This window comes from Ranitomeya variabilis, chromosome 4 (assembly GCF_051348905.1).
Source record: "Ranitomeya variabilis isolate aRanVar5 chromosome 4, aRanVar5.hap1, whole genome shotgun sequence".
NCBI lineage: Eukaryota > Metazoa > Chordata > Amphibia > Anura > Dendrobatidae > Ranitomeya > Ranitomeya variabilis.
Window position 1 is genome coordinate 107766651 of NC_135235.1, and position 243793 is coordinate 108010443.

At 45.8% G+C, this 243793-nt stretch overlaps 1 protein-coding gene across 1 annotated transcript; it reads left to right on the plus strand.

Annotated features, from left to right (window-relative positions):
* Positions 1-89777: 89777 nt before the first annotated feature.
* Positions 89778-243331, plus strand: ALOX5 (arachidonate 5-lipoxygenase). Its single transcript, XM_077259082.1, has 14 exons — positions 89778-90232; positions 131375-131573; positions 157628-157709; positions 163612-163734; positions 173217-173323; positions 181630-181802; positions 183029-183175; positions 184083-184286; positions 199400-199486; positions 220720-220898; positions 235319-235440; positions 236941-237041; positions 241122-241292; positions 242108-243331. Exons 1-14 carry the CDS (start codon positions 90083-90085, stop codon positions 242285-242287), a joined length of 2025 nt encoding a protein of 674 aa, XP_077115197.1. The 5' UTR covers positions 89778-90082; the 3' UTR covers positions 242288-243331.
* Positions 243332-243793: the final 462 nt, after the last annotated feature.

The following is a 243793-nucleotide window of genomic DNA, read 5'->3' on the forward strand; positions in this document are numbered from 1 at the left end:
ACATCGGTAATGGAGGAAAAATAGTTAGTAACCATACTGGACAAATGTTGTCTCCTGTCACTTTGAATGGATGCTGCTGTACCTGTCGTGTCTGCAGTCATTGCGAAATCACTCCACAACCTGGTCAGAAAACCCCTCTGTCCTACGCCACTTCTTATTTTTTGCACCTCTAACACCTCTGCCCTGTTGCCCCCTGCAGCTCGTGTGAGAACCATCACCGGCGCTGTGTGCTGGGAATGCCTGAATCAAACGGTCTACAAGAGTAGCTTGTTTGGTTGCCAATATCTGTTCGAGGTTCTCATGTGGCATGATATTTTGCAATTTGCCTTTATAGCGAGGATCAAGGAGGCAGGCCAACCAGTAATCGTCATCTGTCATCATTTTTATAATGCGTGGGTCCCTTTTTGAGGATACGCAAGGCATAATCCGCCATGTGGGCCAATGTTCCAGTTGTCAAGTCAGTGCATATGCTGGGTTGAGGATTGATTTCTGGCAAATCAACGTCACTTGTCTCCCTCAAAAATCCTGAACCTGGCCTTGCACCGCCAGCAGTTTCTATTGCCCCCTGAGAAGCTTCCTCATCCAAAAAATACTCATCCCCATCATCCTCCTCGTCCTCCTCCTCTTCGCCCGCCACCTCGTCCTGTAGACTTCCCTGAACAGACAATGGCTGACTGTCATCAAGGCTTCCCTCGTCCTCGGCTGCAGACGCCTGCTCCTTTATGTGCGTCAAACTTTGCATCAGCAGATGCATTAGGGGGATGCTCATGCTTATTACGGCGTTGTCTGCACTAACCAGCCGTGTGCATTCCTCAAAACACTGAAGGACTTGACACAGGTCTTGGAGCTTCGACCACTGCACAGCTGACAACTCCATGTCTGCCATCCAACTGCCTGCCCGTGTATGTGTATCCTCCCACAAATACATAACAGCACGCCTCTGTTCGCACAATCTATGAAGCATGTGCAGTGTGGAGTTCCACCTTGTTGCAACGTCGATGATTAGGTGATGCTGGGGAAGGTTCAAAGACCGCTGATGGTTCTGCATACGGCTGGAGTGTACGGGCGAACGGTGGATGTGAGAGCAAAGTTTGCGCACTTTCAGCAGCAGGTCGGGTAACCCCCGATAACTTTTCAGGAAGCACTGCACCACCAGGTTTAAGGTGTGAGCCAGGCAAGGAATGTGTTTCAGTTGTGAAAGGGCTATGGCAGCCATAAAATTCCTTCCGTTATCACTCACTACCTTGCCTGCCTCAAGATGTACAGTGCCCAGCCATGACTGAGTTTCTTGCTGCAAGAACTCGGACAGAACTTCCGCGGTGTGTCTGTTGTCGCCCAAACACTTCAATGCCAATACAGCCTAATGACGCTTGCCACTAGCTGTTCCATAATTGGACACCTCGTGTGCTACAGTGGCAGCTGCGGATGGAGTGGTCGTGCGACTGCGGTCTGTGGACGAGCTCTCGCTTCTGCTGGAGGACGAGGAGGGGTGACGAACGCCTACAGCCAACTGTTTCCTAGACCATGGGCTAGGCAGAACTGTCCCAATATTACTGTCCCCTGTGGACCCTGCATCCACCACATTAACCCAGTGTGCCGTGATGGAGACGTAACGCCCCTGGCCATGCCTACTGGTCCATGCATCTGTTGTCAGGTGCACCTTTCTACTGACAGATTGCCTGAGCGCATGGACAATGCGGTCTTTTACATGCTGGTGGAGGGCTGAGATGGCTTTTCTGGAAAAAAAGTGTCGACTGGGTAGCGCGTAGCGTGGTACAGCGTAGTCCATCAGGGCTTTGAAAGCTTCGCTTTCAACTAACCGGTAGGGCATCATCTCTAACGAGATTATTCTAGCAATGTGGGCGTTCAAACCCTGTGTACGCGAATGCAAGGATGAGTACTTCCTTTTCCTAACGAGAGTCTCATGTAGGGAGAGCTGGACTGGAGAGCTGCATAGGGTTGAACAAGCGGGGGTGCCGGTGGACATGGGTGACTGAGAGAGGGTTGGTGATGGTATTCTTGCTGTTGCCCTACATACAGTGTTTCCTACCACAAACCTGGTGATTCCATGACTGCTTTGGCCTTGCGACGAAACCGCCACATTACCTGCAGGTGGTGTGGTAAACGGTGGGCTTACAGTGAGGGAAGGGATGTCGCGTTGCTGACTAGCTTCATTGTGAGAGGGTGCTACGTTAAGGGACGTTTGGTAGTTTGTCCAGGCTTGCAAGTGCATGGTGGTTAAATATCTACGCATGCAACTTGTATTTAGATTTTTAACATTCTGACCTCTGCTGAAGGTCCTTGAGCATTTCTTACAGATGACTTTGCACTGATCATTGGGATCTTGGTTAAAAAAAATGCCAGGCTGCACTCTTCCTACTATCGGATACCTTTTCAGGCATTGCACACTGAGCTACTTTAACCGGACGGCCACGCTGTCCTACAACTGGTTTTGGTTTTGCCACACGTTTTTGGCCAGATACGGGCCTGCCAGATGGAACCTGTTGCGATGTTGATGACTGCTGCGGCTCCTCCTCCGCTTCAGAGCTACTGCCGCCTGCACCCTGTTCCCCCAATGGCTGCCAATCGGGGTCAACAACTGGGTCATCTATGACCTCCTCTTCTATGTCCTGTGCACCTTCCTCTGGGTCACCGTGTAAGCCGGTGCTATAGCGTTCGTGATGGGGCTCCATAGTCTCATCGGGGTCAGATTCTGGATCAGTACACTGCGAGGGCAATGTTCTGATCTGAGTCAAAGGAACAGCATTATAATCTGGCTGTGCATCTGTGCACTCTATGTCCGATTCATCTTGTAATGGGCATGGCCTGTTAACAATTTCCCTTTCTAACTCAGGCACGGTATGTGTAAAGAGCTCCATGGAGTAACCTGTTGTGTCGCCTGACGCATCCTTTACTGTTGTTCTGGGTGAAGGACACAAGGAAGCGACTTGTTCCTGACCGGGAGCATCCACTGACGATGCACTGCTCTGACATTTGGCACTTTCCGAGGAGGAGGCGAAAGAGCTAGAGGCAGAGGCAGCAATGAAAGCCAATACTTGTTCCTCCTGCTCCGGCTTCAAAAGCGGTTTTCCTACTCCCAGAAAAGGGTGCCTTCGAGGCCTTGTGTAGCCAGATGATGACGCTGGCTCAACAACTTGAGACTTAGGGGCTATATTGCTTTTCCCACGACCACCTGATGCTCCACGACCACCACCACTACCATCATTACCAGCTGGCAATGAACGCCCACGGCCACGACCGCTTCCACCAGACTTCCACATTCTTGGAAAAATGTTACCAAACTAACAACCGTTATGTGGTCCTGTAAAACCAGGTAGAAGGTGTACGTGAACTTGTTGTGAATGTAAATCTCCCTTTTTTATGTGTGGGATAATGCAGTGAAAAATAAGGCCCACTGTATTACACTACACAGTTTGATTGGCAGAAAGAGGCTGGCAGATGTGGCACTAACAGGAGTGACGCAGATAAAAACACTGGCAATAGAAATGTCCCTCTTTATGTGTGGGAGAATGCAGGGAAAAATCAGGCCCACTGTATTACACTACACAGTTTGATTGGCAGATATGACACTGACAGGACTGACGCAGATGCACACACTGGCAATAGAAATGTAACTTTTTTGTGTGGGAGAATGCAGTGAAAAATCAGGCCCACTGTATTACACTACACTGTTTGATTGGCAGACAGAGGCTGGCAGATATGGCACTAGCCGGACTGACGCAGATGCACACACTGGCAATAGAAATGTCCCTCTTTTTTTTTATATGGGAGACAAGGGATTGAATCAGGCCCACTATATCACGGTATAGTTCCTGTGGCACTAAATGACTGACAGATACCACAGACAGCACTCGCACAGATGCGCAGGTTTGGCAAGATTATTCTCCCTTTATTTTAATTTTTTGGGGGGATATGTGATACAAGTGATTTAATCTGGCCCACTGTTATACAGTAGGTTTTCTGTGGCAGAAAAACAAAGACAGATACCACACACAGGACTGGCACTAATGCAGATTTGCCAATCTTAACCCCTTTCTGACCTCGAACAGGATAGTACGTCCGAGGTCAGAAGCCCCTCTTTGATGCGGGCTCTGGCGGTGAGCCCGCATCAAAGCCGGGACATGTCAGCTGTTTTGAACAGCTGACATGTGCCCGTAATAGGCGCGGTCAGAATCGCGATCTGCCCGCGCCTATTAACTAGTTAAATGCCGCTGTTAAACTCAGACAGCGGCATTTAACCTGCTCTTCCGGCCGGGCGGCCGGAAATGAGCGCATCGCCGACCCCCGTCACATGATTGGAGGTCGGCGATGCTTCTCCTTTGTAACCATAGAGGTCCTTGAGACCTCTATGGTTACAGATCCCCGGCAGCTGTGAGCGCCACCCTGTGGTCGGCGCTCACAGCACACCTGATTTTCTGCTGCATAGCAGCGATCTTATGATCGCTGCTATGTAGCAGAGGCAATCAAGTTGTGCCAGCTTCTAGCCTCCTATGGAGGCTATAGAAGCATAGCAAAAGTAAAAAAAAAAAAGTAAAAAAAAATGTGAAAAAAATAAAAAAATATAAAAGTTTAACCCCTTAGTGACAGAGCCAATTTGGTACTTAATGACCGAGCCAATTTTTACAATTCTGACCAGTGTCACTTTAAGAGGTTATAACTCTGGAACGCTTTATCGGATCCCACTGATTCTGAGATTGTTTTTTCGTGACATATTGTACTTCAAGTTAGTGGTAACATTTCTTCGATATTACTTGCGATTATTTATGAAAAAAATGGAAATATGGCGAAAATTTTTTAAATTTTGCAATTTTCAAACTTTGTATTTTTATGCCCTTAAATCAGAGAGATATGTCACAAAAAATAGTTAATAAATAACATTTCCCACATGTCTACTTTACATTAGCACAATTTTGGAAACAATTTTTTTTTTTGTTAGGGAGTTATAAGGGTTAAAAGTTGACCAGCAATTTCTCATTTTTACAACACCATTTTTTTTTAGGGACCACATCTCATTTGAAGTCATTTTGAGGGGTCTATATGATAGAAAATAACCAAGTGTGACACCATTCTAAAAACTGCACCCCTCAAGCTGCTCAAAACCACATTCAAGAAGTTTATTAACCCTTTACGTACTTCACAGGAACTGAAACAATGTGGAAGAAAAAAATGAACATTTAACTTTTTTTTGCAAACATTTTACTTCAGAACCATTTTTTTTAATTTTCACAAGTGTAAAAACAGAAATTTAACCACAAATTTTGTTGTGCAATTTTTCCTGAGTACGCCGATACCCCATATGTGGAGGTAAACCACTGTTTGGGCGCACCGCAGAGCTTGGAAGTGAAGGAGCACCGTTTGACTGTTTCAATGCAGAATTGGCTGGAATTGAGATCAGACGCCATGTCGCGTTTCGGGAGCCCCTAATGTGCCTAAACAGTGGAAACCCCCCACAAGTGATACCATTTTGGAAACTAGACCCCTTAAGGAACTTATCTAGATGTGTGGTGAGCACTTTGAACCCCCAAGTGCTTCACAGAAGTTTATAACGTAGAGCCGTGAAAATAAAAAATCGCATTTGTTTTCACAAAAATGATGTTTTCGCCCACAAATTCTTATTTTCACAAGGGTAACAGGAGAAATTAGACCACAAAAGTTGTTGTGCAATTTCTCCTGAGTACGTCAATACCCCATATGTGGGGGTAAACCACTGTTTGGGCGCACCGCAGAGCTTGGAAGAGAAGGAGTGTCGTTTTACTTTTTCAATGTAGAATTGGCTGGAATTGAGATCGGACGCCATGTCACGTTTGGAGAGCCGCTGATGTGCCTAAACAGTGGAGACCCCCCACAAATGACACCATTTTGGAAACTAGACCCCTTAAGGAACTTATCTAGATGTGTGGTGAGCACTTTAAACCCCCAGGTGCTTCACAGAAGTTTATAACGTAGAGCCGTGAAAATAAAAAAATCGCATTTTTTCTACAAAAATGATCTTTTTGCCTCCAAATTTTTATTTTACCAAGGGTAACAGGAGAAAATGGACACCAGAAGTTGTTGTACAATTTGTCTTGAGTACGCCGACACCCCGTATGTTGGGGGTAAACCACTGTTTGGGTGCATGGCTGAGCTCGGAAGCAAAGGAGCGCCATTTGACTTTTCAATGCAAAATTGACTGGAATTGAGATCGGACGCCATGTCGCGTTTGGAGAGCCCCTGATGTGCCTAAACAGTAGAAACCCCCCAAAAGTGACCCCATTTTGGAAACTAGACCCCCCATGGAACTTATCTAGATGTGTAGTGAGAACTTTGAATGCCCAAGTGCATCACAGAAGTTTATAATGCAGAGTCGTGAAAATAAAAAATATTTTTTTTTTAACAATAAAGATTTTTTAGCCCCCAAGTTTTTATTTTCACAAGGGTAACAAGAGAAATTGGACCCCAAAAGTTGTTGTCCAATTTGTCCTGAGTATGCTGGTACCCCATATGTGGGGGTAAACCACTGCTTGGGCGCACGGCAGAGCTCGGAAGGGAAGGAGCGCCATTTTGGAATGCAGACTTTGATAGAATTGTCTGCGGGCGTTATGTTGCGTTTGCAGACCCCTAATGTACCTAAACAGTAGAAACTCCCAACAAGTGACCCCATTTTGGAAAATAGACCCCCCAAGGAACTTATCTAGATATGTGGTGAGAACTTTGAATGCCCAAGTGCTTCACAGAAGTTTATAATGCATAGTAGTGAAAATTAAAAAATATTTTTTTTTCCCACAAAAAAGATTTTTAGCCCCCAAGTTTTTATTTTCACAAGGGTAACAGGAGAAATTGGACCCCAAACGTTATTGTCCAATTTGTCCTGAGTATGCTGGTACCCACTATGTGGGGGTAAACCACTGTTTGGGCGCACGGCAGAGCTCGGAAGAGGAGCGCCATTTTGGAATTCAGACTTTGATAGAATTGTCTGTGGGTGTTATGTTGCGTTTGCAGAGCCCCTGATGTACCTAAACAGTAGAAACCCCCCACAAGTGACCAAATTTTGGAAACTAGACCCCCTAAGGAACTTATCTAGATATGTGGTGAGAACTTTGAATGCTCAAGTGCTTCACAGAAGTTTATAATGCAGAGTAGTGAAAATAAAAAATATTTTTTTTTCCCACAAAAGATTTTTTTAGCCCCCAAGTTTTTATTTTTACAAGGGTAACAAGAGAAATTGGACCCCAAAAGTTGTTGTCCAATTTATCCCGAGTACGCTGATGCCCCATATGTGGGGGTAAACCACTGTTTGGGCGCACGGCAGAGCTCAGAAGGGAGGGAGCACCATTTGACTTTTTTAGCGCAAAATTGGCTGTTGTGTTTGGAGACCCCCCTGATGTACCTAAACAGTGGAAACCCCCAAATTATAACTCCAACCCTAACTCCAACACACCCCTAACCCTAATCTTAACCCGATCCATAATCCTAATCACAACCCTAACGATAATCACAACCCTAACCCCAAAACAGCCCTAATCTCAACCCTAACCATAACCCTAATCAAAACCCTAAATCCAACACACCCCTAACCCTAATCCCAAACGTAACCCTAATCCCAACCCTAATCCAAACCCTAATCCCAACTCTAACCCTAACTTTAGCCCCAACCCTAACTTTAGCCCCAACCCTAACCATAACTTTAGCCCCGTCGTCACAAAAAAAGTTCAATGTAACCTTTTTTTTGTACGTCGCGTCCGCCATTTCCGCGCATGCGTGGCCGTAACTCTGCCCCCTCCTCCCCAGGACATAGACTGGGCAGCAGATGCGTTGAAAAACTGCATCCGCTGCCCACGTTGTGCACAATTTTCACAACGTGCGTCGGTACGTCGGGCCGACGCATTGCGACCGCCCCGTACCGACGCAAGTGTGATAGAAGCCTAAGGCTACTTTCACACTAGCATCGTACTCGGCCCATCGCAGTGTGCCGGGCCGACGTACCGACGCTAGCGTTGTAAGCGCCACACAACGGGTGCAGCGGATGCTGTTTTTTCAACGCATCCGCTGCCCCATTGTGAGGGGAGGCGGGGGCGGAGTTCCGGCCGCGCATGCGCGGTCGGAAATGGCGGACACGTCGCACAAAAAAGTTACATGAAGCTTTTTTTGTGCCGACGGTCCTCCAAAGCACGACGCATCCGTCGCACGACGGATGCGACATGTGGCAATCCGTCGCAATGCGTCGCTAATGCAAGCCAATGGAGAAAAAACGCATCCTGCAAGCACTTTTGCAGGATGCGTTTTTTCTCCGACGCATTGCGACGGAGGCCAAAAAACGCTAGTGTGAAAGTAGCCTAACCCTAACCCTAAATTTAGCCCCAACCCTAGCCCTAACCCTAACTCTAGCCCTAACCCTAACCCTAACCCTAACCCTAACTCTAACCCTAACCCTAACTCTAACCCTAACTCTAACCCTAACCCTAACCCTAACTCTAACCCTAACTCTAACCCTAACCCTAACTCTAACCCTAACCCTAATTTTAGCCCCAACTCGTCTTCTCCTGCCGGCCGGCAGATGGCAGCAGATGGCGGGCGCACTGCGCATGCGCCCGCCGTAAGGAAAAAGCCGGCTGGCAGGAGAAGACAGAAGAGGACCCAGGGACACCGGGTGAGTATGTTAGGGTCCCCGAATCCCCCTATTTCTCTGTCCTCTGATGTGTGATCACATCAGAGGACAGAGAAATACAGATCGCTTTTTTTTTTTTTTTTTTTTTTTTTTGCGGTCGCCGGTAACCTGTTAATTACCGGCGATCGCAAAACAGGGGTCGGTGCAAACCGACCCCGATCATGTTCTTTGGGGTCTCGGCTACCCCCGGCAGCCGAGACCCCAAAGAACATCCGGGTGCCGGGCGGCGGGCACACTGCGCGTGCGCCCGCCATTTTTTCCCAGAAAAAAGATGGCGGCGCCCATGGGGACCCACGAGGAGCACCGGGGGAGGTAGGTAAGTATCGGGGGGCTATTGGGGGCCATCGGGGACCCTATTTCTCTGTCCTCCGATGTGCGATCACATCGGAGGACAGAGAAATTAAACGGCACATCGCGTTTTTTTTTTTTGTTGCGACCGCCGGTAAACGGTTAATTACCGGCGATCGCAACTCGGGGGTCGGTAAAAAAACCCCGAATCATGTTCTCTGGGGTCTCGGCTACCCTCGGCAACCGAGACCCCAGAGAAAATCCGACTCTGGGGGGCGCTATTCACTTTTTCCACAGCGCCGTTAATTAACGGCGCTGTGGTTTAAGTACCCTTAGCGGCCGCCGTTAAAAGGCGTATCGGCGGTCGTTAAGGGGTTAAATCACCCCCCTTTCGCCCCATTCAAAATAAATCAGTAAAAAAAAAATCTAATCTACACATATTTGGTATCGCCGCGTTCAGAATCGCCCGATCTATAAAAAAAAAAAAGCATTAACCTGATCGCTAAACAGCGTAGCGATTAAAAAATTCGAAACGCCAGAATTACATTTTTTTGGTCGCCGCGACATTGCATTAAAATGCAATAACGGGCGATCAAAAGAACGTATCTGCACCAAAATGGTATCATTAAAAACGACAGCTCGGCACACAAAAAATAAGCCCTCAACCGACCCCAGATCCTGAAAAATGGAAACGCTATGGATATCGGAAAATGGCGCAATTTTTTTGTTTGTTTGTTTTAGCAAAGTTTGGAATTTTTTTTCACCACTTAGATAAAAGAGAACCTAGTCATGTTAGGTGTCTATGAACTCGTAATGACCTGGAGAATCATAGTGGCAGGTCAGTTTTAGCATTTAGTGAACCTAGCAAAAAAGCCAAACAAAAAACAAGTGTGGGATTGCACTTTTTTGCAATTTCACCGCACTTGGAATTTGTTTCCCATTTTCAAGTACATGACATGGTAAAACCAATGATGTCGTTCAAAAGTACAACTCGTCCCGCAAAAAATAAGCCCTCACATGGCCATATGGACGGAGAAATAAAAAAGTTAAGGCTCTGGGAAGGAGGGGAGCGAAAAACGAACACGGAAAAACGGAAAATCCCAAGGTCATGAAGGGGTTAATCTCCCACTTTTATTTTTTTTTCTGGGAGAATTGTGAAGAAATCAGGCCCACTGTTATACAGTAGGTTTTCTGTGGCAGAAAAACAAAGACAGATGCCACCCACAGGACTGGCACTGATGCAGATTTGACAATCTTAATCTCCCACTTTTATTTTTTTTTCTGGGAGAATTGTGAATAAATCTGGGCCACTGTATTAGAGTATATTTTCTGTGGCAAAAAGTGGCTTGAAGAGATATAACAAAAAAAAAAAAAAAAAAAAAGGGACTGTACCACAATTACTATCTCCCTACAGTTATCTCAGAAAAGTATGTCCGGCAGCAATAAAAAGGACTGCTGCAAACAAAATTCAAAAGTGTGGACAAACAAACAAGATAGCTGTGCAGAAAGGAAGGAGCAACAGGATTTGTGCTTTGAAAAAAGCAGTTGGTTTGCACAGCGGAGTACACACAGCAACGCAGCTATCAGGGAGCCTTATAACCTACAGAGCTGTTGCACAGAAATCGAGCCTCCACTGTCCCAAAAAGAAAAGGTGGTGTTGGACAGTGGAAATCGCTACAGCACAAGCGGTTTGGGGGTTAATTTACCCTGCCTAACGCTATCCCTGCTTCTGACGAAGCGGCAGCAACCTCTCCCTATGCTCAGATCAGCAGCAGTAAGATGGCAGTCGGCGGGAACGCCCCTTTATAGCCCCTGTGATGCCGCAGAAAGCAAGCCAATCACTGCCATGCCCTTCTCTAAGATGGTGGGGACCAGGACCTATGTCATCACGCTGCCCACACTCTGCGTGCACCTTCATTGGCTGAGAAATGGCGCTTTAAGCATCAAAGGAAATGCGACTGTGGCGCGAAGATCGTGTACCGCATGGCCGATCCCACGCTGGGATCGGGTTGGGTTTCATGAAACCAGACTTTGCCAAAAGTCGGCGACTTATGAAAATGACCGATCCGTTTCGCTCAACCCTAGTCATAAGTATTCAGACCCTTTGCTCAGAAACTCATATTTAAGTCACATGCTGTCCGTTTCCTTGTGATCCTCCTTGAGATGGTTTACTCCTTCATTGGAGTCCAGCTGTGTTTAATTAAACTGATAGGACTTGATTTGGAAATGCACACACCTGTCTATATAAGACCTCACAGCTCACAATGCACAACAGACCAAATAAGAATCAAGAGATTAAGAGCTCACACTCACTTGCGAGAAACTCGGATGAGTCTTACAAGCCAATACCCGGCACTGCACCAGGCACTCAGGAACGGAGCGTGCGGCTGCATGTATTGCAATGCGGCCGCACGCTCCGATCTGAGTGCCGGGTGCAGTGCCGGGTATTGATGTGCGAGATTCATCAGAGTTTCTCCCAAGTGAGTATGAGCCCTAACAGGAACTGGCAAGGAGCTCAGAGACCGAATTGTGGCAAGGCACACATCTGGTCAAGGTTTCAAAAGGATTTCTTCAGTACTCAAGGTTCCTAAGAGCACAGTGGCCTCTGTAATCCTTAAATGGAAGAAGTTTGGGACCACCAGAAGTCTTCCTAGACCTGGCCGTCCAGCCAAACTGAGCAATCGTGGGAGAAGAGCCTTGGTGAGAGAGGCAAAGAAGAACCCCAAGATCACTGTGGCTGAGGTCCAGAGATGCAGTAGGGAGATGGGAGAAAGTTCCACAAAGCTAACTATCACTGCAGCCCTCCACCAGTCGGGCCATTATGGCAGAGTGGCACGACGGAAGCCTCTCCTCAGTGCAAGACATATGAAAGCCCGAATAGAGTTTGCTAAAAAACACATGAAGGACACCCAGACTATTAGAAATAAGATTATCTGGTCTGATGAGACGAAGACAGACCTTTTTGGTGATAATTATAACTGGTATGTGTGGAGAAAACCAGGCACTGTTCATCACCTGCCCAATACAATCCCAACAGTGAAACATGGTGGTGGCAGCATCATGCTATGGGGGTGTTTTTCAGCTGCAGCGACAGGACAACTGGTTGCCATTGAAGGAAACATGAATGCAGCCAAGTGCAGAGATATCCTGGATGGAAACCTCTTCCAGAGTGCTCTGGACCTCAGACTTGGCCGAAGGTTCACCTTCCAACAAGACAATAACTCTAAGCACACAGCTAAAATAAAAAAGGAGTGTCTTCAGAACAACTCTGTGACCATTCTTCACTGGCCCAGCCAGAGCCCTGACCTAAACCCAATTGAGCATCTCTGGAGAGACCTGAAAATGGCTGTCCACCAACGTTCACTATCCAAGCTGATGGAACTGGAGAGGATCTGCAAGGAAGAATGGCAGAGGATCCCCAAATCCAGGTGTGAAAAACTTGTATCATTCCCAAGAAGACTCACAGCAGTACTAGGTCAAAAGGGTGCTTCTACTCAATACTGAGCAAAGGGTCTGAATGCTTATGACCATGTGATATTTCAGTTTTTCTTTTTTAGTATATTTGCAAAAATTTCTATATTTCTGTTTTGTTTTCAGTCAAGATAGGGTGCATAGTGTACATTAATGAGAAAAAGAATGAACGTTTTTGAATTTACCAAATGGCTGCAATGAAACAGAGTTAAAAATTTAAAGGGGTATGAAAACTTTCCACACCCACTGTAAGTCAAGCAAATGGTGGTCAAACATTAAACACACTTTAGTATAATTGTCTAATATACACTCTTCAACACTGAAATTGCAACACAGAAGGAAATTTGAGGAATTATGAAAATTATAGGATTGAAAGACATTTTAATGATATGAAAATGATACAAAATCTGGAAAGAAAAATTTTAAAATATTTCTATGCAGTCTGTATTGATTATAAGTGCGATGCACAGAAATAAGTGTACCTACATGTCTTTTCATGTCATCATTGAAGCTATTAATGGTTGTCTGAGGATTTTTCTGCCACAATGAATGAACTTTGGCCAATACTCAAGATGAGCTGCTGGTGTTGTTGTTGTGTTGAAAAACAGCTCCTGAGACACTTTAGAGAAATGGTCAACCACAAGTTCCACCACCAAATCAATGTAGCACCAAGCTGTCAGTGTACCTGGCATCAAGACTGGAGGTGTCAGGCTACCATGCATTGTGCCAACCCACTCAATAATTCCAGGACTGGGACTAGTGTGATATTCCCTTGTGAAAGGCTCTTCATCAAGTTGACAACAATGTCTCATCAGATTCGAAGTATGGCATGTAGTGACCCCTTCTGTAGCACAAATAAAGTTAGTTCTAACATAGCAATTCTAAGGCAAGGTGTTAGCAAAATATTGGGCTACGAGCCTCTCAGCTACAGGTGTTCGATTGACATCATGCCACTGTTCTCAAAGACTATCATAATCCAGAACAAGACAGCCACAGAGTCGGGAATGGAAGTCTATCCTCTTCATTGAGTCCTGCTTTTGTCTTGGATGCAATGATAGCCGGAGACTGGTCTGGAGACTACATGGGCAATGCCATGTAAATGCCTTCACAACGAAACATGAAACTGTCCCAGAAGCCATTTTTCAGGACAATAATGTCAGGCCGCATGTTGCTTGTGCTACTGTGAAAATCCTGGGTGACTTAAATGTGCTGCCATAATCTGCAGCATTGCCAGATTTTTCTCCCATCGAGCTCATCTGGGAGGTCATTGGTTGGCAATTGCACAGGCAGCTGCCAGCAGCTGATCTTGAGCATTTGCCCAAGTGTATTCAGCATGGCAGAATATTCCTCAGACAATCGTTAATAACTTTTTTGATAGCAGCCAAGATGTCTAAGTACAGAATCTCTGCATCTTGTTATTTTCAGTATTCACAACTTTTCCTTCTTGGTGTCGAAATTTCATTGTTGATGAGTGCATGCAACAATCTAGGTCTAATATGCATGGCCACCTGAACCTTAACAGTCCCATTTCTTCCAAGACAGTGACAACTACTATGAGTTGCTTACAGTGGCGTAACTACAAAGTTATGGGCCCCGGTGCGAACTTCCAAATGGGCCCCCCCCCCCTGCAGCCCTGCCATACAACTCAGTGTAACCCCCATAGAATACAACGCAGCCCCCCTCATAGTGTAATGCAGCCCCTCCATACAGGGGCAGTGAGAAAGACACGAGCAAATGGTGACGAGGGGGCAGGGGAGAGGGCACAAGGGGGCTAGGGGAGACAGGCACAAGGGTAACATAGGGGGATAACATAGATGGATAACATAGGGGGGTAACATAGATGCTCCATAGAAAGCTGTGCCACATATAATGCTCCATACCATTGATTATAATTGCCCCATAGATGCTCCATATAAAGCTGTGCCATATATAATGCTCTGCACCATTCATTATGGTCCCATAGATGCTCCATAGAAAGCTGTGCCATATATAATGCTCTGCACCATTCATTATGGCCCACTAGATGCTCCATAGAAAGCTGTGCCATATATAATGCTCTGCACCGTTCAGTATGGCCCCATAGATGCTCCATAGAAAGCTGTGCCATATATAATGCTCTGCACCGTTCATTATTGCCCCATAGATGCTCCATAGAAAGCTGTGCCATATAAAATGCTCAGCACCGTTGATTATTGCCCCATAGAAAGCTGTGCCATATACAATGCTCTGCACCGTTGATTATTGCCCCATAGATACTCCATATAAAGCTGTGCAATATACACTCACCGGCCACTTTATTAGGTACACCATGCTAGTAACGGGTTGGACCCCCTTTTGCCTTCAGAACTGCCTCAATTCTTCGTGGCATAGATTCAACAAGGTGCTGGAAGCATTCCTCAGAGATTTTGGTCCATATTGACATGATGGCATCACACAGTTGCCGCAGATTTGTCAGCTGCACATCCCAAAGATGCTCCATACAAGGCAGGATGGATCCATGCTTTCATGTTGTTTACGCCAAATTCTGACCCTACCATCCGAATGTCGCAGCAGAAATTGAGACTCATCAGACCAAGCAACGTTTTTCCAATCTTCTACTGTCCAATTTCGATGAGCTTGTACAAATTGTAGCCTCAGTTTCCTGTTCTTAGCTGAAAGGAGTGGTACCCGGTGTGGTCTTCTGCTGCTGTAGCCCATCTGCCTCAAAGTTCGACGCACTGTGCGTTCAGAGATGCTCTTAGGCCTACCTTGGTTGTAACGGGTGGCGATTTGAGTCACTGTTGCCTTTCTATCAGCTCGAACCAGTCTGCCCATTCTCCTCTGACCTCTGGCATCAACAAGGCATTTCCGCCCACAGAACTGCCGCTCACTGGATTTTTTTTCTTTTTTGGACCATTCTCAGTAAACCCTAGAGATGGTTGTGCGTGAAAATCCCAGTAGATCAGCAGTTTCTGAAATACTCAGACCAGCCCTTCTGGCACCAACAACCATGCCATGTTCAAAGGCACTCAAATCACCTTTCTTCCCCATACTGATGCTCGGTTTGAACTGCAGGAGATTGTCTTGACCGTGTCTACATGCCTAAATGCACTGAGTTGCCGCCATGTGATTGGCTGATTAGAAATTAAGTGTTAACAAGAAGTTGGACAGGTGTACCTAATAAAGTGGCCAGTGAGTGTATAATGCTGCTGCTGCAATAAAAAAAAAATCACATACTCGCCTCTCTTCGCTCAGGACGCCGGCGCTTTACCTGCTCCTCGTGCGGCTCCGTCTCCAGCACTGATGCTCAGCAGAGGGCGCGAACTGACTATGTCACCGCGCCCTCTGACCTGAGTGTCACGCTGATGACGGAGCCGCACCGGAACGAGGAGCGGTAAATATCGCGCAGCGCTGTATACTCACCTACTGCTGGCGCGGTCCCTGCGCGTCCCTGCTTCTTCCAGCGCTGCATCTTCTTCCTGTATTGAGCGGTCACCGTTACCGCTCATTACCGAAATGAATATGCGGCTCCACCTCTATGGGAGGTGGAGCCGCATATTCATTTCGGTAATGAGCGGGACCATGTGACCGCTCAGTACAGGAAGAATATGCAGCGCTGGAAGAAGCAGGGACGCGCAGGGACTGCACCAGCAGTAGGTGAGTATAATTAGATAGCAAATCTCCTGCACTGCAACATGGTGTTGGGTGCCTCTGACCTGCCGCGCCCGGGCCCCTGACCTGCTGGGCCTGGTCGCACTGGCGACCGCTGCGACCGCGGTAGTTACGCCTCTGGTTGCTTACCTCCTTACAAGTATCTGCATTGCTTCATCCACTATAAGGATGAATTCACATGAACTTTCAAAATACTTCTTACATATCAGTCTACTAAAAAAATCCTACTATTTTAATGACATCATAATGACATCAGGCCAGAAGCTTTCAGTGCAGAGTTCTTTTATTCTACTTGCTTAGGTGCGTTGATACAGCTCATTGCTCCAAAAAAATACAGCAGAGGCTAAGAATATACTTTTAATTTTCTACCATGCACTGTTTGTTGTCGACGCTTATTGTGATTGCCCTTGTGCACTTCTGAAGTCCTCCTATAGTTCAGGTTTCTTACTGCCCAGAATGCAGCATTGGCTATAAACAGTATGTAGACTCTGCGTTGTGTAAGGTGCGGAATTAACAGCATAATGGAACAATAACCCAACACTGGACTGAAGATTCAAAAATCCAGCATAGTTTTGACTACAAAATGGGTTATGATAACCAAATGGATTATTGTAAAAAAAAAAAAAGATTCTCAGCAAAATTTTGGAAAAACGGGTGTTCTGTTTTGTTTAAATATTTTTGGTAAAATGATATACAACATTAATAAGTTCAGTGTTTTATATTTTTTCTATGAAAATCTTTGCTTCACATCATGGAATAAAAATCTCCACTTACTGTATGTTTGCTCACACATCTGTTGTACACGTTGTGGTATATCTACATGTGCGACGAACTGCACCCTAATACATGATAAATTTATCAAAAATTTGCAGCAAAAAAACAGCATATTTTTATCACACCACGTAAATATGCCATTATAGTGTTAAAGCTCTAAATGGAGACATTGGAAGAGATCTGGAGCCAAAGGAAAGTAAGTAAATCATACTCCACCTCTGGTCTGATGGTGTCACGACCAGAGGTAGAGTATGATTTATATTGTATACACTTATGGTGATATAGTTTGGGGCAATATATTGTACTATGCCATGTTGGCAAGAGAGACTTTCTTACCCGAATAAACTATTACATTTATACGGCGGTGAAGTATAATGTTGTGAAAAGCTTACCTCTGTCCTGGGGTGTCTATATTTGGTACCATCCCCATCATTGTTGTTTTTATAATATTTTGTGTATTGTTCCAAATAAACTTTATATGGTTTTTGTACGATGAGGTTTTTGTGCAATTTTTTGTAGGTTATCTATTATGTCAATTACAGGCCTCTCTCATCTTTTTAAATGGGAGAACTTGCACAATTACTTGGTGACTAAATACTTTTTTCCCCCATTGTACATGTGTAATTCCAATAAGTTTCTGGGAGAAATACTTAATTTTATGGAACAATTTCAAGGATGCCAATACGGTATACTTGGAATGATCATAACTGTACTGATCTGTACAACAAAGTTACCTCGTTATTTTTTCCTGCAAAATGACTTTGGTTAATACAACACATAAAAAACAATGTCAGGATTTTCATTTCAGTTTAGCACATTATGACCATGACTGCACTTTTTTGTGTTGTTTTGGGTGTTTTTCTCCTTTTTGCCATTTATGCTTTATAATTTTAATTTGCACACATGATGTGGTGGTACGTTTTATGCAGGCTCCCTATGCCAATGCCCAGATGATGGCCGAGTTATTCAGCCATCATCTGCTTCTAACATCAGCCTGAAGCTGCTAAGTTATTAAATGCTGCTGTCAATCTCTCACAGCGACATTTATCGCTCTTGGCATGGAGGGGGGTGCATCATTCTATGCACCCATCGGCTGTAAAAGATACAAAATGAGAATTTTTTTATTTTGCTCAAATTTTGCCCTTTTGAAAAATTTAAGGCAAAAACACCTATGAATACTACAAGACAAAAAAAAAGTCAATAACATAAGGTCCTATCAGCAGGACTGCCACTAGGAATTGCAGGGCCTCCTTGAGACTCTGCCCAAGTTCCACCCCAGCTCTACTTTCACCCCTTGAACCTTCCACAGTCCCACCGCCCACTCTTGGAAAAACTCCATTTCTGCAGCACATCATCACCAATCACACATTAACAGTTCCCACCGAACACCAGATCACATACATATCCATCAGCTTCTGTTTTGGCCAAAGGATTTTTAAAGCCGCCACCATGACATAGAGACTCTTTTGGCCGGGCCCTACTTTACTCTAACCTATTAAACATTTCTTAAAATACCCAATACTCTTTTTTAGGTATATTTTTCTTTATTTTTCTTTAAGGGAATGAGTCACATACATTTTTTTAAAATTATCATTAATACCACTGTGGTAGTTCAACTCACTCGGCGGTACATGGAGGTAGAAAACTGGAACACTGTCTCTTTAAACCTTCCATTAGTTTATGATATGGCAGCATAAGCCAACAAGAAGGGGAAAGTAAACACAGCCCTTAAGGAAAAAACAGGAAAATAGCAAAGAAAACAAAATGCTGTAACACAGTCCATATGTCTGCGGTTAGCAGCCTGCTCTGCAACAACACAGGTTCAGTCTTTCCTTCTCAGGACACAAACCACTGGAGAATCCTCTCTCCAGTCCTGCTGAACAAAGACTGCCTCTGGAGCCCAGCTATTTAAGCCCCAGACCATGTGACTCCTCCCCATGTGACTGAACACATGAATATGATATCACATAGGTCTTGTCAGCACATGGCGGTGCCAGCTCTGCAGGAGGAGATAAGGTGGACATCCTTCCACCCACTCTATGGATAAAAACCAGCCAATTTATGCAACTTAGCTTAATCTTCACAACACTTAGTGTGCTGGAGGAAATACTCTGAGTTTCACATCACTGACACCATTATGCGCAGTGACACATATCTCCCCTCCAGTACTTTACCAGAGACTTTGTCACATATCCCCCACCCTCTGCTCACAGCCGGGGTTTTTGGCACCTTCACTCACTAAGCAGGGGAGTCTGTACGTGGAATCTGCATTTCCATGCCACTTCCCTGGCCTATGCTCGATGTGAAAAGTGAAATCTTGGAGGCCTAAGAACCACGTAGTTACCCATTCATTCTTACCCTTCTTTTCCCTCAACCACCTCAGAGGAGAATGGTCATATGCCAGTGGAGCGCCCCCAAGGGCCGTGGGGTACTCGGTACTTTGCCAGCGGATCTCTTAAAGGGGATGTGGTCACGGCAGCAGTGACCCGGCCCGTGTCCCTGGGCGTCCAATTAAAGGTGAAATAAAGGGAAAAATAAAGTTTATGGGAATTGTTCGTGACGCCACCTGTGGTAATTGGCAATAAAGATATTAGCCGATGCTGCAGTTAGATCCTCTGGGGTGATGGTAGTGATGAATCAGAGTTGGTACAACTCTCCACAGGTAGAGCTAAACCCCAGGGCAACTGTATGTGTAAGTAATGAGATGATGGTGGTTGTAGTAAGCCAGGCAGGTGTTGTAGAAAGGACACAAGGATACAGCAAGGTGCAGTTTCCAGTGCTTTACTCACAGTTCTCCAGTCCACAAATGCCAGCCTGATGCTGTGTTCTTCAGGTTAGTGGTCCAGCAAACTTCCAAGCAAATTTGGAAGCACCATTCCAGGACTCCTTTCGTATGCCTTTCTCTGGCCGTCTCACTACACTGGCTTTCCTCTTCTTCTGCCCAGTGCCTTACCCACAGTGTCCCAAGCCAGCAGCCACGAACCTGGTCGGGCGACGTTCTCTGAGTCCCCTAGATTCTATACAGCTGCCTTTTTGGCTAAGTATGGGTCGATGTGGCTGTGCTTCTTGCAAAAGCCACAGCCTCCGGTTTCTTAACTGAACTTGAAGTATTCCACTAAGTTGGGACTGGTCCCCTTGCCTGCAACCTGGTCCATCCTCTCTGGATGCAGGCCCCACGGGTGGCTTCTGCACTCCCCGTGCCCCTAGGACCCCTTCTGTCTTTCTGAGAGCTTCTTCCTGCTTCTCCCTCTCACTTCTCTGTTCCATCTGACCCTCACGTCTGCTCAGCTCCACTTCCCTCTCATTTTCCCTCTAGCCCCCTCTGACAGGGAGCTCCTTCTTAGTACATCTTACTGCATCTCCTTCCTCTCACAATCTGACCAACTTTCCCTCCTAATTAGCTCCTCCCCTACTCTACCTTCCCCATCCACTCCCCAACACCCTTTCCTATCCAGCCTGGGATGAGGCCTTCCTCCCTAAGGGTACGACCAGATGCCCCGACTGAACTAGTGTGTGTTGGAAGTGAGTGTTAGAGTCCTGAGTAGTGCTCCCTCCTTACCTGAGAGTGGAATACCACACCTCTGGGTGAGGTGCAGCATCTCTGTGACGATTGGACCCCAGGGGCGCCACACCAGCTTAAACCTACAGCCTAGCTGGTAATATCTCAGTGTATCTACTGCCCATTTTATGGCTAAGCAATCCTTCTCGATGATGGCGTAGTTTCTCTCACATGAAGAGAGCTTCTGGCTCAGATACAGGATGGGATGCTACTCCCCTTTCACTTCCTAAGACAGCATGGTTTCCAAGCCAACTTCTGACCCATCTGTCTGGACCACAAACTCTTTGCTGAAATCTGGTGTGACCAGAACCAGATCTTTACAAAGAGCCTGCTTCATCTCCTGCAAAGCCATCTCAGTCTCAGCAGACCATTTAATCGTCAGCCATCTTGTGCCTTGAAGGAGGTCCATCAATAGGCTGTCAATTATGGTGAAACTTTGGATAAACTGTTGGTAGTTAGCTACAATTCCAAGAAATGCCCTCACTTGCTTCTTGGAAATTAGTTGTGAACACTTCTGGGTTGCATCAATATTGTTTATCTGAGGCTTGATTTCGCGCCCTCCTGATGACATAGCCTAGGTATTTGGCTTCTTCCTTCTCTATGGCACATTTTTGGGGGTTCACAGTGAACCCCACATTCCTCCACACATTGAGGATTGCCTGTACCTTTGGAAGATGACTACTCCAGTCAGGGGTGAAGACCACAATGTCATCTAGGTAAGCCGGGGCATACTTCTTATGCAGAGTTAGGACCCGATCCATAGCCCTCTGGAATGTTGCTGTAGGCCCCTGCAGTCCAAAGAGCATTCTGGTGTATTGGAAACACCCATCAGTCGTCGAGAAGCCTATCTTCTCTTTGACACTCTGGGTCATGGAGATCTGCCAGTAGCCCTTCATCAGGTTGAGGGTTGTAATGTACCTCGCGATTCCCAGTCACTCAAAAACTTCATCCACACGGGGCATCTGAATGGTGACATCGTCCACTGTGGCTTTGGGATTGGCTCCCAGGCAAGGGGTTTCTGGCGACTCCTAATCTCACCATGGCTAGAGCAAATTCCCATGGTATATTTAGTGCGGCTTTCTTTGGCCTGGCTGGTGTACCTTGTAATTCACCACGCTCAGTTTTTACACCACCTCGTATGGGCCTTGCCACTTGGCTAGGAACTTGCTATCTACTGTGGGGATAAGCACTAGCACGTGGTCTCCGGGCTGTAACTGACTTGGCCTCGTTATGGTTATGTGACCAGAAAAATGCCCATAGAAAAATTGTCCACATGGAAAGTTGCCCTCACAGAAAATTGCACACATGTAAAATATTGACAACATGGACAAAATAACAATAGTTTATTAAAACAGTTTATAAAGAGGGCTATAGCTATATTCACACACTGAAAATTGGGCACATGAGAAACTGCCCAAATGAACTTAATAACAACAGTTCATTAAAACAGTTTATTAAAGAGGGCTAAGGCTGTAGTCAAACATGGAAAATTGGGTGTATGGGAAATAGGTCATACAGAAAATGGCCACATGGACAAAATAACAGTTTATTAAAGAAATCTAATAACAACAGTAACTCCAGTTTATTAAACAATTGCACACCTGAAAATTAGCCAATTTACTGCAAATTAGCCAACTCTTTAAGTATTTCAGTTTATCTTCCACCTGGTGATAGTCCTGTACAGAAGTAATGCAGTGCTTCATACTTACTCTTTTTTTCTCAAGGAGACCTGACTGTGCGTTAACCACAGTGGCAAGACAGGTCCCTCTGCAATCCATCAAAGAAAAAACACAAGCTGGGATGACTGCAGTGGAACAGGGAATTAAGCGCATTGTGAAATCCCCCACAACAGTTTGTAGTTTTTGGTGACTGTTCCAAGGCTCCATTATGATGATTCCATATTATTTTAGGAAACTGAGGATCTCTACCAGCTGTATCTTCAATATAGTGTAGGGATTTCACTCACTCAGGTGCGATGGCTGACACTTCAGGAGGCACGTTCCTTTAAAAGTTAATAGGTTTATTACATCATAAACCAAGTGGCAAAATAACAGCAAACAAATAGCCTTTAGTTCAGGAAAAGGAAAAACAAAGTGTCCAGTCTTTCAGGCTCAGACCTAGAACCTTAACACACTCTGGAGGCTAGCAGCTCCACACATATCTCTAGTGTTAAGTATTAGCCTGTCTTATATAGAGCTAACCACACCCAGTAACCCATCACATGATTAGCCATGTGGTCTGACATCACCACAGGTCCTGGAACACACATATATACATGGTTATATACAACAAAGAAATACTCCGGGCTACATTACAGCAACAAGGCACTTATGTGGCACATACCTCCCGTCGACTACACACCCTTTAGCCATGCTACATACCTCCCCCCTCTGCTTAAAGCCGTGGGGCTTGGCACTTTTCCCCACTAAACAAGGGATTCTTGATAGGGCATCCGCATTACCGTGCAGCTTTCCGGCCCTATGTTCCACATGGAAACTGAAGTCCAGCAGGGCTAAGAACCAACGGGTGACCCTAGCATTTCTACCCTTTGTTTCCCTCATCCATCTTAGTGGGGCATGGTCAGATATCAATCTGAATTTACGACCCAGCAGATAGTACCGTAACGTGTCCACCGCCCACTTTATGGCCAAACACTCTTTTTCCACGACTGAGTAGTTCTTCTCAGATGAGGACAGCTTTCTACTCAGATAGAGAACAGGATGCTCCTCCCCATGTAGCTCTTGGGAAAGGACTGCTCCTACCCCAACATCTGAGGCATCTGTCTGGAGAATAAATTCTTTATTAAAGTCTGGGGCCATCAGAACGGGCTGCTTACATAGAGCCCCTTTCAACTCTTGGAAGGCTGACTCTGTCTCTTCGGACCATTTAACCATCACTGATTTTGTCCCCTTTAGCAGATCAGTCAGAGGCGCAGCCACTGTGGCGAAGTTCGGGATGAACCTCCTGTAATATCCCACGATTCTCAGAAAGGCTTTAACTTGCTTTTTGGAGAGTGGTTTCGGCCATGTTTGGATTGCCTCCACTTTCCTGATTTGGGGCTTTATCTCTCCACGACCCACTATATAGCCTAGGTATTTAGCTTCTTCCTTACCCAAGGCACACTTCTTCGGGTTTATTGTAAACCCCGCCTCTCTTAGAGCATCAAACACCGCTTGGACTTTCTCCAGATGACTCTCCCAGTCTGGGCTAAAGATGACGATATCGTCTAGGTACGCAGCAGCGTAGGCCTTATGGGGTGCAAGGACTCTATCCATAGCCCTCTGGAAGGTCGCCGGAGCTCCCTGTAGGCCAAACGGCATCCGGACATACTGGAAGCATCCATCAGGTGTCGAAAAGGCCGTCTTCTCCTTGGCTTCCTGTGCCATGGGGATCTGCCAATACCCCTTTGTCAAATCCAAGGTGGATATATATCTGGCGTGCCCAAGCCTTTCGATGAGCTCATCAACGCGGGGCATGGGATAAGCGTCAAACTTGGAGACCTCATTCAACTTCCGATAGTCGTTGCAAAACCTCCACTCTCCATCAGGTTTTGGGACCAGGACAATTGGGCTCGACCAACCGCTCTTGGATTCCTCAATGGCTCCAAGCTTCAACATACGCTCCACTTCCTTGGAGATAACTTCTCGACGAGCCTCAGGAATACGATAGGGCTTCACGTTCACCCGCACATGTGGCTCTGTTAGGACCTCGTGCTCTATGACCTTCGTGTGTCCTGGCAACTCTGAAAACAGGTCACTGTTTTTCTGGAGTAACTCCCGGCACTGCTGTTTCTGGGTCTTCGATAGCGTCTCTGCTATAGTAACCGCTCCAACCTCACCTTCTGGGTTGCTTAACAACGATGGAGTTACTGTCGGCTCTCTTATCTTGCCACGGCTTGATGAGGTTGACATGGTATACTTGGAATGGTTTCCGTCTTCCTGGTTGGTGAATTTTATAATTTACTCCACCAAGTTTCTCGACAACCTCATATGGCCCTTGCCATTTGGCCAAGAACTTGCTCTCCACCGTCGGAACTAACACAAGAACTCGGTCTCCCGGATTGAACTGCCTCACTCTTGCAGACCGGTTGTAGACTCTGGCCTGAGCTTCTTGTGCCTGGAGGAGGTGTTCTTTCACAATAGGCATCACCTTTGCAATCCTCTGCTGCATCAGGGCCACATGCTCAATGACGCTTCTGTGGGGCGTGACTTCGGCTTCCCAGGTTTCCTTGGCTATATCCAGGAGTCCTCATGGATGTAGGCCATATAGAAGCTCAAACGGTGAGAATCCTGTGGAGGCCTGTGGAACTTCACGAATGGAAAACATCAGGTAGGGTAAGAGACAATCCCAGTCTCTACCATCTTTCTCTATAGCTTTTCTCAGCATGCTCTTCAGTGTCTTGTTAAATCTCTCAACAAGGCCATCTGACTGGGGATGGTACACCGAGGTCCTCAACTGGGAGATTTTCAGGGCTTTGCATAACTCCCTCATCACTTTGCTCATGAAAGGTGTCCCCTGGTCAGTCAGGATCTCCTTTGGCAGACCTGTCCGGGAAAAGACATGGACCAACTCGCGGGCTATACTCTTTGAGGAAGAATTTCTCAGAGGAATTGCCCCAGGATAGCATGTGGCATAGTCCAGGATGACTAATATATACTGATGGCCCCGTGCTGATTTAAATAAGGGACCGACCAAGTCCATGGCAATTCTCTCGAACGGCACCTCAATAATGGGCAGGGGCACAAGGGGGTTCCGGAAATGAGGAGTGGGAGCAGTTAGCTGACATGTAGGGCAGGACCTGCAGTAGTTCACTATTTCCCGGTGACACCCAGGCCAATAGAACCTCTGCACAACCCGTTCCTGCGTTTTTTCCACCCCTAGGTGTCCACCCAAGATGTGTGAATGGGCCATGTCCAACACCTTCCGTCTATATGGACCCGGCACTACCAACTGCTCTACCAACTCCTCCCTTATTTTCGTGACCCGGTACAACAACTCGCCACTCATCAGAAAATGGGGAAATCTTGTGTCTGCCCCTGGCTCCTGTACCACCCCGTCAATAACTGTGACATTATTAAAGGCTTCCCTCAGAGTGGGGTCCCTATGTTGGGCAGTCCCAAAATTTTCACCGGTTACCTCTAACTCTAGAATGTCAGATACAGGGGACACTTCCTCCTCATCCTCATCCCAGAACACAAAAAGGAAACCTGTCTGATTCCGGGTGTGGTGACACCCTTCCAGGGTTCATTGGTTCCCTACTCTTGCTAGGGAGCTCAGAACCTTTTCCCCACAAATCCCAAAACAAACAGAAATCCCGGCCAATAATTATAGGGTGCAACAAGTCCTGCACGACGCCGACTATGTGTGACTCAGTGCCACATGCCGTTTCAATGTCCACCCTGGCCAAAGGGTAGTCCTTTGCATCACCATGTATGCACCGCACTCCAACCTTCTTTCCCGGGAGCAGGTGGAGAGGAAAAGTGGCCCTCACCAGGGTCACTAGGCTCCCCGAGTCTAACAGTGCCATTACTGCTCGACTGTTCACCTTTACGGGGCACGCTTGATGTCCCTCGTTGGGCGGAGAGTTCACACTGCAGGCTGGATACGCATAGTATGAACAACGGCATCCCATGCTGCAGTCCATCTGCTCAGTGGTCTGGGAACAACGGGCAGCTATATGTCCTGGCCCATGGCACCTCCAACAAATAATATCACCCGTAGGGACCTTGGGCACCACCTCCCCCGCCCTTTGTGACCTTGGACGCGCCACCCCTTTTTGGGACTCAGCTCCCTTCTGGGACCCCCAGTACGGCATGGGTTGCCTCCCGGAGGAGCCTTCCAACCCTTGGTATCTCTCAACCAGTCCGATCAGCTCGTCGGCATTCTGGGGATCACCCTGGGCAATCCAAGTCTGTATGAACCTCGGGAGGGAATGCACAAACCGATCCATCATCACCCGTTCCACCATCTGTGCAGGTGTACACGACTCTGGCTGCAGCCATTTCTGGACCAGGTGCAACAGATCAAACATTTGAGAGCGAGGCGGTTTGTCCCGGTGATAGGCCCAGCTGTGAACTCGCTGTGCCCTGACAGTCAGTGTCACCCCCAAACGTGCGAGAATCTCAACTTTCAATTTGTGATACTCTTTGGCATCCTGCAAGGTCAAATCATAGTACGCCTTCTGGGGTTCTCCCGTCAGGTATGGCGCCAGTACCTCTGCCCACTGCTCTGGCGGGAGTTTTTCCCTCTCAGCGACCCTCTCAAACACCGTCAGGAAGGCCTCAACATCATCCCTGGGGGTCATTTTCTGCAATGCTCGTCTTACCGTCTTCCGGACGTGGGTGTCATCAGCCAAACCTGGGGTTGGGGCACTCGTCTTGCCCTGGATGGCGGTTGCCAGAAGCTGCATCTGCTGCCGTTGCTCCTGCTGGTTCTGTTGCATCTGCTGCATCAACAGCCAGTTGGTCTCTTGCTGCCGTTGCTCCTGCTGTGACTGCAACTGGACCAAGTGTTTCAGCAGGTCCTCCATTTTCCCCGGCAATGCTTGCTGACTTACAACAGACTTGACCCAGGACATTCAATAACAGACTCTTCGTCTCCGCTGGGAACGCTGCCCGCACGTCTACCACCAATTGTAGGGATTTCACTCACTCAGGTGCGATGGCTGACACTTCAGGAGGCACGTTCCTTTAAAAGTTCATAGGTTTATTACATCATAAACCAAGTGGCAAAATAACAGCAAACAAATAGCCTTTAGTTCAGGAAAAGGAAAAACAAAGTGTCCAGTCTTTCAGGCTCAGACCTAGAACCTTAACACACTCTGGAGGCTAGCAGCTCCACACATATCTCTAGTGTTAAGTATTAGCCTGTCTTATATAGAGCTAACCACACCCAGTAACCCATCACATGATTAGCCATGTGGTCTGACATCACCACAGGTCCTGGAACACACATATATACATGGTTATATACAACAAAGAAATACTCCGGGCTACATTACAGCAACAAGGCACTTATGTGGCACATACCTCCCGTCGACTACACACCCTTTAGCCATGCTACAATAGGTAGAAAAAAGTATTTGAGCATCTCATAGCATTCTTCATGTTGGAATGTGGCAGCAAGCTTATCCAAAACACATCTCACTTCTTTAATTGGCACAAAGGCTAATGAAGCATGAAACTTCAGTGTATATTCTGTCCTAAAACCAACATTTTTCAGTTTTACAATGAGACTCTGACACAAATGAAAATAACACCCTTTGTCCTCAGCATGTGCAAAGGCAATCCTTAATGTAGTCATACAAGTCTTCTTAAAATCAACTAAAACCTTTTGAGGTGCCAGATTTGGAATCAGTAGCTTCATTATTTCAAACATTCTCTTATACGTATTCATGTCCTTTGTTTGTAGTAAAATGAACAAACATGGCGGATATGAGTTACCCACCTTCACATGCCAAGTGTACAGTTGGTAAAAAAAACACTGGGTACTTTATCAAAGGTGCCATTGAAGCGCCCCCACAGCGCCGCAGGGCCGAGGGGTACCCAGAGCCGGGCCTCTGGGTCTCAGTCCTGGGGTTGTCACGGTGGCTAGACCCGGTCCGTGGCCCTGTCTGTCAGTGGGGGACGTCCGGTGCAATAAGTGGTGGTGTAGTGGTGCAGTTGTGGGGTGCAGGTCGCGGTAAATAACGAGGACACCAGGTTGCAGTCTCTTTACCTCTTTACTGAAGATCTCTGGGTCCTCAGTCCGGAATACGGTTCACCAGGCTGCGCAAGTCCGGCCGGTCCAATGGCACCTCCAGAGTTCTCTTCACAGGTGGAAATCTGCGCCTTCCCCCTAGCGCTAGGTGTTGTGGTCCTTCCCTGCTGTGCTTACGGAAAGTACCCCACAACTGTTGTGTCTGTTTCTTAAGTTCCCTCACAACTCGATTAGATGATGTTCTGCTAATCCTCCGTCCCTCCCTGATGTTCTGGTTGGGACGGCACCCGTTTGACGGGTAGGCTCGGAGCTCATCCGGGACCCTAGAGTCGCCCCTCTCCACAAGTTGCCCCCCAAGACTGCATAGGTGATTTGAGTTAGACAGCCCGCCTTAGACTGACTGTCCTGCCGCTGTTTAGAGTATTGCTTGAAGCTGGATATTATAATACTCCCTCGGCGTTCCGGCCACCGGTTATGCGCCTCAGTAGGATGTTGCTTTGGTCTTACAGCACGACTCCTACTGGTATTCTCCTATTGCTATGATCTCGTTTCTCACTCAGCACAATCTATCTCGCTTCTGATCCTTTCTTGGGCACCGCCGCTATCCTGAGCAGGCACGGTCCCGTTACGTTCGTTCAAGTTGCCAAGCCTCTGTCAGGATCCCACCCCTGACAGAGACCCTACTGTATCTTCCCCCACAACACCCTCTGCCACAAGGTGTTGCCTGGTTCCAACCCAGTCAGCTTCTGACTAACTTCCTGCCTGACCCCCAGTTTACCCACTATGGTGGGGAGTGGCCTAGTGAATAGAACCCTTAGCTCCCCCCGGAGGCCCGGCTGTGAAATGTATTGGTGTCTGTGATACCTGATCAGATGAACTCCTTCAGTGCCATCAGACGTACCATAGCTCCCCATAGTGGCGGAGCCACAGTACTGCAACGACCAGGACTCTGGGGCGCTGCACTCCCCCCTGGTTAAACACAGTACTCCGGGACTGGGAAGAAAACAACAATACAAGTTAGCAAAAAGACATACAGTTTTGTTGAGTGCAATAACAGTAAGTATACTTGAACAGGCTTCCCTTTATGGGAGGTAAGGACACTTGAACGTTACAAACATGGTTAAATATCATAGCAACATGCTATAAACAACTCTTCTTACCCAACCGGGTATTCTACTTAGTGCAACATTGTTGAACAATAATTTAACTTTGCCTTTAAGGATGCACACTCTAAATCCCTAAAAGACCTTCTTATACACATTATAAGGCAATTTAACTTTTACATTCTCCTTCTTTAGATCTGCAGGACCGCCTGTCCTATCGGCACCAGACCTACTGCGTCTCCTTTCTTACAGGACCGCTCCTTTCAGCCCGAGCCTTCTGTCTTTCAACTACTATACACAGTATAGAACATAACATTACTTTCAATTTAAGAGCACTGAGCCATCTCTATATGGCTCCTATGAGGACTCAGGGTTTACCTTCTATCCTCATTATCTATCAACATTATTAAACATTTCCTATAGAACATCAACCTTCTCATTATTTTTCTCACTAACATGCACGCTGGACACCTCGTCTATCCCTATGGGTCCACTGCGTCCTTCTTCTAGCTTTCACTTTCAGGGAACATCATCATCATTTCTTTACAATTAACTAGTTCAATACATATAACTTTTACATGTAAACATTATCATTTTCTTTCAAGGCATCGTTATCACTTTACTGTTTTAAGGCAGTATTACTCATAAGTACACAGATGGACATCCCCTTTAAGAGGGGACCAAGTCTTTATGAGGTAGCATATCTTCTCAGGCTACCAGTCCATACTCATCAAAGGTTCCAGTGTGGTATCTTCACAAAGAGTCCTTTTTGAAGTAAAACCAGTAGGGAGCGCCTTTAAGAAGGTGCAACTATTTACAATAAGTTTGTATCATGCACTGTTCATGATTGCGGCAGTTCTTGATAACAGGAAACAAAAAGTAGAAAAACAAACCAAACAATAGGGATCCCGGGTCAACAAAGAAATCCCTTTAAGAGTTAACCCTAGACGGGTTCAGCAGCAAATCAGGAAACAAACAGTTAACTATTTACATACTCATGGCCTCGAGGTTTATCCTTCCAAGTCTGGGGGTGGTCTCCGTGAGTACTGCCCTCCTCCCGCCACCACATAAAGGGCGTCTGCACCCTGGATAGGGGTCTGAGTACTCACGGTCCTCCTCGGAGTGATGGTCCGCAGGCATTTGGCACACAGGGAGATTGGGGTGATGACTGCTGGTCTTGGGGAATCATCAGAGGGTGGTGCTGTCACTTCCGGCTTGTATTTCCACACGTGCAAGGCATACCACCCTTTGTCTCCCCAGTGGCGGGTATACCGAACTCGGTCCCCTGGATAGAGATCCCGGCCTGGGTGTCCCTCAATGAGATGCGCCTCTACATCCCGCCGGTTTACAAACACCTCCAAAGTAAGACCGGACTCCTTAATGAAGCCCCAACCTCCCTGCAGTCGGAAGGTGCTGATCACGCCGTAGCGCTGCGGGCCCCAGTTCTCCTCAGCAGCCTGCCTGACCTGAGCTTTAGTTTGGAGGTCCTTCTCTCGCTCAGCCTGACGCCGGAGCTCCTTCTTGCGGGCCCACTCCTCTTCCTGCTGGCGCAGCTGCTGGCGGTATTCCCTCTGGCGGATGACCTCAATACTCTCCCCCTCCTCCTGGACATCCCCTGGAAACCCCATCAGATTGGTAGTGGCCGCTCGGGTCCACTTGAAGGTTACCCATTCTCCCTGGAACTGCGTGGGCTGCTTGGTGGGTCGTAGGGGGCTATCGGCTGTCTGTAGAGTTTCCCAGGGTCTCTCGCATTCAATGTGGCTACACACCCGCCCGGGTGGTTGTGGTGGAGGGGAGTCTACATCCACCAGCAGGGGCTCTTCAGTCGCTGCGCCAGGGTCAGCGCCGTTACCTGCTTCTGAAGCATCTCCGGTGCTGGTCTCCTCTGTTGTCGGCTGCGGGATCGGTGCCTGGTGCTGGTGCGGCTCCTCGCCGGGGGTGGTTGCTCGCTGGCACAGACTCCGGAACTGCCGGCACAGCTCCTCTACCTCCGCCCCAAGGAACTCCTGATTCGCGCAGCCTGGTAAGAGCTCCTTCGGCTCCCATTGGCGGGGCCTGGTACGGGTCTTCTCTCCCTCTCCGGGGTGACTTCCGCGCTCCATGCTGCCAATCGGATTCTGCCTCGTGGCGTTCAGAGGTTTTCGCTCCTCCCCTTCCGGAGGGCGGCCCCTCTCTCCTCCACCATCCCACACTAGGAGGCGGACCCTTCTCCTTGATGAGCATATCCTCTGGACATAGTAATATCTGTGAGGGGCGGGTTCCATCTTTGCGCCACTCTTCCAAGCTACGCCCACGATGACACGCCCCCTCTCTCCTGCGCGCCACATAGTGCTATAATGGTGGCGGTTTTGGCGGCAAATAGCACAGCACAGTCTTTACAATAAAGTACAGTCCAAGCACAATAGATCACAGTTCCAAGGCACACATGACCTGATTCTTCAGGCTTAAGTAGATCCTGTTCGTGACGCCAAATTGAAGCGCCCCCACACCGCCGCAGGGCTGAGGGGTACCCGGAGCCGGGCCTCTGGGTCTCAGTCCTGGGGTTGTCACGGTGGCTAGACCCGGTCCGTGGCCCTGTCTGTCAGTGGGGGATGTCCGGTGCAATAAGTGGTGGTGTAGCGGTGCAGTTGTGGGGTGCAGGTCGCGGTAAATAACGAGGACACCAGGTTGCAGTCTCTTTACCTCTTTACTGAAGATCTCTGGGTCCTCAGTCCGGAATACGGTTCACCAGGCTGCGCAAGTCCGGCCGGTCCAATGGCACCTCCAGAGTTCTCTTCACAGGTGGAAATCTGCGCCTTCCCCCTAGCGCTAGGTGTTGTGGTCCTTCCCTGCTGTGCTTACGGAAAGTACCCCACAACTGTTGTGTCTGTTTCTTAAGTTCCCTCACAACTCGATTAGATGATGTTCTGCTAATCCTCCGTCCCTCCCTGATGTTCTGGTTGGGACGGCACCCGTTTGACGGGTAGGCTCGGAGCTCTTCCGGGACCCTAGAGTCGCCCCTCTCCACAAGTTGCCCCCCAAGACTGCATAGGTGATTTGAGTTAGACAGCCCGCCTTAGACTGACTGTCCTGCCGCTGTTTAGAGTATTGCTTGAAGCTGGATATTATAATACTCCCTCGGCGTTCCGGCCACCGGTTATGCGCCTCAGTAGGATGTTGCTTTGGTCTTACAGCACGACTCCTACTGGTATTCTCCTATTGCTATGATCTCGTTTCTCACTCAGCACAATCTATCTCGCTTCTGATCCTTTCTTGGGCACCGCCGCTATCCTGAGCAGGCACGGTCCCGTTACGTTCGTTCAAGTTGCCAAGCCTCTGTCAGGATCCCACCCCTGACAGAGACCCTACTGTATCTTCCCCCACAACACCCTCTGCCACAAGGTGTTGCCTGGTTCCAACCCAGTCATCTTCTGACTAACTTCCTGCCTGACCCCCAGTTTACCCACTATGGTGGGGAGTGGCCTAGTGAATAGAACCCTTAGCTCCCCCCGGAGGCCTGGCTGTGAAATGTATTGGTGTCTGTGATACCTGATCAGATGAACTCCTTCAGTGCCATCAGACGTACCATAGCTCCCCATAGTGGCGGAGCCACAGTACTGCAACGACCAGGACTCTGGGGCGCTGCACCATCTCCATAGATGGTATCTTAGTTCAGTTAAAGCATAAGATCTCTATCGCCTAAAGCTAGAATTCTGTTTTGATCATCCTTTCCTGAATCATGAAGTATCAGTTGGCTATACTGTTGCAGAATATAAAAATTAATATTTTGGGGGGTTAGGAAAATTACCATATATGCTATAATGAACAATGCTTTTCACAAGAGATGATTGTCTTGGTGAAGCGATGGCCAGGACTACCACGGTGCAGGAAGACTACTGTACACAAGATGAGGTGCAAACAACAAAGGGTAGATTTATTGGAAGGCAAGGAATGAAGTGGATGAGGAAGATGCAAACAGGGGTATGCAATGGCAAAAGATAATTTACTAGAGTTACCACATTTTCCGGCATATAAGATGACTTTTTAACCCCTGAAAATCTTCTTAAAAGTCGGGGGTCGTCTTATACGCCGGGTATCGTCTTGTACGCCGGGTGTATATGGTGGGTGGGGGGGAGTGGTCCTGATGACGACGAGGGGGCGTCTCACAGGAAAGTGCGTGGAGTATCCCCCATTACCTCATCGTAGCGCTGCAGCGTGGGGTCTCTGTGCTGGGAGCGGCGGCTGCTGCTCCTCTTTGTGCCGCGTGGGTGCTGTGCTGTGGGGCAGCGGCTCCTCTTCTGCAATGTGGGGCGGCGGCGGTGTATTTTCATGCAGTCAGTCGGGGCTCCTCCGGCATCTCCTTAAAGCCCGGAGGCCCCGCTGGCAGCTCCATTGCTATGATGAGGTGGCCTCCGGGAAAATGGCCGCTGCTCAGATTCAGATCTCGTCTCCCGAGATCTCGGGACGAGATCTGAATCTGAGCATGCGCCGCCCCCAGCGGCCATTTTCCCGGAGGCCACCGCATCGCAGCAATGGAGCTGCCTCCGGGAAAATGGCCGCTGCTCAGATTCAGATCTCATCTCCCGAGATCTCAGGATGAGATCTGAATCTGAGCATGCGCCGCCCCTAGCGGCCATTTTCCCGGAGGCCACCGCATCGTAGCAATGGAGCTCCCGGCGGGGCCTCCGGGCTTTAAGAAGATGCCGGAGGAGCCCCGACTGACCGCATGAAAATACGCCGCCGCCACCCCACAGCACAGAGGCCCCACACGCGGCACAAAGAGGAGCCGCCGCTCCCAGCAGAGACCCCATGCTTCAGCGCTACGATGAAGTAATGGGGGATAGTCCACTCACACTTTCCTGTGAGACGCCCCCTCGTCGTCATCGGGACCACTCCCACCCAAAAGGCACATTAGTCACCGGCCCTATAAGACGACATACGGCGTATAAGAAGACCCCCGACTTTTAAGAAGATTTTATATTTTAACTGGAAAAGTTGGGGGGTCGTCTTATACGCCCAGTCATCTTATACGCCGGAAAATACGGTATATATTCTTTAGCTTGTCCATAAAATAGCACGGTGCTCCAACTGTTACAGACTCAATATATGTCATAAAAGTAAATAAGTAAATGCAAACAATAAACAAAGAATTATGCTACTCTACGTATAACCTCCCTGGCCTATACTAAGCAGGCCTCACGGCTGCTGTGTTCTGACTATTGAAGCCTACACTAGGCCCTGACATGTGCACAAAACAGGAACAAACTCACGGTGATGTTGGGGACTCAGATCCAGTCCCAGGGGGCCCCCTACAGTCTAGTATGGTGGTGCGCATGGCTTTCTGCCAGCTCTGTGAAACATGGCCTTCTCCAGCGTGTTCCTTACTGTCCATAACAGCACTACCCTCCTACATGCCTCCCTTCTTAATGATGGTCATCCTCGGCCATCACAGCATCAAGGTCAAAGTGTAATGAAGGAACGTGCAATGCGGAAACAGCACCTATAGAGGAGGCAACAAAGTTGTAAAAATAGAGTACACTGTTCTACATATCAGACTGGTGGAACCCCTGCATTAGACCCCTGGGATCTCCGAAGCTCTTGGCTGTCAGGCAAGGCTTGACTATCTTCCAGAGGAACACTTGCTGCAGGAGTCATCGTGGGCTCTTGTCTGGTCTCGTCCTCGTGTGGCGGTACTGGTACATCCATGAGATTACCGTCCCTGTGCGGCTGAGGACCCCCTACTGTGTCAGGAGGCTGTACTTCCCATTTCTCACTTAATTGTCCCTTGGGGTGTTTCTCTCTGACTAATACTCGGTCTCCGGGTTGGAGTGGTAACTCTTGAGTCAGTTTGCGGCCCGTATGTTCTTTTTCTTGCAGCTGCTGACCCACCAACTGCCGTATCGTTTGTAATAGTTGCCGATGCTCTTTCACCCATGAGGTGACAGTTCGCTCCATCAGCTCCTCTGGCTGTTCCAAATTCAGCTCAATGATCTCTCGTCCAGCTCTTCCAAACAGCAGTAGATAGGGGGTATAACCCGTGGTGGAGTGGACCCGAATGTTGTAGGTCCAGACCAACTCTGGCAGGTAGTCTAGCCAACACGCCTTCTTATCCTCCTCCAACATTCTCAGCATTTGAAGTAAGGTTCGGTTGAAGCATTCACATGCTCCGTTACCTTGAGGGTGGTAAGGGGTGGTCCGGGACCGCTAGATGCCATACATATGATACAGTTCTTCCATCACCTTGCCTTGGAAACATGCGCCTTGGTCGGAGTGGATGCGCTTTTTGCACCCATACACCCGGATGAAGTCTTGACAGATGGCTCGCGCCACCGATTCCACAGTCTGATCTCTAGTCGGGGTGGCTACTGCGAACTTTGAGAAATGATCTGTCATCACCAAACAGTACTGTAGCCCCCAGGCCGAGTGTCCCACGAGGACATAGTCGATCATCAAGACTTCTAGCGGCTCCTTAGTTTGTATGTAGTAGAAGAAAACACGGCACTCAATAGAAAAAAGTTTTTTGTAGGTGCTCAAGTAGGGTCTCCAACCCATAGAACAATAATAGAAAAAACTTGGCACTCAGTAGTGAGGAAAATTATTTCGCTTCTTTTTATTATTAATTAGTGTTGAGCGATACCGTCCGATACTTGAAAGTATCGGTATCGGAAAGTATCGGCCGATACCGGCAAAGTATCGGATCTAATCCGATACCGATACCCGATACCAATACAAGTCAATGGGACTCAAGTATCGGACGGTATCCCTGATGGTTCCCAGGGTCTGAAGGAGAGGAAACTCTCCTTCAGGCCCTGGGAACCATATTAATGTGTAAAATAAAGAATTAAAATAAAAAATATTGCTATACTCACCTCTCCGAGGGAACCGGCAGCGTTGTTTGCTTAAAATGCGCGCTTTTCCTTCCTTCCGTGACGTCACGGCTTCTGATTGGTCGCGTGCCGCCCATGTGGCCGCGACGCGACCAATCACAGCAAGCCGTGACGTAATTTTCAGGTCCTTCTAGGCATTCAGTATTTTAAAATTACGTTCCGGCTTTGTGATTGGTCGCGTCGCGGTCACATGGGCGACGCGACCAATCAGAAGCCGTGACGTCACGGGAGGCAGGAGACGCGCGCATTTTAAAATGCGCGCGTGTCCAGCCTCCCGTGACGTCACGGCTTGTGATTGGTCGCGTCGCCCATGTGACCGCGACGCGACCAATCACAAAGCCAGAACGTAATTTTAAAATACTGAATGCCTAGAAGGACCTGAAAATTACGTCACGGCTTGCTGTGATTGGTCGCGTCGCGGCCACATGGGCGGCACGCGACCAATCAGAAGCCGTGACGTCACGGAAGGAAGGAAAAGCGCGCATTTTAAGCAAACAACGCTGCCGGTTCCCTCGGTGAGGTCCAGGCTGCGTCGGAGAGGTGAGTATAGCAATATTTTTTATTTTAATTCTTTAATTTACACATTAATGTTGTTTCGATACCGATACCCGATACCACAAAAGTATCGGATCTCGGTATCGGAATTCCGATACAGCAAATATCGGCCGATACCCGATACTTGCGGTATCGGAATGCTCAACACTATTATTAATGCATCCAGACAAAATTAATGAATAAACGTTTTCGGTCCGGTAAAGGACCTTCATAAGACAATTCTTTAGTGTGAACTGGATGTAGAAGCAATCTAAGACGGTATAAGGCGCGTCCACAGATTATATAACAGCCTGCTACAACAGGTATAATCTGCTGCAATAGGTATGATCTGAGATATGGAACATCAATCACACAGGGTGGATAAAGCGCCGGGGCATGTGGCAACATCAGTTGCAGAGGCAAAGCGCTGTGTCCGGATCAGTGAGGAGGAAGCGTGGCAATGTGCCGTGCAGCAGGAGGGCCGCGCTTAGTAACCCAATGTTTACCCTGGTTACCATTGTAAATGTAAAAAAAAAACAGTACATACTCACCTTCTGATGTCCGTCAGCTATGTTGCAGACACCTAGAAGAGGATTATAAGAATCCAAGGAAATCGCAGCGGAAATTCTCCCGGCAGACCGACATCAGCAGAATATATTTACATGTACTAAAATCCCTCCATCTGAAGCCATGATGAGTGTAAGGCTGGGGTCACACTTGCGAGTTCAATGCAAGAAACTCGCTCGAGTCTCTGACATCAATACCTGGCACTGCCGCCGGCACTCGGGAACGCTTCGGTCCCAAGTGCCGGCGGCAGTGCCGGGTATTGATGCGAGAGACTCGTGCGAGTTTCTCGCATTCAACTTGTAAGTGTTAGGCAATGTGCACACGTAGAATGGTCTTCTGCGGATTTTTCCGCAGCGGGTTTGATAAATCTGCAGGGCAAAAACGCTGCGTTTTTGCTGCAGATTTATCGTGGATTTACCGTGGATTTTCCACGTTTTTTGTGCAGATTCCACTGCGGTTTTACAACTGCGGTTTTCTATTATGGAGCAGGTGTAAAACCGCTGCGGAATCCGCAGAAAGAATTGACATGCTGCGGAATGTAAACTGCTGCGTTTCCGCTTTTTTCTGCAGCATGGGCACAGCGTTTTCTATTTCCCATAGGTTTACTTTGTACTGTAAACTCATGGGAAACTGCTGCAGATCCCCAGCAAAATCCGCAGCGTGTGCACATACCCTAACCCCGGCCTTAGATGTGAAAGAGCTAAAGGAGGGTAATGGACAGAAGCATGTGGTGGGTGTGTTAATTGTCAGAACAGTAGGTAATACCATACAGAACATTCTCTCAAAATGCACCAACAGCCATCTAATGACCCAAAACTCTGCATTTGGTGGGCATCAGTATTCTGTGTCAAGTATTCTTGGATGAAAATGGAACACCAACATGGACATCTTACTCTATCAGATACAACTTTCAGCATCCACTGCAACAGTGAAGTACGGTATGACATTTGTTCAGTTATTCATTGTCTTATACAAGGGAAATATGATTCTGTTTTTAATTGCCGACCCCATGTAAATAAATAGATATAGGTAGCTAGAGCTTTGTTCACACCTATGTAGATGAGAGCAAAATTTGGGGAATATTATGAGAGGTAAACAAATAACCATAAAAACACCACATTTGTACTGTAGGATAAGATATAACACACAGCAAGTTCCTTCCAATGATATTCAATTGTTTCTCAATGAAAGTTTCTCAAGACAGAAACACTTCATCATGGACTTTGTAATCACAAAGCCTTTAAGAGCTATGACCACAGTTTCCTTCCTATTGTTGCAATCCGGCCTGGAGTTATTCTTTATGCAACCTCATCATCATATTTTTTACAAATTGCAGCTTAATTCCTAACAACTATTGTGTAAAAAAGCAATGAATTGTGTCTAAACTGCATCCAAATTTATTAAATTAGAACTTACTATACCAAAGAGGTCACCAGGCTTTTCACATTCTTCACTTAGTTTTGGTTTGTTTAACCTACTCAGTGTCACTAAAATGCTATAAAATAGAAAGAATGTAATACCCATTACTTGTATAGATGGACACTTCCTACACCTTCTGTCATAGTGTATATGGTGCAGCTGCACCAGGCAGCACACTACATGATGGTAGCATCATGGAAGATGTTTTAGGGTTTTTTTGAGCAATCCACCTGTGTTGGCACTCTGGGGTACCTATGAAGGTTTCAGGCATGTTGGGGAGCATCCCTGTGACAGACTACCTAGTGGGGCATCTCTTGAAATTATGCTTCATAGTTTCATAGTTTTTAAGGCTCAACCTAAAACCGAACATGTTGATGATACATTTGAAGGCCCACATACAAAAAATATTAGAAAAAAAGCAATATAAAAAAAATCACAAAGTAATTTAACCAAACTTCCTATAAGAACATATGAAGCTAAGTTTTCTAAAAAGGACAACCCCTTAGGCCGGGTTCACACTTTGCGGTGTGCTCTGCGGGTTTATCCCGCAGCGGAATTGATAAATCTGCAGGGCAAAACCGCTGCGGTTATCCCTGCAGATTTATCGCGGTTTGTTTTGCGATTTCCGCTGCGGGATTACTCCTATACTATTGATGCTGCATATGCAGCAATATGCAGCATCAATAGTAATGATAAAAATAATAAAAATTGGTTATACTCACCCTCTGACGTCGCGATCTCCTCGGCGCTGCACTCAGCGGTCCGATTCCAAAGCTGCTGTGCCGAGAAGGACCTTCGTGACGTCACGGTCATGTGACCACGGCGTCATCACGGTCATGTGACCGCGACGTCACCACAGGTCCTGTTCGCACAGCAACTCTGACCGGACGGCCGCGGGCAGCGCTGAGAGGTGAGTATAGCATCATTTTTTATTTTAATTCTTTTTTTTTACACTATTCATGCTTCCCAGGGCCTGGAGGAGAGTCTCCTCTCCTCCACCCCGGGTACCACCCGCACATTATCCGCTTACTTCCCGCAACGTGGGCACAGCCCCATGCGGGAAGTAAGAGGATCAATGCATTCCTATGTGTGCAGAATCGCAGCGATTCTGCACAAAGAAGTGACATGCTGCGGGTTTTAAACCACTGCGTTTCTGCGCGGTTTTTCCCGCAGCATGTGCACAGCGGTTTGCGGTTTCCATAGGGTTTACATGTTAATGGAAACGCTATGGAAACTGCTGCGGACCCGCAGCATCAAAATCGCCGCGGATCCGCGGTAAAAACCGCGAAGTGTGAACATGGCCTTAACCTCTTCGCCCCGAAGCCTGTTTTCACCTTCCTGACCAGGCCAAATTTTACAAGTCTGACCAGTGTCACTTAAACCAGTTTGTCATGATGTACAAAATAATTTATAAATAACATTTCCCATTTGTCTACTTTACATTAGGATAATTTTTGAGCCATGATTTTTCTTGGGGGGCATATATGACAGAAAATACCCAAATACCATTTTAAAAACTACACTGCTCAAAGTGCTCAAAAAAACACATTCAAGAAGTTTACTATCCTTTTAGGTGCTTCACAAGAATTAAAGAATGTGGTAGGAAAAAATAAATTGTTAATTTTTCACACAAAAATGTTCACTTAGCCCCAAATTGAGCATTTTTACACGGATAACAGAAGGAAATGTTGTTGTACAATTTCTCCGGAGTGCACCGATACCCATATGTGGTGGAAAACTACTGTTGGGGTGCACAACAGGGCTCACAAGGGAAGGAGCGACAATTGACTTTTGGAATGCAAAATTCTCTGGAATAGATACCAGACACCATGTCGCGTTTACAGAGCCCCTGATATGCCAAAACAGCAGAAACCCCCACAAATGACCCCATTTTGGAAATTACACCTCATCTAGCAGTGTAATGAGCATTTTTAACCCTCCAGCGATTCACAGAATTGCATAACTAATTTTGAGGCACAGTGCAAAGCTTAGAAGGGAAGGAGCATCCTATTGTAGTGTACACTTTGCTGAAATGGTTTGAGAGTGCAATGTAACATTGGCAAAGACCCTGATGTGCCAGAACAGCAGAATCTCCCATAAGTGACCTCATTTTACAAACTACACCTCTCAATGAATTCATCTAGGGGTGCAGTAATCATATTGACACCACATGTGCCTCACAGAATGGTATACCATTGGGCGGTGAAGAAAAAATAATGATATTTTTACAAAAGAAAAAAAATAAAAGTTAGGTTTTGTTCCAAATGCGGCAAAATTAAATATGTGTACTTTATTTGTTTATTTTTAAATAAATATATATATTTATTGCATTAATATTTATTCTTTTTTGGGGGGTTGTTTATTTTGTGATTTTTTTTTTCATATTTTTAAAATTTTTAAAAAGCGTAAAAAAACCCTGCTCTTCCAGTGATCAATGTTTCTGATATACAAAACCCACTATGATTGACATAAGTGATATGTATATGGAGCGCCCCCAAGGGCAGCGGGGTACTCGGTACCGGGTCCTTCGGTTCACGGGGGGATGTCACGGTGGCTGACGCGGTCCGTGGCCCTAGGGACTTCCGTGTAAAAGGGAAAGGTCTTTAAAGGGGAAGTGTTCGTGACGCCACCTGTGGTATTCGGTCAGGGTGACCGACGCTGCTTTAAGGGGTCCGCTGGGGTGATGTTATTGCAGCTAGATGGTATACCTTCCCACAAGTGAAGTGTATCCCCAGGGCTTCCCAGTGTGTAGATGGTGGATGGTGCGAGGCGCAGTGAAGAGCGAAGACACAAGGTTGCAGTCTCTTTACCTTTACTGGTGGCTTCAGCATCCACAGTCCAGAGCACCAGACCACAGGGTAGGCAGAGTCCGACCGGTTTGGAGGCAAGTCCAGAGTCCCCTTGTCCAGGTGGAAATCAGTAAGCCTTCCTCCAGCGCCGTGGTGTTGTAGTCCCTTACTACTAAGCTTCTCATAAGGTCCTCACAGATGTTGTAGATGTTATGTCTCTCTGTCCCCCAGATGGATAGGACAAACCCGTATGACCGGTGGCTTGAGGCGTTTTACAGGGACTCTATCATGCCCAAGACTCTAAGGGCTGCCACTGTGCCTCCTGGGTGTAGGGGCAGACAGGTAACGTGAAATTAGCTGTCCTGCCGGTTTCTGGAGCAAGGCATAAAGGGTCGTTGCTCCCTCGGTGTCCCGGCTACCGGGATCCTGCGCCCCAGAAGGAGACAGCCTGTGTAGGGCAGAACTCCTCCTGGCATCCACTCCTTTGCTACGACTTCTTCACCCTCTCTACAATACAGTTCTCCTTCAGTGTCTTTTTCTAGAAGCTGCCGCACTTAGGGCAGGCACAGCTCCGTGTCCTTCTGTCTCGATCTCTGACAGGATCCCACCCCTGTCAGGGACCAACTACCTGAGCGAAGCTCAGCCAGCAACTAACTAACTTCCTCCCCAGGCAACCAGTTTTACCTAAGTGTGAAGAGTGCCCTAATAAATAGGAGAATAGCTCCCCCTGGTGGCCTGGAGTATGAAATGTGTTGCATGTTTGTGATACCTGGATTCAGTTGTCCTTCTTTGCCTCCAAACGTAACATCACTCCCCCCTAGAGGAGAATTATATTACTGCAACGACCAGGACCCTGGGGCGCTGCATATATACACATGAAAAATCATATACTGGGGGTATATAAATACCATACCTGTAATAGGACAAAGGGTAGTAAATGTAGGGAAACAAAAACTTACTTTTGTTCGCTATATGGATAGAACTTGCTGTAGGATGTAATGAGTAACAGCTTGCCCTTCACACAAATGTCCGCAAGTGGTAGTTGCATGGCTCAGCTGGAGGTAACAGTGAGGTGGAATGAAAGGGAGCGTCCTCCCTAGTTGGTGGGGGGACCTCCGTAGATGCGGAGCAGCTAGGTCACTGTGAGGCAGCGTACTCCGGCCGAGAGACACCGTCGTTGGTGCACGTGGAGTGCGGGGGGCAGGGCTTAGTGGTGGTGACGTCACCGAGAGACAAGCGCTTAGAGGGGTCACGTTTCCGACGCGTTTCCAAGGTACTCGGACCTTCTTCGTCAGCGTTGTTTGGTATCAATTTTTAAAAAGCGTTTTTTACCTTATCTCAGGATGGGACATAAACTTTCCCTGCACTGATCATTGATCTAATACTCTGCAATGAATTTGCATTGAAAGGCATTAGCTCAGTGCATTTCAGACAGGAAATAAGGATGTCAGCTCCTGTTCTGACCAGGATCTTACAGGCCACCGGACCTTGGTGACCTCGCTGCCATCTTTCAGCCAAAGATCACCATGTAGACCATCAGCACAATGCGAATGCAATTGTGTTGTGCCAATTAGAGCAGAGAGGGAGCTCCTTCCCTCTGCTATGCCGATCGATGTCGCTGTAACTATTTACAGCAGCATCAGAGGAATTAAGAGCTAGCATTGATCGTGGGCATTGCCCCAGGGTGTCAGCTCTCATATAATGCTGAGGTGAGGGAGGACCAGGGCCGTAGTCATGGCCGAGAACACTGGTGCTTTAGTGCCCTGGCCTCCCATCACATGAAAATAATGTCCATTACTCTGCATACCCGTGACTCCACTTTCTGCGCCGTCAGGGTCCTCTCTGCTCTGCTGCAGGCTCCCTATAGACGGTTCCGCATAAATAGAGACACAGTTCATTTTAACTTTCAAATGATCAACTTTACTGTTTTCTTTACGCATCACATCCATATTCTTCACAGCATTTACAACAGGTTTCACATTGCACATTTCCTTATCTTTCCCTGCTCCTTCTTTTCTGTCACACAGCACATACCCAGGTCGAACCGCACCGTTCGGTTCCTCAGTGTCCTCCCTGTTCAGATTTGCCATAGATAAACCTTTCTTAGTCTGTTTCACCCCAGACATGAGAGTATCAGCCTCTGAAGTCAGTTGCCTCTCGGCGAGTGACCTACCCATTTGTACTGTACTCTGCAATGACACAGAGTATTCCTGGTCCAAACTCACTGCATCTGAGAGTTCCCTCAGCCGTTTAGCCACGGATCTGAGGGCATCAGCCCATGCGATAAGTTTCCACATAATGGAGCCACCTGAGACCCTGTTCTGTCACTGCTTCTGTCTTAAGCTTCCTTCCCTGCTGCTGTTCTGGCCTACTGCTGTACAGGCCTGGTGCTACGAATGGCTGGGCTTCTCCCTTATGTACTGTTGCATGGTCACTGCTATCATTCCCGGCTTTTAGCCCATACAGCCGCTGCTCACTAAAACTGATCAGCAACTTAAGCCGCAGCGGACACATGTTAATGACTGAAAGCAGGAGGCTGACTGGAGGATTAAAGTTTTTTCTTCCAAATAGCCAGGCCTTCAGTGCCATGGCTGCACAGATTCAGAATGCTGTTAAACTGCAGATTAACCACATATCTGCAGGCTAACAGCATTTTTTGACAGATTTCCTTTAAGGTGCAGAAATATTTTTATATTCTTTTTACCAGCCTAAAAAGTAAGTGCAAAGTAGTGAATAGAAGCATCAAATGCCAAGATCTTCACTTTAAGCAGGGGCATAACTATAGTGGGTGTAAAGGTTACCTGTCACGCAGTGATTAGGGACTGTGGGCACTTACTTGATCCCTCAAACTTTTCAGAATATTTTCCCAGGCTCGAGTTCATATGAGTTCATCCAGCAGAGGGCGCATCATCGCGACTCGAGGTAACTACAGTACATTCCCCTGTATTCCATTCATTCACCAAGTTTTACAGACAGGAGCACAGCTACATTAGCAAAGCTCCTGGGTGTAAAATGATTTAACCCCTTCAGATGGATTTACAGCGTGGGACAAGACTGAACGACGGAAGGTATGGAATATTGTTGTTTGTTTTGTTTAACTTTATTTCAGGTGACAAGGGTCTTCAGGTGGATTAAGAGTATAATAAAATATTACAACACCATGTGTCTTTTTTAAATTAAAATACTTTTTAATAATGTGTGTGTGTTTTATTAACCATTTCATACTATTGGATTAATAATGGATTGGTGTCATAATTGACGCCTCTCCATTATTAAGCTGGCTTAATGTCCCCTTACAAGAGCAAGGTGATATTAACCCTTCATTACCCCATATCCCACTGCTACACGGGAGTAGGAAGAGAGAGGCTAAGTGCCAGAATAGGCGCATCTTACAGATGTGCCTTTTCTGGGGTGGCTGGAGGAAGATGTTTTTAGCCAGGGGGGGGGGGGCAATAACCATGGTCCCTCCCTAGGCTATTAATATCTGCCCTCAGTCACTGGCTGTCCCACTCTGGGGGAAAAAATTGCGCAGGAGCCCATGCCAATTTTTTCCAGGATTTAATCCTTCAATTTAATAGCTAGAGACCCCAAATTTGACACACAGACACTTCTTACATTAGTAAAGAGGAATATGTAATAAAAGAAGGGATATGAGATGGTTTACTGTATGTAAACCATGTCTCATATCTCCTGTCGGGTTCGTGAAGGAGAGAGCAAAAGCCAGCAATTGAATTACCGGCTTTTCTGCTCTCTAGCGCTGAATTAAATATAAATGAATAAATATATATATATATATATATATATATATATATATATATATATATATATATATATATATATATACAGTATATATGTGTCTCACTGACATATACTGTATATATATATATATATATATATATATATATATATATATTCTATGTGTAGACATTTATTCTACCTATTCTATTCTATTCTGTCAGTGTGATTTTACTGTACTCCGCACTGAATTGCCTGCTTTTCTATAGAACACCGGTGCGTATTTCTCGCAAGTCACACGCATGGTCCGTGTGTAATCCGTAATTTTCTCACCCCCATAGACTTTCATTGGCATATTTTTTGCACAATACGCTGACAAAAGCAGCATGCTGCGATTTTCTACACCAGTAACATGCCGTATATTACGGATGCGTAATATACGGCAGATAGGAGCTGCCCCATAGAGAATCATTTGGCCGTGTGCAATGCGTATTTTCTGGACGTATTTTCTGCGCTCATACGTCCGTAAAACTCGCTAGTGTGACGCCGGCCTTATTGTCTGCTATCTCTGCAAGACAGGGGCGTGGTGTCATTGAACAATCGGTTATTGATAATGTTGATTGACCATTGTGTGGGACTTTGTGGCTTGTTGACCTGCAAAACAGAGGACAAACTATGAATAGTAATTAAATAATCAATGTGAAATAATCTCATCACACCTTCCTCTTGACCTCTGAATGATGGCTTGAATGACAACAGTTGTGAACTATATAAAGGAGATATGTCTCTGTAACAAGAGATCCAAAGAACCAGAGACTCTTTACAAAACCACAGCTAGGAACACTCTACAGGACAGCAGTCAGGTCATCATGGCTCCATCATGCATGACACAGATTTGACATTCTACAGGATACTAGCTTAGGGGACCGCGTGTCCGGCTGAAAGAACATAGAGTTTCTCCATTGATCATAACTGAACCCATGAATACATTTGAGGAAACCAGAATTTAGACCCACTTGTCACCTGAGCCCCATGGATATGTTTGGGAAAGCCAAGATTGGGACCCTCCAGTCACCTGGCCTCATACTTCAATGGACTGTCAGCTTCCTAAGCTTGTCGTTACTTCCTCTCTGTGCGTGCAACAGGTTTGTATAGTCGGTCATGGAAGTCAGATTTGCTTTAATCCCTGCGAGTCAGCAGAAGGGTGAGACTCTACAATTTTGCACCATCTTAGGTATTTTACCGGGATTGTTCTATGTGTTATTGTCTGTTTGTGGATCAATAAAGTATTGCCTGGTTCATGCGGTCTTAAGCCAGCAGACTAGAGCACCCACTGACCTCTGTGTCTCCACACCTAGTCTATCCCTGTTCCCCGTATTACCCCTGAAGGTGGGTCACATACTTTGCTATGCTCCTATCTTAGCCCTTACCTGTTTCTTCTCCAACCCAGGGAGGTGTGAGGCTGAAGTGTATAGGATTACACTAACCAGACAGACAAGGGAAGACAGACAGGGATAAAAGAAACAGAGCAGAATAAAGGGGAGTGATAGGTAGGAGAAACCAAATAGGTGAGGATAAGGATAAGCAATCAAACCAAAACCACTCAGCAATCTCCAGAACAACTCTCCAAACGAGTTAGCTGTCACTGGCAAGGTCAGAAGCAAGAAGAGGGTTCTATTGCTACTGTGAGTAACAAACTCAGAACAGCTGATACCACCCAAGACCGAGAACTCCAGGAGTCCAACTAAGCAGTTTAACCCTTGCAGAGCCAGAGCAAAGAAAATCAGAACTGCTAATAAGATTGTGAAGCCGTTGTAACTAACACAAGTGTATGTGTCACCAGACACCGCAATCATCTGACTCCACTTTGACGCGGTATCCCCATGATAGTATCCCCCATCCTAAGAGGGAACAACGGACCCTCAGAACCTGGTTTATCAGGATGACAGTTGTGAAAGGCCTGAGCCAACCAGGTCACATGAGCATCGGTCGCTGGTACCCACATTTTTTCCTCTGGATCGTTACCTTTCCAATGTACTAAATATTGAAGAGACAGGCAAACAAAGAGAATAAACAATTTTCGCTATCTGGAATTCCAGACTTCCATTAACTATGATGGGAAGGTGATAGGAGGGATGGTACCGAGGAGGACACATATTTTTTTTAGAAGAGAATGGTGAAATGTATTATGGATCTTAAAAGTAGATAGTAGGGCGAGGCAAAACGTCACTGTATTAATGACGGCAACAATCTTATAGGGACCAATGAAACTTGGCACTAGTTTCAAACAAGGAACCTTTCATTTAATTTTCTTCGAAGATAACCACACCAAATCACCCACACACAGGTCCGGACCCAGAAGGCATCTCCGATCACCCATACTCTTGTATCTGGACCCCATTCTTCTTAAGTTATTAAGAACACCTCTCCACATTGATGTAACAGATGAGGAAAACTGTTCCTCCTCAGGTACCCCAGAAGAATGATTACTATTCAAATCGCATTCGTACACAAAGCATCTAAGATATGTCTCAAGATTTTGGTTCCTGCTCTCAGTTTGCCCATTAAATTGTGGATGAAAGGCAAATTAAAAAGAAAGATGAATCCATAAATGTGCATAAAATGCTTTCGAAAATTTTGAAATAGATTGAATCTCCTGGTCGGAAACAATATCAGTGACAATCACATGTAATTTCACAATCTCCTTAATAATTATGTGTGCCATAGTCTTGGCATCTGGTAATGCAAGTAGCGCAAGGAAATGAGCCATCTTATTGAATCTGTTCACCATCACCAGTATTGCTGTGTTACCTGCCGACACAGGTAGATCAGTGATGATATCTACAGACAAATCAGTCCATGGTCTACAGGGAATCGCCAAAGGTTGAAGAACCCCGGACAGACAAGTATATGGGGTATTAGAATGGGCACAAGTACTACAGGCAGCTACATAATCCCGAACATCCTGGGGCAACCTAGGCCAAAAACGACGAGCAAAATCTGAGGTGGCTTTACTACCAGGATGTCCAACCAGGAACAAATCATGATGTTCACTCAAATTCTAAGATGGAGGTTCACAAACAGCTTACCTGAAGGATAGGCAGCAGGGACATCCCCCCTGAGCCTCTATGACCTCCTTCTCCAGATCAGAATATATAGCAGCAATAACTACTCCTTTCTCTAATAAGGGAACTGACTCACAATTAATACCTCCCCTCAGAAAACAACCACATAATGCATCCACCTTAATATTCTTATACTCCAGTCTTTAAGTCACAAAAACGTTGAATCTGGAAAAAAAATAATGACCACCTTTGCTGTCTAGGTGTCAGATGTTTAGCTGATTCCAGATAAAAAGATTTTTGTGATCAGTGATGACCATGACCGTATGAACTGTCCCTCAAAAAAATGCCACCATTCCTCAAAGTCCGTCTTTATTGCCCAGAGCTCCCTATTACCAATGTCATATTTCTTTTCACACGGGTGACTATTTTTTAAAATATGAACACGGACACTATTTACTAGGAGATGAACCCTGTGAGACAATACAACCCCAACCCCCAACTTTGATGTGTCTATCTTCACAATGAACGATTGAGTGATGTCAGGTTGTATAAGAAAGCAGAAACAAAACTTTTTTCCAGGTTTAAAACGCTTTACAGGCCAGGTTAGACCATTTAGAAAAGTCTGTTCCTTTCCTGGTCATATCTGTAAGCGGTTTGGCCGCTACCGAACAGTCCTTGATGTACTTGTGGTCCAACTAAACAGTTTAACCTTTGCAGCACCCTAGCAAGGAAAGCCAGAACTGCAAATAGGACTGTGAAGTTGTTCTAACTACAGTAGGTGTACAGTATGTGTCACGAGACAATGTGATCGTCTAACCCCACAATGTTGCGATATCCCAGTGACATTACTGCTGCCCAAAAGGTGTTTTAGGCCCAAATAAGTTGTCCAATACTATTTGTCCAGGTTAATCATGAAAGTCTGCAGTCACTTTATATGAATTCTTACATCGTACGCACTGCGCACTTTAAGGATTCTCTGGTGCCGAGGACAAGACCAGGCTGTCATGTCACCACAAGTATATGTATACTTCCAGCAACATTCCAACTAAATGTCTTATTTTGTGTGGGACTAATTGTACTTTTGAATAACACCGTTAATTTTATCATACGGAATCCATTTTATCTACTAGAAAATAGGAAAAAATTCTGTGAGATGTAAAATTGCAAAAAAAAACAAAACGCAATTCCATAATTGTTTTTGAAGTTTTGTTTTTATGGTGTTCATTCTGCAGTAAATGTGACCTGGTAATATGAATTTATGGGCAACATATTATATTTTACAGAATATTTATGTAAAAATAATATTAGTGAAAAAGACTATAAAAATTACATCTTAAAATGACCAAAAATGTTAGGGAACCTGTTCTAATACTTAATCTTAATGCATGTTTTCAAATTTTGGAGAATGAAGAACTATAGATCTTTTGTACATATTACCCCTAAGAAAACTTGGATTGAATAATAGCTACCCAAGGCTGGTGTCCACAATTCGGGACCTGGTCCTTTTTCTGCCCTTATTCACACACTGAGGTCAACTCTGACATATGGTAAGGTTTTCAATATTAGTGTAGGATCATCCCTAAGGCCTCTTTCACGCGTCTGTTTATTTCCTGGTACCGGAAAAAACGGTACTGGAGATATCCTTATCCATATGTGTAATAATTGCATATTTGCGGCACAAGTGTGGCAACTGTGTGCTGCCCATGTGCTGCATCAGTACCACATGGACAGCCGCCGGGGAAGAAGCGCTACAGTAAGCGCTGTTCCCCAGCACCGGGTGCTGAAGACGGCTTTCATCATTCTCCCCTGCTCTGCCAGTGATCAGTGGGAGGAGAATGATGAGAGTTATTCAAGTCAGAACAATGACAGCAGGTGGGGGCTTTTGGGACTATTACTCCCATCAACCTACACCTGCTGCCGCTAATAACAGTGACAGCAGGAGCGGATGATGAGGGTATTCCTGACCCGCCACCTGCGCTATAACTAAATAAATGAATGAAAAACCCTTTATTGGGTTCCCCCCTATTTATCATAACAAGCCAGGCAAAACTCACAGCTGGGGGCTGCAACCCTCAGCTGTCAGCTTCAGCAAGGCTAGTTATCAAGAATAGAGGGGTCCCAAAGCTGCTTATTTAAATTATTTAAATAAATAATTTTAAAAAATGGCATGGGGTCCCCCCCATTATACCCCCAAAATATACCATACCTGTTGGTCGTTCTGTCCCACGCCATAATTAGTTTTCAGAGGTAGAAGCGTGTGCACTGCTATATACGGTGCCAAGGTAGGTTCCCACACAATGTGTAACTCAATAGAAATAACCCGGCACTCAACTTAATGCTGTGAGAGGTTTAATTGTAGTACCCAAAATGTTTCGGTCCTAGTTCAGGACCTTCATCAGTTACGTAGTATTTAGTAGAGGTATCAGGTAGATGTTGCAGCGTGCGTGCCTCAGTGCCCAAACGCGGTGTCCCCCGCTCGGGACACCGCATCTGGGCACTGAGGCACCCACGCTGCAAAAGCCCATTCTAAATCTCTATACGGCTATCCATAAGCAATCTATTAGCAGACGCAGATTACAGTGTGTTCTCTGACACAATACCTGATACATCTACTAAATAGTACGTAACTGATGAAGGTCTTGAACTAGGACCGAAACGTTTTGGGTACTACAATTAAACCTCTCACAGCAATAATTAGTTTTCAACCTGGGCGGTGCCAAGATGCGACCGTCCAGGCTGAGAACCACTGGTGAATGAGATGCTGCGAGCGCAGCCTCAGTGATGTCACTGAGGCTGCGTTCCCAGCTGGGCTGAACTGCGGCGACCTCATCACTGGCATTTTCCCACACCTACTCCTGAAGACACCGATCGCGTTATGTTTTGCATTGTAAAGTGAATAATATCTTTTGTCTATATCATGTCATGTCAATTGTAATGTTCAGAGTGTGATAAGTATTGATAGTATAATGTAAGGTATTATAATAAAAAGTGTAGTGTAAGGTATAGTGTTATAAAATAGGTAGTGTAACGTAGATAGTTGAAGATTGGGTGAGTTAAAGTTAATGTTTGGACTAGCCAACAGTGGGAGAGGTTAAATTTAAGATAGTGACTGCTTTCCGATAGTTAGGGAGATAGGGTTTGGATTGCAGAATGATCAGTGCTGCATCAAAGAGTGACCCTGAGTGAGAGGAGACTAAATGCGAGAGATAGTGAGATCTTGAAGAAAAGTGACAGAAAAAGACGGGTTCTAGGTGAGGACACCTAGCCACAAGTTAAGTTTGAGCACCCTTGAATATTTGTGTGCTCAGATAACTTTGACCAAGGTTTCAGACCTTAATTAGCATGTTAGGGTAATGGTTTGTTCACCATCATTATTAGGAAAGGCCAGGTGATTCAAGTTTCCCAGCTATATTAAAACCAAGCCTACTCTAACCTTGTGCCAAAAAACAGCAGCCATGGGTTCTTTTAAGCAGCTGCCTAGCACTCTAAAGATAAAAATGGTGAAGGCCCACAAAGCAAGAGAAAGCTATAAGTAGATAGCAACGCGTTTTTAAGTTGCCCTTTCCTCGGTTCGAAATGTAATTGAGAAAAGGCAGTTAACAGGAGAAGTGGAGGTCAAGATAAAGTCTGGAACAACAAGCAAAATGTCAGTGAGAGCTGCTTGTAGGATTGCTAGAGAGGCAAATTAAGGACCCCCTGCTTGACTGCAAAAGAGCTTCAGAAAGATTTAGCAGACTCTGGAAGTGTGGTACATTGTTCTACTGTTCAGAGATACCTGCACAAATATAGCCTTCATGAAAGAATTATCAGAAGAAAACCTCTCCTGTGTCCTCACCATAAAATTGAGCATCAGAAGTATGCAAAAGAACATCTAAATCTAAACAAGCCTGATGCATTTTGGAAACAAGTCCTGTGGACTGATAAGGTTTAGATAAAACTCTTTGGCCACAATAATCATAGATATGTGTGGAGAAAAAAGGGAACAGAATTTCAGGAAAAGAATATCCATTAAGCATGGGGGTGGATCAATCAGGCTTTGGGGTTGTGTTGCAGCCTATGGCACGGGGAACATTTCACGGGTAGAGGGAAATATGGATTCAATGAAGTTTCAACAAATTCTTGATGCAAACATAACACCATCTGTAAAAAAGCTGAAGTTGAAAAGAGAAGGGCATGTACAAATTGATAATGATCTTAAACGCAAGTCAAAATGCACAATAGACTACCTCAAAAGGCGCAAACTGAAGGTTTTACAATGGCCCTCACAGTCCCCTGATCTGCACATCATTGAAAATCTGTGGCTATGCCTCAAAATAGCAGTGCATATAAGACGAGCCTGAAATCTTACAGAACTGGAAGAATTTTCCAAGGAAGAATGGATGAAAATCCCTCAAACAAGAATTGAAAGACTCTTGGCTGGCTTAAAAAAAGAGTTTAAAACCTGTGATACTTGCCAAAGATTGTGCTACTAGGTACTAACCATGCAGGGTACCCAAACCATTGCATTGGCCCATTTTCCTTTTTGTAATTTTTAAAATGTAAAAGATGAATTTTTTAAATACAAAGTAAATGTGTCATCTTTAACTTTAAGCCTTTTAGAGATCACTTAATCTTCAACTTGTTTAACTGTTCACAATAACAGTAGTTTTGACGAGATGTTCCCAAACTTTTACATACCACTCTATGTGAAAACTGTTAAATCCAAATGTCTGTCTGATGGCGGTTATATGTTATATGTTATATCTTTCTGATAACTATAATGGCCTCTACTGATTTCTTATTCATCCCCTCTACCACATTACATCACGTTTCAATGGTGTTCAGGGTTTCCAAATCACACTCGGCAAAATGAAACTTTACAGGACTTCAGTATCAGACTCGTGATGACTGTACCTGATATAGTAGCTCGATAATACTGGTGTGCAGTGAGCGCAGCCGCACTTTCAGTCACGTTATCAGTGGGAGAGCTGGTACTTTTGTTGCAACTGTTTTACATAATTTGATATGTTTCACATTCATAATTGTGAAACATGTAATTTCCTGTTTACTAAGCATGGAGAGAACAAAGACAAAGCTGGATTTAAAAAAAAACACAGTCCTCATGTGTATAGTCATTAGTTATTTGATAGGAAAATGTATTCAAGGCAGCAAAACCAATGAAGGAAACCAGAAAAGGGAAATGATACTATCAATGGCCATTGTTCTTAAGAAAAGTTAATGCTGATGTCTAAACTTACGGAACTAAAGTCCTTCACTTCTTTGCTGCTGTTCTATAACATGGAGACGTGCTAAAGAAAAGGTTGCCACTTTTTGTGCAGAGTTGTCGAAAAAAAACAATTCTACAGCTGTTTGCGGTAGTTTAGTTTGTTTGGGAGGGTTGTCTCGATTATATGGCATTATTCAGTGGACAGTAAAAATGATTAGTATATGGTTTATTGTTGTTTCACAACATTTAAAAACTATAAAAAAAACTTTCATTGTATGAAAAGCCTTGCATTAGTTATATTTCATTGTGGGATTTTTTTGTCTTTATTTCTAGATATATTATTTTTTAGTTTGTTTATTTTGTAATCAATAAATAAGGGAAAAAAATATTTATTTCAGCTTTTAATGCAATTTTTTATATTTTTGAGCATGTTATTGAACTTGTAAACTTGAATGAAGCATGTAAGGGCTTAAAAAGCTGAGATCAGCAATATCCCTAAACTTGGCCATTGCAGCAGAAGCATGATTGTACATTACAGCTGACTCCAGCTACATATGGAGCGAGTTCCACTCCGTGGTTCTCTTTGATAGAAGATGGTGCCAAGGGGTCTTTATATTACTAATTATTTGCAATCACAACTATTCATTAATAAGCCATATCACATTGCTCTCCTGGGGCTCACATGAGATTATTTCATGGGAGCCATGCGCCTAATCGGCGTTGACTTCAATCTCCGTGCCATCGAACGAATCAGACATCAAGAGGAAGTCAGCGCTTTAGCTAGATGCTCACATCCTCTTAATGTCTGATGCATGCAAAGCTGGGGAGAGTGAAGCCAGTGCTGATTGGTTGAAGGGGTCACATTACATAATCTCAGGAGCCCAGGAGGAGCGAGTGTTGACACTGCTGGAAGAGCATCGGCACCAGAGATGAGTATAATTGTACCCTCCTTTTAGGGCGTCATAACGCCATTCATTTATAAGCCATACGACATCTTTCAACACAAAGTGTAAGTTAGAAAATTTTATGTTTTATTTTTATTGTATAGTATGAGTTTCTTCCTGCTGGCGCTATTCTGTCAGATTAATAACAAGCTGTAAATATTGAACTAGAAGTATGAGGAGCCAGCAGGTTATCATGAAGTTATTAAAGGGGTTATCCACCACTATACAATCCCAGTTTAATAATTTCAGAAGCCATTTAAAATAAAAAATAGTGTATACTAACTTGGTGCGGCAGCACTGATCCAGCAATATTGGCACCATTGGTCCTACAGCCAATGAATGTCCACTTATCAGCTGCAGCCTTTACTATTGTATCAGAGCTGGCGTCCACTCTGACAGAATATTAATGAGTCTCAGCTGACAAGCGGTCACTTGTTGACTGCAGCTGGCATGTGACACAACAATTCACGTCACTCTCTTGGAACAATAGCACTTTTCCATCAGCCGTTGAAAGGTGCCTGGAGCATTGGAGAGCCCGAAGGGCATCCGGTTAAACTCGAACAGCCCCATAGGGAGGATGAAGGCGGTTTTCTCTTTGTCTTTCTCTGCCACGGCTACTTGCCAGTATCCGCTTGCTAGGTCCAGGGTGGAGAAGTACTTGGCTTTCCCCAACGCTGTCAAGGATTCCTCGATGCAGGGCAACGGATACGAGTCTCGAACAGTGCAGGCATTGAGTTTCCTGTAATCTACACAGAACCGAATGGTCCCATCCTTTTTCTTGACGAGCACCACCGGGGCTGCCCAAGGGCTCTGACTACTCTGCACCACTCCTGAATCCAGCATCTGCCTCAGTAATGTTTTCACCTCTTGATACATCTTGGGCGGGATCTGCCGGTATTGTTCTCGAATTGGACGAGCTTCCCCAGTCGGTATCTCATGCGTGATGGCTTCAGTACAGCCGAAATCTTCGGTGTGACTGGCGAATGCGGCCTGATTTTCCCACAGCATAGTTTCTATTGCTTGCACACGCTCAGGGCCCAGAGCCTTCACATCCACTTCCATTTGATCAAGGATGACCCGTCCACTCCACTCCGGGGATGGTGTCTCTTCGTCCCCCGCAGCAACTGCTAGGGTCCACCCCACGCCTTCTTTCGGTGATAAAGACATCTCCTTCTGACTCACCACTTCACCCTTATGTAGGTACACCAGGGCCAGATCTGTCCCTCATGGCAAGGTGACCTCCCTGGGGCCCACATTCAAAGCTCTTATGGGGACATGTCCTCGCTGGACCACAGATATCGTACGAGCTATCATGACTTCTTGGTCCACTCCTCCACCTACCACAAGCTGAACAACCACTTCCAACCAGTCAAGGTTGCGGTGAGTCCCCACTGGAAGGTACATTACAGTTTCTCGCTCAGGAGGTAGGATTACAGATTCTTTACCAGGAGCCCTGATGACCCCTACTGTCTGATAAGATGGCACACTCTTCTGCGTCCCACAGACGCGGATCAGTCGTTGAAGGGCTTCTTGAGTAGGCTTATGTGTAGTAGCCTTCTTCCAATATCCAGGTCCCCATTTGGTAAACATAATCTGATCGAGTTCACGTAGGATATTCATTCCCAGTACTACAGGCACATCCTCCTTGATAGGCTCAGGGACTAGCAGGATCCCTTTTCTCCCAACTTCTTGCCCACAGATTCGAATATTCATCCATACGACCCTTGTGACCAGGATCGGTTGTTGGTTGGCAGCAAACCACCGGATCAATGACTCTTTTTCTGGCTTGGCCAGGTCCTGGAAATACTGCTTGAAGTACGCTTCTGGCATCGTTGTCACTTGTGACCCGGTATCTATCAGGCAATCCACTAGAACTCCTTCGAATTCAGCATGTAGGATGGGGCTCCCAGCAATCAAGTGTTCGTTATGATATGGAGTGGCCTCTCTCCTCACCTCCCCCGCAGAGTGCCGCACTACTGCGGGGGGTTGGTAGTTTAACGGCGGCTTCCACTGGCCTTGAGTATAGTTCCGACAGTCTCTGGCAAGGTGCCCCCGTCCTCCACATTCCCAGCATTGGATGCCTCCTCCTCGCTGGGGGGTACTTCGAGCCTGTCCTCGTGCCTCCGATGCCTGATGGGAAGGGGCTTGCTCCCACTGATCCCTTATCGGTCGGGCTGAAAAATGGTTGCATGAGTACAGTAGGTCAGACTGTTGTAGTTCCCCCACTCTTCGCTCCACCTGGGTCAGTTTCTCTTGCACGTTGACAAGGGACCGCTGCAAGTCTTGCACCACCTGGACCAGCACCTCCTGATGGTTTGGGTCCCCTCTGGTATTGGCGCCCTGGACACGCATCTCCCCAGACGCATAGCTCTCTTATTTACTTTGGGCCACTGTTTCCGCCAGGATTTGATGAAACATAAGAGCCGGATCTGCCCGGACCCGTTCTGACAGTGCTCGCCTCAAGGATGTGCTGTGCAGTCCCAGAATGAATTGCTCCCGGAGTATCCGGTCTTTAGAGCCCATGCTGCCAAATCCATCCGCCTCCTTTCTCTGCACCTCTGCTAACACTTCTTGCAGTGCTGTTGCATTCTTCTTCCCGCTGCAGCCTAGAGAAAATTTGGCGCGAAGGTGTCCGGCGCTAGCAGTCTCACCGTAGATCTCTTCCAGGAACTTCACTAGCTCCTTCAGGGTACTGCAGGGGAGTTCTGGTTGTAGGCAGATGTTTCTACGGGCTTCTCCCTCTAGGGCAGTTAACGCAATGTCCACTTCAAGGTCTGGGCTGATGTTATAAATCTTCAGGGTGCTTTGCAGCCGGGACACCCAGTCGGACAGTGGCATATTCTTGCTGTCAAACTTTGGTAGCACACTAAATATGGTGCCCATAGGGAGTGTCCTTGCAGGGGTTCCACCAATGCCCACAGCATCTCCATTAACATTAGCATTCCCGCCATTGCTGTCTGCTGCCTCCATCTTGGTGACAGTACCCTGCTCGCAGCGCCACTTGAAGTGATGGCCGGGGGACCACCACGGTGCAGGAAGACTACTGTACACAAGATGAGGTGCAAACAGCAAAGGGTAGATTTATTGGGAGGCAAAGAATGAAGTGGGTGAGGAAGATGCAAACAGGGGTACGCAATGGTAAAAGACAATTTACAAGAGTTATAAACGTTATCTTTCCTGTAAAATAGCACGGTGCTCCAACTATTACAGACTCAAAATATGTCTCACAAGCAAATTTAAACAATAAACAAATAACGATGCTACTCTACATATAACCTCCCTGGCCTTTACTAAGCAGGCCACACGGCTCCCGTGTACTGACTACTGAAGCCTACACTAGGCCCTAACAGGTGCACCAAACAGGAACAGACTCACGGTGATGTTGGGGACTCAGGTCCAGTCCCAGGGGGGCCCCCAGCAGTCTAATATGGTGGTGCGCACGGCTTTCTGTCAGCTCTGTGAAGCGTGGTCTTCTCCTTGCTTCTGGATCCTAGGGATGCTCCTGGAAACGGTAAGTCCCTTTCTCAATATCTTCATGGCTTCACAAACTAGCACAGAACAGCCACCTTTGCTGTACCCAGAAAAGTCTTGCAAATTTCACAAGTACAAGAAAGGTCCCACAGCCTGGGATGGATTTGTGGGACCTTTCTTGTAGCAAACAGCACAAAGTTCTTTCTCTAGCAGCTTCAGCTCACACACACAGTTTAGGCTCAACTCCTCCCCTAATTCTAGGGCAGCTCATCTTCACAGTCTATAGCAGGGGGAAGCGGAACATTCCATCACACCAGACAAGGGGGTGCTGTCTTTTAAAATGGCAGCGTGTTACTGTCCATAGCAGCACCACCCTCTTTCATCAGAACAAATGCACTATCAGGATATAGCAAACCCATGTAGTAAAGATGGCGGCAACACAGGTGCAAAATACTAATAAGATAACCACTCACAGCCTACCAATTCATGGAGGGGGTGGTTGCAAAGAGGGCCAGCAGGTGCTGTGAAACCTGAGTTTGGGAAAGGTCCTCAGGTGGCCCTGTATCATACATTTGGGAGAGCTCTCACTCCTATATTTGGGAGGTCCCTCCCTCATTCCAAATTGTTAGCTAGATAGTGGAGTACATAGTCACCAGCACTTTACAAGGCCAGCTAAAACATATCCATTTGAATTTTGGACTTCGCCTGCCACCACCACGTCCACCGCATTGACATTATGTGTCCCTCACTTCACATTTTCAGAGGTCCAGCAGGTGCTGTGAAACCTGTGTTTTGTAAGCTCCACAGTTCATTTTTGCCACCGGATCCCAATGGAACAACTGTCATAGCGGGCGAAGCCACTGTAAGGTGAATATAATACAGGAGTTGGGGGAGCTGTATGATCAATGTCAGGAAATTGGATTCTACCTGACACCAAAAGCATTAGCGTTATGCAAGCGAGGGCCTGTATTGTGGTCAGTCTGTCAGGCCTGAAACCCATGTCAGGAACACGTACAAGCCTCATTTTACTTGGAAGCAGCCTCCTAAAGGGAAAGTGACAGGAGTGCTATTGACCAATCTGCACAAGCCTATGCACTTCTACTGGAAACTACACAACCAGGCAGAATTTATCTTTTGCATGGTTTTGAGCAACAATGGAGTAATTACAGGATATGTACCAGAGTGTGACGAGGTCTGTGGAGTGTATTACTTAGGAGACAGGCAGTGCTACAGAGCTTAGATGTGCTTAAAATGTACTGAAATTGGGCAACATCACACCGTCATTTTTTTTAGGATCCAAATTTAGAAAATTTAATAAAAAGACATGTCTCATTTAGGAGCCTGGAAAAGCCAGCATTGGTCTTTGTCTAGCACCGGACAATGAAAGTGGTAACAAATATGTATGCCCTGTCTAATTAACAATTTGTGAACAGACATATATGCTGACAGGGACAACTAACTGCTGTGCTGGGACAATGAACTTACAAAGTTGGAGGAAATCCAGCCCTTGTTCAATTTTATAAGAGTCAGCCTGTTTACATTTTCCGTTGACAGGCGTGTGCGCCTATCTGTTATGATTGCAAAAAAGGGGGAAAGCTAGGAAGCACTTCCAATGGGCAAGGAGCCAATCACAACCTATAGGGTAAGTATAGTGAGGGGTGCAACTCAATGCATAGCAGCAGCATATATCAGACAAACAAGAAAAGAGACTATGCACATAGGGCGCACTCCCAAAATACAATTAAATACCAAAAATACAAAATTTTTATTAGGGAAGACAGAAAACACAAGTAAAAACATATATTAAAATACAACCAACACACCACTGGTCCTATAATAAGTCAATATATAGAAGTGCAGCGCCCCAGAGTCCTGGTCGCTGCAGTACTGACGCTCCGCCACTAAGGGGAGTGATGGTACGTCTGATGGCACCAAAGGAGTTCACCTGACCAGGTATCACAGTCACACATTAAACTTCACACTCTGGCCACCAGGGGGAACAAAGGGTTCTATGTATTAGGCCACTCCTCACAATCTGGTAAAACTGGGGGTTGGATAGGAAGTTAGGAAGAAGCTGACTGGGTTTTGCCCAGGCAACATCCTGTGGCAGAGGGTGTTGCGGGGAAGATTCAGGGGGGTCTCTGTCAGGGGTGGGATCCTGACAGTGGCCTAGCGAAAAGGACAGAACGTTACGGAGCCGCGCCTGCACCCGTTGCAGTGGCATCCTAAGAAAGGACACGAAGCGAGGTTTATTGTGGAGAAGTGAGAAACGAGATCACCGCACAAAGGAGAATAGAACCAGTAGGAGTCGTGCCTTAAGATAGTGGCAACATCTTACTGAGGCGCGTAGCCGGTGGCCAGAACGCCGAGGAAGTATTGGGCTCCAAGCATTACTTCAAACAGCGGCAGGACAGTTAATTATAAGTTGGCTGCCTCACCTAAATCACCTAAGCAGACATAGGAGGCAATTGTGGGAGAGGGGCATCTCTAGGGTCCCAGAATAACTCCAGGCCTACCCGTCATACGAGTGCGTCCTAGCCAAATCATCTGGGGGACGGAGAAGAACATCAGAACAGATACGATAGTTGTGAGGAAGAACATCAGAAACAAACACAACAGTTGTGAGGACTATCCCGTGGTGCTCAGCAGGGAGGTACTACAACACACAGGCGCTAAAAGGTAGGCACTGATTTCCACCTGCAAAGGGAACTCTGGATGTGCCTTCGGACCGGCTGGTCTCAGCCAGCCCTGTTAGCAGTGCTCTGGATTGTGGATCCCGAAGCCTTCAGTAAAGAGGTAAAGAGACTGCAACCCTGTGTCCTCGTTATTCATCGCACCTTGCACCACGCACCATCATCACATCTTTCATTGAACGCCCCTTAGCATGGTCACGGACCGGGTCTAGCCACCGTGACAACCCCAGGACCGAGACCGAGAGGCCCGGTACCGAGTACCCCGCGGCCCTGCGTTTGGGGGCGCTCCAGAGACAGCTTAAGGTACAATAGTATATCATAAATCATGCCACCAACACACTATTGGTACTATCATGAAATATATAGAAGGACGACCTAGGGTACAATGATGTATCACAAATAGCACCGCACATATGCAGGAACAATGGCTTGTGTACACAATAGCTTATGTACACAGAGCAAGGCAGCAGGTAAACTCTGGGCGTCCCCAGAGTACCATATAGTGCGGGAGTGCCCCTATATAAGTAAAGGGGCTAATGCTAGCTAGGGGGCCACGATAAGCCTACTAAATTGCAGCAAAGGAAATAAGCATAAATCCCTCAAAAAAACACACAAAAAATGGGGTTTCATACCAGAAACAGCTCCTATGGAAAGGCAAAGCTACCACTGCGGCAGAGAGATAAGCCTGTTGGAGTAGTGTAGGGAGCGTTTAGGGTTCACCTGCCGACATATGCCATCAAAATGGAAGGAAAAAGGGCAGACCTATGTCAGGAAAGTGGGCCAAAAGGCTAAATGTGAAAAAAGAACATCACCATATCAGGCAGTCCAGTGTGTGGCATCAGCCGTCAGCTGACAGAGTCAGAAAGGGAATGGTCCCGGGACCCAAGTAGTGTGGGGAGAGCCCCACGCGTATCGCTGCAGGATGCAGCTTCGTCAGGGAAAGTGACAGGGGAGGGAGTCAAGAAGTCTTAAATAGCAGTCAGATTGGTCAAGATTGATGACAGGTGAATGGTGTGAGAAAACAGGGCAATAGCCCGATTACATACCACAGTAATCCGGAACTGGAGGACACCAATATGCACATGCACAGATGCCAGGATGCTGGAGATAGATAGAGACACCAGCCGTGTTGGTCTACAGGGATAAGTGAAAGCTCACGCATGCACCTCCCGATACAAGCCCGCAGGGAGGAATAGAAGTTTTGCGCATGCGCAGAGCGCAGCACCCGGCTCCACAGTACAGCGCAGGTGCAGAAAACACAGGAGCAGCCACTTAGTGTCGTGCGTGCGCAGGGCACAACCCCCGGCACCAAAATATAGCGCAGGCGCGAAGAGCACCAGGGCAACCGCTCAGTATCGGTGCCAACATGCTATAATGACAGGGAGATATGGAGGAGGCAAAGGCCCCGAATATATGTACTTATCAGAATGGAACAGATAAAAATATGCACCCCAAGCTAAAAAAAAACAAAAAAAAACACAGAGATATCAGTACAATAGAAAGGCAGGCCACGAGTACATACTCAAATACATAGAACGAAAATCATCCATTAAGGTGAAAAACAAAACTGTAAATATCCAGAAGGACTTGTGTTCCATCTTCTTCTTCTTTCTTCTCCCCTCTACTTTATTATTTCTTCCTCTTTTTTCCTTTCTTTCCATCCAATCGAGTCATCCTAGGAAACTTGTGAATAAGAGTTCTTCATTAAGCCCGGTAAGTGAAAGACTCCGCAGATTGAAGATCCACCGAGATTCGATTTGAAGCAACCGCTTCCTGTGGTTTGCACCTCTAGCATTAAGTTGTTGTTCCTCAAATATTTTCCAAGCTCAGGAGACTCCAGTCGCTGGCTCTGATTTTTCTAAACTTTCACATGACTTGACTGTGGCACATAAGTCAGGCATCCGCCTTTGGTGGAACATACGGAGTCTTGAAGAATACGCCAGGACTGCCATTATTCCACATGGCCTCAGGGTTTCAATATTCCCTGCTTGGGAGCTCAAGAGTCAAACGTTTGATGTCCTGAACTGAGCCGGAGTATGACTTGAAAACATGCATGATGTAAAGGCATGTTCACACTGGCCATACAAACAAGCAAAACCAAAAAAAGACAATGTGTGCACATACTCTAATAAACAGCTTTATGCTTTTATTGATCAAAAACAGTGTTTACTAAATACCTTATGTTATTTAATTCACTTGCATTTTTGCTTATTTATTTTGATTAGGGTATATGCACACATTGTCTTTTTTTGGTTTTGCGTGTTTCTATGGCCAGTGTGAACATGCATTTACATCACGCATGTTTTCAAGTCATACTCCGGCTCAGTTTTCTGTTTTTCTTTAGTGTTTTTGTACTTAATACAAATAGGGAGTGGCCCCCTTTTTACTAAGCTGGGCAGTTTGTTTGGTCTCTCCAAAGCTGGGTGTCCGGTTGGGACTCTGTGACTCTCTGCCACTGTTCACACGAAGTAGGTTTTAATACTAGAGAGTGTAGGTCTGTCCCAATTGGGTATACTTTGTCGCGGTGGGACAGCTTTATGCTTTTTTTCATCAAAAACAGTGTTCACTAAATACCCTATGTTATTTAATGCACTTGCTTTTTTACTTATTTATTTTATTAGGGTATATGCACACATTCTCTTTTTTTGGTTTTGCTTGTTTCTATGGCCAGTGTGAACATGCCTTTACATCATGCATGTTTTCTGTTTTTCTGAAATGTATGTTCAGTAAATGCACTCAATACATGGTTAATAGCTTGACAATAGCCCACAAGTTCTCTATGGGGTTAAGGTCAGGCGAGTTTGGACCTCCAACAGCAGATGACATGGCTCCCCAAACCATCACTGATTGTGGAAACTTCACACTAGACCTGAAGCAGCTTGGATTGTGTGCCTCTCCACTCTTCCTCCAGACTCTGGGACCTTGATTTCCAATTGAAATGCAAAATTTATTTTCATCTGAAAATAACACCTTGGACCACTGAGCAACAGTCCAGTTCTTTTTCTCTGTGGCCCAGATAAGATTCTTCTGGCGTTGTCTATTGGTCATGAGTGGCTTGACACAAGGAATGCAACACTTGTAGCCCATGTCCTGGCTACGTCTGTGTAATGAGATTATGCTAATGGAGCGCCCCCACGTGTAGGGCAATGGGGTACCGGGTCTATCTCTCTCAGTTCTGGGGATGTCACGATGGCCCGACCCAGTCCGTGGCCCTTCTGAGGGGCGTCCAATTAAAGGTGAAGTTTGTCTGGTGTTCTTGACTCCACCTGTGGTATTCGGTCAGGGTGACCGACGCTGCTAGGGGTCCGCTGGGGTGATGGAATGGCAGCTAGATGGTATACCTTCCCACAGGTGAAGTATGTCCCCAGGGCTTCCCAGATGTGTAGGTGGTGATGGTGGACGTTGTAAGGCGCAATGAATAACGAGGACACAAAGGTTGCAGTCTTTTTACCTTTTACTGAAGACTTCAAGGTCCACAGTCCAGAGTACCGTTCACAGGGCAGGCAGAGTCCGGCCGGTCCGAAGGCAAATCCAGAGCTCTCTTAACCAGGTGGAAATCAGTAGCCTTCCTACTAGCGCCTGTGTGTTGTAGTACCTCCCTGCTGAGCACCACGGGATAGTCCTCACAACTTTCGTGGATGTTTCTGATCTTCTCTCTCTCTGTCCCCCAGATGGTATGGATAGGACAACCCGTATGATGGGGTAGGCCTGGAGCTTATTTATAGGGACCCTAGTGATGCCCCTCTCCCACAATTTGCCTCCGTGTCTTCTTAGGTATTAAGGTCGGGCAACCAACTTGGAATTGACTGTCCTGCCAGTCTCTGAAGTAATACATAGAGTCAATTACTCCCTCGGTGTTCCGGCCACCGGCTACGCGCCTCAGAAGGAGGCTGCCGATCTTGGGGCAGAACTCCTCCCGGTATTATCTCCTTGTGCTGTGACTTCGTTTCTCACTCTCCACAATACAATTCCTTTCCTGTCCTTTTTTAGGATGCTGCCGCAATGGGTGCTGGCGCAGCTACGTAACGTTCTATCTCGTGCTTGGTGTTGTGAATTCCGTTCTCGAACTCCCTCCTGTGGTCATGAATGGTACTTCGGCGAGTTCTGTCCGTGGACTCCCTCTGGTGGCTGTGAGTGGAACTGCTGGTTCTGAGGTTGCTTCCTCAGCTGCCCTCGTTTGCGGCTAGGCTGGCTTCTCTATTTAACTCCACTCAGATCGTTACTCCATGCCAGCTGTCAATGTATTAGTACTGGTTCAGATCTCTCTAGGATCTTTCTGATGACCTGTCTACTCCAGCAAAAGCTAAGTCCCTGCTAGTTCATTTGTTGTTCATTTTGTACTGAATATGTTTCTTAGTGCTTGCTAAGTTCTAGTCCAGCTTGCTAACATGATATTGCCTTGCTAGCTGGAAGCTCTGGGTTGCAGAGTGGCACCTCCGCACCGTGAGTCGGTGCGGGGGTCTTTTTGCACACTCTGCGTGGCTTTTTGTAGTTTTTTGTGCTGACCGCATAGATTCCTTTCCTATCTTCAGTCTATCTAGTAAGTCTGGCCTCCTTTGCTGAAACCTGTTTCATCCCTGTGTTTGTGGCTTTCCTCTTAACTCACAGTTAATATATGTGGGGGGCTGCCTTTACCTTTGGGGAAATTTCTCTGAGGCAAGGTAAGGCTTATTTTCCTATCTTTAGGGGTAGTTAGCTCTTAGGCTGTGAAGAGGCGTCTAGGGAGAGTTAGGTACGCTCCACAGCTATTTCTAGTGTGTGTGTTAGGATTAGGATTTGCGGTCAGCAGAGTTCCCACTTCCCAGAGCTTGTCCTGTCTTCTAGTTTAACCATCAGGTCATTCCAGGTGCACCTAACCACCAGGTCCATAACAGTACAGCTGGCCCACAAAGTGTTAATGCATCTCAATAGAGGGATAAGAGAAGTTCTGAGACCATTTTTTTTTCTCTGCAGTGTGTTTTGTCTTTCTTTTCCCCTTAACCTCTGGGTGGTTCAGGACTCAGGTGTAGATATGGACATTCAAGGTCTGTCCTCTTGTGTTGATCACCTCACTGCGAGGGTACAAACATTCAAGATTATGTAGTTCAGAATCCTATGTTAGAGCCTAGAATTCCAATTCCTGATTTGTTTTTTGGAGATAGATCTAAATTTCTGAATTTCAAAAATAATTGTAAACTGTTTCTTGCTTTGAAACCCCGCTCCTCTGGTGACCCCATTCAGCAAGTAAAAATCATTATTTCTTTGTTATGTGGCGACCCACAAGACTGGGCATTCTCCCTTGCGCCAGGAGATCCTGCATTGCTAAATGTAGATGCGTTTTTTCTGGCGCTTGGATTGCTTTATGACGAACCTAACTCTGTAGATCAGGCAGAGAAAATCCTGCTGGCTTTGTGTCAAGGTCAGGATGAAGCGGAGGTATATTGCCAGAAGTTTAGAAAGTGGTCTGTGCTTACTCACTGGAATGAGTGTGCCCTTGCAGCAATTTTCAGAAAAGGTCTTTCTGAAGCCCTTAAGGATGTTATGGTGGGGTTTCCCACGCCTGCTGGTCTGAATGAGTCAATGTCCTTGGCCATTCAGATCGATCGGCGCTTGCGTGAACGCAAGGTTGTGCGCCATTTGGCGGTGTACTCTGAGCAGAGGCCTGAGCCTATGCAATGTGATAGGACTTTGACCAGAGCTGAACGGCAAGAACACAGACGTCAGAATGGGCTGTGTTTTTACTGTGGTGACTCCACTCATGCTATCTCTGATTGTCCTAAGCGCTCTAAGCGGTTCGCTAGGTCTGTCACCATTGGTACTGTACAGCCTAAATTTCTTTTGTCCGTTACTCTGATTTGCTCTTTGTCGTCCTACTCTGTTATGGCATTTGTGGACTCAGGCGCTGCCCTGAATTTGATGGATTTGGAGTTTGCCAGGCGCTGTGGTTTTTTCTTGGAGCCCTTGCAGTATCCTATTCCATTAAGGGGAATTGATGCTACGCCTTTGGCCAAAAATAAACCTCAGTACTGGACTCAGTTGACCATGTGCATGGCTCCTGCACATCAGGAAGATGTTCGCTTTTTGGTGTTGCATAATTTGCATGATGTGGTCGTGTTGGGTTTGCCATGGCTACAGGTCCATAATCCAGTATTGGATTGGAAATCAATGTCTGTGTCCAGTTGGGGTTGTCAAGGGGTACATGGTGACTTTCCGTTGTTGTCAATTTCTCCTTCTACTCCTTTTGAAGTCCCTGAGTTTTTGTTGGATTACCGAGATGTATTTGATGAGCCCAAATCCAGTGCCCTACCTCCTCATAAGGATTGTGATTGTGCTATTAATTTGATTCCTGGTAGTAAATTTCCTAAGGGACGGCTTTTCAATTTATCTGTGCCGGAACACGCCGCTATGCGGAGTTATATAAAGGAGTCCTTGGAGAAAGGGCATATTCGCCCGTCGTCGTCACCGTTGGGAGCAGGGTTCTTTTTTGTGGCCAAGAAGGATGGTTCTCTGAGACCTTGTATAGATTACCGCCTTCTCAATAAAATCACGGTCAAATTTCAGTACCTTTTGCCTCTACTGTCTGATTTGTTTGCTCGGATTAAGGGGGCTAGTTGGTTCACCAAGATAGATCTTTGAGGGGCGTATAATCTCATGCGTATTAAACAGGGCGATGAATGGAAAACAGCATTTAACACACCCGAGGGCCATTTTGAGTACCTGGTGATGCCATTCGGGCTTTCTAATGCTCCATCTGTGTTTCAGTCCTTTATGCATGACATCTTCCGAAAGTATTTGGATAGATTCATTATTGTATATTTGGATGATCAAGTAATGAAAAATAATTAGAACCACTGCGCTTACCCTAGAGCAACAGAACGAGCAAAAAAACTTGACTTACTTGGTAAAGGATCAGTTATTGAATATAAGGGCCACTTGTTCCCTTAGAAGCGAAGTAGAACCTGATTGTGGTATATTACTGAAAGGAATATCATAAAGTCAATGAGATAGATGTGAATAGAATAGTGCAAATAGATAATAGAGGATTTTGTATGCACACTTACTTATTATATGAAGCTGTTATGTGCTATACTGTGAGGTATTCCTATGTGGATACTGATATTAATCCTTCCACAGGTTTAGGAAATATTTCTATGGAGAAATAGTGTATTACAGATTATAGAACATAAACATACAACCTCAACCTAATATTAATATCGATTCGGACTACTCACTGTTTATGTAGAAGACTGGCGGCTGCACCTGTAGTGCAGTGTATATTGAATAATATAATATGCTTCTACATAAACAGTGAGTACATAAACAGTTGCACTATTCTATTCACATCTATCTCATTGACTTTATGATATTCCTTTCAGTAATATACCACAATCAGGTTTTACTTCGCTTCTAAGGGAACAAGTGGCCCTTATATTCAATAACTGATCCTTTACCAAGTAAGTCAAGTTTTTTTCTCGTTCTGTTGCTCTTGGGTAAGCGCAGTGGTTCTAATTATTTTTCATTACTTGGTTGTTCTTTTTAACAGGGTTGGCACAGAACCTGTTGCAACCACTTGCAGCTCCCACAGCACTCTACTCTACCCTTTCAGGTGACTAGGCGCCAGTGTAAATACTTTATATTAACCTATATTTGGATGATATTTTGGTCTTTTCGGATGATTGGGAGTCTCATGTGAAGCAGGTCAGAATGGTGTTCCAGGTTCTTCGTGCTAATTCTTTGTTTGTGAAGGGGTCTAAATGTCTCTTCGGAGTTCAGAAGGTTTTCTTTTTGGGCTTCATTTTTTCCCCTTCTACTATCGAGATGGATCCTGTTAAAGTTCAGGCCATTTATGATTGGACTCAGCCTACATCTGTGAAGAGCCTTCAGAAATTCCTGGGCTTTGCTAATTTTTACCGTCGCTTCATCGCTAATTTTTCTAGTGTTGTTAAACCATTCACTGATTTGACCAAGAAAGGTGCTGATGTGGTGAACTGGTCCTCTGCGGCCGTTGAGGCTTTTCGGGAGTTGAAACGTCGTTTCTCTTCGGCCCCTGTGTTGTGTCAGCCAGATGTTTCGCTCCCTTTTCAGGTCGAGGTTGATGCTTCTGAGATTGGAGCAGGGGCTGTTTTGTCTCAAAGATCTTCTGATGGCTCTGTGATGAAGCCATGTGCTTTCTTTTCTAGAAAGTTTTCACCTGCTGAGCGTAATTATGATGTTGGCAATCGGGAGTTGTTGGCTATGAAGTGGGCGTTCGAGGAGTGGCGACATTGGCTCGAGGGAGCCAAGCATCGCGTAGTGGTCTTAACGGATCACAAGAATCTGACTTATCTCGAGTCTGCTAAGCGGTTGAATCCTAGACAGGCTCGATGGTCGCTGTTTTTCACCCGTTTCAATTTTGTGGTTTCATAACTTCCGGGTTCTAAGAATGTGAAGGCCGATGCCCTTTCAAGGAGTTTTGTGCCTGATTCCCCGGGAGATCCTGAGCCGGCTGGTATTCTCAAAGAGGGGGTAATTCTGTCTGCCATCTCACCTGATTTGCGGCGGGTGCTGCAGGAGTTTCAGGCTGATAGACCTGACCGTTGTCCAGCAGAGAAACTGTTTGTCCCTGATAGATGGACTAGTAGAGTTATCTCTGAGGTTCATTGTTCGTGTTGGCTGGTCATCCTGGGATTTTTGGTACCAGAGATTTGGTGGCTAGGTCCTTTTGGTGGCCTTCCTTGTCACGGGATGTGGGTTCTTTTGTGCAGTCCTGTGGGACTTGTGCTCGGGCCAAGTCCTGCTGTTCTCGTGCCAGTGGGTTACTTTTGCCCTTGCCAGTCCCGAAAAGGCCTTGGACGCATGTTTCCATGGATTTTATTTCAGATCTCCCTGTCTCTCAAAGGATGTCGGTCATCTGGGTGGTTTGTGATCGCTTCTCTAAGATGGTCCATTTGGTACCCTTGCCTAAATTACCTTCCTCCTCTGATTTGGTTCCACTATTTTTCCAGCATGTGGTTCGTTCGTTTGCATGGCATTCCGGAGAACATCGTGTCGGACAGAGGTTCCCAGTTTGTTTCAAGGTTTTGGCGGTCCTTTTGTGCCAAGATGGGCATTGATTTGTCTTTCTCTTCAGCTTTCCATCCTCAGACAAATGGCCAAACCAAACGAACTAATCAGACTTTGGAGACCTATCTGAGATGCTTTGTTTCTGCTGATCAGGATGATTGGGTAACCTTCTTGCCATTGGCTGAGTTCGCCCTTAATAATCGGGCCAGTTCGGCTACTTTGGTTTCGCCTTTTTTTTGTAATTCTGGTTTTCATCCTCGTTTTTCTTCAGGGCAGGTTGAGCCTTCGGACTGTCCTGGTGTGGATTCTGTGGTGGACAGGTTGCAGCAAATTTGGACTCATGTAGTGGACAATTTGACATTGTCCCAGGAGAAGGCTCAACGTTTCGCCAACCGCCGTCGCTCTGTTGGTCCCCGACTTCTTGTTGGGGATTTGGTTTGGTTGTCGTCTCGTTATGTCCCTATGAAGGTTTCTTCTCCTAAGTTTAAGCCTCGTTTCATTGGTCCTTATAAGATTTCTGAAATTCTCAATCCTGTGTCGTTTCGTTTGGTCCTTCCAGCTTCTTTTGCCATCCATAATGTGTTCCATAGGTCTTTGTTGCGGAGATATGTGGCGCCTATGGTTCCCTCCGTTGACCCTCCTGCTCCGGTGTTGGTTGAGGGGGAGTTGGAGTATGTGGTGGAGAAGATTTTAGATTCTCGTATTTCGAGACGGAAACTTCAGTACCTGGTCAAATGGAAGGGCTATGGTCAGGAGGATAATTCCTGGGTTTTTGCCTCCGATGTCCATGCAGCCGAGTTGGTGCTTGCCTTTCATTTGGCTCGTCCTGATCGGCCTGGGGGCCCTGGTGGGGGTTCGGTGACCCCTCCTCAAGGGGGGGGGTACTGTTGTGAATTCCGTTCTCGAACTCCCTCCTGTGGTCATGAATGGTACTTTGGCGAGTTCTGTCCGTGGACTCCCTCTGGTGGCTGTGAGTGGAACTGCTGGTTCTGAGGTTGCTTCCTCAGCTGCCCTCGTTTGCGGCTAGGCTGGCTTCTCTATTTAACTCCACTCAGATCGTTACTCCATGCCAGCTGTCAATGTATTAGTACTGGTTCAGATCTCTCTAGGATCTTTCTGATGACCTGCCTACTCCAGCAAAAGCTAAGTCCCTGCTAGTTCATTTGTTGTTCATTTTGTACTGAATATGTTTCTTAGTGCTTGCTAAGTTCTAGTCCAGCTTGCTAACATGATATTGCCTTGCTAGCTGGAAGCTCTGGGTTGCAGAGTGGCACCTTCACACCGTGAGTCGGTGCGGGGCTCTTTTTGCACACTCTGCGTGGCTTTTTGTAGTTTTTTGTGCTGACCGCATAGATTCCTTTCCTATCTTCAGTCTATCTAGTAAGTCTGGCCTCCTTTGCTGAAACCTGTTTCATCCCTGTGTTTGTGGCTTTCCTCTTAACTCACAGTTAATATATGTGGGGGGCTGCCTTTACCTTTGGGGAAATTTCTCTGAGGCAAGGTAAGGCTTATTTTCCTATCTTTAGGGGTAGTTAGCTCTTAGGCTGTGAAGAGGCGTCTAGGGAGAGTTAGGTACGCTCCACAGCTATTTCTAGTGTGTGTGTTAGGATTTGGATTTGCGGTCAGCAGAGTCCCCACTTCCCAGAGCTTGTCCTGTCTTCTAGTTTAACCATCAGGTCATTCCAGGTGCACCTAACCACCAGGTCCATAACAGCTTGGCCTCTGTCAGGATCCCACCCCTGACAAGGACCCTCTGTCTGCAGCTCAGATGTTCCTCCTTCTCTCCCTGTCTGCCTGACAGGTCCTCTCTGGGTCAAACCCAGGTAGCTTCTGACTAACCTCCTATCCAACCCACCAGTTTTACCCATGTGTGAGGAGTGCCCCAACAGATAGAAGCAAGGCTCCCCCTGGTGGACTGGAGTGTGAAGTGCAGTGTGTGACTGTGATACCTGGCAAGGTGAACATCTTTAGTACCATCAGACGTAATATCACTCCCCCTGGTGGAAGAGCGACATTACTGCAACGACCAGGACTCTGGGGCGCTGCACTCCCCCCCGTTAAATCCAGTACTCCGGGACTGGGAGAAGAAGAACAACAATACATGTTAGCAAAAGACATACAAAATTTTTGGAATGCTGTAAACAAATTAATTTAACAGTGCTTCCCTTTATGGGAGGTGAGAACACTTGAACGTTACAAACAAAAACATATTTACATTGTGCAAAAGCAAATTGAAAACAGTTATTATCTATCTATGGAACCAATTACCCGTACAGGTATTCTACCTACTAAGTGCTATAACAATAATTTAACATTTTTCTTTCTCTAAGTGCAAAGTCTATCAACCATCTATATATGGCTCTCTAGAGGACTCGCTAACCCCTACGGGTTCATTTTACTGAAATTCAGCTTTCAACTTTCTCTTGTCCTCCATTATATTTAAAGTACATCATTAAACATTTTCAAACATTTCTTATTACTAGCTGTAATAATTATAGGGGATAATTCAGGAGACTCTTTGCGTGGAACAAGACAACAGGACACAGTTTTATAAGTGGTAAAGTTTATATTATCACACGGTGATTCAAGCAGGTGCAGAGAGAAACTCAGGGGGATATCCCTGCCATCTTATCAGATATTGGAGCCGATTCCTGCGAATCCTGGAATCAATAATTTCCTCCACCACGAATTGTTCTTGCCCATCAATCACCACAGGCTGCGGAGGTGGCACAACACGTCCCTGGAAGGTATTAGGAGATACAGACTTTAGTAAAGATACATGAAAAACTGGGTGTACCTTCATTGTCCTAGGTAGCTTCAGCCGGCAGGCCACAGAGCTCACAATACCGTTGATCTAGAAAAGGGCCAATGAATTTCTGTCCAAGTTTTTGTGAAGGAACATTTAACTTCAGATTCTTAGATGCTAACCACACGGAATCTCCTACCTTGAACATGGGTGCAGGTTTACGGAATCTATCAGCCGATCTCTTATAACGTTCTTGAGCCGTGGTCAGGGATTCCTTCAGAACCTCCAGATTTTGTCTCATCTCAGTCAGCCTTTCCTCCACTGCTGGAACCGGAGAATTAATTGGAGACCTAGGTAAAATACATGGATGCTAACCCAGATTGGCAAAAAAAGGTGTAAATTTAGTGGAGGCGCTCTGAGAATTATTATATGAAAATTCGGCTAACGGCAACAACTCCAACCAATCATCCTGGAGATGGCTGACATAGCATCTTAGATATTGTTCCAGCGTCTGGTTGGTACGCTCAATCTGACCATTTGTCTGGGGATGGTAAGCAGAAGAGAGACAGACATTAATATTGAGTGTAGAGCAAAACCCCTTCCAGAATCTTGAAGTGAACTGTACTCCACGGTCAGAGATGATCTCATCCGGCACCCCATGCAACCGAAAGACATTCTGTATAACCAAGTTCACTGTATCTTTAGCAGAGGGGAGGCCGGTGCACTGAACAAAATGAGCAGCTTTAGTCAGGCGATCAACTACCACCATGATTGTATTCATGCCCCCTGATGTAGGCAGCTCCACAATAAAGTCCATTGATATAGACCCCCAAGGGCGGGATGGAACAGGTAATGGTTCTAGAAGACCCGTAGGTGCCACATGAGGAGTCTTGTAATGGGCACATACCTCGCAAGAGAGAACATAGTCCTTGGTATCCTTCAGGCAAGTTGGCCACCAGAAGAATCGGCTCAGGAACTCTTGTGTCTTCTGTACCCCCCTGTGACCAGCCAACTTGGAGTCATGTACCAACTTGAGGATCTGCAGACGGATGACCTCCGGGATGTAGATACGTCGATCTCTGAACCACATGCCACCCTTAAAGACAAGATTAATATCCACAGGTGGGTTGGCTAGAAATACATCACCTTCATAGGCCTCCCTGCACTCCTTCCACAAGTCCTGATCGTGGATAACTCCGATGAAATTGGCATCAGATAGAATGGTCTTGGACGGGGCTCCAGGTACGGAATCCGCAGCATGGATTCGGGATAAAGCATCAGCCTTCCCATTACGAGAACCTGGACGGTACGAGATAACAAAGTTACATTGATTTAAGAATAAGTTCCAACGAGCCTGACGAAGAGAAAGACATCTAGCGGATCTAAGGAACTCTAGATTGCGATGGTCAGTTTGCACTATGATCTGTTGTGCAGCTCCTTGCAGATGATGCCTCCATTCTTTGAAAGCCGCAACAATAGCCAGCAATTCCTTGTCTCCCACGTCGTAATTCTTCTCTGCTGAGGTTAGTCTACAGGAAAAGAAAGCACAAGGATGTAGCAGACCCTTCTCTCCAGTTCTTTGGGAGAGAATAGCCCCCAAAGCATTATCAGAAGCGTCCACCTCCACAATGAAAGGATGTGTTGGATCTGGGTGTATCAACAGCGGTGCTGATGTGAAACAGATCTTCAGCCGATCAAAAGCTTCTTGAGCCTGTGATGACCACTTAAAGGGCTTTTCCTTCTTTGTCAAGGAAGTAATGGGACGGACAATATCAGAAAAATTTCGAATGAAGCGTCTGTAGAAATTTGCAAAACCAATAAAACGTTGGACCTCCTTAACGTTCTTGGGTGCCGGCCAGTCAAGGATAGCCTGAATCTTACCAGATTCCATGTTCAGCCCCTGGGGAGAGATGATATAACTAGTGTTGAGCATTCCGATACCGCAAGTATTGGGTATCGGCCGATATTTGCTGTATCGGAATTCCGATACCGAGTTCCGATATTTTTGTGATATCGGAAATCGGAATCGGAAGTTCTCAGTGTATGGTTCCCAGGGTCTGGAGGAGAGGAGACTCTCCTTCAGGCCCTGGGATCCATATTCATGTAAAAAATAAAGAATTAAAATAAAAAATATGGATATACTCACCCGTCCGGCAGCCCCTGGAGCTTACCGATGTAACCGGCAGCCTCCGTTCCTAAGAATGCAGTGAGTTTAGGACCTGCGATGACGTCGCGGCTTGTGATTGGTCGCGTGAGCAGTCACATGAGCGGTCACGCGACCAATCACAAGCCACGATGTCATCGAAGGTCCTTCACTCCTCATTCTTAGGAACGGAGGCTGCCGGTTACATCGGTAAGGTCCAGGGGCCGCCGGAGGGGTGAGTATATCCATATTTTTTATTTTAATTCTTTATTTTTTACATGAATATGGATCCCAGGGCCTGAAGGAGAGTTTCCTCTCCTTCAGACCCTGGGAACCATCCAGGATACCTTCCGATACTTGTGTCCCATTGACTTGCATTGGTATCGGGTATCGGTATCGGCGATATCCGATATTTTTTGGATATCGGCCGATACCATCCAATACCGATACCTTTGAGTATCGGAAGGTATCGCTCAACACTAGATATAACCCAAGAACTGTATCTCAGAACGATGGAGCTCGCATTTCTCCGGCTTGATATACAGTTGGTTCTCTTTCAGATGTCTTAAAACAGTTTTGACATGTTCTTCATGTTCCTGTAGAGAGTCAGAAAAGATTAGTATATCGTCCAAATAGATCACCACAAACTGGTCCAACAAATCTCTGAAGATGTCATTAACAAGGTGTTGAAATGCTGCAAGGGCGTTACAAAGCCCGAAGGGCATCACAAGAGATTCAAAGTGTCCATACCGGCATCTGAATGCTGTCTTCCACTCATCCCCTGGACGAATACACACCAAATTATAAGCCCCACGAAGATCCAGCTTAGAGAACACCTTAGCGTGGCGGACTCTTTCCAGTAATTTGTGAATCAGAGGCAAAGGGTAACGGTTTCGTACGGTTACCTTATTGAGTTCCCGATAGTCAACACAGGGTCTCAGGGTCTCATCCTTCTTCTTTACAAAAACAATGGGTGCCCCTGCTGGTGGGGAAGAAGGACGTATGAAGCCTTTGGCCAGATTTTCATCAATATACTCCTTTAAGGCTTGAAGCTCAGGTGCCGCCAAAGGGTATACGTGACCAAAAGGAATATCTGCCCCAGGAAGCAACTCAATGGAACAGTCATAATGCCTGTGTGGAGGAAGTTGATCTGCATTCTTCTTGTCACAGAGGTCAGAGAACTCTTTATATGCTGGAGGTAAAGAAGATACCTGTATATGTGGTTCCGTAGCCGTGGACTCAGGGACAGCTTCTGTTAACGCTGAGTTGCTCCTTGTTGGAAAGATAATCTCCTTGGTCTCCCAGTTGATAATTGGGTTCTGAGAATGCCTAAGGAATGCCTAAAATCACAGGAAAATGAGAAGAAATTATCAAGAAAGAAAGTTGCTCCTGATGATTAGGCTCCAAAAAAATTTCAAGGGGTACGGTCTCCTGATCCACAGGCCCAGAGATTAAAGGTGACCCATCCATTGTTTCCATGGTAACTGGAGAGGCTCTTTGCTGAATTTTAATACCATGTTCCTTGGCAAATGCGATATCCATGAAATTGCCACCTGCACCAGAGTCAATCATAGCTGAACTGGAAATCCACTTTCCTGAACACAGGATCTTAATAGGGAGAGAACAGTGAGAGTTCATTTCCTTCAGCTCCTTGGGGGGTGAAGTCATAGAAAGTGAATGGAATACAGCGTTTAAAGGCAGGCTACATTCAGAGATGTCAGATTCATCATCACAGTTGTCATACTCCCCTATTGCTGCTAGCACATTGTTAGGCCATCTAGGACACTTAGGACAATTGATCAAGAAGTGGTCAGACTGGCCGCAGTAGAAACATAGACTTTCACGAAGGCGATTCTCCCGGCGCTCATTGATCTAACATCTCTGAACGGAATCAATTTGCATGGGCACCTCCTCCACTTCCCAAGATGTTTTACCTGCAGGCTCTTTGGAAGGAAGGGAAAAGTTAGAAATACGGTTATATGCAGCAAATTTCTCCTGCCTACGCTCAGTAAGGCGATTGTCTATGCGCACACAATGCTGTATAAATGTCTCTAGTTCTTGTGGTGACTCTGAGCGAGCTAGTTCATCTTTTATAATACTAGACAGACCCCTTTTAAAAATAGGCAATTGTGCATAACTGTCCCAATTGGTATCTACCGCCAATCTCCTGAATTCAGTGGCACACTCAATAACAGAACGTTTAGCCTGGCGTAAAGACAACAAAGCAGATTCAGCGGTTGCATGGCAATTAGGGTCATCAAACATTAATGCCATAGTGGCCAAGAAATCATCCAAGTTATTTAACCGTGGGTCACGAGACTCAATCATCAGATTCGCCCAGGCGAGCGCTCGTGAGGTCAGTAGCATTATTACGCACAATACTTTGGATCTATCCGTAGGAAAACGGTCAGCATGCACATCAAAATATAGCATACATTGATTCACAAAGCCACGAAATTTGTCGCGATCACCATTAAATCTGAATGGGGGCAACTTAGGTGGGCTAGCTGGTGGCGGTTGCCCAGAGGGTAATGTCACTTGTGCAGCTATATGCGTGCTTATGTCCTGAAAAGCCCGTCCATACTGGGACTCTATGCCAGCAAGTTTGTTTTCCTGGGCTGCCATGCGATTGCTTAAGTCCTGCAAAGTTTGTCCAAACACTTGTTGATTGTGTTCAAAGCTTCCAAACTTCTTTTGCAGACCTTCCACATCTTTCTGCAGTGATCTAATTATGGAAAACACCTGCTCTAATCTGCTCTCTGCAGTCATTGTTCCAGCAGTCTCCTTTTTTTTTATGGCTAGATTATCCTGTAATAATTATAGGGGATAATTCAGGAGACTCTTTGCGTGGAACAAGACAACAGGACACAGTTTTATAAGTGGTAAAGTTTATATTATCACACGGTGATTCAAGCAGGTGCAGAGAGAAACTCAAGTCCACAACACTTGGTGCAAATAATAAACGCAGCTTAGCAGTCAATAGGAAACTTCAGAGGTAGATGCAAACAAACAGAAAGTCTATGAAGCACAGTTATACTTGAGGAAACTTGACACAAATAGATCCTTGACTTAGTCCAGACACAGATAGATATGCTATTAGGCAGTTCAAATCATATCTTAGCTCAATCAGGGAGGACAGGTTAATAGTCTCAGGTTTTGCAGAGCAGAAACAGCTTACATGTCCAGAAAATGCAGATGGAAGTAACACGAGCAGCAGATGAAGGAGGATTACTGAACACTGGTGTATGCAGCAGGAACTCCGAGCAGAGTGGCAGGATCTCCAACACAGGTTCACAGGAGCAGGTGCAGGTGCAAGGCCAGGGAGTAGTGATGTGACGTTCACGAACGAGCCGACTCAAAGAGCCGGCTCTTCACTGTGAACGATATGAGCCGGCACCTGTCAGTGAGCCGCTTGTTCTCTAGTGGCTCTCTGCTCTCCTCCCTTCCCTGTGCTGCTGACGTCAGCCTGGTGGTGGAGGGGGAGGAGAGGAGCCAGGAGAGACTGTGTGCTGGAGGGGGAGAGAGGAAAGCTGCTGCTGAAAGTACTCAAATCCAAAAATAAGTCTAGAATTGCCATGAAAAACACGCAACAAGACTCAAACCACAATGTTCAATAATATTAAATGCAGTAATGTTTATTAATAATTACAAAATAACAATAATAATTTTTACCAGCAAAAAAACCTCCAAGTGTAAATGGAGCGTATATATCCACATAACATCAATAAAAAAAACCTATCTGAGGAATCAATAGCAAAAAATGCCCATACAAAAGGACCTGTCATTTAATGAGCTGCAACCTGTCAGAAAATGTGACAGTGGTGCACAGAGCTCAATGAACATCGGTGGTGGAATAAATAGAGCTTTAATTAGTTAATTACTGCCACACAGCATGTATATTAGCGCTCACTACCTCTATCAAATTGTACCGATCAAGATTACAATTACAGGTCACACAAAATAAAGTGGACAGGGCAAGCTAAGGATAAACTCACATAAGGTATGATGTCCGTGTCTCCGTTCCTATACCCCGTTGCACATTTTTTGCATTTGTTTGATGTTCTTATAATGAAAAATAATATAAACAATGTTAATCTGTTAACTAGAAGGTTTTGTGTCATTATTTTGGTGAGATTACTGAAGAGCCGATTCAAGAGCCGAAAGAGCCGGCTCTTCTTGCTGAGCCGAGCCGAAAGAGCCGATTCCCAAAAAAAACCCCGAAGTCCCATCACTACCAGGGAGTAATCAGGATCTGGATGCAAAGCAGTATAATCTAGCACAGACTGAAGGCTGGGGTGGAGTTTTATAGCAGGAAGACAAGTGCACATGAGACCAAAGACGTCATGTTGGAAAAGGGCAGTAATGCACAAAAGGTAAAAAATTTTCAAAGTCTTGACACTAGCTTTCTAACTACATACTATTACTATGTATAAACATTATTACTATCTAACTTCTTAAGGCAACATTATCACTTTTAAGCGAAGTGCAACAGCTAACATCCCTTTTAAGAGGAAACCAAGTCCTTTCTGAGGTAGTGCAAACAATCAATTTGCAAGTCAGTTATCATCTTGTAAAACAACAAGAACTTTCATGCTGTCATCAGGAACAGTCTCTTCAAAAAGTTCTTCTTGTAAAACCAGTAGAGAGCACCTTTAAGAAGGTGCAAACTATGTACAAGCAGTTTGTAACCATGCGACTGTTCATGATTCAAATGTTCTTTGGCAAAACAGTGATGAACCAATGCAAACCTAGAAACAATAGGGATCCCGGGTAAACAAAGGGATCCCTTTAAGAATTAACCCTAAACGGGTTTAAGCAGCAAAGGAAGAACAAACAGTTAAAAGAACTATATACAGTTTTCAGTTTCCCGAGGTTTATTCTGGCGATTCAGGAGGCGGCCCCTGTGGGTGCTGACCACCACCTGCTACCACATAGAGTGCATCTGCACTCTGGATAGGGGTCTGTGTACTCACAGTTCTCCTTGGAGTAATGATCCGAAGGAACTTTGCGCACAGGGAGATCGGAGGGAGGGCCACTGGTCCCGGTGGAGAGTCGCAAGATGGTGGCACAGTCACTTCCGGTTTATATTTGTGAACATGAAGAGCATACCACCCTTTGTCTCCCCAGTGACGGGTATAACGAACGTGGTCCCCCGGGTAAAGATCTCGGCCTGGGTGTCCCTTGATGAGATGCGCCTCCACATCCTGCCGATTCACAAATACCTCCAAGGCGAGGCTGGGCTCTTTAATGAAGCCCCAACCTCCCTGTAAGCGGAAGGTACTGATGACTCCATAGCGCTGCGGGCCCAAGTCCTCGTCAGCCATCTGTCTGACCCGGGCCTTAGCCTGGAGGTCCTTTTCCCGTTCAGCCTGAAGTCGGAGTTCCTTCTTTCGGGCCCACTCCTCCTCCTGCCGGCATAGCTGTTGGCGATAGTCTCGCTGGTGGATGACCTCAATGCTCTCTCCTTCCGCCTGGGCCTCTCCGGGGAACCCGATCAGGTTGGTGGTAGCGCGGGTCCACTTAAAGGTCATCCACTCCCCCTGGAGGTTTACGGGCTGCCTGATGGGCAGCAATGGAATGTCGGTGGTCTTTAGAGTCTCCCAGGGCCTCTCACATTCGATGCGGCTACACACCCGTCTGGGTGGTTGTGGCGGGGGTGAGTCTACGTCGATAAGCAGGGGTTCTTCGGTCAACCGGGCAGGGTCGCTGTCGTTACCTGCCTCTGCGGCGTCTCTGGCGTCGGTCTCCTTTTCCGCAGACTGAGGTGTCGGCGCCTGATGATAACGTGGCCCGCACGCTGACACAGGCTCCGGAGCTGACGGCATAGTTCCTCCACTTCCGTCCCAAGGATCTCCTGGTCCAAGCGGCCTGGTAAGGGTTCACTCGGCTCCCATTGGCTGGGTCTGGTGCGGGTTTTCTCCCCCTCTTCCGGGCGACCTCCGCTCGCCATGCTGCCAACCAGATTCTGCCTCGTGGGGTTCAGTGATTCCTGCTCCTCCCCATCCGGAGGGCGGTTCCATCTTCCTCCGCCATCCCAGACTAGAAGGCGGCCCTTTCTTGTTGATGTGCATATCTCTCGGACATAGTAGTATCTGTGAGGGGCTGGCTCTACCTTCGAGCCATTCTTTCAAGCTACTCCCACGGCGACACGCCCCACTCCTCCTGCACGCCACATGATGCTGTAATGGCGGCGGTTTTGGTGGGAATTTGGCAATACACAGTCCTTAAGCAAATTACAGTTCCAAGCACAACTTTGGCACAGTTCTTAGCACACATGACCTGATTTTCAGGCTTAAGTAGATCCTGTTCGTGATGCCAAGATTTGGAGCGCCCCCACGTGTAGGGCAATGGGGTACTCGGTACCGGGTCTATCTCTCTCGGTTCTGGGGATGTCACGGTGGCCCGACCCGGTCCGTGACCCTTCTGAGGGGCGTCCAATTAAAGGTGAAGTTTGTCTGGTGTTTGTGACGCCACCTGTGGTATTCGGTCAGGGTGACCGATGCTGCTAGGGGTCTGCTGGGGTGATGGAATGGCAGCTAGATGGTATACCTTCCCACAGGTGAAGTATGTCCCCGGGGCTTCCCAGATGTGTAGGTGGTGATGGTGGACGTTGTAAGGCGCAATGAATAACAAGGACACAAAGGTTGCAGTCTCTTTACCTTTTACTGAAGACTTCAAGGTCCACAGTCCAGAGTACCATTCACAGGGCAGGCAGAGTCCGGCCGGTCCGAAGGCAAATCCAGAGCTCTCTTAACCAGGTGGAAATCAGTAGCCTTCCTACTCGCGCCTGTGTGTTGTAGTACCTCCCTGCTGAGCACCACGGGATAGTCCTCAGAACTTTCGTGGATGTTTCTGATCTTCTCTCTCTCTGTCCCCCAGACAGTATGGATAGGACAACCCGTATGACGGGGTAGGACTGGAGCTTATTTATAGGGACCCTAGTGATGCCCCTCTCCCACAATTTGCCTCCGTGTCTTCTTAGGTATTAAGGTCAGGCAACCAACTTGGAATTGACTGTCCTGCCGGTCTCTGTAGTGTGTGACTTGTGATACCTGGCAAGGTGAACTCCTTTAGTACCATCAGACGTAATATCACTCCCCCTGGTGAAAGAGCGACATTACTGCAACGACCAGGACTCTGGGGCGCTGCACTATTGTTTTATGGAGACCGATGACGTGAGTCAGAATGATGACAAACTCGGTATATCACAGTTCAAGATATATATATATATATATATATATATATATATATATATATATATATATATATATATAGTAGGAAGATGAACTTCAGATGACTGATGCAAACTGCAGCTTTACAGATAAGCAAGCAAACAGTCTCAAGAATATGCAGATATTAGAAGTACAGACCAAGTCCAGCAATGCAGTATCCAGAGGTCAGAGCCTGGGCTGGCTCCAAGCCGAGGGGCAGACCATAGCAGAGGTGGGTGCAGAGCAGGTGAAGAGTAACAGAGTCTTTCCGGTGGTACGTAGATCCAGAAGCAAGCGGGGTATCCCGAGGAGTAGAAGAAACAAGCAGGTTGCAAGTCCTTGAGCTTGGCAGCAAGTGAGATACAAGATACACAAGCAAGGTATAGCGTGCAGAGTTCCTTTATATATGCAGCAGACAGGAAACAAAGAGTATCAGACAGGAAACAAGATGGCCCCCATGAAGCCAGCCACTCCATCTTGAGTAAGGGCAGAATCCAACAGAACTAAGGGCAAGAACAGACAAAAGCAGGTATGCAGTCTCAGTCCTTACAGTCTGTGTGTGGTGGTTCTTGAAGCAATGACTCCAGCAGCAGTCATCTCCTTGTAAATCTCCCCCAAATCTTTGAATGGCCTTTCCTTAACAATCCTTTCAAGTCTGCAGTTATCCCGGTTGCTTGTGCACCTTTTTCTACCACACTTTTTCCTTCCACTCAGCTTTCCATTAATATGCTTGGATACAGCACTCTGTGAACAGCCAGCTTCTTTAGCAATGACCTTTTGTGACTTACCCTCCTTGTGGAGTGTGCCAATGACTGCCCTCTGGACATCTGTCAAGTCAGCAGTCTTCTCCATGATTGTGGAGCCTACTGAAACAGACTAAAGGACCTTTTAAACACTTAGGCAGCTTTTGCAGGTGTTTTTGTTAATTATTCTAATTTACTGAGATAATGACTTTTGGGTTTTCATTGGCTGTAAGCCATAATCATCAACATTAACAGAAATAAACACTTGAAATAGATCCCTCTGTTTGTAATGACTCTACATAATATATGAGTTTCACTTTTTGAATTGAAGAACTGAAATAAATTAACTTTTTGATGATATTCAAATTTTGTGAGAAGCACCTGTGTCTGTATTCAGGGGGCGACAAATGTATGCATACAAAATATGTGACCTTGTTATTTTAATGGCTGCGACGATCATCGTGACGTGTCTTGGCTGGGAGATATCGATATGAAGATCTGACCAGATGGAGAAGGAACAGCAAAAATTTTCTCTAATCAGACGAGACGTCAGTGGTAAGTTCCTGGATGTAAATATTTTTCTGTATCTGCACTGTGTGACTTGGAGTGATAATTGTTATCTGTAAAATCCCTTAGGTTGTATTTCACATTGGCCTGAAATGTCCGTGTGCTGCCAGATTTTGTTTTATAGGACAGCACTGGGACTCATAGAGTTGAATAGTTCCATTCACTCATCCGTCAAAATAACTACTCTGAGAATTAAATCTGTGAGGGTCAGAAAATGTCCTGTTCTGATTTGACTTTGAGGATCAGAACAGGAGATGCTCAATGCACCTGTAAAAGCGGGAAGCACACCAATACTGAACACGGATACCAGATTGTAGTCTCATATATGTGTAGCACAGTCCTTTAGTATATAGTGTCCTCACTTATGTTTAGCACAGTGCCTTCGTATATAGTGTACTCACTTATTATGTATAGTACCGTACTTAGGTTTACAGTTTCCTCTTTTATTAAGTATAACACTGTCCTTTATTACGTAACATCCTCTCTACTTATAAATGGTTCCATCCCTTATTACATAGCTTCCTCTGCTGTTATGTAAAGTGCTGTCCCTTACATAGCGTATTCTTATTTTTGTTATTCACACTGCCCTCTCTTTTATTACATAGTTGTCTCATGTTAGATATAAAATGACTGCTGATGGAGCAGCCGATGACAAGACGACCAGTGCATCAGTTCCCCCATTAGAAAAGAAGCTTTTCCATGCTCCATCAGTCATCATTGCATACATCTAACAAGAGAGGACGGTAATAAAGAACAGGGCTCTACGTACGTAAGGTACGGTGTGTGTGTTTGTGTGTGTGTGTGGCAATTTAGTTTAGTTTGTAGAAATAAAAGGAGGGGTGGCCAGACACATTGCTTGCACATGGGCCCCAAGCTGTCAATGCAAGTGAATAGAGCAAGGCCACACACGTCTAGTCAGAATGTGGCTGGGAGTATGCACATCACATATTTGTGGTCATATGAAAGCTCGGTCTCACTGCCGGCACTGGAATATCCTCACAGCACACTGTGCGCACAATGTGAGGATTCACAAGTCTGTAATCATGTAGAGTGAATGCTGAATTTTGTGAAAAGCCTGGACAGCCCCTGTAAAGATACCAGACAACCACTTCCATCCATGCTTCACTTGTGATCTAGGGTAAAATCGTTCATGCCAATTTCACTTTTGTTATAGAATAGTGAAGGCCATATATATTTTCAACATAATGCTGCCATAGAGATCAAACATGATGCCACCATATATATTTTTTATATAGTACTGCCATATAGACCACACTTGATGCCGCTAAGTATTATGTGTGATCTGTATGATGGCATTATGTGTGATCTATATGACGGTATTATATGTGATCTGTATGGTGGTATTATGTTTGATCAGTATGGTGGAATAATGTAAGAACTATATGACGGTATTATACGAGAACTACTGTATATTGTGTAATTATGTGTGATCTATATGGCAGTATTATGTGAGAATTATATGGTGGTTTTATGTGTGATCTACATGGTGGTATTGTGTGTGATCTATATGGCGGTATTATGTGTGATCTATATGACGGTATTATGTGTGATCTATATGGCAGTATTATGTAAGATCTATATGGCGGTATTATGTGAGAAGTATATGGCTGTATTATGTGAGAAGTATATGGAGGTATTATGTGCGATCTCAGTCGAGGAATTCAAGAGAGGCCTGGATGTCTTCCTGGAGCGTAACAATATTGCATCTCACAGTTATTTGGTTCTTTAGAAGGACGTGGATCTGATATTCTGATGGAATATAAGCTGAATTGGATGGACAGATGTCTTTTGTCGGCCTTGCTTGCTAACTATATGGTGGTATTATGTGTAATGTATATGGCGGTATTATGTGTAATCTATATGGCGGTATTATGTGTGATCTATATGGCGGTATTATGTGAGAACACTAAGGCAGTATTATCTGCAGAAAGGGGACCCATTCTAGGGTGGTACTGGCTGAGCACCTGCACACGGGTCTGGGGTAATAGAGGGGGCAGCATGACCTCCAGTTAGGTGCAGTCAGGGGAGGGCTGGTGAGGCAGCTGAAGAGAGGCTTCTCATTTTTATTGTTACTACATGGCTACATTTCACCCCTGCTTCCCAGTGTCACCTAGGACTGCGCCTGTTGCCTCGCTTTCACACATCACCAGGACATGATAGAGAAGACAGGATCTGAGGAGGGGAATGGGGTCTTTGCATGCAAATTCTGGATCAGAACAGGCCATCAATCAGCAGAAATGTTTCCTGGGTTTCTGTGGAGCAGAGAAGCAGACGGGTCCATCCATGTGTACCAGAGGCGTAGCTAGGGTTTTGGTCCAGGGGGTGCAAAGCTTCTCAGTGGGCCCCTAACCAGGTAACCTTGATTACAACTCGGTGACGCGCCCTAATACTGGAGAACTTCAGCAGATGACCGCACTGTTACTGAAGATAATCTCTATATAAAGACCAACATGGATATTACCGCCATATGGTCAGTGGTAGATACCAGTCCTACAGAACATATAACAGATCACAGCACAGTTACAGATAATGTCTTCCCGCTGATGTCCTTTCTGACGGAATCGTTCATTTTTCCTGTCTTTTCCATCTTGCCCAGACCGACATGACAACTTCTTCCAGCAACGACTCACCTGCAGAGATTACAACAAAGACACATTTCACTTGTCATATTCCAGCCCCATCACCATCTATTCCCAACCTGCACAAACTCCTCATCCTGCTGATACCCCAATACTGAGCCGCTGCTGCCGTATGTGTCCCTAGTAGTGTTGAGCATTCCGATACTGCAAGTATCGGGTATCGGCCGATACTTGCTGTATCGGAATTCCGATACCGAGATCCGATACTTTTTTGGTATCGGATATCGGGTATCGAAACAACATTAATGTAATAATGTGTAAAAGAGAGAATTAAAATAAAAAATATTGCTATACTCACCTCTCCGACGCAGCCCGGACCTCAGTGAGGGAACCGGCAGCGTTGTTTGTTTAAAATTCGCGCGTTTACTTGGTTACGTGAAGTCCCGGCTTGTGATTGGTCGCGGCGGCCATGTTGCCGGGACGCGGACCAATCACAGCAAGCCGTGACGTAATTTCAGGTCCTTGCAGGATTTTAAAATTACGTTCCGGCGTTGTGATTGGGCGCGTCGTGGTCACATGGGCGACGTAACCAATCACAAGCCGGGACGTCACGGGAGGCTGGACACGCGCACATTTTAAAATGCGCGCGTGTCCAGCCTCCCGTGACGTCCCGGCTTGTGATTGGTCGCGGCGGCCATGTTGCCGGGACGCGGACCAATCACAACGCCGGAACGTAATTTTAAAATCCTGCAGGACCTGAAATTACGTCACGGCTTGCTGTGATTGGTCCGCGTCCCGGCAACATGGCCGCCGCGACCAATCACAAGCCGGGACTTCACGTAACCAAGTAAACGCGTGAATTTTAAACAAACAACGCTGCCGGTTCCCTCGGTAAGGTGCCGGTTCCCTCGGAGAGGTGAGTATAGCAATATTTTTTATTTTAATTCTTTCTTTTACACATTAATATGGTTCCCAGGGCCTGAAGGAGAGTTTCCTCTCCTTCAGACCCTGGGAACCATCAGGAATACCGTCCGATACTTGAGTCCCATTGACTTGTATTGGTACTTTCAAGTATCGGACGGTATCGCTCAACACTAGTCCCTAGTACTGCACCTACTGTGTGGTTCTCTGTGCCCTCTAAATTCTAAAGCCACTCTCTACAATATAGTAATGCCAGGTGCAAGTGCCCTAGAAAACAGTGCCCATATTTTGCCCCTAGAAAGTAATAATGCCCTGTGTGCCCTTGGACAGTCACAGTAACCTGAGTTCCCCTATAACAATAAGTGCCCACTTTACATTTAATAAAGTCCCAAGTCTCCTCCTGTACAGCTCCCCTTTACACAGCATGATGCTCTCTTATACACAGTATAATGCACCCACACAGTATACTGACTCCTTAGTAGCCCCCAAACTGTTTGATAGCTCCAACAATGTATAATGACCCCCACACTGTAATCTCCATACTGTATGATGGCCCCCTAGATAGCCTCCATACAGTAGCATAATCCACCAAATAGTCCACAATATAGTATAATACACTCCCCATAGGCAGACTCTATAGCATACGGCAGCCCCCATAGGCAGACACTGTAATAAGGCAGCACCCCCATATAGGCAGACTCTGTAATAAGGCAGTACCCCCATAGGCAGACTCTGTAGTATAAGGCAGCACCCCCATAGGCAGACCCTGTAATAAGGCGGCAGACCCTGTAATAAGGCAGCACCCCCATAGTCAGACTCTGTAATAAGGCAGCTACCATAGTCAGATCCTGTAATAAGGCAGCACCCCTATAGGCAGACCCTGTAATAAGGCGGCAGAACCTGTAATAAGGCAGCACCCCCATAGTCAGACCCTGTAATAAGGCAGCCCCCATAGTCAGACCCTGTAATAAGGCAGCCCCCATAGTCAGACCCTGTAATAAGGCAGCCCCCTTAGTCAGACCCTGTAATAAGGCAGCACACCCATAGTCAGACCCTGTAATAAGGCAGCACCCCCATAGTCAGACCCTGTAATAAGGCAGCACCCCCATAGGCAGCCCCTGTAATAAGGCAGCACCCCCATAGTCAGACCCTGTAATAAGACAGCCCCCATAGTCAGACCCTGTAATAAGGCAGCACCCCCATAGTCAGCCCCTGTAATAAGGCAGCACCCCATAGGCAGCCCCTGTAATAAGGCAGCACCCCCATAGTCAGACCCTGTAATAAGGCAGCACCCCCATAGGCAGCCCCTGTAATAAGGCAGCACCCCCATAGTCAGACCCTGTAATAAGGCAGCCCCCATAGTCAGACCCTGTAATAAGGCAGCACCCCCATAGTCAGCCCCTGTAATAAGGCAGCACCCCCATAGTCAGACCCTGTAATAAGGCAGCACCCCCATAGTCAGACCCTGTAATAAGGCAGCCCCCCCATAGGCAGACCCTGTAATAAGGCAGCAGCACCCAAAAAATAAAAATAAATACTCACCTCTCTTCTTCCTGGTTCCTGCACTGCTCCCGCTGATCTCTTGACAGCAAGCACCGGGCAGTGACGTCAGACGCCAACACTGACAGGGGGATGATGGGAGAAGAAGTGCAGCGCTCCTTCTCCCATCATTGCGATCAGCTGTATCGGCTAGATAAGTTAGATCTGAACTCATCATCCAATGTAGTTATGTGAGGTTACTTACTCATGTGTGATCCGTCTTGTCTGAGTAGGACTTCACTTTTGCCAAATTCTGTACAGTGTCTGTCCTAAGCCCTAAACTTTCCATGGGGTAAGCGATGTGTAGATTTTGAGCCAACAAGGCATACTGGAGTATGTCAGCTCTGAGGCTGTAACTCAGGATCAATTCAAGAAAAGTTGCATCACATAGGCTCAGCAGCTCTTAAAGAAGTTGTGCTTGGACAACTTCTTGTAATGCCCCTCTCTTGGCCGCAATAAAATAAAAAAGCTAATACTTACCTACTTTGCTGGCACCTTTCCCGCAGTGTCAGCCCTCGCTCTCTCCTGGACGCTTGTGCGGTGTTGTTATATGTGACGCTGGGGCCCAATTAATGCTGCCATCACTGTCTCGGCCTTCAGACAAATTGAACATGAAAAGGAAGTCCGAGATGAGTTGCAGCCCGGACTTCATCTTTATGTTTTGATCAAGAAGGGGTTGTCCTAGTAGTGGGCAACCCCTTTAAGAGTGCTTTCACACTGAATTCAGGCAACCATTCAGTGGCTCTGACGGGGCCATAGACTATAATGGTGCCGACAAAGCAAACGTGCTCTCTGACATGCAACATTTTTGGGTGTGTACACCTACTGCATCTGGGTGTCCATCTCCAGTTGGCCTTCGCACCCAAAAATAATGCACAACAGAGTGCATTTTCGCTCCATGGACAGCATTATAGTGTATAGCCATGTTGGCACATATGTCTAAATATCATCTTGCAGGGGTTTCAGGCATAGGTCCCGACGGAGCAACTGAACACAGTTTGAAAGCATCCTTAGCAATAGGGCGTAGGACTGCACAAAGTGCCAAAATGGATAAAACATGGTCTAGGGTGCGGGCTATAGTCTGACCTGTTTTTTCCTTTTTCAGGTGATGTGGAGAAACTTGAAAGTAGAAGAAAATCTTGTTCTACCATCTTGCTCAATATCATACAATCACTTGGCAGGGAGTAAAGTTACAAAGCATTAAATATTATTGGCCCTGAATTCTACCAAGGTCTTTCCTATTAAAATTTTATGTAGAAAAATTGTCTTAGTTGCTCAAGGGTCTATTGGAGTTCAGCTTATATTTTTTTTTAAACATCTCTGTTAAAATGGAGGCTGCAATGTGACTTTCAGACAGTCTGGATAAATGTACTCCAATGTCTTTGTACCCCTTGTTTAAGCACTAAACTGTGATTAAAAAACAATGATGAATATGTCTATCTCACAATATAAAATACACAGCATGATGGTGAGAAGTACTGCTGCCCAGACTTTGTTCACCATGTAGCTCTGGTAAAAATGAGGGAAGGTGGACAAATATTAAGTGAACAAAGACATTAGCGATCTGTAATCCCCAGATACGGTAGACTGATGTCAGACTGTCGGGATCAGCCACTATTCTGAGGTGTATGGTGGCCTCTTGACTCCACCTGAGAAATGAGGAGGAGGGAGAGAATGATCTGGCCTCTGGAATTTCCAAAGGTCCATCCTTCTGTCCTCCAGGAGATAAGCCGCCACCAGGGCAGTCTAGCAGCAGCTCTCTCATAGACAACACAAGAGGGCTCCTTTACACTGTATGAGGGACTTGGGAGAGATAACTGTTGGCCAAGCAATCATCTGAACCCTGATTCAGCATTACTATCCATGGAATATGGGGGCTTTAACAGGATGATACAATCCCTGATGACAACAGGATTATACAATCCCGAATACCTATGTAAATACAACACAGCCACTGAAGCAAAAGAGGAAGTTAAAAGAGGAAAGCACAGCATCAAGTAGAGTATGTGCAAAGTATAACTGTCTCTAGAGCAAACCTGACAGCTCCTCCTGAGCTGCACCGAACATTCAGTTATCTCCTTCAAGCCGTCAAGATGCCTTCATATACTGTCACAGTGGCTACAGGCAGCCAGTGGTTTGCTGGCACAGATGACTATATCTATCTTACCCTGGTTGGATCAAAAGGCTGCAGTGAAAAGACTTTGCTGGACAAGCCTTTCTACAATGATTTCGAGAGGGGGGCGGTAAGTGTGACTGATCTACAAAATGTTGACCTTGTTACACTATGGACATTGTATGATATTCTGTATACCTAGCAAGAAGCTAGGAATATAGTTTATAAATGTGAATTTCATTCATAGCTTGATATCATCCATCACATTTTAACCTACACCTAAACTACGGTAATTAAAAAATAATGTTACTATATACTGTATAAGCAAAAAGTGAAATAGCTACAATAGAACTTAGTACTACATAGCATACGATATCTAAACATGCCATAAGGGCTGCTAGGGCTCCAGATAACCAGAAATGAGGCTTTAGTGTACTGGATTCATAGGATGTAATGTCAGGAGATTTTTTTCTCCTGCCTAAAAAGTATTGGCTTAATTCATCATTTATATTTTTTTAAGACACTTTTTTTTGTCTTGTGGTATTCACAGACTCTCTTTCTATCACATTTTTCAAAATGGCGCACATGGTTCATGAGTTTTGCGCAAAAATAAAGAAGATCTTTATTTTGTACTCTAAACTTTTTTGTGACCTTTTAGGGCAAAAGGTGCATGTTCCACTAAAATGATGCAGAATTTGTTCAGATGTACATAAAATTACTCTGGGGAGAGACTGTAGTCCATTTGTGCCAAATGTTGCCACTTTTTTAAAAAATAGCAATTCATGAAGCAGCGGAAATCATCTGGAAAACCAGAACCTTAATAACAATGATAAATATGAAAAAAAAACGGAGAGCACATATAAACCAGACTAAAAAAAAATCGCAAACTAAAACAATGTACAATACAAAATAATATTGTTGTACCGTGTTAGCCAGAAAAATCTATGCAAATACTTATGTCCCAAACTATGGAGAAAAGTATTCAAGGAGTGAGAAAAGTATTCAAGGAGTGATACCTTTATTGGCTAACCAGAGAAATTACATTTCCAAGCTTTCACAGCTCAAAGGGCCCCTTCATCAGGCTATATTACAAGTGAATATAGCCTGATGAAGGGGCCTTTTGAGCTGCAAAAGCTTGGAAATGGAATTTCTCTGGTTAGCCAATAAAGGTATCACTCCTTGAAAACTTTTCTCCATTTTCTGGGACATAAGTATTTAAACTAAAAGAATAAGACACACAAGAAAAACAAGTGAAAAACACAGCAAACAACATAAAATAGGGACAAGCAAAAATGAATCAGACCCTATCATTCCTACAGGGTCACAATGAGTACGATTTTTGTTAATTAAAGGGAACCTGTCACCCCCTCCCCCCCCTTCCCAGGCGTTTTTAACTAAAAGAGCCACCTTGTGCAGCACTAATGCTGCATTCTGACAAGCTGGCTTTTTTATTTGGGGTCCCTTCCAACGCTGAAATATTCATTTCTATAATTTTTATAATAATCAGGAGGGGGGGTGACAGGTTCCTTTTAAGGGACAATTTTAAACTTACTTATTCCCACCTTTTCATTGTGGCACTGTTATTTCAGCACTTCAGCTGGTATAATTAAGGCACTGCATAAAAGTTTTTCTTGGGGGAACTTTTTAGGAGATGCCACGCTATTGTTGTATAATGTGAGATGTTTATTTGGGCAATTTATGATGTTACTACATGAGCATCAACCTATGTACACATTAGTGTCTTTTAGCTATAAGATTTTTTTATGTTTTGCAGAACTAAGGATCTTAACTGTTCGGATAACTAATGTGTAAAATATCAGTTTTGTCATTTTTTTCTGGTTCTATCTTCAAAACAGGATTCATCAAAAAATCCTTTTCTTCACTATTACTGACAAAACATACCGTAAATGGTGTCATGTATCGTGGTATAATTTTGGTCCTTTTTACATTTTTGGTCACTACTGTAGAATGGCTACAGTACCATTACTGTGTCACCATGTAAGCCATTCTGCCAGGTTGACATCTATGAAAGGACATTACACTGATTATAACCTGCCATTTTCATATATCAAATAGCTACTAGTGTGTTTTATCTTTTATACAGTGTTTTGCATGTTTCTGAACTGATATTATCTCCATGCTATTTTTATTTTTTTAAGTTCACATTTTGTTCAGAGAATACCATTATATTAGCGATCACACAAAAACTAACGTGTGATAGTGATTTTGTGATATATGTCATTACCTGTGCCTGTGGCCTGCAATACGTGGGTCGGACTATTCAGTCCTTACGATCCCGTATGAATGGCCAAAGGCACAATACTAAAAATGGCTTTTTAAAACAGACCTTATACCGGGATTTATGTTTGAAGCATAATAAAACATTCAATATTTCCGTAACCCCGTTGGAGCGAATACCTAAGAATTGTACTAACAGAGTACAAAAGTTAAACCGGAAAGAATCTTATTGGATCTTCCGTCTGGGTACATTATACCCAGATGGATTAAATGATGTTATAAAGGGTATATGATGTACAAAACAAATCAATTGACAGGTACAAAATGGAGTATTAGTTTTTTGTTGTTGTTTGTGTTTTGTTTTTGTTTTGTTTTTGTTTTGTTTTAATTTTGACATGAATGAAATATCGAAAAATTCTATTTGGCATTTGGAAATAGTCACAATATGAAAAAAGAAAGTGTTGGTTTTTTTTGTTATAATGTATATGTTCCTAGGATTTTAAATTTTAGTATGAAATCACACTTTAGTATGTTTAATAACATTTTAAAAGAAATTTTATATATAGCATAATTATATTTATCATGTTTTTAGAAAAGAAAAAATTATTTTAGTGAAAAATTTGTGTGAAAAAAAAAATGTTTTGCGTGAATTTTTTAACATTTTTTTTTCCTTGTGTGAAAAAACTTGTGTATAAAATTTATTTGGTATATAAATTTGTTAGATTCCTCAGAGTGCAAAATCCTGCATATCTGAGTATCTGGGTGTGTCTGACAAACAGATCTTTCAGCCCCCACCCAAATTGACATGCAGGGATATCTGCTATAAAATGTGTTCAGATAGATCTGTTTATATGCATGACATTATACCTGAGGAAGACTCCAAGAAGTCGAAACCGGTTGCATTTTAGTTTGAAATAAAAATTATCCTTTAATCTGAATATCGAGTTCCATCATCATCCTTCAGGAGCACATATTGCTGGGAATAATATTTACAAAGTATTATATTTAATGTATGTATGTATGTACAGTATGTATGTAGGCAAATGATCCCAATATGCAAAATTGTACAAGTGGTAAACAGACAGTCAGTCCACGGGTTTATGAACTAGATACGTTCTGTTACTTGTAAATGTGTATGTAAATTGGGAAAGGGCCATGAAAATAATAATAATAATCCTCACCTCACTGCTAACCACGTTGGCCTCCTTGCTGCTCCTCGATTGCCAGTTGGCTCTTTTCTTACCCTTGTCATCTCCTGGTCTCTTCACTATGGGCCTGAACTTGGCCGTTAAGTCTTGGAGATGCAGCACATAACAGTGGAAAAAAAGGGCCTGAGAGGAGAGTATTTGTTTTTTTTCTTAACCAATTCTCATCTCGTCATCCTGTTTTCATCTTTCTGTCGTCAAGTGTGTCACGTCTCCAGCTTCCTCAGAATAGGCTAGGGCTTTGAGTCACATCCATGAGTGAGTGTTTCTGACATTATACCAGCCCTGTAAGCTCATCATAAATCAAGTCAGTGATATATAAGCTCAGCGACTGCTGGAGCTTCTGCGTTACTGACATGATTTATGATGGGCTTACAGGGCTGGAGATGCAGAAGAACCACTTGCTCTTGTCATAAAACAGGCAGGAAAATGTGCCACGTCAGAAAGTTTCATCTGTGTACTCACTTATCATGAGTGACTTATGTCTCCTCCCCTCGCCAGTGTATGTGCCGACCTTAAACTGAAGCAGCTCTGCATGGCCGGACAAAGCAAATGACAGTAAATAGCAGTTAGATTATCTCAGCAAAGGAACATTTTTTAATACATCAAGTTATAGAACTTATTATTATTAGTGTTGAGCGATACCGTCCGATACTTGAAAGTATCGGTATCGGAAAGTATCGGCCGATACCGGCAAAGTATCGGATCCAATCCGATACCGATACCCGATACCAATACAAGTCAATGGGACTCAAGTATCGGACGGTATTCCTGATGGTTCTCAGGGTCTGAAGGAGAGGAAACTCTCCCTCAGGCCCTGGGAACCATATTAATGTGTAAAAGAAAGAATTAAAATAAAAAATATTGCTATACTCACCTCTCCGACGCAGCCTGAACCTCAGCGAGGGAACCGGCAGCGTTGTTTGCTTAAAATTCGCGCTTTTCTTTCCTTACGTGAAGTCCCGGCTTGTGATTGGTCGCGTGCCGCCCATGTGACCGCAACACAACCAATCACAGCAAGCCGTGACGTAATTTCAGGTCATTCAGTATTTTAAAATTACGCTCCGGCTTTGTGATTGGTTGCGTCGCAGTCACATGGGCGACGCAACCAATCACAGCAAGCCGTGACGTAATTTCAGGTCCTTAAGGATTTTAAAATTACGTCCCGGCTTTGTGATTGGTTGCGTCACAGTCACATGGGCGACGCAACCAATCACAAGCCGTGACGTCACGGGAGGCTGGACACGCGCGCATTTTAAAATGCGCGCGAGTCCAGCCTCCCGTGACGTCCCGGCTTGTGATTGGTTGCGTCGCTGTCAACCAATCACAAGCCGGGAAGCCATTTTAAAATGCGCGCGTGTCCAGCCTCCCGTGACGTCACGGCTTGTGATTGGTTGCGTCGCCCATGTGACTGCGACGCAACCAATCACAAAGCCGGGACGTAATTTTAAAATCCTTAAGGACCTGAAATTACGTCACGGCTTGCTGTGATTGGTTGCGTCGCCCATGTGACTGCGACGCAACCAATCACAAAGCCGGAGCGTAATTTTAAAATACTGAATGACCTGAAATTACGTCATGGCTTGCTGTGATTGGTTGCGTTGCGGTCACATGGGCGGCACGCGACCAATCACAAGCCGGGAGCTCACGTAAGGAAAGAAAAGCGCGAATTTTAAACAAAGAACGCTGCCGCTTCCCTCGGTAAGGTGCAGGCTGCGTCGGAGAGGTGAGTATAGCAATATTTTTTATTTTAATTCTCTCTTTTACACATTTTTACATTAATATTGTTTCGATACCGATACCCGATACCACAAAAGTATCGGATCTCGGTATCGGAATTCCGATACAGCAAATATCGGCCGATACCCGATACTTGCGGTATCGGAATGCTCAACACTAGTGATGAGCGAGTATGCTCGTTACTCGAGATTTCCGAGCATGATTGGGTGTTCTCCGAGTATTTTGGGAGTGCTCAGATATTTAGTTTGTGTCACCGCAGCTGCCTGAATACATGTGGGGATTACCTAACAAACAGGCAGTCCTCACATGTATTCAGGCTGTCTTGTAGCCGCAAGTAATGCAGCTGCAGCGATGCAACCTAAATCTCCGAGCAAACCCAAAATACTCGGAGAACACCCGAGCATGCTCGGAAATCTTGAGTAATGAGCATATTCAATCATCAATAATTATTATTCCAAGGTCTATTCATGGGAAAACGTCTTTAAATGCTGCAATGACTCATAGGAAAAATCTGTGAGTTCTGGTTCTCCACTCCTAAGCTTTTTCATATTTTAATGCATTAACTTCCAGGACTAATTGGTATCTTCCCGTTGTCACAAGACATTCAGTGTTACTTATCAATTAGTATTAATTCTATTTAGTAATGCATTTCAAATATACCACAAGACATTCATAATAAAAAGTATTACATACATTGCATATATTAAAAAGTTGACTAATTTATAGGACATACAGTGAGATTAAGATAATAGAAAATCATTACCGTATTTTCCGGCATATAAGACGACTTTTTAACCCCTGAAAATCGTCTCAAAAGTTGGGGGTCGTCTTATACGCCGGGTACGGCGTGTGCAGGGAGCGATCATGGATGGTTCCCAGGGTCTGAAGGAGAGGAGACTCTCCTTCAGGCCCTGGGATCCATATTCATGTAAAAAAAAAGAATAAAAATAAAAAATATGCATATACTCACCCTCCGACGGCCCCTGGCTCTCAGCGGTGCAAGCGGCAGCCTCCGTTCCTAAGAATGCATTGAGCGTAGGACCTGCGATGACATCGCGGTCGCGATTTTTTTTTTACATGAATATGGATCCCAGGGCCTGAAGGAGAATCTCCTCTCCTCCAGATCCTGGGAACCATCTGCACCGCACACACCGTATAAGATGACTGGGCGTATAAGATGACCCCCATCTTATACGGCAAGTATATCCCAAATTCCATATTTTATATGGAAAAGTTGGGGGTCGTCTTATACGCTAAGTCGTCTTATACAGCAGAAAATACGGTAATTGTCCAAAACTTTCCAAACTTTGTGAAAGCCATAATATCACAAAAGCCATAACATTAAAGGTAATATGCCAGGTTGGATAATACGACTAACCTATAGATATAGGGTTAATAGCGTTACGAAGGTGCCTGGCTGCTGTACTGAAAGAGAGAATTAATTTTATTTCTTCCTTGAGCCATTGGCTTTCAGCCAAGCAGGCATGCGGACGTGGCTTCAGTAACCATGCAGAGCCAGCTTTCAGTTATTGCCGAGGTATGCTTATAGCCGCTGCTCACAATGCTGTGAGTGATGACTGTAGCCTTGTCAGGACACCTGCATGACTGAAAACCAGTGGATACCTGGAGAAATAAAATTCATTTTCTCCCAGGTGTTACATTTTTAGTAAGGCGGCCGGACACCTTCATAACGCTATTAACCTGTAGATTAATCTTTTGTCTGCAGGTTGATAATATTAACTGACCTGCCAGATTCCGTTCACGAAAGAATATATTGATTTCCTGTTGCTTACATATTCCTCAGCACTGTACAGAAATGTTTATTACTCACTGTCCCTGGTGGAGCTCTCAGTCTACTTTCCCTGTCTCAGGAAATTTGTCAGTAGGTGTTTGGAGTGTGGGAGAAAATCCACACAAAAATGAGGGAAACATACAAAGTAGATTTAATCTGTAGTAAGATAGAAATCCACTGTCCCAGTGCTTGAAGGCAACAGTACTAACCTCCGCAGCCACTGTGCTGCAGCTGAACGCGCTATCTATAAATCATAGCACGCCATTGGAAAGTCAGGAATGGGCAGCCACTATTTTTAGTTCAGCAGCAACCCAAGAATTGAGAGTGATGTCATAGTTGTGCAGATAGCAGAACAAACTAAACAAAACTAGACAGCAGTAAGCCACCACAGTCATCCCTAAAAAGAGGAACAGAATTGTTGCACAAGAGGATCCTGTCGTAGCTGCTACAGGTGCTAGTATGGAAGCGATGAGTTCAGACAATGTATACAGCACAACCTTAAATCGACTGTCAACTACTAGGACAAAACCATCTTAAACTAAACGTTTGGTCTAAAAAAATAATAAAGCCTACACTCGCCTCTTGTGCCGGTGCCGGTACCACGGTGTCAGCACTCGTACTCCCCGAGGCTGTGATGCGGTGTTGTGACACGTGACGCCTGCACCCATTCAGCGCTGGCGTCACTGTCTCCGCCTTCGGACAAACTGAACTGCAGCTCATCCCGGACTTCCTCTTCATTTTCAGTTTGTCCAAAGGTGGAGACAGTGAAGCCAGCGCTGATTGGGTGCCAGACACGAGTCATTCCACCGCATCACAGCCTCGGGACCGTGAGTGCCGACACCGCAGGAATGGAGCCGGCACGGAAGGCTATTCTAGGCTTTATTATTTTATCGGGCTAAACATTTAGTTTAAGAAGGGGATGTCCTGGTAGTGTACAACCCTTTTAATACATTACATGGTTTTATTACTACTCAACTTCAATAATTTATGTATAAGGTTTTCTAATGCAGAGAAAATCTGCACTGTTCTTGCTTTGGTCCTTCTGTTTGAATACTTGCAAGGGTAGGTTTTATAATAATAAATACAAAAGAGAACCCGGGCCAATAAAAAAAACACAATTTAAAAATCTACACATATAAAAATCTTCTTATGTATTGCACCTCTTTAAAGTGAGCCCTGTGTGGCAATTTAAGCACTAGATGCAGTAGATATTGTAGACTTCACACCGGCTGCAGGCATAGATGGGGATCTTTATATGTGTATGTGACTCATGATGCTAAATGCTTAATTTGTTGAGAAGCTTGCATACATAATAGCTGTTTTTTTAATACACACTGTCCAAAAATCACATTTAGCTAAAGAATATATGTGCGCAGATTAGAAGAATGCAGTTTTTTTCTATAAAAAGTTAAATTCCATGAACATTAATTAAGAGGATGATATCATATCAAAAGTAACACTATACTTTTCGAAACCGTGCAAGACTGTGCCATTCTCCTTTCATGTGATTAGTAATTGCAAACACATTTTTCAGTTGAGATACTGGATCTTGTTTTTAGCCACAGATGTAGTTATTTGAATTTCTTCCTTTCTAAGGCCTGTTTCACACGTCAGTGGCTCTGGTACGTGTGGTGACAGTTTTCTCACGTACCGGAGACACTGACTCACGTAGACACATTAAAATCAATGTGTCTCTGCACATGTCAGCGTGTTTTCACTGACCGTGTGTCCGTTTGAAAAACACGGAGACATGTCAGTGTTCGTGGGAGCGCAGGGATCACACGGACCCATTAAAGTCAATGGGTCTGTGTAAAACACGTACCGCACACGGATGCTGTCCGTGTGCCGTCCGTGTGCCGTGCAGGAGACAGCGCTACAGTAAGCGCTGTCCCCCCAGCTTGTGGTGCTGAAGCCAACTTTCATTTCTTCTCTCCAGCAACGTTCGCTGGAGAGAAGGAATGAAAAATCAATGTTTTTTTATTATTTTTGTGTTTAAAATAAAGATCCTTGTCATCTGCCGCCTCCCACCCCCTGTGCGCCCGCCCACTGGCATTAAAATACTCACCCAGCTCCCTCGATGCTTCCTCTCAGCGTCGCAGCTTGTCCTGTATGAGCGGTCACGTGGTGCCGCTCATTACAAGGATGAATATGTGGCTCCACCTCCCACAGGGAGGGGGGAGGTGACAAGGAACTTGATTTTAAAGAAAAAATATTTAAAAAAAACATTGATTTTTCATTCCTTCTCTCCAGCGAACGCTGCTGGAGAGAAGGGATGAATGGCGGCTTCAGCACCACGCTGGGGACAGCGCTTACTGTAGCGCTGTCTCCTGCACGGTCCGTGTGGTACTCAGTCGGCACACGGACGGCACACGGCTGCCGCACGTGTGCCACACTGATGTGCCACGTGAGCTCACGGACACACGGACACGGATAACTCCGGTACCGATTTTTCCGGTACTGGAATTATCTGGACCTGTGAGACTGGCCTCAGAATGTCAACACATAAAGAAGTGTAGTAAGGTTATGTTGGTTTTCTTCTGTTAGGGTATGTGTACACGTCAGGATTTCATGCAGAAAATTCCTGAAGAAAACCGGACATTTTCTGCAAGAAATCCGAGTTCTTTTTTTTCGCGTTTTTGACCCTTTTATCGCTTTTTTTCCAAATGCATTAAATAGCGGGAAAAACGCGAAAAATCTGCAAAATAATGAACATGATGCATTTTTTACAGCGATGCGGTTTTTTTTCGCGGAAGAAAACACATCATGTGCACAAAAATTGCAGAATGCATTATAATTGATGGGATGCATATGTATGCGCTTTTATGCATTTTTATCGCGAAAAAACGCAAAAAAAACGCAACGTGTGCACACAGCCTTGCAGTGATAAAGACCCATAATGGTCACTGAAATAACTAGAAACTGACAAAAAGTGATTTTAAATTTACTGAATAACAACTAATGAAAATCAAACATTTCTTTTTAATTGTAGCTCAACAGACAACATTAAAAAAACAAACTAATGAAAATGGGATAGACAAAAATGGTGATACCCTTAGAAAAGATTGAAAATAATTTGACCAAAAGGACATCACAGGTTCCTACAAACTTGTAATCAGTCAGTCTGCTTATTTGAAGGGTAAAAGGTAGTCACTGTGCTGTTTGGTATCATGGTGTATACAACTTTGAACATGGACCGAAGTAAGCTAAAGAAAGAGCTGTCTTGGAAGTTTAGAAAGACGATTATAAACAAACATGTTAAAGATAAAGACCATCTCCAAACACCTTGATGTTTCTGTTACTGCAGTTGCGCACCTTATTCAGAAGTTTAAGGTCTATGGGACTGTAATAAACTTGCTTGGATGTGGCCGCAAGAGGAAAATTGATGACAAATTGAAGAAATGGGTAATAATAATGGTAACCAAAGAGCCCATAACAACTTCCAAAGAGATTAGAGGTGGACTGTAAGGTCAAGGTACATCAGTGTCAGATCAAAACATCTGTCTCTGTCTTGATAAAAGTGGACTTCATGGATGATGAGAGAGGAGAAAACCACTGTTGAAAGCAAACCATAAAAAAGCTTCTGGGAGAATCTCATTGGCTTTCTAAACAAAACTAGAGCTTTTTGGCAAGCCCCATCAGCTCTATGTTCACAGTCTCACAAATGAATCATACAAAGAAAACAACATTACCCACTGTGACACATGGAGGAGGCTTGTTTATGTCCTGCTATGTTCAAGAATTCATCTTACCCTCCACACACTACAGGTCTCAAGAGCCAGAGGAAGCAAAACAGCTCTGAAGCATCACCAAGCCCTCGCTATGTTTCAGTGTTGTCACTACAGCACTAGTTGAACAGTGTACTTTTCAGCAGTGCTTCATTCTTCCTCCACCAGTAATACCACTGATCTATAGGCCCTAAAATTCCAATTTTGTTTATTGTCTCCATAGAAGTTATTTATATGATTTTGAGCATATTGGAGCTGACTATTCTTCTGCCCTTGAGGCAGCAGAAGTATATGTCTTCTAGATCGGGCAAGGAGAAATTTGGTGTTCACCATACGCATTACCATGCAAACTGAATCCTCAGTGCCTGCGGTCACCACATTTTGAGAACCCAAGAATGTTACTGAACTGAAGGTCATCACCCATGCGCAAAGGACTAAGATTTAACAGGAACGCTGCCAGTATTGACTATGCTTCACGTCTGCAGCTGGCTATAAAAGCGAAAGGTGCTCTACTGAGTACTAAAGACACTTGTCATGAAGGGAATAAATATCTCTCAGACAGCAGTTAGACATTAAAAGTGGTATTTTGTGTAGAATTTTGAGAAAACACTACATTTATTGGGATTTTTTATTGGTAAATTGCAAACCGCAGAAAGTTTGACAATTTTGCTAATAAACCTAACTTGCAGTGGGAATTGAATAATTTTGATTGAGCTGTACATGCAGCTTCCACTGACATGTACTATATTGATAAAACATCAAGCATGGATGTGAAACTTACTGACCTGTCCAATGTTATAACATTAACAGGTTCCAATAAGCTACTCTGCAAAAAAAAATGGCTTCATGTGAAGACACTAATCTGGGTGTAGGAAGGAAGTTTACTGCATATACGATTATCTGATAAAATAATATTAACCACAATTCATGTAAGAGTGCTTTCAGGCTGTGTGCACACGTAGCATATTTTTCGTGTTTTTTTCGCGTTTTTTCGCTATAAAAACACTATAAAACCGCGAAAAAAACGCTTACATTAAGCATCCTATGTAATAGAATGCATTCCGCATTTTTTGTGCACATGCTGCATTTTTTTCCTGAGCGGAATCGCATTCCAGAAAAAAACGCAGCATGTTCATTAAAATTGCGGAATCGCGGCGATTCTGCACCCATAGGAGTGCATTGATCTGCTTACTTCCCGCACGGGGCTGTGCACACCATGCGGGAAGCAAGCAGATCATGTGCGGTTGGTACCCAGGGTGGAGGAGAGGAGACTCTCCTCCACGGACTGGGCACCATATAATTGGTAAAAAATAAAGAATTAAAATAAAAAATAGTCCTATACTCACCCTCTGATGGCCCCCGAAGTGTTCCCGCCTCTCCGGTGCATGCTCTCTCTTCCGTTCCTATAGATGATGTGGTTCAGGACCTGTGATGACGTCTCTGTCTTGTGATTGGTCGCGTGACCGCTCATGTGACTCACGCGACCAATCACAAGACAGTGACGTCATCGCAGGCCCTTCACTGCACTCCAGCTATAGGAACGGACGCCGCTGAGGTCTGCAGGTGAGTATAACCATGTTTTTTATTTATTTATTTATTTTTAAACATTCTATCTTTTACTATTGATGCTGCATAGGCTGCATCTATAGTAAAAAGTTGGTCATACTTGTCAAACACTATGTTTGACAAGTGTGACCAACCTGTCAGTCAGTTTTCCAAGCGATGCTACAAATCGCTTGGAAAACTCTAGCATTCTGCAAGCTAATTATGCTTGCAAAACGCTAGTTTTCTGCGGGTATATGCATGCTAATTCTGCATGCGATATACCCGCGGCAGGAGGCGCAGAATTGCCGCGGAAATTTCCGCGGCAATTCTGCAACGTGTGAACTTAGCCTCATTCTTATCACAATCATTTGAATTTCCCACAGTACAGCAGATAGTGAACTTTTGTGCTGATATAAAGCAATAGAGATGTCTGCTGTATTATCAAAGATTTCTAGAAGATAGATTTTCATGCATGATCACGTAGAACACGGGATTATATTTCACATTGACAATTATAAAAAAGTATATATAAAGTAATAACTAATAACTTTGTTTAAGATAAGCACTTTTAACCAGATAGTACAAATAAAGCTCAATCGTAATTTCTCAAACTTGTATTTACCACAGACCCAATAATCCAATCCAACCAGCCATGTAGCTTGGTAACACAGCCCTTAAATTCAACGTTCCCACTATGAGCTTCTGTAGAGTTTTTGATATTGCAAAATTTCTTCACCTATTATTTAAATTATGTTACTTGCATTTTCATTATGCTATTATGTGCATTTTTTAACGTACGTTTTTATCACGTTTTGACTCCCCGATTTTTGTCTCTTGTTGGTTTATAATGCTTTAAATAAAGCTGCTTTGTTTTTGAAACTTCGTGGTATTTGGCTTTGATAAAACTTTATTGACATACTTAGGTGTGGATAATGGATTACTTGTATTTTTACTGCCTTTCCACCACTTAAACACAGAGACATCTCTGGAAGAAGCTTTTGCAAAACGGCGTAGGGGTTGGGGAAGTGTGGCTGTCGTTGTTTTCTGAAGGGTCTGGTCTTGGTGTTGGTGGTCTCTTCAGGTGATGTACATGTTTTTGGATCCCAATAACTTTATTATGTTTTGAGCAACACATTAGCTGTATAGCACTGTGTCCGTGTATATACACTGTTCAAAATATAATGGGAACACTTAAAGGGAAGGTGCCGCAATTATGTGTTTGTATTAAAAACGATTGTTTATATAAACAATTATTTTTAATACAAAATTAATTTTATTATCTTTAAGATCTTTTTTATTATTAATTATTTTTTCAGCCACTGGGCGCCGCCATTTTGCTTTGCAGGAGAGTCCCAGCACGACACTTACACTCTGCAAATACGGCAGCCCTGGGCATAGGAGGCTGCGGTCAGGAGCCGACCGCATACCTATCATTGTGCTGCTCCCTGCTGTGATCTGGCCACGCCCCCCGGGCTGTCTCCACATCACAGCAGAGGCAGGAGGTCGGCGCCATCTTTCTTCAGCCCACAGTGGAGTGTACCTGTGAGCTCCACTGTGACTTGAGAGCCGTGCTGTTGGAGGGGCAGCTGTCTCTTCTTCACACTGTCAGTGGCCGTTCCCTATCCTCTTCTCTGCTGCCTGGTGTGTGATCTCTAGAATCCCTAGAGAGGATGAAGTACTACGGTCTGTTGTCCTTATCATGCAGAGAGGTAACAGGGGGGAGGGGGAGAGTCTCTCTGTGCTGCTCCTGCCCTGCCTCTCACTGCAGCCACTGATCAAGGACAACAGACCGTGGTGTATCTATTACTATGCTGTTTGATACTGACTGCTGAACCATGCATCTAATCCTATCCTGTGTGATACTGACTGCTCTGCTGTGCATCTAATCCTATCCTGTGTGATACTGTGCTGAGCTGTGTATCTAATCCTCTCCTGTGTATATCTGCTGAGCCATGTATCTAATCCTATCCCGTGCGATACTGTCTGCTGAGCCGTGCATCTAATCCTATCCTGTGTGATACTGACTGCCGCCCTGTGTATCTAATCCTCTCCTGTGTGATACTGACTGCTATGCTGTGCATCTAATCCTATCCTGTGTGATACTGACTGCCGCCCTGTGTATCTAATCCTCTCCCGTGTGATACTGACTGCCGCCCTGTGTATCTAATCCTCTCCCGTGTGATACTGTCTGCTGAGCCGTGCATCTAATCCTATCCTGTGTGATACTAACTGCAGCCCTGTGTATCTAATTCTCTCCTGTGTGATACTGACTGCTGAGTCGTGCATCTAATCCTATCCTGTGTGATACTGACTGCCGCCCTGTGTATCTAATCCTCTCCTGTGTGATACTGACTGCTGAGCCGTGTATCTAATCCTATCCCGTGTGATACTGACTGCTATGCTGTGTATCTAATCCTCTCCTGTGCGATACTGTCTGCTGAGCTGTGTATCTAATCCTCTCCTATGCACTCCTCTCCCCCCTGCATGTCTTTCCCCATTGCACACACAGCTCAGTGCGTGCAATAACAGGAGCTGTGGGGGTCATGCTGTATTATGGCATTATGTGTGATTTATATGACTGTATTATATGTGATCTATATGGCGGTATTATGCTTGATCAGTATTGTGGAATGATGTAAAAGCTATATGACGGTATTATATGAGAACTATATTGTGGGATTATGTGTGATATGTGACAGTATTATGTGAAAATTATATGGTGATATTGTGTGAGACGTATGTAGCGGTATTATGTGAGACGTATGTAGTGGTATGTGTGATCTATATGGCGGTATTATGTGAGATGTATGAGGTGGCATTATGTGTGATCTATATGGCGGTATTATGTGTGATCTATATGGTGGCACTATGTGTGTTCTATATGGGGGCACTGTGTGATCTATATGGTGGCACTATGTGTGATCTATATGGCGGCACTATGTGTGATCTATATGGCGGCATTATGTGTGATCTATATGGCAGCATTATGTGTGATCTATATGGCGGCATTATGTGTGATCTATATGGCGGCATTAGGTGTGATCTATATGGCGGCATTATGTGAGATCTATATGGCGGCATTATGTGTGATCTATATGGCGGTATTATGTGAGAACACTAAGGCGGTATTATGTGAGAACACCATGGCAGTATTATCTTCAAAAAGGGGACCCATTCTAGGGTGGTTCTGGCTGAGCACCTGACACGCTGGTCTGGGGTAATAGATGGGGCAGCATGACCTCCAGTTAGGTGCAGTCAGGGGTGGGCTGGTGAGGCAGCTGAAGAGAGGGGTCTCATTTTTATCATTACTATATGGCTACATTTCCTTCCCAGCGTCACCCCGGACTGCGCCTGTCGCCTCGCTTTCACACATCGCCAGGACAGGAAGGAGAAGACAGGATCTGAGGAGGGGAATGGGGTCTTTGCATGCAAAGTCTGGATCAGAACAGGCCATCAATCCACAGAAATGTTTCCTGGATTTCTGTGAAGCAGACGGTCCATCCATGTGTATAAAAGACAGTGCTCTATGTACAATCCCTGGCTGCTCCGCGCACCAAACAGGGTGCCCCCCATAGACCAGCACACTGCTCTCCTGAAATACTCTGTGCTGCTGTCACCCTGCTCCCTCCACCATATGTCTCCCAGAATCCTTGCTGCCTGCCATCCTCGGTGTCTACTTGTCAGTATAACTTTGCAATCACCAACAAAATGGCTGCTCACTGGGTTCCTGAATATCATCCTCTCTTATCCCTTAGCAAACACCCAGAAGAGGGGAGGAATGATATCACACACGTCAGCAGACTCCGCCCATATTTTTATTTACTGCAGTGCAGTAATGTGAGCTAATTGTACACTAGGTTTCTGTCAAATTTCAGCAGCTGCTCCCCCTAGTGTTTAAAAGTGGAAATGTCAAACCTTTTCAAATTATTTTTCATATTTTACTAAATTATAAACAAATGATAATATTTTTTAAGAAAATGTTAACATTAATTCTTTACATTTTTTCAATTGCTGGGAAAAAAAAAATTTTCATGGCACCTTCCCTTTAAACAACAGAATATAACTCCAAGTAAATCAAACTTCAGTTAAATCAAACTGTCCACTTAGGAAGCAACACTGACTGACAATCAATTTCACATGCTGTTGTGCAAATGGAAGACAACAGATGGAAATTACTGGCAATTATCAAGACACCCTCAATAAAGGAGTGGTTCTGCAGGTGGGGACCACAGACCACATCTCAGTACCAATGCTTTCTGGCTGATGTTTTGGTCACTTTTGAATGTTGGTTGTGCTTTCACACTCGTGGCAGCATGAGATGGACTCTACAACCCACACAAGTGGCTCAGGTAGTTCAGCTCATCCAAGATGGCACATCAATGCGAGCTGTGGCAAGAAGGTTTGTTGTGTCTGTCAGCGTAGTGTCCAGAGGCTGGAGGTGCTACCAGAAGACAGGCCAGTACGCCAGGAGATGTGGAGGGGGCCGTAGGAGGGCAACAACCCAGCAGCAGGACCGCTACCTCAGCCTTTGTGCAAGGAGGAACAGGAGAAGCACTGCCAGAGCCCTGCAAAATGACCTCCAGCAGGCTACAAATGTGCATGTATCTGCACAAATGGTTAGAAACCGATTCCATGAGGATGGTCTGAGTGAACGACATCCACAGATTGGGGTTGTGCTCACAGCCCATCACCGTGCAGGACGCTGGGCATTTGCCACAGAACACTAGGATTGGTAAATTCGCCACTGGTGCCCTGTGCTCTTCACAGATGAAGGCAAGTTTACACTGAGCACATGTGACAGACATGACAGAGTCTGGAGATGCCGTGGAGAACGATCTGCTTCCTGTAACATCCTTCAGCATGACCAATTTGGCAGTGGGTCAGTAATGGTGTTTGGTGGCATTTCTTTGGAGGGCCGCACAGCCCTCCATGTGCTCTCCAGAGGTAGCCTGACTGCCATTTTTTGGCATATGCAACAGATTAGGACTTATTATAGGTGAAAGGAGGACTTTATACTAACCAGACAGCAGATGGCGATAGTGTGTAAAGTTATATACTTGCTGTAATGTGGGGAGGGAAGCTCTCAATTGTTGGTTGTTTTTCTTACTTCCTGTTTTTCTTCTTCTTCTTGAATATGTTGTCTTCAGTGCACGGACTGTGTGACACGGCATTGTATCTCATGTTTATCCAGTATGAAGTAAATACTGTTTACTCAAGATATCTTGCTGATTGAAGCTCTCGTAAGGTACCGTCACATTAAGCGACTCTGCAGCGATAGCGACAATGATGCCGATCGCTGCAGCGTCGCTGTGTGGTCGCTGGAGAGCTGTCACACAGACCGCTCTCCAGCGACCAACAATGCCGAAGTCCCCGGGTAACCAGGGTAAACATCGGGTTACTAAGCGCAGGGCCGCGCTTAGTAACCCGATGTTTACCCTGGTTACCATTGTAAATGTAAAAAAAACAGTACATACTCACCTTCTGATGTCCGTCAGGTCCCTGGCCGTCTGCTTCCCGCACTGACTGTGAGCTCCGGTATGGAGCACTATGTGTGGCCATTGTACAGTATGGACAGGGGCGTAACTACCACGATTGCAGCGGTCGCCTTTGCGACCGGGCCCAGCAGGTCAGGGGCCCGGGGCCGGCAGGTCAGAGCAGGGCCGGACTGGCCATCGGGCACTTCTGGCAAATGCCAAAAGAGCCGGTGCCAGTCATGGGCCGCTCGATCCGCCTCCCCTCACCGCCGCCAACTCACCCCCCTGCCGTCGCATTCAACTATACCGGCGACTATGATGTCTACAGACGCTCCCTCTCCCATCATTCCCTGCCCTGCCTCTGACACTGCGGGTGCGCGATGATGTCATATCATCGCGCACCTGCTGTGTCCCGGGCAGACTGCAGCCGAGCCTGAGACCGGTGCAGGAAGCAACGCTGGCAGGAGGAAAGGTAAGGAGAGTGTTTTTTTTTTTTTTTTACTGGGCTGTGGGGGCATTCTCAGGGGGGGGGGCGAGAGATGCGGGCTGTGCTGTATATACCACTGTGCGGGCTGTGCTGGATATACCACTGTGTGGGCTGTGCTGGATATACCACTGTGCGGGCTGTGCTGGATATACCACTGAGCGGGCTGTGCTGGATATACCACTGTGCGGGCTGTGCTGTATAAACCACTGTGCGGGCTGTGCTGTATATACCACTGTGCGGGCTGTGCTGGATATACCACTGTGCGGGCGGTGCTGGATAGACCACTGTGCGGGCTGTGCTGGATAGACCACTGTGCGGGCTGTGCTGGATAGACCACTGTGCGGGCTGTGCTGGATAGACCACTGTGCGGGCTGTGCTGGATGCTGGATAGACCACTGTGCGGGCTGTGCTGGCACCCAACACCATGTTGCAGTGCAGGAGATTCCTCCTGCACGGCAACAGTCCGAGGCGTATCTAGGGGAAGGGGGCAGCCGGGGCACATGAGAGACAGGAAGCAGCTCCAGTCATCACGATGAGACAGCTTCTCAGTCTGTATTTTTCCCCCCTCATACATCTCATGTACGTCTGAATGAGATCGTATTTAAGAGAAAGCCAAAATAACCCCGGGACAGAAGGCGAGAGCAGGGGGGAGGTGCGGGACAGAGCCGCTTTAGTCAGGAGAAGCTGAGGAGCTGCAGCCAGTTTACATCAGCCACCCCTGTACCAGAGAGGAGATTGTGAGTTGTGTATATGAGCTGGTATCTCTGGTGTGTGTGTGTGTGTGATATCTGTAGTATGTGTGTGTGTGTGTGTGTGTGTGATATCTGTAGTGTGTGTGTGATAACTGTAGTATGTGTGTGTGTGATATCTGTAGTATGATGTGTGTGTGTGATATCTGTAGTGTGTGTGTGATATCTGTAGTATGTCTGTGTGTGTGTGTGTGATATCTGTAGTGTGTGTGTGATAACTAGTATGTGTGTGATATCTGTAATATGATGTGTGTATGTGTGATATCTGTAGTGTGTGTGTGATATCTGTAGTATGTGTGTGTGTGTGTGTGATATCTGTAGTATGTGTGTGTGTGTGTGTGATATCTGTAGTGTGTGTGTGATAACTGATGTGTGTGTGTGATATCTGTAGTGTCTGTGTGATATCTGTAGTGTGTGTGTGTGAGGCAGTGGCGTAACTACCACGGTCGCAGCTGCAAGCGGCTCTGGCAGGTCAGGGGGCCGTGTGTCCCCTTGAGCCTGTCTCCCTTATGCTTGTGTCCCCATGTGCCAGTCTCTCTTGCCCATTAGTCCCTGTGTGTCCCCATGTGCCTGTCTCCTATGTCCCCTTGTGCTTGTGTCAGTCTCCTTTGTCCCCTTGTGCTTGTGTCAGTCTCCTTTGCCCACTAGTCCCTGTGTGTCAGTCTCCCTTTCCCACTTGTCCCTGTGTGTCCCCTTGTGCTTGTATCCCTTGTCCCCTTGTGTCAGTCTCTTGCCCACTAGTCCCTGTGTGTCCCCTTGTGCCTGTCTCCCTTGTCCCCTTGTGCTTGTCCCTTGTCCCCGTGTGTCCCCTTGTGTCAGTCTCCATTGCCCACTAGTCCCCTTGTATCAGTCTCCCTTGCCCACTAGTCCCCGTGTGTCAGTCTCCCTTGCCCACTAGTCCATGTCCCCGTGTGCCAGTCTCCCTTGTCCACTAGTCCCCGTGTGCCCTTTGTGTCAGTCTCCCTTGCCCACTTGTCTCCATGTGCCCCTTGTGTCAGTCTCCATTGTCCCCTTGTGTCAGTCTCCCTTGCCCACTAGTCCCCTTGTAACCTTCTCCCCTGCCTCCTAGCCCCATGTGTCCCCTTGTGCCTGTCTTCCTTGCCCCCTTGTGCCCTCTCCCCTGCCCCCTCGTCACCATTTGCTCGTGTCTTTCTCACTGCCCCTGTATGGAGGGGCTGCATTATACTATGAGGGGGGCTGCATTGTATTCTATGGGGGTTACATTGAATTTTATGGCGGGGGGGGCCCCATTTGGAAGTTCGCACCGGGGCCCATAACTTTGTAGTTATGCCACTGCTCAGTCCCCTTGTGAGACCATGTGCTGGTGCGGTTGGCCCTGGGTTCCTCCTAATGCAGGAAAATGCCAGACCTCATGTGGCTGGAGTGTGTCAGCAGTTCCTGCAAGATGAAGGCATTGAGGCTATAGACTGGCCCACCCAGTCCCCAGACCTGAATCCGATTGAACACATCTGGGACATCATGTCTCGCACCATCCACCAACGTCACGTTGCACCACAGACTGTCCAGAAGTTGGCGGATGCTTTAGTCCACGTCTGGGAGGAGATCCCTTAGGAGACCATCCGATGCCTTATCAGGAGCATGCCCAGGCATTGTAGGGAGGTCATACAGGTACGTGGAGGCCACACACACTACTGAGCATCATTTCCTTGTCTTGAGGCATTTCCACTGAAGTTGGATCAGCCTGTAACTTCATTTTCCACTTTGATTTTGTGCATCATTCCAAATCCAGACCTCTGTGGGATATTAGTTGTAATTTACGTTGATCATTTTTAGGTTTTATTGTTCTCAACACATTCCACTATGTAATGAATAAAGATTTACAACTGGAATATTTCATTCAGTGATATCTAGGATGTGGGATTTTAGTGTTCCCTTTATTTTTTTGAGCAGTGTACTGTATATGGGTCCATCTGAAACCAGCATTTTCATCAATATCACCACGAGGAATCATGTGCTGCACCTTGTACATCCTTAGCAGCTTTCCTTTTCTCTTTGACCCTTTATGTAAACGGTATCCATTTAGTCTGTTCTTTGGGGGCACTATGCACTTTATTTTTGAAAACTTAGCAGCTTGGTACTTCTAGAAGTTTGGTCTATATAATAAGTATTATTTATCTTTTTTGTATATGTTTTTCTCCCTTCTGTCAACTTACTTGTGACCAATCTTCTACAGGTGACCTTCCATATACCCAGCCCACAATTTGCACTTCCCTCTATTGGTGGTCTTTCCCACCCTGTTTTTTATGGTTTTATAGCTACTGTTATATCAATAAAGATTATGCTTTTATTAACAATCTGGAATCATTTTTGTGTCCTCTGGTGGAGTTACCATTGCGGTCAGGGTTAGTGTGTTTTCAAACTTGCATCTGAAGTGTCTAGTATCTTCTTTTTGGGACATACGTGATTTACATTTTATACATTACAGGAAGTCTTTCCTACGTGCAGTAGCACACATTCTAATGTATATTCACTTCTGCATATCAGGAAATACTTAATAAAAAACACATTCTGCATTTGCACAACTCTATGACCCAAGAGCTTCATAAACTGACACAGCAACATCGGTGTTCTTTTGTAACAGTTTGCTACACAGAGCATAGTAGTCATCCAAAAGTGATATATTATAATATATGGGTTACATGTGTTGCCCAATGCTTAAATATTGATAGCTTATCCTTAGGAAAGGTCATTAATATCAGACTGGTTGGTGTTTGACCCCTGCCAGCCTCAATAGTCAGTTATTTGTAGCTCTCACGATGGGCAGAAATACATAGTGTACAAAGCCTAAACAGCTTGAACAGTACAGCACCATATACTATATAGTGGTCATTTTCAGGTATTGCAGCTCCTTTTTACTTCAACTTGAGCTGAGCTGCAGCACCTGAGAGCAGCCTCTACACAATGTACAGAGCTGTAATGTTCTAGGTCTGCAAACTGTGCACATCCAGCAGATTCGAAAGCTGCAAACAGCTGAATGTGGGGGACCCATGTTTCAGCTCCACCAACATATCTGAAAAAGTGATCAAAATTTAAAGGGAATCCGTCAGCAAGTTTCTGTTATGCAATCTGAGGAAAGTATGAGGTAGGGGTTAAAACACTGAATTCAGTTATGTGTCATTTATTACTTTGTGTGCTGTTGTTTACTTACACTGACTGGTTTTATCTGTAGGAGATTATCATTGCCAGGTCTGATATGCATTGGACTGCTAGTCCAGCTCTGTCCTCTCCTCTGATAAGCAGCTCATTATCTACAAACAATGTACATAAAGAGCCTGGTGTGGTCGGAGGCAGCTTTCTCAGCTCTGCTGCATTGTTATGTCTAAAAGCTCTGATTGTATCACAACTGCTGCACCCAGTGATACAGTGGGGAAAATAAGTATTTGATACACTGCTGAGTTTTCCAACCTACAAAGAATGGAGAGGTCTGTAATTTTTATCGTAGCTACACTTCAATTGTGAGACAGAATCTTAAAAAAAATCCAGAAAATCACATTGTATAATTTTTACATAATTTGCATTTTGTTGCATGAAATAAGTATTTGATACAATAGTAAAACAGAACTAAATATTTGGCACAGAAACCTTTGTTTGCAATTACAGAGGTCAGACGTTTCCTGTAGTTCTTAACCAAGTTTGTACACACTGCAGCAGGGATTTTGGCCCACTCCTCCATACAGATCTTCTCCAGATCTTCCAGGTCTCGGGGCTGTTGCTAGACAACATGGAGTTTCAGCTCCCTCCAAAGATTTTCTATTGGGTTCGGGGCTGGAGACTGGCCAGGCCACTCCAGGAAGTTGAGATGCTTCTTACGGATCCACTCCTTAGTTGCCCTGGCTGTGTGTTTTGGGTCATTGTCATACTGGAAGACCCAGCCATGACCCATCTTCAATGCTCTTACTGAGGGAAGGAGGTTGTTGGCCAAAATTTTGCAATGCATGACCCCATCCATCCTCACTTCAATACTGTGCAGTTGTCCAGTCCCCTTTGCAGAAAAGCAACCCCATAGTATAATGTTTCCCCACCATGCTTCACGGTTGGGACGGTGTTCTTGGGGTTGTACTCATCCTTCTTCTTCCTCCAAACACGGCGAGTAGAATTGATACCATAAAGTTCTCTTTTTGTCTAATCTGACCACATGACCTCATCCCATGGCTCCTCTGGATCATCCAGATGGTCATTGGCGACCTTCAAATGGGCATGAAAATGTACTGGTGTGAGCAGGAGGACCTTGCATGTCTTGCAGGATTTTATTCCACAACGGCATAGTGTGTTACTACCAGTAATGTTTGAGACTGTAGTCCCAGCGTTCTTCAGGTTATTGATCAGGTCCTCCCATGTAGATCGAGATCTTGCAAGGAGCCCCAGACCGAGGAAGATTGATAGTCATCTTGTGTTTGTTCCATTTTCTAATAATTGCACCAACAATTGTTGCCTTCTCAGAAAGTTGCTTGCCTATTGTCCTGTAGCCCATCCCAGCCTTGTGCAGGTCTACAATTTTGTCCCTGTTGTCCTTAAACAGCTCTTTGGTCTTGGCCATGGTGGAGAGGTTGGAGTGTGATTGACTGTTTTTTATACAGGTAATGAGTTCAAACAGGTGCAATTAATACGGGTAATGAGTGCAGAGTAGGTGGGATTCTTAAAGAAAAACTAACAGGTTTGTGAGAGCCAGAATTTTTGCTGGTAAAATGCTTATTTCCAGGTCACCACCTGACAGCACACTGGAGGACGTCCTTCTTAGCCATGATGGGACAGGAAACACGAGAGGTTAAAAGGACCCTCCCCCTACCACCCTTCAGTGTTTTTCCTGTCCCATTATGGATAGGAACGGCGAGAGGAAACTACCGTTCTGTGCGGGGGGATGTGGATCGGGGGGGCTTTGCCTCACCCTTCCCTCCATAAGGCGCCCGCTGGCCGACACCCGACCGAGGGTCCCTCTGCCTACCAGTGTAGCGCTGCTCCTGGTATGAGGATCGCTTCCCCCTGCCGGGGGCTCTCGATCCTTCCGTCACGCCCCCTGGTGCATGCGATCCCAGCGGCGGCCTCTGCTGATGTCGGCGTCTCCATGCGGCCGGCATGGGGATGGAAACCCTCGCTGCACCATCCTCTCTTTCCGGCCGCGCGTCACTTCCGGTTTGCGGCTGAGGGGGGCGGGCGGCGTCTCTGCAGTCGGTAGTGAGCGCGGGAGCGCTGTACAGATGAAAAGAGGAACAGAAGTATAAAGGTATGTGCAGGGGCAGTAAGCGATCTCCAGTGCAGTAACATGGAGGACGCAGCTAGAGCAGAGGGGCAGGAGTCCACAGCGCTAGTAAGTAGAGCAGGGCTCTTTGTTATGGATATCTTAAAAAAAAAAAAAAAAAAAAAATGGGGCATTATCCTAGAGTTTGTTATTTTCTATAGGCTGCCTCATTACCTGAAAAACCGTTAAAGAAACCTGGCAAAAGCAAGAAGTGCCCTATTTGTGCAGCCAAGCTGAAAGATACCTGGCAGAAACCCCTATGTGAAGCGTGCACCTGCAAAATCATAGGAGAGGAGCAGGCTTCTCTTATGTCAAATATGAGAGCCATGATAAGAGAGGAGGTCCAGGCTTCGGTATCAAGTCTGGTACTACCGCAAGCCTCACCTTCAGAGAGACCGAGCAAAAGGCAGAGGGTCGATTACTCTTCAGGAGACTCGTTATCTGCGGTATCGGATATAGGGGAGGAAGAGGAGAGCAGAGACCCTCCAGAGAGAGGGAGGAAATACTTATTCTCCGCAGCAGACACAGGAGAACTGTTGGAAGCTGTACGGCATACTATGCAGATTGAGGATCCACAACCATCTTGTTCGGTTCAAGATGAAATGTTTGGTGGCCTGCGCTCACAAACTGCGATGGTGTTTCCTGTAAATTCCCATATTAGATCCATGATTTTGGATGAATGGGAGGAGGCGGAGAAGAGATTGACTATTCCTAAAGATTTCCGACTCCGCTTGCCGTTTGACCCGGAGGATGTTAAAGAATGGGTCGATGTTCCTAAAATAGACATTCCATTGGCGAAAGTGTCCAAAAGAACCTCAATCCCCTTTGAGGACTCTTCCAACTTAAAAGAGCCCATGGACAGAAAGGCAGATGGACTTTTGAAACGGGCCTGGGAAAGTTCTTCGGCGGTTATCGGAGCTAATATTGCAGCAACATCAGTGGCTCGCTCCATGGACCTGTGGCTAAATGATCTTCAGGATCAATTAATAGCCAAAACTCCTAGAGATACTATCCTGAAATCTCTGCCTCTGTTAAAATTGGCAACCACCTTTTTAGCAGACGCGTCCGCAGAGACTGTTAGATTTGCGGCTAGAGGGCAATCTCTCTCTAATGCAGCCAGAAGAGCTATCTGGCTCAAAAGCTGGTCGGGTGATATGCACTCCAAAAATAAATTATGTTCCATACCCTTCTCTGGGGGCAGGGTCTTCGGACCAGTCCTCGACGATATCTTAGAGAAAGCCGCAGATGTAAAAAAGGGGTTCCCCGAAGAAAAGCCTAAAAAATTCCAGCCCTTTCGGAGACCCCGCTATAATCAGAAACAGGATTACAGGGGTAAAGGGAAGCAAGGTAGATGGAGCTACCAGAAAGGGGGAGATAGTAGACCCAAAACCAAGGACTCGAGTTACTCAGGTCCGAGGTCCAGCTACCATAGAAAATGACGCCATCAGAGTAGGGGGTCGTCTAGCCGGATTCCTAGAAGGTTGGAGGGAAATAACAACGAGTCCTTGGGTGTTACAAGTGGTGTCCCAGGGGTACAAAATCGAATTTTCCTCCCTTCCGCCCGAAAGATTTCTGGTGTCCAGTACACATCTAAAATCATCGTCCCCCATGTGGTCGGATATACAGGACCTCCTAAAAATGGCAGCAATTGTTCCGGTCCCCTCTCAAGAAGAGTACAGAGGTCATTACTCGAATCTCTTCTCAATAACAAAACCATCAGGAGAGTCGAGAACAATTATAAATCTGAAGCACCTAAACAACTGGGTGGTATACAAAAGGTTCAAAATGGAGTCGATTCGGTCTACCATTCCTCTGTTGGGAAAGGGTATGGTGATGTGCACTCTGGACCTAAAGAGTGCATATTACCATGTTCCCATTTACTTAAACCACCAAAAGTTCCTGCGGTTCGCGGTAAACATGGAAGGGAAAATCTATCACTTTCAGTTTCGCTGTCTCCCCTTCGGCCTGGCGTCGGCTCCCAGAGTTTTTACAAAACTTATGGTAGAGGTAGTCGCATATCTGAGAAATCAGGATTTGTTGGTAATCCCTTACCTAGACGACTTTTTGGTAGCGGCAGAGTCAGTAAACCAGCTCAGGATCAACTGTCAGTTCCTCATATCCACTCTAGAGAGTCTCGGATGGATCATAAACTGGGAGAAGTCAGATCTAATACCAAAATCCAGAATAAAATTCCTAGGAGTCATGCTCGACTCGGAAACAAGAATGTCCTACCTTCCGGAAGACAGGCTAAAGGGTATAGTAAAAAAGGTCCATCTTTTCTCCCGAGGCCGAAATACGATCAGAGACGGGATGATAATACTGGGGCTAATGACGGCCTGTATCCCTTGCGTGAGATGGAGTCAGTTTCATTCCCGACAGCTTCAGCAGGGAGTTCTGAAGAGCTGGAACAGAACGCAAAATTCTCTAAATCAAAGACTAAATCTTTCTTTTCAGATCAAGAGGTCTCTGGTATGGTGGACTCTCTCCAAAAATCTCCGGCTGGGAGTACCATGGCTCCAAACTCCGAGTGTGTCAGTCACGACAGACGCAAGTCAGGAAGGTTGGGGAGGTCATGTCCTGGGAAGATATTTCCAAGGTCGCTGGGAAAGAAAGGACAGCAAGAAGTCATCAAACCACAGAGAGTTGCATGCGGTTTGGAAGGTCTTAACGGCGGCACAACATTTGCTGAAGAACAAGCATGTAAAGATCTTCTCGGACAATACGACGACCGTAGCCTTCCTTCGACACCAGGGGGGCCCAAGACATCTGGCATTGCAAGATCTAGCAGAACAGATCTTCAAGTGGGCAGAGAAGTCGGTGCGGTCAATCTCGGCGGTACATCTGGAGGGATCCAAGAACCAGTTGGCGGATTTCCTGAGCAGGAAAAGTGTATCCCCTACAGAGTGGGAACTAAACGACGAAGTATTCAGGGATCTTTGTCATCGTTGGGGGAAGCCGGCTGTGGATCTATTTGCTACAAAGCAAAACGCAAAAGTCAAGACCTTTTACTCCCTAAACCCCTGGGAAAGCCCAGCTGCGATCGATGCCCTGTCACAGCCTTGGAACGACGGTCTTCTGTATGCGTTTCCACCTCTGGCATTGATTCCAAGAGCACTCAGGAAAATCTGCGAGGACGGGGCCAAAGTCATCCTCATAGCTCCTCACTGGCCGAAACGAAGTTGGTTTCCAATGCTAAAGAGATTATCAGTGGAAGAACCCTTCCGGTTACCAGACAGAGAGGATCTTCTTCTACAAGGTCCAGTTCTACACCAGAACCCAGGAGCGCTTCAGTTGGCAGCCTGGATCCTGAACGGAAGGTCTTGAGGGCAAAAGGTCTTTCAGATGACGTCATTTCTACCCTTCAAGCCAGCAGGAAGCCGGTGACATCTGCCATCTACACAAAAATATGGAAAACATTCTGTGGATTCTGTGGGAAGATGACAGTTGATACTGACCATCCAGATATCCCAAAAATTCTTGACTTCTTGCAGTCAGGATTTCAGAAAGGTCTCAGACCAAGTACATTAAGAGTCCAGATAGCGGCCCTAAGTGTATTTTTTGATTTTTCTTTATCTACTCACCCCTGGATTAGTCGATTCTCTAGAGCAGTCCAGAGGCTAAGGCCATTTATTAGGAAATCAGTCCCACCGTGGGATCTTAATCTGGTCCTGAATTTTCTCTGTGATCAGTCCTGGGATATATCGGGAGACATAGACATCAACAAACTCTCTCTTAAAACCGCGTTTTTAGTTGCGATCACATCGGCAAAAAGGTTGGGGGAACTACAGGCTCTTTCGGTACAGAACCCGTATTTACAGATCTTCGATGATAAAATAGTACTAAAGCTTGATCCGGCCTTTCTCCCTAAGGTCGTTTCTGATACTAATATGAATCAGGAGATTGTTTTACCGTCTTTTTGCCAATTCCCTAAAAATCAAAAAGAAAGATTTTTTCATAACCTTGATGTAAGAGAATCAGTACTCAGGTACCTTGATCTATCTAGACCCTGGAGACAGGACAATAACTTGTTTGTTCAGTTCAGGGGTTCAAATAAGGGGAAAAAAGCGTCTAAAGCGACTATCGCACGGTGGATAAAATCTACAATTGATTTAGCCTACAAAGCTAAAGGTCTAAATTCCCCGGTTAATCTTAAAGCCCACTCATCTAGGGCCATGGCCACATCATGGGCGGAGAAAGGGGGGGCTACGGCAGACCAGATCTGTAGAGCTGCATCATGGTCTAATCTTAGTACCTTTTCTAAACACTATAAACTAGATGTAGTTTCGCCTCAGTTGGCTTTTGGTAGGAAGGTACTTCAAGCAGTGGTCCCACCCTGAATACCATTCTCCTTTGGTATTTCTCCAGTGTGCTGTCAGGTGGTGACCTGGAAAACAGTAATTAGACTTACTGGTAATTGTATTTCCAGGAATCCATCCTGACAGCACTGTTAGTTCCCTCCCTATGGTTTGATCTTTATACTTATGTGATGTAACATTTGTATGATTGATTATCTTGTTGTAATAAAACTTGTTTTTGCATCCATCCAGATGTGTTACTTTGGAAAAACACTGAAGGGTGGTAGGGGGAGGGTCCTTTTAACCTCTCGTGTTTCCTGTCCCATCATGGCTAAGAAGGACGTCCTCCAGTGTGCTGTCAGGATGGATTCCTGGAAATACAATTACCAGTAAGTCTAATTACTGTTTTCATGCAATAAAATGAAATTTTGCTATCTAAAAATCATACAATGTGATTCTCTGTTTTTTATTTTTAGATTCTGTATCTCCCAGTTGAAGTGTACCTACGATAAAAATTATAGACCTCTCCATTCAGAGGTGTATCTAGCCTTTCCTGCACCCGGGGCAAAGGATCGGTTTGGCGCCCCCCCCCCCCCCCCCCCAAGCCTTCCCCATTTGAACCTTAACTCTATTGAAACTGTATGACTAAGCCAAGGTACATTCCTGAATCCCCATAATGTTAAAATAGATACCAATAAAAGTAAAATTAATTGAGACATCAGTAGGTTAAGTGTTTTTGAATATCCATATTGAATCAGGAGCCCCATATAATCCTGCATAAAGGTTAATAATGGCCCCATAAGATGCTCCATAAAGATATTTGCCCCATATAGTGCTGCACAAACGTTAATTATGGCCCCATAAGATACTCCATATAGACACTTGCCCCATATAGTGCTGCATAAACGTTATGGCCCCATAAGATGCCCCATACAGACACTTGCCCCATATAGTGCTGCACAAACGTTAATTATGGCCCCATAAGATGCTCCATAAAGATATTTGCCCCATATAGTGCTGCACAAACGTTATGGCCCCATAAGATGCTCTATATAGACATTTGCCCCATATAGTGCTGCACAAACGTTATGGCCCCATAAGATGCCCCATACAGACACTTGCCCCGTTTGCTGTTGCTGCGATAAAAAAAATCACATACTCACCTCTCCGTCACTCAGGCCTCCGGCACTTGCGATATTCACCTGCTCCTCGTTCCAGCCGCCGCTCCATCTTCAGCACTGATGTTCAGGCAGAGGGCGCGCACTAACTACCTCACTGCGCCCTCTGACCTCAGCATCACTGCTGAAGACAGAGCGGTGCCGGAACGAGGAGCAGGTGAATATCGCGCAGCACTCCCCTCCCCGTTATACTCACCTGCTCCTGGCACGGTGCAGTCCCTGCTTCCCCGGCACCGGCAGCTTCTTCCTGTACTGAGCGGTCACCGTTACTGCTCGTTACAGTAATGAATATGCGGCTCCACCCCTATGGGAGGTGGAGCCGCATATTCATTACTGTAATGAGTGGTACCATGTGACCGCTCAGTACAGGACGAGGAGGCTCCTTGGACCGCCGCATCATCAGGTGGCCCGCTGGCGCCCCCCTGTCGGCTGCGCCTGGGGCACATGCCCCGGCTGCCCCCCCTGGATACGCCACTGTCTCTATTCTTTGTAGGTTGGAAAACTTGTAAAATCAGTAGTGTGTCAAATACTTATTTCCCTAACTGTACATCGTTGGATCCACTTTTTTTTGCCTACATCATGCTGCTCTCAGATGATGTAGAAAAAACCCAGTGACAGATTCCCTTTAAGTCGTAGACAACACCTTTAGGTCTCAGCACTGTGAAGATCAGTCCAGTTATGATAAATAAACAAACAAAAACCTACAGTTGTGCTCAAAAGTTTACATAAACCGGCAGGAGTTTTGCTTTCTTGGCCTTTTTTCAGAGAATATGATTGATAACACCAACACTTTTTCTCCACTCATGGTTTGTGGTTGGGTGAAGCCATTTATTGTCAAACTACTGTGTTTTCTCTTTTTAAATCATAATGATAACCGAAAACATCCACATGATCCTGATCAAAAGTTCACATACCCCATTTCTTAATACCGTGTATTGCCCCCTCTAACATCAATGACAGCTTGAAGTCTTTTATTCTCTGGAAAAAGGCCAAGAAAGCAAAAATTCTGCCGGCGTATGTAAACTTCTGAGCACAACTGTATATAGTAAAAAAAATCCCAAAAATAAGAATCAATTAATTTGTACCATGAATACCAAAATACAAAGCATAAACCAAAAAGAAATATTCACAGAAAAATTGTATACAACATAAACGTTTATTGATAAATATTAAAAACATGATTACACAACAGTAAGGAAAATAAAAATTACACAAGACATTATTATGTAAGAAAGATGTGGTTAAAAAACGATATATAAAACAGTGATATATGAGAGGGCAGGATATGTCACCCAGATTGGCAAAAAAATAAATCAAAATAATAATACATCCATAATAGCAGTCAAAATTATTGGGGCTGCTGTACAATCATTAGTCAATAGTAAAGATACATTAATTCATAACATAAAGTGCATAACGCTGTAATTAATTAATGTAAATATTAATAACTTAATATATGTTGGAAATAAATGTATCTTTATAAAAGGATATTGGGTGATATGGCAAGAACAGTAACTGCATACAATTACCGTATATACTCGAGTATAAGCCGACCCGAGTATAAGTCGACCCCCCTAATTTTGCCACAAAAAACTGGGAAAACTTATTGACTCGAGTATAAGCCTAGGGTGGAAAATACAGCAGCTACCGGTGAATTTCAAAAATAAAAATAAATGCTCCATACCGTTCATTATTGCCCCAAAGGAGGTTCCATATAAAGCTGTGCCATATATAATGCTCCATACCGTTGATTATTGCCCCATAGATGCTCCATATATAGCAGTGCCATATAGAATGCTCTGCACCATTCATTATGGCCCCATAGATGCCCCATATACAATGCTCTGCACCGTTCATTATGGCCCCATAGATGCTCCATATAAAGCAGTGCCATATATGCTCTGCACTGTTCATTATGGCCCCATAGATGCTCCATATAAAGCAGTGCCATATATGCTCTGCACTGTTCATTATTGCCCCATAGATGCTCCTTATAAAGCAGTGCCATATATGCTCTGCACTGTTCATTGTTGCCCCATAGATGTGCCATATAAATCTGTGCCATATATAGTGCTCTGCACCGTTGCCCCATAGATGTGCCATATAAAGCAGTGCCATATATAATGCTCTGCACCGTTGCCCCATAGATGTGCCATATAAAGCAGTGCCATATATAATGCTCTGCACCATTGCCCCATAGATGTGCCATATAAAGCAGTGCCATATATAATGCTCTGCACCATTGCCCCATAGATGTGCCATATAAATCTGTGCCATATATAATACTCTGCACCGTTGCCCCATAGATGTGCCATATAAATCTGTGCCATATATAACGCTGCTGCTGCAATAAAAAAAAAAAAAAACACATACTCACCTCTCTTGCTTGCAGCTCCTCAGCGTCCCGTCCCGGCGTCTCTCTGCACTGACTGATCAGGCAGAGGGCGGCGCGCACACTATATGCGTCATCGCGCCCTCTGACCTGAACAGTCAGAACAAGAGGACGCGAAGACGGAGCGGCGCCCGGCGGGTGGATCGTGGACAGGTGAATATAAAATACTCACCTAGTCCCGGCGCTCCTGGCGCTCCCCCTGCCTGTCACACTGTCTTCGGTGCCGCAGCTCTTCCTCTATCAGCGGTCACTGGCACCGCTGATTAGAGAAATGAATAGGCGGCTCCGCCCCTATGGGAGTGGAGTCCATAATCATTTCTCTAATGAGCGGTCGCACGTGACCGCTGAACAGGGGAGGAGCTGCGGCACCTGAAGACAGTGTGACAGGCAGGGGGAGCATCAGGATCGCCGGGACTAGGTGAGTATGCCTCAGCGCCCTCTCCCCCTCACCCGCCGACCCCACCGCCGACCGTGACTCGAGTATAAGCTGAGAGGGGCACTTTTAGCCCAAAAATTTGGGCTGAAAATCTCGGCTTATACTCGAGTATATACGGTATATTATTAACCAAAAAAAAGGAAGGTGCAATAGTGCAATAACAGACATATAACTGCAACAGCAACCACAAGGTAAAATATAAAAAGATAAATTGACTGGAAATAATTCATAGTTGTAATCGCTATCTTCTAAGCGTAGTCAGAAGCTACATCATAAGCTGCCAAAACAGTCTACCTTGTGGTGGTGGCAGCTTAAAAAATCTTTTGGTCAAAACGAAAGCTAATGGCTGTGTATGTGATATGGTGTTAATGTGTGATTGATGAGGAAGTGGTGCAGAATAGAGTTTTTCCAAGAGTGAGGGTGGGACTGTGGAAGGATTGAGGGGTGGAGGCAGAGATGGGGGTGAAGCCTGGGTGGAGTCTCAAATTTCTAGCGTCAGCCCTGTACTCTTCCGTGACCCCAACAAATATGGGGGGGGGGTTTCCAAGGCGGGGGCCCAATTAGATCTTTTGCTATGCGGTCCCATGATGTCTATGTATGCCCCTGCCTAATACATTCAACACAAAAAACGTATTTTAACAGTCATTTTCTGATGACACATTTAACCCCTTTCTGACATTAGACGTACTATCCCGTCAAGGTGGTCTGGGCCCCTATGACCACCGACGGGATAGCACGTCATCACCGATCAGCCACACTCACGGGGGGAGCGCGGCCGGGTGTCAGCTGAATATCACAGCTGACATCCGGCACTATGTGCCAGGAGCAGTCACGGACCGCTCCTGGCACAATAACCCCCGGAACACTACGATCAAACATGATTGCAGCATTCCGGCGGCACAGGGAAGCATCGCGCAGGGAGGGGGCTTCCTGCGTGCTTGACTGAGACCCTCGGAACAACGCAATGTGATCGCGTTGTTCTTAGCGTCTCCTCCCTGCAGGCCCCGGATCCAAAATGGCCGCGAGGCTCCTTCTGGGTCCTGCAGGGAGGCGGCTTGGCAGGCGTCGGCAAGCCTGCAGCATTGCCTATCAGATCGCTGATCTGACACAGTGCTGTGCAGAGTGTCACATCAGCGATCTGACGCTATAGCATGATGTCCAACCCTGGGACAAAGAAAAAAAGTAATAAAAAAATATTTACATGTGTAAAAAAAAAAAAATCCTAAATAAATAAAAAAATATATATATATTGTTCCAATAAATATATTTCTTTATGTAAACAAATTGAAAAAAACAATAAAAGTAAACATATTTGGTATCGCCGCGTCCGTAAAGACCCAAGTTATAAAAGTGTCCCACTAGTTAACCCCTTCAGTGAACACCGTAAAAAAAGAAACGAAGCAAAAAACAATGCTTTATAATCATACCGCCGAACAAAGAGTGGAATAACACATGATCAAAAAGACGGATAGAAATAAACATGGTACTGCCAAAAACGTCATCTTGTCCAGCAAAAAATGAGCTGCAATACAGCATCATCAGCAAAAAAAATAAAAAAGTTATAGCCCTCAGAATAAAGCAATGCAAAAATAATTATTTTTTCTATAAAATATTTTTTATACTATAAAAGAGCCAAAACATATAAAAATGATATAAATGAGGTATCGCTGTAATCGTACTGACCCGAAGAATAAAACTGCTTTATCAATTTTACCAAACGCGGAATGGTATAAACGCCCCCCCAAAAAGAAATTCACGAATTTCTGTTTTTTGTTCATTCTGCCTAACAAAAATCAGAATAAAAAGCGATCAAAAAATGTCATGTGCCCGAAAATGGTACCAATAAAAACGTCAACTTGTCCCGCAAAAAACAAGACCTCACATGACTCTGTGGACAAAAATATAGAAAAATTATAGCTCTCAGAATGTGGTAACGCGAAAAATATTTTTTGCAATAAAAAGCGTCTTAGGCTACTTTCACACTTGCGTCGTTTGGCCTCCGTCGCAATGCGTCGTTTTGGAAAAAAAACGCATCCTGCAAATGTGCCCACAGGATGCGTTTTTTTCCCATAGACTTGTATTAGCGATGGATCGCGACGTATGGGCACACGTTTCGTCCGTCGTGCAGCTTATGATGTAGCTTCTGACTACACTGCATTGGAATTTGGCGAACCGTCCTCTGGAAAAAACGTTCAATGTAACGTTTTTTGTCTGCGTCGGAAAAATGTGTAGCGACGGATCCTGCGGCATACATCGTTGGCTAGAATGGAAGCCTATGGACGCAGGATCCGCCGTGACATGTCGTATGACGGAATCCAGCGCTGAAATATGTTTTTTTACACTGAGAATGCTCAGAATCAGGATTTAGTAGCCAATTGGCCAGACAGCCCCAAATCTATATAAACCTTGCCTGGTGCATCACCCCCAAATGTGCCAGCAAGACTCCTGCCAGCATCCAGCCAGAAGCCAGCCAGCATCCAGCCAGAATCTGTGTGTGTTTGCGTGCGCCTGTGAACTATTATTGCCAGCCTATTGGTCTCAAAAATAACATCAGAACATATGGTCGCAATCTTCACAAGCACTCCTTCCATCTCTGCCACTTTCTCCAAACCCTGTCAAAGATGGGTGTAAAAACAGTCAATATATAGGTTTCCCTTAAAACGGATTCGTCAAAAAACGGATGAAACGGATGGTAAAAACGGACAAGATGGATGCAACGGATCCAGTTTTTTGACAGAACCATCTAGCGGATCCGTCAAAATACTGTATGCGTTGCATCCGTTTTTCACTATTTTTTACGCATCCGTCGATACGTCGCGCCGACGCAATGTGACGGCCACCAGACGACGCAAGTGTGAAAGAAGCCTTAGTGTGTGACAGCTGCCAAACATAAAAACCCCCTATAAATAGTAAATCAAACCCCCCTTTATCACCGCCTTAATTAGGGAAAAATAATAAAATAAAAAAATGTATTTATTTCCATTTTCCCATTAGGGTTAGGGTTCGGGCTGAAGTTAGGGTTGGGGATAAAGTTAGGGTTAGGGTTGGGGCTAAAGTTAGTGTTAGGGTTGGGGCTAAAGCTAGGGTTAGGGTTGGGGCTAAAGTTAGGGTTGGGGCTAAAGTTAGGGTTGGGGTTAGGGTTTGGATTACATTTACGGTTGGGTTAGGGGTGTGTCAGGGTTAGGGGTATGGTTAGGGTTGGGATTAGGGTTAGGGGTGTGTTGGGGTTGGGATTAGGGTTAGGGGTGTGTTCGGGTTAAGGGTGTGGTTAGGGTTGGGTTTAGGGGTGTGTTGGGGTTAGGGGTGTGGTTAGGGTTGGAATTAGGGTTAGGGGTGTGTTGGGGTTAGGGTTGGATTTAGAATTGGGAGGTTTCCACACCAGGGGCTCTGCAAACGCAACATGATGTCAGATCTCAATCCATACAATTCTGCGTTGAAAAAGTAAAATGGTGCTCCTTCCCTTCCGAGCTCTGCTGTGCACCCAAACAGTGGTTTTCCCCCACATATGGGGTATCAGCCTACCCAGGACAAATTGGAAAACAACTTTTGAGGTCCAATTTCTCCTGTTACTCTTGGGAAAATACAAAACTGGGGTCTAAAAAGTCATTTTTGTGGAAAAAAAGGATTTTTTTATTTTCACGGCTCTGTGTTATAAACTTTAGTGAAACACTTGGGATTTCAAAGTTCTCACAACACATCTAGAAAGTTCCTTGGGGGGTCTAGGTTCCAATATGGGGTCACTTGTGGGGGTTTCCACTGATTAGGTACATCAGGGGCTCTGCAAACGCAACGTGACGCCCGCAGACCATTCCATCAAAGTCTGCATTCCAAAACGCCACTTCTTCCCTTCCGAGCTCTGCCATGCGCCCAAACAGTAGTTTTCTCCCACATATGGGGTATCAGCGTACTCAGGTCAAATTGCACAACACCTTTTGGGGTCTAATTTCTCCTGTTACCCTTGGGAAAATACAAAACTGGGGGCTAAAAAATCATTTTTGTTGGAAAAAAAAGATTTTTTATTTTCACGGCTCTGCGTTATAAACTTTAGTGAAACACTTGGGGGTTCAAAGTTCTCACAACACATCTAGATAAGTTCCTTGGGGGGTCTAGTTTCCAATATGGTGTCACTTGTGGGGGGATTCTACTGTTTGGGTACATCAGGGTTTCTGCAAATGCAACGTGACACCCGCAGACCATTCCATCAAAGTCTGCGTTCCAAAACACCACTTCTTCCCTTCCGAGCTCTGCCATGCGCCCAAACAGTAGTTTTCTCCAACATATGGGGTATTCTCATACTCAGAACAAATTGTACAACAACCTTTTGTGTCCAATTTCTCCAGATACCCTTGGGAAAATACAAAATTGGGGGCTAAAAGATAATTTTTGTGGAAAAAAAATGATTTTTTTAATTTTCACGGCTCTACATTATAAACTTCTGTGAACCACTTGGGGGTTCAAAGTGCTCACCACACATCTAGATAAGTTACTTAGGGTGTCTACTTTCCCAAATGGAGTCACTTTTGGGGGGTTTCCACTGTTTAGGCACATCAGGGGCCAAACGAGACATGGCGTCCGATCTCAATTCCAGCCAATTTTGCATTGAAAAGTCAAATGGCGCTCTTTCCCTTCCCAGCTCTGCCATGCGCCCAAACAGTGGTTTACCCCCACATATGGGGTATCGGCGTACTCAGGACAAATTGCACAACAACTTTTGTGGTCCAATTTCTCCTATTACCCTTGGTAAAATAAAACAAATTGGATCTGAATTATTTTTTTTGTGAAAAAAAATTAAATCTTCATTTTTTTTTAAAACATCCCAAAAATTCCTGTGAAACACCTGAAGGGTTAATAAACTTCTTGAATGTGGTTCTGAGCACCTTGAGGGGTGCAGTTTTTAGAATGGTGTCACACTTGGGTATTTTCTATCAAATAGACCCCTCAAAGTGACTTCAAATGTGATATGGTCTGTTATGATCCTTAGTGGCTGAAGATCACGAATAGACCAGCAAGTGAATAAACTAAGGACAAGCTCTAGGGAGATGGTAACTGGACTGATCGCAAAACTGAACCTATCCAACACAAATAGAGGTAGCCGGTGAACGTGCCTAAAAAAATTCCTAGACGTCTCGAGCCAGCCTGAGGAACTAGCTACCCCTAAAGAGAAACAAAGACCTCGCTTGCCTCCAGAGAAATAATCCCCAAAGATATAGAAGCCCCCAACAAATATTAACGGTGAAGTAAGAAGAAGGCACATACGTAGGGATGAAATCAGATTCAGCAAAAGAGGCCCACTAGTACTAGAAAGCAGAAAATAGAGCAGGGGTCTATGCGATCAATAAAAAACCCTTACAAAATATCCATCCTGAGATTTCAAGAACCCACGCACCAACTAAGGGTGTGTGGGGAGAAACTCAGTCCACTAGAGCATCCAGCAAGCGAGGGAATCACATTTTAGCAAGCTGGACAAGAAAACATGATAAACACTGCTGATCAAAAAATGAGCAAACAAAACTTAGCTTGTCCTGGATGGACTGGGAGCAAGGTAGTCAGAAGGAATCTGAGTAGCACTGATTACATCGACAGCCGGCAACAAGTGAAAGCAAAACAGAGCTATATAGGAACCTCCCAGAGGATAACGAACCAGCTGATAGCCAGAGACCAGCAGGATAACAAACAAAGCCACCAGGGGGAGCCCAAAGCAAAAGTCACACCATACCACCAGTGACCACAAGAGGGAGCCTGAAAACAGAGTTCACAACAATGGTCCCTAAAAAAACAAGGTGTTGTAAAAATGAGAAATTGCTGGTCAACTTTTAACCCTTATAACTCCCTAACAAAAAAAAATGTTGGTTCCAAAATTGTGCTGATGTAAAGTAGACATGTGGAAATGTTACTTATTAAGTATTTTGTGTGACATATCTCTGTGATTTAAGGGCATGAAATTTCAAAGTTGGAAAATTGCAAAATTTTCAACATTTTTGCCAAATTTCCATTTTTTTCACAAATAAACTGAAGTAATGTTAAATAAATTTTACCACTAACATGAAGTTCAATATGTCATGAGAAAATAATGTCAGAATCACCGGGATCCATGCAAGCGTTCCAGAGTTATAACCTCATAAATGGACAGTGGTCAGAATTGTAAAATTTGACCTGTTCATTAACGTGCAAACCACCCTTTAATTTAACATACCTAAATCTGAAAACACATTCCATTTAATATATCTAATTGTCGGGAGTGTACCCAAAAATGTTTGGGCCTTAAATATTTCAGGTATTGGAGCACCACTATTTTAAAGATCTAGATTTTATTTTAACATGTTTTCAAACATAGAACTCTAAAAGCACATCTTAATCTGTTTTCCTCATTAAGGTAAAAGTGCATTTACACTGCAAAATTATTGTGAATTAGCGTTCCTGAAGTCTAAACCTAAACACGCTGACAATGAACCGCAAAATGAGCAAAATGCTTGTTCGTCAACTGAAAAGATCTTTTGATTTTCCCAAAAGATCATCATTCTCGGAAGCGCACTATCCTGTATAAACACGACCTGTGCTGCCGAGAACAATTGCAGCCTTTGTGCACGGAGTAATCTATCATATATAGTTCAGTGCACATCTGAACCAGGGTTAACCTGTGTATACAGGCAATTAAACGATCGTCGAGCGGTAAAAATATTGTTGGTTGGCAGCTGTTTAAGGCTGTGTGCAAATGCCTGAAAAAGCACCCCATAAAATGAACATAATGCACAGTAACGTGCAAAGTGACAATTCTCTGCATATGTTGCCCAGGGCCCTGCGCTCTAAGGGGGCCCACCCGAAGCTAGGCTACTGTAACTGTATTGGTGTGCACAGCAAACCTATACAGTTACACTCTGTGGCAGAGCAGGGAGACACGATCTCCCTGCTCTGCCACCTGGCCGCTATGGGACCCCTGAGAAGGCGGTGGTGGGCCCGGTGCAAGCAGTGGGCCCCTGGCCCGTCATCGCAGGGTCAGCTGTATCGGCTGAATACTGATCAAGCTGACCGCAGTGATGAGAGAGGAAGCTCATCCCCCTGTCAGAGTCTGACATCATGACGTCACCGACGCTGACACTGACAGTGGGCGCGATGAAGACAGTACTTGGCACCTGCAGTTGGAGATGAGTGGGAGCAGCGCAGGAACCAGGAGGAAGAGAGGTGAGTATTTACTTTATGGGGCTACATTACACTACAGATGGTGGCTATGGGGGTGCATTATACTACAGAAGGTGGCTATGGGGCTGCATTACACTACAGACGGTGGCTATGGGGCTGCATTATACTACAGAGGGTGGCTATGGGGGTGCATTATACTACAGAGGGTGCCTATGGGGGTGCATTACATTATAGAGGCTGCCTATAGGGGTGCATTATATTATATAGAGTCTGCCTATGGGGAGTGCATTATACTATATGGAGGCCTATGGGGAGTGCATTATGCTATATTGAGGACTATCTGGTGTATTATGCTATATGAAAGCTATATAGAGGGACATCATACAGTGTGGAGATTACAGTGAGGGGGCCATCATACAGTGTTGGAGCCATTAAACAGTTTGGGGTATATTAAGGGGTCAGTATATATACAGTGAGGGAGCACTGTACTGTGTATAAGAGTGCATCATATTGTGTATAGAGGAGCTGTAAAGGGGGGAGGGTCAAGACATTATTAAATGTAAAGTGGGCACTTATTGTTTTAGGGGAATTCAGGTTACTGTGACTGTCACGGGGCACACGGGGCAATATTATTTTTTAGGGGACAAAATGTGGGCACTGTTTTCTAGGGCACTTGCACCCGGCATTACTATATTATAGAGAGTTGCATTAGAATTTAGAGGGTACAGAGAACCACACAGCAGGTGCAGTAATAGGGACACATACGGCAGAAGCATCTCAGTATTGGGGTACCAGAAAGATGAGGAGTGTGTGTAGGTTGGGAATAGATGGTGACATTCTGAAAATGTGAGATGTGAAATGTGTCTTTGTTGTATTCTCTGCAGCCGAGTACTGGCTGGAGGAAGTCATCTTGTCGGTCTGGGCCAGATGGAAAAGACGGGAAAAGTGAACGATTCCATCAGAAAGAATGTCAGCAGTAAGTCACTATCTGTAACTGTACTGTGATCTCTTTTATGTTCTGTAGGACTGGTATCTACCACTGACCCAGTGGCATAATTTGAAACTCATGGGCCCCGATGCGAAAGCAATAGTCAGCAATAGACAGCAATAGTCTTTTTCTATAGGCAAAGGGACTTTTAGGGCCCCCTAGGCTCCAGGGCCCGGGTGTGATTGCAACCCCTGCACCTGTTGTAGTTACACCCCTGCACTGACCATATGGCGGTAATATCAATATTGGTCTTTATATAGAGATTATTTTCAGCAACAGCGAGGTCATCTGCTCAGGTTCTCCTCCACTATTAGGGTGCGTCATCCAGTTATAATCAAGGTTACCTGGTTAGGGGCCCACTCAGAAGTCCCCCCCCCCCCCGAACCAAAACCCTAACTACGCCTCTGCTCATACTACGTATTGCATAGTGCAAATGCACAGTGTAAATGGACCCTTAGAGTCCTTGTGGCTTTTGCATACATAGAGGACTGCCTATAGATACAGACACTGTGAAAGGAATAATGCTGAGTGAGGGAACTTTTATTATGTGCACATTTAAAAGCTTCTAAAGTAATGATTCTGGCACAAGAATTCACTTAAGTTATTGATTCTGTTTTTATTTCTGTTTCTTTAGATTGACTCATATGATATGACCATATCCGAAGACATTGGAGAGATTCAGTTAATAAATATTGAAAAACATAAATATTGGTATAAAGATGACTGGTATTGTCGGCACATAACAGTTAAGACTCCCACAGGAGATTATTTGGAGTTCCCATGCTACAGATGGATTACTAATGATAAGGAAATAAATCTTCGTGAAGGAACAGGTTAGTTCAGTTGTGATAGTATCAGCTATTTTCTTTACTGAAAAAATGTAAGAAGACGCTAAATAGTATGGGTACCCTAATAACTAGCCATGTGGCCCTACAAGGAGAGAAAGGTGACACCCACTTTATTGACAAGCTATTATTATTCTTATTTATTTATTTATATAACACCATTTATTCCATGGTGCTGTACATGAGAAAGGGGTTACATACAGAGTTATAGCGGCAGCTCGGGTGGTGGTGGGGCAGCAGCTAGGATGGTGGTAAGACGTCAGAATGGTTATTGTAGGCTGTAGGCTTTCCTGAAGAGATGGGTTTTCAGGTTCCACCTGAAGGATCCGAGGTTGGTGGATAATCAGATGTGTTGAGACGAGGAATTCCAGAAGATGGGGGATATTCGAGAGAAATCTTGGAGGCGGTTGTGTGAGGAGCGAATAAGTGTGGAGGAGAGTAGGAGGTCTTGGGAGGATTGAAGATTACGTGAGGGAAGATATTGGGAGATTAGTTAAGAGATATAGGGAGGGGACAGGTTGTGGATGGCTTTGTAGATCAATGTTAGTAGTTTTCACTGGATTCATTGGGAAATTGGGAGCCAGTGGAGGGATTTGCAGAGGGGAGAAACAGGGGAGTAGCGAGGAGAGAGGTGGATTAGCCAGGCAGCAGAGTTGAGGACAGACTGGAGTGGTGCAAGAGAGTTAGCAGGAAGGTCACAGAGGAGGGTGTTGTAGTAGTCGAAGCGGGAGATGATGAGGGCATGCACGAGAGTTTTATTAGATTGAGGGCTGAGGAAGGGACGGATTCTGGCAATATTTTAGAGTTGGAGGCGATAGGAGGTGGCAAGAGTTTGGACTTGCGGTTTGAAGGACAGGGCAGAGTCGAGTGTTACCCCGAGGCAGCGGATTTCAGGTGCGGGAGAAAGCGTGATGCCGTTTACCATAATAGATAGATCAGGTAGGGGGGATACGCGAGATGGGGGAAAGATGATGAGTTCGGTTTTGTCTACATTGAGTTTTAGGAAACGAGAGGCGAAGAAGGAGGATATGGCTGATAGACACTCTGGGATTCTGGACAGCTGAGAGGTGACATCTGGGCCAGGGAGGTAGATCTGAGTGTCATCCGCATACAGGTGGTACTGGAAGCCATGGGACTTTATGAGTTGTCCTAGGTCAAGGATATAGATGGAAAATGTAGGGGCCCCAGGAAAGAGCCTTGAGGAACTCCAACAGAGAGTGGGCGGAATGAGGATGTAGTGTGGGAGTGGGAAACGCTAAATGTGCGGTCGGAAAGGTATGAGTCAATCCAGGATAGGGCAAGGTCTTTGATGCCAAGGGAAGAAAGAATCTGTAGCAGTAGGCAGTCGACTGTTTCGAAGGCAGAGGACAGGTCGAGAAGGAGGAGGATGGAGAACTGTCTGTTAGCTTTGGCTGTAAGTCATTAATAATTTTTGTCAGGGCAGTTTCGGTGGAGTGATGGGGGCGGAAGCCAGATTGGAGGGTGTCAAGGAGAGAGTTAGATGAGAGGTGGGAGGAAAGTTGAGCATGGACATACTGCTCGAGGAGTTTTGAAGCAAACGGGAGCAGTGATATGGGGCGATAGCTGGGCATAGCAGTTGGGTCAAGGTTAGTTTTTTTGAGGATAGGTGTGATGATGGCATGTTTGAAGGCAGAGGGGAAGGTACCAAAAGATAGCAATAGGTTGAAGAGATGGGTTAGGGCTGGAATGAGCATGTTAGTGAGGATGGAGAGCAGGTGGGAAGGTATGGGGTCAAGTGCACAGGTGATGAGGTGTGATTTGGAAAGGAGGTGAGTAAGCTCTCCTTCAGTGATGTTGGAGAAGGAGGTTCATACCAATTGAAGCTCTGAACCAAATTTAAGGATGGAGTTACACCAGTGTAGATCAATTATATAATGAGCACTAATCAATTTTATAACACTAGACATGAGCAAAAAGATTAGATGTGAAATTAATTTGTGTAGAATTTTAAAAAATTCACTGAACCCAGTAAATTTGAACAAAATTGCCTAAAATGGCTGCCACAGTTTGACACATTTCAAAAGATTGTGTAAGAGGAGGTGACAATACTCCTGAAAAACCTCGGCGCTATGTATCATTGGTGTGAGAATGTAACACCTAGTCAGGTGCATTCCTGAATATAAAGGATCTGTGCGCCAAAAGAGAGCGGGTTTTGGTGCCAAAGGAGAGAACAGTCTAGAGGTGCTCAGGAAGAGACGCAGCAGCCGGAGTAACAGGCCAGGACGAGAAGCGGGTGTCAGCAGGTCACGACTATGCCAGTCAAGATCCAAATCCGAAACCTGTGCCAGTCAAGACCCAAAGTCAAGATGACAACGGTCAAAAGTCATAGCCCTGCCCTCTTTCCCTCAGACCTGGGAGAAAGCTGACGTCGGTCAAGCACCGAAGATCTGTAAGGTGCCTAAGTTATCCATTCTTGATTGTGTGGCCAGGAAACAACAACATTCCCCAAATCATCCGCTTCTGTTCTAACTCAACTTCCAACTGGTCAAGTTGCTGGTCATGTGGTCGCTGCTGTACCACTTTGTGGATTCCACTGCCTTTTGAGAAATCATGATATACCATCATCCAATAGAGCGTACCTATCTGATATTATTTTTCACAGAATGGGATGCCTAGTCTGCGCTTTCATGTGCAGGAGAACATAGGCCACTTCCTGGGCTTGTCATTTTGTTCTAAATTAATAGAATCATAGAATGTTAGAGTTGGAAAGCACTTCTAGGTTCATTGTGTCCAACCCATTGCTCAATGTAGGAGTCACTAAACTATCTCATATGCAAATTGCCTCTAATGAAAAAAAGAGGACTTAAACTCTATAGCGCCACCTGTTGGAAGTAGCGATCCTACAAGTCACAATCAACACTTTAACGAGTCGTGCAATATGACTTAGGATAAAAGCCAAATCAGTAGAGTTGAGCGACTTTTACTTTTTTCGGATCAAGTCAGGTTTCGCGAAACCCGACTTTGTCAAAAGTCGGGTCGGGTGAAATCGACCGATTATTGCGAAAAGTCGGGGGCCGACTGAAACACGAAACCCAATGCAAGTCAATGGGGAATCAAATTCGGACAGGAAAACACCTACAGTGCCCATTTTAATGCCAAAAACATCAATTCTTATTACTGAAGCTTGTCAATCTTAATTTACTTTATAATAATAGTTAGGCATTGAAAACTGGGGGTCATTTGGTTAAAGTTGTGGGGGGGTAGGGCTGGCTCAAGATTTTCGTGGGCCCAGGAAACGCGGAATACGTCACGGCGGTGGAGCAGGGAGAGGTAAGTATTTCAACTTTGTAAGTGCTGTGATCCTGAGCAAGCAGGGGGGGCCCACTCATTGGCATTGGCACTGGCACAGGGCCCCTCATAGTACGGCGGTGTGTTTGACGGCGGGTGGCACCTCCCACCGGCAGAGACACTTTTGCGTACTATGAGGGGCCCTGTGCCAGTGACATCGCCAACAAGTATGCCCCCCCACCTGCACTTTCATCTGCACCTTCCTCTTTGTCCCCGTGTAAGGTGGTATAGTATGCGGGAAGGGGAACCTGACTTTCAGCAGGGTCAGATTCTGGCTGTGTAGAGTGCAAGGGGAATGTAGTGGTCTGGGTCAATGTACCAGCAGACTCATCTAGCAGTGGCTGGGCAATGGGCAGGATGAGGAGGAAACACAGATATAGGCCCAAATAATAAAGTAGGCTAAATGTAGTTCAAAATTGGTAACAGGACTAAACAGGCGGCATTGCTTTGTTCAGCGGAGGACAACTGTAAGGAGTGGCAGACACAGTGAGTAGGCCCAAATAATAAAGTGGGCTAAATGCAGTTCAAAATTGGTAACAGGACTAAACAGGCGGCATTGCTTTGTTCAGCGGAGGACAACTGTAAGGAGTGGCTGACACAGTGAGTAGGCCCAAATAAGTAAGTAGGCTAAATGCAGTTCAAAATTGGTAACAGGACTAAACTGGCGGCATTGCTTTGTTCAGCGGAGGACAACTGTAAGGAGAGGCTGACACAGTTAGTAGGCCCAAATAATTACGTAGGCTAAATTTCTGCCAAAAAATTGTTCATAAATAAACATGTGGCATAGCTAGGTACAGGGGTGGGCTCCTCTGCTGAGTAGCTGACAGTAGTAGTAGGCGCAAAGTATTAACTGGTCTAAATGGAGGCCAGAGCCCCTGTATATTTTAACTATCATCTATCATTTCAACAAATTTGTATTGGCAGTGCCATTGAAGGATTTAACAGCACAGACTACACAGTGGTGGAGCAGGGAGAGGTAAGTATTGCAAGTGGTAGAGCACTGTTTGAGCTGGGGGGAACACTCTCTCGTGGGCGGCGGTACTGGCACAGGGCCCCTCATATTATGACTGTGTGTCTGACGTTGGTTGTGCACCACCACCGTCAGAGACACTTCATCGTACTATGAGGGACCCTGTGCCAGTGGCGTCGCCCAAGAGTGGGAACACCCACCTGTCCAGGCAAACGGCACTCGCACGGGTGCTTGTGCCAGGTGGTGACCACGGCCCAGTGGGGGGAGTCAGCCCATTTAGGGAGGTATAAAAATGGCCTATGGTGGACATTCAGCAGCTGCAAATGGAGGAATTGGAGAAGTCAGTAAGAGGAGGCCAAAAGCAAGACATTTTTCAGGCAAGCTACGTGTCAGCAGGGGAAGGTGGGGCCAAATAATTTGAAATCCATGATTGGTTCATTTTAATGAAGGATAGATCATCGACATTTCGGGTAGCCAGATGTGTCCTTTTTTCGGTCAGTATTGAACCAGCAGCACTGAAGACTCTTTCGGATAGCACACTAGCAGCAGGGCAAGCGAGCTCCTGTAATGCATATTCTGCCAATTCAGGCCAGGTGTCTATTTTAGATGCCCAGTAATCAAAGGGGAATGACCTGTGAGGGAGAACATCGATGAGGGAGGAAAAGTAGTTCATAACCATACTGGAAAAATGCTGTCTCCTGTCACTTTGAATCGATGCAGCAGTACCTGTCGTGTCAGCAGTCATTGCGAAATCACTCCACAATCTGGTCATAAAACCCCTCTGTCCAACGCCACTTCTGATTTGTGCACCTCTAACACCTCTGCCATGTTGCCTCCTACGGCTCGTGTGAGAACCATCACCGCCGCTGTGTGCTGGGAATACCTGAACCAAACGGTCTACAAGAGTTGCTTGTTTGGTAGCCAATATTTGCTCAAGGTTCTCATGTGGCATGATATTTTGTAATTTTCCTTTATATCGTGGAGGCAGGCCAACCAGTAATCTTCATCGGTCATCATTTTCATAATGCGGGGGTCCCTTTTAAGGATACGCAAGGCATAGTCAGCCATGTGGGCCAATGTTCCAGGTGTCAATTCACTGCTTGTGCTGGGTTGAGGAGCACTTTCTTGCAAATCAACATCACTTGTGTCCCGCAAAAACCCTGTACCTGACCTTGCAACGCCACCAGTTTCTATTGCCCCCTGAGAAGCATCCTCCTCCCATAAATATTCATCCCCATCATCCTCCTCCTCTTCCTCTTCGTCCGCTACCTCGTCCAGGAGAGTTTCCTGAGCAGACAATGGCTAACTGTCATCAAGGCTTCCCTCCTCCTCGGCTGCAGACGCCTGCTCCTTAATGTGCGTCAAACTTTGCATCAGCAGACGCATTAGTGGGATGCTCATGCTTATGATGGCGTCATCTGCACTTACCAGCCGTGTGCATTCTTCAAAACACTGAAGGACTTGACAGAGGTCTTGTAGCTTCGACCACTGCACACCAGACAATTCCATGTCTCCCATCCAAGTGCCTGCCCATGTATGTGTATCCTCCCACAAATAAATTACAGCACGCCTCTGTTCGCACAGCCTCTGAATCATGTGCAGTGTGGAGATCCACCTTGTTGCAACGTCAATTATTAGGCGGTGCTGGGGAAGATTCAGCGATCGCTGATGGTTCAGCATACGGGTGGAGTGTACGGGCGACCGGCGGATGTGCGAGCAAAGTCTTCGCACCTTCAGGAGCAGGGCTGGTAACCCCGGATAATTTTTCAGGAAGCACTGCACCACCAGGTTCAAGGTGTGAGCCAGGCAAGGTAGGTGTTTCAGTTCTGAAAGGGCTATGGCAGCCATAAAATTCCTTCCGTTATCACTGACTACCTTGCCTGCCTCAAGATGTACACTGCCCAGCCATGACTGAGTTTCTTGCTGCAAGTAGTCAGCCAGTACTTCCACGGTGTGTCTGTTATCGCCCAAGCACTTCATTTGTAACACAGCCTGCTGACGCTTACCACTAGCTGTTCGATAATGGGACTCCACGTGTGCAACACTGGCAGCTGCGGATGGAGTGGTAGTGCAACTTCGCTCTGTGGATGACCTTTCGCTTCTGGAGGAGGAGGAGGAGGGGTGGCGAACGCCTACAGCCAACTGTTTCCTAGACCGTGGGCAAGGCAGAACTGTCCCACTATGGCTGTCCTCTGTGGACCCTGCATCCACCACATTAACCCAGTGCGCTGTGATGGACACGTAACCTCCCTGGCCATGCCTACTGGTCCATGCATCTGTTGTGAGGTGCACCTTTCTACTGACTGATTGCCTCAGTGCATGGACAATGCAGTCTTTGACATGCTGGTGGAGGGCTGGGATGGCTTTTCTCGCAAAGAAGTGCCGACTGGGTAGCTCATAGCGTGGTTCTGCATAGGCCATCAGGTCTTTGAAAGCTTTGCTTTCAACCAACCGGTAGGGCATCATCTCTAACGAGATTAGTCTAGCAATGTGGGCGTTCAAACCCTGTGTACGCGGATGAGAGGATGAGTACTTTCTTTTCCTATTGAGAGTCTCTTGTAGGGTGAGCTGGACTGGAGAGCTGCATATGGTGGAACTAGCGGTGGTGGTGGTGGTGGACATGGCGGATTGAGAGAGGGTTGGTTATGGTATTCTTGATGATAGCCTACATACAGTGTTTCCTACCAAAAACCTTGTGATTCCCTGACTGCTTTGGCCTTGCGACGATACCTCCACATTTGCTGCTGGTGGTGTCCTAACCGGTCGGCTTACAGTGAGGGAAGCAATGTAGCATTGCTAACTATCTTCATTCTGAGCAGGTGCACCAACGGTACGGGACGTTTGGTAGGTAGTCCAGGCTTGCAAGTGCATGCTTGTTAAATGTCTACGCATGCACGTTGTATTAAAATTTTGAAGATTCTTCCCTCTGCTAAAGGTCTTTGAGCATTTCTTACAGATAACTTTTGACTGATCATTCGGATCTTGGTTAAAAAATTGCCACACTGCACTCTTCCTACTATCGAATACCTTTTCAGGCATTGCATGCTGTGCTACTTTCACCGGATGGCCACGCTGTCCTAAAAACTGTTTTTGTTTTTGACACACGTTTTTGGCCTGATACGGGCCTGCCAGATGACAGCTGTTGCAATGTAGATGGCTGCTGCGGATCATCCTCCTCCGCTTCTGAGCTACTGGTGCAGCGCCCCAGAGTCCTGGTCGTTGCAGTACTGATGCTCCGCCGCTAAGGGGGGGCTATGGTACGTCTGATGGCACTGAAGGAGTTCACCTGACCAGGTATCACAGACACCAATACACTTCACAGTCTTGCCTCCAGGGGGAGCTAAGGGTGCTATGTATTAGGCCACTCCTCACAGTCTGGTAAAACTGGGGGTTAGAGAGGAAGTTAGTTAGAAGCTGACTGGGTTGGAACCAGGCAACATCCTGTGGCAGAGGGTGTTGCAGGGGAAGATTCAGGGGGGTCCCTGTCAGGGGTGGGATCCTGACAGAGGCCTAGCGAACAGAGAGAACGTTACGGGACCGCGCCTGCACCTGATCGCGGCGGTACCCTAAGAAAGGACAAGAAGCGAGGTTTATTGTGCTGAGTGAGAAACGAGATCAACGCAACAAGGAGAAACACCAGTAGGAGTCGTGCTGTAAGACGAGGCAACATCCTACTGAGGCGCGCAGCCGGTGGCCGGAACGCCGAGGAAGTATAGAGCTCCAGGCCTAACTTCAAACCTACGGCAGGACAGTCAGTTATAGGCGGGCTGTCTCACCCAAATCACCTAAGAAGACATAGGGGGCAACAACAGGAGAGGGGCGACACTAGGGTCCAGGAAGAGCTCCGAGCCTACCCGTCATACGGGTGCGTCCTAGCCATATCATCTGGGGGACGAAGAAGAACATCATAATCGAGTTGTGAGGGAAATTCAGAAACAGACACAACAGTTGTGGGGACTATCCCGTAAGCACAGCAGGGGAGGACCACAACACACAAGCGCTAGAAGGTAGGCACAGAATTCCACCTGCAAAGGGAACTCTGGAGGCGCCATCGGACCGGCCGGACTTGCACAGCCCGGTTAACCGTATTCCGGACTGGGGATCCTGAAGCCTTCAGTAAAGAGGTAAAGAGACTGCAACCTGGTGTCCTCGTTATTTACTGCTACTTGCACCGCACCATAACATCATCACCACCCACACCTTTCATTGGACGCCCCTAAGCAGGGTCACGGACCGGGTCTGGCCACCGTGACAACCCCAGGACAGAGACTCAGAGGCCCGGTACCGGGTACCCCTCGGCCCTGCGGCAGTGGGGGCGCTCCACTGGCAGTGGCACCCTCTTCCCCCAATGGCTGCCAATCTGGGTCAACAACTGGGTCATCTATCACCTCCTCTTCAATGTCATGTGCACCTTCCTCTGTGTCACCGTGTAAGGTGCTATAGCGTTCAGGACGGGGCACCATAGTCTCATCAGGGTCAGATTCAGGCTCAGTACACTGCGAGGGCAATTTAGTGATCTGAGTCAATGGAACAGCATAATAATCTAGCTGTGGCTGTGCATCAGTGCACTCCATGTCCGATTCATCTTGTAATGGGCAGTTAACAATTTCCCTTTCTAACCCAGGCACGGTATGTGTAAAGAGCTCCATGGAGTAACCTGTAGTGTCGCCTGACGCATCCTTCACTTTTGGTTTGGGTGAAGGACACAAGGAAACATCTTGTTCCTGACCGGGAGCATCCACTGACGACTCGCTGCTTTTATATTTTGAACTTTCTGAAGAGGAGGCGAAAGAGCAAGAGGCTGAGTCAGCAAGGAAAGCCAAAACTTTTTCCTGCTGCTCCAGCTTTAAAAGCGGTTTTCTTACTCCAAGATAAGGGAGCCTTCGAGGCCTTGTGTAGCCAGACGATGACGCTGGCTCAACACCTCCAGCCTTAGGTGCTATTATGCTTTTCCCACTACCACCAGATGCTCCACCACCACCACCACCACCATCAGTACCAGCTGGCAACGACCGCCCACGGCCTCTTCCATCAGACTTCCTCATTTTTGAGAAAATGTTACCAAAATAACAACCGTTATATGGTACTGTAAAACAAGGTAGAAGGTGTATCTAAACTTGTTGAGAATTTAAATCTCCCTTTTTATTTTGGGGAGACTGCACCGCAACTCAGGCCCAGTGTATAACACAACACAATGTAAACGGCAGAACGTGGCTGGCTGATATACGACAAACTAACAGAACTGACGTATATCCACTTTGTGACAATTTGAATCTCCCTTTTTTGGGGGGGAGACAGCACCACAACTCAGGCCCAGTGTGTAACACAACACAATGTAAGTGGCAAAATGTGGCTGGCTGATATACGACAAACTAACAGAACTGACGTATATCCACTTTGTGACAATTTGATACACCCTTTTTTTGGGGGGAGACAGCACCACAACTCAGGCCCAGTGTGTAACACAACACAATGTAAGTGGCAGAAAGTGGCTGGAAGATATCTGAAAAAATGCAAGGACTGTAGTACAATTTCAATCTCCCTACAATGATCTCAGGACAAACCACCAAAACCACTCCTCTAAATATAGGTAGAACGATCCTCTCCACAACTCAACACTACAACCAACACAGATAGTGAAGTAAACTTGATCAAAAATAGAAACAACACTCTTTATTATAAATAGAAAATACATCCAGCAATAATATTACATATATGTATATTGAAATATCAAAAGGTAATAAATAGTACAGCAGAACCAATAATCCTAGATTCTGCCATACATGGATCACTACTTCCAACAGGTGGCGCTATAGAGTTTAAGTCCTCTTTTTTTTCATTAGAGGCAATTTGCATATTTAATTTCCCAGAGGAGCATTGCATGGCGAATAAGCCTCCTTACCTTGACAAGCCAGGTGGTATGTCACTCTCCAGTAAACCCATGTTGATACTGGGTCATGAGGTTATTCCTCTTCAGATACTCCAGTATAGCATCCCTTAGAAAGCCCTCCAGGATTTTACCCACAGTAGAGGTTAAGCTTACTGGCCTATAATTACCGAGTTCAGTTTTTGTTCCCCTTTTTGAATATTGGCACCACATTTGCTATACGCCAGTCCTGTGGTACAGACCCTGTTATTATGGACTCTTTAAAGATTAAAAATAATGGTCTATCAATGACTGTACTTAATTCCTGCAGTACTCGGGGGTGTATCCCATCCGGGCCCGGAGATTTGTCAATTTTAGTGATTTTTAGATGCCGCCGTACTTACTGCTGGGTTAAGCAGGTGACACTTAATGGGGAATTTTTGTTATCACTGATCATATTATCTGCCATGGGATTTTCTTGTGTAAATACTGATGAAAAAAAGTCATTTAGCATATTGGCTTTTTCCTCATCCTCATCCACCATTTCCCCCAGACTATTTTTTAGTTTCTTACTATTTATGTAGTTAAAGAATATTTTGGGATTATTTTTACTCTCTCTGGCAATGAGTTTCTCTGTCTCAAATTTTGCTGCCTTGATTTGCTTTTTACAGAATTTATTTAATTTTCTGTATTTATTTAGTGCCTCATCACTACCTACTTCCTTTAATTCTCTAAATGCTTTCTTTTTGTCACTTATTGCACCCCTTACAGCTCTATTTAGCCATATTGGTTTCCTCCTATTTCTAGTATGTTTATTCCCATACGGTATATACTGTACACAGGTCCTATCCAGGATGCTAATAAACGTCTCCCATTTTCTTTCTGTATTTTTATGTCTCAGGATATCGTCCCAGTTAATTGCACCAAGATCATCTCTCATCTGTTGGAAATTTGCCCTCCTGAAGTTTAGTGTTCTTGTCACCCCTCTACTACACATCTTATTAAAGGATACATGAAAACTTATTATTTTGTGATCACTATTCCCCAAGTGACCCCCAACCCTTATATTTGATATGTGGTCTGGCCTGTTGGTTAGTATTAGGTCTAGCTTTGCCCCCCTTCTTGTTGGGTCCTGAACCAGTTGTGAAAGGTAATTGTCTCTCATAGTTGTCAAAAACCGATTACCTTTGCTGGAACTGCAGGGTTCTGTTCCCCAATCTATTTCAGGGTAGTTGAAGTCTCCCATAATAATGACTTCTCCTTGAGTCGCAGCTTCATCTATTTGCTTTACAAGGATATTCTCCATTGCTTCCATTATTTGTGGAGATTTATAACAAACCCCTATCAGTAATTTATTATTTTTTCCCCCTCCCCTTATCTCCACCCACAGGGACTCTACATTTTCATTAGATTCACCTATATTATCACGCCGGATGGGCTTTAAGGACGATTTTACATACAGACACACCCCACCCCCTCGCTTATCTGTATGGTCATTTCTGAAAAGGCTATAGCCCTGCAAGTAAACAGCCCAGTCATGGCTCTCATCCAGCCATGTTTCAGATATCCCCATCATGTCATAATTATGCTCCAACAACATTAATTCTAATTCATCCATTTTGTTGTCGAGGCTTCTGGCATTAGTATACATGCACTTGATGTTCCTCTCTGTACCTCTATTCTTTCTTAAATTATTAACTGTTCTAACCCCACCCCCCATGCCACCGCCACCCCCAACTTCCTTATTTGTGCCCAGGTCTCTATCTGCCCTATCTTCACCTCCTATAAATTGAATACCCTCCCCCCAATCCCTAGTTTAAACACTCCTCCAACCTTCTAGCCATTTTCTCCCCCAGCACAGCTGCTACTTCCCCATTGAGGTGCAGCCCATCCCTAGCGTAGAGCCTGTAGCCCACTGAGAAGTTGGCCCAGTTCTGCAGGAACCCAAACCCCTCCTTCCTACACCAATTCTTGAGCCATTTATTAACCTCCCTAATCTCCCGTTGCCTCTCTGGCGTGGCACGTGGTACAGGCAGTATTTCGGAAAATACCACGTTGGAGGTCCTTGCTTTCAGCTTGCAGCCTAATTCCCTGAAATCATCTTTAAGGACCTTCCACCTACCTCTAACTTTGTCATTTGTGCCAATGTGCACCATGACCGCTGGGTCCTCACCAGCCCCTCCCAGTAATCTGTCCACCCGTTCAGCGATTTGTCAGACTCGAGCGCCAGGTAGGCAGCACACCGTCCGACGATCCCTGTCTTTGTGACAGATTGCCCTATCTGTTCCCCTAATAATTGAGTCCCCCACTACCAGCACCTGTCTGGCCTGTACTGCTCTCCTATTTCCCTCCTTACTGTAGCAGTCACTCCTCCGGCTTTCAGAGGGCATGCCTGGCTGCAGCAGTGCTACCCCTGTACTGGCACCCCCCTCATCCACCAACTTAGCAAACTTATTGGGGTGTGCCAGATCAGGACTAGCCTCCCTGGCACTCTTCCCTCTACCCTGCTTTCTGACTGTCACCCAGCTAGCTACTTCACTGTCCTGCTCCATCCTACCTTCCCCCCTCATCTATCCCATTGAGCATCTGCTCAGTGAGCAGAAGACTCCTCTCCATATTGTCAATGGATCTCAGTGTTGCCAGCTGCACATTTAGATCCAGAATCTGGGTTTCCAAATGCACAACGTGCTCACATCTCGCACAGCAGTATGCACCCTCGACCGGCTGATCAAGGACTGCATACATGTGGCAAGATGTGCACTGGATGGCATTAACAATAGTGGAGCACATTTCCTAATGGGGATTGCACCAGACAAAAGCGTTAAATAAAAATAAATGCAAAGTATTAATAAAATACAGACAGCAATTCCTCCCTTGGAAACTCCCTGATTCCAAAGTCACTGAATCACAAGTCACACACTTACCGCCGTTCACACTTACGCTCAGGTCACACTCAGCTCGCTCACACTCAGCTCGCTCACACTCGCTAAGCTGAAGATTTAAAGATTTTTTTTTTTTTCCCCTTCAGCTTTTCAGTTTCATTCCATTGCTTCTTGTGTTTCCAAGTGCAAATTAGAATAAGGATGATTCTTCCACACTGTGACATCCCTTCAGATATTTGTAGACATCTATTAAGTCTCCTCTTAGCCTTCTTTTTATAAGCTAAACATTTTGAGTTTATTTAACCATTCCTCGCAGGAAATACTTTGCAGTCCGCTCACCATCCTGGTCGCTCTTCTCTGAACTTGCTCCAGTTTTTCAATGCATTTTTTAAAATGTGGTGCCCAGAACTGGACACAGTATTCCAGATGAGGCCTGACCAAGGAGGAGTAAAGGGGGATAATTACTTCACGTGATCTAGACTCTTTGCTTCTCTTAATATATCCTAGGACTGTGTTTGCTTTTTTTGCTGCTGCATCACACTGTTGAAGTACGTGCAGTCTGTGATCTATTAGTATACCCAGGTCTTTTTCACACGTGCTATTGCTCAGTTTTATTTATCCCATTCTGTAGATGTAACTTTTGTTTTTTCTTACCCAGAAGTAAAATCTTGCATTTCCCCCTGCTAAATACCATCTATTATTCGCTGCCCATTGTTCAAGCTTATCTAGATCCTTCTGAATCCTTTCTCTGTCTTCTCTAGTGTAAGGGTACCGTCACACTAAGCGACGCTGCAGCGATAGCGACAGCGATGCCGATCGCTGCAGCGTCGCTGTTTGGTCGCTGGAGAGCTGTCACACAGACCGCTCTCCAGCGACCAACGATGCCGAGGTCCCCGGGTAACCAGGGTAAACATCGGGTTGCTAAGCGCAGGGCCGCGCTTAGTAACCCGATGTTTACCCTGGTTACCAGCGTAAAATGTAAAAAAAACAAACAGTACATACTTACATGCGTCCCCCGGCGTCCGCTTCCTGCAATGACTGAGCGCCGGCAGTAGCAGGGCACAGCGGTGACGTGTGCTTTCACTTTCACTTTACGGCGCTCAGTCAGTGTGGGAAGCGGACGCCGGGGGACGCATGTAAGTATGTACTGTTTGTTTTTTTTACATTTTACGCTGGTAACCAGGGTAAACATCGGGTTACTAAGCGCGGCCCTGCGCTTAGTAACCCGATGTTTACCCTGGTTACCAGTGTAAAATATCGCTGGTATCATTGCTTTTGCTGTCAAACACAACGATACACGGCGACCTAGCGACCAAATAAAGTTCAGACCTTCCAGCAGCGACATCACAGCGGGATCCAGATCGCTGCTGCGTGTCAAACACAGCAATATCGCTACCTAGGACGCTGCAACGTCACGGATCGCTGGCTATATCGCTGCGACGTTGCTTAGTGTGACGGTACCTTAAGCTATTCTTCCTAGCTTTGCATCATCTGCAAATTTAATTAGTTTACCTTCAGTTCTGTTATATAGATCATTTATAAAAATTGTGTACGATTGGGCCAGGACAGAGCCATGTCATACCCAACTTGAAACACTCTTCTAATTGGATGTGCAACCATTTATTACCACTCTTTCAGTACAATCGCTGAGCCAGTTATGAATCCACCTAACCGTAGCCTTGTCAATCCCATACTTGATCATTTTTGCAAGAAGGATAGTAAGAGATACTTTATCAAATGCTTTGCTGAAGCCAAGATATTTTATAGCTACCACATTATCCTCAATCCATCCAGTCAGTGATTCCATCATACAAGGAAATTAAATTAGTCTGGCATGACTTGTTTGCTACTAACCCGTGCTGGCTCTGGTTAATTACTGTATTCTTATCTAAGTACTTACATATATGCTGTTTAATAATTTGTTCAAAGATCTTTTCAGGTATTGGAGTAAGGCTCACTGGCATGTAATATCCTGGCTACACATAATTTCCTTTTTTGAAGATAAAGCGTTTCTCCAGTCTTCCAGGACTTCTCCTGTTCTCCAAGATTCTGGCTAGTAGTTGTGCAAGATTCTGGCTAGATTCTGGCTAGTAGTTGTGCAATTTCCCCTGCTAACGCTTTCAGTACCCTAGGATCCAAGAAGTATTGTTTCTCCTTGCGGAGAGAGACATGTTAAGCATGTCGAGATGAGGAGATTTAAAGCCGCAATGTTCCTCTGGGAAATATGCAAATTGTCTCTTCAGAGAGGACGAGGACTAGAACTCTAGTGCCACTAATTGGAAGTAGCAATCCTAACAGTCAATGTTGACCCCTTAACGAGCCTTGTTACATGACTTAGGATAGGATGTAATTCATCTGGACCATTCATCTGTTGATGATTGCACTGCATCATCAACACATGGAGCAACATTTATGGAATGTTTTTCACGGCTCATTGGGAACCACCACAACCAGGACAGATAGTGACACATCCATAATTGGGTGCTAAGTCTGGTTCCAACAAAATCCGGCACTTAATCACTTCCTCAATGGACATCTCCCCATCTCTAATACCAACGGGGCAGAACGTTGCATCCACTCTTCACATCCACTCCTTTTCATTCTTGTAAGCTGAAGCACTGCTGAGCTGTTTTACAGCTTAAAAGCATGGGAAATATAAGCCATATAATGAAGGAGTTGCTCCTTCATTCATTTTGTCACACAGTATAGCTAAAAAAATCTAAAACTGCGAATTGTAGTATGTGTCAATGCAAAGATCATTATGGCTGCATATGCTTGGGCAAAATAACACATAACCCCTACATACAGCCTAAATTTGAATGTCAGAATGTTAAACTGAAAACCTCATGTTCAGTTATATAAATTTTTGCCTAGTGGCTTTAGATCAACGTATGATTTTTGGATGTGCGGTTCATGCTCTTTTTTTAATTTTTTTTCCTTTTTGAAAAGCAGGAAACATTTTTGGCTGACTTGTCAAAAGCCATTCCTTCTTCAAAAATGTGTATATAAATATGTCAACTTTATCGAAATTGTTCTTGTATTTAGTGGGATATATATGCCTGAACAATTTCCCAAATTTTGATAAGACCAATTTTCATAGAATATTTTTTAACCATAACATGAAAGTAAGGTTAAACAATGGTGAGCACAATTTCCGTTGAGTTAGATCTGACACCTATTTTTGACTAACATTTGGCTTCTGAATCCAAAAGTGGCGTCACAACAACTTATTAAACTACAGTATAGCCTCCTTTTGTCTCCAATGGAAAATAAAAATGCAATAAATAATCTGAATGTAATTTTTTTAAAGCTATTATGTTCATACAAAGGATACAGTATATTGATACTGTAAGTCAAATTGTGTGCAAGTAGTAAAGTTAGGTAGCAGATAAGGTAAAAATGTACGCTTATAGCTTTTCCTGGAGTGTTCAATCTCTGGACAATCTCACCTGATGCTCCAACAATAGTAAGTCATCATATGTATATCCCATCTACCCTAATTATGTCCTTCCATGACCTTTAAATATTGATGGAATCTTTCACCTTGTTCATCACTGACTACACCAAGGTTATCAGAGAATTTAGCAAGACGGCTATGTAGAAAAAGCATATTGATGCTCATGTTGCAACCAAGCATTTTGTAGCTCTTCAAGATTTTCTGGACAATTCCGATGTAATGTTTGCTCATGTGTTCTCAAGAAAGTCCTTGATAAGGTATTTGAATGATAACCAAACATTGTTGGGGCTAGCGGAACGCACCGAGTAAATATAAATGTTTTATTGAAACAGATGCGTTCGCAGCCCGGGGTCCACCGTGCAGGAGAACCTGCTGCTAGGAAATGGTGGCACTATATGGCGGTATGAACCAGCTCTATTAGCTTCACAGAGCAGCCGAGAAAGCAAAGCTCTGTGCCCAGTTAACTTTCACAGAGGCACAGGCTAACTACCCAAATTAGAGCAGTCAGTGGTCATGCATGCATACAAAACTCCTCGCCGGAGGTGCCAGCATTCTAGGGGCTTATTTCAGCCGGGTACCTGAATACATTCAAACACATGACCACACTGGAGCAAAGCACATAACTTGAAAAGACACTAGCGCATGGCCGTGCGGCCATGCGAGCCTTAAATAGATGCAGCACGTACAGGACCTTCCTAGAAGGACCAATGAGAGGCTGCTGCAGAGCCTGCGCACCTACAGGACCTTCCTAGAAGGACCAATAGAATTGACAGCAGTATCTGAACATGTGACCCTCGATCTCCACTGGGCATGCTCAGAACGAGGAAAGCAGGACTTAGTCCCAGCAGTGTCTGCTCGCCGCTGCCCAACACCGGCCTCAATGGCAGAAGCAGGAAAGGCAGCAGCAACTCTTTGCACAGAGTCAGCATGAGCGAGACGCTGGGACCGACGTCTCCGCTGAGCAGGCTCCACTGCGGCAGGAGAAGAATGGGAGGCCGCAGCGGAGATGGCCCGAGATTCCCCCTGTGCAGAGGGGGGAACTTGACCCCTAACATTACCCCCCTCCTAGGGCCCCCCCCCTTGGACCTCGCTACGCTCGAATGCAGCATTGAGCTGCGGAGCCCGAATGTGCTCAGCAGGCTCCCAGGACCTGTTCTCAGGACCATAACCCTTCCAGTCCACCAAATAAAATTTTTTGCCACGTACCACCTTGTACCCCAAAATAGCGTTCACCTCATAATCGTCCGTAGACGAACCCGATCTCCCGGCAGATGACTCGGAAAACCGGGACATGTATACGGGCTACAAGAGGGACACATGAAAGGTGTCGGTGATACCCAGGCGTGGCGGAAGGGCTAAACGATAGACCACAGGGTTAACCTGCTTGAGGACCTTGAAAGGACCCAAGTAGCGAGGTGCAAACTTAGTGAACTCAACTCGCAGCCTGATGTTACGGGAGGAGAGCCACACCAAGTCGCCAGGAGCAAAGGTCGGAGTGGGGCGCCGATGTGCATCGGCGGAGGACCTCATTCTCTCCTTGGAAGCCCGAATGGCATCCTGAGTGCGGTCCCAAATATCCCGTGCCTCCACAGCCCAGTCTGCCACCCTGGAGTCGGCAGAAGACACGGCCATAGGCACAGGTACCCGCGGATGCTGACCATAATTGAGGAGGAATGGGGTTTGTCCAGTGGAGTAGGCTACGGCATTGTTCAGCACAAACTCTGCCCACGATAGCAAGGATGCCCAGTCATCCTGCCTGACTGAGACAAAATGTCGCAAATATGTGACCAAGGTCTGGTTGGCTCTCTCTACCAACCCATTCGTCTCGGGATGATATGCGGAGGAGAGATTTAACTCAATGCTGAGAAGACGACAAAGCTCCCTCCAGAACCGAGACGCAAACTGGGGACCCCGATCACTGACAATTTTGTCCGGCATACCGTGTAGGCGGAAGACGTGTTTTATGAACAATGCTGCCAAGGCCCGTGCAGAAGGTAACCGTGGTAGCGGCACCAAATGCACCATTTTCGAGAAATGATCAGTGATAACCCAAATGATGGTACAGCCGCGAGACTTGGGCAAACCCACTACAAAGTCCATCCCGACCATCTCCCAAGGCCTGTCTGCCACCAGCAAAGGGATAGAGTAACCCAGCTGGCCGTTGTCGAGGAGACTTATTTTTGGCGCAGGAGACACACACTTGAATATAATCTCTGACATCTCGAACCATATGTGGCCACCAGTACATCCTCGCCAGCAGTTCAGATGTCCTCTTTGTCCCAAAGTGTCCACCCACCTTGGACGAATGAGCCCAAGAGAGAACCTCCAGTCGCAAATTAATGGGCACAAAAGTCTTGCCTGGAGGCACAGACTCTAGCGAAACCGGAGCTACGGTTCTCAGGCTCTCCGAAGGGACAATAAGCCGAGGCTCTCCTTCCTCCTCCTCAGATGACACAACAGAGCGAGAGAGGGCGTCAGCACGAATGTTCTTCTACTCAGCGAGATAATGGAGGGTAAAGTGGAACCGGGAGAAGAACAAGGACCATCTGGCCTGGGGAGAATTTAGCCGCTGGGCTGTTTGTAAATATAACAAGTTTTTGTGGTCCGTGAAGACTTGAAAGGGAAAACGAGCCCCCTCCAAGAGATGTCTCCACTCAGAGAAAGCCAACTTCATCGCCAGCAACTCCCTGTTCCCGATGGAATAATTCCTCTCCGCAGGTGTGAAGATCTTGGAAAAGACGAAGCACGGATGCTTCCGACCTTGAGCATCCTTTTGAAAGAGGACTGCTCCTGCACCAACAGAAGAGGCATCCACCTCCATTATGAACGGCTTATCCACATCGGGACGATGTAGGATGGGAGCGCAAGCAAAATGAGACTTAATAGCAGAAAAGGCCCTGGAGACCTCTGCAGACCACAATTTGGGATTTGCTCCCTTCTTGGTGAGGGCTACCAAGGGAGCTACCAAAGTTGAGAAGTGGGGAATGAACTGGCGATAGTAATTTATGAACCCCATAAAGCGCTGCACCGCTTTAAGAGAATGGGGTTCTTGCCAGTCCATCACAGCCTGTAGTTTGGCAGGATCCATAGCCAATCCCTGGGCTGAGATGATATAGCCCAGGAAAGGTAAAGACTCCTGCTCAAACATACACTTCTCCAACTTTGCATAAAGAGAATTTGCCCGTAAGAGGTCGAAGACTCTGCCAACATCTCTCCGGTGGGAGTCAATATCTGGAAAGAAGATGAGAATATCATCCAGATAGACTACGACCGAGGTGGAGAGCATATCCCGGAAGATGTCGTTGACAAAGTCTTGGAAGACGGCTGGGGCATTACAGAGCCCCAAGGGCATCACCAGATACTCATAGTGCCCATCTCTGGTGTTAAACGCCGTCTTCCATTTATCCCCCTCACGGATGCGAATCAGGTTATAAGCACCCCGCAGATTTAATTTGGTAAATACCCTTGCTCCCGAAACCTATCAAAAAGCTCAGAAATCAGGTGCAGCGGGTACTTATTTTTAATGGTGATGGCATTAAGACTCCTGTAATCTATGCAAGGACGTAACTCTCCATTCTTCTTCTGCACGAAGAAGAACCCCGCCACTACGGGTGACACTGACTTCCTAATGAACCCTCTTGCCAAATTCTCCTGGATGTATTGGGACATAGCCTCCATCTCCGGGAGAGAGAGGGGATAGACACGTCCCCGAGGAGGTTCTGCTCCAGGCAAGAGATCTACAGGGCAGTCATAGGGACGGTGAGGCGGAAGGGTCTCCGCAGCCTTTTTGGAGAAGATGTCAGCATAGGACCAATAGCATTTGGAAAGAGAAGAGAGATCTGCAGGTATCTCAGTGGTGGAAACCTGAATGCACGCTTTCACACATCTGCCCTTACAAGCATCACTCAACACAATATCCTCCCAGAGGTCCACTCAATATGTGGGGAGTGGAAACGGAGCCAGGGTATCCCCAACAGAATCTCATCCATTCCCTCGGTAAGGACAAGAAGGGAAATAATCTGGTGGGATGGGGACATGGCTAAGGTGAAAGGGACAGTCTGATGTGTGATCTGTAATGGAAGTGTTGACCCATTCACCACTCTAACAGTTACTGGTTTGGGTAGCATTACCAGAGGTATTGTGTGGCGCGAAGCAAAAGCAGAGGACATGAAATTCCCCTCTGCTCCTGAATCCACACAAAGCTCAACTGTATGAGTGGATGAGCCTAAGAGGATTGTCCCTTTAAAGGACAACTTGGAGGAAAATGCTGCTGAGTCTAGTAAACCCCCTCCTATGGTCACTAGGTGCGATCGTTTCCCTGGCCGCCGTGGACATTGATTTGCATAATGTCCCAGTTGTTGGCAATTTTTACACACCACAGGTATTCGAGCGGACTGAGACCTAGGTCCCGCTCGGGAAACCTCTGTGGCCTCATGGGAGTCGGATGCCTGAACAGGAGACTCTAGAGGTTTGGCAAAGGTGGGAGCCAGCCGAAACCTCTGCCTACACTGGGTCCGCTCCAATCTCCACTCGTTAAAACGGAGATCGATGCGGGTAGAAATGGAAATGAGCTCCTCCAGAGTGGCAGGAATCTCCCTGGTGGCTAAGGCGTCCTTTACATGATCTGTCAGTCCTTTCCAGAACACCGGAATAAGAACTTTATCTGGCCATTCTAGCTCAGAGGCAAGAGTCCGGTATTGGATGGCAAACTGGCTGACCATGGACGAGCCCTGAGTAATTGCCAACAATTGGAGCGCGGTATCGTGGGTAACACGTGGTCCCAAAAAGACCTGCCTCAGAGCGTCCAAGAAGAGAGGAACACTTTGTACCACACGAATCCCCGACACAGTTTACTATCACCAGCAAACTTGTCTGGAAGTGGGAGATGGGGTATAGTCGGAGCAGGGGTGGCAGTGGACAGACTGGCTGCAGCTACACTTGCAGCCTGAACAGCGACAGCGGTGACGTCCACAGCTGAGGTTGTACACTCTAGAGCCACCAACCTACCCTCCAGCTGCTGGATGTACCGCTGTAGACGCTGATCGTCCGCCATTTTCTAGCCAGACCCTGGCGCTAGTGTACTATTAGGGCTAGTGGAACACACCGAGTAAATATAAATGTTTTATTGAAACAGATGTGTTCGCAGCCCGGGGGTCCTCGCCGGAGGTGCCAGCATTCTAGGGGCTTATTTTAGCCGGGTCCCTGAATACATTCAAACACAATCTCCTCGCCGGAGGTGCCAGCATTCTAGGGGCTTATTTCAGCCGGGTCCCTGAATACATTCAAACACATGACCACACTGGCGCAAAGCACATAACTTGAAAAGATACTAGCGCATGGCCGTGCGGCCATGCGAGCCTTAAATAGATGCAGCACGTACAGGACCTTCCTAGAAGGACCAATGAGAGGCTGCTACAGAGCCTGCGCACCTACAGGACCTTCCTAGAAGGACCAATAGAATTGACAGCAGTATCTGAACATGTGACCCTCGATCTCCACTGAGAGATCTTACTCTGGGCATGCTCAGAACGAGGAAAGCAGGACTTAGTCCCAGCAGCGTCTGCTCGCCGCTGCCCAACACTGGCCTCAATGGCAGAAGCAGGAAAGGCAGCAGCAACTCTTTGCACAGAGTCAGCATGAGCGAGACGCTGGGACCGACGTCTCCGCTGAGCAGGCTCCACTGCGGCAGGAGAAGAATGGGAGGCCGCAGCGGAGATGGCCCGAGATTCCCCCTGTGCAGAGGCGGGAACTCGACCCCTAACAAACATTCTTTTGGAGTTCTGACTTTGATGAGCTGCCGAATCTGTGAATGATCAAACATATCTGCCTTTATTTTTTCAAATGGCAGGCTAGGAAATGCCAAAATGAGTTACTTGGAAAAGTTTATAATGTAGAGCCGTGAAAATTAAAAAAATCGCATTTTTTCTACAAAAATGATCTTTTCACCCCCAAATTTTTTCTTTTACAAGGGTAACAGGAGAAATTGGACCACAAAATTTATTGTACAATTTATGCTGAGTAGGATGACACCCCATATGTGGGGGTAAACCACTGTTTGGGCGCATGGCAGAGCTCGGAAGGGAAGGAGCGCCGTTTTGGAATGCAGACTTTGATAGAATGGTCTGCGGGCGTTATGTTGCGTTTGCAGAGCCCCCGATGTACCTAAACAGTAGAAAGCCCCCACAAGTGACCCCATTTTGGAAACTAGACCTCCCAAGGAACTTATCTAGATGTGTTGTGAGAACTTTGAATGCCCAAGTGCTTCACAGAAGTTTATAATGCAGAGTCGTGAAAATAAAAATAAAATTTTTTTCCACAAAAAAGATTTTTTTAGCCCCCAAATTTTTATTTTTACAAGGGTAACAAGAGAAATTGGACCCCAAAAGTTGTTGTCCAATTTGTCCTGAGTACACTGATACCCCATGTGTGGGGGGGACCACTGTTTGGGCGCATGGCTAAGCTCGGAAGGGAAGAAGTGCCGTTTTGGAATGCAGACTTTGATAGAATGGTCTGTGGGCGTTATGTTGCGTTTGCAGAGCCCCTGAGGTACCTAAACAGTAGAAACTCACCACAAGAGATCCCATTTTGGAAACTACACCCCCCAAGGAACTTATCTAGATGTGTGGTGAGAACTTTGAATGCCCAAGTGCTTCACAGAAGTTTATAATGCAGAGTCGTGAAAATAAATATTTTTTTTTCCACAAAAAATTTTTTTTAGCCCCCAAGTTTTTATTTCCACAAGGGTAACAGGAGAAATTGGACCCGAAAAGTTGTTGTCCAATTTATCCCGAGTACACTGATGCCCCATATGTGGTGGTAAACCACTGTTTGGGCGCACGGCAGAGCTCAGAAGGGAGGGAGCACCATTTGACTTTTTAAGCGCAAAATTGGCTGTGGCGTTTAGAGACCCCCTGATGTACCTAAACAGTAGAAACCCCCCAATTCTAACTCCAACCCTAACCCCAACACACCCCTAACCCTAATCCCAACCCGATCCATAATCCTAATCACAACCCTAACCCCCAAAACACCCCTAACCCTAATCCCAAAGCTAACCATAACCCTAATCCCAAACCTAACCCTAATCCCAAATGCAACCCTAATGCCAACCCTAATCCCAACTCTAACCCTAACTTTAGCCCCAACCCTAGCCCTAACCCTAACTTTAGCCCTAAACCTATCCCCAACCCTAACCCTAACTTTAGCCCTAACCCTAGCCCTAACCCTAGCTCTAACCCTAACCCAAGCCCTAACCCTAGCCCTAACCCTAAGGCTATGTGCACACGTTGCGGATTTTGCTGCGGATCCGCAGTGTTTCCGCAGCTGCGGGTCCGCAGCAGTTTCCCATGAGTTTACAGTACAATGTAAACCTATGGGAAACATAAAACGCTGTGCCCATGCTGCGGAAAAAAACACGCGGAAACGCAGCGGTTTACATTCCGCAGCATGTGAATTCTTTCTGTGGATTCCGCAGCGGTTTTACACCTGCTCCATAATAGAAAACCCCAAGTGTAAAACAGCAGGGGAATCCACACAAAAACCGCGGTACATCCGCGATAAATCCGCAGGAAAAACGCAGCGTTTTGGCCCTGCGGATTTATCAAATCTGCTGCAGAAAAATCCGCAGAGAACCATTCTACGTGTGCACATATCCTAACCCTACCCCTAACCCTACCCCTTACCCTACCCCTAACCCTAACCCTACCCCTAACCCTAACCCTAACCCTAATTGGAAAATAGAAATACATACATTTTTTTTATTTTATTATTTTTTCCTTACTAAGGGGGTGATAAAGGGGGGGGGGTATTTACAATTTTTTTTATTTTGATCACTGTGATAGGATCTCACAGTGACCAAAATAAAAGAAGAGGATTAATCTTCCTCTGCCGGCCAGCAGATCATGGCGGGCGCACTGCGCATGCGCCCGACATTTTTTTGTTACCGGAGCAAGAAGCCGGCGGCCAGGAGAGGACACAGGAGGACCCAGGGACACCGGTAAGTATAACAGGGTCCCCGAATCCCCCTATTTCTCTGTCCTCTGATGTGCAATCACATCAGAGGACAGAGAATTACACATCGCTTTTTTTTTTGCGGTCGCCGGTAAACAGTTAATTTCCGGCGATCGCAAAACAGGGGTTGGTAAAAACCGACCCCGATCATGTTCTTTGGGGTCTCGGCTACCCCGGCAGCCGAGACCCCAAAGATCTTCCGGGTGCCAGGCGGCGGGCGCACTGCGCATGCGCCCGCCATTTTTTTCCCGGAAAAAGATGGCGGCGCCCATCGGGAGCCACGAGGAGCACCGAGGGAGATAGGTAAGTATCGGGGGGCTATCAGGGACCCCATTTCTCTGTCCTCTGATGCGCGATCACATCGGAAGACAGAGAAATTAAATGGCAAATCGCGTTTTGTTTTTCTTTGTTGCGACCGCCGGTAAACGGTTAATTACCGGCGATCGCAACTCGGGGGTCGGTAAAAAAAATCCGAATCATGTTCTCTGGGGTCTCGGCTACCCTTGGCAACCGAGACCCCAGAGAAAATCCGACTCTGGGGGGCGCTATTCACTTTTTTTTTTTTTGGTTTAAGTACCCTTAACTGCCGCCGTTAAAAGACGTATCGGCGGTCGTTAAGGTGTTAAAAGATGATAGTTCAAGGAAAACATCCACTGGATGTATAGCTGATGGTAGACTAGGATACTCTATTTTATATTTATTTTTCTTGTCATAGCCTCAAGTTTTCACTTTACAAAAAGTAACACACAGTCCTGCATTGAGATCAGAACTAAAACATTACAGCAGAGCTAACAGAGTTATGTGTGATGAGTGCAAAGTGTCAGTCTTTAGATGTCTTACACTTGTAACACCACCTTTCATTTAGAATAAGCTTTGAAGGCAGATTTTCAGGGAGATCTACAGTATGTCCAGCCCATAGATCTTAACAGCTCATTTGCATATAAGAAAATTGTGGATTTCTCTGGAATAAGAGATTGAATCGCATATACCAAGGTAATAATAATAATAATAATTTTTATTTATATAGCGCCAACATATTCCGCAGCACTTTACAATTAAGCGGAGACATGTACAGACAAATTCAATACAAGTTAAGACAATTTAAACAGTGACATTAGGAGTGAGGTCCCTGCTCGCAAGCTTACAATCTACAAGGAAATGGGGGGACACAATAGGTGAAAAGTGATTGTTATTTCAGGTCTGGCAATTATAATAAATAGGGATTTTCATGCAAAGCTGCATGATCCGGTCATCAGCCCGTGTGTTTAAGTATCATTTTATTCAACTTTCTATGACCTACATGACCATATAGATGGCTTAGGAAGGTAGATTCTACTGACAGATTCCCTTTAAAGGGTATCAGTCATCTACTTTATAGTGCCTTCTCGTTGGGTCCTGCTTGCAGTAGTGTAAGGCACCCTGTCTTGAGCATTATGTGTGTTGATTACAGGGTATCATTTGGTCAAACTAAATCTTTATTCCTAGCACCTGAGTGTGTGCACCATAAGTATACTTAACAAGAACTTTGTATTTTCTTCTTTTAAACAGCAAAATTGGTTATGCATGATGTAACAAAAATTCACAAGCAACACAGAAGAAAAGAGTTGGAAGATAGACAAAAACAGTACAGGTAAAGAAGACATTTCCTCTTACTACTTCCTTTCGCCAGTAAGCTTCTTATGGACAGGGCTTGTCTAAAAGGCAATGCTCTGAAACAGTGACAGCAGGGGCAGACACAGACAGAAGAGGGCCCCTGTACATCTGTACATGAATCATACTGTATATTGCCCCTCTGCCACCCAATAGTTCATAAAAATGCAATCATTTATGTGTTTGTAAAATAATGTTGCTTGCCGCTTTGGAGGTGGAAGTCGTTCCCCTTACCTCTTGGGTTCCTGTGTGACAGAGTAACCAAACACTGGTTTGAGGGTATACATACTTTTGATGGTGGTCATTTTCATTACAATGTTCCAGATTTTGAGAAATAGACAAATCATGTTGGCATATAAAGTGGATACTGTTATGGGTACTGTTTGTAGATTTTTGCAACTCTTAAGCTTAAGAGGGCGTCTACGGACAGTTCTTGCACTATCCCCACTTCTTAGCAGTCCCATGAAATGCTTTAATTGTTCATCCTTTTACCAATGTACAGTGATCTTGTCCCCTCTGCAAAGGCCCCGGGTTGCGTCCATGGAGGAGCTGCTGACATGGGGAGTGAGTGGAGTGGAGTGAGTTGGCAGCAGGGTCAGGATAGTTGATAGGCTGGTAAAACCAGAGAGGGTACCGAGGACAAAGTCATCAGGCACAGACAAGATCAGTAGAAAGACTATCCTAAACCCAGAATGATGTAATCAAGGACAAAATGAAACAGGCAAATGAGGGTGTATGGTAATCCAGAGTCAAGTCCATCAATCCAGGTAATATAACATAGTAGTACTGCAACCTCCTACTCTGTGGCATCCCCTCTAACACTCTCGCACCCCTCCAATCTATTGTAAACTCTGCTGCCTGACTAATCCACCTGTCCCCCACTATTCCCCGGCCTCTCCCCTCTGTCAATCCCCATTACCCAAAGACTCCAGTTGAAAACCCTATGACATACAAAGCCATCCACAACCTGTCTCCTCCATACATCTGTGACCTCGTCACCTGGTACCAGGGCCGGACTGGCCATAGGGCACTTCTGGCAAATGCCAGAAGGGCCGGTGCCAGTGGTGGGCCGCTCAATCCGCCGCCCCCGCCGTCGCATTCAACTATACCGGCGTATAGACGCCGGTACAGTTGAATGCAATGATGGAGGAGAGAGCGTCTACAGATGCTCCTCTCCCATCACTCCCCGCTCTGCCTCTGACACTGCGGGTGCGCGATGACGTCATATCATCGCGCACCTGCTGTGTCCCGGGCAGACTGCACGCTGCTGAGACAGGAGCAGGAACCAGGAAGCAACGCTGGGCACGAGGAGAGGTGAGGAGAGTTTTTTTTTTTTCTGGACTGTGGGGCCATTCTCGGAGGAGGTGAGGGGAGGAAGAGAAGAGATGTGGGCTGTATATAGTTCTCTGTGGGCTGTGCTCTGTGCTGTATACTGCTGTGGGCTGTATATAGTTCTCTGTGGGCTGTGCTCTGTGCTGTATACTGCTGTGGGCTGTATATAGTTCTCTGTGGGCTGTGCTCTGTGCTGTATACTGCTGTGGGCTGTATATAGTTCTCTGTGGGCTGTGCTCTGTGCTGTATACTACTGTGTGCTCTGTGCTATATATAGTTCTCTGTGGGCTGTGCTGTATACTGCTGTGGGCTGTATATAGTTCTCTGTGGGCTGTGCTCTGTGCTGTATACTGCTGTGGGCTGTATGTAGTTCTCTGTGGGCTGTGCTCTGTGCTGTATACTGCTGTGGGCTGTATATAGTTCTCTGTGGGCTGTGCTCTGTGCTGTATACTGCTGTGGGCTGTATATAGTTCTCTGTGGGCTGTGCTCTGTGCTGTATACTGCTGTGGGCTGTATATAGTTCTCTGTGGGCTGTGCTCTGTGCTGTATACTGCTGTGGGCTGTATATAGTTCTCTGTGGGCTGTGCTCTGTGCTGTATACTGCTGTGGGCTGTATATAGTTCTCTGTGGGCTGTGCTCTGTGCTGTATACTGCTGTGGGCTGTATATAGTTCTCTGTGGGCTGTGCTCTGTGCTGTATACTGCTGTGGGCTGTATATAGTTCTCTGTGGGCTGTGCTCTGCTGTATACTGCTGTGGGCTGTATATAGTTCTCTGTGGGCTGTGCTCTGTGCTGTATACTGCTGTGGGCTGTATATAGTTCTCTGTGGGCTGTGCTCTGTGCTGTATACTGCTGTGGGCTGTATATAGTTCTCTGTGGGCTGTGCTCTGTGCTGTATACTGCTGTGGGCTGTATATAGTTATCTGTGGGCTGTGCTCTGTGCTGTATGCTACTGTGGGCTGTATATAGTTCTCTGTGGGCTGTGCTCTGGGCTGTATATAGTTCTCTGTGGGCTGTGCTGTATATAGTTCTCTGTGGGCTGTGCTGTATACTACTGTGGGCTGTATATAGTTCTCTGTGGGCTGTGCTCTGTGCTGTATACTACTGTGTGCTGTATATAGTTCTCTGTGGGCTGTGCTGTATATAGTACTCTGTGGGCTGTGCTGTATATAGTACTCTGTGGGCTGTGCTGTATATAGTACTCTGTGGGCTGTGCTGTATATAGTACTCTGTGGGCTGTGCTGTGTATAGTACTCTGTGGGCTGTGCTGTATATAGTACTCTGTGGGCTGTGCTGTATATAGTACTCTGTGGGCTGTGCTGTATATAGTACTCTCTGGGCTGTGCTGTATATAGTACTCTCTGGGCTGTGCTTTATATAGTACTCTGGGCTGTGCTGTATATAGTACTCTGGGCTGTGCTTTATATAGTTCTCTGTGGGCTGTGCTGTATATAGTTCTCTGTGGGCTGTGCTGTATATAGTTCTCTGTGGGCTGTGCTGTATATAGTTCTCTGTGGGCTGTGCTGTATATAGTTCTCTGTGGGCTGTGCTGTATATATTACTTTGTGGGCTGTGCTGTATATATTACTTTGTGGGCTGTGCTGTATATATTACTCTGTGGGCTGTGCTGTATACTACTGTGTGGACTGTGCTGTATACTTCTACGTGGGCTGTGCTGTATACTACTGTGTGGTCTGTGCTGTATACTACTGTGTGGTCTGTGCTGAATACTGCTGTGTGGGCTGTGTTATCTACTACGCGAGCTGTGCTATAGTATGCAGGCTGTGCTGTATACTATGCGGTTTGTGCTATATAATATGCGGGCTTTGCTATATACTATGGGGAGTATATTATATTCTATGGGGGAGGCCATGTTATGTACTATGTGGCTGTGTTATATACTATTGTGGGGGTATATTATATTCTATGGGGGAGGCTGCGTTATATACTATGGGGGCTGCATTATATTCTATGGGGGGCTACATTATATATTATGGGGAGGTGGGCTGTATTATATTCTATGGGGGTTACATACTCTGGGGTGGCTGCATTATACTCTGTGGGGTGGCTGCATTATACTCTGGGGTGGCTGCATTATACTCTGGGGTGGCTGCATTATACTCTGGGGTGGCTGCATTATACTCTGGGGTGGCTGCATTATACTCTGGGGTGGCTGCATTATACTATATGTGGGCTGCATTATACTGTATCGAGGACTATGGGGAATACGTTATACTATATGAAGAACTATGAGGTGCATTATACTATGGGAAGTGAATTGTACTACATGGATGACTGTGGCAGTGCATTATACTATATGGAGCACTATGAGGATTGTATTATGCTATATGGAGGACTATGAGGATTGTATTATGCTATATGGAGGACTATGAGGAGTGTATTATACTATGTGGAGGACTGAGCAGTGTATTTTAATATATGGAGGACTATAGGGAGTGTATTATACTATATGGAGGACTATGGAGCACATTATAATATATGGAGGACTATGGGGTGTATTTTACTAAACAAGTAAAATGCTGCATATTCGGATTGTTTTTGCTGGAACAAAAAGCCTTGTTGTCAGCAGCACATTGCCAGTGTAAACTGTAGATGTGCTGCTGAAAACATGATACTGTATGGTGATCTATTAGTGATCGTTCTGTCTCATCATTATTCCTCAGCTGGTGGAAAGAGGCCGGGAAACAAGCGTTGAACAACTTCAGTATTGTCGATCAAACTCGTTTAGCGGCCTGAACTCAGCGCACGTAAATACAACAGAAAGGCTTCTGTGTGATGTGCAATATGTTAGCATTTGGGGACCCATTTTAAACTTTGCCTAGGGCCCCACTTTGCCTAAAACCGGCCCTGCCTACAAGTGTACAAAGATATTATACAGTCACCATGTGACAAGTGGGCCTGTGTAACTTCAAATGCCAGGGCTGAATTTTAGTCCCAGTCCGGCCCTGCCTGGTACTTACCTACACGCAACCTCCGATCCTCACGGTCATGAGATCTCCTTCTCTACTCCCCTCTTATCTCCTCTTCCCACAATCGCATACAAGATTTCTCCCATGCATCACCCCTACTCTGGAATTCTCTGCCACAACATATCAGACTCTCGCCTACCATGGAAACCTTCAAAAAGAACCTGAAGACTTACCTCTTCCGACAAGCCTACAACCTGCAGCAACCATCGGTCGACTAAGCCACTGTACAACCAGCTCTCCCCTCGCCTACTGTATCCTCACGCTCTGCTGGCCGCGGCTTCAGGAAAATGGCCGCGGGATGCCGCGCGTGCGCAGATGGATATCGCGGCGGCCATTTTCCTGAAGCCGCGGCCAGCAGAGCGCCGCTTCTGCGCACGCGCGGCCAAAGGAAGATGGCCGTGCCCACCGATCACCAATGCAATAACGAACACCGCGCTATTTTAAATCCCCTGGAAGAGGATTCCGGACTTTGGGCATGCGCACACCACTACGCCACCAACGGAAAACTACGCCAAATCTGGGGGAAGACAACGCCCATGCGACCTGACCAGCCTGATTGACAGGCGAAAACGGAGACTTTGGAAAGTTATTTCGGCAACTTAGGTGAGTAATAAACGCATAACACACACACTAATGTAACGCCCACCTCTGCCCCTATTTAACGCTATTTTTATCCCATCTTCCAAAAACGTGGTGACAGGTTCCCTTTAAGGCATCCTGATACCTGCTCACACATCCCTTGTAGATTGTGAGCCCTTGCGGGCAGGTTTCTCTCTCATCCTGTACCAGTCCTGACTTGTATTATTTAAAATTACTGTACTTGTTTTTATTATTTATACCCCTCATCACATGTAAAGCGCCATGGAATAAATGGTGTTATAATAATAAATAATAATAGTAGTAAGATGGTATTGTTCACCCCATAGAATCCCCATGTTCACTGCCATAGAATCCCCATGTTCACCCTATAGAATCCCCATGTTCATACACATGGGAAAAAAAAAACACCACACACTCACCTCGGTCCCGTTCCCAGTGGCCCTGCTTCTGCTTCTGTTGCTGTCTCCGATGCTTGACTCTCCAGCGGTACACAGCTGACACGATGACATGACATCATCGCGTCAACTGTTTCACATGCTGATTGGTGGAGGACGTGGCTGGAGGCCCCTCCTTCACCAATGCTGACTGCGGAAGACAAGCGGGTGGGCACGGTGTGGCCTGCGGACCTCAGGTTTTCAGCCCTACGGCTGTCTCGGTCAATGTGCCAGACTGAGACAGCCAGAGGGCCGGATGTAGCCCACGGGCCGCACTTTGCCCAGGTCTGCCATTCTTGTAGAAATTGATTTTAATGGTGCTTTAATTTGATGACTTTTTGAAACTTTGAGTCTCGCCAAGCAGCTAAGGCCCAAACACCTAACATGTATGGAAACCATATCATAACATAGCATTATTGGAACATCGATTGTTTATATCAGCGTACTTTTTATCTTTTATTTTATAACATTTGGATTTTACGAATGAGATTATCTTCTAATGTTAATAGTGATCTTACGTTCCACAGATGGAAAGAATGGCATCCTGGCTTCCCATTGAGTATTGATGCTCACTCTCATAGTGATTTACCCCATGACATACAGTTTGATAGTGAAAAGGGAGTTGACTTCATCTTGAACTACACAAAAGCGTAAGTATAAAAAAGCAAAAAAATATTAAACATGTACTTTGCGTTAAATACCAGACACGTGAAGTTTGAAATTGTTGTATATCACAGTTCATGAAAATTGTAAAGCTTTTTCTACACTGTCACTTGTCCACTTGTTCGGTGTCAACACCAATTAATGATGGCGGCTCTGACTCTCTCAGACGTTATATGATGTGAGCCGTGCAGCCGATCAGCGGCTGCTTCACTCTCTCATAGACTGGATGTAACTGACATTCCAATGAAGTCAGAAAACAGCAGCAGGTCTCACTTCTTCTAGGTGTCAGTTTCACCCAAAGGATGTGATAGTGAAGTGGCAACTGATTGGCTGTATGGCACATGTGCCATCATCGCTGGAATGCCGATGACACGGGAGGTGAGTAAAAGCCATTTTTATCTTATACAGGGGAATATACAAATTGAGAAGGGGTTGTGCAATTAGTAGAAAAACCCTTTAACCCCTTAATGACCCATAATGCATAGGTAAGTCATAGGTTGTATCCCTCCTTTTTATGCGGGCTCCAGCACTGAGCCCGCATCTTTCGCAAATGACAGTTGATGTGTCCCTATCTGCTGCTGGTGGAATCACGATCCACCTGTGGCTGTTAACATGTTAAATGCCATTGTCAATCTCTGATAGTGGCATTTAACTCGTGCAAAGTGGCCGCTCGTCACAAACCCCTCCCATTGGCGCCTCTGTCAAATGATTGCAGGTCGTCGATAAATTGGCTTGAAATCCGGGGGTTTGCAGAAGACTCCCGTGCTTGTCATTGTAGATCTCCTATGAATGCCGGCCGTGGCCGACATTCATAGGAGATGATGATTTCTGCTACACATAGCAGGTCTGAAGGAGACTTTTGAAGTCAGTGAAAAGTATAAAAGAAATGTCTTAAAAAATCTTTAAAAAATTAAAAAAAAAATATAAAAGTTAAAATCGCCTCCTTTTTGCCCCATTCAAAATAAAACAAAAAAAAAAGACAGAAAGAAAAAAAACACATATTTGGCATCGCTGCGATAACAAATGCCCAATCTATCAAAATATAAAAACAATTATTCGGATCGTTAAATGGCATAATGAGAAGAAAAATCAAAATGTCAGAATTCCGTTTTTTGGTCACCGCAGCATTGCAATAAGATGCAATAACGGGCGATCAAAACACTGTATCTATCCCAAAATGGTATCAATAAAAACGTCAGCTCGGTGTACAAAAAATACACCCTCACCCAGCCCCATATCACGACACAAAAAATGAGACTCTACTGATCTCGGAAAATGGTACCTTTTTTTTTTCTTTCAAATTGTGGATTTTTTTATCACTTAAATAAAAAAGAATCTATACATGTTTGGTATCTCAAAATCGTAATGATTTGGAGAGTAATAATGGCAGGTCACTTTTAGCATTTAATAAATATGGTAAAAAAAAAAGCCCAAAAAACAATTGTGGAATTGCACTTTTTTTTGCAAATTGACAGCACTTGGAATTTTAAAATAAACGGTGTTATTCTAAAAGTACAACTCATCCTACAAAAAAACCAAGCCATCATATCGCCATATTGAAAAATAATAAACTTATGGCTTTGGTGAGAAGGGAAGCAAAAAACAAAAAAGCAAAAACAGGAAATTCCAAGTTCGTGAAGGGGTTAAGCTGGCAATACATTGGCTTATCTCCTAAAAGGAAAAAATTATCAGACACAACATTTCTGTCTATATAGAAAAAATGGATTGCAACCTTTTTTAACATTGAAATCTATTGAAAACTGATTCAAGCAGACAATTACTTGACATGTGAACTTCGCCATACATGGAATGTGTAAATGATTGTTAAAATCAAGTAATTAATACCCATTGGTTGTCACGTGACAAACCGCCAGCATGGATGGATCTAGGAACTGTGCTAAATAAAAATAGACATCCAAGCAACTTAATATTGAAAACTTTAACAAACTATTCTCTCAGCTCAACCTCCCTTCCTGGCAGTTACTCATGCTTGGAAAAAACTGTCCAAGCCAAAAGAGGAACTCCTAAAATGAACGTCTCAAAAAAACTACCGCTTTCTCTCATTCTATCATTCGACCACGAGGCACTCCCCTCAATTTGGTCAGAAAAAAGGTATTAACCCCTTTACCCCCAAGGGTGGTTTGTACGTTAATGACCAGGCCAATTTTTACAATTCTAACCACTGTCCCTTTATGAGGTTATAACTCTGGAACGCTTCAACGGATCCCGGTGATTCTGACATTGTTTTCTCGTGACATATTGTACTTCATGATAGTGGTAAAATGTCTTTGATATTACCTGCGTTTATTTGTGAAAAAAATGGAAATTTGGCGAAAATTTTGAAAATTTCGCAATTTTCCAACTTTGAATTTTTATGCCCTTAAATCACAGAGATATGTCATGCAAAATACTTAATAAGTAACATTTCCCACATGTCTACTTTACATCAGCACAATTTTGGAACCAAAATTTTTTTTTGTTAGGGAGTTATAAGGGTTAAAAGTTGACCAGAAATTTCTCATTTTTACAACACCATTTTTTTTTAGGGACCACATCTCATTTGAAGTCATTTTGAGGGGTCTATATGATAGAAAATACCCAAGTGTGACACCATTCTAAAAACTGCACCCCTCAAGGTGCTCAAATCACATTCAATAAGTTTATTAACCCTTCAGGTGTTTCACAGGAATTTTTGGAATGTTTAAATAAAAATGAACATTTAACTTTTTTTCACACAAAATTTATTTCAGCTCCAATTTGTTTTATTTTACCAAGGGTAACAGGAGAAAATGGACCCGAAAGTTGTTGTACAATTTGTCCTGAGTATGCTGATACCCCATATGTGGGGGTAAACCACTGTTTGGGCGCATGGCAGAGCTCGGAAGGAAAGGAGCGTCATTTTACTTTTCAATGCAAAATTGACTGGAATTGAGATGGGACGCCATGTTGCGTTTGGAGAGCCCCTGATGTGCCTAAACATTGAAACCCCCCACAAGTGACACCATTTTGGAAAGTAGACCCCATAAGGAACTTATCTAGATGTGTGGTGAGCACTTTGACCCACCAAGTGCTTCACAGAAGTTTATAATGCAGAGCCGTAAAAATAAAAAAATCACATTTTTTCAGAAAAATGATTTTTCGACAACAATTTTTTATTTTCCCAAGTGTAAGAGAAGAAATTGGACCCAAAAAATTGTTGTGCAATTTGTCCTGAGTACGCTGATACCCCATATGTGGGTGTAAACCACTGTTTGGGCGCATGGCAGAGCTCGGAAGGGAAGGAGCGCCATTTTACTTTTCAATGCAAAATTGACTGGAATTGAGATGGGACACCATGTCGCGTTTGGAGAGCCCCTGATGTGCCTAAACATTAAAAACACCCACAAGTGACACCATTTTGGAAAGTAGACCCCCTAAGGAACTCATCTAGAAGTGTTTTACTACAGTTTATAACGCAGAGTCGTGAAAATAAAAAAAAAATTTTTTCACAAAAATGATTTTTTAGCCCCCAGTTTTGTATTTTCACAAGGGTAACAGGATAAATTGGACCCCAATAGTTGTTGTCCAATTTGTCCTGAGTACGCTGATACCCCGTATGTGGGGGGGAACCTATGTTTGGACGCATGGCAGAGCTCGGAAGGGAAGGAGCGCCATTTGGAATGCAGACTTAGATGGATTGGTCTGCAGCCGTCACATTGCATTTGCAGAGCCCCTGATGTACCCAAACAGTAGAAACCCCCCACAAGTGACCCCATATTGGAAACTAGACCTCCCAAGGAACTTATCTAGATGTGTTGTGAGAACTTTGAACCCCCAAGTGTTTCACTACAGTTTATAACGCAGAGCCGTGAAAATAAAAAAAAAAAATTTTCACAAAAATTATTTTTTAGCCCCCAGTATTGTATTTTCCCAAGGGTAACAGGAGAAATTGGACCCCAAAAGTTGTTGTCCAATTTGTCCTGAGTACGCTGATGCCCCGTATGTGGGGGGGAACCACTGTTTGGGTGCATGGCAGAGCTCGGAAGGGAAGGAGCGCCATTTGGAATGCAGACTTAGATGGATTGGTCTGCAGGCGTCACGTTGCTTTTGCAGAGCCCCTGATGTACCCAAACAGTAGAAACCCCCCACAAGTGACCCCATATTGGAAACTAGACCTCCCAAGGAACTTATCTAGATGTGTTGTGAGAACTTTGAACCCCCAAGTGTTTCACTACAGTTTACAACGCAGAGCCGTGAAAATAAAAAATCCTTTTTTTCCCACAAAAATGATTTTTAGGCCCCCAAATTTTTATTTTCCCAAGGATAACAAGAGAACTTGGACCCCAAAAGTTGTTGTCCAATTTGTCCCAAGTACGCTGATACCCCATATGTTGGGGTAAACCCGTTTGGGCGCACGGGAGAGCTTGGAAGGGAAGGAGCACTGTTTTACTTTTTCAACGCAGAATTGGCTGGAATTGAGATCGGACGCCATGTCGCGTTTGGAGAGCCCCTGATGTGCCTAAACAGTGGAAACTCCCCAATTCTACCTGAAACCCTAATCCAAACACACCCCTAACCCTAATCCCAACGGTAACCCTAACCACACCCCTAACCCTGACACACCCCTAACTCTAATCCCAACCCTAATCCCAACCGTAAATGTAATCCAAACCCTAATCCTAACTTTAGCCCCAACCCTAACCCTAACTTTAGCCCCAACCCTAACCCTAACTTTAGCCCCAACCCTAACCCTAACTTTAGCCCCAACCCTAACTCTAACTTTAGCTCCAACCCTAACCCTAACTTTAGCTCCAACCCTAGCCCCAACCCTAACCCTAACCCTAGCCCTAACCCTAGCCCTAACCCTAACCCTAAACCTAGCCCTAACCCTATCCCTAGCCCTAACCCTAACCTTAGCCCTAACCCTAGCCCTAACCCTAGCCCTAACCCTATTGTGAAAATGGAAATAAATACATTTTTTAAATTTTATTATTTTTCCCTAACTAAGGGGGTGATGAAGGGGGGTTTGATTTACTTTTATAGCGTTTTTTTATAGTGGATTTTTATGATTGGCAGCTGTCACACACTAAAAGACGCTTTTTATAGCAAAAAAGTTTTTGCGTCACCACATTTTGAGACCTATAATTTTTCCATATTTTGGTCCACAGAGTCATGTGAGGTCTTATTTTTTGCGGGACGAGTTGACGTGTTTATTGGTAAAATTTTCGGACACGTAACAGTTTTTGATCGCTTTTTATTCTGATTTTGGTGAGGCAGAGTGACCAAAAACCAGCTATTCATGAATTTCTTTTGGGGGAGGCGTTTATACCGTTCCACGTTTGGTAAAATTGATAAAGCAGTTTTATTCTTCGGGTCAGTACGATTACAGCAATACCTCATTTATATCATTTTTTTATGTTTTGGCGCTTTTATACGATAAAAACTATTTTATAGAAAAAATAATTATTTTGGCACCGCTTTATTCTGAGGACTATAACTTTTTAGTTTTTTGCTTATGATGCTGTATGGCAGCTCGTTTTTTGCGGGACAAGATGACGTTTTCAGCGGTACCATGTTTATTTATATCCGTCTTTTTGATCACGTGTTATTCCCCTGTTTGTTCGGCGGCATGATAATAAAGCGTTGTTTTTTTGCCTCGTTTTTTTTTTTTCTTACGGTGTTCACTGAAGGGGTTAACTAGTGGGACAGTTTTATAGGTTGGGTCCTTACGGACACGGCGATACTAAATATGTGTACTTTTATTGTTTAGTTTTTTTTATTTAGATAAAGAAATGTATTTATGGGAATAATATTTTTTTTTTCTTTATTTAGTTTTTTTTTTTTTTTTTTACACATACTTTTTTACTTTGTCCCAGGGGGGGACATCACAGATCGCTGATTTGACAGTTTGCACAGCACTCTGTCAGATCAGCGATCTGACTTACAGCACTGCAGGCTTACCAGCGCCTGCTCTGGACCCGGAAGTAGTCCCTGCAGGACCCGGATGCAGCCCCGTGGCCATTTTGGATCCGGGGCCTGCAGGGATAGGAGGTAAGAGACGCTCGTAGCAATGCGATCACATCGCGTTGCTCCGAAGGTCTCAGGGAAGCACGCAGGGAGCCCCCTCCCTGCGCGATGCTTCCCTATACCCCCGGAACACTGCGATCATGTTTGATCGCAGTCTGCCGGGGGTTAATGTGCCGGGGTCGGTCCGTGACCACTCCTGGCACATAGTGCCGGATGTCAGCTATGATAATCAGCTGACACCCGGCCGCGATCGGCCGCGCTCCCCCCGTGAGCGCGTCCGATCGCGCTGGTCGTACTATCCCGTCGGTGGTCATACGGGCCCACCCCACCTCGACGGGATAGTACGTCCGATATCAGAAAGGGGTTAAAAAACTGGGACATGTACATGACGGAAAGAACTTTTCTAAATACAGTGACTTAAAAATTAAATATAACCTCCCGTCTTCACTATTTCTCCAGCACACAATCCTCAGAGATTAAATCCAAGTCTTTCTCCAGAAAAAAAGGCAAATTGAGATTCTGGTTTGGCTTTTATCCTAAGTCATGTGACAAGGCTCGTTAAAGAGTCGACATTGACTGTTAGGATTGCTACTTCCAATAGGTGGCACTAGAGTTCTAGTCCTCTTCCTCGATGAAGAGACAATTTGCATATTTCCCAGAGGAGCATTGTGGCTTTAAGTTTCCTCACCTCGACATGTTTAACATGTCACTCTCCACAAGGAGAAACGATACTTCTTGGATCCAGAAAAAAACAAATTTCTCTGAAGCAACAGTAAATCTCCTATGCTATATCAGCCACAGGATTTTCTGGAGTCACAGTTATATTTATGATTGGTTCAACCATGACAGTGAGATGACAAAGAATGCATGTATGACTAAATGGGAGAAAGATCTGAAGATATCCTTCAGTCTTGAAAAATGGGAAGACGCTTTATCATTCACTTACGCGTCAAACTTATCCATGACACTACAAGAAACACATTATAAGCTCACATCAAGGCGGTACTATACTCCTGCAAGACTAGCATATTTTAATCCAGAACACTCCTCGTTATGTTGAAGGAATTGCGGTCACCATGGGGATCTTGTCCATGTTTTCTGGAAGTGCCCCAAAATAAAACCACTTTGGTCTCAAACCTCCACTCTTATTAATAAATTAGCAGGCACAATCATTGATCTCTCTCCACAGCTGGCTCTGCTATCCTTTGACCTAGGAGACTTCAAGCCAGACATTAGATCCATAATTATCCACATTCTACAAGTGGTTAAAAGCGCAATGGATTTCCACTGGAAGGATCAATTTCCCCAAAAATTCACAGACTTAATCGAGAAAATCTCTCTTCATAGATCCTATGAATTTAAATTTGCAATAGCCAACGACAATCACGCTTAATTCTCAAAGAAATGGACTCGCTGGAACAAAATCTACCCCTAAGTTTTCCTCAAGATTATGTACCTCTTTAATTGAAACATTCGTTGTTATTGTTATTGTTTTTATTGTTGTTTTAAATTGTTGTTTCCTTTTCTTGAACAACACCACAACACAGGTACTACCTTATATGCTAAACGGTATTACTTGCTTATTAACAATGTAGCTGTAAGCACACTGCTCAAAAAAATAAAGGGAACACTTAAACAACAGAATATGACTCCATGTAAAACAAACTTCTGTGAAATCAAATTGTCCACTTAGGAAGCAACACTGTTTGACAATCAATTTCACATGCTGTTGTGCAAATGGAATAGACAACAGATGGAAATTATTGGCAATTATCAAGACCCACTCAATAAAGGAGTGGTTCTGCAGGTGGGGACCACAGACCACATCTCAGTACCAATGCTTTCTGGCTGATGTTTTGGTCACTTTTGAATGTTGGTTGTGCTTTCACACTCGTGGTAGCATGATACAGACTCTACAACCCACACATGTGGCTCAGGTACTGCAGCTCATCCAGGATGGCAACGAGGAGGGGGCCGAAGGAGGGCAACAACCCAGAAACAGGACCGCTACCTCAGCCTTTGAGCAAGGAGGAACAAGAGGAGCACTGCCAGAGCCCTGCAAAATGACCTCCAGCAGGCCACAAATGTGCATGTGTCTGCACAAATGGTTAGAAACTGACTCCATGAGGATGGTCTGAGTGCCGACGTCCACAGATGGGATTGTGCTCACAGCCCAACACCGTGCAAGACGCTTGGCATTTGCCACAGAGCTCTGTGCTCTTCACACATGAAAGCAGGTTCACACTGATCACATGTGACAGACGTGACAGAGTCTGGAGATGCCGTGGAGAGCGATCTGCTGCCTGCAACATCCTTCAGCATGACCGATTTGGCAGTGGGTCAGTAATGGTGTGGGGTGGCATTTCTTTGGAGAGCCGCACAGCCCTCCATGTGCTCACCAGAGGTAGCCTGATTGCCATTAGGTATAAAGATGAGATCCTCAGACCCCTTGTGAGACCATATGCTGGTGCGGTTGGCCCCGGGTTTCTCCTAATGCAGGACAATGCCACACCTCATGTGGCTGGAGTGTGTCAGCAGTTCCTGCAAGATGAAGGCATTGAAGCTATGGACTGGCCCGCCCATTCCCCAGGCCTGAATCTGATTGAACACATCTGGGACATCATGTCTCGCACCATCCACCAATGTCACGTTGCACCAATACTGTCCAGGAGTTGGCGGATGCTTTAGTCCAGGTCTGGAAGGACATTCCTCAGGAGACCATCCGCCGCCTCATCAGGAGCATACCCACACATTGTATGGAGGTCGTACAGGCACGTGGAAGCCACACACACTACTGAGCTTCATTTCCTTGTCTTGAGGCATTTCCACAGAAGTTGGATCAGCCTGTAACTTCATTTTCCACTTTGATTTTGAGCATCATTCCAACTCCAGACCTCCATGGGATATTAGTTGTGATTTACGTTGATCATTTTTAGGTTTTATTGCTCTCAACACATTCCACTATGTAATGAATAGAGATTTACAAATGGAATATTTCATTCAGTGATATCTAGGATGTGGGATTATAGTGTTCCCTTTATTTTTTTGAGCAGTGTATAAGATAAGTTCTCCTTGATATTCCCTTTTCCCTACCCCCCTCCCCTCACCCTATTATATCTACCTGTAATACTTATGTCAATTCTTTCTATTTATGAAAATGTTAATAAAAACCTATTGGAATAGAATCAAGTAATTAATTGCTAAAATCAGGAAACAGTGAAAGTCAATGATTTTCAGGGAAACTTCTTTAAAGGGAACCTGTCAGGGCAATTTTACTAATGATTCTACAGTTATGGCTGTATAGGCCCTAGAACTGCAATACAAATGCTACCTGCTTTGTAGTAATCAGATGTTTCAGTGCTGAGAAGTAAAGCTTGATAACCATATTTGATCATTCTCTCCCCTGAAATCATCTGTACGCCCATATCTACATTAATATCATGTTTAATTTTATATTTTACAGAATGGAAAACCTCTTTGTGAACAGTTTTATGCATATGTTCCAGTCCTCATGGAGTGATTTTGCTGACTTTGAAAGTATTTTTGTCAGAATTAGTAATACAATTTCAGGTAAGTTTCAGATGATTCAAGTAACTCCAAGGCTATGTGCACACATTGCGGATTTGGCTGCGGATCCGCAGCGGTAACGGGTCCAGCGTTCACAGGGGGATGTCACCCGGTCCGTGGCCCAGGGCGCCCATGTAAAAGGGAAAGGTCTTTAAAGGGAATAAAGTTTATGTTCGTGACACCACCTGTGGTATTCGGTCAGTGGGGACCGACGCTGCTTTAAGGGGTCCTCTGGGGTGATGTTATGGCAGCTAGATGGTATACCTTCCCACAGGTGAAGTGTATCCCCAGGGCTCCCGGTGTGTAGATGGAAGATGGTGAATGGTGCAGTAAAGAACGAGGACACAGAGTTGCAGTCTCTTTACCTTGTTTATGAGTCGCCTAACGGGCCAGGGGTTACTCGGTACCAGGTTTTGCGGTTCACAGGGGGATGTCACAGTGGCTGACCCAGTCCGTGGCCCTGGGACGTCCGTATTAAAGGGGAAAGGTCTTTAAAGGAAAAGAGTTTATATTCGTGACGCCACCTGTGGTATTCGGTCAGGGTGACCGACGCTGCTTTAAGGGGTCCGCTGGGGTGATGTTATGGCAGCTAGATGGTATACCTTCCCACAGGTGAAGTGTATCCCCAGGGCTTCCCGGTGTGTAGATGGTGGTATGGTGAGAAGCGCAGAGAAGAACGAGGATACAAGGTTGCAGTCTCTTTACTTTTACTGAAGACTTCAGCATCCACAGTCCAGGGCACCAGATCACAGGGCAGGCAGAGTCCGGCCGGTTTGGAGGCAAGTCAATAGTTCCCTTGTCCAGGTGGAAATCAGTAGCCTTCCCTTGCACTGCGGTGGTGTAGTCCCTTACTGCCTATGGCTTCACATAAGGGTCTCACAGATGTGGTGTTTCATTCTCTCTGTCCCCCATATAGGATAGGACAAAACCCGTATGACTGGTCACTTGAGCTTGTTTATAGGGTCTCTTAGATAACCCGGCTCTGTAGGTGTCACCGTGCCTCCTGGGTGTAGGTGCGGACAGGTAACCTGCAATTAGCTGTCCTGCCGGTCTCTGAAATAAGGCGTAGAGGTCTTTACTCCCTCGGTGTTCCGGCTTCCGGGACCTTGCACCTCAGAAGGAGACAGCTTGAGCGGGGCTGGTCCCCTTCTGGTATCCTCTCCTTTGCTTCGACTTCCTTCACGCTCTCTGCAATACAATTCTGCCTTTAAATGTCTCTTTCTGGGAGCTGCAGCTCTGAGGGCATGCACAGCTCCTTTAACCTTCCATCCTCCTCAGACTCTGGTCCGGAACTAACAGAACTCCTGTCTGGAGCTCTGCCAGGAACTGACTATGTCCGGAACTAACTTACTTTCCCTACAGACTACCAGATACATATATATGGGGAGTGACCTAATAAATAGGAGCAGAAGCTCCCCCTGGTGGCCTGGAGTGTGAATGTGTTGCATGTTTGTGATACCTGGATGCAGTTATCCTTCTTTGCCTCCAAACGTAGCATCACTCTCCCCGAGAGGAAAGCAATACCACTGTGACGACCAGGACCCTGGGGCGCCGCATTTACTGTCGTCTTCAGGCAGCCACAGTCCAGGGCACCAGATCACAGGGCAGGCAGGGTCCGGCTGACTTGGAAGCAAGTTAGGAATCCCCTTATCCAGGTGGAAATCAAAGCCTTCCTCTAGCGCCGTGGTGTTGTAGTCCCTTACGGCCTATGGCTTCAGATAAGGTCCTCACAGATGTTCTCTCTCTCTCTGTCCCCCGTATAAGATAGGTCATAACCCGTATGACTGGTGACTTGAGTCTGTTTATAGGGACTCTAGCACGCCCCAGGCTCTAAAGGTGTCACCGTGCCTCCTGGGTATTAAGGCGAACAGGTATCGTGAAGTTCAGCTGTCCTGCCGGTCTCTGCTGCAAGTCGTGGAGGACCTTGCAACCTCGGTGTCCCGGCTACCGGTCTCTGCGCCTCAGAAGCAGGCAGCCTGCTCGGGGCTGGTCTCCCCCTGGTATCCTCTCCTGTGCTTTGCTCTCCTGCACGTTCACTGCAATCAATTCGGCTTTCTGAATGTCTCTTTCCAGGAACTGCTGCACTGCGGCTACACAGCTCTGTAAACCCTCTTCTGCCTCAGACTGATCCAGTCTCTTTCCAGGCAAGAACTGTTCTCTGGCTTTCCCTCCTAAACTACCTTATATATGGGGAGTCACCTAGTAAATAGGATCAAAAGCTCCCCCTGGTGGCCTGGAGTGTGAATGTGTTGCATGCTTGTGTTTACCTGGTTACAGTTATCCCTTCTTGCCTTCAAGCCTAACATCACTCTCTCCGTGAGGAAAGCAATGCTACTGTGACTACCAGGACCCTGGGGCGCCACACACATGCTGCGGAAAATACCACACGGAAACGCTGTGTTGTATTTTCCGCAGCATGTCGATTCTTTGTGCTGATTCCACAGCGGTTTACACCTGCTCCTCAATAGGAATCCGCAGGTGTAAAACCGCAGGTGGAATCTGCACAAAAAATGCAGGAAATCAGCGGTAAAGCCACTGTAAATCAGCAGGTAAAACGCACTGCGTTTTACCTGTGGATTTTGCAAAAACGGTGCAGAAAAATCAGCACACGAATCCGCAACATGTGCACATAGCCCAAAAGTTTAATTTTCTAGGGCCAGGTAACCAGATTAACATGGTCCTTGATTTAAGATAGAATAACAATTCTTTGTACAAAACATGTTAAACAATGTTACAGATTAAAAGACGATGATGATTTGGAATTGAAATATTTCCTAAACAAATGTCATCACAATTACATAGGTATACCAATGCCAGACATGCAAGCATACTGCTCCGAAAAACTAACCGAACACTTGAATCACGCAGTGAATCTTGGTGAAGAAAAGATTCAAGCTGAAAATCTTTACTCACATAAATTGTGTAATTAAGTGAGAATTTGACAATGGAAAGTAAAATCATAAACCAACTGAAGAGTAGATTCCAAATCACCACAAGATTAAAAGTCAAAAATTAAAATCACAGTTCATCATGGCAGCTCATAATATGACTGGGCATGCTGTCGATGAGATGGCAAACAGTGTTCTGGGGAAACGCTTCACAGATCTGGTTGACTTTGCCAGTGAGCTCCAGGACAATCACAGGCGCTACTGAGCTGCTTAGATGTAATAATAATGTTCTAGAAGTCCTCAGTTGTATTCAGATCTTGGGACCATCATGGATAGGCAAAGACGTCAATGCCTTTGTTTTTCCGAAACGGCCTACACAATCTGGTCATAAGAGGCTAGGAACCAGGGTCTACTGCACAGTGTTAGGTCTGACAGTGGCTCTGGGGATTTCATCCTTTCATCCTGGTACCTAACAGCAATCATTGGCTATCATGTGTTGGTTTGTGTGACTCTCCTAGGATATTCCTCTCCAGACCATCTCCAGACCATCACTGATTCACTGTCAAACTAGGCATGCTGGATTATGTTGCAGGGAGCATAACGTTCACCATGGTATTTCCCTACTCTCTCACATCTGTCATAATTCATCAATGTGGTGAATCTGATGTTTAAGAAAGGGTCACCAATTCTAGTGTTCTCTGAATTACGCCAATGGAGCTGCACGGTGCTAAGCTGTAAGCACAAGTTCCACTAGAGGATGTCAGGCTCTCATGCCACCCTCATAGAGTATGTTTCTAATAATTTCAGGATTCTAGTAGTGCTCCTCTTGGTTCTCCTTGCACGGATAAGCAGAGACCAGTCCTGCTGTTGGTTTGATGCCATTTTACAGCTCTGTGAGGCTATCCCTTTGCGTTCTGTGTTCTGGTGTTTGCTCCATGCTCTTGAGACTGTACAGCAAGACACATCAAACCTTCTTGCTACAGCATGTATGAATGTGCCATAATGGAGAAGCTGGACCAACTGTGTAACCTGAATAAACAGCAGGTGCCTCCTCTTGCTGACAAGGACACTACCAAAATGGCCACCACCTACAAAACCTTCCTTGTGCGGTTTGTCTGACTTGCCTTTCCACTGCATCAGTTATCACTTTCATTTGCACCAAGGTGAAATAGATTCAGAATCGTTTCTGCTTCTTAACTGTATAAATTCATATCCCAAAGTGCAATTGACTTGGGGTTATACTGTGACGTGCAAGTGTACATTTTTTTGAGCTATGTTGTATTTAACTACAGTGCTGTCGGTAAATCCAAAAGCTAAAATCTGAATATTTAAGAAAGTAAAAGTGAGGTTTTGCCTTTCTTAGGAGAAGGTGTGTTTAATTATAGGCAACAATTAGTGTGCAGAATTATTATGCAACTAAACGAAAAATGTACATTTTCCCATCTCAATTGTTTATTTTAATCTGTTAAAATGAGAATAATAGCCAACCAACTCAAAATGTACAAAAATAATTAAAAAAACCTCAATGACTAACACAGCTGCGCTTCTTTTCAATAACAATCATAACAATGGAGTCTGTCGGTTTCTTAATCTCTTGACAATCAACTTTTTGGGCAGCACCAACTACAGCCTCCCAGACACTCTTCAGAGAGGTGTACTGTTTTTCCTTTACTGTAAATCTAACATTTTAAAAAGGCCCATAAGTTCTCAATAGGGTTTAGTTCAGGTGATGTAGGCCCAAGTCATTATTCTTTGCTCTTTAACCCCTTAATGACTGGAGCTTTTTTCGGTTTTGCGTTTTCGTTTTTCGCTCCCCTCCTTCCCAGAGCCATAACTTTTTTATTTTTTCGTCAATATGGCCATGTGAAGGCTTATTTTTTGCAGGACGAGTTGTACTTTTGAACGACACCATTGGTTTTACCATGTCACATAGTAGAAAACGGGAAAAAAATTCCAAGTGCGGTGAAATTTCAAAAAAAAGTGCAAAACTTGTTTTTTGTTTGACTTTTTTTTCCTAGGTTCACTAAATGCTAAAACTGACCTGCCATTATGATTCTCCAAGTCATTACAAGTTCATAGACAGCAAACATGTCTAGGTTATTTTTTATCTAAGTTGTAAAAAAAAAATCCAAGCTTTTCTAAAAAAAGAATTTGTGAAATTTTCCGATACACGTAGCGTCTCCATTTTTTGTGATCTCGGGTTGGGTGAGGGCTTATTTTTTGCGTGCCGAGCTGATGTTTTTAATGATACCATTTCAGTGAAGATATGTTCTTTTGATCTCATTATAATTCTGTCTTTTTGAATTTTTTTTCTTGCTACGCCGTTTAGTGATCAGGCTAATTCTTTTTTGTTTTATTGATAGATCAGGTGATTCTGAATGTGTCGATACCAAATATGTGTAGGTTTGATTTTTTTTCTTGTTTTATTTTGAATGGGAAGAAAGGGTGGTGATTTGAACTTTTAATTTTTTTTATTTTTTTCATATTTTTAAAAACTTTGTTTTAACTTTTGCCATGCTTCAATAGCCTCCATGGGAGGCTAGAAGCTGGCATAGCCTGATCAGCTTTGCTACATAGGGGCGATGCACAGATTGCCCCTATGTAGCTGATTACAGCATTGCTATGAGCGCCAACCACAGGGTGGCTCTCACAGCAATCTAGCATCAACAACCATAGAGGTCTGAAGGAGACCTCTGGTTGTTATGCCGACACACGGAATGACCCCCGATCATGTGATGGGGTCACCGGTGTGCGCATTTCCGGCCGGATGGCCAGAAGCGCTTGTTAAATTCCGCCCGTGCCTATTGCAGGCACATCAAAACAGCTGACATGTCCCGGCTTTGATGCGGGATACTGCCATCGGCGTATTAGTATGCCCGATGTCAGTAAGGTGTTAAAGAAGCACTCCCATCAAATCTTTTATCCTTTCACTATATTGCAATCAGCAAATTATATTATTGCACTGTGTACTTACATTTGCTCATTTTGCTTTTCTACCCAGCTAATTCTTCTCTTTTCCATTAGGTTTATGACATCATGTGATTAAAAAACAGACTAACTTAATCCCTCTAAACTCCTTATAGCAACAGGAAGTCTATTTTACCTGTATGAGTCATAAATCAGTGCAAAAGTCCCTTGCGGGGGGAGGAGGGAGCAGCTGGGTCAGAAGTTGAAGAGGAGAATAATTTACTGTATTTTTCGGATTATAACACACACCTTTTTCCCAAAAAATGTAGAAGGAAAAAGGGGGGTGCATCTTAAAGTGCAAATGCAGGCCTACCGAGGGTTGTGGTGCTGGTGGAGCAAGGTTCATTCCTCAGGAAGCCGGCGGTGACATAAGTGTGGCAATGCTGCAGGCCCGGTGTCAGCGGTGAGTGGAGTGCATCATTAGTTTCCTGGTGGCCATTTTTCTGAAGCCGTGGGCCGCCAAAGGCAGCGCGTTCACAGATTGGGATCTCGTCCCAGCCAAGACCTCAATCTGCACACACGCCGCCTCCAGAGGACATTTTCCTGAGGCTGTAGGCTTCAGGGAAATGGCCACTGAAGGCCGCCATTGCGCAGATATAGATCTTGGCTGGGTCAAGATCCCAGTCTGTTCATGCTCCGCTTCCGGTGGCCCATGGTTTCAGTAAGATGGCCACTGGGAAAAAATGATGTACTCCACTCTGCTCACCGCCGACACTGGGCCGCAGCATTGCCACACTTCTGCCATCGCCAGCTTCCTGAGAAAGGGACCTTGCTCCACACAACACACTCTGCTCTGTCTCCTCACCGACACACAGCATTGCACCGCTGGGATACCCCCTCCTCCCAGCATTGCCCCCTTCCTGATGAAGGGACCATGCCTCCTGTGACACCGCTCCACCACCGCAGGCCCTCAGGCAAGATACCTTAAAGTCGGACTATAACAAGGACCCCCATTTTATAAAAATCTTTTTTTCCTATTTTCCACCCAAAAATTTGGAGTGCATCTTATAGTCCTGTGCGTCTTATAGTCTGAAAAATACAGTATGTTTCCACATAGAGCAAAGAAAAGAGAAGAATTGGCTGGGTAGAAAGGTAAAATAGGCAATTGTAAGTACGCAGTGCTATATGATATGATTATTGCAATATTTAAGAAGATAAAAACTTTGATGGGAGGAGGAGTGCTTCTTTAAGGCCTTTACTGGCAGTCAAGCAGTGGAGACTTGCATGCTGCAATAGAGCATCGTACTGCATAAAAATCATGCTATTCTTGCAACATGGAGACTTTTTCCAGTGCCATCGTTTGAAGAAAGTGTCTTCTAAAAACTGGCAGTAAATTTGGGAGTTGCTTTTGAGTCAATCTTCAACCCAAAAGGGTCTAACTAGCTTATCTATATTAATACCAGCCCTTAACAGTACCCTAGCTCAACCTAGCTAGCATCTGAGTAGAAGTAGACATCTGTGCCTATACTGATCCAGCCATGTGGCCATCCATCTGGTCCATCAAGAGTCACTCTCATCTCATCAGTCCGTAAAACCTCATCTCTTTAGATATTTTTTGGCCCAGTCTTGACTTTTCCGCTTCTTTGTTCATTGATGGTCGGATTTCAGCCTCTATTACTTTCACCATGTTTCTGAGAACTGGACACCTTTTACTTCTGCACACTCCAGGGAGGTTGCAGTTCAGGAATGACAGCACTGGAGGATAATGGGTTCCTGGTCGCTTCACATTTGATTTTTCTCAAACCTTTGGAAATTAACATGAGTCTTTTTTATCTCAACACTTTTTTTTGCGACCCTGATGACAATTTGCAACAAAACTTTTTGCAGGTTCTGTGATCACGCCCCAATATCTTAGTAGTTTCAAGAGTGCTGCATCCCTCTGTAGGACTTTTGATAAATGTTGACCTTTCAGAGTGTTATATCTCTTTTTTGCCCATTTTGCCTGAAGAACACAAGCTGCCTAATAATTCTACACACCGTGATGAAAGGTGTTACATCCTTAGGCCGCGACCTCCCTCATTACACAAATACACATCACCTGATCTGCTTCATCCAATAAGGATTCAAGGTTATACATCTTGGAGTTGGAAATTATACAAAGAAATAACGATAAAATGGTAAAAATACTGACTTGCCTAATAATTCTGCATGCAGTGTAGTTTGGCAATTTGGTGGCTCAGTGGTTAGTGCTGATGCTTTGCTTAACAGTGGCCCTGGGTTTAAATCAAGCCAAGAATCACACAAACAGGGCAATGCACCATCTTTTCATGTTTCTGTGGTTTTCCTCCCAAAACATTGACTTTATTAGCCCAGGTGGGGACAGAAACCTCTGTGTGTGATGACAATCTCTGTACAGCATTGCAGAATATATTGGTGGAGTTTAAGCAACAGAACGTACAAGGCTCAAAGAATCATTTGACTCAAGCATTTAATCTGTCATCTTTTATCTTGTAGAGTATGTAATGCAGCATTGGCAGGAAGACTTCATGTTTGGATATCAGTTTCTCAATGGCTGCAATCCAGTTCTCATAAAAAAATGCAAGAAATTACCAGAGAATTTCCCAGTAACCCATGAAATGGTGGAATGCAGCCTTGAACGGAACATTCCACTGGAGAAAGAAATGGAGGTAAATGTAAATGAATAGTTGTCTTAAAGTAAAACTCTAGGCAAATGTCATAATGAAAGGGATTATCCACTTCTTAAAGGGAACCCATCATGTTGAAAATGGTATCTGATCTGCAGACAAGATGCTATAGAGCAGTAGGAGCTGATCAGATTGACATATTTTTGTAGGAAAAGTTTCAGTAAAACTTGCATTTTATTAATTGATATCCCTGGTGTTTATATGCATATGAGTCCAGTGGGCGGTCCTATTCACTGATTGACAGACGTCCCTGTATGACTGCGCATGCAGAGATAGCTGTCAATCACTAGTAAACGCCCACTGGACTCCTACACATACAATCACCTGGATATTCAATGAGTAAAATACAAGTTATACTTAACATTTTCCAACAATCTTATACATAATTCTGCTCAGCTTCTCCCTCTCTACACCGTGCTGTCCACAGAACAGACAGCATATACAAAATTACAGGTTTCCTTTAATATTTTCAGTGCCCCCAGATAAAATAGAAATACTTGATACACACCTCTCAGAGTGGCACCATTCCCACAATATCAGCGCTCTCTCCTGGCAGTACATGTGACATTGTTATGTCACATGATAGCTGCTACCAATCAGTGGCTACTGATCGTCTGCAGCCTTTATTAATCTGTGAAAGCAGATGTCCACTATGATGGAATACTGAAGAACGGCAACTGATTAGTTTAAATCAATGATACAATGTCACGTGACCAGGGGAAAGCGACAGCACAGGAAGGAGAGTATCAAGTGATTCATTTTATCCAGGGCTCTGAAGAGAACAAGTAGGTTATCCAGCAGTGGCCAATCCCTTTAATAAAATGTACATACTGAGTACCTTTAATGCTGCATGGTATTCAGCGATAAGGGGGAATTTGCCAAAATGGGGCCTGGAGAGCCTGAAAACTATGAGACACAATTTCAGCAATAGCCATGTTGTCATAGCAGGGGGGCATTATTTTACCCATCCGTGTTGTACATCTCAATTATATGAAAGAACAGTTTTTATTTCCTACAATGATAAGGACCTATATTGTTCATAGCGCATGAGAAACTTGGATTTAAGGGACCAATGTAAAACTATGTCCCTTAATATATAAATATATAAATATAGATAAATTTCACGTTAAGAGAAAACTATGATGGTCTAGAAAATAGCAGCCAGTTGTTGTATGTAACAGAATCTGTGATTTATCTCATATTTACAGCAAGATAACATCTTCATTGTCGATTTTCATCTTCTCGATGGCATCTCTGCAAACAAAACTGATCCATGCACCATGCAATTCATTGCTGCACCCATCTGCTTATTGTACAAAAATCTTGAGAACAAAATTGTACCGATTGCGATACAGGTACTGTCAGTGCGAAGTTTAACAGTTTGAAATAAACAGTCATGGAGCCGCGTTTAGGTCTGGTCATGAGTTTCATGCAGTTCTATGTTATTGCCTTGCCATTTTTTATGGAACTTCACTTCCATTGATATTGAGTGGTCATTGGTCTCTAGCAAAGCAGGAGGTCACGGTCAGTTTACTGGACAGTGTCGAATTCTAAAAACATTATGAGCAGATTTGCTAATCCTGTTCTATATTTGGACAGGTCACTTGTGTCTTACTTTATAATATTTCATGGTTACGTTGCTCCATTTTGGTGGCTAAATTCGGGCACATGTTGTCACATTTTAAGCCGCATCCATCCTCGTAAAGCCAATAATTGAGGCATACTCACAACAGTAAATCTGTCCCTAAGTCCTTAGTATTTGATGAATGATTGGCTCAAGAGCATTCAATATTGGGTCAATATGTTACACAATGATAATGTCAAACTGGAGATTGCATGGTTTCACAGTGCTCCCTTGGGCTTTCTCTGGTTATTTTGTATTTTTTGCCATATTCTAAGACAGACCTAAGTTAAAGGAGATGTTGCTAATTTAAAATAGGATTTGCTTCATTTCTAGAAACAGGACCTCCCTCGTCTTAGGCTGAGCATTAAACTTACTTGCCACGGCTGACCTGTAAGATGTTGTAAGGCCCCCATTTGTCATTGTGACCCACTGACAACTCGTAATCGCATTGTGGGGGTGCGGATGGGCTTACATAGGGAACTTCCCTCTCATCAGGTTGACCATAGAGTTTATGGGATGTAAGGACAATTTTATTCTCTAAACATCTCTGCCGAATGTTGAAGCACAAAGAGAAACTAAGGAATGTAATTATTAATTAATGTGGACATAACACAATTCCGTTGCTTTATACTGTACAGTTGAGCCAAACTCCAGGACCAGAAAATCCAATATTTCTGCCATCTGATGCTAAGTATGATTGGCTACTAGCTAAGATATGGGCCAGATCGTCTGATTTCCACATTCACCAGACAGTTACCCACCTCCTGAGGACCCATCTTCTTACAGAAGTGTTTGCGATTGCAATGTACCGGCAACTACCTGCAGTTCACCCTATTTTCAAGGTAATATCTTTTATGTTATATTTTAGACATATTATCCTATATGTTATTTTGATGTTGCAAATACAAGAGTGTGTTTTAAAGAATACATACCCCTTTAATCTGTTGTCCAAAGACCCCCAGCTAGATAAGTGGCTTAGAATGTGGCCAGGTTGGGTGTTTGGGCCAGGCAGGCTAGGCATCTGCTAAGGGCTCCCACTACCACAGGGGCCCTAAGAGGCAGATCTTGGATCTTGTGGTCACTATGGGGCTTATAAGTCAGAGGGGCCTGGTGCTGAGAGTCAGAATATGGCTGTAAGTAAGTAGTAGTAGATCTAACTAGGAGGTGCTGGCTGTATAACACAGGCAGCACCCACAATGTATGGAGAGAACTCAACTCGCTCCCTAAACCCCCATCCAACATATACATGTTCAACAAATATTGGGAAAGGGGTACGTTACAAAGTACAGTGGATGGTTGTACTCAACGATTGGTGATTTCCTTGTCTAAGTGTGCATTCAGAGACATGTGTCAATCACTGAATAGGAACGCCCACTAAACTCATAAGTCCCAAATGAATAATAAATGAGTACATCCCGATTATACTAATTATTTTCCTACAACATATATTTATGAATCTGCTCAGTCTGTCCTGCTCTCTAACAAGGTCCATCTTCCATGTGAGCTGTTCCCTTTAATTATCGCTACATTTCACCCACTTTTCTCTTGCTGATCATTATACACTGTCGAAATACCTAAAAAGTTAAAGAGCTCTTACTCAATAGATTAGGAAGTGTAAACCTATTTGCCAAAATCTAGTCTCCAAACAAGATAATGTGCGCACTTCCCATTGAAGGCTAAAAGACTTCTCCAATAAACCAAGGGAGGATACCATTGCATAACAGATATTATGTGCTCTTCCTTCTTTTTCTTGAATGCATTTTCACATGTACTAGTCACCAGTTTGCTCGATTCCAGGTTGTTGTTGTTTTTTTTTAATGTTTGGGTATTTTACAAGCTGCAAAATGAATTTCACATCTATGAGATAAATGCACAAAATGAGTCAGATAACTTCAGTATAACAGTATACTGTGTTACTGCCATATCTCACTGCAGCACGAAAGATGCAAAGTTCGATTTTCTGCTTCCCCATGGGATTTGCATACCCACCGGATTCTCATTCTGAAGTTTGCACATTTTATGAGAACAAAGGTCTCTGTGTTGGATGTTGCATATGGAAGTCCATATACTGGTTAAAGAAATACTCCTATCAAAGTTTGCATCCTCTTGATACATTGCAGTCATCATATTATATAGCACTGTGTACTTACAATTGCTCATTTTGCCTCTCTACCCAGTTAATTCTTCTCTTTTCCATTATGTCTATGACATCAAGAACAGAGTAGCTGAATTCTTCTAAGCTCCATGTAGAAACAGGAAGTCTCTTTTCCCTGTATGAGTCATCATCAGGACTACAATCCTAAAGTACTGCAGGAGTTGAAGAGGAGGATGTCTCATGCAAAGAAAATAATAATAATAATAATAATAATAATCTTTATTTATATAGCGCCAACATATTCCGCAGCGCTTTACGTTTAACAGTTTCAAACACAACAGTCATGGGTGACAATGTTAACAATACAGTAATAAAGCAAAATAAGACAAAATAAGACGACCCTGCTCGTGAGAGCTTACAATCTACAATGAGGTGGTGAGATACAAAGCACAGGTGTGTATTTACAATGATAGTCCAGCCATCTTCAGGGAGTGGGGGGTAGATGGAGATAGTGAATGAGCTACACACACACACAAACATAAAATGAGTTTGATTAGGGAACGTGATAGGCCGCTCTGAACAAATGAGTTTTGAGCGAGCGAGAAAAGAAACTTCCTGAATCTACATAGAGCTAAGAAGGATTCAGCTAGTCTGTTTGTAATCAGGAATGGCAAAATGAACAATAGTAATTGGAGCGGCCCCCAAACGCAGGACAGCGGGGTACTCGGATCCGGGTCTCTCTCTCAGTTCTAGGAATGTCACGGTGGCCTGACCCGGTCCGTGGCCCTGCTAAGGGGCGCCCAATAAAAGGAGTAGGTGATGGTGTAGGTTGCAGTAAATGATGAGGACACAGGGTTGCAGTCTCTTTACCGCTTTACTGAAGGCTTCGGCATCCGCAATCCAGAGTACTGCTAACAGGGCTGGCTGAGACCGGCCGGTCCGAAGGCACATCCAGAGTTCCCTTTGCAGGTGGAAATCAGTTGCCTACCTACTAGCGCCTGGGTGTTGTAGTACTTCCCTGCTGAGCACCACGGGATAGTCCTCACAACTGTCGTGTATGTTTCTGTTCTTTCTCTCCGTCCCCCAGATGATATGGATAGGACGCACCCGTATGACGGGGTAGGCCTGGAGTTATTTTATAGGGACCCTAGTGACGCCCCTCTCCCACGGTTGCCTCCGTTGTCTTCATTAGGTGTAAAAGGTGAGACAGCCAACCTTAAGTTAACTGCCCTGCTGTAGTTCAAAGTAATACGTAGAGTCTATTACTTCCTCAGCGTTCCGGCTGACGGCTACGCGCCTCAGAAGGATGTTGCCGATCTCGGGGCACGATTCCTTCTGGTTCTATCGCCTTTGTGCTGTGATCCCGTTTCTCACTTCCCCACAATATACTTCGCTTCGTGTCCTTTCTTAGGAGACTGCTGCTATATCGTACTGGCACGGCTCCATAACGATCTGTCTATGTTAGGCCACTGTCAGGATCCCACCCCTGACAGGTCCTCTCTGGAACTCTTCCCAACTGCTTTCTTCCCGACTTCCTATCCAACCCCCAGTTTTACCCATGTGTCAGGAGTGGCCTAGTGGATGGGACCTTTTGCTCACCCTGGTGGCCGGAGTGTGAAGTGTAATGTGTGACTGTGATACCTGGCAAGGTGAACTCTTTTAGTGCAATCAGACGTACCATCACTCCCCCTGGTGGAAGAGCGACGTTACTGCAACGACCAGACTCTGGGGCGCTGCACTAGTATACAGTGCTATATAATATGATGACTTTAATATAATAAGAGGATAAAAATGTTGATGGGAGGAGGAGTGCTTCATTAAGTGACAAAATATATAGCTGACATTTCCCAATGGTTGTTTTCCGGCACTGTGCCATCTTCTGATGCGCACTGGGTAAAATTACTTTTGATATACTCTGCATCCTTGGTGGGTTTTTTATTACTATACCTCTGTACTTATTGAGATGGTATTCCCCTATATTAGACAATTGTATTTCCACTTAGGGTGACTATTTACCATGTTTGCATCCATTCCCCATTTGTTATTATCAGGGCCGGCGTCAGCACCCGGCGCACCCGGGCAAGTGCCGGGGCCCTGGCGACACAGGGGGGCCCACTCACGCTGTCATAGATGCATGGCACAAGCATCTTCTCACTCATCACTCAGCCAGGCAGGCAGGCACATAGGGGTTAAGAGAACGTAGCCAGCCGTGACTGTTTGTGGGCGGAGAGAGCACGTTCTCCTGCTCTGCTCTCCGCCCCTGGCTGGCTACAGTGAGTGCGTGTGTGCCCCGCTCCGCAGCCCTCCGCAGCCGTCCTGTGTACCCCCACCCTGCCTGTGTGCCTGCCAGGCTCTGCAGCCGTCCTGTGTACCCCCACCCTGCCTTTGTGCCTGCCAGGCTCCGCAGCCGTCCTGTGTGCCCACACCCTGCCTGTGTGCCTGCCAGGCTCTGCAGCCGTCCTGTGTACCCCCACCCTGCCTGTGTGCCTGCCAGGCTCCGCAGCCGTCCTGTGTACCCCACTCTGCCTGTGTGCCCCGCTCCGCAGCCGTCCTGTGTACCCCCACCCTGCCTGTGTGCCCCGCTCTGCAGCCGTCCTGTGTACCCCACTCTGCCTGTGTGCCCCGCTCCGCAGCCGTCCTGTGTACCCCCACCCTGCCTGTGTGCCCCGCTCTGCAGCCGTCCTGTGTACCCCACTCTGCCTGTGTGCCCCGCTCCACAGCCGTCCTGTGTACCCCCACCCTGCCTGTGTGCCCTGCTCTGCATCCGTCCTGTACCCTCACCCTGCCTGTGTGCTCTGCTCTGCAGCCGTCCTGTGTACCCCAGTGCCCCCATAATAGAGTAGCACCCCCATAATAGAGTAGCACATAACTGAACCCCATGAGACATAAGACACATTCATCTACACACGGCAATACAGAGCGAGCGGCTCCTGCGTGCTGAACTTATCAGGCAGATTCCGGAGGAGCTCCTACCGGCGCCTGAGTGACTCTGAGTGCAATGGTATCCCTGTATTCTGGGGTTCTGGGTGAGCTGGGCAGCTGCAGGTTGCAGCTGAGATGCTGAAGTACTGTATATACACTGTACAGTACCACTCCTCCTGTATATATGCACTGCACAGCACCTCTCCTGTATATATACACTGTACAGCACCTTTCCTCCTGTATATATACACTGCACAGCACCTCTCCTGTATATATACACTGCACAGCACCTCTCCCCCTGTATATATACACTGCACAGTACCACTTCTCCTGTCCTGTATATACACTGCACAGTACCACTCCTCCTCTCCTGTATATATACACTGCACAGTACCACTCCTCCTGTCCTGTATATATACACTGCACAGTACCACTCCTCCTCTCCTGTATATATACACTGCACAGTACCACTCCTCCTGTCCTGTATATACACTGCACAGTGCCACTCCTCCTGTTCTGTATATATCACTGCACAGTACCACTTCTCCTGTCCTGTATATATACACACTGCACAGTACCACTCCTCCAGTCCTGTATATACACTGCACAGTACCACTCCTCCTGTCCTGTATATACACTGCACAGTGCCACTCCTCCTGTTCTGTATATATCACTGCACAGTACCACTTCTCCTGTCCTGTATATACACTGCACAGTACCACTCCTCCTCTCCTGTATATATACACTGCACAGTACCACTCCTCCTCTCCTGTATATATACACTGCACAGTACCACTCCTCCTGTCCTGTATATATACACTGCACAGTACCACTCCTCCTCTCCTGTATATATACACTGCACAGTACCACTCCTCCTGTCCTGTATATACACTGCACAGTGCCACTCCTCCTGTTCTATATATATCACTGCACAGTACCACTTCTCCTGTCCTGTATATATACACACTGCACAGTACCACTCCTCCAGTCCTGTATATACACTGCACAGTGCCACTCCTCCTGTTCTGTATATATCACTGCACAGTACCACTTCTCCTGTCCTGTATATATACACACTGCACAGTACCACTCCTCCAGTCCTGTATATACACTGCACAGTGCCACTCCTCCTGTTCTGTATATATCACTGCACAGTACCACTTCTCCTGTCCTGTATATACACTGCACAGTACCACTCCTCCTCTCCTGTATATATACACTGCACAGTACCACTCCTCCTGTCCTGTATATACACTGCACAGTACCACTCCTCCTGTATATATACACTGCACAGTACCACTCCTCTTGTCCTGTATATACACTGCACAGTACCACTCCTCCTGTCCTGTATATATACACACTGCACAGTACCACTCCTCCAGTCCTGTATATACACTGCACAGTACCACTCCTCCTGTATATATACACTGCACAGTACCACTCATCCTGTCCTGTATATATACACTGCAGAATTTACAATAGCTGTCAGTCATGTAAGAAGTGAAATCTGGCATTGTACTATACATTTCTCTGCCGTATCTGTGCATCATAAATCGAGGTATGTGTTAAAGGTGGGGGCCCACTGAGACTCTTTCGCCCGGGGCCCTCAAAAACCTGGAGCCGGCCCTGGTTATTATGCAGTACCATCTACTGGCTAATTGTTATTCATGTTTTATTTTTGTATTATCCCATAAAACTCACATTTTAATTGAGGGTACATAGTCACTATGGTTTAAATTCATCAATTACATCTATTATTATTTTTCTCTTTTTACTCGAACCGATTGCTAATATTGGCTTACTCACAGTAGATATATTAGAAGTAGTAATACCCCCAAATTCTCTGACTCACAGTGTTGTAATGGTTGGTTAAATCTTTATTGCCTTTATTAATAATATTATAGTTAATACATTTCTGAAGATGTGTCGTTAAACGAGAGATTTGGGAGAATTTTTCCCCCATGCAAGGCAATACTCAGAATACTAAGGTTTGTATAATTATGCATGTATGTACACTGTACTAATTAATGGTTGGAGTGAGGTTAAATAAAGCAGGAAGGATACATGGCATAAGACTCCTAGTCCTCTAGTGATAATCTCCTGCTGATAAAACACTGATTCTATTGAATACACAGCCCAGTAAGCACATATCACTGGAATGGGGCTTTCAGCCCTTACATTTAGTTACTCTCAGATTACATAGCAAAAACTTGCTGACAGATTCCCTTTAGTTACTTTGAATAATCAACGTCATGATGGTGTATGGAGACAGAACAATGGTATTAACGAATGTTCCTTACCATACAGTTTTTGTTGGCCCGTGTGAATGGGCCAGATATATCGATGCTCGCCAATGGGCTGGAATCAGCTAAAGTAAATGAGCCTTAGGCTACTTTCACACATCCGTCCCGCGCCGTCACGCATAATCCGACGGCGGGATGGATTGCTGGATCTGGCGCAATTAGTGTAAAAACTGATTGCTCAGGATCAGCTTTTCTTCCGGATCCGGGATAAAGATATGATGTAAAAAAATAATAAAACAAAAATAAAAAATCATGATATTCTCACTTTCCGGCGGCCCCGGCAGCCTTCCTGCTCCTCGCGATGGTCGCGATGCTCCCGGTCCCAGTAATGCATCACGGCAATGACCTGTGATGACATAGTGGTTTTGCGAGACTGCACGTCATCTGGGGTCATTGCCGCGATGCATTACTGGGACAGGGAGCATCGCGACCATCGCGAGGAGCAGGAAGGCTGCGGGGGACGCCGGAGGGTGAGAATATCACGATTTTTTAATTTTTTAAATTACTTTTTACATTATATCTTTTTACTATTGATGCTGCATAGGCAGCATCAATAGTAAAAAGAGAGAGAGAGAACAGGGCATGCACAGTTTGGAGGCCGGACTCCGGCGCCGGATATCGTCATGTGGCGCCATTGTCCGAAAAGCCGGATGGCGCCATCAGGTTTATCGCCGCAACAAAAAAACGTTCCTCTGGACGTTTTCTCCGACCGGCGAACAGGCAATTTTTTCCGGATCTGGCAAAAAAAGGATGAAATGTTGGGACATCAGGCACAATCCGGCGCTAATACAACTCTATGAGAAAAAAACGGATCCGGTTTTTTGAACATTCACCGGATTGTGGCTGATGCAAAAAACCTGATGTGTGAAAGTAGCCTTAGGCCACGTGCGCAGGTTGAGTATTTGGTGAGTTTTTACCTCAATATCTGTAAGCCAAAACCAGGAGTGGGTGATAAATACAGAAGAGGTGATGTGCTTCTGTAAGGTGGCCAGGGTGGTAGCGTTCCCACACCCATGTCCCTACTGCTGCATGTGCAGCAGTACACTCACATTCACTGTCAGATTCCCCAGCTGCTGTCACTCCGGCTCCTGATCCACGAGCTCCACAGACCACTTGAGAGACAATGTCCTTTTTCAATAGATTGACTTTACTAAGCAGTAGGGTATCCATCATACATGCAACATAAACTACACAGAGTGGCATTTCCTCAGCTTTCCGTTTCTCTTTCTTCTTCTGGCAATCCCTGCCTTGTTTTGGTACAATCTCTGTCCCACTCCTGGACAATCTCTGTCCCGCTTCAGAATAATCTCTGTTCCGTCCATGCTTCAGACCCACCAGCTTCCTACCATTCCTTGGTCTGGCTTCAATAGGAAAAGGTGCCAGGCTCGTCATCTTAAGTTCACCTGCAACGGTCATAGACCCCGAATCCTCTTCGGGTTGGTCTCTGTTCTAGCTGGTGACCGCCGCATGTTCCTCAGCCTGTGGCCCCTTCCTGCCATAGCAGCTTTATCCCCACAGCTGGCAGACTGTCCTTTCTCACTGTTCATTGCTGCATCCTGTCTGCACTGAGCCCCAACCAGGAAGTGCCCTCCTATATCTCACTGCTCTGTGCTGCACTGCTCTGTAACTCCTCCCAACAGGAAAACCCCTGTGCTAACTAAACCTAAGCTACTAATCCTACTCCCTATCTTTAATGTGCCCCCTCTATTCTAATCCCCCTATTGCCCTATGCTATCTTCTTTTCTATCCCTACTTCTACACATACCAAATGCATCACAATACAGTGCATAAACAATACAACAACATTACACTACCATCAATGAACGACAAGGTGCTGCACATACTCCTGAGAACAGTGTTCAAAGAAGGGGAGGCACGTGACGACCCCCTAGTCATCCCCTTACATTTCTATTATACTTTTCCTCTGATTGTCCCACTCCTGGTTTTGGCTTACAAATGCTGAGGTAAAAAACTCATCAAATACTCAATATGTGCACATGGCCTAAAGGTTTATTCAAACATGTCCGAGTTAAAATCCCGATAACACACTTATCAATGTAATACAATAGGGCCGCTCGGATGACAGTCGTTACATGCACTCTTCCTATATCTTCCGTATTTCAGATGAGACTTGCCTATACAAGCCTATGGGTATGTAAAAAGAAAATCAGATCCTTAAAATTATATTTTTACAGATACAATGCCTTCAATAACATAGGAAACTGTATTTGATAATGTACATTTTAAACTGTTGATTTATGAATACTGATAGCACAGGGATATTACACGAATGTGAAAAAAATAGACACCTGGATGGCACATGAATAGATGAGTTTTCTGGATGAAAATCAATTTTTTTTATACGCTCATCTCCACCCAGCTTTAGCAGTAATAACTCAATAAAAAGAAAATTGAAGTTCTTTTCACTCTAAACCAATGGCTCCCAAAACTCCAGTCCTCCTGGCCCCAACAGATCATGTTTTCAGGATTTCCTTAGTATTTCACCGTTTCTGATGTCTTAATAATTCTATCACCTGTGCAATACTGAGGAAATCCAGAAAACATGATCTGTCAGGGGCTCTGATGACTGAAGTTTGGGAAAAACTGCTCTAAACACTGACTGAAAAGCATTGATAACATGAGATGACACAAAACAAAACAATTAAGCAATAAATGGTATTATATATGGACTAGCTATTGAACCCGTTCTACGCCCGGGTGGTGAGCATTTATATTGGTATATGGTCTCCATCCTGGTATGTGCTGCTCCCATCCTGTCATGTGCTGCTCCATCCTGCGCCCCCATCCTGTCATGTGCTGCTCCACCGTGTCATGTGCTGCTCCATCCTGCATCCCCATCCTGTCATGTGCTGCTCCACCGTGTCATGTGCTGCTCCATCCTGCGCCCCCATCCTGTCATGTGCTGCTCCACCGTGTCATGTGCTGCTCCATCCTGCATCCCCATCCTGTTATGTGCTCCCATCCTGCGCCCCCATCCTATCACGTGCTGCTCCATCCTGCGCCCCCATCAGTGCGGGCGGCTGTGGTGAGTGCGGGCGGCTGTGCTGAGTGCGGGCGGCTGTGCTGAGTGCGGGCAACTGTGCTGAGTGCGGGCAACTGTGCTGAGTGCGGGCGGCTGTATGTGGCTGTGCTGAGTGCGGGCGGCTGTATGTGGCGCGGCTGTGCGTGGCTGTGCTGCGTGCGGGCGGCTGTGGGTGGCTGTGCGTGGCTGGGCTGGGTGCGGCGGCTGTGGACGGCTGTGCTGGGTGCGGTGGCTGTGCTGGGTGCAGCGGCTGTGCGTGGCTGTGCGTGGCTGTGCGTGGCTGTGCTGGGTGCGGCGGCTGTGCTCGGTGTGGCGGCTGTGCGTGGCTGTGCTGGGTGCGGTGGCTGTGGTGGGTGCGGCGGCTGTGGGTGGCTGTGCTGGGTGCGGCGGCTGTGGACGGCTGTGCTGGGTGCGGTGGCTGTGCGTGGCTGTAGGCGGCTGTGCGTGGCTGTGGGCGGCTGTGCGTGGCTGTGCTGGGTGCGGCGGCTGTGCTGGGTGCAGCGGCTGTGCGTGGCTGTGCGTGGCTGTGCTGGGTGCGGCGGCTGTGCATGGCTGTGGGCGGCTGTGCGTGGCTGTGCTGGGTGCGGCGGCTGTGCTCGGTGCAGCGGCTGTGCTGGGTGCGGCGGCTGTGCGTGGCTGTGCTGGGTGCGGTGGCTGTGGTGGGTGCGGCGGCTGTGGTGGGTGCGGCGGCTGTGGTGGGTGCGGCGGCTGTGGGTAGCTGTGCTGGGTGCGGCGGCTGTGGACGGCTGTGCTGGGTGCGGTGGCTGTAGTGGGTGCGGCGGCTGTGGGTGGCTGTGCTGGGTGTGGCGGCTGTGCTGGGTGCGGTGGCTGTGCTGGGTGCGGTGGCTGTGGTGGGTGCGGCGGCTGTGGTGGGTGCAGCGGCTGTGGGTAGCTGTGCTGGGTGCGGCGGCTGTGGACGGCTGTGCTGGGTGCGGTGGCTGTAGTGGGTGCGGCGGCTATGGGTGGCTGTACTGGGTGTGGCGGCTGTGCTGGGTGCGGTGGCTGTGCTGGGTGCAGCGGCTGTGCGTGGCTGTAGGCGGCTGTGCGTGGCTGTGGGCGGCTGTGCGTGGCTGTGCTGGGTGCGGCGGCTGTGCGTGGCTGTGCTGGGTGCGGTGGCTGTGGTGGGTGCGGCGGCTGTGGGTGGCTGTGCTGGGTGCGGCGGCTGTGGACGGCTGTGCTCGGTGCGGCGGCTGTGCGTGGCTGTGCTGGGTGCGGTGGCTGTGCTGGGTGCGGTGGCTGTGGTGGGTGCTGCGGCTGTGGGTGGCTGTGCTGGGTGCGGCGGCTGTGGACGGCTGTGCTGGGTGCGGTGGCTGTGCGTGGCTGTAGGCGGCTGTGCGTGGCTGTGGGCGGCTGTGCGTGGCTGTGCTGGGTGCGGCGGCTGTGCTGGGTGCGGCGGCTGTGCTGGGTGCGGCGGCTGTGCGTGGCTGTGCTGGGTGCGGTGGCTGTGCTGGGTGCGGTGGCTGTGGTGGGTGCGGCGGCTGTGGTGGGTGCCGCGGCTGTGGTGGGTGCCGCGGCTGTGGGTGGCTGTGCTGGGTGCGGCGGCTGTGCTGGGTGCGGTGGCTGTGGTGGGTGCGGCGGCTGTGGGTGGGTGTGCTGGGTGCGGCTTGCTGTGGACGGCTGTGCTGGGTGCGGTGGCTGTGCGTGGCTGTGCTGGGTGCGGTGGCTGTGCTGGGTGCGGTGGCTGTGGTGGGTGCGGTGGCTGTGGGTGGGTGTGCTGGGTGCGGCGGCTGTGGACGGCTGTGCTCGGTGCGGCGGCTGTGCGTGGCTGTGCTGGGTGCGGTGGCTGTGCTGGGTGCGGTGGCTGTGGTGGGTGCGGCGGCTGTGGGTGGGTGTGCTGGGTGCGGCGGCTGTGGACGGCTGTGCTGGGTGCGGCGGCTGTGCGTGGCTGTGCTGGGTGCGGTGGCTGTGCTGGGTGCGGTGGCTGTGGTGGGTGCGGCGGCTGTGGTGGGTGCCGCGGCTGTGGTGGGTGCCGCGGCTGTGGGTGGCTGTGCTGGGTGCGGCGGCTGTGGACGGCTGTGCTGGGTGCGGTGGCTGTGCGTGGCTGTGCTGGGTGCGGTGGCTGTGGTGGGTGCAGCGCCTGTGCGTGGCTGTGCGTGGCTGTGCGTGGCTGTGCTGGGTGCGGCGGCTGTGCGTGGCTGTGGGCGGCTGTGCGTGGCTGTGCTGGGTGCGGCGGCTGTGCATGGCTGTGGGCGGCTGTGCATGGCTGTGCTGGCTGCGGCGGCTGTGCTCGGTGCAGCGGCTGTGCTGGGTGCGGCAGCTGTGCGTGGCTGTGCTGGGTGCGGTGGCTGTGCTGGGTGCGGTGGCTGTGGTGGGTGCGGCGGCTGTGGTGGGTGCGGCGGCTGTGGTGGGTGCAGCGGCTGTGGGTGGCTGTGCTGGGTGCGGCGGCTGTGGACGGCTGTGCTGGGTGCGGTGGCTGTGTGCGGCTGTGCTGGGTGCGGTGGCTGTGGTGGGTGCGGCGGCTGTGGGTGGCTGTGCTGGGTGCGGCGGCTGTGCTGGGTGCGGTGGCTGTGCTGGGTGCAGCGGCTGTGCGTGGCTGTAGGCGGCTGTGCGTGGCTGTGGGCGGCTGTGCGTGGCTGTGCTGGGTGCGGCGGCTGTGCGTGGCTGTGCTGGGTGCGGTGGCTGTGGTGGGTGCGGCGGCTGTGGGTGGCTGTGCTGGGTGTGGCGGCTGTGGACGGCTGTGCTCGGTGCGGCGGCTGTGCGTGGCTGTGCTGGGTGCGGTGGCTGTGCTGGGTGCGGTGGCTGTGGTGGGTGCGGCGGCTGTGGGTGGGTGTGCTGGGTGCGGCGGCTGTGGACGGCTGTGCTGGGTGCGGTGGCTGTGCGTGGCTGTAGGCGGCTGTGCGTGGCTGTGGGCGGCTGTGCGTGGCTGTGCTGGGTGCGGCGGCTGTGCTCGGTGCGGCGGCTGTGCTGGGTGCGGCGGCTGTGCGTGGCTGTGCTGGGTGCGGTGGCTGTGCTGGGTGCGGTGGCTGTGGTGGGTGTGGCAGCTGTGGTGGGTGCGGCGGCTGTGGTGGGTGCGGCGGCTGTGGGTGGCTGTGCTGGGTGCGGCGGCTGTGGACGGCTGTGCTGGGTGCGGTGGCTGTGCGTGGCTGTGCTGGGTGCGGTGGCTGTGGTGGGTGCAGCGGCTGTGGGTGGCTGTGCTGGGTGCGGCGGCTGTGCTGGGTGCGGTGGCTGTGCTGGGTGCAGCGGCTGTGCGTAGCTGTGGGCGGCTGTGCGTGGCTGTGCTGGGTGCGGCGGCTGTGCATCGCTGTGGGCGGCTGTGCATGGCTGTGCTGGCTGCGGCGGCTGTGCTCGGTGCAGCGGCTGTGCTGGGTGCGGCAGCTGTGCGTGGCTGTGCTGGGTGCGGTGGCTGTGCTGGGTGCGGTGGATGTGGTGGGTGCGGCGGCTGTGGTGGGTGCGGCGGCTGTGGGTGGCTGTGCTGGGTGCGGCGGCTGTGGATGGCTGTGCTGGGTGCGGTGGCTGTGTGCGGCTGTGCTGGGTGCGGTGGCTGTGGTGGGTGCGGCGGCTGTGGGTGGCTGTGCGTGGCTGTAGGCGGCTGTGCGTGGCTGTGGGCGGCTGTGCGTGGCTGTGCTGGGTGCGGCGGCTGTGCGTGGCTGTGCTGGGTGCGGTGGCTGTGGTGGGTGCGGCGGCTGTGGGTGGCTGTGCTGGGTGCGGCGGCTGTGGACGGCTGTGCTCGGTGCGGCGGCTGTGCGTGGCTGTGCTGGGTGCGGTGGCTGTGCTGGGTGCGGTGGCTGTGGTGGGTGCGGCGGCTGTGGGTGGGTGTGCTGGGTGCGGCGGCTGTGGACGGCTGTGCTGGGTGCGGTGGCTGTGCGTGGCTGTAGGCGGCTGTGCGTGGCTGTGGGTGGCTGTGCGTGGCTGTGCTGGGTGCGGCGGCTGTGCTCGGTGCGGCGGCTGTGCTGGGTGCGGCGGCTGTGCGTGGCTGTGCTGGGTGCGGTGGCTGTGCTGGGTGCGGTGGCTGTGGTGGGTGTGGCAGCTGTGGTGGGTGCGGCGGCTGTGGTGGGTGCGGCGGCTGTGGGTGGCTGTGCTGGGTGCGGCGGCTGTGGACGGCTGTGCTGGGTGCGGTGGCTGTGGGTGGCTGTGCTGGGTGCGGCGGCTGTGCTGGGTGCGGTGGCTGTGCTGGGTGCAGCGGCTGTGCGTAGCTGTGGGCGGCTGTGCGTGGCTGTGCTGGGTGCGGCGGCTGTGCATCGCTGTGGGCGGCTGTGCATGGCTGTGCTGGCTGCGGCGGCTGTGCTCGGTGCAGCGGCTGTGCTGGGTGCGGCAGCTGTGCGTGGCTGTGCTGGGTGCGGTGGCTGTGCTGGGTGCGGTGGATGTGGTGGGTGCGGCGGCTATGGTGGGTGCGGCGGCTGTGGTGGGTGCAGCGGCTGTGGGTGGCTGTGCTGGGTGCGGCGGCTGTGGACGGCTGTGCTGGGTGCGGTGTCTGTGTGTGGCTGTGCTGGGTGCGGTGGCTGTGGTGGGTGCGGCAGCTGTGGGTGGCTGTGCTGGGTGCGGCGGCTGTGCTGGGTGCGGTGGCTGTGCTGGGTGCAGCAGCTGTGCGTGGCTGTAGATGGCTGTGCGTGGCTGTGGGCGGCTGTGCGTGGCTGTGCTGGGTGCGGCGGCTGTGCGTGGCTGTGCTGGGTGCGGTGGCTGTGGTGGGTGCGGCGGCTGTGGGTGGCTGTGCTGGGTGCGGCTGCTGTGGACGGCTGTGCTGGGTGCGGTGGCTGTGCTGGGTGCGTCGGCTGTGTACGGCTGTGCTGGGTGTGGCAGCTGTCGCCACCTGATTCATTTCCGCCGCCATTTTCTTGGTCCTGCTCCCGGAATCGGCGCCTGCGCAGTCCGCGCTTTCCGGCGCCATTTTCTTGAAGACACACTGCAATGTGTCTTCAAGAAAATGGCGCCGGAAAGCGCGGACTGCGCAGGCGCCGATTCCGGGAGCAGGACCAAGAAAATGGCGGCGGAAATGAATCAGGTGGTGTAAGTAACAAATAGCTGTGGCATGAAGTGCCACAGCCTCATGGCACAGCAATTTGTTACTTGCGCTACCTCATTCATTTCCGCCGCCATTTTCTGTGTCCTCCTGGTGCCGGAATCGGCGCCTGCGCAGTCCGCGCTTTCCGGCGCCATTTTCTTGAAGACACACTGCAATGTGTCTTCAATAAAATGGCGCCGGAAAGCGCGGACTGCGCAGGCGCCGATTCCGGGAGCAGGGGGACATTCATGGCCCGGAATCGCGTCGGTGGAACGGGACAGGTAAGTATACTCACCCTCCGCCTCCTGGCTCGTCCCTGCTTCTCCGTTGGAGATCGCGGTGTGCGTTCAGCGCTTACGCATACCGCGATCTCCTGGGAGCGTCGCTCTGTGGGGTCCAGACTGCGCCGGCGCTTGCGCAGTCTATAAAGGCTTCGGACAGAGTGACGCTCCCAGCGTTATATTATAGATATGTATTCTATCACAGAAGATTTATCAAAAGCTGGAGAACAGAGAAGATGAACTATTGCCTATTGAAGACTTTTTTATTTCTAAAAATTGCTTCTCAGACCTGGAATCTGATTGTTATTGGCTACTCAGTTCTAATAAATCTCCCCCTAAATGCTATAATGTGCACCTCATTTTATGTTTCAGCTTCTGATACCACACGTAAGATTCACTATAGCAATCAACACGAAGGCACGGGAGCAGCTCATTTGTGAATGTGGCCTCTTCGATAAGGTTTGATTCATATGCATTTTATTCTACAGCTTTTGTTATTTGCTATTGATGTAGAAAAATCTTATATACTATTACTATGGGTTTTGTACTACTAGCAGTACACGTTTTTCTGTATGTTTTTCCTATATAAGTTAAGGATATGGTGATATAGAAAAATGTAACATAGTATAAATTTAAAAACCCCAATAAGGCAACAACATACAGCAGGTGAAATAAGTATTGAACACGTCACCAGTTTTCTAAGTAAATATATTTCTAAAGGTACTATTGACATGAAATTCTCATCAGATGTCGGAAACACCCCATCCAATTTACAAAGGCAAAGAAATCAAACCATAGATGTCCATAAATTAAGCTATGTAAAATAATGAGAAATTACATAGGGGGCAAGTGTACTGAAATGTATTTAATACTTTGTACAAAAGCCTTTGTTGGTGATAACAGCTTCAAGATGCCTCGTGTATGGAGACACTAGTTGCATGCATTGCTCAGATGTCATTTTGGCCCAATCTTACACACTCTTAAAATCCTGAAGGTTCCGTGGGCTCCTTCCATGAATTCAGAGCTTTAGTTCCTTCCATACATTTTCTAATGGATTCAAGTTATGTGATTGCCTGGGAACATTCTAGCAGCTTTATTTTCTTTTTCTGAAACCAAATTAAATTACAATATATTTTATTTATTTATTTGACTCACTTATATAGCACCAATAAATCCACATCACTTTACAGACATTACTGGCACTCCCCATTGGGGCTCACAATCTAAATTCCCTATCAGTATGTCTCTGGAGTGTGAGAGGACACCAGAGTACCCCAAAGAAACCTACGCAAACACAGGAAGAACATGCAAACTCCTTGCAGATGTTGTCTTTTGTTGTCATTTGAACCCAGCACTGCAAATTTTCTAATACTTCATACAAAAGCCTTTGTTGTATGGAGAAACTAGTTACATGCATTGCTCACGTGTGATTTTGACCATTTGTTCCACACAAACACAATTCAAATCCTGAAGGTTTTGTGAGCTCCTTCTATAAAGTTTGAGCTTTAGGTCTTTCCATACATTTTGTATTGGATTTAGGTCAGCTGTTGGCTGGGATTTTTTATCTCTGAAACCAATAGTTTCCTTTTGTTATCCACACAACTCACTCATACACGGGTAATGGGAATAATAAAACCTACATCATAGAGAAGCCGCACCCACACCCTACTGGTCCCTATACACACAAGAAAAACAAAAACAAAGGAATATTCACAGTAGCAGTGCGACCTTGTGCTAATAAGTGAAAAAAATCGCATAAAAATAATAATCCTGCAACCAAAAAACTGGAAGTAAGTGAAAGTATATGGACAGTTGGAAATGCAATAAGGAAAAACAAAGAAAAGAAGGCCGACCATAATATCCATGCATGATGTGGTGAAAAATCAGTGGTGGTTTATTAAATTACATTACATCAGGTGACAATAACAGAAAGAAAATAAGGCAGCACACTGTAGCGCTGAAACATGCAAACATGAAACACGAAAATTGAACTGCATTACTGCACTAGAAATATGAAAAATGAGAGCGTTTAGCGCATAAAAATGGCCAATTTTATGTGTACCTGGTAGCCACTTTACGGCATCTCTCTTATACCAGGTCCTACGCTTTCCTTTCCTCGCTGAGAATAAACTCTCTGTGGAGGGGTAATGGACCTGGTGTAATTAAAACACCTGTGACTAGGAGGCGGAGTGCTCGGTCAGAAGGCTAAATAATACATCTGAAAAAACTGACCGTCACATCCAAACATAGACTAAGTGTGAACAGGTGCTGAACCTAGAGTCACCAACTCTTATATAGTCAAGCAAATAAGGCAACACACTGTAGCGCTAAAACATGCAAACATGAAACAGGAAAATTGAACTGCATTACTGCACTAGAAATATGAAAAATGAGAGCGTTTAGCGCATAAAAATGGCCAATTTTATGTGTACCTGGTAGCCACTTTACGGCATTCAGATGGAGACGTTTATTCTCAGCGAGGAAAGGAAAGCGTAGGACCTGGTATAAGAGAGATGCCGTAAAGTGGCTACCAGGTACACATAAAATTTGCCATTTTTATGCGCTAAACGCTCTCATTTTTCATATTTCTAGTGCAGTAATGCAGTTCAATTTTCGTGTTTCATGTTTGCATGTTTCAGCGCTACAGTGTGCTGCCTTATTTGCTTGACTATATAAGAGTTGGTGACTCTAGGTTCAGCACCTGTTCACACTTAGTCTATGTTTGGATGTGACGGTCAGTTTTTTCAAATGTAATAACAGAAAGAACACATCAATTTACACAAAAATGTAAAAAAAGGGCCGCACACCCAAACATTAGGATGACCGTAGCCAAGAGGGAGAGAAAGGACTAACTGTTCAGTGCCAATTACTGCAGCCTGCTTTTCTTCGTTTTTCCTATACAGACTAGAAAATGTGCCCAAAGAAGGAAAACCGAACTTGTGGTAAAAAAAAAAGTCAGAGCAAGAAAGTTTAAAGTAAAAAAACCTTTATCACCAGACAATGGTTATATGGGGGCACTCTAGAAGACGGGTGCCCACACAGTAGTAAGAACAACAATAGTAAGTACACACATGCAAATCCAAGGGTGCATGATAGGATATAACACCCCAAACCACACAGGACAAGAGTATATGACAAAAACAGAGGGGAAAAGGGGGACAGTTATAAAATTAAAATTCCGTCAATGAAATAAATAACCAAATCACAACCATACACAAGTAATAAACTTGGGCATAGACAAATGATACAAGATAAATGTTTGTCCAGAGACCATACATTGGATGACTGTGTTGAAAGGAATGTATACCAAGTCAGAAAGATCAAAAAAATAAGAAAAAATGAATACAAATACATTATATATGTAAGATAGTACTGTCAAGGTCCAAAAGGTGGAGATGTTTGGGAAAAAATAATAAGCAATCACAAGCTGCAAAGTGAACCCAATGCTAATTCCCAAAATGAATGAGACACTATTGATATAAGAACAATTGTAAGAAAAACGCTCATATTGGTAAGAGATAGTGTTACAAAAATATACAGTATACAGTGGGGCAAAAAAGTATTTAGTCAGTCAGCAATAGTGCAAGTTCCACCACTTAAAAAGATGAGAGGTGTCTGTAATTTACATCATAGGTAGACCTCAACTATGGGAGACAAACTGAGAAAAAAAAATCCAGAAAATCACATTGTCTGTTTTTTTATCATTTTATTTGCATATTATGGTGGAAAATAAGTATGTGGTCAGAAACAAACAATCAAGATTTCTGGCTCTCACAGACCTGTAACTTCTTCTTTAAGAGTCTCCTCTGTCCTCCACTCATTACCTGTAGTAATGGCACCTGTTTAAACTTGTTATCAGTATAAAAAGACACCTGTGCACACCCTCAAACAGTCTGACTCCAAACTCCACTATGGTGAAGACCAAAGAGCTGTCAAAGGACACCAGAAACAAAATTGTAGCCCTGCACCAGGCTGGGAAGACTGAATCTGCAATAGCCAACCAGCTTGGAGTGAAGAAATCAACAGTGGGAGCAATAATTAGAAAATGGAAGACATTCAAGACCACTGATAATCTCCCTCGATCTGGGGCTCCACGCAAAATCCCACCCCGTGGGGTCAGAATGATCACAAGAACGGTGAGCAAAAATCCCAGAACCACGCGGGGGGACCTAGTGAATGAACTGCAGAGAGCTGGGACCAATGTAACAAGGCCTACCATAAGTAACACACTACGCCACCATGGACTCAGATCCTGCAGTGCCAGACGTGTCCCACTGCTTAAGCCAGTACATGTCCGGGCCCGTCTGAAGTTTGCTAGAGAGCATTTGGATGATCCAGAGGAGTTTTGGGAGAATGTCCTATGGTCTGATGAAACCAAACTGGAACTGTTTGGTAGAAACACAACTTGTCGTGTTTGGAGGAAAAAGAATACTGAGTTGCATCCATCAAACACCATACCTACTGTAAAGCATGGTGGTGGAAACATCATGCTTTGGGGCTGTTTCTCTGCAAAGGGGCCAGGACGACTGATCCGGGTACATGAAAGAATGAATGGGGCCATGTATCGTGAGATTTTGAGTGCAAACCTCCTTCCATCAGCAAGGGCATTGAAGATGAAACGTGGCTGGGTCTTTCAACATGACAATGATCCAAAGCACACCGCCAGGGCAACGAAGGAGTGGCTTCGTATGAAGCATTTCAAGGTCCTGGAGTGGCCTAGCCAGTCTCCAGATCTCAACCCTATAGAAAAACTTTGGAGGAAGTTGAAAGTCCGTGTTGCCAAGCGAAAAGCCAAAAACATCACTGCTCTAGAGGAGATCTGCATGGAGGAATGGGCCAACATACCAACAACAGTGTGTGGCAGCCTTGTGAAGACTTACAGAAAACGTTTGACCTCTGTCATTGCCAACAAAGGATATATTACAAAGTATTGAGATGAAATTTTGTTTCTGACCAAATACTTATTTTCCACCATAATATGCAAATAAAATGATAAAAAAACAGACAATGTGATTTTCTGGATTTTTTTTTCTCAGTTTGTCTCCCATAGTTGAGGTCTACCTATGATGTAAATTACAGACGCCTCTCATCTTTTTAAGTGGTGGAACTTGCACTATTGCTGACTGACTAAATACTTTTTTGCCCCACTGTATATATAAAATGATGGTAAATTATATAAAGAAGAAAAGGGCAAACAATGTTATAAACAGTCTGATCAATAAAGCAGGATGCTACTGGATGTAAGATGTGTCAAAAACAAAAGTTATATAAACAGGATGAAACAGAACCAAAGTTCACCTATATAGGTGAATAGGCTCTGTTTAAGGAGTTGTGTTAATAGGGAACAACTTGGAAAAAAAAGATTGATGACCGGGTTACAAACATACATCATACACCTGTTAATGGACCTTAGGTGGCCAACATAGTAGAAAGCACATGAGGGTAATACCTGGTGGTCCTGGTGGTACCCGTCCTGGTGGTACCCGGCATGTGCTTCGGTAAAGACCTTCGTCATGGGAATGGTGTCATACCGGAACCGGGAGCATAAAAGGACGTCCGCAGCCAAACAGAGATGACCAGAATCATGGGACGCATCTACCGCATGGAGGAACACGGAAGTCAGACGGCTCCCACTTCATGTGGCCAGCAACTCCAGGACACATGGTGGACATGTGACTAGACGTCACAAAACACATGGCGATACAGGAGTCGGCACGAGAACTAGGACGCAGGCGGTGCATGCGCACAGGACCAGTCGTAACATATGGACAGAGGAGGTAAGTATATGGTAAATTAAGAGGAAGGCATAGTAAGAAACACAAATATCATCAAGGAATACAGCGAGTGTTGTGTGAAAAGTGTTAGCCCCTTTCTGATCTCCTATTCTTTTGCATGTTTGACCCACTTAAATGTTTCAGCTCACCAATCAAATGTAAATATTAGACAAAGATAACACAAGTAAACACAAAATGCAGTTTAAAAATGAAGATTGTTAGTATTAACCCCTTTCTGACATTAGACATACTATCCCGTCGAGGTGGGGTGGGCCCGTATGACCACCGACGGGATAGTACGTCTAACGCGATCAGCCGCGCTCACGGGGGGAGTGCGGCTGATCGCAGCTAGGTGTCAGCTGACTAACACAGCTGACATCCGGCACTATGTGCCAGGAGCTGTCACGGACCGCTCATGGCACATTAACCCCCCGGAACACTGCGATCAAACATGATTGCAGCGTTCCAGCGGTATAGGGAAGCATCGCGCAGGGAGGGGGCTCCCTGCGTGCTTCCCTGAGACCCTTGGAGCAACACAATGTGATCGTATTGCTCCGAGCGTCTCCTCCGTCCTCCTCCCTGCAGACCCGGATCCAAATTGGCCACAGGGCTCCTTCTGGGTCCTGCAGGGAGGTGGCTTGCAAGCGCCTGCTCAGAGCAGGCGCCAGCAAGCCACCTGCAGTGCCTGTCAGATCGCTGAAAAAGAAATTCACAAATTGCTGGTTTTTGTTCTTTCTGCCTAACAAAAATCGGAATAAAAAGCGATCAAAAAATTTCATGTGCCCGAAAATGATATCAATAAAAATGTCAACTCGTCCCACAAAAAAAAACCTCACATGACTCTGTGGACCAAAATATGGAAAAATGATAGCTCTCAGAATGTGGTAACGCAAAAAATATTTTTTGCAATAAAAAGTGTCTTTTAGTGTGTGACAGCTGCCAATCATAAAAATCCGCTATAAAAACCCGCTATAGTAAATCAAACCCCCCATTATCACCGCTTTAGTTAGGGAAAAATAATAAAATAAAAAAAGTATTTATTTCCATTTTCCCGTTAGGGTTAGGGTTGGGGCTAAAGTTAGGGTTGGGGCTAAAATTAGGGTTAGGATTGGGGCTAAAGTTAGGGTTGGGGCTAAAGTTAGGGTTGGGGCTAAAGTTACGGTTGGGGCTAGAGTTGGGGTTAGGGTTTGGATTACGTTTACGATTGAGTTAGGGGTGTGTCAGAGTAAGGGGTGTGGTTAGGGTTGGGATTAAGGTTAGGGGCGTGTTGGGGATAGGGGTGTGTTGGGGTTGGGATTAGGGTAACGGGTGTGTTCGGGTTAGGGCTATGGTTAGGGTTGGGATTAGGGTTAGGGGTGTGTTGGGGTTAGGGGTGTATTGGGGTAAGGGGTGTGGTTAGGATTGCAATTAGGTTTAGGGGTGTGTAGGGGTTAGGGTTGGAGTTAGAATTGGGAGGTTTCCACTGTTTAGGCACATCAGGGGCTCTGCAAACGCAACATGATGTCCGATCTCAATCCATACAATTCTGCGTTGAAAAAGTAAAATGGTGCTCCTTCCCTTCCGAGCTCTGCCGTGCGCCCAAACAGTGGTTTACTCCCACATATGGGGTATCAGCGTACTCAGGACAAATTGGACAATAACTATTGGGGTCCAATTTCTCCTGTTACCCATGGAAAAATACAAAACTGGGGGCTAAAAAAATCATTTTTGTGGAAAAAAAAGATATTTTATTTTCACGGCTCTGCGTTATAAACTTTAGTGAAACTCTTGGGGGTTCAAAGTGCTCTCCACACAACTAGATAAGTTCCTTGGGGGATCTAGTTTCCAAAATGGGGTCACTTGTGGGGGGATTCTACTGTTTGGGTACATCAGGGTTTCTGCAAATGCAACGTGACGGATAGAAGATATTTTATTTTCACGGCTCTGTGTTATAAACTTTAGTGAAACACTTGGGATTTCAAAGTTCTCACAACACATCTAGAAAGTTCCTTGGGGGGTCTAGGTTCCAATATGGGGTCACTTGTGGGGGTTTCTACTGTTTAGGTACATCAGGAGCTCTGTAAACGCAAAGTGACGCCCGCAGACCATTCCATCAAAGTCTGCATTCCAAAACGTCACTCCTTCCCTTCCGAGCTCTGCCATGCGCCCAAACAGTGGTTTACCCCCACATATGGGGTATCAGCGTACTCAGGACAAATTGTACAACAACTTTTTGGGTCCAATTTCTCCTGTTACCCTTGGTAAAATAAAACAAATTGGATCAGAAGTAAATTTTTTGTGAAAAAAAGCTATATGTTCATTTTTTATTAAACATTCCAAAAATTCTTGTGAAACACCTGAAGGGTGAATAAACTTCTTGAATGTGGTTTTGAGCACCTTGAGGGGTGCAGTTTTTAGAATGGTGTCACAATTGGGTATTTTCTATCATATAGACCCCTCAAAGTGACTTTAAATGTGATGTGGTCCCTAAAAAAAGATGGTGTTGTAAAAATGAGAAATTTCTGGTCAACTTTTAACCCTTATAACTCCCTAGCAAAAAAAAATGTTGGTTCCAAAATTGTGCTGATGTAAAGTAGACATATGGGAAATGTTACTTATTAAGTATTTTGTGTGACATATCTCTGTGATTTAAGGGCATGAAAATTCAAAGTTGGAAAAATTGCAAAATGTTCAAAATTTTCGCCAAATTTCCATTTTTTTCACAAATAAACTCAAGTAATGTCAAGGAAGTTTTACCACTAACATGAAGCACAATATGTCATGAGAAAACTGTGTCAGAATCACCGGGATCCGTTGAAGCGTTCCAGAGTTATAACCTCATAAAGGGACAGTGGTCAGAATTGTAAAAATTCATGCAAACCACCCTTGGGGGTGAAGGGGTTAAGGGAAAAAGAAATCCAAACCTATGTAGAGACCGCAGGTAAAGAAGGATGCAGGGACAAATAGGAGCCAGAAAGCAAATAGCGTTTTTAACTTTCTTTTTAACTTCCAACCAAAAAGATAACAAACGTTTTCCACGCAGGGAACTTATATACAAGAACACAATCTCGCAGTAAATCCCAATTATTATATGGCCGCCCTGAACTACACCCGTAGAACGCGGCAGCGCCTCACTAGTGACTCCCTACTAAGATAAAGTCAACAACGGTCACTTATCAGTGCTGGTTCAGCGATGTAGTCCTGACGGGGAGGCTCCGACAACGCCGTAGTCCTGATGGCGGAGGAAGGAGGTGTCTTCTGGCGACGGGCCCAGGCGTAGAGTCGAGTCCAGAATGTCTTTTGCGGTGCTGCGTTCCCTCCTGCAGGCGGACGTTGATCCGAGGTAACAGCCTCCCAGTCCAGAGAAGAGTCTTTTTGAGGAGGATTAGGAGAATAATCAGTATCAGTCACAGCTGAGACGAAACCATGCGAGTCTGTAGCACTCTCTGGCAAGGTGTTCTCAGGGAGCGCGGTAATACTGTCCCTGAGCTGGTCAGCACTACCCCTCTGCCTGGGGGGTCGCTGACGACGAATGCGTCTCTTTTTGGGGGCTCCAGTAATTGCCCGCAGTGTCTGTTGCACGTTTTCCCCCTGCTTCCTGCAAGTCTCACTGCGGCCTGCACACTCACAGCAACTGCGCTGCAGTTTCCTCTCCTCAGAGATTTCCCGCGCTTCTCTGCCCCTGCTTTCGCGCGTTTTGCTTTTTATCCTCTCCTCTCCCTGCGTCACTCTGCCTCCTGTCACATGAGCCTGGCTTCCCATGCACCCCTCAAATCCGTCCCCCGGAACCCCGACTCCCGGCAACAATGGTTCCACCCGTCTGCACAGCTCACCAGGTCCATGCGGGTCTATACGGCGAAGCACCCGATAGGGTGTTTTTTCCCAACGATGGTCTAACTTGTTTTGCGGTCTTTGCTCTCGAACGAGTACTCGATCACCTGGCCGGAACTCTGGGGGTTTTGCTGTAGGGGTGCTCCGATGCTCCACTTCCCGAATTCGAGTGTGTACCAGTCGGTGTAAGGTCTGCAGCCGATGCCGATGATCACGCACCCACGAAGCCATCCCTGTTCGGGGGCCTTCTTCCTCCGAAGACAGTTCCAGATCTGTCATGCCTTTTCCTGGGCGCCCAAAGACCACTTCATACGGGGTGCGTCCTGTGACTTGATGAACTCTATTGTTGTAGACCCACACTAGGTCAGACACGTACTCCGGCCAGCGGGCCTTCTGATCTTGTTCTAGCGCACGCAGCATTTGAAGCAAAGTCCGGTTAAACCGCTCACAAGCCCCATTTCCCTGGGGATGATACGGTGTGGTGCGTGACTTATCAATGCCGTAGAGGCGATGCAGCTCTTCCATGACCTTGCCCAAGAAACAGGCGCCTTGATCCGAATGTATTCGCCTCGGACAGCCGTAAACTTGAATAAAGTTCTTACAGATAGCGCTCGCCGCCGACTCAGCTGTCTGATCACGGGTAGGGATGACTACCGCGAATTTTGAAAAATGATCTACCATAACGAGGCAGTGTTCGTAGCCTTGATGCGCTGCTCCAATGGTAATGTAGTCTATCATTAATACTTCAAAAGGGGCAGACGTCGTGATGCTCTGCACAGGCGCCCTTTCCTCCGGTGACTTGGTTAGCTCACATTGTCGACATTGTCTACAGGCAGTTTGTACTTCCGCAAGCAGCCGAGGATGATAGAACCGAGTTTGCAGCCACTTAAACGTCCTCTTCACTCCGAAGTGTGCCCCGGACTCATGAGCTTCTTTAGCAACTGCGGCCACCACAGGCCCTGGTAAGACCATCTGCCAGGTCGGCTCAGAATCTGCCAGAGCCATGGTTAAGTGGCATAAGAGCCTGTCCTGAAGAGTTAGGCGCTCCCACTGCCGCAGAAGAAGGTTCAGATCTGACGGGAGAATTTGTCCAGGGGTTCTCACGGGCAATAGACCATTCGTTATCCACTGTCGCAATGGAGCTAGTTCCTGGTCTTCCTGTTGTAGCCGTATCCATTCGTCCCGACTCTGAACCAACAGTCCTGCAGCCGTTCCGTTCCCGGTCTGTTCCCGGCTCACAGCCGTCTGAGCAGCGCCCCCGATGGCGTAGGGGATTTCTTCTCCCTCCAGCTCCTCATCTCGGTTAGTTCTTGGGGGATTTTTCCGCAGACGAGATAATGCGTCAGCATGAACATTCTCCGCTCCTCGCTTGTAAAGGATACGGTATCTGTACTTGGCCATCCGGGCTACCCAGCGCTGTTCTAGGGCACCCAATTTCGCATTTTCCAGATGTGCCAATGGGTTGTTATCCGTGCGTATCAGCACCTCGGAACTGGCCAGGTACTCAGCGAACCGCTCCGTCATAGCCCACACCACGGCCAGCAGCTCCACCTTGAAAGAACTGTAATTGTCTGGGTTCAACTCAGAGTCATGAAGAGACCGACTCGCATAGGCGATCACTCTCTCCCGCCCATCCTGAACCTGAGACAACACAGCCCCCAATCCCTGAGAGCTGCCGTCGGTGTGTAGGATGAACGGTTGCGAAAAGTCCGCATAAGCCAACACCGGCGGCTCCATGAGAGCTGTCTTCAAGTCCCGGAACGCTGCTTCTTGTGGCTCTTGCCATTGTATCTTCTTTCCCCGTTCCTTGGGGGAGCTTCCTTTCAGCAGGACTTGTAGATTGTGAGAACGGCGAGCAAAATTCTTCACGAAGCGCCGGTAGTACCCAGCGAGGCCCAAGAACGCCCGTACATCTTTAGCGGTCTCCGGTGTGGGCCACTCCTGGATTGCAGCAATCTTCTCCTGCGATGGCCGGACTCCTTCGGCGGACACCACATGCCCCAGGTACTCGATCTGTTCCCGGAACAAGTGACACTTCTGGGGCTTCACCTTAAGCCCGTATTTCAGCAACCGGTCTAGTACCTGTTCCAGTCGGCACAGATGTTCCTCGAATGTTGGGGCGTAGATGATGATGTCATCCAGATAAATGAGAGTGGCCTCGAAATTCAAATCCCCCAGACACCGCTCCATTAATCGTTGGAAGGTGCCTGGAGCGTTGGCCAGCCCAAACGGCATTCGATTGAACTCAAATAGTCCCATGGGAAGGATGAACGCTGTCTTAGGACGATCTGCTTCTGTCATCGGGACCTGCCAGTATCCGCTGGCTAGGTCTAAGGTGGAAAAATATTTGGCCCGACCCAGCACGGAGAGAGACTCCTCGATACGGGGAAGTGGATAAGAGTCTCGGACGGTGCATGCATTTAGCTTACGATAGTCCACACAGAACCGGAGCGTGCCGTCCTTTTTCCGCACCAGCACGATCGGGGCAGCCCACGGGCTCTGACTCTCGCGGATCACTCCCTTTTGTAGCATCTGGCCTAACAACGTCTTTACTTCCTGGTACATCTGCGGGGGAATCTGTCTGTACCGCTCCCTGATGGGCACTGTATCTCCGGTCGGAATTCCATGTTCGATGGCCGTGGTACAGCCAAAATCATCTTCATGTTGCGCAAACACTTCAGCATAGTGTCCAAGGAGCCGCTGCACTCGCGAGACTTGTGATGGATCCAGACCCGGTAATTCTGCTCGCATATGTTCCAGAATAGTTTGACCTTTTCGTAACGCTATCAGCTCAGGATCCTGTGTAGACCGGACACTGACCATCCAGGGATCAGGGGAATCCACCTTTAACTGTAAAGTATCTGGAGGAGGCATCACTTCTAACGGTCGTAACACTTTGGCCATCTCACTTCGGACCCGTAGCACGACATCGTGTTCGTCCACATTCACACATCGCACTGGTACGGCTCCATTTTTAACAGTAGCCAGAGATCGGGCCACCAGCAGTCCTGTGGGCAAAGGGGACGTAAAGGTGGGCTCAACCTGCACTTGCACTCCTTCCAGAGGGATGCGAGCTCGGATGGGCAGGGATATAACAGTCTGTCCTGGGGGAAACGTCACTTCTGCTGTCGGGGAGGTGATTACTTTCCCTAGTATGTCTCCCTCCTGAAAGGTCTCTTGCACACGGACTTCCCTCACTAACTGTCTGAACACGGAGCCTTGAGGTGTACTGGTCCCCCACTGATTGAGTGTCTCTTGTGTGGTCTCCCCTAACAGCAAACTGCCAAAGTCCTTCAATACATTCATCCCCAAAGTCACGATATGTTGTGGGCTGGGATCCCCCCGTGTCAACACAACCCCCCGGCGGCCCAGGTCTTTCCCACATAAAGATATTTGCATCCAGGTGACCCCTTCCACTGGGATGGGCAGCTGATTGGCGGCCTGCAACCGGATTACGGGGCCCCATTGGGGTCTGACTGACACAGGGAAGTGTTTTCTAAAATAGGCCTCGGGCATAGTCGTGACTTGAGATCCGGTGTCCACCAGACAACGTACAGCCCGCCCTTCAAACTCTGCCCAAACCAGGGGGCAGCTGGCAACCAAATTTTCGGGACTTTCACCACCCATCCGCGGGGATTCTGACTCCGAGCGTCGTCCCCTTAGCTCGGAGTCCTCTAGTTTAACGCCCGCCGTGACGAGGCCCTCCCTCTCCGGGGGCACTCCCGTGCAAAATGTCCTGCCTCCCCGCAACCATAGCAAGCACCGGAGACCGGATAATATCCTGAACGAGCGCCACGAGCTGGACTCCCAGACCCTTGCCCCCGGGGTAGCTCCCTTGGGCTTCGCGCATTTTTTTTTACTTCGGCCAGTTCGTCTCGGATTTGTTTGAGCTCCTGCCGCATCTCCTGAACCCACGACGGCTCACCCCCTCCTGGTGCAGCGGTCTGGATAACCCGAGCCTCTCCTGTCAGGACCGTCACCCCCCTCTCTTGCTCCCGGGTGCGGGCCTCATTGCCTATGTCGGAGAAAGTCAGGCGCGGGTCGACCCGCACTCGTTCACGTAGAGCCTGTTTGGTCAACTCATCCCGCAGTCCCGTCACCAGTTGGTCGCGCAGGGTCACGTCGACATGTCCCATCCCCATACCATCTTTCCGCACGATTGCAATGTTTAGCTCTTGCAGAGCATTCATGTACTGAGTGACAGTCTCGCCCTCTTTTTGTCGCCGTCCAAACAACCGGGCCCGCAGCTCTCCCACGTCGGTGGGATCCCCGTGCGTCCCCTCTAACACATGTAACACCCCGGTAAAAGTATTCCGCTCTGTGGGGGGTCTCAACATCACTGAATCTCGGGCCTCTCCGTCTAATGCCATAATGGCTACCTCAGCTTCCAGGGCCGGGGTCATAGGATGCATTCTCAACAGCCCCCTCATCCTCTCAGTCCAGCTCCACAACAACATGTTGCTCCCATTAAACTTGGGCAAATTGTTTAACATGGCCCCCAATGAGAGAGAAGCTCTAGGCCCAGCCCCATCCTCCGTATCTTCTGGCTCCTTCTTTGGATCCTGCATCCTGCCGACTACGCCAAATGTAGAGACCGCAGGTAAAGAAGGATGCAGGGACAAATAGGAGCCAGAAAGCAAATAGCGTTTTTAACTTTCTTTTTAACTTCCAACCAAAAAGATAACAAACGTTTTCCACGCAGGGAACTTATATACAAGAACACAATCTCGCAGTAAATCCCAATTATTATATGGCCGCCCTGAACTACACCCGTAGAACGCGGCAGCGCCTCACTAGTGACTCCCTACTAAGATAAAGTCAACAACGGTCACTTATCAGTGCTGGTTCAGCGATGTAGTCCTGACGGGGAGGCTCCGACAACGCCATAGTCCTGATGGCGGAGGAAGGAGGTGTCTTCTGGCGACGGGCCCAGGCGTAGAGTCGAGTCCAGAATGTCTTTTGCGGTGCTGCGTTCCCTCCTGCAGGCGGACGTTGATCCGAGGTAACAGCCTCCCAGTCCAGAGAAGAGTCTTTTTGAGGAGGATTAGGAGAATAATCAGTATCAGTCACAGCTGAGACGAAACCATGCGAGTCTGTAGCACTCTCTGGCAAGGTGTTCTCAGGGAGCGCGGTAATACTGTCCCTGAGCTGGTCAGCACTACCCCTCTGCCTGGGGGGTCGCTGACGACGAATGCGTCTCTTTTTGGGGGCTCCAGTAATTGCCCGCAGTGTCTGTTGCACGTTTTCCCCCTGCTTCCTGCAAGTCTCACTGCGGCCTGCACACTCACAGCAACTGCGCTGCAGTTTCCTCTCCTCAGAGATTTCCCGCGCTTCTCTGCCCCTGCTTTCGCGCGTTTTGCTTTTTATCCTCTCCTCTCCCTGCGTCACTCTGCCTCCTGTCACATGAGCCTGGCTTCCCATGCACCCCTCAAATCCGTCCCCCGGAACCCCGACTCCCGGCAACAATGGTTCCACCCGTCTGCACAGCTCACCAGGTCCCTGTCCCCTACACCTACAGGGCCCTGTATGAAAAAGTGATTTCCATCATAAACATAATAAGTGGTTGGGCCACCCTTAGCAGCAACAACTGCAATCAAGCATTTGAGATAACTGGCATTGAGTCTTTTACAGCACTCTGGAGGAATTTTGGCCCACTCATCCTTGCAGAATTGTTGTTTTTTCTGAGCATGAACCACCATTTTAAGGTCATGCCACAGCATCTCAATTGAGGTCAGGACTTTGACAAGGCCACTCCATAGTCTTAGTTTTGTTTTTCTTAAGCCATTCAGAGGTGGACTTGCTGGTGTGTTTTTGATCATTGTCCTGCTGCATAACCCAAGTGCGCTTCAAGTTGAGGTTACAAGCAGATGGCTGAACATTCTCCTTCAGGATTTTTTGGTAGGCAGCAGAATTCATGGTTCCATTTACCACAGCAAGTCTTCCAGGTCCTGAAACAGCAAAACAGCCCCAGACTATCATACTACCACCACCACATTTTACTGTCGCTATGATGTTCCTTTTCTGAAATGCTGTGTTACTTCTACGCCAGATGTAATGGGACATACACTTTCAAAAAAGTACAACTTTTGTCTCGTCAGTCCACAGGGTATTCTCCCAAAATCTTGTGGATCATCAAGATATTTGCTGGCAAAAACTGAGACGAACTTTTATGTTCTTATTGCTCAGCAGTGGTTTTCATCTTGGAACTCTGCCACTTAGGCCATTTTTGCCCATTCTCTTTCTTATGGTGGAGTCATGAATACTGACCTTAACTGAGGCAAGTGAAGCCTGCAGTTCTTTGAGTGTTGTCGCTGCACTCTTGGGGTAATTTTAGTCGGCCAGACACTCCGAGGAAGGTGCACCATGTTTTCACCATTTGTGAATAATGGCTCTCACTGTCATTCGCTGGAGTGCTAAAGCTTTAGAAATGGCTTTGTAACCTATTCCAGACTGATTGATTTCAGTTACTTTCTTTCTCATTTGCTCCAGAATTTTTTTGGATCGCAGCATGATTTCTAGCTTTTGAGGATCTTTTGGCCTGCTTCACTTTGTCATGCATGTCCTATTTAAGTGATTTCTTGACTGAGAACAGGTGTGGCAGTAAAAAGACCTTGGTTTGGATAGGGAATTTGAACTCAGCTTCCCAAAGATGTGATAAACTACAGTTAATTTATGTTTTAAGGGAGGAGCAATCACTTTTTCACACAGGGCCCTGTAGGTTTGGATTTTTTTTCCCTTAATAATAAAGACCTTCATTTGAAAACTGCATTTTGTTTTTCCTTGTGTTATCTTTGCCTAATATTTAAAACTGTTTGGTGATCTGAAGCATTTAAGTGTGTCAAACATGCAAAAGAATAGGAGATCGGGAAGGGAGCAAATACTTTTTTACACAACTATATAAAAATGAATGATAGCACATTATAAGAAACATGTCATATTAGATCACAATATAATGTATAGGAAGAAAAAGTGAAAGAGAGTATAAAGTGCAGAGAGTGCTGGCGGAAGAAGCCTGCTAAAAGGGAATGAGAGAAGCACCGACCTATTGAAAAAAAAAATAGAAAAGAAAGCATACAATGAAACTTGCATGTATTACATATACAATTAAATAAGTTATAACAACGCAACACTCAAACCCAACCGACAATGTGTGCAAAAATTACCAAAAAGATTAGGAAATATATATGTGTGTGTGTATGTATATATATATATATATATATATATATATATATATATATATATATATATATATATATATATATATATATATATATACTGTATGTATATAGTGGGGAAATAAGTATTTGGTCCCTTGCTGATAATGTAAGTTTGTCCACTGACAGACATGAACAGTCTATAATTTTAAGTTTAGGTTAACTTTAATATTGAGAGATAGAATATCAAAAATAAAATCCAGAAAATCACATTGTATAAATTATATACAGTACATTTATTTGCATTTTGCAGTGAGAAATACGTATTTGATTCCCTACCAAACATTAAGAGTTCTTGCTCCTACAGACCAGTTAGACACTCCTAATCAACTCCTTACCTGCATTAAAGACAGCTGTCTTACTTAGTCACCTTTATAAAAGACTCCTGTCTACAGACTCAATTAATCAGTCAGACTCTAACCTCTACAACATGGGCAAGACCAAAGAACTTTCTAAGGATATCAGGGACAAGATCATAGACCTGCACAAAGCTGGAATGGGCTACAAAACCATAAGTAAGACGCTGGATGAGAAGGATACAACTGTTGGGGCAATAGTAAGAAAATAGAAGAAATACAAAATGACTGTCAATAGACATCGATCTGGGGCACCATGCAATATCTTACCCGATTGGGTATCCGTGATCATGAGGAAGGTGAAAGATCAGCCTTAAACTACACGGGGGAACTTGTTAATGATCTCAATGCAGCTGGGAAAACAGTCAGCAAGAAAACCATTGGTAAAACATTATGCTGTAAAGGTTTAAAATCCTGCAGTGCCCACAAGGTCCCCCTGCTCAAGAAGGCACATGTGCATGCCTGTCAGAAGTTTGCCAATGAACACCTGGATGATTCTGTGAGTGATTTTTGAGAAGGTGCTGTTGTCAGATGAGACAAAAATTGAGGTGTTTGGCACTAACTTAACTCAATGTGTTTGAAGTAAGAGAAATGCTGCCTATGATCCAAAGAACACCTTCCCCACTGTCAAACATGGAGGTGGAAACATTATGTTGTTTCTCTGCTAAGAGCACAGGACTACTCCACCACTTCAATGGGAGAATGGATGGAGCCATGTACCATAAAATCCTAGGTGACAACCACCTTCCCTCCACCAGGACATTAAAAATGAGTCGTGGCTGGGTCTTCCAGCAAGACAATGACACAAAACATACAGCTAAGGCAACAAAGGAGTGGCTCAAAAAGAAGCACATTAAGGTCATGGAGTGGCCTAGCCAGTCGCCAGACCTTAATGCCATAGAAAATTTATGGAGGGAGTTGAAGCTCTGAGTTGCGAAGCGACAGCCTCAAAATCTTAATGATTTAGAGATGCTCTGCAAAGAGGAGGGGACCAAAATTTCTCCTGACATGTGCGCAAACCTCATCATCAACTACAAAAAAGGCTGACTGCTGTGCTTGCCAACAAGAGTTTTGCCACCAAGTATTAAGTCTTGTTTACCAGAAGGATCAAATACTTATTTCACACTGCAACATGCAAATAAATTTATATAATTTATACAATGTGATTTTCTGAATTTTATTTTTGATATTCTATCTCTCAACATAAAATGAACCTACCCATAAAATTAGACTGTTCATGTCTTTGTCAGTGGACAAACTTACCAAATCAGCAAGGGATCAAATACTTATTTCACCCCACTGTATATATGTGTATGTGGAAAATGGTCAGTGAATAGCAACTGTGAAATGAGTTCCAGGAGGTCTCTACTGCCTAGCATCTAAACTTAGATCTTGGATTCAGCTATTGAGACTCTGTCCAGGTCATCATAAATGAGGCTAAACGCCAAGAAAAAAGCATCAACAAAAGACAATGCTGGGGAATCCTCAGGCAAAGAAAATACCCAGGCCTGTGCATCCCCAATGAGCAAAAACAAAATAATGCCCTCTTCTTGACTCACACCCAGAGGAGATAGGACAGAGGTAAAAGTATAATTTACATCAGGCTGAAAAAAATCAAATTTGCTTCTATCCCTGTTAAAGCACTTCCGGTAACTTTACCCTTGGCTCAGCTTAGCCACTGGGATTAGAAGGACTTGCAAGATGTTGATGGCACTTGATATCTGCAAACTCCAAGAACTAAACTTGAAGTTGTGTGGCCAAAGTGTTCACGGAATCCATAATGATGCCCCAGCACACACTAATTGCCTGGCTATAATGTTTTGCACGTAACTCACTCATACAAGGCTATTGGGAATAATAAAGCCAACAACATAGAGAAACCGCACCTACACTCTACTGGCTCCTGTAAAAACTAGACAAGCCCTAGCCGCACAACAAAAACGCCATCTCAGACCGGGCTCCCTAAAAGGCAGCCAACAGATTTCTTGTACCTGCTAAGGAACCAGAGGGGAGGCTGCTTTGCACAGCTAACCAGGAGAAGAAAAGTGTGCAGATGGATAGGAGGACTCAGGGTGAGGAAACTTAGAGCACGTGCACGAAGGGTAAATAAGGTGAACTAAGGAGAATAGCAAATGAAACAAGAGCAAATTCCTCCCTAGCTGAGGAGAAAGAAAAGGTGCTAAGAAGGCAGTCAAACAAAACACACAGCAGAAATAATGGTGTTTGCCTAACAAGGGAAATCCCTTCGCTGGAGGGCTGGAACTCCTTAACACTAATCCACTTTGAAGTATAGCCAGCAAAAGAAGTGTAGTTAAAGGTACCGTCACATTTAGCGACGCTGCAGCGATCTAGACAACGATGCCGATCGCTGCAGCGTCGCTGTGTGGTCGCTGGAGAGCTGTCACACAGACAGCTCTCCAGCGACCAACGATGCCGAAGTCCCCGGGTAACCAGGGTAAACATCGGGTTACTAAGCGCAGGGCCGCGCTTAGTAACCCGATGTTTACCCTGGTTACCAGTGTAAATGTAAAAAAAACAAACACTACATACTTACATTCCGGTGTCTGTCGGGTCCCCCGGCGTTCTGCTTCCCTGCACTGTAAGCGCCGGCCGTAAAGCAGAGCGGTGACGTCACCGCTGTGCTCTGCTTTACGGCCAGCCGGCGCTGACACAGTGCAGGGAAGCAGAACGCCGGGGGACCCGACAGACACCGGAATGTAAGAATGTAGTGTTTGGTTTTTTTACATTTACACTGGTAACCAGGGTAAATATTGGGTTACTAAGCGCGGCCCTGCGCTTAGTAACCCGATGTTTACCCTGGTTACCAGTGAAGACATCGCTGAATCCGCGTCACACACACCGATTCAGCGATGTCTGCGGGAGATCCAGCGACGAAATAAGGTGCTGGCCTTCTAGCTCCGACCAACGATGTCACAGCAGGATCCTGATCGCTGCTGCGTGTCAAACACAACGATATCGCTATCCAGGACGCTGCAACGTCACGGATCGCTAGCGATATCGTTGTTAAGTTGTTCAGTGTTAAGGTACCTTAAGGGAGAATATATAAAGCTCAACCCAGAATGTGATAGGGCAACCAAATCGGGACAATGGGAAACAGCTGAAGGGGCAAAAATCCAGAAAGGAAAAATAAAGGTAATAAGAACAGGGGAGAAAATGACAATGGCTCAGCAGACAGAAGAACCAACCACAGAGCGAGAAGTCACTGGATTGAATCCCCAAACTGAACCATAACGTTTTTATCAAGAATGTCTTGGGACATTTGTCCATTTATCCTTCCTTCAAGGATATGATATTTGCCAGTGCAGTATGCTGAAAAACAGCCCCACGCCATGATGTTCCCACCTCCAACTTCACTGTTGATGTGGTGTTTTTGGAGTGATATGCAGTGCATTTTAGCCTCCAAACATGAGGTGAATTATGGCATCCAAAGAGTTCAATTTTAGTCTCATTTAATCAGAATATATACTCCCAGTATTTCACAGGCTTGTCTAAATGTTGAGAAAACTGTAAACATGCCTGAACATACTTTGTTCAGCAATTGCATGATGAGGGTGCATACAGGGCATGGAGACTCAGTTTTCTTTGAAACAATTGTTTCTGCTTTCTGTAGCTCTCCACAGGTGGTCCTTGGCTCTTGGACAACACTTCTGATAATTATTTTCAATCTTTTGTCTGAAACCTTTAGGGGAGCACCTAGTTGTGGTGAAAAGATTTTTTTATGGATAATGGCCCCAACACTGCTTACTGGAACCTTCAGAAGTTTATCAATTCTTCTATAGCCAGTGCCATCAATATGTTTTGCAACATTAAGGTTGCAAAGGTCTTGAGACCGCTCACTGGTTTTACAGAGTGATGTTTTTTGTGTGCCACCTTGGTAATGAGACAACTTTTTATAGGCCATTAGTTAAACCAGCTGATACTATTTTTCACTAAGTGACAGGATTGCTTTCTAATTACTGACAGATTTGAGCGGGTGACATGACTTTCCATGGATTTTTGCACCTATCTTTCTTCATGTGTTCAATACTTTTTCCCTGTTTCATTTCTTATTATTACACATAATTTAATTTATAGTCTTCTATGGATTGATTTCTTTGTGTAGATTGGATGGGTTGTTCCTGACATCTGGAGAGAATGTCATGTCAATAGCACCTTTACAAATATATTTACTTAGAAAATTGGTAACGTGTTCAATATTTATTTCACCCCCAGTAGATGACCATAAACATAAGATCACTTTCATCATGCAAGAGCTATTTCCAATTTAAATAAAAGATGTGCCAATTCACTTATCTCAGAGAAATAATACGATCAGCAGGCCTATGTGCCACAACTGCAGCTTTTTCCTTACCTAGCACCTTAAATTTTAGAGATCCAATTTTGTCATCTCCTTTAGCTTTGCTGCTGTAAAGTCCAAAACAGCACTTTTCACGAGCTGCTTGGGAACCTGTACAGGCAATAACACTACAGTAGTAAATAGCACAATTGATTTAATTTCAGTGTAAATTATGTTGCAGGCCAATGCAACTGGAGGAGGAGGGCACGTGGAGCTGGTGCTAAGAGCCATGAAGGAGTTTACATACGAGAGTCTTTGCTTTCCAGAAGCAATCAGGTTGCGGGGCATGGATAACAAAGAGGAAATTCCTTATTATTTCTACAGAGACGATGGAATGAAAATCTGGGAAGCAACACTTGGGTAAAAAAAAAATAATTTGTCTGACTGTCCATTTGTCTTTCCATCATTGTGGTAAAGCATGTTCATGGAGTTTAGGTACAGTGGGTACGGACACTTTAGTTTTTCTTTTTTAATAAATTTGCAAAAATTACTACATTTCTGTTTTTTTCAGTCAAGATGGGGTGCAGAGTGTACATTAATGTGAAAAAATAAACTTTTTTGAATTTACCAAATGGCTGCAATGAAACAAAGAGTGAAAAATGTAAAGGGCTCTGAATACTTTCCATACCCACTGTACATTTGCATAACTTGGACACACTGTTAACCAACAGAAGCATTATTGACTTAAAGTGCAGTACATTTCACTACCCGCAACTTATCCAAAAATGTAACCAAAATGTTGGTAGGCTTTGCTAACCACATAACTACTAAGAAAACAAATTTAAAAAGTATATTGTTTATAAGCATAGGTGGAGCGCCCCCACACCGCCGCAGGGCCGAGGGGTACCCGGAGCCGGGCCTCTGGGATCTCAGTCCTGGGGTTGTCACGGTGGCTAGACCCGGTCCGTGGCCCTGTCTGTCAGTGGGGGACGTCCGTTGCAAATAGGTGCTGTTAACGGTGGTGTAGCGGTGCAGTTGTGGGGTGCAGGTCGCGGTAAATAACGAGGACACCAGGTTGCAGTCTCTTTACCTCTTTACTGGAGATCTCTCGGTCCTCAGTCCGGAATCCGGTCCACCAGGCTGCGCAAGTCCGGCCGGTCCAATGGCACTTCCAGAGTTCTCCTCACAGGTGGAAATCAGTGCCTTCCTTCTTAGCGCTTTGTGTTGTAGTCCTTCCCTGCTGTGCTTACGGAAAGTACCCCACAACTGTTGTGTCTGTTTCTTAAGTTCCCTCACAACTCGATTAACTGATCTTCTGCTAATCTTCCGTCCCTTCCTGATGTTACAGTAAGAACGGCACCCGTTTGTCAGGTAGGCCTGGAGTTCTTCCGGGACCCTAGAGACGCCCCTCTCCCGCAATTGCCCCCCAAGACTTCATAGGTGATATGTGGTAGACAGCCCGCCTGAGACTGACTGTCCTGCCGCTGTTTGGAGTATGGCTTAAAGCTGTATATTATTCCACTCCCTCGGCGTTCCGGCCACCGGTAATGCGCCTCAGCAAGGTGCTGCCTCTTTCAACAAAACCCCTGCTGGTATTCTCCTTCTGCTTGATTTCGTTTCTCACTCAGCACAATCTATCTCGCTTCTAATCCTTTCTTAGGGCACCGCCGCTATTCTGAGCAGGCACGGTCCCGTTACGTTCTTTCAATGCCAAGCCTCTGCCAGGATCCCACCCCTGGCAGAGACCCTACTGTCTCTTCCTCCACAACACCCTCTCTCACTAGGTGTTGCTTCGTTCGATCCAGTCAGCTTTCTCTACTAACTTCCTGCCTGACCCTGTTATGACCCCAATGGCGAGGGTCTCAGAGGAACGTGGAAATCTGCAGAATACAAAAATCCAGCTCATAGGGCAGTGGTAACTGGGTTGACCATATATCTACTCCTAACGCCAACACTAGAAGTAGCCGGGGATCATTCCTACGTTGATTCTAGATGACACGCGCCAGCCGGAGAATCTAGCTACCCCTAGTAGAGGAAAACAAAGACCTTTCTTGCCTCCAGAGAAGGGGACCCCAAAGCTGGATAGAAGCCCCCCACAAATAATGACGGTGAGGTAAGAGGAAATGACAAACACAGAAATGAACCAGGTTTAGCACAGAGAGGCCCGCTTACTGATAGCAGAATAAAGAAAGGTAACTTATATGGTCAACAAAAACCCTATTAAAATCCACACTGGAAATTCAAGAACCCCCGAACCGTCTAACGGTCCGGGGGGAGAACACCAGCCCCCCTAGAGCTTCCAGCAAAGGTCAGGATATAGATTTGGAACAAGCTGGACAAAAATACAAAACCAAAACAAATAGCAAAAAGCAAAAGGCAGACTTAGCTGATATAACTGGAACCAGGATCAGTAGACAAGAGCACAGCAGACTAGCTCTGATAACTACGTTGCCAGGCATTGAACTGAAGGTCCAGGGAGCTTATATAGCAACACCCCTAAGTAACGACCCAGGTGCGGATAAAAGGAATGACAGAAAAACCAGAGTCAAAAAACTAGTAACCACTAGAGGGAGCAAAAAGCAAATTCACAACAGTACCCCCCCCCTTAGTGAGGGGTCACCGAACCCTCACCACGACCACCAGGGCGATCAGGATGAGCGGCATGAAAGGCACGAACTAAATCGGCCGCATGAACATCAGAGGCGACCACCCAGGAATTATCCTCCTGACCATAGCCCTTCCACTTGACCAGGTACTGAAGCCTCCGCCTGGAGAGGCGAGAATCCAAGATCTTCTCCACCACGTACTCCAACTCGCCCTCAACCAACACCGGAGCAGGAGGCTCAGCAGAAGGAACTACAGGCACAATGTACCGCCGCAACAAGGACTGAAAAACTGAAGGCGCATTGGAGAGCCCAAAAGGCATCACCAAGTACTCAAAATGACCTTCGGGCGTATTGAATGCGGTTTTCCATTCATCACCTTGCTTAATGCGCACAAGGTTGTACGCACCACGAAGGTCTATCTTGGTGAACCACTTGGCACCCTTAATCCGGGCAAACAAGTCAGACAACAGCGGTAAAGGATACTGAAATTTGACAGTGATCTTATTTAAAAGTCGATAATCAATACAAGGTCTCAAAGATCCGTCCTTTTTTGCCACAAAAAAGAATCCCGCACCAAGAGGGGAAGAAGACGGACGAATATGTCCTTTCTCCAGAGACTCCTTGATATATGAACGCATAGCGGTATGTTCAGGTACCGACAGATTAAACAGTCTTCCCTTAGGAAATTTACTGCCTGGGATCAAATCTATAGCACAGTCACAGTCCCTATGAGGAGGCAGTGCACTGGACTCAGACTCACTGAAGACATCCTGATAATCAGACAAATACTCCGGAACTTCCGAAGGCGTAGAAGAAGCAATAGACACAGGCAGGGAATCCCCATGAATACCACGACAGCCCCAACTTGAGACTGACATAGCCTTCCAGTCCAGGACTGGATTATGGGTCTGTAACCATGGCAGCCCTAAAACAACCAAATCATGCATTTTATGTAAAACCAGGAAACGTATCACCTCGCGGTGTTCAGGAGTCATGCACATGGTAACCTGTGTCCAATACTGCGGTTTATTTGCTGCCAATGGTGTAGCATCAATACCCCTAAGAGGAATAGGATTTTCTAATGGTTCAAGAGTAAAACCACAGCGCTTAGCAAATGAGAGATCCATGAGACTCAGGGCAGCACCTGAATCTACAAACGCCATGACAGGATAAGATGACAGTGAGCAAATCAAAGTTACAGACAGAATAAATTTAGGTTGCAAATTACCAACGGTGACAGGACTAACAACCTTAGCTATACGTTTAGAGCATGCTGAGATAACATGTGTAGAATCACCACAGTAGTAGCACAAGCCATTCCGGCGTCTATGAATTTTCCGCTCATTTCTAGTCAGGATTCTATCACATTGCATTAAATCAGGTGTCTGTTCAGACAACACCATGAGGGAATTTGCGGTTTTTCTATCACATTGCACCGAATTAGGTGTCTGTTCAGACAACACCATGAGGGAATTTGCGGTTTTGCGCTCCCGCAACCGCCGGTCAATTTGAATAGCCAGTGCCATAGTATCATTCAGACCTGTGGGAATGGGAAAACCCACCATAACATTCTTAATGGCTTCAGAAAGGCCATTTCTAAAATTAGCGGCCAGTGCACACTCGTTCCAATGTGTCAGCACGGACCATTTCCGAAATTTTTGGCAATACACTTCAGCCTCGTCCTGCCCCTGAGACATAGCCAGCAAGGCCTTTTCTGCCTGAATCTCAAGATTGGGTTCCTCATAAAGTAAACCGAGCGCCAGAAAAAACGCATCAAGATCAGCCAATGCCGGATCTCCTGGCGCCAGCGAAAAAGCCCAATCCTGAGGGTCGCCCCGTAAGAACGAAATAACAATTTTTACTTGCTGAGCAGAATCTCCAGATGAACAGGGTCTCAGGGACAAAAACAATTTACAATTATTCACGAAATTCCTAAACTTAAACCTGTCTCCGGAAAACAGTTCAGGAATCGGTATTTTAGGTTCTGACCTAGGATTTCTGATAACATAGTCTTGTATGCCCTGCACACGAGTAGCCAGCTGGTCCACACTTGTAATCAAGGTCTGGACATTCATGTCTGCAGCAAGCATAGCCACTCTGAGGTAAAGGGGAAGAAGAAAAAAAAAAAAAACTCAGAATCTTCTTTCTTATAATCCCTCTTCTGCAATGCATTAAACATTTAATACTGGCCTGGCAAACTGTTATGACCCCAATGGCGAGGGTCTCAGAGGAACGTGGAAATCTGCAGAATACAAAAATCCAGCTCATAGGGCAGTGGTAACTGGGTTGACCATATATCTACTCCTAATGCCAACACTAGAAGTAGCCGGGGATCATTCCTACGTTGATTCTAGATGACACGCGCCAGCCGGAGAATCTAGCTACCCCTAGTAGAGGAAAACAAAGACCTTTCTTGCCTCCAGAGAAGGGGACCCCAAAGCTGGATAGAAGCCCCCCACAAATAATGACGGTGAGGTAAGAGGAAATGACAAACACAGAAATGAACCAGGTTTAGCACAGAGAGGCCCGCTTACTGATAGCAGAATAAAGAAAGGTAACTTATATGGTCAACAAAAACCCTATTAAAATCCACACTGGAAATTCAAGAACCCCCGAACCGTCTAACGGTCCGGGGGGAGAACACCAGCCCCCCTAGAGCTTCCAGCAAAGGTCAGGATATAGATTTGGAACAAGCTGGACAAAAATACAAAACCAAAACAAATAGCAAAAAGCAAAAGGCAGACTTAGCTGATATAACTGGAACCAGGATCAGTAGACAAGAGCACAGCAGACTAGCTCTAATAACTACGTTGCCAGGCATTGAACTGAAGGTCCAGGGAGCTTATATAGCAACACCCCTAAGTAACGACCCAGGTGCGGATAAAAGGAATGACAGAAAAACCAGAGTCAAAAAACTAGTAACCACTAGAGGGAGCAAAAAGCAAATTCACAACATGACCCCCAGTTTACCCACTATGGTGGGGAGTGGCCTAATGAATAGCACCCTTAGCTCCCCCCGGAGGCCCAGCTGTGAAACATATTGGTGTCTGTGATACCTGATTGGAGGAACTCCTTCAGTGCCATCGAACGCACCATGGCTCCCCTTAGTGGCGGAGCCACAGTACTGCAACGACCAGGACTCTGGGGCGCTGCACTCCCCCCTGGTTAAACACAGTACTCCGGGACTGGGAAGAAAACAACAATACAGGTTAGCAAAAAGACATACAAATTTGTTGAGTGCAAAACAATAAGCATACTTGAACAGGCTTCCCTTTATGGGAGGTGAGGACACTTTAACGTTACAAAACATAATCAAATATCATAGCAACAGGCTACAATTAACTCTCATTACCCAACCGGGTATTCTACTAAGTGCAAATGCTGGAACAATAAATTAACATTGCCTTTAAGAAACATACACTCTTAGTTTATCAAAGGCCTTCCTATAATCACATTACAGGGCAAGGTAACTTCACATTCTCCTACTTTGAACCTGCAGGACCGCCTGTCCCTATGGCACCAGACCTACTGCCTCTCCTTTCTTTTACAGGACCGCCCCGTTCAGCCAGGGCCTACTGCCTTTCTCTACTATACATAGTATAGACATAACATTCCTTTCAATTTGAGAGCATGGAGCACACTCTGCTTAGCTCCTATAAGGACTCACTCACTAACCCCTACGGGTCTACTTTCTGTCCTTAGTAACGAACTAACTTTCTATGGGGACGCAGGGTTTACCTTCTATCCTCACCTTCGTTATTACTTCTTTACTTTCAGTTAAACGGAACTCTACATCTACCCCTACGGGCTTTCTGCATCTTTCTCTTCAAAGAACATTATCTAGGTTTCACATTTTAAACAAATTAAACACACATAACTTTTCCATGAAAAACAGTTACATTTCCTTCAAAGCATTGTCTCGACATTACTGTTCTAAAACAGTATCACTTTCAAGTTCAATTCTAACCTCCCCTTTAAGAGGAGATCAAGTCTTTCTGAGGTAGCTCTTCTTCTCAGCCTACCAGTCCATGTAAAGGCTCCGGAATGGTATCTTCGCAAAATGTCTTTAAACAAAACCAGTAGGAAGCACCTTTAAGAAGGTGCAAACTATTTACAAGAAAGTTCAAATCATGCACAGTCCATGATTTCGCAGTTTGTGTAACTTTGTGCAAAACTTCAAGAAAACAACAATAGTGACCCCGGGTCAACAAAGGGGTCACCTTTTTAAAGTTTACCCTGGACGAGTTTAGCAGCAACTTAAAGAACAAACAATAACTATTTACATTTTCAGGTTTCCGAGGTTTACTCTTGCTCAGGTGGCTTGGGCTCCTGCCCCCCGGCCACTGTGGTGCCAGTGTCCGCGGTTCGAACGTGCAGATGAACTCGACTGGCCAACTCGGTGGCCGCTACCAGGCGCACTGTCGCGATGGTGACAAGGTCGGGTGCTCCTGGGACCAGGTCCGAGGTGGTAAGGGTCGCGGCTCCAAACATACACCGCCGAACATTCCGTGCATACCACCCGAGCGGGTTCTGGTGGCGGCTGTAGGTCACCTGATCCCCCTTTTGCAATGGTTCTCCACTTCGGCCACAGCAGGGAGCCCTCACGTTACAGTGCGCAACAAAAACGTCAGTATCCAATCCCGGCTCGTGTATGAGGCCCCACCCCCTTCTTGCATGGTAGGCCAACACAGTGCCCCGCCTTATCACGTCTCTGTCATCCCATGCCGGAGGGGATTGTTGTATTTTCGATGGACCCATCGGCTCGGCCTCTTTCCGGCCTTTCCACTGTAGAATCAAGCACTGTCTATATTGTTCCCACGTAAGCACCGCAAGAGTGGACCCGTTCTCCTGGGATCCATCTGTCCCAACCCAGGGGCTGTCCCACCGAAGAACTACTCCATCTAGACTCACATCCACGGGCTCTCCCACTCTAGTCGACAGCGGTGGCACCATCCTCCCCAGGTCACCAGGGGATAACACCATTAACCCTGCCGAGAAGGGTCGACCTTTACTGAGATGGAGGTGGGTCGTGGAAGCGGACTCGTGAGGGGGAGCAGGGGCGTCTTCCGTACCTACGCCTGATGTGGTTCCACCGATGTCGATCCGGTCCGCTGACAAGAACGCTGGAGTCGGCTGCTGCTCGGACCGCGGCTCTTCCGATGCGGCCCCCGAACGCTGCTCCGCTCGCTGTGGTTCCTCCTCCACGGACTCCAAGGTCAGGGTTGGTGGACTCAGCTCTGCTATCTGTTCCAGGAGTTTCAGGTCCTCCGGCTGCAGGGGACATAAGTCCGTCTCCGGTAAAGAGGGGCAAGCCGGAGTCGCATCTTCCTCGCTCAGGCACTTGCTGTTCATCATCGCTGCCTGATAGTCGGTGGCAGTGCATGCACCTGACTCCGCCATTTCTCCGAGGTCGGGCTTCTCCATCTCCTGCTTCCCGCCGTTGCAAATCAGGAGGTTGTCTTCTGCTTTGGGGCAGGTCATCTCCTTGCAGCCCGAAGCGCAGAGGGCGGTATCCATTTCTCGCGCCATTCTGGTAGTCTCCTCCCATAGCACGCCCTCCTTCTTCTCCAAAGTAGCAATGGCGGCGGCTTTTGGCGGGAACTTCTATTGGTCAGTGGTAGCACACAGTCTCTCAATAAAGCTACAGTTCATGCACAACAAATCACAGTCTCTAGGCACACATGACCTGATTCTTCAGGCTTAAGTAGATCCTGTTCGTGACGCCAAGATTTGGAGCGCCCCCACACCGCCGCAGGGCCGAGGGGTACCCGGAGCCGGGCCTCTGGGATCTCAGTCCTGGGGTTGTCACGGTGGCTAGACCCGGTCCGTGGCCCTGTCTGTCAGTGGGGGACGTCCGTTGCAAATAGGTGCTGTTAACGGTGGTGTAGCGGTGCAGTTGTGGGGTGCAGGTCGCGGTAAATAACGAGGACACCAGGTTGCAGTCTCTTTACCTCTTTACTGGAGATCTCTCGGTCCTCAGTCCGGAATCCGGTCCACCAGGCTGCGCAAGTCCGGCCGGTCCAATGGCACTTCCAGAGTTCTCCTCACAGGTGGAAATCAGTGCCTTCCTTCTTAGCGCTTTGTGTTGTAGTCCTTCCCTGCTGTGCTTACGGAAAGTACCCCACAACTGTTGTGTCTGTTTCTTAAGTTCCCTCACAACTCGATTAACTGATCTTCTGCTAATCTTCCGTCCCTTCCTGATGTTACAGTAAGAACGGCACCCGTTTGTCAGGTAGGCCTGGAGTTCTTCCGGGACCCTAGAGACGCCCCTCTCCGCAATTGCCCCCCAAGACTTCATAGGTGATATGTGGTAGACAGCCCGCCTGAGACTGACTGTCCTGCCGCTGTTTGGAGTATGGCTTAAAGCTGTATATTATTCCACTCCCTCGGCGTTCCGGCCACCGGTAATGCGCCTCAGCAAGGTGCTGCCTCTTTCAACAAAACCCCTGCTGGTATTCTCCTTCTGCTTGATTTCGTTTCTCACTCAGCACAATCTATCTCGCTTCTAATCCTTTCTTAGGGCACCGCCGCTATTCTGAGCAGGCACGGTCCCGTTACGTTCTTTCAATGCCAAGCCTCTGCCAGGATCCCACCCCTGGCAGAGACCCTACTGTCTCTTCCTCCACAACACCCTCTCTCACTAGGTGTTGCTTCGTTCGATCCAGTCAGCTTTCTCTACTAACTTCCTGCCTGACCCCCAGTTTACCCACTATGGTGGGGAGTGGCCTAATGAATAGCACCCTTAGCTCCCCCCGGAGGCCCAGCTGTGAAACATATTGGTGTCTGTGATACCTGATTGGAGGAACTCCTTCAGTGCCATCGAACGCACCATGGCTCCCCTTAGTGGCGGAGCCACAGTACTGCAACGACCAGGACTCTGGGGCGCTGCATAGGTACCTAAGCCATGATAATAAATCACAACATCAGGAGTAATAGATGAAGAGGCAAACTAGTAACTTGCTTGCAGAGATATCGTTAATAGTAGAGATAAATGCAAGCAGGAACTTGTAGAAAGGAAAAGGCTAACTGTAGAATAGTAGTGACGTACTGGCAAACTTGCTTGCAGAGATGTTGTTCAAACTAGAAACTTGCTTGAACGGATTCATTAGCTTAATAGTTGACACTGAGATGTGAAGAGCACCAAGATCAGTAACAGGAAATTTGCAATCTGAAAATTTGATTGTAGAATGATAAGTGTGGACTGCATGTAGGTAAGCTGGAGTGAGCTTGGAAAAGTAAAACACTGGCAGTTGACTGGAAGTCAAGACTAGGTAAGTAGCTAAGCTAAGACTAGCTAAGTAGAAGGTGAAGCAACTGCTGAAAAACAGAAGGTAACAGAAATCAATGCTTTCTCAATACTCAGACAGCACATGGCTGCCTCAGCTGACCTGAAAAGGCCTTTGGTTATGAAGTCAGAGATATTTTCCGTTTCACCACAAGTAACTTGGTGCGGACCTCCAAATAGAGGGCCAGCCATACTAGAAGGAAGCAAGGCCTGGCACTTGAGTTGAGACAGTTGAAGAGTAACACCTACCTTACTACATGTTGGGTTCCAGGGAGTTTTAAGTGACTGCCCAGGACTCACATTTTGATGAACTATCCATACGGTAGGTCATCAATATCTGAATGATGGTGGTCTGAAACCGGTCACACCTACTGATCATCTCTTGCCAGGTCTCGCAGCCACTATGACTAAACAGACACCGACCATGCAATATACTACAGAATTATAGATTATACAGGGTGGGCCATTTATATGGATACACCTGGGTGGGCCATTTATAAAGTTGCATCCAAAATGGCCGACTTCAAAATGGCCACCATGGTCACCACCCATCTTGAAAAGTTTTCCCCCTCCCATATATTAATGTGCCACAAACAGGAAGTTGATATCACCAACAATTCCCATTTTATTTAGGTGTATCCATATAAATGGCCCACCCTGTAGTTTATAATACAACATTTTTCCTCAAAATATCTGATATGATTACTTAATTAAATCTTAACCACAAATGTAAAATTGGCCATACTGTTTATTAGAAAAACCCATAGGTTAACAATAGGTTGGAGATTTGGAATTACTTAGAGATGTTGGTATTTTTTAGCATTCTTGTAACAGGGTAGCAAACTATAGGTGTCACTATAGAAAGAGAGGTTTTCTTTTCAACTATAGGGCTATTAAGCATTTTCCAGGTACAATGTTTTTCTATTCACTAACAAAGCATTCTAATTACAATAGAGGAAGTAAGGTTTGATTAAAATAAATTCATTTGGATGATGTTCCTCTATGATGATTTATGATTCTTGGCGGTTTACGTTGATAAAAAAAAATTTGAATCTTCAGTAGCTGATACCTTTTAATGGCTAACAAAAAGGTGACGACAAACAACAAACTGCTAAAACTATATAGGACTCCCAATTTAATTTTTTTAACCAACTATATCAATATTGCTTACTTTAGCAAGCAGTCTGGTGACAATATACTATTATCCTAAAGATATTAATTTAACTGGGAAAAATGTTTGACTTTGTTTTTATATTTGCCAAGTTCATGTCTTCTCTGTGGTAAATATGTAGAATGAGAATTGCTGACGCAACTGGAGTTTTATTAAGTTGCGCAACCACAATAGCAATTCTTCCTGTTTTTGCTGCATCCTGTTTTTCCGCAAGGCACACCACATACCAACAAGACAAGCTTAAATTGGAACTGCATTTTAACAAACTTTGCATAACTCTAAAATGCAGGCGAATGTAGAAAGCTTAAGATATCTATTCCGGTGTTTCCCAAACTCCAGTCCTCACGGACCCCACGGGTCATGTTTTCAGGATTTCCACAGTGTTGCACAGGTGAGACAATTCCTGATGCCTTGATGATACTTCCACTACTTGAGCAATACTAAGGAAATCCTGAAAACATGACCCGTGGGGTCCGTGAGGACTGGAGTTTGGGAAACACTGATCTATTTAGAGAAATCTGCCTCTTTATCCACTTATCAGCCATTTGTTTCTCTTCCCCCACCACCTCACCACCTGAGATTATCAACTATACTGAAAAAGCATGTCAAATTCCTCTTGGTCAAAGCAAATAGCACTGCACAAAATTGGGGTGTAAGGTTACACTCCCCATTATCCTCTATCAAGAGGAGAAGAGAAGAAAGAGGAGGAATAAGGAGCAGAGTAAGGAAACAAGCAGAAATATTGTGCTGACCTTTCAAGGCTTATATCTCATATCATAGCTTAACTCACATGAAAACTGTTCAGTACTGCTGTATAATTTCCTCCATAATTCGGCTGCTTCTCTTTGTGTGCTAACTAAGGGATGAAGAACATGAATCTATTTCTGTGTGCTGTGCAATATATAAGAGAGACCGTAGCAGATCGCCTTCTCCCACCCGTCTATGATCAATTGAAAATAAGGTCTGTGTTTTGCAGGGTATGTAGGTAGTCAAATTCACCGCACACTCTGATGATGAATTCAATTTCTTTTTACTTAAGAATTCAAGTGCAGGTAGACATCAGCTCAGAGAAAGCATAAAGTGCAAGTTATAAATGAGACATACAACGTTTTGACCTGGTCCCGGGTCTTGTTCAAAAAGTCGCTCTGGGGGGAGGGATATAAATCAGCATATTGTTTGTGAAAACATATAAACAATAATAATAAACAATATTTACATATATACAATATATACAAATATGTTACTATGGTGGATGTGTAGCGCCCCCACTGCCGCAGGGCCGAGGGGTACCCGGTACCGGGCCTCTGGGTCTCTGCTCTGGGGTTGTCACGGTGGCTAGACCCGGTCCGTGACCCTGCTGAGGGGTGCCCAATGAAAGATGTGGATGGTGGTGGTAGTGCGGTGCAGTGCTGGTCACAGTAAATAACGAGGACACCAGGTTGCAGTCTCTTTACCTTTTTACTGAAGGTTTGGAGGTACCCAATCCAGAGCACTGTTAACTGGGCTGGCTGAGACCGGCCGGTCCAACGGCACATCCGGAGTTCCCTTTTCAGGTGGGAATCAGTGTCTACCTTCTAGCGCCTGTGTGTTGTAGTCCTTCCCTGCTGAGCCCCCCCGGATAGTCCTCACACCTTATTCTGTCTGTCTCTGATCTTCGTTCTCTCCGTCCCCCAGATGATATGGCAGGACGCACCCGTATGACGGGGTAGGCCTGGAGTTCTTCCGGGACTCTAGAGTCGCCCCTCTCCCACAGCTGCCTCCGTTGTCTGCTTAGGTGTTTAAGTGAGACAGCCAACCTATAATTAGCTGCCCTGCCGTGGTTTGAAGTAATGCTTAAAGTCTCTTACTTTCTCGGCGTTCCGGCCACCGACTGTTTGCGCCTCAGAAGGATGTTGCCTTGATCTTACAGCACGACTCCTTCTGGTCCTATCGCCTCTTTGCTGTATTCCCGTTTCCTCACTTAGCACAATAAACCTCGCTTTTTGTCCTTTCTTAGGAATCTGTCAGGATCCCATCCCTGACAGGTCCTCTCTCTGGCTCTTCCCAGTTACTTCTCCCTAACTTCCTGTCCAACCCCCAGTTTTACCAGAGTGTGAGGAGTGGCCTACTAGATAGAACCACCCCCCCTGGTGGCCGGAGTGTGAAGTGTAGTGTGAGTGTTACCTGATCAGGTGAACTCCTTTAGTGCAGTCAGACGTAACATCACTCCCCTTAGTGGCAGAGCGACATTACTGCAACGACCAGGACTCTGGGGCGCTGCAGATGCATGGGAGTAGCAGAAGAAAATACAATGCACACGTCACAACATGGTTATAGGAATAAGTTCTCAGACATAGGTCTGTATTAGTACAGCGATACTTTTGCAGGGTATGAACCACAATGCTTGGACTGGTCAAAGGTTTCCTCTCCTGAATTCAACAGCCTCATAGGCATATATGATGTAATCAAGTTCGGGTCAGAAGAAACTCAGTGCGTTGCAATCCATACTTAGACTGCAAAGCATAGATGTATGAATCTAGCCTAAGGGATAGACTGCAGGAGGAAAAACTGGTAAAAATGCAGGTGACAGGTGGTCAGAAATAATACTGTTCCTCATATACACACACACACAGGACAGTTTATCTTGAAAAATTATTTGAAAGTACGTTTACTCTTTACAGGGTTTCCTTAGCTTGTACAAAATCAAATGTCTGGCCTTAAAGCCCCCATACATATTGGATAAAAGTAATCCGAACTCATCAATCATCTAATGTGCATTGGTGCATGAGGACCTCCTTACTCTCCCTCAAGAGATGATGTTGAGGAAGAGAAGGATCAGTGGCTGGAATTTCAACAGTTAATCCTTTTGTTCGTAAGGGAGAAAAGGCGCTGCCAGATAATTCTGTCAACGGCTCTCTTGTAGAGAATGCAGGAACGATAGGCCAGCACAGTGCTCTAGTGCTGCAATGCTCAGACCTACATCTGCATCAGGCTCTTCTCAGACCTCCATTTCTCCTGGAACATGCCCCTGCAAGCTAATAGCCAGGAAACAATCAGACATTGCGGGAGAGTATATACACTATTGGCTTGATTAATCAAGTCTGGCATTTTGTATACCAGCCTGGATGAACTGTGCACTGGAGTAAGATGCAGCAAATTTTTTTAAGAGAAAACTGTTTAATTAACTTGGTGCGTTTTTCAATTGCTGTGTGCCGAAGCCAGAAATGTTATTGCAGTCAGGAGACTGAATGGAGTACCCGGTGGAAACCCATGCAAACAACTTTTACTGATGAGCTTTGAACACAGGACCCCAGGGCTTGAAAGTTGCCCACTACTTGGACATCTTCTTATCATACCCCTCGCTTGGACCTCATAAAATAATAAAGCTTATACTTACCTCCCGTGCTTGCGTCATTCCCGTGGTGTCGACACTCACGGTCCCGGGGGCTCCTGTGCTGTTGTTGTGACATGTAACACCGGCACCCAATCAGCGCTGGCGCTACTGTCCTTGCCTACTGTCAAATTAAGCATGAAAAGGAAGTCCAAGATCAGCTGTAGCCCGGACTTCCTTTCCATGTTCGATTTGTCAGAAGTCGGGGATAGTGACGCCAGCGCTGATTGAGTGCCGGAGAGCGAGTGCCAACACTGCTGGAACGGCGCTGGCAAGGGCGGTGTGTATAAGCTTTATTATTATATGAGGGCCAAACATTTTGATCAAGAAGGGGTTGTCCTAGTAGTGGATAAGTAATAAATTACTTTGGACATGCGTATGTAAAAATGACTTTATGTTCTTATACAGTTTTGTGGAAGATGTGGTGGACATCTATTATGAAAGTGACAAAACAGTTTGTGAAGACAGTGAGCTTCAAGCTTTTGTAAAAGATGTATTTGTTTTTGGCCTTCGGGACAATGAAACTTCTGGTAAGATCATTAACATTTTTCTTTACACCATACATAACATCAATAAGATTATGACAACTTTACAAATCTTTTTAAATGTAACAGCAAAACTGTGATGCATAATATATACATTCCCTAATATTTCACCTTTCATAGTAGAAAAGCCTTTAGCAGAGGCTTAAAGGGGTTGTCCAGGACTTACACATTCATGGTTTATCGGTAGGATTGGTCATCAATATGAGATTGGTGGGTGTCTAACACCCGGCTCCTCCACTGATCTGCTAATATATGCTCTGCCAGTAGTTGAATGTCAGAAATATACGGAGCATAGCAAAGCAGCTCCTTACATTATTTAATGACTGTAGATGAGTGCTGCAGTTTATCTCACTCTCAAATTATTGAAAAAATAAACTTCAGATTACTCGATGTGTTCAGTATTAGGCTACTTTCACTCTTGCGTTGTGTGACGGACGTTGCAATGCGGCGTTTTGGAGAAAAAACGCATCCTGCAAAGTTGCCCGCAGGATGCGTTTTTTCTCCATAGACTTGCATTAGCGACGCATTGCGACGGATTGCCACACGTCACATCCGTGTGTGACGGATGACATTGTGTGACGGATGCGTCGTGTTTTGGCGGACCGTCGGCACAAAAAAAGTTACATGTAACTTTTTTTGTGCGTCGTGTCCGCCATTTTCGACCGCACATGCGCGTCCAAAACTCCGCCCCCTCCTCCCCGGACTGCAGAATGGGCAGTGGATGCGTTGTAAAACTGCATCCGCTACCCACGTCTTCACAGCGTCCGTCGGTACGTCGGCCCGACGCATTGCGACGAGCCCGTACGACGGACTAGTGTGAAAGTAGCCTTATGCTGCTACAGTAACACACTGTAAGTCTCCTATGATGATGGATCATCACATGAGATAGAAAGTTGAATATAGTGTTCTATTCTTATTTTATATCCAAGAAGTATTGTTTCTCCTTGCGGAGATTGACATGCTAAGCATGCCGAGATGAGGAGACTTAAGTCTAAGTTGCATGCTTATTTTTCTATACTTGGATTTTTTTAAAATAAATAAGTGATGAGGGGTCCACAGTAATTTTCATAACCAGCTGAGGGAAAGCCAATGGCTGGGGTTGATCTTAATAAAGGTTGGTCTAAAATCAAAACTTATTACATATCCATATACTGTAGGTATGGATAAGTTTTGAATTTAGACCAACCCCTTTAAGCATGGCCAAGCAGCCACTTCCAATTTACTGTGCGACACAAGAGTTGTTAACAGATTGTTGACTATTGTTTGTTTATGGTCTGCAATGAAGGATGTGAATGATGAATGTCTCTAGGTGGTTGAGAAACCTTGAGAATTCTACCTTTTACTCTTATCCCCCAAACCCTTTAATCTCACCTTGATTATGGCAAATTTCTTGGAATATTTAAAATATTAAATGTATAAGTAAAGCAGAATAGGTAGAATAGATTGATAGATAGATAGATAGTATTAACAAATAGTTTTTTACAGGTTTTCCCAAAACTCTCAAGACCAAAGAGAAATTAGTGGAATACCTCACCCTTGTCATCTTCACTGCGTCTGGGCAGCATGCCGCTGTGAACTTTGGTCAGGTTAGTTTGTAATAATTGTGATGACAAAATAATATAAGTACAGCTGGTGGTGAGCTGGGTAAGAAACAAGCAGGTATTTGTGGCGGGATTGTAGACTGGGTTCTAGTGGAAAAAATATGACAATTATTAATCATGGGATCCACTCAATTATGAAGAAAAGAAAAAAGTTCCACATGGCCATCAGATTATTTATTTCTTTTTTGAGAATGTACAAAATTTTAAAACTACTTTCACTTGCAATTATTTAAAAAAAAAATCCCACTAAGTATACATGAAAGTACAAACAGGGCTAAAGTTTGGGCACACCTGTCCATGCAATGGTTTTCCTTGTTCTTTTTGGAACGTGCACATTGTAGATTCAGACTGAAGGCAACAAACCACAAAGAAACATACATGAAAAAGTAAGCAAAAAGCACATGTATTAAACCTTAGATTCCTCAAGTACCCCCTTTAACTATGATGACAGCTTTACACAATTTTGGCATTCTTTAAAGTAGCTTCATCAGGAGACAACAATCCATTACTTTGAGTCATGAAGGTCAGTCAATCCAGAAAATTGCTAGAACCTTGAAGGCATCCTCAAGTGCAATCTTTAAAAGTATCAATCACCATGATTAAATTGGCTTTCATCAGGACTGCCCTGGGAAACAATTACCAAAACTTACTTGTTCTGCAGAGGATAAGTTCATCAGTTACCAGCCCCAGAAACTGCAAATTGACAGCACCTCAGATGACAGCCTTCATAAATGATGCACAGATATACAGGTCCTTCTCAAAAAATTAGCATATAGTGTTAAATTTCATTATTTACCATAATGTAATGATTACAATTAAACTTTCATATACTATAGATTCATTATCCACCAACTGAAATTTGTCAGGTCTTTTATTGTTTTAATACTGATGATTTTGGCATACAACTCCTGATAACCCAAAAAACCTGTCTCAATAAATTAGCATATCAAGAAAAGGTTCTCTAAATGACCTATTACCCTAATCTTCTGAATCAACTAATTAACTCTAAACACATGCAAAAGATACCTGAGGCTTTTAAAAACTCCCTGCCTGGTTCATAACTCAAAACCCCCATCATGGGTAAGACTAGCGACCTGACAGATGTCAAGAAGGCCATCATTGACACCCTCAAGCAAGAGGGTAAGACCCAGAAAGAAATTTCTCAACAAATAGGCTGTTCCCAGAGTGCTGTATCAAGGCACCTCAATGGTAAGTCTGTTGGAAGGAAACAATGTGGCAGAAAACGCTGTACAACGAGAAGAGGTGACCGGAACCTGAGGAAGCAGTGCACTGAGTCTGGTGTGGAAACATCCAGAGCCACCGTGCACAGGCGTGTGCAGGAAATGGGCTACAGGTGCCGCATTCCCCAGGTAAAGCCACTTTTGAACCATAAACAGTGGCAGAAGCGCCTGACCTGGGCTACAGAGAAGCAGCACTGGACTGTTGCTAAGTGGTCCCAAGTACTTTTTTCTGATGAAAGCAAATTTTGCATGTCATTCGGAAATCAAGGTGCCAGAGTCTGGAGGAAGACTGGGGAGAAGGAAATGCCAAAATGCCTGAAGTCCAGTGTCAAGTACCCACAGTCAGTGATGGTGTGGGGTGCCATGTCAGCTGCTGGTGTTGGTCCACTGTGTTTCATCAAGGGCAGGGTCAATGCAGCTAGCTATCAGGAGATTTTGGAGCACTTCATGCTTCCATCGGCTGAAATGCTTTATGGAGATGAAGATTTCATTTTTCAGCACGACCTGGCACCTGCTCAGAGTGCCAAAACCACTGGTAAATGGTTTACTGACCATGGTATTACTGTGCTCAATTGGCCTGCCAACTCTCCTGACCTGAACCCCATAGAGAATCTGTGGGATATTGTGAAGAGAAAGTTGAGAGACGCAAGACCCAACACTCTGGATGAGCTTAAGGCCGCTATTGAAGCATCCTGGGCCTCCATAACATCTCAGCAGTGTCACAGGCTGATTGCCTCCATGCCACGCCGCATTGAAGCAGTCATTTCTGCCAAAGGATTCCCGACCAAGTATTGAGTGCATAACTGAACATTATTATTTGATGGTTTTTTGTTTGGTATTAAAAAACACTTTTATTTGATTGGTCGGGTGAAATATGCTAATTTATTGAGACAGGTTTTTTGGGTTATCAGGAGTTGTATGCCAAAATCATCAGTATTAAAACAATAAAAGACCTGACAAATTTCAGTTGGTGGATAATGAATCTATAGTATATGAAAGTTTAATTGTAATCATTACATTATGGTAAATAATGAAATTTAACACTATATGCTAATTTTTTGAGAAGGACCTGTAAAATAGTAGACATATCTTAGCATCAACTATCAAAGGAGAATGTGAGAAGCAGGGCTTTATTATTAAATTGCTGCATAGAAGCCACTGCTGAGTACCTCAAACAAAAAGAAGAGAATTGTTTGGGCCGAGCAACACACGGACTAGACATTAGATCAGTATAGATCTGTATTTTGGTCTGATCAATGAAAATTTTTGCTTTTTTTTACCAACCATCATGTTTTTCTAACAGAAATAAAAGGTGATTGGATGGTTTCTATATGTGTGGTGCCCATTATAAAGCATGGAGGGGGACGTGTCATGGTGTGAAGTGCTTTGCTGGTGACACAGTTAGTGATTTATTTCAAATTTAAGGCACACATACCACATCATGGCTACCATGGTATTCTTCAACTACATGCCATCCCATCTGGTTTGCACTTAGTGAAAGCCATTAAAGATGAGGACCTAATGAAGCTGTTTGAAGGAGTGCCAAGGGTGTGTTGTTAAATATGCTTATATCGCACATTTATTTAATCAGGACTCTTTACCAGATGCGTTACTCTTAAAGAAAAAATGTCATGATATTTTCATAAAAAATGTAGTGGTTTATTAGATTGTCCACAGAAAAACCACATTGCAGCAAAACATATAATAGGCGAAATAGTTAAGAACAGATTGTCCATTTGTTCCTCATTTTTCCCGAGATGGTAAAAAGAGTCTGTCTGTCATGGAGTAGAATTCATCATGGCTACCAGTTGTTCAATGCTTCTGTGAGTAGTCTGAAGTCCATGGAGAATGATGGAGAAGGCAGGAGGTGACAGCACCACGTGACAGCCCCCTCTCCTAAGAGCTGTGATTATATATGTGTCCCATAGAGCACGTGTTCTCTCTATATGGTGTTGACATTGGGTATGCGCACACGTCCGGATTTCTTGCAGAAATTTCCTGAAGAAAACCGGAAATTTTCTGCAAGAAATCCGCATTTTTTTTTTTGCGGTTTTTTTTCCGGTTTTTTTTCGCGTTTTTTTTAGCATTCTGCAAGCGTAATTAGCTTGCAGAATGCTAAAGTTTTCCAAGCGATCTGTAGCATCGCTTGGAAAACTGACTGACAGGTTGGTCACACTTGTCAAACATACTGTTTGACAAGTGTGACCAACTTTTTACTATAGATGCAGCCTATGCAGCATCTATAGTAAAAGATAGAATGTTTAAAAATAATAAAAAAAAATAAAAAAAATGGTTATACTCACCCAGACATCTCCTCAGCGGCGTCCGTTCCTCTTCCTATAGCTGCTGTGCGCGCAGGACCTTCCATGACGTCGCGGTCATGTGAGCGGTCACGTGACATATTTAACATGTGTAAAGTCAACAAATTAAAAGGGATGTACTTTGAGAAATCTAAAGTTTTGGTTTGGTTTGTTTCGCATATGATTCTTTACCACTTGTTTCAATATGTGCGTCTTTGTGGGTTTGCTGCCTTTAGTCTGAATTTGCAATGTGCAGATTCCAATGAGAACAAGGAAATCCATTGCATGAACAGGTGAGTCCAAACTTGAAACTGTTACTGTGACTATAGGATAAAAGGGAAGTAGAATGACCTCACAGAGCTCTTTTATAGTCTCAGACCATGGAGGCACATAACCCTGCATAGTAACTGTAGAAACAATAGGATACTTTTAATAAAAACATTTGTAATGTTACGGGTATAGATTAATAAAAATGTATACAATGTCTTGTCCTCTCTAATACATTGCAATGTTGTTCACCGCAGTATGATTGGTGTTCATGGATCCCAAATGCTCCTCCAACCATGCGTTGCCCTCCACCAACAAAGAAAGATGACGTTACCATACAATATATCATTGAAAGTTTACCTGACAGAGGTCGATCATGCTGGCATCTTGGAGCTGTGTGGGCTTTGAGTCAGTTTCAAGATAATGAGGTAAGCAGAAGAACCACAATATGTCCTGCAGGTATCTACGCGATTTGTTTAACGTTTTCTACCTTTGACAGCTGTTAAAGGTAATCTGTGAGTACAAATCAACCTCCTTCCCTCCCCAAACCGCATGCAGGTTTTGAAAGCTAAATCCAGCAATACTTTTATATCTTCTATCTGCTGCTGTATTTGTGAAATTGGCCTTTTATTTCATATGCAAATGAGGCATTAAGTGCTGCTTTGGGTGTGACAGGACACTTTCCGATCCTCTGACTCCTGAAGTTGGTTTCTCAAGGGCACCATCCTCCTTAAATTGATTAATAGCTCACTTTCCAGTTTCCTTGCCTTGCAGCTGGCCTCACATAGAAAGTGAGCTTTCTATTAAGCTAAAGAGGAGGGGAAAAAAGTTCAAGAGGCAGAGGCTTGTGAAATGTTATGTCACGCCCAGAGATCTTAAACTTAATGCCTCATTTAATATGAATTAAAACTCTGATTTCTAGGGAATGCAGCAACAGATAGCAGACGTAAAGGTATTGATAGATTTACCTTTTAAAATCTTGCATGCCGATATATGTGGTGTGGGTGTGTTGATCTTACTGACAGATTGCCTTTAAAAAGCTGTAGGCCTTTCTTTAGTATAAAAATGTGTTAATACAAGGCAATGTTTGATTACTAAATTCTTCATGTGATGGTGGATCATACAGCTTCAGAACAAAGAAAAATTGTCTTCACTACTTTTCTATATGTGTCTTGATTCTGAGGAAGACAAACGTGAATGGTGGTTTGGAATATCTTTCACCTTCTTTCTTATTGTTATCTAGTTGTTTCTAGGCATGTATCCAGATGAACATTTTGTTGAAAAATCTGTAAAACAAGCAATGGCTAAATTCAGGAAAAACCTTGAAGACATCACCAGTTTCATCCTTGACCGCAACAAGAATAAAAAGTTGCCATATTATTATATGTCTCCAGACAAGATCCCGAACAGTGTTGCTGTATAGGTTTACTGAAGCTACTTTCTGGATCAACAAGATCACGCATGAAAGTGTTAATGAGGACCTGGAGCTACAGTCCTCTGATAAAGTGCAAAAAGTTTCATTTTACTGCAGTACTTCATTTTCATTTAATGAACTACATTCATGTTTTATGCCATACAGATATCTCAGTTGAAGGGATTCGGACAGAAGGATTTCACCCCATAAACTTTTTATAACTGCATGTAGATCTTTCAAAGACAAGTCGAGCAATACCTGTACATGACCGATTCATTCCTTTGTTACTGAAAAATCAGTGTTTGAATTTATATTCAATGAGGATGAAGAGCTATGTGTAGATCTGAAGCCTCTGTCACTCCAGCTCTATTCCCTGAACAGTGATGCCTCCTCCTTCTTGAATGAGAGCCTCTATGCTGTGTGCGTCCTCAATCAAGCAGGAGAAGGTGATGATGCCGGGGGTCAAATAGAGCTGGAGTGACAGAGGTTTCAGATATACCATAGCCATTCAGACATGTAAAGGTATTGCTGGACTTGTCTTTAAAAGAGCTACAGATGCATATAAATAGTTTTGGGGGTGACATCTTGCTGTCAGATTCCATTTAAGATTACTCTTAATTTCTATAAAAACCATAGACAACATAGCACCAACATATTGTGATATCAGGCCATTGAGCTACTCGAAATACTGCGTTCTGTTCCATCGTTGGATTAAATTTGGCTTTGTACATTGTAAACATAGATTCTTAGATGGAAGCTGCAGTAAATTTTAACTATATTTGTAGTGCTATAAAATGTCAATCTTGTCACGCACTGCTTACATTAGTGATATACAACTAACAATGGTAATACAAAACATAACAGGTTATTAGTTATATACAAAGTAAAGTGTATACCGATGACTGGCAAAGTCAAATTTTGAGTACACCCTAAGGCACTAACTAGTTTCTCCTTCAGAACATATAGGTATAAAAGAAAATGCTATATTTTATCTTCTATTAATTGTTTTTATATGTTGATTTTAACTTTAAATAAAAAACATTAAGGTAAATTAAATTGCTGTCAGTCTCCAATTCATACACTATATGGTGGATATCCCCTATAATAACAGACTCACGGTCTGTTTGAGAAACCTGACATGTGCGCACCAACATTGAATACAATGGATGTGCGTGTGTCTGTATTTTCGGTCTTTAAAAAACGGATCTTTTACAGACATAAAAAAGGTACGTGTGAAGAAGGCCTAATAGGCAGAGCAGAACACTTTGTCTCCTTATGCACGGACATAAGCTGGACCACAGTTAGTTTGTGCTGCTATTTAGAAGCAGAATCTGGTACGTTAATGTATTTAGAAATATGATTGTTGTGCACGCTCCCCTGCAATGAGATCAATTTTCCATATAATTGAAATCTGTACATTTATTTATATTGTATAGAATAACGTTATAAAGGGCCATATTCATTTTTAGCACACTGTAACATGAAAACAACTATTATTAAAGGCAACTGCTCTTT

Excerpts from the sequence above, each read along its gene's own strand:
- ALOX5 (XM_077259082.1), top strand. The coding sequence starts at position 90,083 with ATGCCTTCATATACTGTCACAGTGGCTACAGGCAGCCAGTGGTTTGCT. Across the intron at positions 199,487-220,719 it reads AATGTGGCCTCTTCGATAAG|GCCAATGCAACTGGAGGAGG; the intron begins GTTTGATTCATA and ends ATTATGTTGCAG. Across the intron at positions 235,441-236,940 it reads TCGGGACAATGAAACTTCTG|GTTTTCCCAAAACTCTCAAG; the intron begins GTAAGATCATTA and ends AGTTTTTTACAG.